This window comes from Melanotaenia boesemani, chromosome 21 (genome assembly GCF_017639745.1).
Source record: "Melanotaenia boesemani isolate fMelBoe1 chromosome 21, fMelBoe1.pri, whole genome shotgun sequence".
Lineage (NCBI taxonomy): Eukaryota > Metazoa > Chordata > Actinopteri > Atheriniformes > Melanotaeniidae > Melanotaenia > Melanotaenia boesemani.
Genome location: NC_055702.1, coordinates 24,671,515 through 24,930,490, shown reverse-complemented (window position 1 = coordinate 24,930,490; position 258,976 = coordinate 24,671,515). Strand labels below are relative to the sequence as shown.

Below are 258,976 nucleotides of genomic sequence, written 5' to 3'. Positions count from 1 at the left end.
TCTTGGATAAGTTATGTTATTCAGTAAAGCAATACAGTAAAGTAGTAAATCATCCAGAGGACAGGGACAGAGCATTTCAGTTTAAGCTACAGATCAGTGCTGTTAATAAGTTAGTAGATAAAGAGCGAGTATGGCTTTAAAATTCCTTGGATATTATAATGCATCTTCTGAGCAGACTCATTAAAACTAAAAGTGACTTGAAATTTGACTTGGACTTGCAAATAAGGACTTGTGAGCATCTCTGACTCATCCAAACTTGATCTTTGCACTCTTTCTCTTTGAGTGCTGGAACATTAACTTGTTGTCTCTCACGATTCGAGTCTGGTGGTTAGATTTCCTAACCAATGTGTGTTGGTGTTTATTCATGCATGGGCGTATCCGTGCTGTGGTCTGTGTAATAATACATTTTAATGGCAGAAAAGTGCGAGGAAAATTACATCACGCTGCTGGTTCTCCTTGTAAAAGCTGAATCAATATGGAATGTGAGGTGTTCATGCTTCAGCTGACTGCAGACGGGTCAATACCAAACAATGCACTGAGACCCAGAGAGAGGCTCTTTGCAATTACAATTCATTATTATTCCATTAGGATCCATGGAGGAATGTTGCCGTCCATAAAGGGAGAGTCTGCAGCGCTTGTTGCAGATTCTGAGCTGAGGTGAACTCTAAATGTTGTCTGTCATTCCATTTAGGAAAAAACTCCATCATGACTTCAGCTGGGTTAATCTTGCAACAGACAGGGGCGCTGCCAGGAATTTGGGGCCCCATTAAAGACAATGACACCCCCCCCTGAATAAATATTTGATGCAAGGTTAAAATCTGCAATAAAGATGTACTGAAGGCTATTATTACCTTTTCAATGTGTTTTTTATTTTTATTTATTTATTAAAAATCCAATATTGGGACATTCTCTTAACATTAAAGAAAGTTAAGAATATATAAAAAGAGAGAAATTCCCACAGTCTCTCTGTAATGGTGCTAACTGGCATGTCCCCGAACGCAATGTTGCTCACCTTTAGTTTAGTTTTACTGTCCTATGGGTTCATTTTCTTGTTTTATTTTGTAGTTCCTTCCCTGGTTTGTTGCATTCTGTTTTATTTTCCTGTTCATTAGCTCACCTGGTTCTAATTGTTAACTTACTTCTCCTGCATCTTGATAGTTGTGTTCCAGTTATATACCCCTTGGTTTCAGGCATTGTTTGTCAGATCATCCATTGTTTCTCCATTGTGTCTCCTTTTTTTTGGCCTCTTCATTAAAACCTTTATTCCTGCACCCGTGCGCCTCCTGCCTTCTCCGTCCTGCATTTGAGTCCGCTTCCTCACATCTTGCAATCCATGACACACATTCTTACTGGGAAAGGGAGGGAAAAGGTTTTAAGAAGACTGGGCTGCTGCTGGCTCATCTGTTTTCGTACAATAAAATGGCAAGGACAATTAATTAACCCTAACTCCGACTTAAAAGTTTTTATCAAGTTTTTATCAAGACATGCAGAGAAATGTATACTGTGTCTCCCTGTGGTCACAGATTCTGATAAGTCACAGATTTTGGTGCAACACTGGTTCAGACACCCGCTGTAACCAAGGAAAACTACTGCAATAGTAGTAGAAATAGTTAGTAACAGTATAAAAATAACTGTATTATAATAATAAATTAAAACTATATTGAAAAGTATATAAATTAAAATGAAAAGACTGGATGGGAGGGCCGGGGCAGGCCTTGCCCACTGGGGCCCGTCCATAGAAGAAGCTGCTGGGATAATATTCAGCCTCCCGCAAACCAGTACTGGAATAAGTGGATATAGAATATTAATAGATGGATGGTTTTCAAGCCCTAACTTAATTATATTTTTGCCTTTAACCAAACAGGAAGCAACAAAAGTTTCTTTGAACATAAAACAAAATTAAAGAAAAAAAGTTTTCAGATGTTGCTTCCCCCCTTAACATGAAGTAGTCTTGATAAAAAGAAAAGATATGTCAACTTTGAAACAGAAACGCTCTTATTCACCTCATTTTTAAACCCTTAATAATAATTTTAATTAAGTGCATTAGCAAATGAGCCATTTGATCAACTTGTTTGGGTGGCTTCTTTCACCTGTGTGAAAACATCCTAACATAAAGATAAAATAATTACATGAACATTAAAATAAATAAAAAAATAAATGGTGCTATCCCATTGTCCACCCAAAACCTCTTTATCCTCCTTAACTATGAAGACTCAGTTTTCAAGCCTTACATGAAAGTATCAATGTTACACTGGTATTGATCGGCATCGATACCAACGTTGGTATCGATATTTGTATGGATGTAAGAAATTTAAATAATCTTATATTTATTTGCAATCTATTTTACTTTTAAAGGGTTCATTTTGATCTTAATTTTTATTCAGTTTACTCCTTGATATATTTTATCATTAAATTTGAGTTTATTTATTTGACAGGCAGATGGACAGCCATACACCTAAAAGAAAAATATATTTTGTGCCAGGCTTTAGCTAATCTGCAGGTAGACACTAAAACACTGGCTAAAATGTAGATTAGAATAAAATAATTATCTGCTCTCACTTATACACAGATATTTCATAAGCATGTCTTTCAAGTATTTGTGACATTGTTTTTATTTATATTTGATTTAACTTGCAATAAAGAAATGAATGCACACAGTAAAATCATGTGTTTTTCCTTTAAGGGGCTAAAAGTATCAATAAAAAATTTTAAAAAGTCCCATTGGTATCAGTCATCCCTACTTTGCAAATCTGAGTAATAATAAGTGCTATGACAGATAATAATAAGCTCATTTTCTCTTTTGTTTAACCTTCTTTGGATGTGCTAACTAGAAAAAGCTGATATTTAACTAAGGCCTCTGTCTGCTGCCTTTACGCTTTGAAGTTAAGTAGTTCACTGTAGATTTGAAAAGCTCACAAATAAAGCCTGGACACAACCTCCAGACTCGCTTAATTGAAGGAGCTCAATGGTTTAGCAGAGCAAGACCTATATTTTACACCTACAAAACAACCCCAACACACAGGGGTCAAAGACACACCTTACTCATTAAAACCAAAACCATACATACATTAAAAGGGCCGCGGGCTCACATAAAAGCATTGAACACACACACACACACACACACACACACACACACACACACACACACACACACACACACACACACACACACAAGAGCTTCCTTCCCTCCCAAGCAGCATAAGTAGAGCTTATCCTTTCTTGGAGAGCTCTGATCTGATCTGGCACCTACCTCTGATCCTCGTTCACCCTCTAGGTCAAACACACACTCGTGCACACGCTCACTCACTCTTCACCAGGGCTGTGAGCGGTTTGTTGGCCGGCATGTGGGTTACACACAGGTTGACAGGTGGAGAAGGTGCTGGGTGAGCAGCAGGTGCAGCCCTCTGATGAAGGTGTGGTTCTGTGTGACACAGAAGGTCTCCAGTTCAGGAAAAACAAGCAGGACATCAAAACATACGGAGGTCGTTATTTAGACACTGCTTCATTACCTGATCATGGGACACATGTAAAGCTGCGTAAAACCAAGTAATTATCAGTTTAACTTGCTGAAAAAACCAAATAAAATCCAGGCTTTGTCTCTTTTGTTAACTTAATAGAAATAATCAGGATTAAACAAGAAGCCAGAGAGTCCCCACTAGCTAGCCTTGTTAGCTTGGACAAATTTAAAATCTAATCACAAAAGGACATAAACTACGGGTAGTAGGAGGTAGAGTACTGACTCGTGTGTGTGTGTGTGGTTCTTAGCCAACACATCCACCAGAGGGCAGTGCAGAGTTCTGACCTCCGTTTCAGACAATAGTAAACATGGGGATGATGGAGATGATCATGATATTATACATTCTTAGATAGAAACATAAGAAGAGGCAGCACAGTTGATGGTGGTGGTCTGTGTGGTCATAAAAAAAGTCACTGCTTACTCATTTTTGTCTTTCGCTGACCAAAAAATTCTGCTCAACACTGCCCCCACGGTTGTTGGTGGTAGTACTCCATTTGCTGCGTCAGGGTAACACATCCACAAGAGCAGACTAGAGACTAGATTATACATATAAATGAAGCAGAAGATGTACGACAAGTTGTATCTGTTTTTAGCATGAGCATAAAAGGTGCTTTACGTGGACCGCTTCAGCGCTTACCTGATCAAGTCAGACCAGGGGATTGACGTCTCCAACCGGGAAACAAACACACACTCGATGAAAACTCCTGACATACTGCACTCATTTCACAGAATTACTGAAGAAAGTTTAAAGTGAAAAATTATTTCTAACATCTTACTTTTTATTCTGGGGTTTAAAGTTTTAAAAGTCATTATAGAACTTTTGTGCAGACTCAACACGTCGTCGCCTCGTTACTAATCAGAAGTCACTTCATCTCTGACTGTAGAATAGAAAAAAATAGAATCTCCCACTGCTCATATGTCATGACAGAAAAGTTCAATTAGAAATGTCAAAACTGAATAACTGAATATCTGCACAATTTTGAGGTCATTATTTTTATTTTTGTTTACACCATTCCGTCCTTCGTGGCCTAGAAGAGCTGAGACTGTAATCCTGTTCCAGTAGGAAACACCCTATGGATGTAATTTAAAATCAGTAATTGTTTCCTCTGAGTTTGGAAGGAAGGCAGCTTCACACAGCTTTAAAATTCATCCTGCAGAATTTTTAACATTTGACTAACAAATCCAGGAATTTTCATCCTACTGTCATACATTCAGCTCTGCCCGCTTGTCGGCTTTTCTTCCAGACACTCCGGAAGTCGCGTTGAACATCCTACTCAGCAAAAATGCTTATAAGAGCCTGGACCTCGTTATTCATCCACTTTTCATAGCTCTCCAATTTTCTCCAATGTATGTTCAATAATAAATCTTTTAGAGGTTCCAAATAAAAGTTTTATACTCCACAGTGCCATTTTGTGTTTCTGATGCCAATTTTCAAATTTTTCCAGAAGCTCATCATGTCACCTAACCCTCTATATGGTTCAAGTATGAGCAGAAACAACATGCATCACAGAATGAGTGTAGACATGCTTATTTTTTCCTGTTGATCAGAGCCTGGAAAACGTTTAAGACATCCCTTTTGATCAGATTGAAAATTCATTCCAATCGAGGCTGATCGGATAAACTGAGGTGTTTACATGATGCATTTAACGCTGATTGAACGTTCCATTGATCAAAAACGCTCCATGTAAACACAGTTAAACCTACCCTGTCTAGACCTCTTGCCAGTCCTTTGCCATCCCATGTAGAATGTTCTTCACTGTGTGCACAATTATTAGGCAAGTTGTATTTTTGAGGATTAATTTTATTTTTGAGCAACTACAGTGCTCTCGATGAACCCAAAATGTTAATAAACCTCAAATCTGAATATTTACGAAAGTAATTGAGGTCTTGGCTTTCTTAGGAGAAAATCTATGTGTGCACAATTGTTGGGCAACTATTACTGTGCAGAATTATTATGCAACTAAATGAAAAATGAAAACTTTGCTATCTCACTAGTTTATTTTCATCTGTTAATGTCAGAATAATAACAAACAACTCAAAATTTATTAAAAAACATTTCTGACACTTCTTTTCAATAATGGTCATAAGTCTTTCATTCATGGACTCTGTCAGTTTCTTGATCTGTTAATGATCAATCTTTGGTGCAGCAGCAACCACAGCCTCCCAGACACTGTTCAGACTGGTGTATTTTTTTCCTTCACCGTAAATCTCCCATTTAAGAAGGACCCACAAGTTCTTATTTGGTCTTATTAGGTTTGGGTCAGGCGAGGAATGGGGCCATGTCATTATTTTTTCATCTTTAAGGCCTTTACTGGCTTGCCACGCAGTGGAGTACTTCAATGCATGCGATGGAGCATTGTCCTGCATAAAACTCTTGGACCTCTTGAAAAGTGCACATTTTTTCCTGCACCACTGCTTGAAGAAAGTGTCTTCTAAAAACTGGCAGTAGGTTTGGGAGTTAATTTTGAGTCCATCTTCAATCCAAAAGGGTCCAACTAGCTCATCTTTAATGCTACCAGCCCGTACCACCCCACCTCTACCTTGTTGGCATCTGAGTTGAAGTGGAACTCTATGCCCATTATTGATCCAGCAAGGGCCCATCCATGTGGTCCATCAAGAGTCACCCTCATCTTATCAGTCCATAAAATCTTTGAAAAATCTGTTCCTCTTGGCCCAGTCTTATGATGTGTTTTAATAGAATATATTTTGTATAAATATGAAGTATTTATTTTATACATTTTTATAAAATAGCAAAAAATAAATAAAAAACCAAATAAGATTCAAAATGAAGAAACGCATCACTTTAAATGTTTGTGGAAGTAAAATATTAAATTTAAAAAAATTGTGGCACTGCTTTTAAATAATGTCTCAGATGGTTACATGTGTAGCTTCAAAGGCTGAATAATCAGGATTTTTTCTGTAAAAATAATTTAAAATGTTCTTATTAGTTGCAAGGGATAAAAGGAAGCTTCCCTATAAACAATCTGTTTCCTAAATCAACGATGTCTTTGTCAAACTTTTCTCCTCTCAAAATAAGAGTTACGTGACAGAAAACTTAAGTGCACTGTGTAGCTCTTTCCTACTTCCTGGTTCCTCAACCAATCATATGCGACTCCCCACAGTTGCCTAGCAACAAAAAGGCAGGTTTGGTATTTTATTATTAGTATTATTTGGAGCAGCAGTGTGCAGGTATGGAAGCTAAAAAAGCAAACAACCAAAAACAATAAAACGAGGATCAATATCGGATAATCTTTTGAAAGGTGGAGAATTCTGAGCTGGCAAAGTTTCTCCTCGACAGGTAAACACCGGAATTTTGCTTAAATTAACAGAAAAGTTTATCTAGATTTACAAAGATTTTAGTCTAATTTATTTCTTGGCACTCATTAAAAATTATTTTGTGTGACTGTATAGATGTATTAGTGGAGTAAATTGATGGCCTGTTAGTTTACAACAACAAATTTAATGATGTTTGGGCCAAGTAAATAGTGTGTTTGTCCTTATAAACTTATGAAATTACTATCAAATTAATTTATTAAGTGAGACTAAGGGAAAACAGCCGCTGTGTGGCATTTGTTGATTAATGTAGCTTTTGTGTACACTCTTTTTTATGCTAACGTAAATTAGCGCATGATATTAGCGCTGCAAAGCATAGCAACTTGCTGTGTATGAATTATCTTCTCTCGTCATCATGGTGTTTGCTGGCACTTTGTTCTCCATACTTCATAGACTGAAAAAGAACCGTCCTCTCACAAACTGGCAACCTGCGCAAAACTCTCCGAGGGGGAGTGGGGGAGGGAGGAAGAAAGCTCTCCGTGTTTTTCTCTTTCGACTGCTGTTCTGATTTGAAACACTAGATGTCAATGCTGCTTATTTTCCCTTTAATCAGACTAGGAAAATAATTAATTTTTTTAGTTTCATATAAATGTGCTAACTGTTACTATGTACACAACACCCAAGCCCAAACAAAGATACACATGGTTAAGCATGGTGGTGGCAGTATCATTCTTTGGGGTTACTTTTCTTCATCCGGTGCTGGAGTTTTAGTTAAGGTGGAGGGAATTGTGGTGGGAAAGATTTTTACTTTGTCCCCTCCCCCTTCCTTGATTGCACATGCCAGGTGCGATCCATCAGCGAAGCCTGCAGGGGCGGAGCTGAATGCCGGATTATCTGGGCAGGTGCTCGCCATCAGTGTGCATTCTGATTGTACCGTAAGTACCGCACCGCTTTCTTTTCCCTGCTAGATTTTGGCAGTCTTTAGATGCTGATGCTGGCTTTAACCTCTTTGCGGCGTGGTGGACCGCTGATCACTCCGGTCAGGTTGGATTCACCTGCGGGAAGTGGCTTCACCTTTTGCGGGTCACCTGCTTGAACCACTTGGTGGCTGATCGAGCTGAATGCTGGGAGATTTGCATATACCTTCCTGCAGTATCCCATGTGTGCTGCTCATTTTCTCCTCTGTGGAAACTGCATGCGTGGGTAAGATTTGTCAATTTATTTAGTTTTAACCCCTGTGTGCATGTTTTTTTTATTTATTAGTGATAGTTAATAAAATATTTTATTTTATTTGTGAATCCGTGTGTTGGTGGTTGATTCGCACCTGTGATCGTTTTTCTTTTCCTTAAGATTACTGGAGGGTAGATTGCCCCCTCTAGTTGTTATATCTTATAGGTTGCTTTGCCCTTGCCACAGAATTATGAACCTTTCCTAATACCAATCACTATTGGCCCCAAACCTTCAGATCTTTGCTAGAAACCTGAATGACGAACATCACTTTTCAACACAATAATAACCCCAAACGTGCAAATAAATCAACAAAGAAATTGCTTCACCAGAAGAAAATTAAAGGTCCTAGCAAGTGTCCTGAACCTACATCCATCAGATTTAGATTAATCAGTACATACTCATAAAGTTGACTTGAAGAAGGCTGAGAACAAGAGATGTCTTTACAATCTGACAGGTTTAGAACCAGCCTGTAAGAGTGCCATGCTGATAGTCTCCTACCAAAGACTGAATGCTGGGACTAAATCAAAAGGTGCTTACAAAACTATTAGTTTACGGGCGTCCACACCGATGCAACCAACTTATTGTTCAATTTTAGTTTTATACCTAACATTTCTTTTTCAGTTACAATGTTCAGGTCATAGGTCACATTTAAAATGGTAAATGTTTTTAAATTAATCACTGTGGTTTCATTTTTTAACATAATAAAAACTTGGGACATATACAGAGATGTATGCCTTTTATATCCGCTGTAGCTGATTTAAATATTGTTATTTGATAATTACAATGCTTTATAGTGTTAATTCCCTAAACTAAGTTTTATTTCTTGAATTTTATCTCATTTTTTTTTTAGCTTTTTCTGTCTGTTTAATTGCTTTTTTTTTTCAAAAGTTTGTTTTTACTGTACTTTTTAATGCTTCATCTGCACACCGCTGTAATGCTTTTAATGTTTTATGTAAAGCACTTTGAATTGTCTTGTGCATTAAATGTGCTATACAAATAAATTTCTTAAATGTTTAATACTGCAAGTCCACAGTGCAAAACATGTCAATTTTATTATTAAGATTTAAAATATTATAAAAATTTATACACAATCTTGGAAAAAAAAAGAGAGAAAAAAACATTGTAACATGCTTTTGTTTAGTATTGTGAAAAAGCCAAATATAATATAAAAAAATGCTTATAAAAGGGTGAAAAGTGAAGTTACAGTGCAAACCATCAACCACTGATTTGAGTTTTGTCTCATCTGATTTAATAATAGTGCAGTGACTTTTTATTTTATTAATACTGGGCTAATTTTACACATAAATATAAAAACCTGAATCAAAAGAAGAGATTTTTATGAGTACTGTCTGACCAAACACCCAACAACTACTAATTATGCTGTGAAAATAATCCCATCTTGTAACCAGTTTAAGCATGACGGACAGCTTTACACATCTTTTCCTCAATGGTGTGTGTGTGTGTGTGTGTCCTCTGTGAATGCCAGCTGCATAATGTTGGTATTCCCACTGAGACAGAAGCCCATCTGACTAAGCTGTGACATATGCTGCTTTCATCTAATGGACCCACATAGACAGGTACTTGTATGAACACAAAAGAACAGACAAGCTGACACAACCTGAGTGCTCATGGGACAATTTTAACTTTTTATTGTGTTTGTAAGGAGACATTTAGAGTCAGAAGGTCATACCACTCCATGCTGATGACTGCTAAACTGAAAAAAGATGAATGAGGTGATGTTACACCTGATGACAGTGGATGCTAGAACAAATAGCACAAACGACAACACACACAATAAATTTACAGATATTAAAGGGATCTGTTGTCAAAGTCGTGTTGCTTGTAGTGTTTGAGTAGCTAAACCTCAGCAAACAGCATTCCCAGCACTCTGAGTCTGGAGAGTCAGATTAGTTTACCTGACCGGTAGGCTAAAGCTAAAAGCTAACCAAATGTGGAGCGGCTCCGATTTACTCGTTCAAGCTCCCCTTTTCCACCGTGTGTCAAATACCTTGCTGTTATTTTCCTGACATTCCTGAAACCAGCTCAGACTGTTTGACTGTCAAGTCTGGGTTGAGGTGGTGCATGCATCCTCTCCAGCTGAATGCATTTAGCTCCTTCAGGTTTCTACAAGGACTAAAGCGCTTGTTTAGATGTTGGCTGTTCTGTCCAGATGACCCCACACTCCTTGAATTGGGATGGCAGTGGGTCCGGTGGTAGAGCGGGTCATCCAATAATATAAGGATTGTCAGTTCGATTCCCACCCCCCCAGTCATCTGTCGTTGTGTCCTTGGGCAAGACAGTTCACCCTCCTTGCCTCCAGTGTCGCTGGTGTATGAATGTGGATATGAATGTTTGGTGGTGGTTGGAAGGGACGTAGGCGCAGGTTGGCTGCCACATTTCTGTCAGTCTGCCTCAGGGCATCTGTGGCTACTCATGCTTACCATCACCAAGCATGAGTGAGGAGTGAATGAATAATGGACACAATGTAAAGCGCTTTAGCTGCCTTGAAAAGCGCTATTTAACTCTAATCCATTATTATTATTATTGAATAATGTGGAGGTCTGGTTCTGGACAGGATTCATTTATTGTTGTTGTCTGGTGTGTCGACACAAGACTGGTTCACCCCTTCAGTGAAAAACCTTTCTTATGCTGATTAATTATTCCTTATATTTATACCAGATAAGCTTGTAGTATTATCAATCCATCCATCCATTCATCCATCCATCCATTCAACATTCCATCCATCCATCCATCCATCCATTCAACATTCCATCCATCCATCCATCCATCCATCCTGGAAGCTATTGATCAATGATATTACTATAAAGTAACCCACATTTGCCTGGATTATTATTATTAGAGGAAAAATCACACTTTTTTATTTATCAAGGCCCACAGATCAAAGTTAAACACTTTATTACATTACAAATTAATTCATAACTCTCTCACTTTTAGTGTTAATTAAGTTTAACAATTCAATTTTCAGAGTCCTCACAAAGACAAAATCATTTATTTAATATTTTACTGAAAATATTGTCAATAATATTGACAGACTGATCCATACAGGAAGCAGGTGTTCGATATATGAAACTTTATCAGCTGCTCCTGCCGTACACAGATGCCGTGCGAGTATAAATCCAGCTTTAGAGGCAGAAGTTTGAGCATCTGTATTTTATTTTATTTATTTATTTATTATTATTATTATTATTATTATTATTATTATTATTATTATTATTATTATTATTATTTTATTTTATTTTTTTTTTGAGAGGGGAGGGTAAAATTGTGAAAACAAACAAAATATGAAACTCATCATTAAATAATATTCTGCCACTATTTACCTGCTTCAGTGTTGACTAGAAAAGATGAATATCATCATGAGGTTCTAATCAAGCATATTTTTTTCACTTTTAAGTGTTGGAAGTCATATTTGCTGGAAAATATATTTTATAAAACTTGTTCATAATTCTCTACAGCATATAAAATAGAGATCCCATGCTCCTGGTCTCTCTGCTCAAGGCTTACTAAGATGCTCAAAGCAGCCTAGTGGTTATGTATATATTCTAATACTCCCTCAGAGACCAGAGCTGTTTGCAATTATTTCAGCTGAACAGAAGCGATTTCAGCCAGCAGTTTCTCCATCGATCCTCAAACCCCCCAGAGTCCATCACAGCTTTTACCAATGTCCTCAGAGCGACTACTAGCTGGACCCCGATCAGGACTGATCACAGGCCTAAATTCATCAAATGCTAATATGCTGACACAGTAATATCCAGTGAGTTTCCAACACAGTCAAAACTCAGCAGCTGTGTGTTTAATCAACAGCTAAAGCCAAGATCCAACATTTCTTTCTAAGTCACCAGAGTCTGATTAGAAATCTGTTTCTGCATGTTCTAGCAGCGCATCAAAATAACCACATATTATTGGCACAGAAACAGAAGGAGGGAAAACTGACACTGGAAAAATAAACAAAGACTAACACACAATGAAGTGATAAAGGAAAACCTGGAGCACATATGCAGAGGGGCTGATTACCAAATGAGAAGCAGGTGTGACAATTAATGACTGGAAGGAGGGAACAGGATGTAAAGCAAACAGAGAACAATAATAACAAATAAAATTAAAGCTGCAAGCAGCGATGAAGGCCCTCGCACCTCTGGCGAGAGGATCAACTTGCACCTCAGTCTGACCAGTGATGACATCTGAAGCGTTCATGACCTTGTTTCTTAAAAACTGTGTTGAATTCTCACAAACCGGAGCATGATTTTATCAAGAGGAAAATTCCATGTGGCCACTAGGAGGCGCTATACTAATTTTTCATGTAGAAACATGTTCAGGTTGGAACTCTAATGAGAACAGAAAAACATTAGCTCAGTTGGTCAACTGACAGCAGGGTTAGAGTCACTTCCTGTTTCATGGCGAACGATATAACCATCACAGAAAGCCATTTTTATTATGATGCTGCAAGTCAGAAGGATGATATTAATGAGTTTGAATTGGTTTTACAGGTATTAAAGGGTTAAAATGGTGGGACTTCCTGTTTCCAGAGGGCGGGGCTATGGCAGTGACAACATCAGGACATGAAGAGGCTTTTTTGTTTGTCCTGGCATGTTCTATAAATATGCCACATTTCATAAATGTCAGTCAAAGCAGTGATTGGAGCTGATAGATGAAATATTTATAGGGGGCGCTATAGAGTCATATTACCAGCATATGTCTATTTGAATCAGTTCCAGGCCTGAACAATGTCCTCCCTGCCAAGTTTGGTGGAGATCAGGAGTACATTGGGTCAGTTACAAGTACTTCCTGTTTCATGGCGGTGGACGCCATTCACCATGGTTTTGCTTGACGAAGGAACTTAAGGTTTTTTTCTGTAGTATCATTAAAGGGTTTGACCTGAACTGAAGCACTTTTGAGTGTGTGACCTTTATTCCTCAGGAGAGGGACCCCGGTGTCTGAAAAAGGCACTTCTTGTTTCAAGTGAGTGGGGCTTATGCCAAGACCAGAAGTAGTTATATGTATCTGATCAGGAGCAGACCCTGATTAATCACTGTAAGTGTGATGGTGATGGGATGAAAATTGAGGGATTCACACTGATTAATGTTGTCATTGCATCTTATCCAAGTTTGTCATGGCACCACGGTCTCGCCATGCAGCGTTGAGCAATGTCCAGATAGCAACATCTGGACATGTAGATGTGGTCGGCATGGAACTGAAGTGAAACATGTGCAGTTTGGCGCATATTTAGTGTTGTATGTCAGTTGATAGAGAAACATCAAAACTTGATGAGGCGCCGCCGCTGAACGCCACCTCGTATTAGAAAATTTTTGATAACTTTTGACCACACATGTCTCTGGAGTGTTCAGACTGATTTTGAGGTAAATACGATAAAAATCTGTAGGAGGAATTCGTTTAAATGTAAGGCAAGGAAACATGCAAAAATTACCCCAAAAGTGACACTTTTTTCAAAATGGCCGACTTCCTGTTGAAGTTGTCATATTGGTCCAAGAGGCTTTTTTGTACATCCACCCAAGTTCTATCAATATGCCGGATTTCAGCCATATCAGTCAATGTAGTGGGTAGTTATGATCAATTAAATATTTTTAGGGGGCACTATAGAGCCGTATTGCAATTTTTTCAACATATGTCAATGTAGCTGACTTTCCGGCCCGACTACGCTCCTCCCTGGCGAGTTTGGTGGAGATCAACAGTACAATGGGTCAGTTACAAGTTCTTCCTGTTTGATGGCGTCGGACCCTGATTCACCATGGTTACGTTTGGCAAAGGAACTTGAGATTTTTATTGCGGTATCATGAAAGCGTTTGACCTGTTGTGAAGCACTTTCAAGTGTGTAAGTTTCATTCCTGAGGAGATGGACCCCGGCGGGGCTTAGGGCTAGACCAGAATTGGTCATATGGATCTGTTCAGGGCCAGACCCTGATTAACCCCTGCAAGTCTGATGGGGATTTATACTAATTTATGATGTCATGGCGTCTTATCAAAGTTTGCCATGGCACCACAGTCTCGCCCTGCAGCGTAGAGCAACAGTTTTCACTGGCTATCATCACCAACAGTTTGGACCTGGTTGTGTCCAAAACGTCAGAGAAATGTGTTTTCGAGTAAAAACCATGACTTCCTGTCGCCAGGGGGCGTGGCCAATTCATAACCCAAATATTGACATGTAGATGTGTTTAGGATGGGACTAGTATGATACATGTCCATTTTGGTTCAGATATATTGTTAAATGTGGAAGTTATATCACTTTAGTTTTTCATGGCAAGATGTCAAACTTTGAGGCCCCGCCCCCTCTATGTCCTTTCTCCTATTAGAAAACTTTTGATAACTTTTAAAGACACATTCCTTCTAAACATCCGGAGCGATTTTGGTGGTGGTACAATTAAATATCTAGGAGGAGATAGATTTTGAACAACGTCAGTTAAAACACCAAAATGGCGACTTTGACCCAAAATGGCCGACTTCCTGTTGGTTGTAGGCCCATGCTCCAAGAGGATTTTTCGTTCGTCCGAGCATTTAGAATATGTGTAGCCAATTTCATAAAGATTGATGACGTGCAGTGGCTGGGCAACATAAATAGGTGGTGCTCTCGGTGGGGTACACAAAATTTGGTGAGTTTTTGAGCATGTTCAGGTTCCCTAAAATGTGATTTACTTTTAAGAAGAAGAAGAAGAAGGAAAAAACGGAGCAATTACAACAGGCCTTCGCACCGCCTTTGGTGCTCGGGCCTAACAAGAAACAAGACAGAACTCAGAAATGACACAAACATAGAAAACTAAACAGACTGAAAAAAAACAAGAGGAACACAAACCTGCAGATCTGGACAAGCAGAGGTGGAGGTGAAATGATCAGGTCTGACATAAACTTCTATCTGAGAGTTAGGACCTAAACTGGAAAGCTGATCCAGTAATGTCCACCCTCTGCTCCAGCCTGGTGATGAGGACCTCCCGGTCAAAGGTGTCGAAGGCAGCTGTTAATCCTAAAAGCTCAAGCAAAGACAGTCACCAGAGCTGCTGCTAAAATTATATTATTTAAAACCCTAAACAGACTTAGTCAGAGGTATAGTAAGATACAATTTTGGTGAGATGAGAATGGTATAATGGCATACCGCAACCATCAAAAAAAGTCACTGTAGTCTGATTTGAAATCTGTTACTGCACTACTGAAATCATCCACCCCAAACTTCACACTTGTTAGCTGCTAACAGTAACAGCTGGACAGAAGTCTGCAGGTACATGTTGATTCTTACCCTGAACGTTTAAAGCATTTTTGTTTAACTAATAAAGATTATACCACAACAGTTTCCAAAAGTAAGGACCTTTCTACACAATGACAGTAACCGTAACACACACTTCTGAAGTTTATTTAATTCATTTAAGTTACATTTAACCAAGTATACTGACACTGTCCCTTTACGTTGAGTAAAAAAAAGAAAAACAGACAGAAAATTATAAATCAACAAGCTTAACTTCTTAAATCCTTGAACATTGGCACGTATTCATGTTAAAATATGACTGCTCTAAATATGTTGCTCTACATAAAGAGCCATTCCTGCTTCCTGTTTTTATGCCAGATCACACGTGAAGTGACTTTTTTCTCAGCTAATCAAAGGATTGCAGTGTGTCAAACGTCACCTTTTCAGGTCGGGTCGGTTAGATTGGTACCCCAAAGGAAGGGTAACAAAAGAGTGTGACAGGTCGACTTGGATATGAGGATGCCAGTCCCAGTTTTCTCGTGTGGAAACACTTAAAAATGCGTCCCAACCAGCACCCGTCGGTGGAAACGGCTTAATACTGATGAAGAGGATGATGTTGACAAAAATACAACAATTATAGATCTTTAATTGCTGCACATAAGAAATCTTAAGCAGTAATTTGTCCAACTACCTGTTCCAAAGTCAAATGGATGAACATCATCAGGTGCTCAGCTACACCAGCTGCCCTTTCTGTCAATGCAGAATTTACCCAACACCTCGCTCAGCTGGACGAGGAGGTGGAAAGGGCATTCTTATTTCTAAAAAGTGGAACTTTGCCTCTCTCCGTCCTATGGCTAACTGCTCATCACTTGAGTATCACGCAGTAAAGGTCTCTACACCCATCACTGCATACATTCTGGTCATTTACCGCCCTCCAGGTGGCAGTATAGCTGAGTTTGTCTCTGAAATGAACATGATTCTCTCTGACATTCCTGATGATGGCACACCACTAATTGTCATGGGAGACATGAACATTCACATTGGCAAACCACAGGCAACTGACTTTCTGGCTCTCATCTACTCTTTCAATCTCAAACTGGTACAGACTTCTCCAACACACAAACATGGCATACTCTTGACTTGGCACTGACAAGAAAGTGCTCCACAGCCAACCTGTCCGTCACCCCGCTGCATCTCTCAGACCACTTCCTGGTTAAATTCTCTGTCTTCCTTCCTCATGTCACTCAAGCGGCTCCAAAAATACCGTCCTACCGCAGAAAAATGAGATCCCTCAGACCTACACAGTCTGATGAGGTTTACTCTACCCTCCCTTCACACTTAGACTTCTCCTTACTGTCTGTTAATGAGGCTACAGAAACACTCTGCTCTTCTCTCGCCTCCTCTCTGAACAAACTCTGTCCTCTAGTGTCAAAACCAGCTAGACAAAATCCTCCCAGTCCATGGCTCACAGAGGTTCTAAGGGAGCACAGAGGGCTGCAGAAACGAAAGTGGCACAAATCAAAAGAGCACACTGACTTGTCTGAGTACCAGCAAAAACTTGAAACTTTCACATCCAGCCTAAAGGCAGCCAAGATAGCCTTTTATCAGAACAAGATCCGCAATGCTCCCAACACACGACAACTGTTCATGGCGTTTAACTCTCTTCTATCTCCACCACCTGCTCAGCCTCCCACTGTGCTGACTGCAGAAATGTTTGCTTCCTACTTCACTGAAAAGGTTGCTACCATCAGTAACCAATTCACTGAGTCTGACCAACTCAGCCTTACCAAACCAGCTACTGGTGCCTCACTCTGCTCTTTCCGCTCTCTAAATGAGGACGAAGTCTCTAAACTTCTAGTCAGCTCAAAACCCACAACCTGTCCACTTGATCCTGTTCCCTCTGACATCCTGCAGAGCATTTTACTCACAATCAAAACTGCAGTAACCCATATTATTAACTCCTCTCTTAAATCCGGTGTCTTTCCCTCTGCCTTCAAGCAAGCTCGGGTTACCCCGCTGCTGAAGAAACCCACACTCAACCCAGCCCAGGTTGAAAACTACCAGCCGGTCTCACTGCTTCCATTCATGTCTAAACTACTACACCGTCTTCAGTCAGGTCTCACAGTTCCTTCAAGACGACAACCTGTTTGATCCATATCAATCTGGCTATAGGCAAGGTCACTCTACTGAAACTGCTCTCCTGTCAGTTACTGATTCCCTACGGGTTGCCAGATCCGCTGGTCAATCCTCAATCCTTATACTGCTGGACCTGTCTGCTGCCTTTGACATGGTCAACCATCATATATTGTTCTCCACACTCTCGGAGCTTGTCATCTCAGGATCTGTCCTCTCATGGTTTCCGTCCTACCTCACAGCGGGATCATTCAAAGTATCTTGGCAAGGGGGAATGTCCAGATCACATGGGCTGACAACAGGGGTGCCTCAGGGCTCGGTGCTTGGTCCTCTTCTCTTTTCACTATACACCTCCTCACTCGGTGCAGTAATTAACTCTCATGGTTTCTCCTACCACTGCTATGCAGATGACACTCAGCTTTTCCTTTCTTTCCCACCTGATGACACAACCGTCTCAATGCAAATATCAGCATGCCTTGCTGATATCTCCACATGGATGAAGGATCGCCACCTTCAGCTAAATCTGTCCAAGACTGAGCTTATTGTCTTTCCAGCCAATCCTTCCTTACCGCCACAGATAAGCGTGCAGCTTGACTCAATCACACTTGTGCCTACGTCTTCTACCAGGAATCTTGGTGTCATGGTAGACAACCAGCTGACCTTTAAGGACCACGTTGCCTCGGTTTCCCGGTCTTGCCGATTTGCTCTCTACAACATCAGGAGGATCAGACCCTACCTGACTGAACACACAGCCCAGCTCCTGGTCCAGGCTCTGGTCATTTCACGCATTGACTACTGCAACTCCTTACTGGCTGGCTAGCCTGCATGCTCAGTTAAAACCTCTGCAGATGATCCAGAATGCAGCAGCACGTTTGGTCTTCAACCAGCCCAAAAGAGCTCATGTCACTCCGCTGTTAATCGCTCTTCACTGGCTTCCTGTTGCAGCGCGCATCAGATTCAAAGCTCTGCTTCTGGCTTACAAAACAATAACCCAAACGGCTCCGGTCTACCTTCACTCCTTAATACAGAGTTACACTCCCTCTCGACAGTTACGCTCTGCCAGCGAAAAACACTTAGTGCTCCCACCACAACTTGGCACAAAATCAGTAGCTAGACTCTCCTCCTCTGTTGTGCCCCGGTGGTGGAACGATCTACCAAACTCCGTCCGATCCGCAGAGTCCTTATCCACTTTTAAAAGCAAGCTTAATACTCAGTTGTTTAAGGAGCATTTCCACACTTAGCTTAACTCTTCTACTCAACAGAATGAGTTAGAAAGATTTGTCCAGCTCTTTGGCTCAACCAAGTACTGAAGAAGCTGTATGCACTTATGCCCAAGATGATATTGTGTGATGAAATCGTGATGTTTGTATTTAAACAAAATGACTTACAAAAACTATTAAAAAAAAATTATATGCACTGCCTCTAGCACTACATGACGGCACCTTGGTCCAACTGGACTCAAAGCAGTCTATCACTTAATTAAGATGTCCCATCTTGTTTGAATTAATGCTTGTGTTGTTCTCACTCTCAAATGTATGTCGCTTTGGATAAAAGCGTCTGCTAAATGACTCTAGAATAGAATAGAATGCTCAGGGAGAGAATCGTTGATGCTTTCTTTAAGTGTAGCAGAGAAATGATTTCAGTAAATTATTCCCAATCTGAAACCTAAGCTTGTCATTAATGTTGTTTGCACCTATCTGACACACAAAACACAAATACTGTAATTGTAAATTGCTAGAACCGGGTTGGACCACCTTTTTTCTCTAGAACTGTCTTAATTATTGGTATCATAGATTGAACAAGGTGTTGGAAACATTCCTCAGAGGTTTTCTCCATATTGACATGATAGCATCACACAGTTGCTGCAGGTTTGTCGGCTGCATCCATGATGAGAATCTCCCGTTCCACCACATCCCAAAGCTGCTTTACTGGACTGAGACCTGGTGACGGTGGAGGCAGTTGGAGTCCAATGAACTCATTGTCATGTTCTAGAAAGCAGCTGGAGATGATCTGAGCTCTGTGACATGGTGCATTATCCTGCTGGAAGTAGCATCAGAAGATGCTACACTGTGGTCATAAAGAGATGGACATGGTCAGCAACAATACTCAGGTAGGCTGTGGTGGTTAAACCAGGCCACGTTGGTACTAAGGTACTAAATATCCCCCCACACCATTACACCAGCAGCAGCCTGAAGCGTTGATCCAAGGCAGGATGGATCCAAGTTTTCATGATGTTCTACTAGATTCTGAGCCTAGCATCTGAATGTGGAGCTGAAATGGAAACTCATCAGACCAGCAACATTTCTCCATCTTCTATTGTCCAGTGTTGGTGAGTGTGTGAACTGTAGCCTCAGTTTCCTGTTCTTAGCTGACAGGAGGCACCCGGTGTGTCTTCTGCTGCTGTAGACCATCTGCTTCAAGGCTGGATGTGTTGTGTGTTCAGAGATGTTGTTCTCCAGACCTTGGTTGGAACCAGTGCTTACTGGACTTCCTGTTGTCTTTATATCATCTCCAACCAGTCTGCCCATTCTCCTCTGACCTCTGACATGAACAAGACATTCTGGTCCAGACAACTGCTGCTCGCTGGATATTTTCTCTTCTTCAGATCATTCTCTGTAAACCCTAGAGATGATTGTGTGTCAAAATCCCAGTAGATACTCAGACCAACAACCATGCCACGTTCAAAATCACTTAAATCCCTTTTCTTCCTCATTCTGATGCTCAGTTTGAACTTTAGTCATCTTCACCATGTTTACATGACTAGATGCACTGAGTTGCTGCCATGTGATTGGTTGATTAGTTATTTGTGTTAACAAGTAATTGAACAGGTGGACCTGATGAAGTGAATTCCAGTGAGTGTACATAGCTCTTTAAACCCATAAAGAGATGGCCTCGTCCTTGGTTAGTGTGCATATGAGCCCCAGGGGCAACAAACAGTGAAGGACTTTATAGCCACTAGTTGGGGAAGCAAAAGCTCATTAAAAGTCAATGCATGCACTGTACTGCATATAAATGGAGTTAAATCCAATCTTATTTCTATAGTAGGCCTAAAAATGTGTCAAATCACACAATTTTAATGTCAATTTATTACCCTTAATTTGAAAAACATTATCGTTCCAACTCTTTTAAACACGTCATACCACAAGCACTTTTACTGAATGACAGTTTGATAACTCAAAGCATGTTCTTATCCTTGGCTTCATTTTAAATCAAAACTCAGAAAGTGGTTGCAAAAGATTACCCAACAGCCCACATGGCCTCCATTCACAAATCCAAAATAACCCTTTCTGCCTGCAGGAGCACAGCTCCAGCCAGCCAATCAAACGGCTGTGTTCCACCGGGAGAAACACAACGGTTACCAGCCGCTCTTTTCATAACCAGTGATCCGAGACCCGTTAGTGGCCATGTAAAAGACATACATACACACACAAGCTGGACCTTTAAGCGGGTACATGAAGAAGACACTGTCAGCCTGCACAACAGAACAAAAGTCTTCTTAACAGACAATTAGGCTTCCTGCTTCTGCTCTTGTCTGCATCCATGCATGCTTCCTGCCTTCTCCCATATTCTCCCTTTTCCCTTCTCTGGTTCCTCTCTTCCATCCACCCCTCTGAACCCAGCTTCCTTCTGTTCAGGCTGTCAGTTCATGGTAGGACTAAAGCAAAGTAAGAGACACAGCACACAAAGTTGAAAAGGGGTCTGATATGTGGTGTGAAGGGATGTGATGGAGAGCAACACTTGAGGCTTTGATTAGGTGGAATAAATCTGCTGAAGTTAAGCAGCCTACAGTGCGTAAATTCTGTATGACAGGCAATCTGGTTCTCATAAAAACCATTTCACCTTCAGTTGTGATGAGTTCTGCTGGTGAAGACTTATTTTACAGATCCAATTTTGCCTTAATGATTCCCTCGGTAACAATAAACTTGTGTTTCACTCCACAGAGCATACAGAGGCTTTTGTTATTGATAGGCTCCACCAATCATGTGTATTTTGGGCTTCTTGCCTCTAGGGTAAAATACGCAATTTCTGGATGCATTAATAGTAGAACTGAAATCTGATTTTCCTTGTTCTTTATGGTTTCTTTAAAGAAAACAAATGGGGCTACAGTGACAATAAAAATAAGGCATATTGTCTAAAAATCATCTGAACCTTGCTTGGTCTTAAAATGAGGTAAATACAACCTCAGGTGAACAAGATCATGTGGCATTTTAGACTGTGTTATTAATTATTTAACCAAAAATTAAACAAAATGCACAGTCTGTGTGGGATAAAGCAGACCCTTTGATATATTAGCTTGCAGAACCACCTTTAGCAGTAATATTTTAAAGCAAAAGCTTCTGTATGATGTTTCAGTCGCTCACATTGTTCAGGTCCACTTTTCTTTACAACATTTCTCTAGTTTATTGAGGTTTGACGGCATTAATTTACACATATCTTTCTTAAAAGTCCCAACACTGATTTTTTAGTCAGATCGCGGTCTGGACTTTGAACTGGATCATTGTAACAACTTTCCTGTTTTCCAGTTCAGTCATTCAGTTGAAGATTTGCTGTTGTGTTTGGGATCATTGTCATGTTGCATGACACAGTGGAGTTCATGGTCTAGTCAATGACTGCAAGTTGTCCAGGCCCTGTAGCTGCAGAAGAAACACAGATCATCATCCCTCCACCACCATGCTGACAGTTGGTATGAAGTGTTTGTGCTGATATGCTGTGTTTGGTTCGCTCTAAATATGGTGTTGTGCATGAGGCTTTTAATTTTTTTTTCCAGTTTCTCTAAACATTGAACAATCTGACAGCTGTCACTGATGCAACACCCAGTATAGTGAATTTTTGCTTATCTCCATGTCTTCTTTATTGCATGTCCAAAGCATATTGTCTTGCAGTTTGGTCAGATGTAAGTATGCAAACCTAAGCTGTTTCACCATGTTCCTTTTAGAGAGAAGAGGCTTTCTCCTGCAACCCTTCTGAACAAGCCATGCTTGTTCAATCTTTTTCTAATGGCACTGTAATGAATTTTAACATTTAACATGCTGAGACAGGGGCAGAGCTAGAGGTGTGATCAGGATGGTACTGGCCACCTCTGAAATCTAACTGGACACCCCATGATAGGTCACTGGAGGAGAAGAACAGAAACATCTTTCCAGACCTGCATGGATCACCAGTTTCATTACACTAGTTTGAAGTGAATTTTAATGTGGACATATCATGCTTTTAAATGCTTCCTTTTCACATGTAGATCATTAATTTGTAGTCTATATAAAGTAGAACTGCAATGCTTTGGTCTGAATTCCTGGTTATTCTAGCTCCACACACACCTTGTTAACTCCTGTTCTGAGGCACATCTTTAGAGCGACTCATTTTGGTCTCTTTAAATGTGAATGAGACATTTCATGCCCCGCCTCCCTCCAGGTCGCAGAGAGTTCCACTCCACCCCATTTGGCCATATTTGTAGTTTGATAGCAGCGATACAATTATCTACCGGCAGAGATCGTTTTTATTGGCAAGTTTACTAGAGATGTCAACAACGGAAAACGTGTCGATCCAGCCTTACATATTCGAGTCCTCCTCTCTTCCTTTCTGTCTCCCACTGATTAATTCCCCATACACTTCCATGTATTTTTCATCATCCCATGCCATCTCTACCAGCTGCTGTCCCCCCCACCCCCAACACCACTTTTTCCACACTACCACAATGTGAATAAGATAAACAAGGCCTCGACATTGTTGAGGAGTTAGCTAACACGAGCGTCAAGAAGGTCACTGAATAGATTTGGATCATGTTCTACTACACAAAACGGCAAAAAACAAAGCCAAATCATTTTATTCAAAGCACACAGTACAGTTATATCTTCAAGTATGAAGCTAAAAGTTAGCACATAGTACAGTTATATCCTCAGGTAAGAAGCTAAAAGTTAGCACACAGTACAGTTATATCCTCAGGTAGGAAGCTAAAAGTTAGCACACAGTACAGTTATATCCTCAGGTAAGAAGCTAAAAGTTAGCACACAGTACAGTTATATCCTCAGGTATGAAGCTAAAAGTTAGCACATAGTACAGTTATATCCTCAGGTAAGAAGCTAAAAGTTAGCACACAGTACAGTTATATCCTCAGGTATGAAGCTAAAAGTTAGCACACAGTACAGTTATATCCTCAGGTAGGAAGCTAAAAGTTAGCACACAGTACAGTTATATCCTCAGGTAAGAAGCTAAAAGTTAGCACACAGTACAGTTATATCCTCAGGTATGAAGCTAAAAGTTAGCACACAGTACAGTTATATCCTCAGGTAGGAAGCTAAAAGTTAGCACATAGTACAGTTATATCCTCAGGTAAGAAGCTAAAAGTTAGCACACAGTACAGTTATATCCTCAGGTAGGAAGCTAAAAGTTAGCACACAGTACAGTTATATCCTCAGGTATGAAGCTAAAAGTTAGCACACAGTACAGTTATATCCTCAGATAAGAAGCTAAAAGTTAGCACAAAGTACAGTTATATCCTCAGGTAGGAAGCTAAAAGTTAGCACACAGTACAGTTATATCCTCAGGTAGGAAGCTAAAAGTTAGCACACAGTACAGTTATATCCTCAGGTAGGAAGCTAAAAGTTAGCACACAGTACAGTTATATCCTCAGGTAGGAAGCTAAAAGTTAGCACACAGTACAGTTATATCCTCAGGTAGGAAGCTAAAAGTTAGCACACAGTACAGTTATATCCTCAGATAAGAAGCTAAAAGTTAGCACACAGTACAGTTATATCCTCAGGTAGGAAGCTAAAAGTTAGCACACAGTACAGTTATATCCTCAGGTAGGAAGCTAAAAGTTAGCACACAGTACAGTTATATCCTCAGGTAGGAAGCTAAAAGTTAGCACACAGTACAGTTATATCCTCAGGTATGAAGCTAAAAGTTAGCACACAGTACAGTTATATCCTCAGGTATGAAGATAAAAGTTAGCACACAGTACAGTTATATCCTCAGATAAGAAGCTAAAAGTTAGCACACAGTACAGTTATATCCTCAGGTAGGAAGCTAAAAGTTAGCACACAGTACAGTTATATCCTCAGGTAGGAAGCTAAAAGTTAGCACACAGTACAGTTATATCCTCAGGTAGGAAGCTAAAAGTTAGCACATAGTACAGTTATGTCCTCAGGTAGGAAGCTAAAAGTTAGCACACAGTACAGAATAGTATAGAGAGAAGGAACTGACCCCTCATTTTGACGCAGTCTTTCTGCAAATCCATTTTGATACTGGCGGAGGTTGTTTAAGCACTCATCCGTGAAGTGCTTCATGCAAACAAAAAGGACCTTCCCCATTGGTACATTTCTGTGAAAAATTAAATCCAACCAGGCACTTCGAAGAGGCTGTTATACCAGGGGCGATGTAAGGAATTGTGTGGGTTGATACACCCAACAACCGCACATTTTGACTTGTCCACTGGTAACTTGTCCACTGGTAACACTAAACATGGACTACAAAATCGCTTCAAGAAAAAAATATATATATAGCAGATTTGTAACTTTATTTAGCAGACCCACAGCAAATACTGTGACCTAATAGATAAGCAAATGTAATAGAAAACAGAGGAAACTGATCAGACTGAAAAATATGACCAAAAAGAATATAAAGGTATATACACAGCATCAGGAGAGAATGCAGTTACATTTTCTGCATTGATAAACACTAATAGTGCACAAAAACATGTATTTATAGGCTAAAAAAGTGGATTCTTCATGATATGTCCCCTTTAAAGTAATTTCCTAATTAATCCTCCCGTAAAAATATCAACATTTTTCTGCACCTTTCTATAAAAGACTTTGTCCTGTGCAAGTACAATTACTAATTATTATGTAAGGCAATTAACCTGCTGTTGGCATAAAGTTACATAGCAGTGCTAATCTAGTTCAATGCTAGCACTAGACTAGTTTTAAGATAAAGTGGGGAAACCATGTCATATTTGGTTTTCAATTAGTGCATTTAGGGACTACACATAAACTCCATTAATCAGATTTTCACGTTGGAGCGGAAAATAAACTATATAGATGATAAAAGAGTACTCAAGTGTCCATGTTACTTAGCGCTGACTAAGCTAGCGCTACATGATTCAGTTTAATTTAAGCGTGAAGCTAGTAAGGCTGCTCGTTGATTTTAATGTAATTATTCTTTGAGCATTGCATGGTCTGATTATGGGTTAAACTTGTGCGACATCCACCTCTTGATTCCGTTAGCAGTGTAGAAAGCATTCACACTTTTTATATTCCATATATTGCAATGACCAGGAGTTGATTAATAGCTGTGATCTGGGTTGGTGTGACATTAGATTTTAGAAGGCTCCAGCAAGATGAGGCAATGAAAACATGAAACACATCAGTCTGCATTGAGAAATATTCAAATAAATCAAAGGAAGAAAGCAGAGATATCGTATGAGGCATCATCATGAGTTTTAATTCCCCTTTAATTCAGAATAAAAACTTAAATCCTCTTTAAAATTACCTTGTAAACACATAATTCCAAAGGAAAATGGTCATTCCGAATTAAACTTAAATCCGAAGTAAGTGGCTGGTTTATTCTGATTTTAAATTCAAATTAAATAATTCCTCGATCACTCAAAATTAATTCTGGTCGTTCTGAGCATGCCTGTTCCCTTGTCCTGTCGCGATGACGGTACTCTACCTCTCTTCTCCTCCTCAGCTCATCAAAGTGAAGTAGTATGCTATTGTCAAGCTGCTGCTTTCAAACTATAATCAAAATCAAAGCAAAACGGTTCTTATTATGTGGTCTTCCATGTTGTAGACCAAACGAAAAGAAGCAGGAACTAGAGTTTACTTCCATACGTCACGTCCACCCTCTGTCCAATCAGAACCCTTCCCAACCCCCAGATCTGAAGTGGAATTAAATAAAGGCGATTTAATGTGTTTTTTCATTTAAACCTCAATTTGGAATTACTATTTCCATGTAAACGCGAAGGCAAATACTTTAATTCCAAATTATTAATTCTGAATAATTAATTCAGAATTCAAAAACAACATGTAACCATGGCCATTTAAAATCAAATGAGCATATGTCTGTGTATGTTTTTTCATCTAATATAGCTTATCGAGGTTATTCTAGGCCATTAAAGATACACTCATATGATCCTCTTGTAGTTGATAGGTATGCTGTGGCACACACGCATGCTAATTCTGCATTGTGAAGTGGGCACGAAGAGGTACATTCTTCTTTCAAGAAAAAATCCAATCAAGTCTTCTGAAAAGCGTCAAGTCTTGCTGGGTCAGACTGTTGTGGCCCGAGGAGGCCAAGAGGGTGAGGGCCCGAGCCGGGGTCAAGGCATCCAGCAACAGCAGGCTTTAGAAATCTCTTCTTGCCTGGTGCCCCTTCTGTTTCATTAGCCACCCCCTCCGCCTATTATCACCCTGCTCTAATTTAGATGAGGAGCAGGAGAGGGTGTGAGGCTGTGTGCAGCGGTGGGGGTGGGTAGAGTTGGAACTGTTTGTATGAGTGTGTGTTCAAGTTTATTTGCTTTTGTGTGCATTCTCCATCTCCCAGCCAGACAGAATTCCTGTGATGCTCCAGCTTTTCTTTCTGTGAAAATGCGCAGACCCACGGACCCCACTCTAATTGCACAGTGTCAATATTGTTGCATTTGGATTCCCATAGCTCTCATATAATATGCACAAACATAGATGGCTCATCAGAACTCAATACCCAGAAGCTCACCAAGGTGGCTGTGGCACATAAACACTGATATCATGTTGCAGTGTGTCATCTTTATTTATTTATTCACAATTTTGCTTGTGCTTTCTGTCCTCTAAAGTCAGTGTGCTGGTTTTTGTCCATTTATTTCAATGATGCATAGCAGCCATTTATGTAGTTGACAATAAATTTAGTTATGTGGAATGTGAGCAGCATGTTGTGAGATGGAAGATGTTTAAAACTTCTTTCCACCTCCTAAAAACGTTAAAGTTTGTTCATCACTAATTCACCCTGAATAAAACTAATCAGAATGGAAAATTTAGATAGACTAAAAGCAATTATGGTTTATTTTCAGTAGTTATAGTTAGAGGAGATACTTTCCCCCTCTCCCTTTTTTCCTAATTGAAAATTAACAGTGAACCAAATGTGCCAAAATTAAAATAAAAAATCCTCATGCAAGAAAATACATTTTCTTTTAATGTCCAGTGGGGTTCCATACAAGTGCAAGTGTTGGAAAAAAATGCTCTTTTTCTCAGGCTAATACAACTCTACCATTTTTCATGTTGCCCCCCAAAATGAAAAATGAACTGAACTTACTCATATTGCCTCAATCTCTTTTATATTAAGCTAGGCGGCAGGACAGAAATCCATCAATCCACAATTTTGATCTGAATCAGGTCTTAGAAGACTGGATGGAGCCCACCCCAGCACACACTGGAGGGGTTGCAATTCCATTACTGGGCCAACACAGAACCAACCATGCATGCTCACATTCACCCTTAAGGTCAAATTAAAATCACCAATCAACCTAACATTCATGTTTTCGAATATTTTGGAGAAAGCTGGAGCGTGCCCCACAGGGGAAACATGCATACGCCACATAAATAGGCCTCAGTCCACAATCCTAACCACCACACCACTGTGCAGCTCACTGCTTCACAATGTGGATTCAAACTTGTTGCAATTATAATGTGAAATTTGAATATTTTTCTTGACTTTACTGGAGAAAAAGGAAAGTGAGATGACTTGCAGCAATGGGTTTGGGAATAAGAAGAAAACCTAGCTTGACTACATCTAAACATTCAGTACACATACAAGAGTCCCAGCAATAGTTAGAGAAACATTTGTAATCAATACTCAGAAAAAAAGAAAAAAGTAAAACACCACTCAGAATTTATAAGCAAATCACTATGAACCGGTAGTTTTACTATAGAAAACTAGTATTGAGCATAGTTAACAGTCACCCACCCAACCATCTGAACTCGTTGCACCTACCCGAGATGGTGAGGTGACTTTAGATAAAAATAAGGGGTTTTGTTTTTTATAATTAAGCTACCAATTTCTGTAAAGAGACACCTAGCTCATGGCAGCATCTTATTATTGGTTAAGTTATTTAAAGTGGTATTACGCAGATTTTCCTCTTTAAGTGAATGCAGTCATGAGAATTTAGCCTGAACCTGTAAAAATGGCCATCAAACCCATCTCCTAAAATATTTATATGCTAGAAAATGTTTCTTTTTCATATATTTTGGAGTTCACAGATCAATGCAGTAATCTGATTTTTGAGCCTGAAAACAAAGTTTTTTAAAGAGTGGGTCTCAAAGTGAATAAATATGGAAATGCCACCACTTTGCATGTTTACATGCAATATAACATTTAATGTGACATGGTTTCATTCTGTTGTGTCAGTGAGATAACGGTGCACACTGGGATTTATGAGAGATTAAGGCAAACTTTTCCTTCAAGATTCAGTATGTGTAATCTTTAAGCCAAATAAGAATGAGGGATTAGGAAGACTTTTATGACTAAAAAAATCTCAAAATGTGATGTCGGGATTATATCTTGACAGAAAAGTTTAATCCTCTATTGTGAACTATGAAGCTTTGTTGTCCAAATGCTGCAGTCAGCTGCACACAGCATCAAATAAATTCTACCTAATGGAAATAATTGTTGAGACTGGAAAACAGATGCGTCTTCTTTCTACATTTGAATTTTCTGAAATAATTCCCTCTAAGATAACTTAACATTTTATCACCGCATTAACCAATATGTAGAGGTACTAGGTACAGTACCAGTCAAAAGTCTGGACACACTTATCCACTACATGGAGTGGGCAAGTGTATCTAAACATTTGATTGGTAGTGTATGCAGTGTTGCCAGGTCTTGTGAGAAAAACAAGCAATCAGCTTGAAAGTTAGCCAAAAAAACAAAACAAAAAAAAGATATATACATACACACATTAGCTTGATCAGGGAAACGGTAACCAAGGAAATGTGGTTGTGGACAGGTCCTGTAAAAAGGACAAACTGTTGCATTCAAGTTCCCCATCCTCCAGCCAGGGTGTTATTGTTTTATTGTGGACAGCTGTGAGAGAATCATGCTTCACAAAGGGAGCAGAGGAAGCCCAAATAAGCTACTGCCCTTAAAAAACAGTGACTTCACAAAAAAACAAACCAAAGTCACTCACATCTTTATTTAAATTTATATATACAGTCTATTCTTCTTATTTATAATAATAAAAGTATCTGTCCATCCATCCATCCATCCATCCATCCATCTATCTATCTATCTATCTATCTATCTATCTATCTATCTATCTATCTATCTATCTATCTATCTATCTATCTATCTATCTATCTATCTATCCATCCATCCATCCATCCATCCATCCATCCATCCATCCATCCATCCATCCATCCATCTAGCTGACTTGGTAACACTGGGTGTACGTAGTATCACTGATTGAAGTCTTGATTCTGTTATGTAGCAGGAGTAATTGGGTCCGCTCCATTTACCGCCCAGGCAACCAAGCGGCGAGCTGGGTGGGCAGACTTTTCACTTAACTGAAACCAGTAGATCAGCCAGGGCATCAGCCAGATGACCCGCTCAGATCCGACACCTCTTTTGGGACATGGGTGGAACAAACTAATCAGAGTAGGTTTGCAGATAAACTTAGAAAATGTTCCAACTTGGTAAATAATGTTGATGTGTGACATGGATTTAAGTTTAGTAGAAAACCGCACATTACAGTGAGTCCTCAAACAACGTCTGTCTTTTATGATCTTGTTCAGCTTCTGTAAGCAGGACCTGGCTAATGTTATGTCCCAATCCAACTCATATTGTCCCTACTAGTTTAAAGACTTCCAATAGACAGTGCGTTATCACATACTGATAACACAATCAATAGTATAGTTACACTAAGGGACGGTACCCACTGCTACGCAGCATTGTGTGTCTGGTTGGCATCAAGCTGGCTTGTGGGTTTTGGCAGTCCAGGACTACTGCATATAAAGAGAGGGAAAGTAATTAGGAATATATCACAGCTGTGCTAATCAGACTCTCTTGGCTCCGTTCCCCTGAAGTTCTGCCTAACCAGTCAACTTTATAACCGAGCCAAAACCACACCCCGTGATAATTAGACCAACAACACCACCAATTATCCTAAGTCTTATAGGATTATCCTATCAGATTATCCTGTGGTCTGAGGTGTGTTTCTGCGGCTCAGAAACGAATCGTGGATGAAAATCAGAAGTAATAAACATGTTCAATATTTAAAATAGTTGCAAGACCACCATCATTACTTCATCATGTATGTCCTCTGCTATGCTGGGTGTTGTGTTTTCTGGTTGTTGCCATGGTTCTTCTTTGTTTTTGTTAAATCACGTTTGATCACGACAGATTTCTGGCTTGGAGGACTAGATTCTAGATCAGCTGTGGGACAGCATCGTTATGTGTGTGTTGTTCTGTGCTGATTATCGGAGCCACCACACACAGTACGACCAAAACTGTTAATGACTGATTTTTTATCTTCATGTGTGAGGTCTCTAACAGAAATAAAATCTCTTCAGATTTAGAAAATCCTCATGTGTGTACCCACCTTCAAATATTGTGCAGGATCGCTCCCAGGCATCTGGTAGAGGACCTGAGTTTTAAAGAATATGAACATACAGACGTTCCTGTAGGAGAAGTTCAGATCTTTCCTGCAGTAGATATCGATGACAGCCTTTAAGTTGAAGAAGCAGGCACCTGCTGGGCAAGCTAAGCTAGCATCTCTTTAGAGCTACAGCACATTTTTGCTATCTAAAGCAACTTGAACATCATAAACTTATAACAGCCAAAATAAACTCTGTATTATGGATGTTTACATTGGTTGATTTTGGCCAAAGAAATGTATTTAAATACAAACAAAATAACATTCACTTGTCATGTAAAGCCTCTGATCGTTGATTTCACTGCAAGACTTTTGGGGTTTAGACATTGTGGAAAATTTTGTGGTAAAAGAAAACCAAAGCAAAAACCATCTGAGATCAGTCACTGAGCTTTATCACTTCTTGAGGTTTGAGTTGATTTCTTCTCCTGGATCTACTGTTAGCTGTTAGCTTAGGTCTTCCATCAGAATTCCCCTCTGCTTTTCCCCATTGAGGCTTTAAAAAATGAAAAAAATTAATACTATGTATAACCGTTTCAGTGCCCGTAGACAGCACTAGCATTTGGATGTTAGCTGCAAATACATAGAAAAACCTGCATAAAAAAACTCATATATGTAATTACAAGACCTGGGAGCACTCTGGCTTTGTCAACTGCAGGGAAAATGCATACTAGCATTTCACACAACCCCACTCTAAAAAACAACTTTATTCCTATAAAAAATAAATAAATAAATTCGTGAACTGGCTAATGCTAACTCAGGGAACTTAGCAGTTCAGTTCATGTAATCTCACAGCTTTTGTGACTATTAAAAAAAAATGGAGGTGTTTACAACAAATTCTTGCAAATCTTGTTGGAAATTGCATTTTTAAATTTCTTTAATCATCCACATTAAGAACTGCTTATTGTTTATGTAAATGTAACTTAGCCTGTTAATTACAGGCAAACAGGTGTTTTTAAAGACACACTTAAAGGGAGCATAAATGAGGCTTTCGTCCCCACTGGACACGTAGTTCTTCCTGTTTTGGAAAACCTTGAATGTTCACAAAAGAAACTTAGTAGATACGTACAATACCTACAAGTCCTAATAGTTATGCATAATCTTTGACAAACTGAGTCTGGCATACCTACAGATATCCCTTGTAAAACAGACTTGTAAGATTTAGACCAGACATATTGTTGGTGAAAGGCTGAAAGGCGCCTACAATAAAAGGGAAAGATGATGTTTAACGATCTCAACATCACTGATGTGGAGGCTGGTTATGTTCCAGAGTTGAATACAAATATCAACAACAGATGGACAAAGACGACATTACAGTAAGTGTCAATGGAGCCATAAAACCTGCTTTTATCCAGTATTTTAACGTAGAACCGGCCCCTGTGGTGTTTTATGTGAAAGCTTGGGGAATCATTACCATGGCCTCAGTATAACCTCCATAAGTCAGGTTAGTGTCAATAACCTGGCCTTTAAAAATTGATAAGGGTGATCACCTCGCACATAGAAAGACTATTTCTGTGCGGCAGACATCCCTGTGAGGTCACTCTCATATATAAGTCATGGCTCTGCTTGAGGAAGCATCACCCTGAATATCGCTTTAGGACAATCATCTTCGCCGTGTTTGGGCCTTATCAACACATTGCTTACCGGAGAGCCTGGACGGATGATTGAGAGAAACTATTAGGCTTAGATCATTCACTGATGCTGCTGCACACCTCGATGCATTTGATGTACCTTTAAGCAGTAATAAATCTGACAGTGTAATGGCTGATATGATACAGTTTTCTCATGATCTCTCTGGAAACTCCTTTTGGATAATTATTCATATGTGGGGCGCACCCCCATCACATGCAGTCAAACCAGCATGAGCTGGCAGTTCTATGTGACATATATATGTAAATATGTCTGATCAAAATGCCAATTTGGAGAGTCCGGCTGGGTTCTTTGAGGAAATCTTTCCTGTTTGACATGTGGAAATGTCACAGAGCTGCATTTATTCATGTGAGCATTAGAGGATCGTTCCTGTCCTGAGGCCCTGAAGACAAAAGATGCAGAACTCCCCAGAGGAGAGTGACCTGGAGGACACCATCGCGCATACCAGCTGGAGTTGACACATATAGCCTCTTCCCCACACATACAATACACACCCTATGTTTGGACCAGATCTGCTGAATTCACTCTTTATTTACATCTCTATCATTACTGAAAGAGCTAGCCATCTTTTATGATGAGTTGTTATGGATATAATGTCCTAGATGTGTTAAAGAGTAGAATATACATCAGGTTGCGAGCACACTGATGAGCATTGATCTTACTAATGTGGCAGCACCTCCACTCCCCCAACCCTGAAGTGGTAAGTGCTGTAAATCTATGAATGACATACATTAAACATTACACATCTGTGTAAACTCTTTAACCACCTAAAGAAGGTCTTTGGCATATGTTTGTTTTAGAGAAGAGACAGTCATGAACAATATAATGTGTCTTTGTCATGAATAGTTTTGTATTTCCCTGCAAGGCCAAGCATTAGAGGAAAATGGGGCAATTTGCAGAATAAAACAAATACAAATATTTGTAAAAACATTGATAATAATATGTTTTGTTTTGTTTTTTTTACAGAATAAACTCAAGGAGCATTTGCTGCACATAGAAGTTGAACGGAGATAGCTCGGGCTCCTTAAGAGCCAAACTTAGTATATTTTGCTGCCACCTAGTGGTCATATGTTGCAAATACAATTATGTTTCCCTGAAGTACGAGTGTTAGACAAAAAACACATTATCCACTTTATCAGGTCCACCTTGCTAGTACTGAGTTGGACTGCTTTTTCCTTCAGAACTGCCTTAATTCTTGGTGTTATAAATCCAACAAGGTGTTAGAAACCTTCCTCAGAGGTTTTCTCCATATTGACATGACAGCATCACACAGTTGCTGCAGGTTTGCCAGCAGCATCCATGATGAGAATCTCCCGTTCCACCACATCCCAAAGCTGCTCTACTGGATGAGATCTGGTGACTGTGGATGTCGTTGGAGTCCAGTGAACTCATCGTCATGTTCTAGAAAGCAGGTGGAGATGATCTGAGCTTTGTGACATGGTGCATTATCCTGCTGGAAGTAGCATCAGAAGATGCTCCACTGTGGTCATAAAGGGATGGACGTGGTCAGCAACAATACTCAGGTAGGCTGTGCTGGTTAAACCAGGCCATGTTGGTATGAAGGGACCCAAAGTGCACCAAGAAAATCTCCCCCCACCATTACATTAAAAATGTAACTTTATATAAATAAAATAAACAGCAGGATGCAGCATGTTATGTTCTGTGTTATCTTTTCAGATGTAATATTTGCCATCATTATTAAGTATTTTGACAGATATGAATGTGTCTTTCTTTTCAGTTACTTCTGTTAGTCTGAATACAAACTTGTATCATTGTCCTTCACTTTTCTAACCATTTTCCTTCAGAAGCACAAAAAGGAAATTGAACAATTTGCTATATTTCTGTTTGTAAATCTTTAGAAACTATTATTGTAGTGAGTATTGCTTTTCCCCCTATGATTTGTATTATATTATATTATTGTATTATAAAAATCATAGTTAGTCATCTGCCCCCTCTTGTCCTTGTGCTTCATAACTAGTTGTTTCTGGGTGTGAATCTTGGCTGGGTTCTTCCTGTGTAGAGTTTCCATGTTCTCCCCATGCTTGTAAATCAACCTATGGATGAGCAAACATCTGAATCAGGTGTGTTCAAGCAGGGAAACATCTAAAACTTGGAGGACAGCAGACCTCAAGTACTAGACTTCTGATCCCTGGCTTAGAGAGTCCTCTCTGCTTCTGGCATTTTAACTCAGCAGTGACATCTAGTGGTCTGTAAACTACACAGCAGCCTTTTTATAATGAGTCAAAGGAAGCAGTTGAGCTGTTGTCAAAGCAATAATATACTTTTATTGTTATAGAATTTAAATAACCTTTTATACTAAATTAGAAATACTATTTCAGACTTGTCTGTCAATGAAACTTCTCTTAAAATGAACTTTGAGGTTGTCAACTCCAGATTCCATGTTGGTAAAATGTCAAAGAAAGTGAAAAATTCAGGCTGAATCTTTGTTCTCACCTTCGTACTTTGTGATAATAGAACATCAGAAATAATCTGACCTGAAAATCTTCCATTTGCAGCTTCAAATCATTGCATGTTACAAACAGAATTCAGTCTGTGAGATGCACATTATCAAGGCTTTATTTGGTATGAGTGGCAGCTCTAAGATTAAGTTTACCTTTAAATCTCTGTGTTGTCATGTTACATGAATGCCAAATAAACTCGGCTAAACCCTGAAGCCATTGTCGGGTCAACAATGTGCTCTGAACTTGACAGTGAGCTTGTGTTCTCCAGCTCTTGAGCTCAAAAAGAGAAAGTTTCCAGTTGATTGAATTTCCGAACAAGCTGCTAGTTATACTTTTGTGGTCAAATAGAAGTGAAGGCTAATTTAACTCTGTGCACAAGACATTCCTTATCTCCCTGGTTCTCTGATTAAACTCTAAACTTCTTTAATTAATGTCCCTTGTTCAATCATTCTCATGTCTGTGACTGAGTCATAGCTGTATGAATAAGTAGTATAAATGTAATTACTGATGAAATATGTGTACATTAAAGAGTATTTCAAGTTACTAGTCAATGTTAATTTGCCTGTGATATGATGCCTCAAAGACCTGTTAATATGTTTGAATTATCACTGTAAATCAGAGGTTTGTAAATGGAAATGCTTTTGAGTGTTTGACCTCTCACCTTGGAAGGTCCATCAACAGCCAGAGGTTGGTTAGACTCCCCCATCCTAGCAACACATGTAAGGAGGCTGTAAAGCCACATGAATTTCTAATAATTACAAAATGATGATTATAAGGAAATTTTCAAGCAGACTGATGTTGGCACTGCGATGGACTGGCGACCTGTCCAGGGTGTACCTGCCTCTCACCTGCTAATGGCTGGGATGGGCTCCCACACTCCAAGACCCTGAATTGGATTTTCAGATTGAGAATGAACTCCAGGCTCAGCTGAAACAATGCAAAAGAAGGAGTGGACCAATTCCCCTGAGTAAGGTCTGGCTTGTCCAGACCGGGCCATGTTCAGGCCCTCTATATGACAGAAAACACAGATGAGCGTGAGACTGTGGCCCAATTTCTTTTATCACTTCAACCCTACTTATCTGTTTAGCAGGGGTACAATGCCCTATTAATTCATGCATCAAGTTGGAGGGGATTTAATACCCTAAAAAAGGGTCAGGGTCTCCTTACATCTGCAAAGTAGAGGGGAAGGAAGTGGGATTGGATCTGTCCAGGAGACATCTCTACTATATAAGCAGTGAGAGGGCCTGTATCCAGAGGATTTGGGGCTTGTGTTGCAGCCTCTGCTGTCACAACTCGAAACCAATGACACACAATAAAGATGCTACGGTAGATGATTACCCCCACTATATGAGAAAGGATATCAGGAACAGATAACATTCACACCAAATCCAGCTGATCTGAGAGAAAAGATTGTCTTTGCTATGGCCGAAGTGGATGACGACTTCTATGGTCCTTTTAAGGTGTTCTAGCAGCTTTAAAGCTCAGAGGTTCTCACTTCACACAGATTTGTTTGTCCATTGAGAGACACTGTAGTAAAAATAATAGAACAAATACGGACGTGGACCCACAGGAAGTAGAAATAAATGGCTCATTAACAGAGAATAAAAACATAAGTTATTTTGGTAAAGTGATTAGATACCAACAGAAACAGTTTTAAATGATATATTTACATTTTTCTGTCATTGACCTTTTATTTTATTACAACTGCACCTTTCACCTGCTTCTCCACTGTGTGCTCATGCCCATATGTCATTTATTTCCTCAAATCAATGCCACAAAAACAAAAAATAGCATCTAAACTCAGCTCAATAAAGAGGCAAACAGAAGGTTGCAGGGTTTTTTTTTCTCTTTTTACATCAAAGAGTGAAGCAGTACAGCTAAATAATTACAATTAATGGATTTCTTGTAAACAATATGTAACATTCAAAATTTGTGGAAGCCGTTACAGGTAAGCAATGCATTTAAATCTTTCTTAGACTTGAACCACTGTATGTCTTTGTCCAGATGATGTCCTTTATATTTCAGCTTACACTGTGTTCAGCAGGTATCCGTAACCATCTAATACGCAGGCATTACAGAACAGCCTGGAGCTCTCATCACATACAGTTTCATCTTTGCTATTTCCAGTCGAGCTGCACTTTATTTCACATCCCTGGTTCTCCATCTTCCTACTGCATCTGCTCAGCCAGCAGCGAGTCCTTCACTCCCGCCGCCAGCACAGCGAAGAGGAAGGGTGGAAAAAGGGAGCGAAGGTAGAGGGCCACCCTGGGGATGGGGTGGGCCAGCACAACCTCCTTCCTCTTCCTGTTCACCGTTTGCATAATCTCATTGGCCAGGACTGACGGGCGCACGCCATGGGTCAGCTGGCTGGCGATAACTGTTTGAGAACAGATTTAGATTTGACCAAGAACCAGGATAAAAGGGACATTTCAAACATGGCTTTTATCTCTAGGCTGCTCTACTCACATGCAGCCAGGGCGTTTGGTTTCGGAGCGGGCTGCTCGACAGGTGGCAGGTCAGACATGTTTATGAAGGTGTGACTAATGGTGCTGACAACGATCCCATATTCCTCCACCTCAGCCCTCAGGCAGTCGAAGAAAGCCTGTGCCGCATGCTTAGAGGCAGCATCTGCCAACACACACAACACACACAAAAGAGCTATATGTAGTCTGTAGAGGAGGCTCACGCCTTTCTGGCTGTGTTACATCATACAGGTAGGAAACATCTAAATAATTAAAAAAAAAAAAAACCCCAATGGTTTCTTGGACATTTCTGGACAATCCTTAGAAATTTACTGCCAACTATTTCTATACCGACTATTTATTTGATAGAAAGTAGCACCAATGCTAAATTAGTGTTAACGTAAAACCTTATATGGTCTGTAATTATTTGATTTAACACAATCAGTTAATTGCAAGTTATCATCAAAAATCTCTGGCACACGTATTTCATTAAATACATAAAAACTACTGACATAACATTTACTGCATGAATACATAATGAATAACATTTTGAAAATCTTTATTACATTAAATTAAATTTAAAAATTAAACAAAACAGAAAAATACTTAATCTTCTGAGGGAAATTATTAATGTCTTATAGTGTAGAATATATACTCAGCTGCTATATCAGTTTTCATTTATGTGCATATGAAATCAAGTTGTTTTTATTGTCCAGTTGAAGCCCCGCCCCACTGAAACTCAAGTTTTAGTCTTGTTTACATGTTATATCTTTTAGACATGTTAGACATTTCATGAACAAAGTAAACCATCTAAGCAGTGAGTAGGGATTTCTGCTTTGGGGAACCAGGATGTAAAGGTACATGTACAACACAGAGGAAGAGATTCTGGCTGCTTGCAAGGTACAGCGGATGTTCATGCACTGGGAGAAACTGATGAAATGAGAAGCTAGAGTAAGACATCAGGAGAAGTTAACACACAGTGGCAGTGTCACAGTGGTAATCTTTATATCACTTTTAATAGCACTGAGGCCTGTACGAACTTGCCAAGAACAGAGAAATTTGCTTTCTTTCTCAGGGCTAGTTAGCTGCAGTTAATCATTCTGATTCTTCCACTTGTGTACAAATTTGTGTAATTTTTTATGAATCGTTATCTGATGAGCAGTCAGAATAAAGATGGAATTCCAGTGACATCTGTTGGCAAGAGGAGATATGGGATGGGCCAAGATTATCTTAGTTATTGATCCATTCATTGTATAAAGTGTATTGTCATATTTGAGTTTATTTTGACACCATAAGAAATTTTAAGACAAATGTGCAGTTTTGAGGAAAGTAAGTAATTTTTTTAGGCTGTTAACCTTAAAAGTACCACCATAATGAATGACAATGTATTTTGTGTTGTCTGCGACGCAGTAGGACTTAAAGGGATAAATGGTGGAGTGGGCCTTCAGTTTATTTGGCAACTTACATGAGCTTCTGAATGGGACTGCCAGTCTGCCCTGGATGCTGTTAACCAGTACAATGTGTCCCGATCTTCTTGTCACCATTGATGGAAGCACACCTGTCGTATTATTCAGAGATGGTAGCATTTGGATTAGATCAATAACAGCTTAAACAAGATGATAGCCTACTAATGATGTAATGTTTGGAGGTCATTCATAGGAACTAACTGCCTACCCTTAGCAAGAGTGCTTGGGCCAAAGTAATTTATATCCATAATGTTTCTGTCTAATTCCAGAGAGACACTTTGAACGGGAGCTTTCAGCTTCATACTGCTGTTGCAGATCAGCACATCCACGTAGCCATAACACTCCATCACCTCAGCTACCACATCATCCATGCTGTCCATATCACTGAAATCCAGGATCACCAGCTTCGGGGCAAATGTCTGTGGAGAGACAGGTTTTTCTTTACTATGTGAGAACAGATACCACAATATGAAGAAATTCCCAGAGAGATGTTGGTTTTACGTGGACAGAAATGTGCCAGTGAAGGTTGGATAAAAGGAGATCACAGAGGAGAGTGAGCATATCCTCAGATTTGTAAACATTCAAGTCCTTTTCTTGAATCCTTTCCCCATCCCCTGTCTTAATCCTTCCAATGCAAATAAAGGAGATGAGGACAGATTTTCCAGTAGGATTCACATCGTACTAAGATATTTCCATCCTTGTCCTGGACAAGATCTATCCATTGTTTTGTTTCAGAATAATGCTGTATTGATTATTTCTGTCACAATAGTTTTTAAATTGTTCATGATAATGTGCACTAAGTATTTACTTGTAATTCAGTTTGCAATGTAGGGTCAGTAGTGTCCAATGCAAAAAAAGACTTCTGCAAACACTCATGTATCTGGCAAACCTTTGTATCCTGGAGAATTTTAGGATTTCAGAAGTTCTTCTAAATATTTGGCTTTGAGTAATTTGGGAGGGGAAATCAGATGAAAAACCAGGCATTATACAAATGAGGTTTGCCTAAGGAAAAGTGGAAAAGTGGCATTTGTGGAGTTAATTGTGTGTGATGCCACTCCAACCAGCCAAATGCTACGAGACTAGAATCTAAAAATGCAGGAAATTATTCAGGCAGTTTTCCTTTTTGTGTGCATAACCCAGTGTTTTAGCATTTTTAGTAACACAAAAGAATATAGAGGCTAAAATTGTTGTAAAAAGAGAGAATTCTGCACTCTGGATGGCTCAGCTGGTTGAGCAGATGCCCCATGCAAAAAAGGCTGCCGTTCCTCGATACTACTCGCAGCCTCTGTCCCTTTTACTTGGTGTCATCTCCTCCTGTCCTGTCAGGCTACTTTCAGGTGAAGGCCACTGATGCACATAAAATCCTTGGAAAAGAGAGAGAGTGGTGGGTCAAGAGGATAAACCGAGCTATCAGCAAGGAAACATCTTCAGTGGTAAACATGTATTGATTTACTTTATGTCATCTACAGCTATCTAAAGGCTGGCTTTGAAATGTGGACATGTGTGCATAGAAGTCACATGAGGACAGCGTGCTGTCGGACAGGATATCCTGCCATTGTGTTGACCAGAGGATGTGGTGATCTGGGAGGTGGAGACAGAGCAGGATTATGATAAAAACAAGGACAGATCCTGATATACTCTCAAACTGACCATGTACTGTCCCATGTTATTTCCTGTTAGCTATCTAGTGATTTCTTTTGTGGCAGGGTAAGGGCTTTGTTCTCTGTTTAGAAATTAAACGACTCCAAATATTAGACATGATACGCAGCCTGAGCAGGTTTGTTGTGCCTCTGTGTGCTTTATCCAGGAGATGAGATAGTACAACATAATAAAAATTACAATCCTTAATTTGAGGACTTGAAGAGTTTTCTGTGCCCTAGTATTGCCCTTGTTGTTTCCTTACCTCTATGGGATCAGCATCAATAGTCAGAGATTCATACAGAGACTCTAGTTTATCCCAGCTAGGCCCACATAGGATCAGTCTGGCACCACCCTTATGGAACAGATGAGCGCACTCTGAACAGAAGGAACAAAAACATGTAGAATAACTTAATTAAAAACTATTTAACATTTTGTGTCTGAAAAGGTTGTTGTAATCTCTAGACAGTCTGTGTCAAATGCAGCTACAAGCACTTACTTGTTAGCTTGATTTTAATGTGATTAGCTTGACTCATGTAGCTACCAGCAACTCTAAAGCTCACTAATTCTCCATTTCAGCTCCACATTCAGATGCTAGGCTCAGAATCTAGTAGAACATCATGAAAACATGGATCCATCCTGCCTTGGATCAACGCTTCAGGCTGCTGGTGGTGTAATGGTGTTGGGGGGGGGGGTATTTTCTTGGCCCATTTTGGGCCCCAGCAACAATACCTGAGTATTGTTGCTGACCATGTCCATCCCGTTATGACCACAGTGGAGCATCTTCTGATGCTACTTCCAACAGGATAATGCACCATGTCACAAAGCTCAGATCATCTCCACCTGCTTTCTAGAACATGACGATGAGTTCATTGGACTCTAACGGCAGCCGACAAACCTGCAGCAACTGTGTGATGCTGTCATGTCAATATGGAGCAAAACCTCTGAGGAATGTTTTCCATCACCTTGTTGAATCTGGTAAGGTGGACCAAAAAAAGTGACCAGTGAGAGTACACTTATTTTCTGAAATAAATATACCTTCAAATAAGAAGCTTTTAGCTTAGCTATGAAGTAGTTAACATGAAATTAACATAAAATCCAGAGAATAACTAGTCCCTGCACAATGAAAAAAAGCCTCATAAAAATTAAAAAAGTAATTTATGATGCCTTAAAGCAGAGTTCACAAGAAGGGCTTGTATGAACAGCCAAATTTTGTGGTAGGCCCAACCTTTGAGAGGGAACATGACATATCACAGCTGCATCTCATTGAGAGCATGCCGTGTGCATGGCATGTGTGGAACATGATAGTTCTTATTTTGGATCCCATGTCTTATGAATTATTGTGGAAATGCAAGTTGTGGAGATGCACGTCTCAGCCAATGTTTGAGCTGTGCTGCAGCTGTCTATTAGCTCTTTGATGATGGTGAGTGTGTTTTTACCACAGGATAAGCCATGGGGGAAGCGCTCTACTAAATACAATGTGAATCATCATATTGACTTCATATAAGAAACAATACGTCTTTCACATAGAGTCCGTGTACTGGCAGTATGTTACAAACATTAAAAATACTGCGGATTGGATAAAACTCTTTTTATGTAGGTCCATTACAGCTAGCTGTGTTTTAAAAAGTGAAAGAGCAGAAAGCTTGTTGGTTTGAATACAGACATGCAGCCACAATCCACAGGCAGTCCATGTTCTTGGTGTGATAGTGGCCTTCATACAGTAGTTGTCCCAGTGTACATGTGCTATCAGAGAGGAACTAAGTAACTGATGGGAGTATGTCAGACGCCATGATGCTCGGTGATAACATGGCTGCATTCTGCATGTTAGTATTTGGCTCATTCCAGCTGGCCTATAACACACCAATACAGCAAACAAACAATTTAGCTTGTGGAAAATCAGTATCACATTGAGCAGTGAGCTGGGTAGCTTTACAGGTTTGCATAGTTTGTAAGTGCTCTTTGTGCAATTATTTTTGCAAAAATATCCAAACTGTTTCTTGTGATAACTCAGTGGTTAACAGCTTCTTCTGCATTTTCTGTGCCTGCATAAGGAAAATTATTAGCACATGCAGAAAAGTGGCGAGACCAGTTTGAGTCTAATTGAATGTATACACTACCAGTCCAAAGTTCAGACATGCTTTCTTATTAAATCTGTCAGATCTGTACATGCCAGAATAATCCAGTACCCTACTTTATTATCTAGGTGTTTAAGTTCAGATTGACATTTAGACAAGAACATTTTCAAGTACTTTAAAATTCTGGTTTTAGTCTGACCGACACAATAATGAGTTTTTTCACAAGTGTCATCAATGTACTCACTAATTTAGCTGGGTTCTTTCACTTTTAACAGTAATATTATAAAGTAGTCAATGGCACCAAAATCCGTTTCTTTTCTCTGCTGAAATTTAAGTGAATGTGCTTTTATGTGATTTTTTTTGGGGGGCAATTCATTGTAAATTCAAGCAAGGTTTAATATTCAGACTATAAATTGGAGCATACCAGTCCCCACCCCAGACACAGCGTCAGTGATCACCACAACTTTGTTTTTCACTTGGGTCTTGGACATGAATTGTAAGACTTCGTTGTAGATGTAGTACACCCCAGCTGCAATGACTATCAGCAGGGGCAGAACCATCACCGAGGGCAGGCCCATGATCTGTAGAGGAGAAGGTAGAGGTGTCAGTGTGGGGAACATGACCTGCATGCAGTTGGAAAACCTTGGGTTGACAGGACACATAATCTGGTTTTAGGCCTCCCAAGGATACAAATGCAGCATCGATTACTGTCAGAATAAGCACACCTGATTGAAAGTGCATGAAAGCAGGACATCCTCTTTGAAATGTTGTTCTTTCATTGCTTTGCTAGACCTTTTAGATGGAGATCACACAATAATGCTGCAAAGAAAGCACCCTGGTTTTGCTTCTGTGACTTGTTTTGTTTATTCATACTAAGCAAAGGGCTTTGTTGTACTATGTCAGTGTGTACTTTGAAGGAGTGTGCTGGCATTGCGAATCAGAAGAGCCACAACGTTGGTCTCTGAAGCAACATGTTCTGCCATCCCAGCTCTTCATTTCACGTGGATCTTCATTGACTATGTATATTCCTCCATTGCTAGCTCAGAGGTGAATCAGCTTGGACCCCTAGTTTCACCTTCATACCTCACAGAAAACAAAGGCACAGAGTTTCCCTTAAACAAGCAGTGTGAAAAGGGCTTTTGTATTTTGAATTGTTCCAATCATGGAGACCACTCAGGGATCAATGTACTTCTCTGGATTCAGAATATCAGCACATTTCAGAAAAAAGCCTCCAGTGTTATCAAAATTCATACATAAGCACATTTTCTCTGAAGCAGCCATCTATCTGAGATACCAATCTTCCCACATGTGATTCCACAATAGCAAAGGAATACACCTCAGGCTATCGCTGTTCAGTTTGACTTAGAAGTTAGAACTTGATATTGGGAATGATGTCACGCCCAAGCTAAATACTTTCAAGTTGGAAAACTGGTAGGATTTTATCACTGGCTGGGTTAGCTATAATTAATGCTACAAGCACCCAAGAAGGATTGTGAGGCTGAAGTTCGTTAAGCTGTGTTACAAAGAACGAACAGATTTAATTCCAGCATTCCAGCTGATCTTTTCCTAATTAGATTGTGGAATCTTTGAATTCAGTTCCTGTTAATACGAGATGGAAAATGTTAACCAACTTCACTTTATGGAAGTTTTGAGAAGTAGCCTTATTAGAGTGACAACATTCTCGCTTGTAAAAGAAATATCATTCAAAAGCAGTTCAGTAGCGTTAGCTTGGTATTGTATAACTTTATATTTGAAATTAAGCAAAAACTAACTAAATAAAACTGGAAATTAATAAAATAGTCTTTCAACACACCCAAAAGTTCCTATTTTACAGATAAAATCAATAACATAAAGACACTAGTAGGTGGTTTTTGCTGCCTTGGAGCAGTGCTTGTTAAGCTAATTGCTAACGAATTCTACTTGATTCTATGACAAATACATTTAAAATGCTCATAAATTGTTTTAGAATTTTTATTTACAACAAAATAAATTATAGTATACAACTATAAAATAAAAATATGTACAAATACTTTCCAAGTCCAATGCACTAGTATAATATATTAAATTGAATTCCTTTGTAATCACACCAAAGATCACACTTTATTTCACACAACGATGAGACAAAGGTGAAAGGGCTTTGGCCTCTTTATAGATGCTGCTGGTATTCTTTGGTTTGTCTTCACATTGTCCCCATTTCACACTTTATTCATCACATATCACACCTATTGTTTTAAGTATTGTCATGATATCATCACAAAGCTTTGGTCCCTTATAAAGATGAGTTGCTCAGAATAAAAACACCTACTGAGTCATCAGCAGTTCTGGTATATGATGAACTAGCTTGTGTCTATATAAAAGGATGACAGGACTGACAGGTAGTCAGTCACACTCAACATGGAGATAATAAAACACAAAGGTGAAGACAAGCTCTCTTGATGGCTACATGAATGTTAAGAAATGTGCTAGACTGGATAAGATGGCAGAGTTATCACCAGAGATCAAGTGGATGTAAAGGAGAAGGCCTCACGACTATGACAACACTCATTAAAAACCCCAAATCCCATGTATAGTCACATTATCATTATTATCTTTAAGATCACCATTTCATTTGTCAGGGAGAGGTGACCCCCTCACATGTGGCCTACATGATATGTGTAATGTAACAGAATGTTCTGTTCATTTTTCTTTTTGAAAAATAAAGATTGTAAAACAGTTTGTGAGCATTTGTCTGCACATCTTACTGGTTAGCTGTTTCAGTTTACTTGTTAAAGTAACTGTTCCCAAGCTAACTGTTTCCACTTACCTGTTTCAGTTAGCTTGTTAAGCACCTGCAGTGCTGGAGCTGATCCAGCTCTATATTTTCTGCAGTGAAATTGAAGTGTTGTTCTTCACCTCCTTAAGAATTAAATCTGTTTCACATAATGTCACAGTATGGTCTTAAACATGGTCTGGTCTTTGGTCCTATGTCTTGTGTGGATCATTTACTGAACCTCTAGCTCCTTGACAAACTGAAGTTTTTTAGCTCTAAAAGTGTTCAACCTTGTGAGGTAATGATTTGTATTTGGATGCGTTCTTAACACACTTGCCATGTAAAGTGAGTTTGAGGAGAACAGCTAAATATATTCTGGCCATGGTGCCACCACAGAATGTCTTCCACTATTTCACCACCGGGATGCTGTTATAGGATACTCCAGAGGGGGCAACCAGGGAGCCTCACATTTATAAGCAATGAATGACCTTACTTGTCCAACTTTAAACCGGAAAACATTAACATAACACCTAATCCATATCAAAACTAATGATGACTCTAGAGATCCAGTTCCCAGATCAGCTACATGCTTGGACCATCACACGACTAAGACCTGACAGCTTGTACGTGCAAATCTATAGTAACCACCAAACAGACACACACTCCTGTAATCTGTTATTATTGGTTCACTTACGGCATGGACAAGGAGCTAATCCCTCAGCAGGAATAACTGTTGTTGTTGATGATGCTTTTTTTCCTCCAGGATTTAGTTAAGTATTGGGGTCCCTTCTCTTCCCCCAGTGCCCCTGGTCCATTCACACAGCTCTGTCCCACTGTGTCTCGGACCCACTGCTTTCCACTGGAACCACCTGCTTAGAATAGCCTCTGCTGCAGTCAGCCATTAATATACACATATGCCGGGTGCAGTATCTAAAGCATGTTTCCTGGCTGCCAGCATGAAGGGGATGGACCACAAATGTGAGGGTCAGTTTCACTTTGTGTTGAGGATCAAGTGTAAGCAGTGGGCTACAGTTTTAAAGACAGGTAATGTTTTCAGACTAGTTAATTACACTGTTATCATTTAAACATTATTAAATTATGCAAAAAGTTTGTTACAGGTCCCAGTAATAGGATATAACATTGTCTGGCTTAAACACCAAATTCATTTTTATTAAACAAAAAAAAAAAAAAAAAAAAAAAATCCCATGATAACATATAACAAAATGCTGTAATTAATTCTTGTTTTAAGAGAGTGGCACTTTATACTTGTATTAGACTACAGGAGCTGACCTGGGCTGACAAAAAACAAACTCATCACAATTTATTTGCCAGAAAAGGTTAGTAACTGCTAGGAAAATTTTCAAAATAAAATGCTTTCACTCTGTCATAAAGCAGATCTTTGTCACACCAAATCACATCACATTTTATTTGTAAAGCAAGTTTAAAACAACCACATTTGGGCCAGTGTTGTACACATAATAATGCACAATGACAATAGATCACCAAAGTGAATAAGCTGAAACAGATAAAATCAAATCAAAGCAAAAGGAGGAAACTCCAAGTAAAACTTAATAAATTGGGATTATACAGTGTTTTTTTTCCTGGTGTCAGTTAGGACTCTGGTTGCTAAATTCTGTACCAGATACAGGCAGCAAAAAAGAGACAGAAAGTATAGACAGTTGCAATAATTCAACCTTAGGGCGATTAAGGCTACAAGTCACTTTTGGAATTGATGGATTTTAATTTAGTATTTCTTAATTGGGAAAAAAATAAACTAAATTAAATATTATTTTATTCACACAATCTATTTTAGTCAAATTTTAGATCACGATCAAATATAACTTTAAAATTCTTGGCGTGGGTCTGAAAATTAAAAGATTATATTAATATTTTTCAGTTTGAATTATGTATTTTCCACAACAGAGCGAATTGAAAGCACCAAAAATAATGTCCAACACAATCACGAAAAGCCCACAGCACAGATTATTCTGCATATTTCTGATAGTGCCCCAATAGTAAACAATATGCTTTAACATAATGATGTATGTTTGCAAAGTCCCAGACCAGACAGGCTGCAGAGGCACTTAATGTTCAGATCCTGAGCCTTTGTTGCATGCTTCTTTTATACCCAATCCTGGCACCCTCGCCTGTATTCAACTTTTCTGTTTTTTGTAGAATCTTCCAGAATGATGTTAGTTGCAAATTTGCTGTTTATTTGCTTCTCTCTCGACCTTTTTGATTGCTTGTTGGTATTATTGTTTTAATTTATGTATAAATAATGTGAACATTTCTGTACCAGACCTTCACCAGGCAAATAGGCATCAGTAATAACAATAACAGACAAAAAATAAATAAAATAACAGTGTGGAAATGTGTTTAAATAAGACTGCTTGTACTATTCTATACATTGATAATGTCCACTTTGCAAAAAAGAATTGTAAACAAAACTTCCAACACAAAACAACCTCATGAAGTGTTGTAAGGACTTTATAGAATTCAAAACAGTCTAAATTATGTACAGAGTAAAAACCCAATCATTACCCCACAATATTCAGAGTTTGTTCAAGTTAAGGCAAAAACCTCAGGAACTTAGAAAAGCTTATATGTTTGACAGACCAGCTGTTAGAACCAATACAAAATACCACAGCATTACAGTAAAAGAGTTAGTTAGCTAGTTAGTTAGTGGAACAATTACACAGAGAGGGAAAAAAATTCAACAATTGTTTAAAACTATGAAATTAAGAGTTTATGTGGAAGAATTGTCCCAGTTACCAAACTAGGTATGTAGGTAACTGTTTATATTGTTATTATTGTCTATTGTTTATTGTATAACTGTATAAAATGACATGTATATGAATATGTTCGTTTCTGCTTTTTTTTTTTCTCACTTTCTGATAATGGTATAAAGGGGTTTATCACGAAAAGTGGCACGTTCCTGTCCTTTTTTTTATATATACACTACCGTTCAAAAGTTTGGGGTCACTTTGCCATGGGATTTAATAGGGAAGTGACCCCAAACTTTTGAACGGTAGTGTAAATATATAGAAAAAGTCTACTCAAATCATCTTGAGATTGCTGTATGCTTGATGATAACTGATTGGTTTTGTTTGTTTATTTGTTTGTTTGTTTTTTACCTATTTTTTCTTTACTTGCTTGAAAATAAGACCAATCTATTACTCACATATTTATGTACTTACACATAAAATCAATGCACAATTTATTTTCTTATCTGTACTTCTATTTTGTTCAAATAACTTTCGAATGCGTCACTTATGCTCCTATGTTTAATTGAAATGAGCTCAAAATAAAGGGGAAAATAATCCAACTTTTTCCCCCTACTATGTGGGTCACTTAAATGTCATAAACAGAAGCTAATAATAAAACGTTTATCTGCTTATCTTGTTGAAGTGTAAATAAAGACAGTAACCTTGTCCATTCTATGGGCGGCGACAGTGCGCAGTTATCGCGAGATCTTGTGGAATTCCAGGAGCTTGTCCGCTCTCTCCACTCCCCCCTAGCTCCATTGGGAAAGAAGAAAATAAACCCACTGCTGCTAACCAGGCTAGTTATGGAACCAAACACTAAAAACTCGTTTTTCCCTCTTTGACCAGCCAAAAGTCGGCTGCCCTTCATACAGCGTTTTTACTCGGGATAAAAGCACCTGCAGCGTTTAATTGTTTGGACCGACTCTTTTTATAAAGTAAAGTTGGAGATGCCAGGAGAGGATTTCATTAGCTAGTGTATCTGCGTGCTAGCCAAGTACGCTAACTGTAGCATAGCCAAGAATCACTGGATGAACTTCGCATGGTCCGACTGCTGCGAATGGGATAGTAGCCTGCTGTTTGACTGCAAGTTTTCCTTTGGGTTGGGTCTTTGTCACGGGAGTCTGTTTTACTTCATGGACTCTATCCATCCGCAGCTCGAAGGTAGCAACTGCGTGCAAATGTTGTTTTTGTGGCTTACGCCATCACGTTATTGATCTTGAAATCCATTGGCAAGCTAACAGGATATTAGCCACCTCTCGCCACTTTGCTTTGTGGTTGCAGGCCATGGACTAAAAAGCATTCATCATTGACTGAGTGATGGGAAGGCTGGCTTGATGGCAGCTAATTATTTATTGGGAGGCAGAAGTAGGATACAACTCAACTGACTAAAGACGCCTTTGAACGTCGTCCCGAAACATTTGAATTGCTCCTTTTGTTTCCCTTTTTTCCTTTTTACTTGAAAAATGCATCAAAGAGCTGGAGCTTTTCCTAAGTTGGGATAGGGGGAACGCACCAAAAAACAGCGGGATTACAACTCTACCGCTGATTAGTGGCCCTCGGAAGAATTTTTCTCCTGTGAATTCAAATAAAAAGCGCTTAAAGTATAATGTCTACCGCAAAAGAAAACCCCTGTAGGAAATTTCAGGCGAACTTCTTCAACAAAAGTAAATGTCAGAACTGCTTCAAACCACGGGAGCTGCATCTCCTGACTGACCAGGATTTGACCCAGGTAAGAGAACTGCCAAGATTATATTTTTATTAGTTTAGATTCATTCAGTTTGACTCCATGAGAGATGCTGCTCCTCAAGAACTGCTGCCAAAGTCTGGAAAAAAAGACAATTGCATAGGCAAATATCACCAGTTGATCAGGCATCTGACAGCAACATCACTGTAGTTTGAAAGCTTGAACTCTTTACTGAAAATTGAGGAGATAACTGGTCAGTTAGCTATGAAGTCTGATTTGGAGTAATTAGTGGGAAGTCATTGGAGGCAATCCACTCTGCATGTGATGCAATCAGTTTTTAGAGTATCTGTACAGTAACAGCTCTACAATGGGGAAAGTTGGGGTTTTTATATTAGCTTAGCTTCAACATATTTAGGCTTTTTTTTCTTTCCATTTAAATCATCGGTGATGGCTGTTCTCCCCTAATCTTAAAGGTTAGTGACCACTGTGTGGGTTAATGGGGGCCTGAATGGAGAGCAACAAAGATCCATTGAAGCTTCTTGTAGCTGTGATCACATAAGTGAGCATGTTTTTCTTTTTGAGTGTCTCTCTTTCTCTCTCTCAGATCATTAGTTTAGTCTGTGTTATATCCTGTAATTGATCCCAGATGAGGCCCAGATGGGCCCTTGAATGCAGTGTAAGAACCAAACAGCAACGTCAGCATCCTCCCCTGTGCTCTGTGAGTGTGTGGGGGTGCACGCTCACTCTCTTTTTTTGAAAGTGTGTATCACTTTCAGCGCCTGGTTTGCTGCAGTTTAACTCTTCCCATGTCTGAATCTGGATCAAGAGGTTATGGTTACATCACTTCCTCTAATCTCCGTTTGACCTTGCACACACTCTTCCCACAACACTTGGAGCCAGAAAAAGCCTCCGCTGACTCTGCTCTGTCCCATCCTCGCTTATCGCTGTCTTCCCGGTCACCCACAGGGCTTTTCAAGTTTGTCAGCTATCCAAACAGTCTGCAGGGAGCTCAGTTGCACAAAAAAGGATTTGTAAGAGCTCTTTCTGGACACTCTTCAAACCAGTTAACGTAAACAGTGCTAAACTTCTGAGCCTTGCTCAACAGGTCTGAGGTGAGGGAAGGATTTTGAAAAACGTTCCCAATGTTCAGAAACTGCTACATGCTGACTGAGGGGATAAACTCAATAACCCAGTGAAAAGAAACTCTAGTAAAGCTGTCTAATAGGGTTAAAAGACCATGAATAGGTGATTTAACTAAGTGAATTTATGTCCTTAATGAAATGTGAGTTAATCAGAGCTTGAAGGGAGCTGAAGATTCAGCTTTGAGACAAATAGTTGATGTTGGGAAGTTCTGCAGTGGGAAGAGAGCTGAATGTCTGAAGCACAGTGTCCAATATAAACAGTGTTTCTGTTGAACACTACGTGAATAAATGGGGGGCTGGGGGAGGGGCCGTTGCTGGAGCCTGAGTGAATTCTTTTATGGCAGACAGTGTGCTCCAGAAGGAGTTTTTATCCCCCTCAGTGCCTTGCCTGTTGTCCCGGTTTTCACCCTAACCCAGGCTCAATGGCTTCTCGGTCTGAGAAAAGCGTTTAGGAGAGGAGGTGATGGAGGATGCAGGAAGGCTAAGGTTTACTCAGACGTGGGAGACACAGAAAGACAGGCTGGGATATAATGAAACCTGAGGAGTGGGAGCAGGAGTCATGGGCAGAGACAGGAAGTGCGGGGTCGGGAAATCAGTGTAGTTTCCCAGAGCCGGCTGCTCAGAATCCCACCGTTCAGGCCTCTGCTGCAGCTACCGGCTGCAGGCCGCTTTACTGCCTGATGGACCGGGGTTAATGTCCACGCTTCTACACCAACAAACGCCGTTTTCCGGTGACTGCCTTTTGTTCAGAGGATCACTGTTGTGATAATGGGATGACCCCCCCGCCCCCCAGTGTCACGCCCAGCTGCGTTTGTTTTTGTCACCCACAAGCTCGGGAAGTGAAAGCAAGACCATGGCTAGAGTCAACCTGCTCCAGTTTGACATTAATGTATATTTTCAGCTCTGAAAATCCTGATCCCTCATAGTGCCACTTTTTATGCTTCATGGACAGACAGACAGACATTTTATTGATTCCCAAAAAAAGTGGGGAGCTCAGCTGCACTTGTTAGTGTCAGGAATAAAAATAAAATAAAGTGTTTAGTCTGAAGGGTTTGATATTGACTGGACCCAGCACACTCACCCTATTGGGTTTTATGTAACTTAACTTAAATATTTTTTTATTTGTGTTGTACTTTTCAAAATAAAAAGTATAGTATCAGATAGTATTTTAATTAAGGAGAAAAAGTTGAAACAAAAACATTAAAATTATAAACTATAATAAAGTTGTAGGGCAGTATTCTAATGAATAAATAAATATAAAAGTAAAAAAAAAAAAAGAAAGAAAGGCTTTCCAATAATAAGTGGGAACCATTTGATAATCACTGAGAAAAAAAAGTTTTTGAGAATATATTTGTGTTTTCTGTTGAATCTGGAATGTTTTGATTCACTTTTTCCCATCTTCTCTTTCATTTTTGGGCCAGTTTTATGTTGTTCTTTTTTCTAGGCGCTCAATACTCTAGGAGTCAAAAACTGACAATACAATAACTTGCATGTTCTTCAGTCTGCAGCAGGTCAGATTACTGTGTCTGAGATCATTTATTCAGCTGTGATTCCTTTTTCTTTGTACTTCAGTAGCATTGCATGCTTTATCACCAGGTTAGGGGGTCAATACTGTCAATAACACGGCGTTACAACATTACGGTTTTTGCAACAGCAATGTACAGGACCTCCTCTTTATTAGTGGAGATACATGTAACATGCTTCAGAGTTTCCTAGTTTGTACATCTGTCAGTGCTCTGTGTTTGTTTCTTTTCACAAACCTCCAACTTAGAATGAGAATTTTTTTTACTTTAAGCTGATTAATCCTCAGCAAATCTTCTCACACACGTATTTTTTCTAGTTGTGTTGTCTATTGAAAAAATGTGTCTGAAATTGTGACTGCATAAGACTAACCGGAGATCATTTTTAAGGGACTGCTGCTCTGTGGTCTGGTTTTTGCTGTATTTGCCTGTCCGATGATTGCTCGTAGCAAACATTGGAGACAGCGGAGCATTTAATACATTTAGGCTTTGTCCACATGGCACCAAAGCCGGTTCAGGTGTAAAACAGTAGCGAAAACTAGGAGAAAGGCTTCAACATCCACACGAAAGGGCCTTAGTACCTACTACAAGGCTGTGGGGAGGCACTACGATGATTAAAGCGTAACACTCCAGAGCTAGAACAAGATGTAGCGCATGCACAGATAATGACATATCTGCTTGCTCCTGCTGTTGATGGTACAGTAGTGTATTACTGTGTTATAAAAGCCGTGCATTTTGGTGCTAAAGCTGTATACAAGCCAGGACTGTCTGGAGCAGCACCACAACATGGCTGGTCACGGACGCCATGATTGTTGTTGTGTTGGCGTGTGTTCATCACACTGACGTCATATCCTCTAGTGGTTCGGCTACACTGACCTCACAGTACCACAGATGGTAGAGGTCTCAAACCGATCCACCTCGGTACCTGGTTTTAGACATGATCGGTTTCATGGAGGCTAATCCCTGGTTTCATTGGGATGAAAGAGTGGATTGCTAAAATATTTTTGGGATTTTACTGCAATTCGGTGTCGTGGGGACGGCACTTTAGTCTCTGTGTTCAGCCTCTGTATGCACCAAAAAGGCAAAACTTTACAGCTGCTGCTTTTATCTGCCAGTGGGAGGGTGGTCACAAGATGTGTCGCTAGTCACCACCCCCTCATCCCTCCAACTTGGCCGACTGATGCATTCCTATCTTTTACTGCTCATTTCGCATGTAACAAACCCATTAGCGCACGTTGTGCACGTATGTTAGCGCTGGCAGAGTTTCTGCATAGTTAATAGATCCGAGATACAGGAAATATTACTGTAAAGACATTTGTAATTGCAGCAAGTAAAACGTGTTTACTGTTGATGTTTTGTTTACTGTGTTACTTGAGGAAAGAGGCTAACTGTAGCTGTTATCACACAAGCAGTGATGCCCTGAAATTTTCTCCAGATTAGCCGGAGCAGTTGTCAGTGAGAAGGCACATGTCCAAATCGGCTGCTTGTCGTCGTGCATGCTTTATCCTTTCTGCTTCACGGTTCTATGCGTACACAACAAGTCAGTCCCATAAATGAGCCGAGCACATAACTGTCTGCAGGGTTAACAGAAAGGAAGTGTGCTTATTCATTACATTTCTGCCATGAGACTTGTGTAAAACCAGAAGATTACAAAAGTGATTGTCAAGAGGAAGGTTCATTTTACACGTAACAGCAATAAAATATCTTTAAATTAACTTGTTTAGGTAATGACTAACTCAGAAATGATCTGAGACAGTGAGGCTAGTTTATGATTATTGATTTGACCGTGTTACAGGCAGGTAAAATCCACCAGTTTCTTCTAGTCTGAGTTGTTGATACCTGTTTTAAAGGGAGTTGTTGCAGTAAGCAAATACGTGTTTGTGTAAAGAGAAGGTGAGCTGTGCTACTCATCATCCTCAGTGAAAATTAGCCTGTGTACTCTGCTGTCTTTTCAATGCTATCAGATTTAAAGCAGATCTTAATGCTGATTCAGCACTTTCCCATTGCATGATGCTGGCAGGTGTTGGAGGGATTGTGACCATTGTAAAGACGGTTTATGAGACCTGGCTGTTCATGAGTTAACAAACAGGCTGTATTACTGAAGTTTGCATGCATCATGCCCTCCCTGTCTACCAAGGCGCCATCACGTAACTAAACTAAACAGTGTGAGCTCCAACACATGCAGATCAACAGCCCTGGTCTGACACTACATATTACCATGGTAATATGAGTACATGTATTATTTATTGGATTGTTTGGGATCTTTGGACATCCAGCAGACAAGGGCAATCCACAAGACCTTTACAGGGTTTGTGAATCACTCCGTTTGCACCGGTGCATCTGACTCTTGTTGGTCCATGCTACAGAATTTAGGTGCACCCAAATTCTCAGACTTAATTTTATAATAAGAGGTAGGACTGGGCAATATTTTTAGATTTTCAAATATATCAAGACTTTTATCACATGAAATACAAAGTGAGGGAATATAGTTTATATCGAGATAGCTTGTTTTAAGTTGAAGGTATCTTCTCTAGTTGCATTTTGCACTACAGTGGTCCCTCGCTATAACGTGGTTCACAGATTTTTTTTTTTTTTTTTGTGCAATTTTGCATGCTTTTTTTTTTTTTTTTTTACAGCGCGTTGTGTTCTGCGTCCTGATTGGCTGTAGACCATTGTCAATCAATCTCCTCCGTGCTGTGTCTCTGATGTCTTTGGTTTAATTGTATAATACTGGTCTTATTTTTCTACAAAGGTTTGAACTTTGAGGGTGTTTAAACTAGGGCTGGGCAATATATCGAGATTTTCCAATATATCAAGACTTTATCAGACGCAATATAGAAGGAAGGAATATCGTTTATATCCAGATAGCTTGTTTTGAGTTAAAAGCATCTTTTCTTTTGCATTTTGCACAGCTGTATTTTTGTTATGGTTATTGAAAATTATTTTTAATTTATTTTGTTTTAGGAGCATTTAATTTAATATAAAGGTACTTTAATTTCAGTCAGCTGGTTTAATGCACATGTGCTGATGATCCTTAATAAAAGTGTATTTAGCACTGAAGGCTGTAAATTAGAGCTGTCTCTTTGGTTATTTAACTATATATATATATATATATATATATATATATATATCAATCAATCAATCAAAACTTTATTTATAAAGCGCCTTTCGTACAGGATTGTGGCTCAAAGCGCCTTACATTTAAAAACATTCCCGTCCAATCACCCTCACCCCCCAACCCCCATACAGGCACACACACTCCTTCAGCCTAGAATAATTCAAAGTACATGATGCCAGGTGCAGATGGACAAATGAGGAAACCTCATCAGTAGGGGATCCATCTGCACCAAGGGTGGGACAGTATTCTGCCAAGTTTCTGCAACTGCAGGGACACAGGAGCACGGCGGCCCGGGGAGACCTGGCTGAGACACCAGCCCCCACCGCCAAGACGTACGTCCCACCGCACCGATCAGCCACAGCCGGACACCACCCCCAGTACAGACGGAACCCCGTAGAGGAAACACTGGAAGGATCCAGAAACAATAAAAGGCAGTAAAAGAGCATTCAGTGTATAAAACGTCAGAAGTAATAAAACCAAATATTACGAAGCTAATTAATACTTAAATAACTGAATATCAACTAAAAGCTAAGCTGAATAGATGGGTCTTCAACCGAGTCTTAAAAACATGAATGTTCTCTGCAACCCTGAGGTCCTCCGGCAGACTGTTCCACAGGTGAGGGCCGCGCCACTGGAACGACGCCTCCCCGTGGGTGTGTGTCCTGACCCTAGGAATGACTAAAAGTCTACTGCCGGAGGACCGCAGGGATCGCGAGGGTTCATAGGGTAAAAGCAGATCTGAGAGATAAGAAGGTCCAAGACCATTAAGACATTTAAAAACTAATAAAATGACCTTAAAATCGATCCTGAAGGACACAGGGAGCCAATGCAGTGATCGTAAAATGGGTGTAATATGGGCCCGCCTTCTGGTCTTTGTCAGGACACGTGCTGCTGAATTCTGAAGAAGTTGTAAACCTGAGATGGTTTTTTGGGGAAGACCAGAAAGCAGGGCATTACAATAGTCAATACGACTTGTGATAAAAGCATGCATAAGCGTCTCTGTGTTGGCCCGGGAGAGAATTGGGCGCACTCTGGCAATGTTTATATATATATCCTATATCGGGATTCAGGTAAAAAATATTGAGATATAAGATTTGGTTATATCGCCCAGCCCTAGTTTAAACAAGGGCTGGGCGAGTTGTTGTGGTCATTGAAAAGTGTTTTTCTTTCATTTTGTTTTAAGAGCATCTAATTTTATTAGGGATGCACGATAACCATTTTTTAAAACCAATAACTTTCAGCTACTAAAGGCCGACACTGATAACTAATAACCAAAAACAAACACACTTAAGATCATGACATCACTACTAACAAAACCTAAAAGACTTTTCACAGTTTGTATGAGGGGATAGTGAATTTTTTTCCAGTGAAAAACTTTTAGCATGCCTCTCAAACATTTTCTAAACATATCAAACAGAACTATTTGATATAATGTGTGGATACATTTGGCGATAGCATCATATTTGGATGGAAGGCACACATAGCAAAGTAGCTGCAGCTCGGCATCGTAAACCGTGGATCCAAGTCATGAGTCAGATGAGAAAAGCCTCTGCCCTCAGCGAGGGTAAAGGTCTGGTCGTCAAGCGCCATCATTTCCATGATTAAATCTTCAATAGCCTTAGCCCGTGGGTCACGTCTGGGAAATTTCTTGGATGTCTCACACACCTCACAGATGTCTGTCAGTCCTGGTGGCTTCTTTGTGGTTGGCTTTAAATTTTTTGCATCTTTAGCAGCCTGGGCGTCCTCATACACTTCCAAAACTTCGTCAAAACAATGATTATGTTTCGGGTGACCGATCAGGTTTGTAGAACTGAAGCTTGTGCTACTTTTCTCTCCTCGTGGAACTTGTTTGGAACAGTTATTACAAATAACTGTCTTCTATGGAAGCTTTGAAGAATCACTGACGCCATGTTCTCTGTTGTCAAACGTAAGCATGCTGTGCTGCATGCTGGTGGTGCTGCATTCATGGGGGTGATGGAAATTCCCCATTCCCACGTTTGCTAGTTGTGCTTCCAGCCTTTTCAAGTTCACGCTTCTATTGTAACATGTCGAAAAATACACTGGATGTCGGTTCAAGCCAGTAACTCAGTCAGTTTTCTGGTTAGATAACAAATTAAAAAACTATCAAAACTATGACTGAGTTTTAACGAGTTGTCTTCCAACATGAGGGGTTATTCTGACATTCTTCCAGTCAGAAAGATTTTCTCTTTTTACACCAACGTCACATTAACGCAGCATGCACTGCCGACCATTCAGGTCTCAGAGTATAAGCGGAGCACTGCCGTGCTGACAAAAACATGTTATCGGAGCAAGACATTATGATATCGGACTTATCGGAATGACATAATAATTTGATAGTTATCGTTCATCCCTAAATTTTATACACAGCTGCTTTAATTTCAGTCCACTGTTTTAATGCACATGTGCTGTTGACCCGTAATAAAAGTGCATTTAGCCCTTAGGGCTGTAAATTAATACGGTCTCCTTGGTTACTTGGAAAAAAAAAAGAAGTTATGTCGAGATCATGTACCGTGATTGGGATAAAAAATATTGAGATATGACATTTGGTTCATATCGCCCAGCCTTAATAAGAAGAATTTCTTCTTTGGCTTTATTATGAATATCATTTGATTTTAATCATCTCAGACTCCAGTGTTTTAGTTTGCTGCTGTTCGATGCTAAAGGTGCGCCTGGGAGGCAGGATTGTTCTTTGGTCTGGCAATTATTTCAACATGCAGTGTTTATTTTTTGAGACATTTAAAAAAAATTCTTATCATTTCAGCTCTGAATGTTTATGCTCTGGACAACAAAAGTATCGTATAAAGTCAGATCAAATCGCTTTGCATTGTCAACTGGAAGGAATTGTATCTCATCGTATCAGCAGCGCTGGCAGCGTATCGAGTTGTACGGCTCAGTGGGTTACCTGTTTGACTTTAACATGGAAGACTTTAGTTCAGTTCCGAGTGACGAACGTATCCCCAGAGATTCATCTATCCCTTTAACATCCCTGTAATTAAAAGGAAATGCTCCACACTGAAACATGATAGATGTTCCTAGGGGACCTCTTACTGATGTACCAGAGATGAACTTTTGTTTGCAGGGAAGTACCATGGCAACATGCTGGACAGCTTTAGTCCACATTAATACGTTTCCTTTCTGCTACGTTCACGTGTGGTGCTCATGCTGCTCTGAATCAAGCCAAATCAGCAAAAGCCAAATTAACTATACGTTTCCCCATCAAACAAACGTTTTAATGGATTCAGCTTATCAGAGCTACCTTCATAGACACGTCCATACAAGTTTAGCCCGGCATGTATAGATTTTTTTGCTGGCGTGCAGTGACACAGAGCAATAACAGAGCCAGCTTTAGTAATAATGGGTTCCTTTTAGCTTGCAGCAGACTTGGAGCTGTTTCCTCATGGTTAGCAGCAAAGCAGAGAGCAATCCTAAAAATCGTTTTCCCGCCAAGTAAGGATTTATGTTTATATGTATGTTTATCTTTTGAACTTTTGCACTGAGATAGTTGAATGAGTGAAGAAGTTAAATTGTGTGTGTGTGTGTGTGTGTGTGTGATAAATCTATCTTGTCTGAGTGTGACTCCAGACGGAGATTTTGTCACACTGGTCCCATCTGTTCTGTAGCGTGTCATCACACAGACTTGATTACACCATGAGGTTCACAAACTAGTTGTGTGTGACTGCAAAATGCACTGCAAGAACAGAGGAACATCTGGATCCCTAGAGGCTTCTTTCAATTAAATTCCCCCTCCTCCTTCAGCTCACATTCTCCTCCAGTTTTAATGATTACCTAAATGGGTGTCTCCCCCCTTCTTTCCTTTACAGGCTAAACCTATTTATGGCGGATGGCTGTGCTTGGCCCCTGAGGGAACAGACTTTGACAATCCAATGCAGAGATCCCGGGTAAGAACGTATATTATATGCATGTGTGTTTAGATCAATAAAATGTTTTACAAGCACAACGTTGCTACACAGATGCCACCTTCAGTTTCTGAAAAAGCCACTCTATAGTCCTCTTGTGAATTTAGGGAAGGTGAGGTTAAACATTTAATTATTTTTGCTCTATTGAGAAAGAGCAACGTGTTTGTGCTTTTAACTGCTTACTTTAAAGTCAGGCTGTTCTAATACGCATGTGTTTCTGCTTACAGAAATGGCAGCGGAGATTCTTTGTGCTGTACGAACATGGCTGTCTGCGCTTTGCTCTGGACGAGTCGGTGAGTAGTGCATGCAGTCCACTCTGGGTAGTTAAGAGTTTGCTGATTTACCTTGATGCTGTTGCAGTGTGCATCTTTAAACCTGATGCTGGTAAATCTGCAAGCAAAAGGTAGTTAAATGTTGTTGGTTGTTGGATTGTGCTGCATGATGCTAAGCAGTTTTTCTGTCTTTAGCCTAAGGGCCTGTTCGTGCTTACATGGAGGTATCCCTCTGTCCTCCCAGCCCACACAGAGTGAAGGAGTTTTGTGTTTAATAGACATAGATAATGAAGTGCAGTCCTCCAAAAAGTTAACAGTGTGTAGTCCTTGGAAATGATGCTGCACGTAGGCCTCCTGTACATGTGTGAGATCAGATGAATTTTTTTTTCTTTCCTTTTCTAAAAACATATTTAAATTATAAAAAACATAATTTAACTTCATGTTTTTCATGTGAAGGTGTCTCTTGTGAATAACGTCACTGAAGTCGGGCTTTTCGCTGTTTAAAATTTTTTATTTTCAGCCAAATGCAACGCAACCGCTTCAGTGATTTTCACACTGTGAAAATGACTCCCTGATGTTGGTTGTCTCTTAGTAAAACTCGTAGTGGCTTCAGATAGACCCCATTTATGGGGCTATTACCCTTTTTAATCAAGAGAGTAAAATTTCAATCTGAAAGCAAGTTTTCTTGTTTTCACGCTCAAACATCATATTACTCTCTCTCAAAACTGAAATGTTCTTCACTCAAGCTTTGTCTCCCTCACACTCGTACACATTCTCTGCTCTCTCCAAAAGCTCTTGGATATTTTTTCCTCTCTTGGGTTGCTGAATGAGCTGTCTGTCAAACGCCCTCCAGCCAGTAGAATATAAATGATGACCGAGCAAATAGTCCCCACCTTCTTCTTCTTTTACTTTGAGTAAAAAAAAAAGGTTTATATATTTCTTGATGAATCAAGTCAATATCAATACCGATATTGGAGCTGATCTGTCCTAACTCGGTTTTATACTAGGGGTGTTAAATTAGATTGTCTCTACAACTCATCGTAATGAAGACGTGGACGATTCTGCATCGATGCAGCAACAAAACATAATAAATTCTAAGTAGTGTAATGTATATATTCTGCCGCTGCTTGCGTGTTTGTGGCATGATCTAGCTGCTGCAACAGCTTGGCAGATAGATACCAGTCTCCCAAGAAAGGTTCGAGGCTAAATATGTTTTAAAACCTTTACTTAGGAAAACTGTAAAACTAAGCAAACATACAGAGATACATCAGTATCTCACTGGAAATATATTCCTCGTCTCAGTGAAATCACATAACATTACACATCAAAATGTTAGCTTAAGGCTAACGTCTATAGAAAATATCATTGGCAAGATATGCGCTAATGAACTAAAAAGATTAAAACAACTTTGTCCATAAACAAATGTTTACCTCAACAATACGCTGTGTTCAATTACAAATTGGCTGGAATACTTAGAAATGTTTTCTGGCCATAAAGAACATGAAAAACATCTTAACGTCCATATTCTGTCTGAACTGACTACGGAGAGACTGAAGGGACAAAACACTGCTTTACTACAAGACATCTCGCCACTAGAGGGTTACTTTACCAATTTTAATACCAGTACGTCACAGTATAGTCATGATGTTTCTAGATTTTTAGGCAGTGGAAGTTGGAAATAACATAATTGTTTACATGTTTAGAAAGTTTGTCAATATCAAGACATTCAGATTAATTTCTGAAATAATTAGAAATAAACAGGGAGTTCATAATTATTCACTGATGAAGAAAGTAGCAATGTGCAGTATAGTGTTTGCCCTAAATTGGCCACCACGGCTGAATTGTTAGCGCCACGCCTTCAAAATGCTGAGAATTAAATGGTCTCACATGGACATCGTCAACATTTCTTAAATGGACCTGCATCGCCGCCTCCAGAAGTGCAGCAGTGGAAATGCTGTCAGACACCAGCTCTGCACGTGAATGCAGCATGAAGAGTGCGTAGATGAGGAGAGAGGCGGGGCCTAATCAAACTTCATTAGTTAATCCCACAGGGAGGGTAAACTTCGAGAGCATCCGACAAGCTTATTACATGTGGAGTTTGGAGAGAGGAAAGGTAGCTGCTGATAACTTGCTTTAGATTTTACAAGTTGAAGAGAGATTCCAATAAAGATATTGATGATTAACAGCAAACACGATGCTATGTCACATTAAGTTACTGGTCATAGTTGACACTAGTTATCTTAAACAATGTAATCATGTACGGTAATCATGTACGGTTGCAATTTCAGATGTTAAAATATTGTAGGAAAAGGCAACCGATGCAGGGAGCTCTGGACCGGTAACGGCATCAGTGCCACAAGGTTCAGGCAGGATTCCTGAACCATATCAAATGATTTAATACTAGAGTTTTCTGCTGCTATTCACAGACTTGGACAGATATAAAATGAATGCAACTTGTTTGTAACTTATTTGATCCTGTAATGTTTGACAGGCAGGAGTAACCCAAGGGTTAGATGCAGAACAGCGTGACACAGGAGAGTCATGGAGGAGCAGGGGAGGCGAGTGGCGAAGGAGACGATGAATTAAAATAAAATTCCAACAACCAGAATGCAAATTATGTCACTGACACATTTAATACAAACATATGGGTGAATCATATTTTGTTGCTGTTTATGGTGCCTGTTGTTTGATCGGTCAATGTAAATAAAAAAAAAAACACTGGTGTCAGTTACAGGAAGAGTGATTGTTGAGGGATGTATGATTTGATTGATCAGTGTTAATAAAACCTCAGTTACAGTGGAACTCAGTGGTATCAAATCAAAACACCTCAGTCAGGACGTCCCCGGTTGTGTTGTTATTCCTGTTGTGTGTGAGGAAGATAAGTTCAGGTGTGCACATTGAATGCAGATGGTTAAATGACTTGAAAAAAACGATTCTCAACACGTTTGTGAGACGAAAGCAGCGTCACAGATGTGATATAATGTGCAGGATTGAGTTCAGGAAAAGGCTGTGAGATTTACAGAGAGGAAGTCGGCTCTGCCCACTGCAGGCCTCTGTTTGTGGTGCAAGAGTGTCGCCAGGGGAATGTGACACGGGTGACCAAACCCATACCGGCTGATCAGGCTGCAGATAAGGCTGCTTGTGTGCAAACACTTGGGGCCACACACTGCCAGCCGGCCCGTCAGAAGACACACACTTTCACATGTTTTAAAGGATATTGGGCCCTCAGTTCAGGATGGTCTTTAACTCGTAGTTCGGACTTTGAACAGGTGTGTGGCTGAGAACGATGAGGGGGCGTGATGAGCCAAGTGTCTTTGAGAGCAGGCCGAGCGTTTGAAGTCACGCTCGGTGAATCTCTACGTGATGACAATGAGAGGAAACCGGCTTGTTTCCACTGTATAACGTGTTTCCAGTGACACCCAGGCTGGCGTGCAGTTGTGTTTTCCTCTGATTGTAACAGTGATTCCAAAACTGTCTGCCTCATTGTCCTTCGCTCTTTTCATCTGCTCCACGAGGCAGGAAAAGTGGGTCAGGGAAATGGCTGCTTTGTGCTCCAGACCCTGAGGATAGGATCTTTCCAAAAAACCCTGCGCTGATAACAACCTGTTAACGGTCTTGATCTCATCAAGCTCAGCGATGTTTACCCAGTGGCTCGAACCAGCGTTTCGAGGGCAGATAAAATGTGTTTGAGGTCAGAGTTTAGCTTTACATTCACATATCTTGTTCCTCCCTTGGCTTTTGTCTAGCAGAGATTTGCAAAAGCCACATCCACCTACTCTTTGTTGTCTATTCTCCACTTTCATTGTTGCTCACCAACAGACCGGCTCTGCTTTGGAGGCTTATATCCACATGTAAACAATCTGCCCTGATAGTCGTCACATGACATTCTAGCCACATGAACTCTGGTTAAGAAAACGTTGTTTTAATGTGATGTGGTTTACATTCATCCAGAGTACAGAGGTATAATATAGATGTCAAAGGACAAATGAAGGAAGAGAAGTGACCCCCCCACCCCCCATGTTAGACGAGCGCTCATACCAACAATACTGCGGCTGAGAGAGGGTGAGGGGGTTTTAACAATGACACAGAGCTATGGGACTAATTCACTATTTCAGCAATGATCACGGCACAAAAATGAAGCAGCAGGTTTTCATCCTTCGTTTCTATCTTGGAGGCAGTGCAGTGATAAACACATCCTATAGCGCTTTCAGACAGACTCCGTTCTGGTTCTGGCTCCGACACAGTTCTGGAGTCTCAGAACCTCGATGCTATATTGCGAACTGGCTCACGTTCACGCAGTTTTACCAGAACTAAAGTGGGACAGCTTTACAGACAACATCTTGATGATTTGGTCCTGAAAAGTGACGGTTAAGTCGCCAGGCTGCGTTATAACCTACAGTTTCCCAGAATAGACAATAAAATTCAAACGACCGAGCAAATTTCATCATTTTTCTTTAACAGTCACGGTGTGCCTTCTTCACATTCTGAAGCTTATTAAATATTTGGTCTGACGTTTGTTTGCATGTTTTTGAAACGCCACACATAAAACATGTATGCACATTGACAGCCATGAGGTAGAGCGGTCGTCTTGTAACCCGAGGGTTGCCAGTTCGATCCCTGGCCAAGTCGAGTTCATCCTGCGGTGTCTTTGGGCAAGACCCCCTAATTGCTCCTGATGGGTCGTGGTTGAGCGCCCTGCATGGCAGCTTCCACCATCAGTGCGTGAATGTGTGTGTGTGTGAATGGGTGAATGTGATGTATGATGTAAAGCGCTTTGGGTATCGTTCCAGGTACAGTAAAGCGCTATATAAATACGGACCATTTACCATTTGAGAACCATGATTTTTTGGTCCCTGTTGGGAACTGACTTTTCAGGTTCCTAACCCTATATGCCGGTTGGCTCCATCTTTGGTTCGGGAGCCTGCCCCGTGCCAGTGCCCGGGCAACGTGAGAAGGCTAACAGCAAACAGTGGACCTCTGAAGTTTTCCTGGTGAAGTGCTTCTGGTTATAGGGGGGAAAAGACGAAGGTGCGGTGGAGGATTTAAAGAGCTCAGTTTCTACATGTAGTTTTAAATTTAAACAAACAGACAAACCAAAAATAGAAAAAAACTTTAAATCAGCAAATCCCACCAGTTCATGCTGTTTGTCTGCCCTGAAGTTTTAATTTAGTTTTTTCTTTGAATAACACTTTGTATTCTAATGGATCAATCTAACATATTATGATTGATCCATACTGAGTAATTCTCCTACATTTTTAACCTACCTCTAACTTCATAGACTACAGATTACACCAGAGCGCCTCAAATGAGCATTTAGTCTGTTATTGATGCTCTAAAGATCTGAATCCACATGTTGAACAAGGTCCAGGGAGTGATGACATGACTTGCAGTCTATCGGAAGCAGTAGCCATTTAAAGCTGAGCTATTCTAGCCAGAAAAAGAGGGAAAGATGCTCTCCCATTTAAAGCAACATTCCTTCTTTAATGCCCTTATTTGGTGAAGTGCAGTGCGCTCGCACCCCCAGGACCACTGAGTGCAGAAGAAGGAGAGCGCTTGCCCCTAAACCCCACTGAGGAAACGTCAGATGTGGTGCAGATGCAGAAATTACTCTCACCCTGCCAGCGATGGCAGGCAAAATTACTCCAATCACACATCTGTAATACTTAAGTACATCATTTTAACACAAGATGAAGAGCTGAAAGTGGGAGATTATTCCACAAGAATGGAAACTAAACGGAGACCACCCAAACAGAAAGGTCGATGACCACGAGAAGAGGCTGGGAGGGGGGTCTGACGACTTTCATCCAGAGCTGTGCCTGTTCTGCATCATGTTTTAGAAAAGAGAGTGAGATCTGGCTGTAGCACATCTCTGTTGTAGGGTTTCTGTAATAAGTGGCCTTGTATCCACAGAGTCGGGCTCTGTTAAGTTGTGATGGAGGACGCTGTGTGGAGGAACATGCAGCATATAAAACAGCAGTCTCCTCTCCAGCGCCCACTGAGGCAGACTTGCCTTTGGCTCAGCCTGTAAAAGCCTCCTGGAGGATTTATATAATTTATGGAGTGGGTGTACGCCACTTACTTCCAAAACTGGTCCACTTATTTATTTTTATTTTGTCATGTAGTTTTTACAGTTTTTTCTTTTGTACTAGTTTACAGTTTGGCTTTACAACACCAGATTACAATTACCCTATAGACATTTTTTCACTGTACAGGACTTTATATTTCCTGTGTGCTGTGTTCTGTTTCAGTGTTTCTCATGTCATGTCAGCCTCAGATTTCTGTGAGAAAGTCATTTCTTTTAATAATATCTTGTTGTATGGCTAAAATTAGGCCCGTGGATGGCAGGCACAATTGGAGGATATGGATTCGGCCCAGTTGTGCACAAGTGAAACCCAGGACAATTGATATGTGTTTGAATGCAAAGTGTTGGCAGATACATGTCCTTTGTTTTGGTGCCAGAAGCACTGAAGAGTTTCTAAGCAACAAGTTGCTTTTTACACTGGCGGCACCAGGATCAGATGGACTACAGTCAGTCAGGCTCCATCTAGCAAACAAATAACAGAAAGCCGGCTTCAGATACGTATCTGCTCCAGCTCAAAGACCCCATATTTGAAGTTTCTAGAGCTCAATAGTTGTGGGATTAAACAAGACTCAATTTAATAGAGCAAATGCAGATTTAATGTTTATATTTCTCGACGGTCCCTTTGCTGCAGACAGTAAAATGATTGTTTTCTGGGTCTTTTGTTTCCATGTTGGTTTATTATTGGGATAGATGGGACAGCAGGAGAGCTGCAGTCCATTCAAACTGCAGTCTATTCAGACCACTGACTAAAATTACATTACACCATAAAATCCCTGCTGACTCTCACAGGATTCGACTATCTGGCTAAATTTGCTGTGATTAACATCACAAAAAGGCTCTTCTCAAATCCAGAAAAGATTGAGGCGAATCAAACAAGTAAAATAAGAAGTAGTTGTTGGTGTTTGATCTACTTTACCGATGCACTGAGGTTTGCTGGACAGTCGGAGTCTAATCTCGTGCCAAACTTAAAAGTCAGTGTCATTTCTTGTTTGGCTCATGATAAAAAAAAACTTTCTATCAACGTGTATGGCTGGGTATAAACTCTTTGCATTTTTACAGGCAAAATCTGGGAAGGTACCAGATATCCGATCCGACCTGTCCTACTTTTTTGGGACCCATCCATCAGGGTCCCAGTCTTACCGAACCGACCTTAAAGGTGGAGCTTGATACGCTGCAATCCGTTGATTGGTCAAAAGAATATCCTTCTGTGTAACTCAGCAATAAGGACAGAGTAGAACAGTTTAAATATGTTTAATATACAAAGGATTTTTTTCTTTTTACAGCCACATGCCAAGAAGAAAGAGCTCAAACTGCTGGATGTCCACTATTATTTCTTCTTTGTTTCTGTCGTATTCTTCGTTATAATTCAAGAAAGGTGTCACGGCGCCAAGACGTCTTGCTATAATGGAGCTTCATGCATCCACTGCTATCTGGTTTATACCCCACCTACCTGGTAATGCAACAGAGATTTCTGTTTACCGAGCCAAATCATCCTGTTCTGAGCCGGACCCTTTGGTGGATTCATCTGAATTCAATCTGAATATTTCAGGGGTGCCCAAGTCCTGTCCTCGAGATCTACTATCCTGCAACTTTTAGATGCAATCCTCCTCCAACACACCTGAATCAAATGACTGCCTCGTTTATAGGCCTCTGCATGGATGAATAACATGTGGATGGGGGGATTCAGCCATTGGATTCAGGTGTGTTGGAGAAGGGATGCACCTAAAGGTAGCAGGATAGTAGATCTCGAGTAACCTCAGATTAATATGTGGCTTCACTTTGTCGTCTTTTTCTTCTTTCTTAGTCGTCATCTTGGACCGCTCTCTCTGGTCTCATCTCAGACTCTTAACCTCCACATATCAGTCTTTACCAGCTTGGTACATAAACTATATTCATGGCTGTAATTTGTTGATTCTTTCAGCTGCATCAGTGTAGTAAGTCATTTCTCTCCACCCTCTACGGTATCCTCCGTCTCCTCTACTTAATCTCTTTCCATTTAATAAGAGTTCCACTAAAATTAAACTTGTCTTGGGGAGGGTCAAGCTCTGAAATGATCATCAGACCGGTGAGATTTGTGTTATTCAGGGAATTTAGCCTCCTTAATGCTGAATCCATGTTCGCAAGATTTTAGGAGTTCCTTGACTGTTTTGTTTTTATCTGATTAAATTAATGAGTTACTTGGTGTTATTTACAGTGGATTCATCCATTATTAAGGAAAACTGGACTTTTAGGACAGCTTTGTCAGTATCTTTCACAAGTTTACTTGTGTTTCTAGAAGGATACTCCATCTCTTTCATTAATTTAACCAGATGAGAAAAATCTGCATTCATTTAGTAATAAAACCATTTGGTGACATTGATTGGAAACAAAAAACAAAAACTCAAGGCCACGCAACAGAGCATCTCTCATTCACTCAGGCTGTAGCATGTCATGTGGAGCTGAACAGCAACGGCGTGATGAAGGATGTGTGTGAAGACAGGTACTATCAGGTAGTCCCTCCCATTTGTTTAGACTGATGGTTAACTAAATATTTTAAAATGTAGGTGTTTACAAACACATCCAGTTAATGTGGCATTTATATATTTATTTATGCATTTTACTGGTAATTTCAGTTTGATTCATAAAGTATACTATAAAAATTTAACTACCATTTCCTTTCCCCTCAACGTAGCTGCTTTGAAAGTGATTTTCCAAACACATTCAGTTTCTGTACAAAGTATCTGTATCAGATCGTTATCGCCGATACTGGCTTGTACTTGACTTGGTATTGGATCAGTAAAAAAACATCACTATTAAAAATGCCATTGAAACGGCACAACACTGTAGATTAAATTGTGCGGTTTATGTCACCACTGTTCTGTTCCAGCCACAGATATATTCAGAGCCAGTTAGCCTGAAACCTTTATTTGGGCTGCCTGGTAACGTTACCGGCCCCGGCGTGATGACATCACTGACACCAGCACCTCTCCTAGCGCCGATCCTTTCTTCTGTTTTTCCCTTCACACGATGTGATGTTAGATTTGCATTTAAATTAGTTGTCCATGAATGGATCCACTTACCTGCGGGAAATCTGCTGACATTTGGTATGGTTTGGTTTGCAGGAAGTCAGGGCTTAGAGAGTATGTGTAGTACACATTTTGTTGTACTGGAAATACAGATCCACTACCTGAGCTTTTACCTGAATGTACGCTGCAGAGTGAGACCAACGTTCTTCACAACTTAAAAACTACCACAGATCATTGGGTTTTAAAGTTGTCCAGGCAGATGGCCGCCCTTCCTTGTTCTGGTTCTGCTGGAGGCGTTCTTTCCAGGTAAAAGGGTGTTTTTTCCTCTCCACTGCTCTGTGGGGGATGCTGACCTCGACTCAGGACGTTGTGAGGCGGTGAAAGGAATACTTCGAAGACCTTCTCAATCCCACCAACACGTCTTCCGATGAGGAAGCAGAGTCTGGGGTAGCTGGTGCTGGCTCTCCTATCTCTGGGGCTGAGGTCGCTGAGGTGGTTAAAAAGCTCATCGGTGGCAAGGCCCCGGGGGTGGATGTGGTCCGCCCAGAGTTCCTTAAGGCTCTTGATGCTGTAGGGTTGTCTTGGCTGACACGCCTCTGCAGCATCGCGTGGACATCGGGGACAGTTCCCCTGGACTGCCAGCCAGGGTGGTGGTCCCCCTCTTCAAAAAGGGGGACCGGAGGGTGTTCTCCAACTACAGGGGGATCACACTCCTCAGCCTCTCTGGTAAGGTTTATTCAGGGTTGCTGGAGAGGTGGGTCCGTCGGATTGTCGAACCTCGGATTGAGGAGGAGCAGTGTGGTTTTCGTCCCAGTCGTGGAGCAGTGGACCAGCTCTACACCCTCTTCACGGTCTTTGAGGGGGCATGGGAGTTTGCTCAACCAATCTACATGTGCTTTGTGGACTTGGAGAAGGCATTCAAGTGTTTCCCCCGGGGACTCATGTGGGGGGTACTCCGGGAGTATGGAGTGTCGGACCCGCTTGTACGAGCCGTCCGGTCCCTGTACGACCGGTGTCAGAGCTTGGTCCGCATTGCCGGCAGTAAATCAGAATTGTTTCCAGTGCGGGTTGGACTCCGCCAAGGCTGCCCTTTGTCACCGATTCTGTTCATAACCTTTATGGACAGAATTTGTAGGTGCAGCCGAGGTGTTGAGGGGATCCGGTTCGGTGGCCTCAGGATTGGGTCTCTGCTCTTTGCGGATGATGTGGTTCTGTTGGCTTCATCGGGCCGTGATCTTCAGCTCTCACTGGAGCAATTCGCAGCCAAGTGAGAATCGGCTGGGATGAGAATCATCACCTCCAAGTCCGAGACCATGGTCCTCAGCCAGAAAAAGGTGGAGTGCTCTCTCTGGGTCTGCAATAGGGTCCTGCCCCAAGTGGAGGAGTTCAGCGAGGGAAGGATGGAGCGGGAGATGGACAGGCGGATCGGTGCGGCGTCTGCAGTGATGTGGACTCTGCATCGGTCTGTCATGGTGAAGAAGGAGCTGAGCCAAAAGGCAACGCTCTCGATTTACCGGTCGATCTACGTTCCTACCCTCACCTATGGTCATGAGCTGTGGGTAGTGACCGAAAGAACAAGATCATGAGTACAAGCGGCCGAAATGAGTTTACTCCGCAGGGTGGCTGGGTTCTCCCTTAGAGATAGGGTGAAAAGCTTGGTGATCCGGAAGGGGCTCAGAGTAGAGCCACTGCTCCTCCACATCGAGAGGAGCCAGATGAGGTGGCTCGGGCATCTGGTCTCCTCCTCCGCCTCCTGGGCGCCTCCCTGGTGAGGTGTTCCGGGCACGTCCCACTGAAAAGAGGCCCCGGGGAAGACCTAGGACACGCTGGAGGTACTACATCTCTCGGCTGGCCTGGGAACCCCTCGGGATCCCTCCGGATGAGCTGGTGAATGTGGCCGGGGAGAGGGAAGGCTGGGTTTCCCTGCTTAGGCAGCTACCCCCGCTACCCGACTCCAGATAAGCGGCAGAAAATGGATGGATGGATTTTACAAAACAAAGACCAAGAAGAAACATTAAATCTGGAAAGGCAAGTTATTCAATAGACACAATAGTACACGGAACAGCAAGCTGAATATTTGCCTGGTATGTTTTCTCCAGAATGTTTCTTTTAAATGGTGAGGGAGAACTAGTCTCCCTATTACACTTAATGAACAGCTGATTGAGGTGCTGAGAAAGTACGCAAATGTATACATCACGTTTGGCATTTAAAGACACCGAAACCACTGCGTACACAACCCCGCCCTGCCACGACGAAGTTTCACCTTAAATATGATACAACCAGGTCAGTCTTTCATTGCACATAAAGACAGAGACATCCCCTCGCTGTTATTCCTGGCCTGTCGCAGACAAAGTTTCTTACAGAGGATGAATTGACCAGACCAAAAGGAACATTTTTAAAGGGCCTCATGAACAGGAACAAAGTTCTCGCTTCTCGTGGAGTATATGACCTTCGCTGTCACGTCTTCGTCGTCACTCCCGAACAAGCCGCAGTAGAACCAGACAGAAATTTGAGATGCCAGTGTTCGTTTTTCATTATTTGCAGAGCAGTGTCACATTTCCTAAGTACAATTTCTCACCTATATTATGGTCTGTACATGTACGCATATTGAGACTTTATGTTCATATGGATCCATTCTTACGATATAATTTGTAACATCTAAAAAAAATTATAATTCTGAAGGCATGGTGGCTTTAGTTTTGCCATGATGGTGCGCCAAGGTCATTTATGTAGCGAAAATCCTGAACACATTCAGCTTCATTATAGCATAAAGAGTATACCAGAGAGGCTGAATGGGCTAAGTTACCATAACAAGCCAGCGACTCCAAGCTAGTTACTGGTAAGCAAGTTCACCAAGCTCATTCACGTCACTGAATCCATTGAATTCTTCATCCTCTGTCGTTTCTGAACAACTCTGCAAACTGCTGATCGATTATCGTTTTCAGCTGCATATTTTACTACCTGCAGTTTGTAATCTGCAGAATAGGATTTTTCATTTGGGGGGGCATTTGTTTGTGTTGTTTGTCTTTCTCAGTAGTCTTTAGGTTAGTGTTTTAGTTAATTTTTTTCATGGTGCCATAGTAATCATGAGCCTATAGCGCCCTGTAGCGGCTGTAGATGGTAATGCTTACTCCTTGGTTCATATCAGTTGATGTGAATTAACATTTAAAAACATGTTAAATTTTATATATATATATATATATATATATATATATATATATATATATATATATATACATAAGTCGCACCTGACTATAAGTCGCAGGATGAGCCAAACTATGAAAAAAACTGAGACCTAAAGTCTGGAAAGTACCGTAAACACTTGCTTATTGATAAACATGAAGTCACAGCTGTGACTGCAGCTGTTTTGCAGATGCTGGCTAACCCACAAACCTACTTAATCACCTGAGTTTGGTTATGTATGGTCACTGTTTGATAATAGATGACTGACAGTGTTCTATATTGTCTCTTACCTTACCTTATATCTTACTCTTACACTTCATTATTCAAGTCGTAATGGAGGAAATTCTTTCACAGTGTCTGAGTGTTCAGTACAGTGCTGTATTTGGCAGCCCCTGGGGGTTTGAGTCAAATCTTAATAAAGCTGGATCTGTGCTCACTGGCCTAAAAAGGAGCTAGAAGGAAGCCCTCACACCTGTTTAACATCTGTAGCAGCCGTGGCCTGATAAGCAGCGATGAGAATGTGTGGGAGGAACTTTCCAGGATTTTTTAGTCTGAAGTTAGTGAGACTCTACAGGTTCAAATAAAAACACAGACACAAACAGCATACCAGCTTAGTTTGGCGAGTTTTTGGTTCTTTTCACAAAACACTCCCAGCCCCGCGTTCTTCACTGATCCCACACACAAAGCAGCTTTAGTCCGGCATCCTGTTGCTGTCATCTCCCCTTTTCACTCAGTGTCCGCCACAGCTGAAAGGATTTACCGGTTACCACGGTGTCCGTACTGTACGAGGCTGTGAAAGCAGCGAGCAGCACCGAGGCATGTTTTCCTCCGCTGTGTGGAATGTGATATAAGTGTTTAGTCGGGCACTCGCCCATTAGACATGCAAACAAACTGCTGGATGTAAACAAACCAGTTTCTTCCCAGTTTTTTTCTTCTTTTCTTCACATTTAACATCTTACAGTCTTATTACATACAGGAATGGAGGTGAATTTGTGGTGTTTTGTGTCCTTTAGCCAAGCACGCTGCCTCAGGGCACGGTGAACATGAACCTCTGCACGGACGTCATTGACGCCGAGCCCAAGACGGGCCAGAAAAACTCGCTGTGCATCGTTACCCCCGAGCAGGAGTACTTCATCAGAGGAGAGAATAAAGAGATCATAAACGGGTAACATTTCTTCTTGTGTGTGTGGCTGCTTGTTAAAATACAGGATGTGAATGCAGAAGCATCATAAATGTTCTGTTTGTTTATAGGTGGAGCGAACAGTTGATTGTATACCCCCGAACCAACAAGCAGAACCAGAAGAAGAAACGTAAAGTGGAGCCTGCAACATCTCAGGTAACTCTCCTCAGAGTTATTCTCCACCCCCCTGGATTCATTGGGTTTCATGAGTCTGCATTTATGTCCAGGAACCGGGTCCGGCCAAGGTTGCAGTGACGGGCTCCGGTATCCCTGAAGCCGAGAAGGTTCCAGACTCGAGCTCCATCATCTGGCAGGAGGAGCTAAACCAGAGGGAGGCTGAGGGGGCGGCAGTGTGGGCTGCCGTTGACCAGCCTTTAGGATCACCGCTGCCCCCTGAAGGTAGGGAGGAGCAACTCCGACTCCTTATTGTTTGTGTTTTAATCGGGAAAATCAGGAATGATTTTTCAAAATGTAAATAAAAGGTAAACAGAAGTAAATAAATAAATTTTTTGACAGGGCTCCCAACAATCCAGTTAAGTAAAACTTCTAGCAATAAAAATAATCTGTAATACATCTGCATTTTTGATGCAGTGACATTTAAATCTGATCAGTCTTCTGAGCTTTTAGAACACAGCTAAAAGGAATGAGTCTGAGCTGAGGAACATGGCTGCAGCTCCTCTGACCTGCACACACTCACTGATTCTGATCAGGAACATTGATAAGAGCAAGTTTTCATATGATCCTTGAGCAGCTCTGTTTATGTTAGAAATGTCAGAAATGGGCGTTTTAGAGCCGTTTTATTGGGACGAGTAAATCCAGTTGTCTGAAAGCTAGAGAAGCAGGAATCAAGCTACTTTATCGTCTGTGGTATCTTGTAATTTTTCTAGGTGAGTGCGCGTCTGTGAGCCAGGGCTCTGATGCAGGGTCGGTGAACGGCGATGACGTGGAGCGAAGCAGCGTGCCGCTGCATGGCTGCGTGCCCCAGCCCCCTACCGGTCTGCTCTCCCCAACGGGCTCCTGCTCCAGCTTGGGAGGGGTCCCACGCTGCAACTCCCCAGCACCCAGCGACCCCTTCCCCTCCGGCAGCTCCCTACTCTCAAACGGCTCTCATATCAGCGGCTCGGTCAGCTCGCTAGACTCGGAAGCCAGCGGCAGCACGGTCACCAGCACCGACAGCCACAGGGGCGGCCATCATGACCTACCACGCTCCCGGCGGATGGAGGCCGAGGCCAGAAAAGCCGAGAAGAGGAGCCGGTTCAGGAGCCCCGAGAGGCAGGAGAAAGAAGCCGTCCTCAGCCCCGAGAGGAGGTCAGTGATTCTTCTTTAACTGCTCCCACTTCCTGTCTTGGCTCATTTTTCATCATTTCAGTGGGTTTCGTGAGGCTGCAACACTAAAACTATTGGAGGCTTGAAACCTAAAAAAATTGAGAAATAAAGGCAGCAGCAGAGAATTAAGTTCCCCCTCCCAGGACTTAGTCTAGGATCTTAGGATGGACGGAGGATCTCAAGTCTCTGACAGTGTAATATGAGGATAAGATTTCCTTTAATGTAATAGTGGACAACCCATTTAGCACTTAAGCCAATAAACACACATCAGGATTTTAAATTCAATTCCTTTCGTAAGAGGAGGGAGCTGAGACTGAAGAGTAAGGTGGTGCTGTTTGTTTTTTATCTATTGAGCAAAAACTGGATCCAGTCATGTTGTTGTGGAACATCATCACAGTGATGGATCTGTTGGTCCGTGTGTTGATGCTTCTTTAAGCGTTTTTTGACTGTAACATCTTGTCCTTTTTAGACACAATGGCCAACAGATTGTCAGTTATCTGTTTTACTTTAAGTGGGACCATAACTCTGAAAATATAAGTCACAACATATTGAAAAGAGTAAGAAAACTTCAGCAAATCCAGTGGGAAGTAGTCATATTCCACATTATTTGAGAGATTTACGTATTTTTGGAGCTACGGGAGTTGCACACTGCTGTCGACATTAACAAGCTGCAGACTGGATAAAGACAATATTTATACAGGAAATTTTGAAACTGGATAGAGATGTAAAGGAAAGATTTTTTTTTACTTCTTTTTTACTACATCTATTTTTCTGCCTCCTGTCTAAAACGACAAACCAAAAATAAATTATTTCTTTAAACATGCACCCCTTCTAGTTGTAATCATGGTCTCCAGAGAAAGCTGAGATGTGAGATTACTACAGAAGTGTTACAGTCAAGATATGTGTTACTGTGTTAGAGTAAATTCACCTGGAACACAGTAAAAATGACTACATTTTACTTTCAGTGAGAACCAGAGGATAACAGCCCAGTCCATCTAGGAATGACTAAAGTCATGTCTGACGAGGAAAAAAGTGAAGCTGAACAGTTTTCCAGGTCTTCTAATAGACGTAAATATCTCACCAGGAGGATCCAGAAAGAAGTGAAGTCCAAGATAGTCTATGATAGAAAGAGTGAAAACTTCACCATAAAACTTCCTTCATCTCCATGGAAACCAGCAGAACCTTTATGATTCATTTAAAGCAAAGGCAGAGTCATAGGAGAACACATTAGCAGAGTTTTTAGACCTGAAATCAATTTCACCACTAACAGCAAAAGTAAGACATGGTTTCTGATTTTTTTTTATATTTTCTTTTTTCTTTTGGCTCTTTGGCTACTAGCTCATATGAGTTTTTGCCACATATGACGACTTGTTTGTGTGGTTTTGCTTGAAGTGGAGAAATTAGCAGAAGCTCTAAAGTGGACAGTGCTGTTCTCATGTTTTTTACATTCCCATAAAACTGTTTGGGGTTTGAACTTTTTTTGGTTTGGATGTCAGTGCTTGTTAGAGTCTTTTAGCTGAGTTTCATGTTGCTATGCTACATGTTAGGATGGCTGCTTCCTGGTGTGGTCAAATGTCTTCTGTACTGCGCGAATCTCATTCTGCCTCCTGTACTGGGAGCTCCTGTGAAGAAAAGGTTAACTTCCCATGATCCTATAAAGTGCTACAGTTTCTTTTTTCTTAATATATATTTTATAGGCCAACAAAAAGTGGAAGATTATTTTAACACAGGGGGAAAAGTCCCTCACTTAAGACAGCTCTCCATTAAATTCCTATAATTACTCACAGGAGACAGCAGTTCCTCTATCAACCTTTCTGTTAAATTATACATTATAACCAAGCTGTAATTGTTATCTGTAATTGACAGATTTATTTTACAATTTAACTGTCAAAATGTTTTAACCCTGAATGCAGAAACAAGGAGGCTCACCGTGTTACTGCTGCAGCATGTTTCTCTGTGCAGCAGCATAGCCAGCTGTCTGAGGCTCATGCTAATGTGTGGTAGGCTGATGTAGCCGCTGTGACATCTCCCACAAACTGTTCGCCTGAACTGCAGCCGTGTCGTACATATGCCACGTCCATCACTTACCTTGGATACAGCCTCTGCAAAACGGAGTGAAAGTGATATCAGCTCCAAGATGTTTAACTTTTTACTATGTCTAAATAATTTTTAACATTTAATTGATAATTAGTTGTTAAATCAGTGGAGCGATGCTGGAGGAAATTGCCAGCAAATAAAGTGACATACCTTGCTACTAAATGTGCAAATGAACCACCCTCTCTTGGAAAATGAATACATGTTAAGTCAGCGTCATCATGGTTGATTGTTATAAAGCACAGGTTCTTGTATTTGGCACAAAGTGTTGATATTTTTGCTGAGAGATGCTTGGATGAAGGAACTAAGTACTGAGGTGAGCGTCCTGTCTGGTGGATGGCGAGTAAAGCAGCCTCTGATTTAACCCAATGAACCACCTGATGATGCTGGGCTGAAAATACTTGAGCTGCTGGCTTATCCTGTTGAAGACGTATGCACACACACACACACACACACACACACACACACACCACTGTGACACACTAAGCTTTAGATGTGCTCACATACACTTTCACAACTGGTGTGGTTTTAACGTGACGGAAGAGGGAAAGGCAGATTTGATGAAATGAAGATAAAGTGAGATTTTGTGTGTGTTCCTGGGATATTTGGTTACTTAACACACATCTTGCCCTTATTTTCGTTGTTTATTTTATATTTAATTTTGTTTTAGTTTTTATGTTTTGTTTTTTTTTTTTCACTTTTGTTCAGTTTTTTTTTTTTAGTTTAATTTTATTTTGTTTTTATTGTTTTTTATTTCATTATGTGTGTGTTCCTGGGATATTTGGTTATTTAACAGATGATATCTCATTTATTTCCTTCTTTTTATCAGATTTTTTTTCTTTTTTTATTTTGTCTAGTGGTGTTTAGATTTTTTTTTTTTTTTGCTTTTATTTCATTAAGTTTTATTTAATTTTATTCTCCTATGCATTTTAATTGTTTTATATTGAGTTTTGATTTTTTTTTTTCTTTATTCAGATTGTATAAGCAAAGTTTTGTTTTTTTTTTTACACTCAGATTTCTGGGTGAAAAAAAAATCCCCCTCCAGCTCTACAGCATCACACATTTCAAACAAATCCAGTCTTGATGTGGCAGGGAGGGAGCCATCTTTGTCCTCTCTGAGTCAGATTCCTGCGCCATTTAGATCCTTCCATCTTTGGCAGGCCTGAGAGGAAAAGAGGAAAATAGGTGGAGTGTCCCATAAATATGTTACTTAAGAGGTCCGTTTTGGCCTGTGAGGGTTTAAGTGAGTTGTTCTGTTAGGTCTGGGCAATATATCGAGATTTTCAAATATATCGAGTAGGGCTGCAACGATTAGTCGACGTTGTCGACTACAGTCGACAATAAAAATAGTCGACGAAAAATTTAGCCGTCGACTATTGTCGGCAAAAAAAAACTACAGAGTGAGACATCGTCTTCTAACCCTATCTTTGCTGAGAGTTGCAGAATGCACATGCTCAAAGAGGGGAAAAAAATATAGAGTGAGACATCGTCTTCTTTTTTTATATCTGCTGAGAGTTGCACATGCACAATAAAGTCCACCAGGGGTAAAATATGGTGGCGGACCAGGGATGAAACGTTATAAACAAACAGGACTTTTTTCTCAATTCACACAATGAACAATCCGGGATTTAAGAAACTCATCAACACTTTGGACAAACGGCATCACTGCCATCTCACCACCATGTTAGTGGACGGTCTCTTTCTTCCCTGTATGATGAGTGTAGTGAGGGTGTGTGAAAGACGTGGTGACAGTCCGATGTTTCGCCACCGCTACGGACCTGTGGTAAAGCCGCACCAGAGCCGTATAGAAATGTCGCGCTACATTTTATTGACGCAGATTTCAACGTGAAAACGAAATGTCTCCAGACTAGTTTTTTCCAGATCACACCAGGCGGAACATAGCTGCTGGTCTGAGACAAACAATGGCTACGGGGACCTGGTGGAAAGAAACTAGCCGGCATTACCACAGTAAATTAAACACTTCAAATGCCCCCCAACCCCCACCTCTTATCTATAATCGTGTTAAATAATCGAGATCTCAATTTCAATCAAAATAATCGTGATTATCATTTTTCCCATAATCGAGCAGCCCTAGCAGATAGGATACAAACTTCCATAAGTGCTTCTCAGCAGCTGTTGGCCTGCTGTTTTCTTCTACTTTAAAACACATTTCCCACCCAGAAACAAAAAATATTGCTCTAATATTTCATTTAGTTGTGCAAAGCCATCTCCATCAAATCCCAAAGATTCTCAATGGGGTTCAGGTCTGGACTCTGTGTGGCCAATCCATGTGTGAAAATGAGGTCTTCTGTTCCCTGAACCACTCCTTCATAATCTGAGCCCATTGAATCCTGGCATTGTTGTCCTGAAATATGGCCGTGCCATCAGGGAAGATGGAATAACCTGCTCATTCAGTATATCCAGGTAGTTAGCTGATTTCATTCTTTGGGTACTTAATGTTGCTGAACCTAGACCTGACCAACTGTAGCAACCCCAGATCATAGACTGTCTCCACAGGCTTGTACAGTAGCACTAGGTATGATGTCAGCATCACTTCATCTTCCTTTCTTCTTACCCTGATGCTCCATCACTCTGGAACAGGGTAAATCGGGACTCATCAGACCACATGACCTTCTTCCATGGCTCCAGAGTCCAGTCTTTATTCTCACTAGCAAATGGAAACTTTTTTCTCCGGTTAGCCTCACTGATTAGTGGTTTTCTTATGGCTACACAGCTGATCAGTCCCAATCCCCTGAGTTTCCTTCACATTGTTCTTGTGGAAATGTTCTTACTTTCACAATCAAACAGTCCTGAGTTCTACTTTTGTTTTATTTGATTTCACTAAACATTGAATTGACTAAAGTGTTAATCATTTTAAGGACATTAATGATTTGCACATATGGACATAAGGACATTAATAGTTTGGCTATCCGTTAGTAACACGGCCTAATCTTGTATCTGCATGCTGTTGTCATGCTGAATAAAGGTGTGAAACTTGGTCTGTTGCCTCCACTATCTGGGAAAACTCTGAGACAAGCAGCTGCTAAACTTTCCTGTTTCCACCTCCAAACTGAGCTCGGGGGGTGGAGGCTAGGCGATTATTCCTCAGCTCCTCAGAGGACAAAAAAGTCCACTCCTAAAAGTGCTATAAAACATTACAGATTAATATTTTTCCACTTTTTTGCTTAAAGTGTTTCATTTCATAATCAAAACTACCAAATATGCAGTTATTCAAAATTATTTGAACCCTTTAAATGTCAATTTAAAGGCACGTTTAGGAGCTGGGCACTTTATTTTATATCAGCATTAAATGTGCTAAAAATTAGAAACAAAATACATTTTGAACTTTAGATTCTCCCCCAGTACATTATATGGAACATAACAAATTTCATGACAGTTTAAAATAATTTGAACAATTCTATATTTGGTCGTTTTGAGTAGGGCTGAAGTTGATTAAAAGATTTGAAGAAAAAGAGTGGGGAAAATATAAATGTTGTAGCAGTATTTGGAAGAAGACTTTTTGCAGTGACTCAAAAGGGTTGTAAACTGGAGGCGTAAATGTTTGGAGATTTGTGTTTTTGTGTATGTGTTTTTTCCTTGTGGTGAAGACGGTACGTTAGTAAAGGAAAATAGCTAAAAGAAGATTTGTTCCTCTGAGCAATTACGCTGTTGACAGTTCATTTTGAAGCATCAGCCTGTTACTGCTGCAGCAGATGGAGCCAGTCTAAACTATTTAATGTAGCTTTATGTGAAAGTCTGCAGGATTGTGAGGTAATTCTGAACATTTATTAAAATGAAACTGAGTAAAACTACTTTAAGGCGACTTATATGAGTACAATATGAGAGCACAGAGTCTAAAAATACTTGGTCCGTATCTCTCAGCTCTGGTGCATATGAAGTTCAGGGTTGGAATTTTATTCAGTTTATTTTCCTTCATTGGTTTTTAGTAAAAAAGGAAAATCTAAACCCGTCTGTGTTGGTGGTGCTTCTCAGATGTATATTCAGACAGCTTCCCATCAGTCCGTCTGAATCGTGGCTTTTAGATCATACAGTGGGTGTTCGGCCTCACTCTGTCCTTGCCCAACTCCCCTCTCCTTCATTCCCTTTTAAGGACAGGAGCTTTAGCTGAAGAGTCCCCAAATAAGGGCAGCAGTTAACCAAAAGGGTTATACAATATGTCCCACTGCCTCTCGCCTTCTTCCTCTCTGAAATGCAGATTCCTGTGTCCCTAAACAAAAGGCCTGTGTGGGAACATGTCTGAACGGGGGGTGCACTGTCACAGTTTGAAGATGGTTGCAGATGGACACAAGTGAGCGTAGGCTGTTCTTGGATTTGTGGTCCAGGACTCATTGTTCCTTCAAGATGAATCTTTCTAGTAGTAGTTAAGGATGTCTGTCCACCAACGGACTGATGACCAATGACGGCTTTGATCTCAGCATTTCCATTTTAGACAAACTATTTTCAGAGGATGAGGTCACCCAAAGAAACATGACTGCACTGGAGAGGAAGCTTTGATAACCCAGTGATGTCTTTAGACCATAAATGGATATATGATTTCAAAAATGTTTACTTGGTATGTTAAAGGTTAGCAGTGTTTAAATAGTAAAACTTCCAGAGTCACAAACTGCGAGATTAAACCAAAGTGAGCACATGGAAGCAGCAGAAGCCGTAGTTTTAAGAACTTTTTGGCAAAATTATAGTGAAAGAACAAAAATGTTTTGATTATAACAAAATGTGATTACTTACCATTAAGTCCAGAAAGCTGTAATTAAATCAATATAAATATAAAAGCCTGTTTTCACTTAACTGTATTAGTAACTGGGAACTAAACATCCTTCCTTAGTTCTCAGTCCAATTTCCAAAATGCAGCCGAATCTTACTTATCAGGTGCTTTGAAAACCCTTTTAAATTATTAATAGAAAACCAGTTTATTTTTAAGGATTTTTGGTAGGTTTTAAATAGAACAGGGAATGATATACCTCAGGGCCTGAGGTCGGGATTGAATCTGGGCAGGTTGCCTCAAGGAGCTGGAGCTTCTCTATATGTATAATCAATCATTTGATTAACAAACTGATCAAGGAGACTAGCTTTGTGCTGAGGATAACTCTAGAGCTCATTGTTCAGAGAAGAAAGCTACACTAACCCCTTTTTTTATTTATTTATTTAACCGTGAAAAAATGTACTCATTGAGATTAAAAAATCTCTTGTACACGAGTGTCCTGGCCAAGACATCATCAGCACAGGAGAAATTACAACCATTTACTAAAAGGATGCGCGTTGTAAGCAAAGCACACGTAAAAACACGTAGAATATCATGTTAAAAGTGCTTTACCTTAAAAGCATAAATAACTACCCCCCTGCATCCTTACCCAAACCATTAAAGTCCCACAAACCATAAACCCACAAGTCACACATAAATATTACATGTTCCCATGCACACATAAATACACACACACACACGCTTGTGTACTAAATAATGTCCCAAAAGCACTGTTCTAACCCTCACCAACCAATCAGGGAAACTAAGACACTGAGTAAATAAAATAGGTTCAAAATAAAATACAAAAAACCAAAAACCCTCAGCATCTTCTACAGTTTCACTTTCTGAACTTTCTCCATCAACTTTCACCGCTCAGCATCTCCAATAACTCAGCTGCTCTGCTGCATGTTTAGTGGTGCAGCAGTGAAAAAGGTCCCCCCTCAAACAGTCCACTGCTGCACCATGTTCCCCGTGTTGTTTAGGCAGTTAAACTAGTGTTTGCGATTTAAGACTAATTTATATCAATCCAAAAACAAATGAGCGTACAATGGCTCCTTAACCCTTTTTCAAGCAGCTAAAGCTAAAACCTTTGACCAACATTTACATTTATTTTTATCATTATTTTTTTTGTAATAAAAGGTTCTTGTGCCAACATGTTCAGCCAATCATCATTCACTTACATTATTTGGACCAATCACTAAACTGATTTGCCACAGATGGTCCCTCTCATGCTTAAAAAAAAAATTAAACTTCCTAAAAAGGAATAAATACAACCAGCTGCAGCTGCTGTGGGACAAGAACTAAATTTGTGGCAGAAACTTCCAAAAAGTTCTAAGAACTACCAAAAAGTTACTGCTGTGTGAAAGCAGCTTTTGTATACACGCAGCATGAACTTCAAATGACCGCAATTAATTAATAACTCCCTATTTTTTATTTTTAAAAGCTGTTTGGACTCTTCAGTTAGGAGGAAAATCTCTAGATATGTAGATATTTGGGCAGCTTTCCAGTAGTTACTCCTTAAATCTGATTGGTCCAGCTGTCTGTAAACTCGGTTCTGTTGCTCCTGCAGGTCATTTTAAGCTAAAGTCCTTCAGACTATTAACACGTTTTGTCATCTGACCTTTCAGTCATCAGGAGAGGAAAGAGAACGTTCACGTCCTTGTTTGGATCCTCAGTTTCTTCTCTCTGAAAGAGGTTTTACATCTTTCTTTCCATTGGTTTAAAGGAGGTTACAAACGTTCCTCGCTGATTTTTCAGTTTTGCTCAGCTAGAAAAAAAAAACAGGATTTGAACTTGTTTCTAAACCAACTTAATATCACTTTTTGTGTTTTTTCATTAATCATCACTGCTTTTATTGTTAATAAATTAGTATAAATCACCAATAAAGCTTACATTACTGGGTGTACAGCAGGGAAACCATCACCGAGCCTTTGAATGGTCACATCCTGAGACGACTACTCGTGTGAGGGGCAAGAAAAAACCCTCCTAAGGAAAATAAACACATTCTCGCCAGTCTGTAATAACAGTAACAACCAGCTGATCCCAGAGCTGTGCAGAAGAGCTGATCTGATTAGCTGCTCTAAATAGACGCAGATGTTTGTCAGATTTCAGTGAAAGTTTTTTTTTCTTTTGTCCTGTTTTAAAACTCCTCAGATCTTTTTTTTTTTTCTTTTTTTTTTTTAAACATAATAAATTGTTGTCTTAATTGTTGTTGCTGTTCTGGGTCTCGAAAGAGAGAAATTAATGGTTTTATATGGAAAAGATAGAAAAGTAGGTGGTGATACATAGCTAAAGAATGAGTGTGTTTGTGTTTACAGTCGCTCCGGTGTTATTGAGAAGTTGGAGGCCTTGGAGTTGGAGAATCCAGAGAAAATGGAGGTGGAGGAGTCGGGGAGGAGTGGAGCCAGACAGGGCCGGAGCGAGCACAGGCGCTTCCACAGAGAGGTAACGTGGCTTCATGTGCCTGCATCAGATCCAACAGTACCGACATTGTGCTGCCGTTTACAATAGAAGCTGTGAGTCGTAAATTGTGATCTTAAACATCATCACATGGCAGAGCAGAACCAACACCATCTCCCCATTCCTCCTCCTACTTTCTTTTCCCTTCAGCCTTGTCCCTCCGTCCTCTCCCGTTCTCTGTCCTTTGTTTTGATTGTGGTTCAGAGGTCAGCAGTGTGTGCTGTATTCATTTCCAGTTTCCATTCTTTGGTGGGATTCCCCTGTTGATTACACTTCCCTTTCCCACCCTGGCCCTCTCCACTCAGAAAAACTAAAACCAAGTCTTTGACATGCTGCAAAGCTGCCAGGCTTCCTGCTGCATACATTCTAGGGTTGTCCGTTAGATACCAGCACTAAGCATGGTGCTCGATACTGTTTTCAATACCGAGGGAACTTTTTTATTTTATTAAAGTCAGAACATCACAAAAATAACACAATCCAAACAATACAACACCATTATATTACAAAATAAAAGACAAATAAATGCAATAAAAGCTCTTTTAGTTCATGCAAAGTTACAGTCTAAACAGGGTTCTCAGGCTGTTTGCTCACTGTGGTGCAAAAAATACACACCTAAAACACCGTCAACAACTAGTTAGTGTACTTATTGAGTGTTCAAGATGACGAAAACAATAGAACAAACTTTTTTTATCTACTTTTTAAAACTAGATCAATTAATGTAATGTAATGTATTATTAATTAAGAAAGTTTTAAAAGATTAGCTTTTTAAATGCTTTTGTCTACAATAGAAGGTATTAATATCTGACTGTAAGTCAGTAGCAGCTTCATGCAGTTCATTCTCAGGCTGGTTATGGACCAGAACAGGACGTCTCCTGCTCATGCAGCTCGGAAAACCGGAGCTGGGCTTCTGCATGAGGACGAGCCTCCTGTCAGCGCCTCTGGACGGGGGAAGGGCCTGCAGTAGCATCCGCGAATCGTTAAGAGTAAACTATAAGAGTTTTCACATCAGTCTCACTAGAAAAAGTTGCTAAATTCGTCACTAATCTTTTAAAAAAATAAAATAAATAAGAATTGCAATAGAGGTCTAAAAACTTAGTCTAAAAACTAAAATTATAGTTGCTAAGTTGGCAACACTGTAAACGATGTTGCTAGGCTAGCGAGGGAGATGCTGTAGGGGCGGGACTGCCCTCTACAGTGCCTGTTTTAATTGGGTAGAGGCGGTTGTTTTTTTCCGTGAACCAGCAGACGCCAAAGTGGCATTTAAGAATTAATACCTGTGCTAATTAATATCTAACTAAATACTAAATTTTAGAATCGATTATCTGAGAATCCTTTTTTTTTTTTTCTTTCTGTTTTTTACAACACCGATGCATACACAGCAAAAATCTGCCTTCTTAATATGAGGAAGGAACAGTTGCATTGAGAAGAACCAGATCAAGGAAATAATCTGCCAGTGCTTTATGATCATTTCACTCCTAAAATAAATTAAAAATGTTTAGGCTTTGGACAAGTGAGAAATAAATGAAAACAAGTGATGAAACTTTCATTTCAAGTCCAAACAAAAAACATCTCAAAACTGTCCTGTAAATGTTTCTTTCAGTTTTGTGTTTTTTCCACTTCTTAAAACCAAAGTGCTGTTAGTCGTCCTTTTAAGTCTCAAAAATTCACTCATTCAGGCAAGATGGGTGCAAGAAGTGTCTAAAACCACTAACCTTCCAGTTACTGGACGACCCCGTCTACTTCCTGAACCCGCTGTACCGCCCACTGCTGCACTGGGAACTCATGAATACAGAAGAATCAGAATTATAGCTTCTCTTGGAATGAGTGTGTACTGGATAGTTTTGAGGGTTTTCTTTTAATAAAGGACTTAAAATTAGTGTTTCATAACTTGTTTTAAGATTTTTATCACTTTTCAAAAGGCTAGTTTCTTATTTCAGGAAATCTTATCAAGTGTAAATATCTTAATGCCCTGGCAGATAATTTTTCTTAATTATAATAATAATAATAATATATTCAATGTCATGTGTGGAAAATAACAAATTTTAGGATTAGTAACTAAGTGAGAAATAAGAAATGATTAATAATTCTGTTCCTGTCTGCCGTATCACTCTTAAAACAAGATCTAACAGACTTTTTGGCTCAATATAAGATCGTAAGACGCCATTTTTACATAAATATATCAGAAATCTGTTGTTCCTGCTGTCAGATTTAAGGCTTGCTTGTTGTTTTTCTCACACCGTCATCCATCGACTCCACCTGGCACGACTGTGTTGTGTCCCAGTTGCAACATGACCGCCAGACCAGTCAAAGCCTCTAAAAACAGTGATTATGATTCCTCCAGATGCACATTTAGGGGGCGTCTCTGTAACTGAGCTGGTACAGATGCTGAGTCTCCACCATGGAATGCTATTCATGTATTTTCCTCTTTTTTCCTCTTCTGTCTTCCTGTCATCTTTTCACAAAATCTTTCACTTTTTTCCTCCTACCCCAGATGTGATCGTCTCCTCAATTCAAGGTTCAGGTTTTTTCACATACACTCACAGGTCACTTTATCAGGTCCCCGTCTAGTGCCAGGCTGGCCCCCACTTTTCCCTCCAGAACTGCCTTAATTGTTGGTGGCGTAGATTCAACAAGGTGTTGGAAACATTCCTCAGAGATTTGCGTCGATCTCTGTGATCAGCAGCTAGTTGTGTTTCCATCAACACACTCCAGTCCTCTAGTTGGTAATGCACCTCTAAGCGGGTTGTAAACGGCAAGATGAAACTGGAACTGAACTCAGGTTATCTTCTCATACTGTTGAGGTAGTCGACCAAAAGATTGCACTACATCAGAAATATGGATTCAGTAGCAATGAGAACAGATTTATGCTGGGTATTAATACCTGTTTGGTAACAAAATAGTAAACATGACTAATTTGCTTTATCACGTGACAGGAATTCATCCCAGTGCCGTGTCTCTGCTCATACATTATAAACATCATTCATTCCCTCCTAAACGACTCAAACATGTCTGACGTGACTTGTGTCTCTGTTTAGGAGCAAAGGCATGATGTAGATCAGGGTCTGGACTTTCCCTCCACCCTGCCCCCTCTGAGGAGAGCCAAGTCTTTGGACCGGAGGACGACCGAGTCGGTCATGACGGTGAGTTCTGATCTGAGCTCAGGGTTTGGTGAAATACTGTCTACTTTACAGCTTCGGCTAATTTCTCCAGTTCAAGCAAACCCACACAAACAAGGTGTCGTGTGAAGGCAGAGACTCAGTCGATCTGTGTGCAAATTGGCCGATTGAAGCCAGAGTTTTGAGGCTTAACCAGACTTACAGAAAGTATTTACTGTTCATGCACATTAAGACTGTGCACACACCTGTTGTTTTGCAGTGTTTTATCCTCTTTTTAGCTACTTTAGAATAAAACAGGATCCCAAAAAAAAGCACTACAGAAGAAGAGTTGGAGCTGATTTTAAAGACGGGGGAGGATGATGAGGATCTCACTCAATGCCTAAATGTGTTGAGTTAAAAACTGCCTCGCCATCTCTTTACTAAAACCTCTCTAACTTTGCTCTGTTTCACTTCAGTACCTTCAGTCTTTACACAGATAATGTTTACATGATGATTCCTGGTTTCCTGTGGTTTTCTGTCTACTGCAGCAATTTTTCAAATGCAAATACTATAAAATGCAAAAGTAAATTAGGCAAATGGAAAATCCTTAATGAAATCTTAAAGTTTAGCCTCTATTGTGAAGATGTTTGTTAATGCAGACAAAAAAACTTGTTTTGGGGTATTTCATTTTCAAGCAGAAACCCCACAAAGAATTTAGAGGTTAAATTCAGTAAGTTTAATTAATCTTTTAAACAAGCTTATGAAAACACTATTGGAATACAACTGGCTTGTGATGCTGTTATAGGTAATGTATTGGCAAACATGTATCAATAAATACACAGTGGACGTGGGGAATGTCACTTGGAGTTGGTTTTAGGTTGACAGGTTTGTCTCTGCAGCTCTCGTTTGATCTCCATCAGCTTCTGCTTCGTGTTGGAGTCGTTACAGGTAACGAAGCAGCGTTTGGTTAAAAATGAGCCGCCTGACGGATAGAAGAGGCTTAAAAGGGCTGCAGCGTTGGGTGATCGCTCTGTTTTTCACTGTGGCCTAATCCTCCGGTGTTGTTCATGGTTATGTAATGAATTGTTTGCTCAGGTTTTAATGAAACTTGCAACCACAACCTACACAACATAATTTTCTATGTAAGACTGTAATCTCTGAGTCTGCACCACGTTGCTGCTGCTGGAAAAGCCTTTAAGACACAAAAAGCTGATGATGATTACAGCTCAGTCAAGAGGCTAAAAAACAAACCGGTTAAATTTGTTGTGATTATTTGGAGCTTCTTGTGGGAATATGGAGAGGCTGGCGTGTTCATGTTGCTCTGTGGTGTTGCAGACAAAGCCCACGCTGTTCTGCTAAGCTGCAGGATCCAGGGTCAGCAGCAGTGCCACGGGTTCTTGTTGGGGCTGAGAGGATAGATCTGCTTAGCTAAGAGAATTAAACATTGAGAAACATCTCAGTGGAGCTTTATACAGATATTTTACTGAACTTACTGCAGCATTGTTAGCTTCCATGTAAACCTCAAAGTTCTGTTTAATCTGCTCTCCTTTGTTTTATTTTAGTGATTCAGATCAGCCAGACCTTTGAGAAACCTCAACATGAGTGTGTTGATTTATTTCTATTTCTGGTGTTTCTTGGTGTGGTGGTTGTTGGCCAAACCTCCATGCTGCAGGGGGCACTGCAGCCCCCTCTGCACCCTCTCCTCTCCAGGTTATACAGTACTCTTCACTCACTGTGTGTGTTCGTTGCTCCCAGTTTGTGCTGTGTGTGTGTTGTTTATGTTCTGGAAAAAGTCAGTGTGTGTGAGAATATCACAACTTGCCACTATTTCCTGTGGTCACCGTTCACATGGATGTGTGTGTTGTTCCCACGATGTGGACTCACAGCAGACCACAACAGTATGGAGCACTTTTGTTCTTAGCTACACATCTGGCAGATGTTGTCCCCGCTCCGTGGGCCACATTTCAACAAGTTGGGCCTTAAATTAGTCCGATCCACTGGTGGGGTCAACCTCTGCCCCCCGCTGACTGAATGAGCATGGGTTTTATTATTTTTTCTGCTCTTTGTGTCATTTAGGAACCTTTCCTGGGAACATATACAGGGTTTTTCCACCAAAGCAATTCCAGACCTGGTCCGGTCCTGGTGCTCTACCCAGTTCTAAGTTACTTCTTATGCAAGAACTGGTTTGGTTTTCCAGTCAGGGAACCACCACAGAGCCACATGATTGTAGCGTGTAATTGGCAGTTTTTGACTACTTTTGATTTTTGACTACTTCGCCTCTTCTTGACCAAAGCACCCTGTATCATCTTGAGATACGTGCAGTACAGAAAATGTTTTCTCACACTAGGAAGCAGCTATGCTAACATGTAGCATAGCAAAAGGATGTAGAGAAATTCAGCTAAAAGACTTTACTAAGTATTGCCACCTGAACCAAACGCCGTCCAAACCCCAAGTAGTTAGATGGGAACGTAAGGAGAACATGAGAACAGCACTTACGAAGGGAGTCGCAAACACCAATGTATGTTATGTTAGGAGGTTGTGGCTCAAATAATTTGAGAACCACTGCTGTACCATGCAGTCTCCTCTGACGGTTGCCCAACCACTGCTATCCTTCTGCTTTTCAAACTCATGGAGTGGGGGGAGATCCCAAGTAATATTTTAAAAATAAGACGGGCATCTAGATAATGTAAAAAATGATCAAAATTATGTAAATAATAGTTTACCAAAAGACAGTGATGGTATCTGATGGGTTTTTAGCTTATAAAGGCTCTCTGTTAGTTTCAGAGTTGTCCTGTTTGTAAAACAATGGGGCATGTGGAAAGGATCATGGTATGAAGAGGGTCACGGCCTCTGTTGTTACATATGGTCTGTTGTGTCTAAAATTCTACTTTTTAAATTTAATTTTTAAGGTATTGACCACCTCTTTTTACCTGCTTTTTTATGTAACTGGTGTCTTTGTAGCACCAGGTTTTTAAAGCTGGAACCTGAAAACTAATGGCCCTTTCCCACTGGAACCCACTTAGCCCAGTCCTACACCACCCCTCCCGATTTGTGGGTGTTCCCATCAGGATTCTCCTGTGGCGAATAGACTCTGTCGGGGTTCTGAAGGTGTGGAGCCGAGCAGAAAATCGTGTCGAGGAAGCAGGCCACTGTTGGCCAGAGTTTGATGTCATGAGATGAGTCATGAGAGCGACCCCCGACCCCGCCATCTTTAAAACCCCCAAGCCCCAACTGTGGATGACAACATTGGCAGCTAAGATGCCGTTTCAAAAACAACCACCATGGTCCAACACATAGGTGGAGACCTTCTTGTGCTTGTTTGCCAACGAAAAAATTCAGAGCGACCTGAACGGTGCCACTCAAAACAAATGAGTTCACGATACTGCTAAGTGGGGCTGGGAAGTGGTTTTGGAAGTGGTTTGGTGGAAAAACCTCGTTTTATTTGTTTCTGTTTAGCACAAGTTAATTCATGGTAAGTTGCTGCTGCAACACTGGCTTGGATTCACATATGAAGTCATCTTAAATGTTCCTATTGCTGATTGATCTCTGATCGATTTTCTGTCTTGTTTTTTTCTCTTTAGCCGGATTTGCTGAACTTCAAGAAAGGATGGATGGTGAAGTTGGACGAGGAAGGCCAGGTACTGGAAGTGGTTCCACCACCAGTGGTCTTACCAGCTAAAAAAGAAAAAAAGGACAAATCTAAAGAGTGTGAAACTCAGGGGAAGGCTAGTCCAGGGTTTTTCCTTTTTGTATTTGTCCTTTTATATAATCTGGTCTCGCTGCCTTTTAAGTCCCCTTTTTTACTTTCTTGGTGATGGTGAACACGGCTCCCATGCTGCTGCTGCATGTGCACGATCCTGCATTTTTGTGAATAAAAATTTAACAGATTTTACAGCTTGTCGGGGTAGTAAGCCGCTCTCGTTATCTTCTCCCACGTCTCAATCACTGTGCGCTGGCTTGCAGGGAAAACGTTTAGCTGGTGATATTTGTCCCTTGCTGCCGGCTGTAGTTTGAAGATGGCAGACTGTCTTGGTTCTGTCCTACCAGCTTACATATGTATGAACAAATCTAAAAATCTTCACTACACCAGTGGTAACATATATACATGCACAAACATGAAGAATCACAGTTTGGTTTAAGGCACTGAAGGTTTCTTTATGAAAAGATCATTCAAGGTACGTAAAAAACGGAAGTCAAACAACTTCAAACATAATCTGAACTTTCCCAAAGCTCTGGTGTCGGTAGCTTTCCGTGGCCTTTACAAGGCTGCGGTCACACTTTGATGATTCGTCCTCAGTGGACTTAAAAGACGAGGGTGCAGCCGTGGTGCTCTACAAAGCATCTTTACATGATGAAAACAAAGGATAACTGGCTTCAGCAGGTTTCATTGACTACCAGGTGTTCAGGTGACCGATGCTTGGCGTGCTGCTTCACTCAGCTCTTCTCCCTGTGCTTTCTGCAGTGGAAGAAGTACTGGTTCGTGTTGACGGATCACAGCCTGAGATACTACAAGGACTCAATCGCAGAGGAGGTCAGCCGACTCGCTTCATGTCACCCATTCTTTGCTGTTTCTCTTTAACTGCCTCATTGTGATATATGTGCTGTATGTTTTCTGCTCTCAGGCTTCGGACTTGGACGGTGAGATCAACCTGTCCACCTGCTACAGCGTAACCGAATACCAGGCTCAGAGAAACTATGGCTTTCAGATTCATGTAAGTAATGTGTATCATTGAACTTTGAACTAAACAGACTTGAGGCAATTTACCTCATAGTCTGTAACAAATAGTCCTCATACATTTCATGAAAAACAAACCTAAGTGTTGTATTTTTCTGGTTCTTGTTCCTGTTTAGACCCAGGAAGGAATTCACACTCTGTCGGCCATGACCGCCGGCATACGGAGGAACTGGATCCAGGCGGTGATGAAGAACGTCAGACCCTCCACCGCCCCTGATGTGGCCAGGTCAGTAGAAACCACCTCAATGCAGCTACTTACACTTCCCAACAATGCTTTGTTTTTTAGTATTCAGTTCTGACCTTTATCCTCCACATCTCCACATCATTTGGACCGGACTGAGGCTGGCACACACTCTCTGGCTGTGTGTTAGTCTCTATTAAGATCCTGTTCATCTGCTATTAATTTTCTTTTACAGTCCTTTGCAAAACTTTCATTTTTAGCTCAAATTTATCTTTTTTAGAAATCTTCTACATCATCCACTTTATCGAGTCTTCCTTGCTAGTACCAGAGTGAACCCCCTTTTCCTTTAGAACTGCCTTAATTCTTGATGTCGTTGATTTAACAAGATGTTGGAAACATTCCTCAAAGGTTTTGCTCCATATTGACATGACAGCATCACACAGTTGCTGCAGGTTTGTCGGCTGCATCCATGATGAGAATCTCCCGTTCCACCACATCCCAAAGCTGCTCTACTGGACTGAGATCTGGTGACTGTGGAGGCCGTTAGAGTCCAGTGAACTCATCGTCATGTTCTAGAAAGCAGGTGGAGATGATCTGAGCTTTGTGACATGGTGCATTATCCTGCTGGAAGTAGCATCAGAAGATGCTCCACTGTGGTCATAAAGGGATGGACATGGTCAGCAACAAGACTCAGGTAGACTGTGGTGGTTAAACCAGGCCATGTTGGTACTAAGGGGCCCAAAGTGGGCCAAGAAAATCTCCCCCCACCATTACACCAGCAGCAGCCTGAAGTGTTGATCCAAAGCAGGATGGATCCATGTTTTCATGATGTTTCCAGCAGATTCTGAGCCTAGCATCTGAATGTGGAGCTGAAATGGAGACTCATCCGACCAGCAACGTTTCTCCATCTTCTATTGTCCAGTGTTGGTTAGTGTGTGAATTGTCTGTTTTGTATCCAACCAGTCTGTCCATTCTCCTCTGACCTCTGACATCAACAAGACATTCTGGTCCAGACAACTGCTGCTCACTGGATATTTTCTCTTCTTCAGACCATTCTCTGGAAACCCTTGAGATGGATGTGTGTGAAAATCCCAGTAAATACTCAGACCAACAGCCATGCCACGTTCAAACTCACTTAAATCGTCTTTCTTCCACATTCTGATGCTCAGTTTGAACTTCAGCAAGTCGTCTTCACCATGTCTACATGACAAGATGTGTTGAGTTGTTGCCATGTGATTGGCTGATTTGATAATTGTTATGAACATGTGGATGATAAATAGGACGTTGAGTGCATCCACTGTTTGTAGGTCGGTGATTTAGTCTTTAACAAGTTTTTGGCTTTCTTTGCTGCGACGGAAAATATTTAGTAGATTTTATAAGGAATAAGATAACAGCTAAATAAGGCGTGTTAAAGTAAACAAGGACATATTCAGCTAAAGTTGTGCCTAAAACAGAAATTTGTCAGTCTTATGAAGGTCTTCTTGTACTTTGTTTCCCTTACTTTAGCACCACTGAGGATCACATCCCTTTCCCCCCATTGGAGGGTTTGGTCAGACCGGATGTCGCTCAGGACTCTCCCTCCTCTGAGGCTTCATCTGTAGAAAGAGATTCTGCTGCTCCAGGCGTCATAAAAAGCAGAGCACGCGAACGCAGACGAGAAGGCCGCTCGAAGACCTTCGACTGGGCCGAGTTCAGGCCCATAGCCCAGGCTCTGGCCCAGCAGCGGGCACAGGAGGCCGAGAGCCTCCAGGTGGACATGGGCGAGCTCGATCGCAGTCGAAGGAGAGAGGAGAGGCGGAAACGGTATGAGTCTGTGACGAGCTCGGAGCAGACGTCGGTGACGGATGGAGGGAGAACGGACTCTGATCTCAGAGAGGGAGTTGAACATTCAGACTCATTAGGACCCGCCTCTTTGGAAAGGCAGCAGAGGGTAGAGGAGGTGATTGAAGAGCACTGGCGACAGGTTGAGAAGACGCCCATCCGAGAGGAGAGGAGGGTGCCTCTTCCCGCCACGGTTCAGTCCAGGGAAACGGTGGAGCTGGAGCAGCTACTGGAGAGTTACAAGCAGGGGGTACGTTCACCTCTTCCACTTCCACCGGCATGTAGCTGGTCCCTCATAGGTCAGCAGGGGCTTCATTGTCCTATCAGGACAATTTTTGGCCACCATTTTGGTTTTGGTACCAGTGATAAATTTCCTACTGCTATAAAAATAATATAATAAATTATAGATTTTCACTTTTTTTTTTTTTATCAGTCAACATCGCTCCTAATGAAAGATACTGAAAATGTAATTATTTAAATTTATTTATATAAATAAATTTACAAATTTATTTAACTTTAATTTCACAGTGTCATTGTTTATATTAAAAAATGCACATAAAATTTGTTGTTTTACATATATTGCCTGTTAGGATCATAAGAAGTTGATTTAAAGAGCAAAATAAATGTTTTTCTTAATCATTTTAGTAGATTTAACATCATACAGTGACAATGTGATCATAGTGACTTTAAAAGGGTTAAAATGCTTAAAAAAATCACATATTGTTAGTGTTGATTAAACCTGAGGTTGATTGAAAGACTTGAGAAGAAACATGGAAAAAATATTCATCTGTAATGTTTTAATAGCAGGTTTTGGGAGAGGACTTTGTCTTCTATAATGACCTGAAAGGGTTGGAAATTATAAACCTGACAGTGCAGAAACAATATATTTAACACTAAGATATTTAAGCTGAGATTCTTGGCCCTCGTGCTGCGTGTTTTCCATGTGTTCCTGCTCCAACACACCTGATTCAAAATAATGAGTCACCGTGCAGAACTTGATTGGCTGCTGGATCCGTTTGATTTGAATCACATGGAAAACACGCAGGAATGAGGACCAGGGTTCCCCCCACACTAAAGAGGGTAAGGAGCTATTTTTTCCATCTTCTGCATCATTTATGTGTATGATTTGGTCTTTGGGACACTTACCGATGCGTACCGTGATGTAGCAAACAGAGGACAACTTGAACTTGTGGGGGGCGGTGTTGAGCAGCAAAGAGGCCACCACCGTCCGCTGCTGTGTCTCTTTTTATGTGTCTTTCCGAGAATGAACATTATCTTAACTCCTCTGACACCATGTTTACTGTTAAACCCGTTTACATGACCATCAGAATCAGAAATCTGGGAGAAGTCTGATTACTGTAATAATCTGATCTGATGGATCTACATGAACTTCTGAAATACGATATTCGAAAAATCTGTGTCTACATTGACCAGTCTGTTATTGGACTTATCTTGCAATATGTACGTGGATTGTGTCTTTGTTGATCATGGCAGCGCCCACGGTCTTAGTGTTAGCTGCTAATGTGAGCGGTAATAAGCTACTTCCTGCTGCTGCACGCTACCTTTACTTTTGTGTTCCGTTTACGTTGTGAATCTTTTTAATGGAAGACGTTGAAAAGATGGAAGCGACACAGCTCGATGGAAGCGACACAGCTCGATGGAAGCGACACAGCTCGATGGAAGCGACACAGCTCTTTCCACATGTGCAGATGTAAAACGATGAAATAAATCAGAAACATGAAGACATTGTGGTATTGGGGAAAAATCTATGTGTGTTTATCTGATTTATCATCATATCATCACCCAAGAAATCGGGTAATGGTCATTTTTGATGTGCCTGGAAACGGCTCGATGTCTGATGTCTGGTGGAGTTATTGGTGAACTGCCATGCCAGTGTAAGGAACACATGAGAGTAGTGACACCTGGGCAGCGATATTTAAAATGGACCTGCCTATTTGCGCACCTAAAAGGAGCATCATTGAGCCTTAAAATGTATTATATGGAAAAAATACAAATTTTATGTCCATTTTTAAATTATAAAACAGTGACATCATGTAATTAAATTAACATTTCAAGGGTTGAAATCATTTAAATTATTAAATATTTGGTGGCTTTGATTTGGACCAAAGTTTATAAGGAAAAAAAATAAAATGAATATTAAACAATGTTTTTCTAAGAGTTTTTGGAAAGGACTTTTTTGTCCTCTAAAAAGCAGAAAGGGTAGTAGACTGAAGTGACTCACAAGGATTAACGGATGCAACATTTTGGCTGCTCCTCCTGCAGATCGAGGACCTGAAGGCTCAGTTGGAAAGCTGCCACCAGCAGCTGCTCGACTCAAACAAGCACAAGCAGGAGCTGGAGCTCCAGCTGAGGATGGCTCTGGAGAGGGAGCAGGAAATCCCCGCAGGTTACATCTCTCCGGTGAGTCCTTACCTCATTCTGCTGTAGTGGGAAGTTTTCAGGAATCTGTTGTCAGCTGGGCAGTAATTTCCACTTCATTTTGTAACACTCTTTGCATGTTATGTTGTAATAAAAACATGAAACAAACTGACATCGAGCAACAAAAGGTCTCCGGTTATGTACCTTTGCATGAGTTCATTGCATGTGATAAACAGTCAAATCTGTTACTACATTGGCTTCTACTTGTTCATCTCCTCTCTGTGCGTTTTATGTCTGAACTCGTGCTCAGTGGTTGTTTCAGTACTGGGTGACTGTTCCAACAAAGAACTGTAATGATGTAGCTGCTTATGTGACTAGCAGGGGATTATTTCACTCTAATGTAGTTTCCCGTTGCATGGCTCTTCTCTACTTCACTTTCCATGGCAGACAGTCCCCTCCATGTGGGCATGATCAGCGGTTTATAATCGCAGTGGTTCGGGCAGACAGATGAAATGTCCCTGACTTGTTTTGCATTTCATAAACAAAAATTTGTAAACTTTGCACATGGATTTGGAATCAGTTCTTCTATAAAAGAACAAGGAAGTTTATTAGTTTACTGAAGCATGCAGAATTTGGACGTCACGCTGTAGTGTCAGCTCAGCGCTTTTGGAACCTCTGCTAGCATAACCCCAAAACCGAGTAGTCCCGTAGTCATGATTTTTTTTTTTTTTTCATAAAAACTGACTTTCTGTCATCAAACTGGCACATAAAGAAACTTTTTCAGATTTTCTCATTTACGTTCCCCCTATCGACAGCTAATTCGGTATCTATCTTGAATTCTACCTGTACTGGGAGCTCTCTCCAGCCATTTAAAGAGCCTTTTGTCCCTTTCCTTAACTTTCTTTCTCCAATGTCTTCTCGTGTTTCTTTACTAAATCAGCCGCAGTGCGTGTTCAAAACAGCCAGTGTGTTAATATCTGATTGCTAGCATGACGCGGTGCGTAAAGTGAAACTCTGCTGTGAAGTCACGCGACACCCCAGAAGAAAAAGTTGTTTAGTTCCATTTTCAGCCTCAGGACGCTGCTGAGCAGTGACTGCTCCAGAAATGTACGTAATAGATGTCACTGTGCCATCCAACATGTGAGGAAAGCATAGTTTTAAGATTTGTTAACACCAACAGGTTCGGTACGGTACAGGCCGGTATACATTTTTTCCATTTCCACAGGCAAATAACTGGAAGGGGACCAGAATATCCGACGCAAATCGTCTTACTTTTTGGGACGCTTCTGTTGGGGCCCCAATCTTACTGATCCGACCACAAAAGGTGGAACTTGACACACTGCGGTCAGCTGATTGGTTGAAAAAATCATCACCTTCTGTGTGTCTGCGCCAAGAACAATCAGGAACATCTCAATGTTTAAATATAAGGTGGATTATTTATTGTTTAAAGCCACATGCCAAGAAGAAAGAACATCAACTGCTGGATGTCCAACATTCTTCTCATCTGTTTTCTGTCGTTTTCTTCGTTGTAATTCAAGGTTTCGCACTGCTATGACATCACGCTGTTATGTAGCTGACACGTTTATCGCTATCTGGCTGAAACACTGCCTACCGGGTAAAGGTACGGTTGGCTGTGGAAGCGTAACAGAGACCAGGATTTACCAAACCAAACTGCCCCGTACCAACCCAGACCTGCTAGTGGAAATTAGGCTTTAAGGTCGGAAAGTTACATATCGTGTCTTTAAAGGGTAACACATATTTCCAACAGCCAAAAATCTATCATATTGAAAATAACTCATTTTTTGTTTCTCTTCTCATAAAACGGTGACATCACATCACCAAACTGGTATTTAAAGGGTTCAAATTAATTAGATAATTATATATTTGGTCTTTTTGATTAGGATTGAAGTTGATTTAGTGATTTCCGCAAAAAACGCGGGGAAAATGTTAATCTGTCGTTTTTTATAGCTACGAGAGTAGTATATTAACACTACCGACAAGGGTTAAGAGATCAAATTCTTTGTGGTATTTTCCAATACCTCATTCTTGTACACAGTCATTTAAACAATATCAATAAATATGGGTAAAAATAAAAAAAAAACAATCCTTAAAATGTGCTGCTGAGAGGGACGCCAGGAAAGTTGAGGTGCACCCAAATCTTTTGCCAGTGTACTCAAAAAGTTAGGAAATTAGTCTGAAGAGTAGAGCTGTTCGTACCAAAAATGGATTTTTCTTTTCATTAAAATATGAATTTGTCTCTGCAAACAACATTGGTAACGTGGCGCAGCAGGAAACTGTTGAAGGGGGGAACTTTTTCACTGTTGCACCACTAAACATGCTGCAGAGCGGCTGTTATTGAAGATGCTGAGCTGTGAAACTGGACGAGCTAAACTACAAAATCCAACCTAGAAAATACTGTAAAAGTCTGACACGCTTGGTCGGTTTTATTTGTCCTCGTTCTCTTGTCTGACACGTCAATTAAAATCTAATTAAGTTTTATTTATCGAGCACTTTTCGTATATGAGTAGCACAAAGTGCTTTACATACATGAATCAACAACATACTGGTCATGTGATCACGCCTCTTCTGTCACCTGTTTTTCCAAATGTAAAAAGACGAAAGAAAAGCATCAACATTTTACATTTTTCCTGTTAAATTAATTTTCAGTTTTCATGGCATCTACTTTAGACGTCTTGTTTGTTTTTCTTGCTAATATTTAGTCACATTAGAGTGATGTCATCCTCTGTAGCCACTGGCATCATCATTTCTTTAAATGTTTGGCACGACATGCAGTAATTATAACCTTCTGGCTTGTTTTCTAATTATTTGCATGGATGTCGGTTTCTTCTGTAAATGTTTAATAGACCATCCGTTTGTTTTATTCTGTCCTCAGTTACTGTGTATAACTTAACATTGACATGAATGTCTGATGTTGGATGCATTTCTGTGCCTGTTGTTGTGTTTTGGATGGATTTGTCAGAGTGAAGCCGAATTACTACTTTTATATTTTGAAGGATTTTAAGGTCAAAGCACAGCTGCAATTATGATAAAATACTGCAGAGTTTTCTCTCTGTAATTTGTGGTGTTGCTTTTTGTTTTAACGAACCATTTACTGACCTAACATTTATAGTGAGAGCATGTTTGAAGACTTAGACTGAAGTTGAATAATACAAACAACCATCTCCTCTCAGAGAAGACTTGCATCAGTGCAAACATGAGTTTGGACCAGAAACTTCAGAGAAGCGTGTTAGTAGGTCCTGGTATGCCTTCCATTCTTGAGTAAACCTTTCAGCTGAAACTAATATTGCATTACTGACCACATGAAGTAACATTTAACCATTTAATGTGCATGCATGTTGTGATTAACTAACCTTGGACATGTAATCTCTTTCATCTCCTTTAATTTACACAATTTACCTGACAGCATTTTTAAATGAGGCTTGAATCTCTGTTTATTTTGGTTTTATTTGGGATTATTATGTGGGAGTGCTAATTTAAATGAAACCTTTTTATATTAAATAGCGGGAAGTGATTGGTAGTCAACGCTGAGAATTATTAGCAAGCTTTGTGTCACCCCTGCTGTGTGTTAACCAACTGTCTGGTCCCCTTTTCCAAGCTGGAGCACCCTTTGGGTCTGGAGGCCGATGTGATGCCCCAGACGAAGAGGCTCGAACTGGTTAGTTCTCAAGCACAGAGCTTAACAAAGAAGTACCAGGAGACCAAAGAGCTCCTGAAGCTGCAAGAGCTGAAAAAGCGCAATATGCAGGCACAGCTTGGCCTCACGCTTTCTCACCTCCCCATCAAGGAAGCTAACTTTTCTGAGCCCCAAACAACGTCCACACCAGAAGGTCCTCCCCCTGAAACTGTCCAGAAAGCAGTGAGCTTCTTGCTACGGGACAGCACTGAGGCCATTCAAGAACTAGAAGACCTTGTAACTGGTAAAACTCTGACTCTGAAGGAGTTGGGAAGAGTGGTAAAATTCCATAGCATCAATCAAGAAACCACAGGAAAGCATGAGCTTCAGAAGCTCTTGGAGAGTTGGAAGTCCCAGCAGGAAATAGAAAATGAAATGATTAAAAAGAGTTTAGCCAGAGCAGGAGAGACCATACGAGAATATGAAGCCCGTCTTCTAACCATGGAGGACATTATGGGAAGAGTTCAGAAGCAAAGTTTTGAAAGCCTAAAGAGCCCCTACGGTCCCCTGTCCAAAATCGAAAACCCCTCTGAGACGAGCGACATGACGATTGGACTGCTCTCTCAGAGGGTTGAACTTTTAACAGGTGAAAATAGTGCCCTAAAACAACGATGTCAGGAGATAATAAATCAGCTGACGGAGGCCGACAGAGAAATAGACAGACTGAAAGCCGAACTCATCAGCCAGCAGGGCGGCAAACAGCATCATCTCGTCGTTGAGGAGCTGAAAAGACTGAAGACGGAGCTGGCTGAAAACCAAGCTAATGCCATCGACCGGGAGTATTATGAGAGAGAACTGAACGAGAAGTCTTTGAGACTTCATGAAGCTCTAGTTACCCTGGAGGAACTCGGCAGCACCCTTAAAGACACTGAGAAGAAGTTACAATTAAAGGAGGCCACGCTCATAGGTCTGGGCTTCCAGGCCGACTATGAGGACGAGGAACTGCACCCGGAGAAGGAACAGCTCAGAGAGCTGCTTGAGGCTTCAGAAGCTAAGGTTCTGGAAGCTGAGGCCAACGTTCAGTCTGCAGAGAAACGCTGTAGGGAGCTAGAAGCCAGGAACAACCAACTAGTTGCACTGAGTCAGGAAATCGAGAAAGCCGGCAGGGAAAAGTTAGCAGAAGCAGAAAATGAATCAAGGATGCTTCGAGAGAGGTTAGAAATTAAGTTGGGTAAAGATGGACAGGATGATGATGCAGGAGAGAAGCAGGTCGACGATAAAGGACTTCTAAAGCAAGTAGTAGATATGTTTGAGATGAGGTCTGAAGCTATAAATAAGGTTTTAGTAATGTTAGCAAAGGTAGATGTTGATGTAGAGAGGATGCTCTGTAGTTTAAGAAGCACTTTATTTGATTCTTTGAAAGAACAGCCAGTTTTCATGAGTGGAAAAGACATGAGGTTGGTGTTAGAGTGGGAGTTCTGGAGCCAGATAGCTGAAACAAAACCTTACGAAAGCAGACAAAACTGTGAACCAGAGCTGGTGGAGCAGGTATTAGCTCAGAAAAACCTGCTGCTCTTGAATAGGAAGGTGTGTTCGCAGGCAGAAACTGAGACGGACATAGTCACAGATTTTACATCAATGTACAGCTGGCTCGACGACAACACCAATGCCCTTATTTTTAAACAGTTGAGAGAAACCTTGGAGGTGAAGGCACATGACTTGAAGCAAATTGCTTCTAGTCTGAAGCTGAATAAAGATGAGGAGCTCTTGTCTTTAGCTCGAGCCAGAGCTGGGGTTGGGCCAGAACACTATCTGCTTGAATCTCTTAAAGAAGCGTTCACAGCTTATGTGATGATTAGACTGAAAGCTCAGCATGAGAAGGAGCTAAAGCAGAATCAGACAGACGTTCAGACAGGCAGCTTGAAGTGTCTCAATTGCCCTAAATTGAGAGAATTTGCCAGTGAGCTCCAGTCCAAACTGGAAGAGCTCCAGAATCAACTGTCTAAAGCCTGTTTGATGGAAGTGGATTCTACAGAACTGGTAGCCAGGCACAAGAAGGAGCTACAAGATGTCAAAGATGGCTATGAGCAGGATGCAGAAAAGTTGAGGCAGGAAGTCGCAAAAGCCAATGATATGATGCGCCTTTGTTCAGAAGAAAATGTTAAAGAGATCGAATCGTTGATGAGCTGCATGGAGAACCTGAAGAAGCAGCACGAGATGGAGAGGAGAGACCTCGTGGAGAGGTTTGACCGGGAAATGGAAGAGCTGAGAAGCATGATGAGTCCGGCAAACCCAGACAGGAACGCCAGAGACGAGCAAGCCCCGTCGCATCCTTCCTCCGCCCAGACGCCGACCCTGAGGGAGCGCATTCAGGAGCTGCTCACCCAAGTCTCGGTCATGACCGAAGAGATGAGGCGGCGCCAAGAGCTGGGTGACGTAACCACTCTGCGGCTGAAATACGAGAGAGACCTGGAAAACCTGAAGGTGGAAGCGCTCCTTGTCCTTACCGTCCTCCCATCTGTGATGCCTTGTTTTCCTTTGTGGCATTCCCAGATTCCCCTTCCTTCCCCCTACATTTACTCCCCATCCTAACCCTGCTCACCTTTCTCTCGCTCTTTGTCCCGTAAACTACTTTTCCTCTGTGTTGCATGAAAACTAACCTCTTTCTAGGGCTTACGTAGCCGTTGCTGTAGCTGTACACTGAGGAACTCATTTTGCTTGTTTCATCACCATCAGTTCTTATAAACTGATCAAATTCATCAGTCAAGAAAAGATTCAAGATTCTGTTTAGACTACAACACATAGCCCCATCATCCTGAGAAATGAGTTCCTCTGTTTGTAGATCCACGTCCCTGTGATCTGAACTTCAATTAGTGTCAAGCAATGAACTGACCCTTTGCAACATGTCAAAAGTTCATCAGATTTTTGCGTTTTTATCTCATTTTCCTCGGCTTTTCTTACTAACAGTTTAACTCGATGCCCTGCTTTACTAAACAATAATTAAAGATCACTTTTTTCAGTTTCTTGACTAAATAATCATAATTTTTGGTCCACTTACCAGCTTTTTCCTGGACTATCAGTTGCATTTCTGCTGTCTGTAGGTAGTTTTCAGACATGACTTGTTTGTAGGATAACCGACCTCAGAGCCAACTGTTTTTGCTGATGAAGTCCTGGAAAAAGCTGAAAAGTAGACTTTGACTTAGATTATTTTCTCAAAATGCTGTACTAGAAAATATTTACTGTTGATAAAGGGTCACTTTTCTCCTTTTAATTGCACATTTTCTCACTTACCTTTGTTCTAGGTTGCCAAGCAGATCATTTTTAAAGGTTTGATGCTGCAGATGGTTAAAGTATCTGCAGCAGAAGCGTTTCCACACTTCGGAGGATGACTATGCTGCTGCTGAAGGTTTAGCTGAAATTTTTAAATGAGAACCCAATTAAACATTGCAGGCTTTAAAATCTCTGCCAATCAAATCCAGGCTGCTGCATGGCTGAGAAGCAGAGGTTCGTGGGAAAGTGTGTTTCAGTGTAACCGAGCCTTTAAGCTGTGGTTGGCTTGAACGCAGCTTAAAGGTTTTAGGGTTGCGGACATTTGTGAATTTAAAAGATGAAGCTGGAGGTCCTCTGTTCCCATGGAAAGACCTGCGTTTCATCGTCACATTAGACCATTTGACTTCTTGAGGCTGTTACATACTCCGCAAGAAGCGTGAACTTTTGGGAACAAAATGACGTTGTTTTCGTCTCTCAGACATGAACGGGGACAGTTCTCAACACATCAGCTGAGCAGAACTTTCTTCTCATGGGGCTCCGAGAAGTATTGGTCGGACATTTGAGGGCGCCGTAGTTAACGCAGAAAAGAATGAAGCGGAAAGTTGTGGCTTCCGCATTTGCCCGGATATGAGGCTGAACGGATAGTTTTATAAAACAGCTGATCGAGGTGGTGAGAAAGTACGGAAATGTAAACAACATGTGGGATTTAAAGACACGGACACTGCTGCATGCACCACCCCACGCTGCCACAAACTGTGTTTCTTGTTAAATATCAAGTAACCTGGTCAGCTGTTGCATTGCACATAAAAACACAGACATCCCTCCTGCAATAACCCCAGCAAAGCTTCTCTAGAAGGACCGGACCAATACGTCCTTGCAGCCTCGAGAACAATAACAAAGTTCTCGCTTCTTGCAGAGTATGCAACAAGCCTTAAGCACTGTTTCCACCAAGGGGGGCGACTTGGTACAGTGCAGGATCACTCGGTACTCATCTTTTTGCATTTCCACAACAAAATACTTTACAGGGTGCCAAAATATTTTGTCAGCCTTATCCTACTTTCTTGTGACCCTTCTGTTGGGGTCCCAATCATACCCATCTAACCCTAAAGGGCTCCACGCTTGAACGATTGCAATCAAAAGAATCGTCACTTCCATGTGACTCAGTAATAAGAAAAAAGTGGGAGCAATGCCTTGTTTTTTAAAAAAAAAAGTAATTACATATGTTAATTGTTGTTTAAAGCCACAAGCCAAGGAGAAAGAAGACAAGATGCGGGATGTCCACCATTCTTCTCCTTCGTTTTTGTGTCGTGTTCTTCTTCGGTATAAATCAGGGGAGGTGTCGCACCCCCATGACATCCTGCTATTACGTACCTGACAGATCCATCGCTGTTTAGCTTAAATGCAGCCTACAGTTAAGAGTATGATTGGCTGTGGCAATGCGACTGAGATCAGGCTTTATTGAACCAAACCGTTCCATCCTGAGCATTTTATTTTGTTTCCACAGGTAAAAACCTGGAAGGGTCCCAGAATATCCAAGCCGTTGAACTTTTAATGGACCCTTCTGTTGAGGTCCTAATCTTACCAATGCAGCTTTAGATGGTGGAGCTTGCAATCTGTTGATTGGTTTAAATAATCATCATTTCCTGTATGGCAGCACTAATAACAAAGCAGGAGCAGCTCTGTGTTTAATATACGGTGGATTTTTGTTGTTTAAAGCCACATGCCAAAAAAAAGGCAAGCCGCTGGATGTCCACCATTTCTCCTTCTTCGTTTCTGTGTCGCGTTCTTCTTTAGAAGTCAAGGAAGGTGTCGCACCGCTATGACATCACGCTATGACATCACGCTTTTACATAGCTGACACATCTATCACAATCCGGCTGATAAACTGCGTACTGGGTAAAGGTTGGCTGTGGAAATGTACCAGATCAGGATTTATCAAACCAAACCACTGTGAGCCAGACCCTTTGGTGGAAATGAGGCTTTATTGTCCTGCTTTAAGCCCCAGACTTATTTATTATTTATCTTTTGCAGGAACAAACGCATGGTTTGATTTTTTTTTTAGGGGTAAAAAGAAATTTAATAGCTTAATAATTTCCTAAAGCAGTTAGCTTGAGTAGATTTTAGGGGACATATCTCCAGTTGGTGGAAATGATCTATTTTTTGGCATTCATTAACAGTTAAGTATTCATAATAATCTAGTTTTACACCTATCAGATGCTCAGATAGTCAGGTTTGTCTGTGAGTAGTGAGTCTAATCCAGGACATGTTTATACACCAGATAAATCCAGGTCTGATGTCAGAGCAGGAAGTTCATCCTTGCTCCGTGGTGGTGGGGGAGGGGCAGCTTGGTTCCTGGGGGGGGTGCCAGCAACGAGAGTTATTCTCCTGTCTGTCCACACCAAGCTGGCCTCAGTGGTGTCGTACAGCACAGATGCCTGCAGTGTCTCAGATGTCCGCTTTTCTCTTGTTTCAGTCCGTCAGTGTCGGCATACATCTCTAAGATTTGGCCTGTAGTCTGATTAGGATTTGTACTGAAAGTGTAGTTTAGAATAAGGAGTTTGGATGTAAACAGGAAATGGCAGCTGTTCTTTCTTAAACCCCCCTCTCCAATTGTCTGGTCATTTCTTCAGCGTAGTGCGTATCCTGTTGTTCCCTTTAACCTGATTTGTCCTCACACAGGCTGAATGCGCTCATGGCCGACAGGCTCTTAACTTTATTAAGTGGAAATAAATTGATGCTGCTAACTGGCTTGTATTACATGAGAGCTTGTAATTTGCTCCTGTTCAGCTTATTTGAGCAGGAGAATCTGATCCATGTTCAGATGACTGGTAAACTCACAGCTCTACCCCGCTTTTTGTTGCAGGCCACCTGTGAGCGGGGCTTCGCCGCCATGGAGGAGTCCCATCAGAAGGTGATTGATGAGCTGCAGAGAAAACACCAGAGAGAGCTGGAGAACCTGCAAGAGGAGAAGGAGAGGCTCCTGGCGGAGGAGACGGCAGCCACCATCGCAGGTAAACACTGAACAGAAAACATGTCAAAGGAATACCTCCTCTACTATCAGCTGGTCTTCGAGCCGTTCTTGTTTCTGATATTTCAGCTATCGAAGCGATGAAAAACGCTCACCGGACAGAGCTGGAGAAGGAGCTGGACAAGGTTCGCAAGGCCAACAGCAGCGCAGAGAATGCCGATATGGACGAGATCCGAAGACAGCACGAGTGAGTTTGACTTCACTTCCTGTTATAAACACCAAGCTGTTTACAAGCAGAACTAAAGACGTCTACGACTTTCCAAGATGATTAACCAACATGTATAACTCGTTAAGGTCCATCATGGGCACATGCTGGATAAAAGTCTGTTTATTCGTCTCTGGTAGTTCTGGTTAGCGACGTCAACAGCCATCATTTCTGTTAGATTTAAGTCTCACTCAGGCCTATTGCACATGTACAGTGTGTCAGTGTCCACATCACCATCCACATTGGTTCTGGACATAAACCCGTCCATACAGAGAACAGTTTTTTTTTAGAACTAAAAGAGCAGAGAGATTAAAATGAACGGGGAGCTCAGTGCATCATGGGATGTCCCTCAGCAAATAAAGGATGGCTAAACCACCCCTAACTATAAGATTTGTCTAAAAGGAAGGTTTTAAGCCTAATCTCAAAAGTAGGGTGTCTGCTTCCAGAAGCCAAACTGGGGGTCTGATAGCGGAAGGTTCTGCCTCCCGTTCTACTTTTAGAACCTCTAGGAACCACAGAGTGAAGTACTCTGTTGGGAAAATCTGGAACTATGAGAGCTTTACGATCCAAGATGTTGAGCGGTGAAAATAGAAGGAGAATGTTCAGCAGTTTGCTGCATCAGCTTAGCTACAAACATGCTTTAGAGAAGCAAGAATGTCTGAAACTAAGCTCAGCACTCTCCACATCCTCAGGTAAAACTGGAAAGATGGAGGACGCTTGAGTCAGATGTTATGTGTAGACGTCTCTGCTAGTACTCACTACGACAAAAACAAGAGATGGATCAAGTTAACAAAAGTCATTTCAACCTAAAAAGACAAAGCTTGGTTCTGATAAGTTCTGTGGAGAAAGATGGATTTAGAGCTGCGATCATAATATTAGACAATAAAAGTGTTTTAGGCAGTTGTCATGACATTGAAATAGACTATTCTTCTGCTCCAGTAGTTCTTCTTAATCGTTGGAAAATCTAGTTAACACTCAGTCATACATGGGAAAAGAAAAGGAAATAACATCAAATACCGTGAAACAGGCATAATTTTGACACATCACAGGCACAGAGACACATTTGGAACAACAAGCTTAGAAAGTAGTGATGCACACAGTCAGTGTGGGGATCTAAAAAACACTGAAGTAAAATTTTCAGCTGTAATTCATACGCAATCCCAGAAAAACGAAATATTTTCCGTTTGACATCAGGATGAATGACAAGGCCCTCCTCTTTTCAGCAGCTCATCCTAATCTTTTAACGTTAAAACGTGCACAAGCTTTCGTAGAATAGATTTTTTTCCTCCGATACCAGCTTATTTCTTCTAGAATCGATCGTCATGGTCAGTGTTGATATTTTAGTAATTTAGGGTAAATTTGAAGTACAATACAGTTGTTAATTGTTTAACACATAAACAACAAAACAATAACTTATGCCACATTAAAAAGCCTAATTTGTCTCAGCTATAGAAGCTAATTTTGGGTTTATAGGTGCCTCGTCACAGGGGTTGACATAATCCACCAAAAACCACTTTATCCTCCTTGTTTATGAAGATTCTGGCCGTTTTCAAGCCTTACATTAAGAGAATGACCTGTTTGATAACCACACGCCGTACCAGTGGGTGGTGGTAATGCACCGACCGCTAAGAAAGCAAGAAGAAGAAGAAGCGGTTGCCTCTGTGTCATGTCTCATTGTGACCAGAGTGGAATGGAGGAAGGCTGCTTTTAAAGTGATTTTCCACATGGATTAAGTTTTAGTACAAAGTATTGGATCTATGTTGCCGATACCAGCTTGAATTTTACTTTGTATCATATCAAACTTCACACCTCAATCATGACTTGCTATGACATGCATGGAGGTGCCTTCCTCCCTCCTGCTCTCATACTTCACATGGTGGCATGTGGAAGCAAAGATCCCTAAGGATGGATCATAAGGGGGGTCAGGGTGAAGCAGCTGTGTGACACATCTGTGCAGACGTGTCAGGGCGGTAACGACTCCTGAAGCCATGCTGCCGGTGTTTTTTCCTCTCAGCGTTGCTCGGCGTTGTGTTTCAGGGAGGAGCTGTGTTCCTTCCAGCGGGAGATTGAGGTGCTGTCGGAGCAGTATTCCCAGAAGTGCCTGGAAAACGCCCACCTGGCTCAGGCACTAGAGGCCGAGAGGCAGGCCCTCAGGCAGTGTCAGAGAGAGAACCAGGAGCTCAATGCACACAACCAGGTACGCAAGCACACTCGCTTGGAAGCAAAAATTTACTCAGAGACTGTTGAAACTGTTGTCACACATTGGGCATGAAAATACACAAACCAAAATGTTTTGAGCTTCTTCTTTGGGTCGCGTTCAGGAGCTGAACAACCGTCTGGCAGCAGAAATTACAAAGATGCGCTCCATGACATCTGAGGAAGGATTGGGAGACACAAACACCACGATACAAGGAAAGGAGCTGTATGAGTTAGAGGTAAGGTTCAGTTAATGAGATGAAATCTGAAAACAAGTCTCTGCTGGTGAGGTTTGAAGCAGCAGCTGTTTCCCCTCAGGAAGCAGCTGTGGAAGCTACTCCAGCTCTGACCTTTTCCTCTTCTTCTCGTCCAGGTGATGTTAAGGGTGAAGGAGTCTGAAGTTCAGTACCTGAAGCAGGAAATCAACTCCCTCAAAGACGAACTCCAGGCCGCCCAAAGAGTAAATTTTAATCTTTTTTTTCCCTCACGGAGGCAAATGCAGAAGGTGAAATCCAAGAATTAGAAGCTGAAAGAGGAATTCTGTGTCTGACGAGCCAAACAATGTGTTTCCAGGACAAGAAGTATGCAACAGATAAGTACAAGGACATCTACACGGAGCTGAGCATTGTCAAGGCCAAAGCGGAGCGGGATCTTGGCCGGCTCAAAGACCAGCTGCAGCTGGCTCACGAGGCTCTCGGCGAGCCGTCGCCGGAGGACGTGGAGCGAGGAGGATACGGTAGGAAAGCACGCTCGGGAATGCGTCATGTGCCACATCGAAACAGGTTTATTTTAACTTCAACCTACACATTATCCCCTAACAGATATCATGAAGTCCAAAAGTAACCCCGACATCCTGAAGATGGCGGCTGCTGCAGCCAAACGCTCTGAGCGCAACCTGAGGTCGAAGGTAGGTGAAGATGGCGGCGAGTCATGTGAGGAGTTCCCACTGATCCACCACCCATTACATCCCTGCTGAAGCAACAACACATCATCCGACAGATCAGACCCCTTTTCACCTCTCAAACCCTGAGAAGCACTTCCCAGTCACATGCTGCCATCTACAGGATGCATGCAGCAGTGCATGCAGCAGTGCATGCCCATGGCTGCGTTCTACTGATCCCCTCTCCCTCCATCTGAAGTGCAATCTGAAGAGTTTTTGTTGCAAATGAAACGCCGCAGTGGTCTAACACACACTTGCTGGTGTGTTTTGTTTGTTTCTCCCCCCCTTCTGTCCTCAGTCTGTGAATCGTGACATGCCATGGGACAGTTAGGGCAGCTGAGGCCTCCTGTCCATTCTCCTTTAGGTAAACCAGACTCACCCACGGGTGGTTTTAACACACCCTGCTGTCCTTCACGCCAAAGACCCAAGTCACTACTGCACATTAGTATGCACAGATACGCCACAGCTGGTAAAATAAGCATGGAACATGTCAACATTTTTCCAGTAAATATAGATGAATAATGGGCCGTTTGTCATCAAATTTTCAATTTATGTTGACAGTTTAAGTAATTCATTCATACAAAGAAACCAAATAAGCTCAGAAACTATGTTTAATGAAGTGGAATGGCACAGGGAGAAAGTATTAAAACCATGAAGTAAGGGAGGTGCAAAACGGCAGCAGTCCTGCCCCCTCTTGGTCCAAATTAATCCCAGCTGGGGCAGACCCTCTCATGATGGGTAAAAGCAAAGAGCTCCCTCAACCTTGTTGTTGCCAAACATACAGAACAATTTCTAACCATCTGAAGCTTCCAGTGAGCACTGCTGGGCTCGTAATCTGCAAGTGGAAAACACATCATGTCACCATCAACCAGCCATGACCAGGTGCTCCTTGCAAGCTTTCTGATAGGAGTGGAAAGAAAAGCCAAGGAGAAGAGATCCAGAGAAGATGGTGGTTTCTGGCTTCTTCTTCGCATGGTGGAGCTTTAACCTGCATTTGTGGATTTCAGAGTGAACAAATAGTGATTTATGGAAGTCGTCCTGAGTCCACACAGTGATTTCCTGTAGCGAATTGTGTCTGCTTTTAATGCAATGCTGCCTGAGGGCCCCAAGATAACCAGCACCTTCAGTCTTGTCCTAAGCACACAGAGATTCCTCCTGATTCTCTGATTCTTTTGATGATATTATACACTGCAGATGGTGTGATCTTTAAAGTCTGGGGACATGTTTTTTAGACCCAGTTTGTCTCAGATATGTGAACCTCTCTCCATCTTTACATCTGAGAGACTCTGCCTCTCTGAAATGCTCCTTTTATACCCAGTCATGTTACTGACCTGCTGCCAGTTGACCTGATTAGTTGTCAAATGCTCCTCCAGCTGTTTCTGATTTGTACCAGTTACTTTTCCAGCCTTTGGTTGCTTTTCCTACTTTCTAGAGACGTGTCGTTTCCATCAAATTCAAAATGAGCTCATATTTTCCATGAAATGGTGAAATGTCTGTGTCAACATCTGATGTGTTGTTTACGCTCTACTGGGAGTAAAATATGATTTGATTAGATTTGTAAATCATTGCATTTTACTTTTATTTACATTTTACACAGCATCCAACTTTTTGTGAATTTTTGTTAGATGTTTATTTATTTTCTAAGACAAAAGTTGATGTGTTCATTACTTATTTAACCAGCTGTTTGTATAAGTCGGGTTCGGGGCACCACAGCACAAAGAGTGTAGAAGGGTTTTCTATCATATATAGCATGTGAAATCCCCGTTTTGGATGAATAATCACAGGGTTACAACAGAATAACACTGAGAAAAGAAACATAACTGGTGTCTGTTTTCTGTCTCCATCCCTGCAGAGTCTGAAGGAAGGGCTGACGGCGGAGCAGAGGCTCCACCTGTTTGAAAATAAAGACACTAAGGAGTTCTGACAGCGACGCACCACGTCTGCCTACCTTGCTGCATGTTTAGAAGCCCACTATATTTTAACTCTAATGACTTATTTAGTTATACTACACACTGGTCACCAAACACGGATCATATGTTAAAGAAAAACACGGTATGAAGTTTTCATGTCTAGAGTTTGCATCCATGCACTTCAGTTAACTGTGACATTTTGTATTGTTTTTTTCTGCTATGTCTTATTGTAAATACTGTTTTTAAAATGAGCATCTGTCCTGCGTACACTAAACTATGACTGTGTAAGCTACTGTTTTAACTCTAGACTGTTGCTAGCCAAAGACCTGAATGTAACGTTCAATGGCTAAACGCTAAATACTGACAAGTTACACTTGCATAAGAGAAACCATAGGAATTAGTCCGGCGTTGAGGCTGCACGTCATCGCTCCGCTACACTTACGACAGCACCGATGGAGGCGTCGCTCCGTACACAACGAAAAGTGCTCGTCTGCGTTAGAAAACATGCACCCGCCCACTTCGCTTCACCGCCCGGCTTCTAGATGACCAAGTCCCTCATAAAACTCTGATTCCCCCTCTAAAGGTAACGGCTGAATGCAGATGGATGCGTTCACTGACTATAATTTAAATATATAAATGAAAGCTATAGTTTTTGTTTTTTTTCTCGCTGCAGTGTTTGGTCCAGCTGTATAGGAGTCATTCAGGTTATGTTTGTAGTCTTGTTCAGTGGCAGTCCCTTTGTATTTATTTAAACGGTTGGGATTTTTCTTTAACATTCCCATTCCTCTGTACTCTATTATTGTAAATATAAAGCAAATATACACCAACTGACTACAGGTTTATTAGCAATAAATATTTTTGCACCCTTTCCTTCGTCTTGACTGTTTTAAAAGTTTTGTTTTTTACATTGATTTGAATCTCTAACTGAATGCCACTGTTTTCCTTCCAAACACCATTTATCAATAGGTACTTTGGACCCCCTTTTTGTTCCATATTGACAGCATTTAGTTTTCATTGGTCATACAACTAAGCAGAGCAACAAAAATTTTATTCAGTTTATAAAATAGTTAAAACAAGTTTCTGTTGCTAAAATGTTCCATAAATTCTTTCTACGAAACACTCACTGTCACTTCATCAGGTCCACCTTTTAGTACAGAGTTGGACCCAATTTGCCTTCATTCTCGCCTTAATTCTTAGTATCATAAATTCATCAAGTTGTTGGAAACCTTCCTCAGAGGTTTTCTCCATATTGACATGACAGCATCACACAGTTGCTGCAGGTTTGTCGGCTGCATCCATGATGAGAATCTCCCGTTCCACCACATCCCAAAGCTGCTCTACTGGACTGAGATCTGGTGACTGTGGAGGCCGTTGGAGTCCAGTGAACTCATCGTCATGTTCTAGAAAGCAGGTGGAGATGATCTGAGCTTTGTGACATGGTGCATTATCCTGCTGGAAGTAGCATCAGAAGATGCTCCACTGTGGTCATAAAGGGATGGACATGGTCAGCAACAATACTCAGGTAGGCTGTGCTGGTTAAACCAGACCACGTTGGTACTAAGGGTCCCAAAGTGGTCCAAGAAAATCTCCCCCCACCATTACACCAGCAGCAGCCTGAAGTGTTGAAACAAGGCAGGATGGATCCATGTTTTCATGATGTTTCCAGCAGATTCTGAGCCTAGCATCTGAATGTGGAGCTGAAATGGAGACTCATCAGACCAGCAACGTTTCTCCATCTTCTGTTGTCCAGTGTTGGTGAGTGTGTGTGAATTGTAGCCTCAGTTTCCTGTTCTTAGCTGTGGTCTTCTGCTGCTGTAGCCCATCTGCTGGTTGGATGTGTTGTGTGTTCAGAGATGCTGTTCTGCAGACCTTGGTTGGAACCAGTGCTTATTGGACTTCCTGTTGTCTTTATATCATCTCCAACCAGTCTGTCCATTCTCCTCTGACCTCTGACAACAAGACATTCTGGTCCAGACAACTGCTGCTCACTGGATATTTTCTCTTCTTCAGACCATTCTCTGGAAACCCTAGAGATGGTTGTGTGTGAAAATCCCAGTAAATACTCAGACCAACAACCACGTACATTGTGTATGCTTAAGTTTTGTTGGTACTTGGACAAGAGGGGTGTATTTCCTGTGCTTTTCCATAGCTCAATTTCTTTGTTTTGTTTTTTTTTTTCTTCTTTTTTTTCAGGGATCAAATAGCAATGGTCATTTACCAGTTCATCCAGGACTTTGAGGTCAATTTGAATGTCTAGATAACTGTTATTTCAACAGAGAAACACCTTCACCTGACAACAAGAATGAGTAGGTGTAGGACCATTTGCAGGAACTAGAATTGCCCTTAAAAATCTACTGAACAATGAATTCTTAATGAGCACTGGAAATCAATGCAGAATCATTTAAAATCCAAGGTACAAAATGACCAATAAACGAGGTGTTTTTAGATTTCCACACATGGCAGTAGGTGGTCAGCACCCACACAGATCCCAAATCTCACTATCCGCCGGTTAGTCAAAATCATAAAGCCAACAACCATTTTTTTGAAGAATTTATTAACTACTCAAAAGCATTGAGTTGAACCAATCTGGGTGGGACTGCTCATGCCAGACTTCTCCCATAATACCTCAGGTCTACAGCTGACTCAATTGTTTCCTGGCTGCTCAGTTTACATGTGAAGTTCCCTGAAATGAGCCAGCATGCAACTGAACCAGGGGCAGGTCTAGAGATTTTTTTTTTTTTTTTTTTTTTTTTGTTAATGGGGAGCAGGGTTACTTATGAATGATGTGTGAAACATTTTGAAAGAAATATCCAGATTTAGGGAAATAATTAACTGTTTATTACAATAAAATGGTAATCTTATGTACAAACAAAAGTAAAAACTTCTTTCAGTTTTATTTCAACCCGCCTATCTAGTTTAATTTAAGACTTTGAATTTTTGACAAGCTTTAACCAGGAGTTAGATTTCTTTTTTTTTTTATCTAGTGAATTAAATTGTTTTGTAATTTAATTTTTTTTTTTCGTTTCATCGGTTTTCCATTTGAATAAACAAATTATATGATTTCAATATTTATTTGTTTGTTTATTAATTTATTTATTATCATGTTATTGTGAAGTATAACCGGAAGTTACAGATTTTGTTCGATTCAACTTGACACAGCTGCTATTAGAGTAGTGTGTTACTGGAAAGTGAGTGGATATTTATTTAATTAAGGGTTCTCGCTGCTTCAGTTTTATTGGGACTTTGAAGAAAAAAAATGTTTTCTTGAAGGGGAGGCAGGGTGAGCTGGATTCCTAACTGGATGTTCATAAAACGTTACGGTTTCCCACGTCCGGGTAAGTTTTGAACAGCCGCACAGCACCCAGTATAACCTCCGTACGGTCTTTGTTTCATCCAGCCGGGCCTTGCCCCGGTGCGTACTGTTTTAAGTGGAGGGATGCCGAACCCCATCCAAAGTAGTCAGCAATTTAGTAAAATGTAGTTTGTCGTTTTAATTCTGTCACTTTCTACTATTAAAGTTTATTTAATCTGAACGGTTGAGGTCCATTCTTTAAATCGGAATTACTGTAACACAACAAAGGGTAAATTTTTAGGCAAATTATTTAATTTTTAAATTGTGTTGTAACTACAACAAAGTTATGAAGAGCCGTATTTGCTGGTAACCAGTAGTGTGTGTAATCAAACTGTACAAGTTGTAATTTTATTGGAGTAATCACATTTTTTGGGGAAGTAACCTTGGCCGAAGTGAGAAGTGGTTGTTACCGTTTAGTTGTAGGTGTTAGGACACCTTATTTGGTTAATTAAATGCCGTCTTTAGCGACAACTCTTTTAAAGCAATTAAATATATAATGCAGTTCGACGTTAAGGAAACGCTACCGGGTCTAGCTAGCGTGCTAACGTTAGCTCCGGCTAAGCTAACTAGCAAACCTGACCTGTCACCGGTGGTCGGTTGGGGGGGAAGTCATAGTCTGGAGAATTATTATTAGCTGAATCTAATAACCCGGTTTGTAGACATTTAATAACGTTGAGGTAAACTTAAACAACGCTAAAACAGTAATTGCCGGTTAATCCTTGCTTTGTTCTCCAGCGAAAATGAAAATCAAGTACACGTCAGTTTTCTCGCTAATGTCAGCGGCGTGACTGCAGGGATGGACGGTGGTTAAACCGTCTCCTTGACGGTTTAAATTAAACATAAAAATTGAAGTTTCCACCAACGCAACTGTCAAAGTAACAAGTCAAAGCAGAAAAGTGTAACTATTAATGAGTTTTTTAAGCCCTTGTGGTTAGAAAATGTACTCTAGGTAAGATGAGGTTGATTTAATCTCAGAAACGTGCTCATCCATGATTTTTCTACTTTTCATCATTTCTAGTTGTTATGGAGCAGCCCCCTGGGAGTTCAGAAGATCTACAGCCTGAAGATGTCACCACTTCCAACATCTCCACTGTGATTGACCTGACCAGGAAGACCACAGCCCTCAATGCCCTACGGATGGTCAAGAGTCCTGGCTGGTACCCAAATTCCAGGACCACCGACCCGGGATTACAATTCTCAGAAACCGGCTCCTCGGACATCCTGCTTCAATCAGGGGATCAAATTCAACCAGACAATGCCTTCTCCCACACTACAGTCACTCTCTCCTACGTGAGCAGGTCTCATGTTTTCTCCACTCATGACTCCCTATCTCAACGCCCACCCCTGTACAGCGTGCCGGCTATCAGCAAGTTCTCCCTCCACCCTCACTGTGACACAGATAACGGGCTCGTTTGTGCATTGACCCAGCATGACTTGGAGCATGCAGAGGAGCCCATGAACCTCACTACGCAACAGACTGAACATTTTCTCTCGTCGGGACCAGAGAGTGTTGTGGCTGGATGTGGAAAGCAGGATCCTCTGGGGTTTAATGGTGAAAGGGTCTCCTGTGATGAATATGTAGAACACCCTATACGAGATCAAAACCTTCCTCAGGAAAACAGCAGCGCTTTGGAGAACGGTCAGCTGGATAGGCAGACGAGCTCTGGAGAATGCACCAATTCCTCACCAGACACAAGGGTGAATGAGGATGGAGAGAAACCAGAGGTTCTCGTTAAGAATCAGCACTCAGTGGTGGTCTCAGATGGCGCTGGAGTGAGAGATTTGTGTTCACAGAGCAGGGATTATCGGAGTCCTCTGGAGGATCCCGTCTCTCCATCCGCTACCTCACTGGATGGTGTGGAGGATGTTTTTGTCCTCCCTCAGGCCTCCAGCTCTCCCAGCGCAGTCAACTCTTTCCTGGAGACACCTGACATGATGTGTGACGCCTCCAGTACAGAAAGGACCGCAAGTGATGAGAATAAACCGAGAACACATCGAAGGAAGACGCTGTTGGAGCCTTTGATTGACTTGACAGATGGTGTTGTAGAAAATGAGCAAAGTAATGGCGTTCCCCACATGAACGGGAATGCAAAGGCTCTAGAGAGAACTCTAAAGCAAAGAAAGCTCCCAGTTCGTTCCAGTAGAGGGACACGGCTGGAGGCCATTGTCATGAATATCAATTCAAGCCGGTATAATGTGTCCGGATGTGTACTCACCAATAAAACAGCCAGTGCCTCTGAATCAACAACACATGATTCCAGCTTTGCCACTCCTAAGAGGAACGACGGCATGTCGGTGCGGAAGAGGAGAGGCACGGTGCAAAGTAAAGCTATAAAAGTGAATAAAAAGGGTAAATCTTGTAACGCTAACACTGACAGTTGCAAAGACACTACCTCTGATTCTGAACTCAAGACAAGGAAGAAGCATAACAGCATACCTCCAAAAAGTTCTCGCTCTGCAAGTGCAAAGAAAGAAGTGGTGCACCTGCCACAGATCGTGAAGTCAAAGAGGAAACCCTCATCGCAGTCGAGTCCTCCGTTTGCTCTGTGCAAGAACTCAAAGAAGGAGCCAGAGCTGCTGGTTCAGCCGGAGCCCTCAGTGGAAGTTCACGTGTCAAGGTTTTCTCCGTCGTCACCGTCAACGTCTCCAAAGAAAAGCCAAGGCCAAACCAAAACCAAATCCCCTGCCAGCAAAGCATCTCCAACTGCCAAGACGAAGGCGGCCAGCGCTCCTAAACGGAGGCGGAAGAAACAGAAACCAAGCCAGTTGCCCTCCATGTTCTCCCCCAAGGAGCCTGAGATCAAGCTGAAGTACGTTAACTTCAAGGAGGAGAAAAGGGACCAGAGGTTGGATACATTCTCTCCGTTTATCCATGTGGAGCGTCGGCAGGCGTTGCCATCATGTTGCACCGTCGTCAACTACCCTGAGGAGGTGAAGATGCCACACAAGAAGCAGCAGCAGGCTCACAGCAGCAGCTTCATTTCTAACGTTGTCCCCAGCACTTCCTGTCTGCAGCTGGGCCGGGCATCCACCCACAGCCAGCACCAGCGCGCCCTCGTCTGCTGCCTCTGTGGCCAGTCGGCCAACGCCATCGACCTGGGGGACCTACACGGGCCCTACTACCCTGAGGGGTACCGACCGAGCACTAAAACGCCCACTAGCTCATCGGGGCTGAAAGAGGATGATTACAGTGATTCTGACTCTTCCTCCTACAGCATGAGGGGTCGTGGGAGGAAGTGTGCCCTCCCACCCACGGCGTGGGCCCTCAGGCCAGGAGCTCAGCTGAAGCAGAAGGGCCTCATGGGGACCCGCAGGTGGACAGGCAACGGTACCAGCAGCCCTGCAGCCAAGCGTGTTCGGTCAGATGCTGGTCCTGAAGATGTGGAGGACTGGTACAGCCCACCTGTGCTGCCTCTGGAGCCCTGTGAATACTGGCTCCATGAGGACTGCGGTATCTGGTCTGCAGGAGTGTTCCTCGTGAAGGGCAAAGTCTACGGGCTGAAGGAGGCCGTCAAGGTGGCCCAGGAGACGGTAAACCTGCTCTTTAATGTCAACACAGACCAACACGGTTCCATTTGGCCATGTGACGGACACAATGGAGCTGGAAATAAAAACTAGATTTAACAGCTCAAACTGCAGATCCTCAGGGAAAAATTCTAGAAGGAAACAGCTGACTTACATTTTTCTTTTTGTGTATCAAAAACTGAAGTTAGAGACAGCAGAGGGTGTTTTCATTTATTTTAAAAGCTGCATAAGTACAGCATTTGAATCTTGAGCCATTGTTCTGTGGAAGCACCCTACAAAAAACTGAATTTATAGTTATTTCTGTGGATCTGGAGTACCCCATCAGAAAAAAGAACAATGCGTATTGTTCATACAGTTCAGTTTAGTGCTATTAAAATTAGTTTAAATAACAGTAATTCACAAAGTTATAGTCTGAATAGTCTTTGTGACAGGATGCTGGTAACAAACTGGCTAAAAATACCATTTAAATATTGTTCTTTGCCAAGTTGTCTGTAGACATGACAGTGGTTCATACCGAGATGCTTTCCTTCTAATGCTTGAATAAGTCTGTTAACAACAATACACATTGCTCTGAAAGTGGTCGTGTATACAGACTGAACTGAAAATGAGAGAAAAAGCAGAAAATATCCAAAGAAAATATTCTAAAGACCTTCAGGAAATCTGGAGACCATTTAAAGAATACAAGTCCAGCTCCATGGAAACAAAAGCTAAAGAAATGAAGGATTGTTGAAGTCCTTTAACACAATACTGAACATTTTATTTGACTTGATTAGTAAAAGTATCTGTTTAAAAAAACATTTAAGAAAGAAAACTGAAGCACAAAAAGCATTTTTTCCTTCCTGTGAATAGATTGATCTTTACACATAGAAAAGGGTGAAAATATGAAAGAAAACTGGAAGTATTGCTTTGCTAGATGACTTCATAGTTTCAGTGTAACCACACACGAGCATGCTGGGCCGAATATTCTCACTTTCAACATGTCAGCTTCTCACACCAAATATCATTTAGCAAAGCTAAGCTAACTGACGGGAGGATGAAGGGCGTAAAGATGAGGAGCTGGAAACGACTTTCAGTAGCGGTTCTTTGTTAAAGCTCAGATGATCCGTCTGAGCGTCCCGCTGATTTCTGTTGTCTCTCTTCTAACTTGTCTCCAGATGTGTTCGGCGTGCCACAATCCAGGTGCTACTCTGGGCTGCTTCTTTAAAGGCTGTCCTAATAAGTACCACTACAGGTGTGCTCTGGATTCAGGTGGGTGTCGATCCAAGTCGCACAGAGTTTCTTCGCTGGTGTGTTTTCTGCTTCCCTCCATTTATGCGCTATCTGCTCCTCTTTCCTGATATTTGCACTTGGTTTGTGTGAAGTTAACGTTCTTTATGAAATGGATCGCTCCATGCAGCAGCAGCTGTAGCTGTGTGTGAATGTTGTTATCCGTGTGCTTGCTGGTCTGAAAACGGGCTGTTTTGTGAGGTGTGGCTGGCCGTCATCGCTTCCACCAGCCCTGAACTTGCATGTGTGGGCGGTTGAATCATTGTGCCGTCTCCTCTTGTTCCAGCAGACTGTGTCCTGATTGAAGAGAATTTCTCCATGAAGTGTAAGAAGCACAAAGTAAGCAGAAAGAAAACCTTTAATTAAATCTGTAGGATGGTGGAGAGGATTTCAGTCATTTTAATCTCTGCTCTTTTCTCAGAACAAAACTATCAAAGCACCTCCAGGGAGCCGATGGGACGACAGGTGACAGTTAACAGAAGCCTCCTGAGGTGAGCCTCCTCTGCTCAGATATATGCAGCAAGTTGCATAGAAACCACTTTTCTAGCAGGTGCTGGTGTCGGTTCAAAGCTGGTTCAGATGATAAAATCTTGTCTGAAGCAGTTTGTTTTTCTAACAGCCAGAACGCCTCTTCAGAGCCGCTCTGTTACATCATTTCAACATGTTTTCAGTATAAAAGCTGAACTTCCTGCAGCGTGAGATGTTCAGAAATGCTGCTCTACACAGCAGGTGTGGTTTATCGGGATTATCACTGCAAAGGCTGCTTCTGAATGCTGCTGCAGTCAGGGTTTATGAACGATGTCTGGACCAGGGTCTGTAAATTGGCAGGTGATGCCATTAAAACAGAAATCAGCCCAGTTTTTTTTTACAGATGAATTCACTTTGCATCCATGTTGAAGCTCAGTTTAATCCTCTTCATAAGGAGGCCTATTTTTCTGTCTCCTGTCTGAAATGACAAAATAAATTATATTTCTTTACAACTACAAGGGCTGCATGTTTATCTTGGTCTCTACAGAAAGCTGAGGCATGTGAGATTACTACAGAAGTGTCACAATCAAGATGTTACTGTGTCAGAGTAGATTCACCTGGAACACAGTAGAAATTACATTATTATTTATTTTCAGTTAGAACCAGAGGACAGCAGCCCAGGCCATCTAGGAATGAATAAAGTCATGTCTGATCAGGAACAAAGCTAAGCAGTTTTCCAGGTGTTCTAATAGCGGCGTTACACAGGTAAATATCTCAGGAAGCCATCAGCTGACGATGGACACCTCCATCAGTAGTCAGTCAGGGGGGTCCAGAGATAGCCCCACATTCACCTTAGAAACACCATGAGGGTCCAGAAAGAAGTGAAGCCTGAGATAGTCTATGATAGGAAGAGGGAATCCTTCACTATAAAACCTCCTTCGTCTCCATGGAAACCAGCTGAACCAGGAGTCAGGAGAGCACATTAGCAGAGTTTGTAGTGATCTACTGTCATTGATGAACTCCTGAGTCATACTTCGGCTTAAAATTGATGAAGTATTCTTTGTAGGTTTTATTACCGTCAACGCTTTATCTGAGATCCGAACTTTAAGAAGAATTAGAGCGATTCGGCGCTTCACTCTTACAGAAACTTAGTCCACGATGAGGTTTGAAGGACCGCACTGTCACCCCTAGAAAGACGACTAGAAGCTGAAGCGAGTGGATTGGTCAAACCGTTGATGCTGCGGGTTTGAAGCCTGGATCAGGCGGCGTGTTGCATGTAAATTAACGCTCTTTGCATTTTGCTAATCGCAACATCTTAATTTTTCATTTAAAAACAATCATTCAGCCCTAGTAAGAAGTCGAATACTTACGCCACTCTCATCTCAATATGATGGTCTTGATTCAACCAACACCTAGTAGTAGTACATTACTACCGCCACAAGGTGGCGTCCAATTTACCAGCCACCAGAAAAAAAAACAGATTAACGCGTCAGTGTGTCAAGGCTGGAACAAAGAGTGTATCGCTACGAGATTCAACCCTCAACTCTATTTATATAACACTTTATTAAACACACAAGAGCAACTCTAAGTGCGTTACAGAATAAAAGGAGATTAAATTACACAACAATCAATAAATCAAGTTTTATTTGTATAGCCCTTTACAATAACTAACAGGTACTTTACAACAGTCATAAAACTTAAAAATGAAAATAATACAAATAAATCCAGTAAATACAATAATAGTTTTATTATTTTTGTAACTAAACAGTAATATAAAGATATAATCCATGAAGTAGATCATAGAAAGAAAAGCCAAAAGAGATGACTTAACAGAAAATCTCCCTCAAATGTACGTTTTGAGTCTTGTTTTTAAAGCTGACGAGTTTCTGTCCCCTGCACACGAACCAGCAGCTGCTTCCATCAGACCAAAACCAAAGGATCCCGTTCTGTTTGTAACCCCTGAACATGAGAAAATGAGGTCCAGTACAGCCTGCTGCAGCTCATCAGTCCACCACCACTATGACGTGGTCTGAGAGAAGCATGCAGCTGCAGGTCCAGCCAGTAAGCAGCAGTCAGGAAAAGCTCTGATACCAGATGAAGTTTGATGTTAGATGTGAAGATCAGATCATGGGTCTTACCTCAGAGATGATGGATAAAGACGTTTCTATCGGTTTGCTTGAAGTCTTTAAGTTTGTTGCGCCTGAGTTTACAGTCCCATCATGAACATGAAGCTCTCTGATGATGCTTTAAATGAGCTCAGTTAGCCGGTGTTGAAAAGCTGTTTCTGACCACAGATTCATGTCATATGACTCCATCACATCATGATGGGCTCAGCTGGAAGATGTTAAGATCTGAGGACTAAAGTCATTTTCTCTCCATTTATCTTCTTTTTTCCCTCTCGCAGCATCCTGCAGGGGTTCTTCTCCCCCTCTCTGAGCTGGTAACCATGGCGGCAAGGGACCAGTGTTCTTCTGACTGACAACTAGCACCAACAAACCTTAACTTCAGCTTCTGCTCTTCAACTGCACTGTTAACCCCAACACTGCGACTGGAAGGACCCCGGTCATCAAAACCTTCCTCGGTCCAGCCTGCCGGTACTCGTCAGCCAACGCCCCCCCGGGCTGAGGATGGAACTTGCTGAATTTGCCGTGTGTGGTTATTTATACAGGATTTTCTTTCCTTTTGGATTAAATATGAATAACAATCAAAGATATTTAATTTTTTAGAGATTTTCTAAGTATTTGATTATATTTGGTTTATTTATTCCTGAATTTTGGGCTTATTAGCAGTTGTCAGAGAGGTTTAAATGTGTGTGTAAGTGTGTGTGTGCTGCTTCTTTTACTTTAAGTTATTGGTAAAGCAGTTTGATGTAGGAGTCTGAAGCCAGTTTTACGGAGATTTTGGTTCGTTATTCTGCTGCCACATCCAGGGACCACCACCCGTGGAAAAGTCGCCCAGAACGCCGTGGCTGATGTGGCAGGACGAGCTGATCAGTGTGTGTTTGAATGTATTTTGTGAGGAGGCATGGCCTCATGTGATCGCTCTCTGAACTCCAGGCTCGCCTCTTCCCATCTGAATGAAACTTTTTTTGTGTGTAACTCGAAGCACTTTGGTTTCCTGCGTCGGGCTGGGAGCGTTTAACCGCATCCACGCCGTTTGCCTGTTCTGCCTTTAAATCAGTTCTTTAAAAGAAAAAAACGTCTGATCCTGTCATGGAGATGATGAATGAATAATTTAGGCTTGGTTTGACTTCTGCAGCACATGTAAAACCTCTCCAGCTGCAGATCAGCTACACTGCACAAACACGAGGGATGTAGCACTAATTTGGTGCTTAGCTGAACGTTTGGTTCGTATTGGTTTGTGGTTCAGCTTAAACTCTTGACTTGAGCTTCAACTGTTGTGAAAAAGCCTCATCAGACATACAGAGGTCTCCACAGTTGTCGTACTCTGTAGTTAAGTGGCGCAACAACAAACCGGTGGATGTACGTACGAGGCTTCCTCTGGATGTCCTGATGGCTGAATGCAGCTTGCGTGCACTTTTCTGTTGCAGTCAGTAATAATCGGAGGCACAAAGAGAACTCTGACTCTCTGGGACTGAATAAAACATGTACCGCGATCAGCTCCCAGGGTTGAATCGGGTGTAGAGGTCCGACTTTAGCCCCTCAACCCGTTTGTTTCAGAGGAAGTCTGTGTAATCTGTTGCAGTCTTTGTGTACTTCTACATTAGCACCACTAGGGGCAGCGTCAGGCCGTCTGAGACCGTTAAACCATGACTGTCGCAGCCTGAGGCAGCTGAAGGCTCATGAGCAGCAGAAACTCTGAAGAGCCCCAGATCTCACCCTGAACATATGCAGCGACGCTGCGGACGAAGCTGCGTGACTTGTATCTCCCTGTTTGTTAGTGGAACAACTACAGATTAATTCTGCAGGTATAAAAAATACCGTTTTAAATGTGGGACAAATGTTTCCTAAAACTGACTGAATTTTTGTATCTTCAGACATGCAGGATTAATCTGTACTTGTAGATTTAATTTCTGCCTGAACTTTTTTTAACAAATTAAAATATGGAGATAAACGTTAGGAAGCTTTGGTCCCGTTCTAGCTCCGTATGAAAACACCACAGCTGTTCCATGTGTGCCATCGTTTATGTTCTGCGGTTTGTTTTTATATTTGGTTGCAGTGAAATGTGGGAATATTTAGTGTCAGCTAACCTGGAGTTTCACTGCAGTTCTTTCTTTTTTACTTGCAATCAACTTCTACCAAATAGAGATTTTTGGAATATGTTCTTACAAATGTACAAAATGTTTGTATTCTTAATTAATTTGTTGGTGTTTATCTCAGGGCCGAACCTCAGATATTGTAATGATTTGATTTTTATGTTCAGAGTTGTTTGTTGTGTTAACCCCACCTTGACGAGAGTATTGAAACTTGTAGCAGGATGTGGATTTTCTCCTCTGTCCTGGTACACACTAACCCTTCCCTTACATTCCAACGCCTCCACCTGTCAGTGCTGTGGTGTTTTTAAGTTAAATATTGGACTTGGACTGCCAACCCATGTTGTCATAGCCTTATGTCAGACTTTTTTGTACTGTCTCGTTCACCTTTTGGAGTGTCAGAGGGCTTGTTATTGTCAAAATTAAATATTTTGTTCAATGTTGTGTTAGAGTTAGATTTGTTGAATAATTAATGAGATTATACTTTATGTGCCAATAAGAATACACAAAACACCAAAATGATCAAAACTGCATGCAGAATGGTTAACAGTCTGCATTTATGTAGCTCTTTTATAGGCTTATGGATGATTAATAATCCATTTCTAAATTATTAGATAACTCACCCGTCATTAACACAAATACCTAACCAGCCAATCACATGGCAGATCAACACACATAGTCATGTAAACATGGTGAAGACGACTTGCTAAAGTTCAAACTGAGCATCAGAATAAGGAAGAAAGAGGATTTAAGTGACTTTGAACGTGGCATGGTTGTTGGTCTGAGTATTTACTGGGATTTTGACACACAACCATCTCTAGGGTTTCCAGAGATGGTCTGAAGAAGAGAAAATGTCCAGCGAGCAGCAGTTGTCTGGACCACAATGTCTTGTTCATGTCAGAGGTCAGAGGAGAATGGACAGACTGGTTGGAGATGGTAGAAAGGTAACGGGAAGTCCAATAAGCACTGGTTCCAACCAAGGTCTGCAGAACAGCATCTCTGTACACACAACACGTCCAACCTTGAAGCAGATGGACTACAGCAGCAGAAGACCACACCGGGTGCCTCCTGTCAGCTAAGAAGAGGAAACTGAGGCTAAAATTCACACACACTCACCAACACTGGACAATAGAAGATGGAGAAACGTTGCTGGTCTGATGAGTCTCCATTTCAGCTCCACATTCAGATGCTCGGCTCAGAATCTGGTGGAAACATCATGAAAACATGGATCCATCCTGCCTTGGATCAACGCTTCAGGCTGCTGCTGGTGTAATGGTGGGGGGAGATTTTCTTGTCCCACTTTGGGTCCCTTAGTACCAACGTGGTCTGGTTTAACCACCACAGCCTACCTGAGTATTGTTGCTGACCATGTCCTTCTCTTTATGACCACAGTGGAGCATCTTCTGATGCTACTTCCAGCAGGATAATGCACCATGTCACAAAGCTCAGATCATCTCCACCTGCTTTCTAGAACATGACAATGAGTTCACTGGACTCCAACGGCCTCCACAGCCACCAGATCTCAGTCCAGTAGAGCAGCTTTGGGATGTGGTGGAACGGGAGATTCTCATCATGTGTCTCATGTTTCCAAACTCTACTAAAAGGTGGACCTGATAAAGTGACAGTGTTTCTTAGAAAGAATTTATGGAACATTCTAGCAACAGAAACTTGTTTTAACTATTTTATAAACTGAATAAAATTTTTGTTGCTTTTCTTAGTTGCATGACCAATGAAAACTAAATGGCCGTCTTATGTAAAAACTAGGTTGAAGTGCTATGAATCTGTCTCCTTTCATGGAGATGGTGAAAATAAATTATTCAGCGGCTCCAGCTCTGAAATACTCACCTGTCAAACTTCCTAATTTGTTGCTGTAGTTATAAGAATATAATGTGTGCATTTATTTAGTAGAGCTGCATAAATCTAAATTATTTCCTTGCTCTTTTAAATTTAATGTCAAAGTTCTGTAAAGTCTTGATGTAAACATGGTCTGATAAATTCACCAGTCAGTAAGTTGTTGCATTGTGCTTCTCTACCTGCTGATTTCATTGTTTTAAAGCATGGGTTCGCTGGGATAAAAACAAAACAAAAAAAAATTAATAAAAAATAAAGACAAAAGCCAAATATCACTCCAACACAGATTCTCATTTTATTGACTAAATCTCAGCTTACAGGAAGACAGCTGTATTGCAAAGACCAAACTGAATACGAGTGCTGTAGTCATCTACTGACTAAAAGAAGTCACCAGACAGAAAGACAGTGGAGCTCCAGTACAACACGTCACATTATAGATGAGATGATGAAGCAGTGCTGACTGACTCAGACGCTGGAAGCAGGAGAAAGGAAGTTAGCTCATGAATCAGTAACCCAGTCATCATTCAAACGATCAATCACATTACTGAATGAAAATTCCCCTAAAGTGCAAAATGTCTGCCGTGTTGTTGGAGGTGCAAACAATTAAACTGCGAAGGTTTCTGGTAATATTTCAGTCCTCTACAGGTGACTTCATGGCTGCTTCCAGCACCAAATATTACAATAACTATAAGAGATCCCATCCTCACAGTGGCGGGGCTACACTTTTATACAAGGGGGGCAAAGGGTGGGCAAGACTTTATCAGGGGGGGTCGTGTGGTAATAAGGGAAATGATTGTGTTCCCCTCTCTAACACTGCTCTGATAACTGGTCACATTAGAGATAAAACATCTTCACATTAATAATCTGGATCAAGTGGAAATATTAGCAACAAGTTCAGAAAGGTTCATGGAAAGGTAAGATGGTTGTTTGGAGCTTGATGTGGTAGTAAGGGATCAGTTCTGGTTTACTTTCTGGTGGGGGTAGACTGGATCCTTGTGTTAGGCCGTAATGACTTGTGACTAGCTCCACGCTGCTAGCTGTCAGGGTGCTAACTTTGGGACTGGGGTCTGTCTCGACCTGATCTGTGTCCTTCCTATTTACAGAAAAGTCTGAAATGTCTCCCTTTCTCTTCACTGTTATGTCTTCCTTCACAAAATAAGACTTTATCAAGCTTAAATTGACCTGATTTTCATGTTGAAGCTTATTTTAAAATAAACTAGCAGCCTTGAAAGCCTCCCGTTTAAATTAGCTACCATCAGGTTAGTAACCTTACATAACATTAGTAGTACAAAATGTCTTCTAGAAATGTGCAGCCAAATGTCAATGTTTTTAAAGGATGACTAATTTGGAAACTACTTTAAGAGTTACTTCAAACTGGCGTAGTGACACCGGTGATCCATGCAGGTCTGGAGAAACTTTTCTGTCCTCCTTCAGTGACCTGTCAATCACTTGAGGTTGCACCTGGGGTGTGACGTCAGATTTCAGAGGTGGCCAGCGTCCCGTGGTGCCCGCTCTAGCTCCACCCCTGCATCTACAGACGGTTTATGTTGGCCTCTCCAGTAACACCACTTCCACCAAACAATAACTCTTCAACACACAGCAGATGATTAACTTTCTTAAAGCCTTGAGGACTTATGGCGAGAATTAAAGAAAACGTCTTGATTTTTCATCTAAATGTATGGTATCACCAATCGGGACTTCCTTTTCTTACTCATGTGAGTTTAGAGCTTTCAGAGCAAAGTATTTCGAAACAATCCATCTTCTATACCTGCTGTGTCTAATTTGGGGTCATAAGGAGGCTGGAGCCCATCCCACTGGGCAAGAGGCAGGGTATGCCCTGGACTGGTCACCAGTTCATCACAGAACCAGCAAAAACAACCACATCAGAGCTAGCCTACATGTTAGCTTCCTGCTTCCTAAAAAGACAGAACAGCTTGAAATGTAGGCGTGGCTTGGTTTTCGTTTTTCATTTGTTCGTTTTTAGATGTTTATGGCCTGTAGTGTTTTGTCCTGTTAAAAATCAGATGTTATCGGCTGGGTTTGGGCCTTCAGTTAACTTTCAGCCAGTCAGCGTTCAGTCAATGCAGAGTCAACTCTGTGTTTTTATAACATGCTCTAGTTGTCTTTGAAGGTTGTTTTCTGAAGGAATTTTTGCCGAAAATGACAAATTGATCTAATTTTTCTGAACGGAGAACTTATAATTTGCAGAGAACCCTGAGAATTCAGATTTTAAAGATTTAATTACTTTTAATGTTTTGTGTCCACTACGTTTTAAGGTTAAATAGCACTGAGTTGTTATCGATAATTACGGTGGGCTTGTTTGTGAAGTGTTGCGAAAACATGTGGTTTATTAATCATTATCGCCAAAATTGTCTGGCGTTCTCACATTTTCACAATTTGTTTGTAATTTTCTCTTTCACAATACTCACAAATTTGCTATCTTTTTCAAGTTGAACATGGGAATACCAAACAAGACTTATCAACTAATGCTGTCATCTCCTCCCAGGCACTTGCAACAAGACAACTGGAACACATCTTTAGCTGTTTGGACGTCTGTTTGGTGAAAATTATCCAAAATCGTTCAGTCTGAGGGCAATAAGTGCTACGCTAACAGATATGAAAGCGAGTGTAAAGATAATGTGTTGTATTCTGTTAGCATTACTTTATCAATTAACATTTAGAAAGTATAATGTTGCCCTTCATGACTGGATTCATAATCTTTCACCACTATTGCCGAATTTTCTTTCCTGTTTGGGAGATCACTCAGAGCAACTAGAGACAAAACTAGCAACTTTCAGGATAAACATAGTACCTCATAGAGAAGAGAGTTGCCACTACTGCCTGAGGATAGCAGAAACTAGTTGCAAGTGCCCAACATAGAATGTTTTTTGCTTGTTTAGGACAAACTTTAGCTACATCGAAAATAGCTAGCAATGCCGTGTGCAACTCATATCAGCTAGTCACAGATGTTTAAAGAAATAAGGTTAGAGCAGCTGGAAATTTCAGACTTTGCGTCAATAATCACACCATCTGGAAAATAAATCATCTGTAAAACTTTCTTTCAGCAGCATCGGCTCCACAATTGATACAAAAAAACTAAAACAAAAGGAAAAAATGTATGTAAGAGCACAGCACTCCTTTTTATCAGGCTTTGAAATGATATGCTAATGTAGTTCAGTTTGCTAAAACAAACGGGTAGTAAGATTTGTTGGTATAAAGTTTAAACATGTTCAGGTTTTCTGGATTCAGCAGCACAGGTTGATGCTGAGTGTGTTACAGAAGTAAGAAGGCTAACAGCCTCCTTAAAACCAAACAGCTTGCATATGCGGCACAGCAGTTAGCATAACAACACCAAATCTGAAGTCAAATCATTCAAGGTTTTCATGGTGAATACTGCAGATGACACGATGAGCTCATGTACAGGCCTCATATGGTCATGTAGATCTCATGTGCTGGGGCACACGCAGTAAACGCCGCAGAGCCAGCGCTGCTTGCAGCTGGCTAACAGGGAGACAACCGGCCCAAGTGTCCGCATCAGGACTGTCTTTTGTTCTGAGTCAGAAGGCTGCAGATGAGGTCAGAGATTGTCACAAGATGTAGTAATTTGCATACACACTGACTGATCCGGGAGCTGCAGCTTTGAGGAAGATGATGAAAATGCTCCATGTAGCTGAGTTTAGCTGATCCTCAGTCACTCTCACAAGATAAACATGTTTGCAGCTAAACTACGTCTACTGAGAACGACAGCCTGGGACAGAAGAAACATTGAGTTTTTACAAGAGAGCGTTTTTTTTTTTAACCACATACACGTTCATGCAGGTTTGTGTCTGGAAAGCATTAGCAGCCATTCCTACAAATGATCCTTGATGAATATCTGAGATATTCATAAAGGATCTGTAAGGAATGGATAACTTTTTAGCTATTATTTGTAACTTGGTAGAAAAATAAAAACTTTCAAGCTTCACCATCTTATTAGAGGCCTTTTAGAAGCAAATCTCATCAGATCATCACACTTGTAATAAAAACTCAAGCCTCTCGCTCTTTGTCTTCATGCTTGTTTTTTTAAGTTGGTGAAATGATTACACAACAATAGTACAAATACATCACACAGAATACAAACTAATTATTGTTCAGGTTCTTTTAGCCCTAGGATGTCTCAAGAGATGTAACTCAGGTATTTGCTCTTGGACAAAATGCAAGAAATTGTGCTACTGCAAAAAATTCACATCACATTTTACATTTCTTTTTTTTCTTTTTTTTTTTTTTTTAAAGCCAGTTCAAATTGTTTGTGAAGTGTGAGCATGCAGTTCATAAAAGTTGGCTCTTGAATTATTTTTCTTCTTTTAAACTCAGTTGGAGGTGATATTTTCTTTGTTTTTGGATATTTTTAAGCTAAAATGTTTTAAAGAAAATGTTAAACGTTCTGTAAAAATTACAATGAAAACAAAAGCAATGGAGGCAGAGGTTTTTTTTTTTCCTGTAAAAGTTTAGAAGAAAAACTAAACAAAACTAAATTTCAAGAGTATAAAATAAACTCAACCCCAATTCCAAAACGTTCGGACACTGTGTAGAACTTAACTAAAAATAAAAAGCAATGATTTACTAATCAGAACATAAATAACATGTCAGACATTTTATAACGTGGAAAATATGAGCTGATAGTGAATCTAATGGCAGCAACACATCTGTGAACAGTAGTTCCAGGTGATGTTTAGCATGATGTAGCATCCCCTCTTCTTAAAAAATTTTTTTCTTTTTTTCCAGTTGCTGGAGTTTTAGGAGAGGAATGTTGTCCCATTCTGGTCTAATGCAGGATTCTAGCTGCTCTACAGTCCTGGACCTTGGTTGCTGGATCTTTGCTTTCATGAGGGCCCCAAGATCACCAACATCCAGTTTAGACCTTCAGCCTTGTCCCATGCATACAGAGATTCCTCCGGATTCCCCAAATCTTATGATATTACACAGTGTAGATAGTTAGATGTTCAAAAATTATATTTAGGAACATTTTTTCTGAAATTATTCCACAATTTTTAACCCAGTTTGTCTCAGAGTGGTAAACCTGAGCCCCCGTTTGCCTCTGAGAGACTCTGCCTCTCTGAAATGCTCTGTAATGCAACTTGTTTTTGTCTGTTCCAACTTTTACAGATGTGTTGCTTCCATCAGATTAAAAATGAGCAGATATTTTTCATGAAATGGTAAAATGTCTCAGTTTCAACATCAGATATGATGTTTATGTTCTACCGGGAATGAAATATGAGTTTATGATGTCGGTAAACCATCATATTCTGTTTTTATTTACATTTTACTCGGCATCCCAACTTTTTTGGAGTTGGGGCATAAAGACATCATAATCCTTCTCTCTCATTCAGGACTGTACCAGGAGTGGCTGCATCCTCTATCTGACATCTATTCATCATCTGACATATTTAAATGTACAAGTATTCATACTGATGTGTTTCAGAGGTTCCAGCTGAGCCTCGTCGTCATATTACAATTTCCAGTCGAATGGAAAACAAAGAAAGCTACTTTACAAAAAGAAAAAAGAAAAAACAATAGAAAAAATAGTCTTTTTAGATTAAAATAAGTAATAATAAAATTCTTAGAGTTAAATAAATCCACTTCTTTTAGATTCATACATACACAACACACACTAACACACTCACACTTTCACGTTTATGTTACAACTGAAACCACCGCTTGTTCCTTTAAATAAGGTGTTTGTGATTTAGTCCTTCGTCCCTTGGCTTCATGAAAACTTCAAACATTGCGCTTCGCTCCGCCGCTGTTTGCCTTTTTTTTTTTTTTTTTTGCTGAAGTATTGCTTTAAGAAATACATTTTGGTTTTCTGTCATGATGTTTTAGTGATAGAATCTTTAATGGAAGATTTTTTTTTATTTTGGCCTATTTTACAGGAGGATTTGTCAACGATGCACAATTTGAACATTAGGTGAGAAGTCCAAACAGGACTTCTGTCGACGTCTGCCGAAGACATCAGACCAAACGAGGAATGTGTGGACAAAAACGTCCTCTTCAACGCTGTGCTCCTCCGTTCCAAGATGTTTAAAACATGTTAATACTTAGTCGGCTTCTTTTTAAATGCATGCACAACTAGGATGGGAGGTATAAAGTGTGTAAAACCTTCTGAAGAGCTCAGACGCAGATTTCTATGGGTGTAGCCACCAGCATGCGCCCACCTGGAGAGCTGTTTTCTCGTGGGATTCGGTCGTAGCTGTTGGTGGATGACACGGAGCTGTTAGTGGAGACGGACACAAAATGGTGTCCACCACCTGGCTCCATCATCCCTCCTTTGGCCGCAGCGCCGCCGCTCCCCCTCTCCACCACCATGGGAGACATGGGAGAGTGGGGGGACATCGGGGAGCGAGGCGACAGAGTCTGCTGCTTCATCCTCTCCACCAGGAGCTCCTCATCTTCTTCTCCAGATGAAGATGTTGAAATCGTGCCTTCCACCTCTCCTCGTTGACTCCCTCCGCCTCCTCCACCACCGTTGCCAACCCTCTCCCCGCCACCTCCTCCTGCTGCGCTGCCATTGTTGTTGTTCTCTGTGTCCAGCATCCATGAGTGGCTGAAGTAGCCGAACACCTCTTTGACGGAGCAGCGTCTGTCCTGCTCCACCGAGAGCAGTCGGCGGAACATTCGGAGCGCCTGCTCGGTGAAGCGCCTCCACTGCGACGGCACCGCGTTCGTCCTCCTTCTCTGCCAGCGGATGAACTCCTGGTAGAATAAATCGGAGGGCAGCGCCTTCTCCCAGGGGAAGTTTCCAGTCAGCATGCAGAAAAGCAGAACCCCAAAGGCCCAGACGTCCGTGCTGTAGTCCACGCAGAAACCCTCGTGGCGGGACACGTCGCAAAGCTCCGGAGCCGTGTAGGGGATGGTTCCACTCACCTGGAGGAGAATGCAAAAAGGTCATAACCATGGAGACAAGACAGTGACAGTAAGAGCAAAACTGGAGAAGTTACTCACTCTTTTCACCGGCGAGCCAGCCCGACGGGTCATACCGAAGTCAGACAGTTTGACTTTGCGGCACTCTCGGTCAAAAATGAGAATGTTTTCAGGCTTGATGTCCCTGTGGACTAGCTTCTTACAGTGCAGATAGTCCAGAGCGATGGCTACTTGGTGCACACATCGCTTTGCAACTGCCTCAGGAAGACCAACCTTTAGAAACAGAAAGATGGAGAAGACATGCAGAACAGTTAGATGTTTCCTACTGCAGCCACCGACAAAGTGTGCCCACATGGTGAGCATTGGAAGATAAGACTCTTTTACTGGCTGGAGAAATTTCACAGTACAGGCAAGATGGACGCTGAATTAGCTGTAGATAGGACTCGCATCACTGAGTGAATCCGCAAAAGTTCTGCACTGTGTCTTTAAAATCCTAAAAAGGAAAAAAGGCTGTAGAATTAGAAAGGGATGTGTCTCTACCAGGATCTAGCATCTCTTCAGATCTCCTGAAATTATTTTCTAACTGCAATTAATTAATTAATAACAATGATAATAACAGTCAGTCAAAAACTTTGTTCTCTTAGTGCAATTCAAAAGATTAGCTGCTAGGTAGAAAGAGGAGATACTGATGCCTCTAATACCACAAATTCTAGTTAATTGCAATGAGTCAGTTAAGTTCATAAAGTTGATGAATTTAAGTAGTGGATGCCTGTGTGATTAAATTGCATTTCTGTGATGTTGATGATTGCACCGTTGTGCAAGCTATCCTTTCTTCTCTTTATAAAGATGTAAAACATATATGCCAACAAATGTTAAGGGGTTAAATACCTCCCTCAAAACACAAAAGCATCGCCTGACACATCTTTCTCTCACAGCGATTCATCATTTTGGTTTTAAAATGGGTATTTTCTTCAGAAAGGCAGATAAACTCTTTCTTGTGTCATAAAATAAAAACTAGAAACAGGGAAAAAAAACAAGGGAAAAAAAGAGATGCTTTAGTTTAAAGCTGTCCAAATATTTTTTGTACTGCCCCCTTGTGGCTGTGGAAAGCTAAAGCAGGAAGCCACATGTTACTTTGCAGCACTATGCAGAGGTTTGTTCCAGCCCTAAATCTGTGGCTCCGTTCTAACCTGTTCACCTCTCAGATGATTGGTTATTAAGCTTCACCGCCTCAGCCTGGACAAACTGCAGCAGCCCGCCTCCTCACTGGGACAAAGACATGAGAGAACATAGCTCCGGTTCTTTCTTCACTCCACCGGTTTCCAGTCAAGTACAGAATTGATTTTAAGATTCTTAAGAGTTTCTGAATGGGTTGGCCCCAGAATACCTACCAGATCTCATTGTACCACATCGACCACACTTTTACTGTGTGGTCTGCAGACAGCCTCTCCACCTTTAGATCTTTGCTTAAGACATACTTGTTTAGCTTGGCCTTTGGCTGAACACATGCACCCTACTGGGGTTTTTATGTTGTACCTTTGTATGTTGTTTTCATGTTTTATTGGTTTGTGTAAAGCCCTTTGGAGGCTTTGGCTGTAAAAATAAGGTTGACATTGGCAATTAACAACTTTCTTAATTGCGACATCTTTTATTAAACAGTTAAAGATGCATTACGTAACTTTCCGACCTTAAAACTCATTTGATTTCTGAAGCCGTCGCTACCCAGCAGCTTCCCGAGGCTAAGAAACCGCATTATACAACTTTTCTTCCAGGACACCGCGTGATGTTCCAGCCGAGTTTTACTTTACGCACCGCGTCCCATGCTAGCAAGTGGATATAAACACTCCGGTCATTTAGAAGCACCGTTCAGCAAAGAAACGTGAGAAGACATCATCGGAAAGAGAAAGAGACAAACAAGAGATAAGACAAGAGTCAACACAGGACTGGCCTTAACTGGCTGGAGAGAGATCACAGTACAGGTGGGATGCAAGCTGGATGTTGAATTAGCCGTCAGTAGGGGGTGTGTCACTGAGAAAAGTGTGTCTTCAATGCAGCCGTGGTTAAAACTGATGTATCTGCTGATATTGTGACTTTAAGAAAGGAGTTCTGATATTCTCACTAGTAGATATAAGATGATATTCTCTAAATCAACTTCTACTGAATCTAATCTGAACCGCCTGTCTTCAGGAGATTTACTCTGACACAGATTTCTTGGCCAAACGCATTAATCCAGAAGTAAAGAAGCAATAATCAGAACATCAGCGGTTGTTTTCTACCTGTGGAGGAATGATATCGAAGAGATCTCCTGCCAGCGCGTACTCCTGTGCAAAAACGTAGTACTCGTCTGTCTCGAAGGCGATGCCGAACATGTTGATGATGAAGGGGCAGGGGGACAGGTAGAGGGAGACGCTGTACTCCCGAATAAATGACTTCAGCTTGGTCGTCTTCTTTTTTAGGAACTTCAGTGCCATTTTTGTACCTTTAGAGAAAAGACAAGAGATTTTCTTTTCTGTTAGATCTGGGGTTGGATAATGTTGCTTGTATGCTCTGAATGTACGGGATCCCTCACCTCTGATTTTGTGGATGACCAGGTCCACCTTCCCGTAGGTGCCCTTGCCCAGCTCCCTGATCACCTCGTAGTACTTGTTGACCTCCAGTCTCTCCAGGTTTTGGGCGGCGATCAGCTGCAGCTCATCCAGGATGTCCATGTTTGCTCGAGAAACCAGCGGAGAGGAACTCATGGGGACTGCTTCAGATACCGGACTGGGGGAAGAAAATGGCAAATGGACGCGGAGGCGGGTGCAGGTGTCACTGTAGAAAGACAAGAGAAGAAACCTTTTTACTCCTTCTTATTTGTTAACCTTCTGGTGTTTGATGTTTTAGCCTGTTATTTAGATCTGAGACTAATGAAGAATATAAAAAGAAAGATAAGCTAATATTTTTATTGTTTCTAATAATCAAGCTGAGTGCATATCATACATTTTCAGTCACATTTCATCAATAATCTATTGAACTGGTTTTGAGCAACGTTTTTCCATCTGACCATTTTCAGAGGAAAGTGTTTTTAATTTATTAAGCAATTGAACCTGTGAATTATTTATAAAATTAGTCATAAAAATGGCTCATAACATGATAGATGAGCATAAAAGAATATTTAGCAAAAACAGTTTTAAATGGTTTCTTTTTCCCATTTCTTTTAGTTGCATCCAGCAACTTAATGAACCACCACCCTCTAGATGCAGTTTGATGAGCAGAAATGAAAACTTCCAGCCACTTTAGTGGACGATGAATTTGATGCACCTTTAAAGTGAACGAGAAGAGTCGACTAACAGCAGGCAGGGGGCGGAGCCTTAGGTTGATGATCACTCTGTACGGCCAATCACATGCTAAGAAGACTTGGATCGTACCATTGTGTAAAAGGTGGGGGAAGGAGGGTGAAGAAATTAGCTAAAACAGAAACTCAGAGTCGTATAAATTCAGCTCCTCTCAGAGAGCTGGTTCTATGAAAGGAGCCGGACTTCCCATTGTCATGATGAATAAAGCAAATCAACATTTCCCACAAACATTTTTCAGTTATATGCGTGTGTGTGTGGAGTTTACGAACCACGGCCTGAACAAAGAGAAAATTAAAGGTAGAAAGATATTTTAAAGAAAAGATAATATGTCAGTGGTTGGACCATGTAAAGGCTGACTAGGGTAGTTAGTAGCTGTTTACTAAGTTATTTTGTTCAATGTTTAAAAAAAAAAATGTTAGAGGATGTTGTAGCTGTTGTCGTTCAGCATTTTCATGAAAAAATGTCAATAAAAACAATTTAAAGAAACATGTATAATGAAATGTGATGCAATAATAATCTGGATTATATTCCCTGGAAAAGAATTAGCTGGTGGCGAGACGGGCTTTTAAACTCCGGCAGCCAATCAGCACCTGAGAATCAGTCACATGGTTGTCCTCCATCTTCTGAGTCCTGCTGCTTGTTCCATGTGACGTCTTACCCACCTCCTAAGCTGTATGTAACATGATAAATCCAATCATCATAGACCAGAACGTGTTACTGATTAATAGAAAATGCCTCATGTTTACATTGTTTTTTCTAATCGTTCTAATCAGGAAGGTGACTGACATTACCGCAGGGTTCTCCAGAAAAGTCATGACAGGGAAGAGTGAGCCAAAGATTTTATGAACAGATGTAGAGAAAAGTGTCTTTAGTCTACATCTGTTATCTCAACATTACCGACGGAACAAAAGGCAGAAACATCCAAAAAAGAGCGAAGTCTGTCATCTGTGTTTGACCATGTGGCCGTAAATAACTTCCCCCGTTTCCTGTTCTAACGGGAGAATAAAAAGAAATGAGGAGGGGCTCAAGACTTCACCACAGTACAGTATATGTGTGCTAGTCTGAGAGTTTAAAAATGCATTTATGCACCCAAACAATCCTTTAGTAAAGGAAGGAGACCTGAAAACGCTGAACATGGACGGATGATGGGATGTAAATGGGACGCTGTGTGGTGTGATGTTTGTTTTGGTTTCAAGGTCAGTGCTGTTGATGTTCAGCTCCAGTCTGCTGCTTGGATCTGCAGTGCGATCGTCACTGAAAATGCTAATTATCTGCAGTGAAGGCTTAAGTAATTCTAAATGCTACTCGCCAAGGGGGAATGCTGTGAGCCCCCCCAAACACACATACACACACACACACACAACCAGCCAATAATAGCCTTTTCCTGCAGATCCATTCCCTGCTGCAGTGTGATTATTCTTAGTGATTGCTTTTGGTTTTTTCTCCTTCTTGAGCAGCCGGACCTGCCAAGTCCTGACCCACACTCTATAGATCCAGGTACATGTGGAGGAAACACACCAACACGCACATCCACACACTCATTACATAACCCGACGTGCTCATATTTACAGCATCTTCCATATCATCAACACACACTTCTGCCAGTCTCCACAGAGGACACTTTAAGATTCAGATGGAAACGGAGCAGCTGCAGGTCGTTATAAGCGGCCTCATCCCACGTTAAACCATCAACTATGTGATTAAAGACTCAGAAATACCAGTTTAAGTACCCGTCATCCCCTCCACAGGCCTCTGCTCCTGTGTGGAATGATGTTTTTAATATGAGAAACAAATAAGAGGTTGACAGAAGCAGGTGAGGAAGGATGACTCAGTTTGTGTGATCATGGGAGCGCAGAGAGGATGTACTGTATCTCTGACGTGGTAAACACTCACACAGGACGGGGAGCAGGAGTCGTGAACATTGAGGCCCATTTGTTTCTGTCTGGGAGCAGAAATGCTGACTTTAGCAGCACTGCAGGATCCATGCAGTACTGTGTGTGTGCATGTGTGCTGGTGTAATGGATAAAATAATAATCCTGAGGATTCTGGTTAGTGGGTGGAGGATGTTTTTACATCTTTCGCTACAGAAAAAGCAGAAATATCCTATTGTAAAAATACTTAGTGGTACAAGTCGCAGATAAATGTCACCTCCGACTGTTTGCTGTTTTATATGCATGATATCATTATATCATCATTAATTATCCGTGAACATAGAACCTGTATTCTATTATTGTAGAAAGTATATTCAGAAATAATTAATTTTAGCCTTGATTTAATAGATACAAGTTTTAGGAAATTATTTTACATGTCTTTACCAACATTGTTGTACTTTTAAATTTAGAAAATTATGTTAGCAGCACACAAAAAAAAGGTGGAAGAGAAGTGAAGAAAGATAGAAAAAAATTATACAAGTAATAAAATTCTGAAATATTCTTCAATCAGCTGATTAACTGGTGTCAGGGCGCCAGGATTGGGTATAAAAGTAGTTTATAATCAGGCATCTGATTATTTTTAATTTTTGTTATATAATTTAGAATTCCCTAAATGAAATAAAAATGTTTATTATTTTAACATCCCCTTTGAGGATTAACAGTTTTTTCCATTTGATTCATTGTTTTATAATCTACAATTTCCCTTTGTGCATTAACAGAAATTTAATTTAATTTAATTTAATTAATTTCATTTCATTTCATTTTATAACTTCCATTGGTGTATTAATAACATTTTTAATTTTATTTAATTTCATTTCACTTGAGAGGAGCAAACACCAAAAGCTCAGGTATTTTTAAGCAAGGGTTTTAAGTTACCACTATGTGTAAAACTCTCTTAGAGAAGTTTTTCTCAGTGCATGAACTCTCTTCAGCAACTACATTTCATAATATAGTGAAAAGATTCAGGGAGTCTGGAAAATCACAGTGCATAAAGACCAGGGACATAAACTGGTGGATTTAGATGGATCTATGTGATCTATGAGCCCTCAGGCTCCGGCTTTGTTTTCAGTCCTAAAGTAATAAAACTGGATGATATAAAAGAAAAGTGGCCTCACACTCTGTATCTAAAGAAAGATACCCTAACCCTAACCCAACAACACATCCTCTTCACATGACTGTGATTTAACAACCGGGTCTTCAGTCAGAGGCTTCTTCAGCTTCTTCTACATATCATTACTGCCGACCACAACAGTTTTATGCATGACTCTTTATTATGACTTTTGAATAGTTTTGTTATTGTTTAGTTGATAAAGTATTATTGAAATTAATTGAGCTGAATGTATTTGCTTCCATTTTCTAAATCCAAAAGTTTAACTGTAGTTAGTCAGAGAAGAAACTAAAAATATTTTATTTGTGAAAAAGGTACAAAATTACAGATCTGAGTTACTAAGTATTTTAGAAAACCTGACACCTAGTATTCAACAGTAAAAATATTTTTTCTAATTTGGGTCAAGAGGGGAATCATGTCCTTCCTTCAACAACTGGTTCAACCTACAGGTCGATGTAGATGGCGTCCGTCTTCAGTCTGGTTCTGCTGGAGGTTTTCCTTCCTTTTAAGAGTTTTTCCTCTCCACTGTTGCCCTGTGCAGCTCAGGATGGAGGATTGAATCAAAGAGAAGAGTTGATGCAATCTGGTGGTTTACTTAACTAGATAATTATTTTTTTAATTAACTGGTTTATATGAGCACAATAAATGGGACTATGTGGACTATATGATGGATTTATTTAATCAGACTATAACTGGACTACAGGGGATTGGATTGAATAGAACGGTATCTTTAAAAGAATGGAATTCACAGATGTTCTAGATAATTACCAAATTACCTCATTTCCTTGCACTTTAAGAGGTGCTCGATTGGTTTGGTGTCATGGCTTGTGGCTTTTGGTTTGGGTTTTTTAGTTTTGCTGTTGCCAGGTTTCTGTTGTTTCTTGTTTTATTTTGTAGAGTTTTCCCCTTGTGTTTTCTGTTTGCGTCCTGTTCATCAACACACCTGCTTTTGTTATTTGCTTGGTAGCAGGTGAGTTTATTGGGTTCTTTTGTTCTCTACAGATCATCGGTGTGTTTCATGTTTCAGACACAACTCCACTTTGTTTGGGGTTTTGTGAATGAGCAAACAAACTCTGATTCCAATCATGAAGCGGACTCGGTCTGCCTACAAACGCGAATCTCTGTCCACTTCAAATGGACCAGATACAGGAAGCGGACTACAAAGCTTGATGCTTTGTGGGTAAACACAACCAAAACATCGGCTCTGGGAGGGAGAAATGTCTCGTGGCCAGACGTGGAAGAATTTGGTAAAACTTGTGAGAGAAATCTGATCAACCGGTGGCATCCGGTTGATCCATCTGATGGAAACAGATGTCTTGTATTAACCAGTAGATGAACCAGTTTCCTTACTGTTTTAAAAGTTTTGATGTTGCTGACTGACGTTTTAAATCAGGCATGTCAAACTGGTCCAGCAAAGGGCCGTGTGGCTGCAGGTTTTTGTTCCAGCCAGCCAAGAGCACACAGTTTGACCAATCAGCTGTCTGAAGACTGAGATCAGTTGATTGAATCAGTCAAATCTGGTGTGCTGCTGCTTGGTTGGAACAAAAACCTGCAGCCACACGGCCCTTTGCTGGACCAGTTTGACATATGTGTTTTAAATGTTTAGCATTTTATTGTTGTATTCTCGTTGTAAAGCATCTTTGAGTGTCAGGAAAAGCGCTTTATAAATGAAATGTATGATTATTATTATTATCGTTGTAAATTAGGAGTAGGATACATTATTTAAAAGGTCCAAGATGTTTTAGAAGTGCAGTGTGAACACAATCCCTGTCCGGAAGAATATTTCAGTCTAGCAATGCATGAATGCAGCCTAAATGTAAAAGTTGAGATAAAATCTGTTCCGTGAAACACGTCTTCTTTCATAACTAATCAGACTTTTGCATTAATAAAATAAAACAGTTTATTCAGTCTGAATTGGACTAAACTGGAGACTTGTACTAAACTCGTTCATCTTGAGATGCTTTAAGCTGTGAGTTAGTGCTAACCCGATCAAATAAACTGAGTTTAAATGAAGTGAATGTGAATAAGGAGCGATGTGTGAGCTGCTACAGCTGCAAACTGAGCAGAGTCCATGAGCTTTGACTGTGCTGCAGTTTAAATATAAACTCCACTCCTGGGAAAGCATTACTCACAATGAGCGGCTGCACTGAATTCTGGATGAAGTCTGATGAGTTTAACAACATTAAGCTCTTAATCACTCGAAACATAACCAGATTAACACATCTACACTCTGCTCTACTGATTTATATAATGGAAACACTGTCGACTTGACTTCATTGTTTTCATGTGGACGGCGTTTTTTTTATTTTAAAAAATTGTATATTTAAAATATCATTTTAAAATGTTTCATTAATATATAATCGGCTATTTTAAAAATAAATATCAATTTAATTAAATTTCTTTCTTTAATCATATATTATTTAATTAGATTAATTAATTATTTGTTCTGCACAAGAAGCCAACAAACCGAACTGAAAACAAACTCCAGGGCTCTCAGGTTACTTTAACATCGCTAACTCTTTAGGTTTCAGGCCTGCTGACTGTGGATATCTAACATTTAACCATGTCACGTCCAGTGTTGGTAGTAACATGTAACGCTTACTTACTAGTAACGTCTTACTCTAACGTCATTACTTTTGTCAGTAACTAATACTCTAATGCATTACCCTTTAAGTAACTCAGTTACCGTTACTCTGGTAAAGGTCCGTTTGTCCGTTGCTAGCTAAATTAATCGGTCTGCAGCTTTTTCCTGTTTACAGCGGTGATGCAGGACGACGTGGGCAGTGTTGCAACGTCCGCTATTTCTCTATAAAGTTGCTAGTAATTATCGTCAGTCGTGGGTTGAGGGTTCCTCTGCTCCAATGTGAAGCCCTGCTGATTCTGTCCGCTGTCAACAAAGCAATAACCCCTGGATGCACAACGGAAACGTGAACGCATCATTTATTTATTTTAGGAACTAGCGTCCACAGCCCCGTTTCCTTGGTTACCACGGCCGTCCGAACCGGCATGGGCCTACCAACACACACACACACACGACTTCACTTGGCAGAGACAATGCCAGGAATAACTAAGGAAATATGTAAATACAAATAAATATAACTAAGAGTTGGAGAAGGATAGAGGCTGAATATGCAGCGTAGATTTAACCTTTGAGCAGCTGTTATATTACTTTCATTTCTTTTCTTTTTTTTAATAATCTGCTGGCCTAAAATTAGCATTGAAAAATTACTTTGAGTTTCTTTTATATTTCCTACAGCATTGTAGCTTAAATAAATTATAGGGATATTATTGGGAGAATTTTTAAGAATGCTCTTCTAGAAAAGTAACTAAAAAGTTACTTTTAACAGTAATGTGTTACTCTTTGGTGTAAGTAATCAACAAAGTAACTGAGTTACTTTTTGGGTGAAGTAACTAGTAACTGTAACTATTTACTTTTTTCGGTAACTAGCACAACACTGGTCAGGTGTGATGGTTTCAGTGGAGATCTGTGTGTTTGTATCAGCTGGTGTGTGTGTGTTTACCATACATAGGTTTGTATTTATACTGGACTCACTGGACTTGATGACCGGCTGAGTGAATCATCAGGATAAGTGCCGGCTCCTCATGTGGAGAGGCTGTCTGCAGACCAGCTGTATGTGTGTGTGTTTGTCCTTGTTTTTCTGTAGAAATGGGGTTTAAACCTGGAAGAACACCAGACATAAGGGGTCGGCCGGAGTTATGAGGACAAAAATGGAGGACATCAAAGTTTAAAAAGATTTCTGAAAGAGGAATACCTTTTGTTCTTAAAGCCACAGTACAGGGCTTTGGCAGATTTTCTCAGTGAGGTGTCCCATAACGACGGCTAACTCAGCGTCCCCCTTCATCCTACCTGTACACTGGACTTTCTCCAGCCAGTAAAACTCAGTCTGATGTGACTGTTGTCTTATCTCTTGCTCTGATAATGTCCTCCTTGGTTTCTTCTAGAACATGTTCAAAATGGCTGGTGTGTTGATATCCAGTTGCTAGCATGTGAGGCGATGTCGTATAGTGAAACTCAGCTGCCATGTGTGGTTCTAGGCAGGAACCCAGAGTGCAGTTTCTCAGACTCGGGACACTGCTGGGCGATGGCGGCTGGCCATCAAACGAGTCAGACACACGTCAGAAAGCTATAGTGCTACTTTCAGGTCAGGTCTCAGTTAGAGGTGGTTCAGGTAATCAGCTGTGATGGTTAAGGTTGGGACAAAAGTGTTGCAGTGAGGGTGCTGATGAAAATCAGCAGCAGAGATCATTTTGCTCCAGTTTTATGCTTCTTCATCTGTTCCCCGGTAAATCCAGAACAGAACGGAAGTTCTTCTCCTCACATATAATGCTCTTAGTGACCAAACTTCACTGGATCTCTTTTCTTTTTTCACCTGCATAATATTAACAAAACAAGGAGCATCCTGTCTCAGAGTGATGCAGAAAAACTACTCCATGCTTCTGTTACTTCAAGACTGAACTACTGCAATTCATTATTATTGATTGCTTGCAGGTCTCCATAAAAAATTAACAAAGAGTAAGAAAATGCAGTAGATTTTCCACTACATTAAAAGGTAAAGAGTGGCATTGTTCATAACCATCAGTGTTAAAGTGAATGATTAATTTATAAATGTCACTGAAAATGTCTCATTAACAATTCAAATAATTGACTAGTTTTTTTTAATTATTCATCAGACACACATGCTAGCTTTATATTTTAAGGATGCGACGTGCAGCAAAAAGATTCCAACCTGGACTGGCTGCTTTGAGAAACGTCTTAAACTCTTAAAGGTTAAAGTTCAAGATTTCTTTATTGATACACATGGGTAGATTCGTTTTGCAGAAACAAGGCTAGCTTTTCACATTCCCTTAACAAAGCAAAAACCATCCATTGAACCTGACAAGACCGGTACTTTATCGAGTGACTAAAGCAAACAACAAAGTGCTCAGTTTTGCGTTATTAATCAATATAAAAGCAATTAAAAATATAAAATAAAGTAACTAAAAACAAGATGGATAAAAATAAATAAATGAAAAGCACAATATAACAAAAACAATTAAAAAAAAAAAAAAAAACCTGAGAAAAGTACCACAATTTCTGGGATAAAAACCAGGATAAGAACACAATTTAAGAGACTCAGTGATAAATAGAGCTAAATATGAGATGAATACACTTGTTACACACTTGTTCTTTGTTTTTTTTTCACTAATTTTGAAGTTTATTTCTCACATATTTATGTGGCACATTTTTATCCGCGCTGTTGTGGAAAAAGACATAAAACACACCATGTTCCTTTCAGCTGGCCACAAATCCACTCCACCGCCTCCTCCTGCTTCCTCTCTAAACACTCTTTGCCACCAGGTTTAAGGCTGTGAGGAAACAGAGCGGCGACCAGCTGACTAAATCCCAGACTGCTTATGCAACCAGCAGGCAAAGCCGACCAGCCCAGCACATTCAGCGAGCCAAGGCGATGATCGCAGCCACGTCCACCCCCGCCAATGCAACCGTGCTGCCCTCCAACAATTACAGCAACGCCATCTTCATCCTTTTCCCCAGTACATGTGCTGCTAACACACACTCCTGCTTCCTATGTGATAAACTGCAGCAATGCAACACAAAGCCATTAAATTTTCACTCAACGCACAATTTGTCCTGTTTACACAAAGCAAGCATGATCATAAGAAGTGGCGGAACACTGTACACACACACACACACACACACACACACACTCTGTGTGTGTGACCATGTACTGACAGTGAACAGTGTATATGAGAGAAAATAATGAGCGCGGGAAGACAGAGACAGCAGCACACAGTGGTAAAGATAGTTGAGAAGAAAAGCACCAGTAATTATGTGTGTTGGGTAACAAATCCAGTCAACAGCTCTTAATGTAATCATGATGCAAGTTCTCAGTGTCACAGTTTTTTAAACACATTTACATCTTAATTTAGAGCTTAGAAAAAAATATCTTCCTTTATATATTTCCATATGTTTTATCCTACTTACTACCATAATGTACATCGTCCTCTTCATCAGGTCCAGCTTGCTAGTACCGGGTTGGACCCCTTTTTCCACCAGAACTGCCTTAATTCTTGGTATCTTAGATTGAACAAGGTGTTGGAAACCTTCCTCAGAGGTTTTCTCCACATCAACATGACAGCATCACACAGTTGCTGCAGGTTTGTCGGCTGCATCCATGATGAGAATCTCCCGTTCCACCACATCCCAAAGCTGCTCTACTGGACTGAGATCTGGTGACTGTGGAGGACGTTGGAGTCCAGTGAACTCATCGTCATGTTCTAGGAAGCAGGTGGAGATGATCTGAGCTTTGTGACATGGTGCATTATCCTGCTGGATGTGTGTGGTCTTCTGCTGCTGTAGTCCATCTGCTTCAAGGTTGGACGTGTTGTGTGTTCAGAGATGCTGTTCTGCAGACCTTGGTTGGAACCAGAGCTTATTGGACTTCCTGTTGTCTTTCTATCATCTCCAACCAGTCTGCCCATTCTCCTCTGACCTCTGACATTAACAAGACATTCTGGTCCAGACAACTGCTGCTCACTGGATTTTTTCTCTTCTTCAGACCATCTCTGGAAACCCTAGAGATGGTTGTGCGTGAAAATCCCAGTAAATACTCAGACCAATAAACACGCCACATTCAAAGTCACTTAAATCTCCTTTCTTCCTCATTCTGAAGCTCAGTTTGAACTTCAGCAAGTCGTCTTCACCATGTTTACATGATTAGATGCTGCCATGTGATTGGCTGATTAGATAGATTTGTGTTAATTAAGAATGTGCGGGGCAGCGGGTGACAGTGGGAAGGAAACATTCCTTTTAACAAGAAGGAGAACCTCCAGCAGAACCAGAATGGGTGGCCATCTGCCTTAACGAATTGGGGGTGGAGAGAACAGGAAACAGGGACGGAGGCGTAATATATACAGCTGGTGTTGATAGGATTATAATAAACTTCATTCATAAACATACACGTTACAGCTAAATTTCAGTCCATGATATCTGATTTCATCGGGCTGTGATCATCTTGGAAACTTGAACAATTTCAATCTATATTTTTAAGCAAAAGGTTAATCAGCTTGTTATCTCTGTTTAGTAACTCAACCCTGCCAGACAAGACAACTACCCCTGAGAGGCAAATATTAAAAAGGAAGATGAGGAAATGTGTATAGCATGAACACTGTATTATGTTTAAGTAGTTAGATAAGAAAGATGATGCTACTCAAGTTTAATAACTACATGTTAAGCTATCGCTAGCAGGCAGTTAGCTTAGCTTATCAGAAAACAGAAACCTTATGGTTCATGTAATAGTTACAGTTTGCAGAGATGTCAAAATGTCTCTATGTCAAACTAAAAATGAGTAACAGTAAAAAAAACAAATGTTAGCAACTTAATAAGAATTAAACAATTAATTCTGTATCGTGATGGGAGTTATTTATAGAGGGAAACAGAACATTTTTCATTTCTTTGTCTGACAACCCACCTTCACTTGCAACCATCTAAAATCCATAAAAAACAAAGAAAAGTGCCGTAATTAGGACCAGACTGAAACTCTAACTCAACAAGAACGTCCAAATCAAAAGCCCAAACCCATGAGGTTGAAGACATGTTTAAAACATGTTTTAAAACGAGTTCTTAATGTACATCATCTTACATTTAGTTAGCTAACACTACAAAGATTCCAGATGAAATTATCTCAAAATATTGGCATCACTCTTCTATTCAAGTTAGCTAACTACCATTTAAATGAGATTTGTTTAAAAAAGGAATTAGTGTTGAAGTGCATGCCGAAAAAATCCTTGTGTTTATAATTATCATGACTCCCTCACGTTTTTTGCGTTTATTTGAACCTTTGTTTGTTTACATCCTCAAAAATTAACGCTACGTTATTAGTTATTTTTCTTTTTTTTCCTCTTTCAGCGTTTTTCTTTTTCTATTTTTACCATCTTAAAGACTGTATGTGTATATGTCGTTTATATGCACCATTTTTATACATTTCTTCTCAATCTCTTGTTTACGTGCTTCCTTTCAGTTTTGTTCTGTTTTTGCTTTGCTTTCCTTTCTCTCTTCTGGATATTATCACGTCTCGCCACCCATGTTCAATTTTATAGATTTGTAAATGTGCACCGTTAAACAAGCAACAAGATGCCTCAGCCATGTTGTAACACCATGTTACTACAGTAGTCCTGAGGGGACAAACCAGACACTGGCTTTTGGTGAGTGTGTATTCAGCTGGTTGTAGTGTGCCATTTGTGCCACTAGATGTCACTACATTCTGCACATTAGACCTTTAAATTGAACTTTCTTTAGAAAAGTTTTAGAACCCTGGCTGCTTCTGTTTTTAAAACTATGTTGTTTTAAATACAAATACATATAAAATCTTTATTATTAATGAATATATATATATATATATTGAATATATTGCTCTGAATGGTTGTTACATAGTGATTGTCAGTTTAAATCTTTGCTGGAGCTTTTCTGTGACGGGTTTCCATGTTGCTTTTAGGTGTCAAACAACTGTAATAAATGCTTGTGGGTGTCTGTCTCTCTCTAATGAGTTGCCCAAGCCTGACCAGGATAAAGTGGTTATAGAAAATGGATGGACTGACATTGCTTTGAGGTGTAGGGCAGAAATCAAAATGCTAATAATGAATCTTCCATCCAGCGAAGGACTAGATCAGCACTGTGGGGTCAGTCATGTTATTTTTGCAGACATTTCTTAAGTATGACTCAAAAATATATCCAGGCCATCTAAATCACCCAGCCATGTCTAACTGGAAAGTGATACTGGATGTTATATTCATGCAGCAGAGACAGTTATCACCGCTGCCAGCAAAACACTCACTGGTCAAGCATCTGTTGAGCACCAGACTGTCTATGTAACCTGCGTTGTGATCTGTGACTCATCATGCTGGAGTGTTTGTGTGTGTGTAGTCTGCTTTTAATGTGCCATAAAGAAGCTTAGACTCACTTTTATAAACTATGTCTCAAGCTTAACACACACACATACACAACTAGACAACCTCCCACAAGGCCTCAAAATACAGAAAAATCACAGCTTTTTTACTTATTACTAATTAAAATGATTGCTTAAGTTATAGTAAGTTGAACTGAGGTGACCATGAGAGCAAATAAAACCCTTTCATTTCATAAGTAGTCACAAAAACTGGCACATTTAAGCCAGTATGTGAGCTGCAGCCACAGGGGATGTAAACATTATGATCCTTCCCATGTTCTTCTGTGGTCACATACTGTGTGGTGAGGTTTTGTTGGATCCCACCTGGACTGTGTCCTTAGAGAAAAATCACTGTCACATTAGTGCAACAGCCCTTGAAAGACAAGGAAGCAGACAAATGCACATGCACTCGCTGCTGCAGAAACCTGACAACAACCCCCCACCCCTCCTCCAAAAAATCAAGATGAGGTGAGGGTGAAGGAGGAGTGTAGATGGATGTGCCGGGATCAAACACAAATTCCGCTGCACACCAAAATATTGTCAATGCAGCTGTGGTTGTTTGCAGGTGATGAATGGGATGATATGAATTTATAACCACTGAGGAGGTTTACCAGCAGTGTTTTCAGGGTGCATACTGCTGCACAGAAGAAGCCCAATCAATCACAGACTGAATAAAACACATTACAGTCATCTGTTGTCACAGCAGGTAAGGTTCAACTGAATGCATGCGGCGCAGATGAGAACACATTGGAGACTTATCCCGCTACTCACCCTTCAGTTGGTTCCCATGTGGAGGCTGAGATATCCCCCCATGTCTGCCCAGACTGCTGGTAAACACGCAGGTAAAAGTGAGCGCATGCTAGGGCCAGGTGAGCCAGGAGAGACGCCCGGTCGAGGTGTAAGCCGTGTGGATGTGGCGCCGAACATCTTGCACCCCGTCCAGCTCTGCGTCCTATTGTCTCCGCATCGCTCTGTCCTCTAGGATGGGAGGAGAGAAGAGGAGAGGAGATGAGAGGAGAGGGGAGAAGGAGCAGAGAGGGAAAGTCCTCCCCCTCCTCACCGCTCTGGCCAATCACAGCGCTGCTCCGCCGGGAGCTGCGGCTGCTCGCTGTCTCCGTACAGACTACGATGCGTTCAAGGGTTGTCGGGAATTTTTTTACTATTCTTCTGACAACGTAAAACTTTCAATACCCAGGAAACATAACAGGAATCTTCATAATCTTGTTTCGTGGAAAATAGAAAATAAAGGACCTTAGGTGAAATATTTTATTGTTGAGACTTTCAACCCGTCATCTGTTTACACTTCAAGCCACGACCTATAGTAGACTGCAGGCTTTGTGGCTTTTGTGCCAGACGTAACATCAGTACACATCGCTTCCTAATCAGAGACTGTGATCAACTAAATTAATCTAATTGAAATATATTAGGTGTTTACATACCCTATTTTCAAAGACTCTACCCTACAAGAAAGATTAGACTCTGTCATCTTAGAGAAGAACAAGATAGAGGACAGTGAGGAAATTAAGAGGACAGAAATGCAGAGAGAGCTCAAACACCAGGAGCGTAAAAATTAGGATTTAGTGAAAGAAAATAAGCTACAAGTTAAAACTTTTGAATACCAGAAAGTTAATCAACGCTGCCTGGCTTTAAAAAAGGACGTGAAAGATTTACAATATTTCTTGACGGTGAACAACAAATTGTCGCACATCCAAAGAAAGTTAAACTTTTGGAAGAAGAACCAATACATATCGGAGAAGGCTTCAAGTAGGTGAGGATGACCACCAGATAAAAGAAAATGAACGCCTTGGAAAGCTCTAACTCTACCCTACAATGCCTGCCGCACACCAGAACTATCTACTGAGCTTATTCGAGACTGTTTTCTCAGCAGAGAGCTCGCCGTGTGCGCCTTAGAGAAGAAAAAGACAGAGGACATGTTACTGTGAGGAAATTAACCCTCTGGTGCATGAATTATTACAAAAGCGTGCCACATTTTTTAAATAAAATATTTTACTTCTACAGACATGCACATTGATGTTTTTCTGTTTTTTTTTTATCTTATTTTAACTTTTAATCAGTGTATTGATTTTTCTATTTCATCTATGAAAATATTTATAAAATAATATCTTGGCATATTAATATAATATAAATTTTCTATAAAAACACCTGGATCATTTTCTTATCCTGTTTATCACTGAGGCAAACTTATTAATTATATTGTATGTATATATACTATATCAAATGTATTTATTCTTTAAACGTGGCAGACTATTGGTGACTCAATAAAGTCCAATGAAGTTGCTAATGTATGATCCACACCCATGCATACATTTAAAAACAGCCCTTAAATATGTGTCCACTGTCGTGGACACTATGCATCAAAGGGTTAACATACCCCGGATTTCTCTCCGTTACCTGGGTTGACTTACCAGACATTCAGGATCTGAATAAGTTATTAAGAATTAATGTGCGTTCACATAAAAGGGGTGTTTGGAGGTTCTGACCAATCGCAAACATTGACAAACCCTGCAGAGCAGTGTATTTTAACATGGAGGAGCAGACTATTATTCTTCAAAAATACGAAGAATTTAAAAATATAATTAGGCTAAAAGCAACAGTGTTGCTGCAGCAAAAGCCAGGAAGAAATGCTGGTAGAAACTTGCGACTCCGTTAATGCGTATTCTGTGTGTCAGATTATCCAATATTAATTAATAAGACAATATAAACTGAGAGCACTCAGATCACTGTATTACAACACAAACATTTCTGGGAATGCTTTATTTATGTCATATTTCCCAGTTCTTTAAAGGATCCGCTCCCATGTGAGCTCGTTATATGTTGGAATATCAATTCCTCTATGAATGCACGGATAGTTGTACTTTTCCATAACTCGATGTTTCTGTACTTATATCATGTGTGAAAAAGAATTATCACTATTATTAACCTCCATTTCAGAAGCAACACCAGTGGAGCTAAAAGGACTTGGGAGCAAGTAAAGAACAAATATAAAAACATAATTCAGAGCGGTCAGTGACAAGGCTTTATTACTGTATCTGTTGTATGGATAAAAGCAGCACAATTAATCTGATATTCAGCTGACACGTATCTCAGCTCATTTGTTGAAAATCTGTACCTTTGGGACAGTAGGCTATGTCATCAGAAAAGTCCAACGGGTTGGATCTGTCCCTAAAGACTAAATGTGTTTGCTAATTTTAAACACCCAGACAGGCAAAAAGCAAACAGCACCAGGGGCGGGTCTAGATATTTTTCAATGGGGGCCCAGGCAGGATAAGGATTCAAGGAACTTTATTGTCATACCAGCACATATTTACATGAGGTGGCATGAAATTTGGTACCTGAGGTCCCAGTTTTAGCCCAAGTACAAACAAAAATATACACGTTAAGACAGGCCTATGTATAAAAATTAAAATAACGTATATTAAAATAGAAAACCTAACTAAACTAAACATATAAAATGGCATCAATAACCAACAAGGGCTCAATTTAGGCACCACTAAAAACTGGTGGGTGCAAAATGCAGTATTCTGACCGACTGTAACTGGCCTTTATTGCACATTGTCCATATATTGTATTTAAGTAAAGTGATTGTCGTGCAGGGAGGTGCGTGTTTAGGGGGTGTGCTAAGGTCTAACGGACCTCGTCAAGTTCAGCAGTCTGACAGCTTCCAGAAAGAAGCTGTTCTTCAGTCTAATAGTCTTACTGTGGATGCTCCACAGCCGGCTACCAGAGGGGAGAGGGTCAAAGAACGGGTGACACATGTAAATGAAGCCTTAAAGGTGCAGCATGTAACATAGTCAAAGTTCAATGATCGAAAAGTTTGATATATAATTGAAAACTGTGTTTCCACTGGTATCTATTCACTAAAATAACTGATATGGTTTTATTAGCTTACAATGAAGCATTTATATCTACTTACTGTGAGTCCACAGCTGCCATATTGTATCATCATTTCTACTACGGTGTCTCTGAATGGACAAACAACTCTGTGTGTCCCAGTTCAGGGTCTACACACTTCGGAGTGCACAGACTACGTAGACTATGAAGTGTCCTTCGTAGTCTACTTAGTCTGCGCACTCCGAAGCAGCTTACTGTTCATTTAGTGGGACAGCCTATTTAGCCAACAAGCAATTTCCATAGCAGCAACATAGGAGGTTGAATCACTTAAACCTCTGAAATTACTAAGTTTGCATATCATAGAACACCGACCGAATAATGTAAAACTCAGCTGTTTTCCAGCTGGTACACACTCTTCATTAACCCCTTAAAAATCCATGAATACCAAATATGACAGAGTTTTAATGCCACCTTTTAACGAACATGTTTTTAATGCACCGTATTTGGTTTTGTCACATTTCTACTAATGTGAGGTAAAATGTACTCTTCTGAGCTTTGTTGCTCATTCGCCGTCATCTTGTAATGTATGTAGCCGATGAACCTGCACTTCGAAGTGTGTAGACCCTGAATTGGGACACAGCTGTGTGAAGTGTGAACTCTCTAAACTTTAAAGCTGCAGTACCGGCTTTGTTCAATAGATGCCTGAGCACCATTTGGGATAAGTAACGCCTTAAAAGGACCATAGAAGAAGACAGTACACATGTACACAATGTTGAAGTAGTTACCTGTAGTACAGTTATTGCTGCACCTGAGACCACTGGATCCAGTCACAGATAAAACATGTTTATGTCTGGAAGAATTATGGACACTAACAGCCACCGTCCATTCAAAACTGTGCTTGGTATTTTTACTCATTTGTATGCCCATCATTACCACTAGATGTCAGTAATTCTTACACACTGTACCTTTAAAAAAAGAGAGCGATCTAAATTTATGGACATTTTAAGAAATGATTACAACTAAAGTGGTCATCTAATACAGAGAAATTTGTAAATGCAAATGGCTAATGATCTATTTTCATCAACAGTTGTTTACATGTCTTCAATCTGTCATGTATCCCCAGGTTCTAGTGTGTTTTCCCCTTGTGTTCCTCCTCCTCTTTCCCTTGTGTGGAGTGTGCTGTCCTCCCCTGCTATGTACAGGAAGCGTGTCCTGTGGTTAGCTGAGAGGAATCAGGCTTATTGCAACTTACCTGCTTACACACCCCAGGCTGACCTTCAGTCAGTGCTGGATTGTTGCTACAGCAACGTGGTACATAAATCAGCTTCTGGCACATTTAGGTTCTTGTTAAGCATTTCCTGTAACTAAACCACTTCTCCTGCTTTTCTTAAGATTCCCTGCGAGAGATCCATAGCAGCTACCTGTCTGCCCGCTCACCACACGTCTGGGACAGCTCCATTCAAACCATACTAAATAAATCTGTTAAACCTGCCTTGCTTGATAAATCTTTTTCTTTGGTCCAACTGATATAATCACTGTTACACAGACCTATACTTCACTCATAATGAGAAACCTGCTTTGAGCCAAACCTCAAGTTTTATCAGTGTTTCTTCTGCATTCTTGGTCAATTAACTTTGCACAGTCATCAGTGTTTTATTTTTACATCTTTTTATAATACGTACAAAGACGAATATTTTCACCCACGTAGACAGCCGACACGATGACGCTGTGTGAGTGGACATCTTAGTACAGAAAGTAAGGAAATTAGTGTTTTTATGTCTTTGCTGTAACAATGCTTCTTGGTAATAAATCTTATTACGTTTTCTCGTTTAAATGGTGATACACATGTAAAGAAAATGCAATTGTACATTTAGTATGAAGATTGTAAAACATGTTCATTGGTTTATAAATATACATAGTTACTATAAATCAGTGGTTCCCAAACTTTTCTGCAGGACCCCAATTTTCATCCATAACAATGTCAGGTGTCAGGTGATACAGACCTTAACTTTACTCATTACTGAATACATACCACAACCAGTTAAAGGATTATTAATAAAACTCATTCACTTGACTGAAAAGTGCATTTTTATTTCACAGGAATGTTTGAGTAAAGGTGAACATTGGAAATAAAAAAGGGTTAGAACATTTCGTTCATCCCTTAAATAATAAAATTAACAACATAAGGCATAAAAACATCTTAAGAAAACCATTTGGGTTAAAACACAATCTAGCGATTTAAAAGGAAGCTACACAAACAGATAGAGTGCCAAGTCTTTGGTGTGGAGATGCTGCGCCAGGTTCTGAATGCGACACAGGCGGACGTTCTGAGCGTCTCCTGCGCTGTACACTCTGAATATGTGGTAGCGCTCCTTCTCCTTCAGTGCAAAGTCCAGCTCGTTGGCGGAGAGGTGGATAAACGACTTCTCTTTCTTTATGGTCGACTTCACCTCCACGAACACCACCCCCGTCGCTCCTGCTGCTCCGAAGCTGAGCCTGAAGTCGTAGGGCTGGCCACTCTCTCCCTTCTGATTGCACCACAGGATGTGCGTGGGCCGTGCAGGGTCGCTGCTGTCCCTCCAGTGGCAAAGGAAGGAGTTGACCAGCTGCTCCCCCCACATGCCGATTGCCGCCACATCCAAGTCGTCAGTCAACACCACCTGGAAAGGAGCGCAGGGATTAAGGAAAGCTTGGACACTGACAAAAAGAGGTGTACTCAGAGGGTGTACTGACGGTGGTGGGTCTCTGGCAGGTGAGCTCCATGTCCTCCAGTGTGGCTTGCGGAGACTTCCAGAGAGGGAAGTCCAGGTTCAGAGGAGGACGCTGAGTCTCTGCGGTGGCTGTAGCTCCCTGGAAAGTACCGGAGAGCACCACGGCTTCAGGGGTGGCTCTGAGGCAAGAGGCAAGAGACAATGAGTCGGGAGGCACTGAGTTTAGAGTTTAGACCTCAGAGGTCTGTGATCACACCCGCGTGGTCAGATCTTTTGCCTTTGAAAGCACCGTAACACAAACACTCGGTCACCTGGAGCACGTCTGATAACTTCACTTTAAAGTCCAGATTTAAAACTATCTGCCAGGTTTTGATTGATGTAAATAGATCATACAAAACCAAAGATGTAATCGTTTAAATTTGATAGCACAAAACAATGTTCTCTGTCCGAGTGTAAATGTGGGACAGAAAGATGCATTAATACGTTTCTTTCTATGCATTTGTCATTTTTTGTCATTTCATGGTGGAAGAAGCCGTTGGATTTGATGATTTCTGTGAATGTTTGAGCCCAGTGTGTTAATAAAGTAAGTTAAAGGGAAACACAGTTATCAGATCATACAGGTGAAGCTGTGCTGAATAAAAATAAAGCAAAGTTCATTATTATTGTATTAACACAATAATGAAATGAAATAAACCATCAACAATTATTTTATTGGGTGTCTGTTGCTCAGTGGCTCTGGATACAGATAAGCCACAGTTTCACCTGTTAAACTGCAGTTATTGTATTACAACCTCTGCCAAGGTGGAGGTCATGTATTTAGCGCCGTTGGTTTTTCTGTCCAAAAACCAATGTCTTGGTGGAGGTCTGCGCTCTCTGAGTGCTTATGTGGTACATAAAAGCCAAATCAAAAGTAACTGATGACCAGAACAGGACCAGAGGGTTAAAACTAACATTAATTTTCTAAATGAATATTTCAGGTTTTCTGAGATGAGAAGACGCTTACAGGCTGTTTGGAGGCTGGTCGCTAGAGGTCTGGGCAGGCTGGGCAGGCTGTGCAGGTGGAGGACTCGGTTCTGGTTTTGGAGGTGTGGGACGCTCCTCTCCGCCCTCGGCTCTGTTGGATCCGGTGGTTTCACTCTGTAGCTCTGACAGCAAATAAAAGAAGGGAGCGTTTACTGGATGTGGGTTTGTGAATAATCCCACTGAGCAGGAGGATGACTGACAAGCTGAGCGTTACCATGACAAACAACATCTGTAGGTCCCAACAACACAAAGACAACATGAAGGTCCTACATGTATGCTCCTCACCAGCTCCTACTTTAACTCTATTTCTATAATCTACTGCACAAAAATAACTTTCACTGCTAATTTATGACTAAATTAATATTTTCCTTGTTTTTTAGTCCATCCACAGCAGAATATGGACACATTCTCATGTTATTATGGCTAATAAACTCATGCTAAGTCTTGCTAAAACTCCAAAGCTCTTCCTTGTTTATTAAAATCCCTTCTGCTGTGCTTGATAGCAGATATTTAGGTGTTTGAGGTCACTGCCAGCTCAGAGCACATACCTGGCACCTTGTTCTGGGGCTCATGGATCTGAAAATGTCTCAGTGATTTGAATGAATCACTATTAAAAATTTATTTATTGTTATTCATTTGATTATCATTATATATTTTAATATAAAAAATGTATTTATTTAGTCAAATTTTTGTAATATCCTTTAATATTATTATTTCCTTTAAGAAAACAAAGCAAACAACAACTAAAAAAAAGTACTACAGCATTGAATTACCATCTGGAATAGATAAAGTAATTTTAATTTGCATTTCATTAATCAGATTCTTTCTTATATTGCTCAATTAAATAAATAAATAACATTAAATGAAGCTAATAATGCTCCGTCAGTGGTTTAATGTATTAAATCTCATTTCTAAGTTACATTTTTCAATGTTCTAGCAGTTGGAAGCAGAAATTCAGGTTTCCTTTCTGTCACTGAATGCACCATCAGTACATCCCAGTATCAGTTGTTATACAACAAACACTGGTAAAATACGAGACTTACAGGCAGCACTTCTCAGCTTTAGCTGGTACCGGCTTAAAGAAGAACGAAGTGACAGGAAGTCATGATACTTGATGGAGGATTTGGTGTTCCTAGCTGGACTGCAGTCGGTACTAACAATTTGGCTGTTAGTTTGCGACTCGCAGTGAGGATGTGGCTGATGGAGGATCCATCACCAACCACCCAAACTCCAGATGAGAGGAACGTTGAGTATTTAGAGAAGAAAATCTTCTCAGTTTCAGACCTGAGTGTGGTCTGAATTGTCAGGCTATTTATTGTTTTCTCTCATGCTGTAATAATGTGCTTGAAGTGTTACTGGATGCTACAGATCTCCAATAAGGCAGAATAGTGTGTGTGCGTGTGTGTGTCTGTGTGGGTGGGTGAGTGGAGTGGGGGTGGGGGGTCCTTCCACGTCTCTAAAGTGATCTTTGTGAACAGGTGCTGTACAGTCTCTGGGTTAGTCTGACCCAAGCATGTCACAGACATTTTTATGAAAAAAGTGATTATTATGTCTTCATCCTTTCAGTTAGGTGCCTTTTTTTTAAGCCTGAAAATTTCATAAGTCACACAATCCTTTTGACAATGATCCATTACAAAGACTGGACTGAAAAAGAGTAAAGAAGCAGAGTGTCCAAAAAGGCTTTCAGAAAGCCTGAGGAACTCCTGCTGAAGAAAAACTTAGATGAAAGTCTGGCTGCTTGGAGGGAAATATGAAATGCTGTAACAGAGATGGGGACTTGAGTTTGGGATGTGGACCCCAGTCGCACTTAAGTCGTGGCTAACGTGACTTCAGACTTGACACGGACTCATGGTTTGAGAGTCATGAACAATCTTTTGTTTTTAATGTTTTCTTCTGTCTGATCATCTGTCTGCTGGATGTGAGCTCATTTCCCTGACGTAACACTGACGTAACGCCACACAAACACAGATACGGGCGGAAACAACAGCAACGGTAGCTTCGGAGAGCACACCTGTTACTGCCGCACCTTTCATTATAACATTTGGGGACAAAAACTTCTTATAGGGACTAATATAAGAATACAAACAACAACATCTGTTTTATAAAAATCCAGGACAATGGATCCACTATATCCACCTTAAAACACACCTGGAGAAGTTAGTCACTCTAATACGAAAGCTTAATGTTAGCATCTATGTTAGCAACGAGCTTAGCTCCACACATCGTAAACGTTAACATTATTTTAGTACAAAGGTAACTCCATCAGACTGTCTCCACTGAATGTGTTCAGAAGGAGACATTTACTGAACACAGATGTGTGGATAAACTGCAGGCTTTGCCATGAGCCACCCTGGATAAACTGGGACCAGTACATCAGATCCACTGGAAACTACTGGCTTACTGTTGAGTAGAAAAACAGGTAACAGCTGTTGCTGTTAGCTTTATTTATGGGATCTACGTAAATTAAAATATTGTGAAAGTTGTTTTTTAATTTAATTTTTATAAAAGTTTAATGTTAAAATTTTTTTGTATTCATCACAAATAAAGTAATTTTAAGCTATTATTTATGATTATACTATTAGGATTTTTCTGATACACTAGAATATAATGTTTTGGCCATCCTAACTACAATCAGACATAATAATGCTATAAAGTTTATAAGCTTTCTGTGGGTCCAGAATAATTTTGGTAAATAGTTGTGTTTGAGTTATTTTATGTCAGTAGCATATTTTCTAATCTGAATAAATGTCCACGTTTATCTACAGCTGAAGGAGACAGAAGAGTGTTGAAACCTGGAGGCCTTGGTGTGTTTGTGCCAGCAGCAGCAGCAGTGTGAGGCTGCCCTGGATGGTTGAGGACTCTCTGAGGACCCTGCAGGTCTGCAGGTCTGCTGCTGCTCCTTGGTGGCTGGTTTCCCTCCTGGCTGCTTCCTCTGGGAAAGATCTCCTTCTCGGGGTCTCGGTCTTTAGGAGCAGCAGGAGGAGGCCACATCTTCATGACATCCTCAACCACTTTGCTGCTTGTTTGACCTGGTGGAATCAATGAGAAGTCAAACGTTTGGTTTTTATAAAAATGAAACAGTCTTTTTAAAATATTTGTTTTTATGGTTCAGCTACCTGCACGGCTGCTTCCTGTATTGTGTATAGATGCTCGAGGAGGCCAGCAGGCCAGCGTTTGCTCCCCATCTGCTTGAGCAGCCTGAGCCGGCTCCTCTGGGGAGCTGATGGAGGAGTGACTCCTTGACAAGACTGAGGGAGAACAGTTTTATGAAGAAGACGCTGGATCTAATTTATTCACATTATGAGCCTGATTTATAACTGTTATGTCATAAAAGCAGGTTTTTCCAATGATAGAGTCTTTGATCAAAATAATCCATGTGTTTCAGTGTGTGCTCGGTGCTGCAGGGAAGGATCTGCTCCCCTCGCTCTTTGAGCCCTGGCAACAGCTGCTCTTTTATGTCACCACCCACAACAGTGAGCAAAGCCAAAATTAGCATAAACACACACCAGTTATCTGAATGTGTGTGTGTCTGAGGGGGGAGAGTGTTTGAAGGAAAACAGAAGATGAAATGAAATGATTAATGGAAATCAGGGCAAGTGTCACAGAGAGAAGTGGAGGAGCTGCAGATGTAAGAAGAGGAAGCAGCAGTAAGTTGCTAGTATTCATCTCATGGTCCAGTTTTCGCAGCGACCATGTTATGCATCAAACATTAACTGTGTGGCTGCAGATGTGGTTGTTTGCAGATGTTCAACTTTTAATCTTCTGTGAATAAGTTAACTTTAATGAGATCTGTTCACCCCCAAATAAATGTGATTTACTGTATGTCTGTCACCTTAATCTACAAAGAAACTCCTTTTGTTATTTATAATAAGGCATCTTTCTTCTGTCACTTTACGTTATGACTTCAATATGTGTGGTTCTGAGGGTGTAGCATGTTTAAATCAATCTTTTTTCAACTTTGTCGGGCGCAGATGCAAGAAATAAATGTAATGACTGAAACTCCCAACATAATGCGTCAACTTTAATAAGGCAACAATAGAATATGTGTTTCAGCATGAAGTGAGGGTGCCAAGATTAGGTATAAAAAGAGCATCTACCAAAGATTTTGTCTTTTCGAGCAAAGGTATGTTGTAGTCAGATGAGTGGAAAGAACTGATGTCTGCTATCGATCAAAGATGATAAAGACCATGATCCTGTAGGTGAGTTTAACACTTAGTGTTGAAAAACTGTCTTTCACCACAGATTTATGGACAGAGTTTATAACTGAGTCATAAGTAACTGTCATATGTAAAATGCAACGCTGCTCTGCAGAAGGAAGCCATGATAGAGAAACATACTACTAGAAATCTGGCAAATATCGGCCACTAACCTCCATGGGATTTGAGCATGTGCAGAGAGAACATACCATAGAAACCATCGGACAGAGGCCGATTGGATAAGCTGAGGTCTTTACATGACATATTTTTATTCTAATTGGATGTTCGATCGGATTAAAAGTGCTCCATCTAAACACAGGTAGGGACTCAAACTCCCTCCTGGGTATGCATACTGGAATAGACGCAACGGTCCATTTAAATAACCAGGTTGAGTTATAACTGTGCTTTGACTCAGCTGAGCATGTACCTGCACTGTGTGTTCGTACCTCTGTCCAGATTAAACTCCGGTCTGAACGGCTCTGGGACCTCCCACTGTTCCTCCTCGCTGGGCAGCTCTCTGATGTCCTCTTTGCTCAAGAATCTTTTCAGGGTTTTGGGATCCTGCTGTGCATTCATTACAGTTACTCATCCAGGCAACAACGTCCACAGAGCTGATATTTAACCTCATGATATGTTCTGAATCAAAGATACTTCACTAGAATAAATAAATTTCCATCATTTTAGAACTGGTTTGTTTGGAGATATAAGTCCTCCAAAGACATTGAGCCGATCCAGTTAACGTCCAGTCTAATGCCCTTACTTACAGAAACACTCCATGATAAGTCTGGCACATAGCAGATATGGCCTTTCTCCTCAGATTCTCCTGCCAGTGGCAACCACATTAAAACGCTGATGATCTAATTAACACGTTCTGCAGTGACTCATCATTCTTCTGGAATAATGTAAAAGTTAAACTAATAAGCAGATATAATATGTCCAGAGGCAGAGCTGTTCACATAAATCCCTCTCGTCCTCTCATCTGACTGCAGTTTAATAAATGGATGTTACGCTTCACAGTCACATTGATTAATCCTTTAATCAAACGGTGAGAAAATTCCACTTTACTGACTGAAAAATCCAGATATTAATGCAAACATTCAGCTGCGTGTTATTCAGATTTCAGTTTGATTATGTGGAGCCAGAGATCAAAGATGAGGGCTGATACGAGCGCCTCTGCTCAGCAAAGATGAGGGCAAGTTGCCATATAATATAAACGTGACTCCCTCTGAGGAAAAAGCCATTACTTGGAGCTGCAGCCAGCTCTGCCGTGGTGGTGAGTGTGTGTGAGCGAGGAGATAAAAAGTGACAGGATAGGACATTGCGACTGAGCAGAGGGCTCTTTTTCCCCACTGGATATGGATTAGTGATCAATGTGTGAAAGGGATTGTATATCACTTACAGTGAGGGAGGCTATCAGGCCGCTCAGGAAATGCATCAGCTCTTTCCTGTGGCTGCTCTCTGTGCAGAACAGTTTCACCAGCTCCCTGAAACACACACAAACAGCATTACCAGGTATTGCAATATACTGCAACCTGAAAGACAAACATAAAGTACAAACAGGAATGAACATCAAAGGGATTCTGTCTTCCTCAGGAATATTTCAAGTCTCTCTTAAAACAACAAAAGGAATGACGAATGCTGAAACTTGGACATGAAAACATACAACCATGTAAAAATGAGACATAATTATAAATCCTTCGGTCCTTTCCAGAGCGTAAAACCAGGTGATCTCAGGGAGAAACTAAGTAGCATCCTTTAGCAGAAATAACTTGAAGTAATTGTTTTTTGTATGATGTTATCAGTCTTTCATATCATTGTGGAGGAACTGTGGTTTACTGCTTCAGTTCATGCTACAGAATGAATCCTTGTATTTGCTGATTTAAACACTTGCTTTTAAAAATGTTATATAGATTCAGATGTGGGGAGAAAAAAAACTATGGAGGAAGAAGAGTATAACAGCAGTTCAAGAGATTAAATGGAAAGACTGGTTTGGGTTTCTTTTAAATGGCTGCATATTTATTTCTGCACAGTTTTCTTTAATGTCCACAGCACTGGAGTCATGTTGAGGTCTGGACTTTGTATCATCGCAGCATCTTGATTCTTTTCTTTTTCAGTCATTCTGTTGTAGATCTGCTGCTGTGGTTGGGATCGTTGTCCTGTTGATTGAGCCACTTTCAGCCTCATATTCAATGCTAGAAAACTTTGCTATACAGAGGAGTTCACAACTGCAAGATGTCCAGGCCTGTAGCTGCAGGACGAGACCAAATCATCATTCCTCCACCACCGTGCTTGACACCTGGTATGAGGTGCTTGTGCTGCGTTTGGTTTCTTGTGCATTCTGACCAAATATCTCCACTTTGGTCAACAATTCCAGGTCAGAGCCAGTCTGACCGCATGAGTGACTGTCAGGGTTTTTTCTATCAAACACAAACCTGCAGATGTCCAGCTGGGCAGAAAGGTGATCTTTCTGGATGTAGAGCTCCTTCTCATCCTTCAGCAGACAGATGACGTCCTGCAGCTCTATCACTCCATCCTCACTGTCTGCGACATCCAGCTGGTAGCGGATGTAAAGCTTACCTACCTGCACACAGTTAAGACAGTCACACATCTTCCACTATTAAAACCAAAACTTAGATGGAGAATGAAGATATACTACCCACAGATGGGTCCTCCTACCTGCCCAAAGGAAAGATGCTTTATCTTGTCGGCTATGTTACTGTCAGTCAGCTCTAAGTAGACTTCAGCCAGCTCATCGTGGTGGTAGAGGAACCTCTGGATGTACGGGACGACGGAGCGCACCATGTCCTGCATGGACGGACAGGGTCTCAGGTTCTCAGTTAGTGGCTCAGATCTGACGCAGCGGGAAAGGTGACGTATCCCGCAGATCTCCAGAAACAAAAACCTGTCCTTCTCGTTGAAAGCAGGCATTGTAGCTTGTTCTCCTGCAACTGAGTGAGCAGAGAGGAAATCACATGAAACAGTCATGCCTTTTCTTCTCATTTTCAAGTTAGGACCTAAAATAAAAAGAAAGTAGCAGCAGCGTACTGGTTTTGTTTCTGGGGGTGTTCTTCTTCTCTGCTGGTGGCAGGTTGAGCAGACACACCTGCTTGTGTGGCTTAAAGATCTTCTCCAGCTCTTTGTCGTCAGCAATCATGGGTTTACGAGCCAGACTCACCCAGCAGTTATCCTTGGAAGGGAAGACCCTCTTATCAGACACCATACCTGAACACAGAGCAGAGAGACAGACACGATGATATTCAGTCAGCACCAGATATTTGTCCTCTTTGTGCAGCTCAAATCAGTGATTGGTCTACATATTAAACCATTAATGGCCTTATTTATTTGTGTATAATTACTTAATTAGTTTCTTTTTCATCTATCTTTTTTTTGTGGAACTCCTGTTGCTTTTATGCAAGTTGTCAGTTTTGTGTTATGTGGATTTTTTAACATTGTTCATCAAAAACTTTTTATTTTTTTCGATTTAAAAAGATTTAAAGTTGATATCCTAAACTCAGACATCTTACTTGGTAAATCACACTGAATCTAAAACTTATGCATCATGCTTTTGTGTTCAGATGTAAGTCCGGTATAATGACGAAGCTGGTGTAACTTGGTTTTATTTGACCTAATATTAATATTGGGTAAATATTTTAACATTTAACATTAGCATGCCTCATATAGAGCAAAACCAGAACGTTTTTTTCACGTTTAACCTTCTTAAAAAACTGTTGTCCTGTGTTACAGTCTCTGATGACATCAGTACTGATGTGAATCTGCTCTGCAGACAGTACAGCTGACTTATTTTAGTCTCCATTGTGAAGCAACTCCAGGCTGAGGCAGGAAATTCTCCCCTGCTGCATGTAAAACATGTGGCTCAAGGACAAATAGATGATACTAGACAACTAACAGAAAAGCTGTGTGATGTAGGAGGTCATGAAGGTCTGCCGTGTTGCAGTGCATATGTCACTAACCTTTTAAAGTGGAGCAGTAAGCACGATTAAGTTTGGGATGAGGGAAGTTTTCCTGGTCTCCAGACACCTGAGGCTTACACTTTTGAGCTGTTGACACAGAAAGACATTAAATGACCTGACAATGTATTGTTTCACAGTATATTCTGTTTAGTTAGAGAAATAAAAGGAAGATTACAAGATGTGCTAGTCTAAAAGAACATAAGAATCATACACAGATGGGACAGAAAGAGGGAAGAAATGTTGAAAATATCTGAATGTTCTTACCAAGTCTGGCATAGAGCACCGACACATCCTGCAGGACCTCAGCAGTTGGGATGGGAGACGAAGAGCAGATCAGCTCCAACAAACCCACGTACTGCTTCATCGTGGGGCTTGGATCCACATTCAGCAGCTGTGTGTAACATACATCATCACACATGCACAAATAGTTCTTATCTGGTTTTTAAAACAAGCAAACAAAATGGCAGCCCAGTTTGCCATCGCTGGTCCTGCTCCAGCTAGCTTAACAAGCTAACAAGCTACCACTGAAGCAGCTTTAATTCCACTGAAAAAAGAGGGAAATTTAAGGCCTTTGATACCTACACTCTCTTCCAGGAGTTTGCCCCCTTCTTTGACATAACGGTATGATCATAGTCTTTTCTCAATTGTGACTGGCCACATGGTCTGGCCATCAAAAAAAAGTTTTCTCCCTTCTGAAGCTTCAGCTGCTGGATGGGAGTCGGCTCTTCTTGTTCACTACCAAGAATTGACTCTGAGTGCCGGCTCATTCGTAAATGACACTTTACTACAACGGTGGTCTGAAATGTAAGACGAAATCTGTCGTCATCTGTCTAAAAGACAGTTAACTTATGAACACAAAGTCATCATCTAGTGTGCGCTACGAACACAATGTCCAGTTTATTTTCAGCAATATTTGCTCAGACTTATTTGCTTTTTGTTCTTTTAAGCAGAGTGTTAAGATAATGCTTTGATTACCTTATTTTCTTTTAGAATTAAGTAGTTTTGTTACAATAATTGAATAATTTACAAATGATGACGAATTATCTTTTTAAATAGAAATGTATTATTAAAAAATTAGTCAGATATTAGTTTAATAAGCTCCATTAAATTAAGTTGGGACCAAGATTAACACATTAATTGGAAAAAATTGTACTGAACTGTTCCAAAACATTTTAAATTAGATCAACTTAGATAAACTGAATTTGAATAACTGGAAGTAAAAAAACTCATCATTAATCAGGTAAGTAGGTTTGACCAAAGTACAATAAGTTAGAATAACAGAATTATGCAATGTTGAAATAAAACAAATCCTTCCATGACTTTTAATGCTCATTCAAAGACTTGTTTTTAGTGTTTTGTTAGCATCTGTTTCTCCTATCTACTTATCTCTTTAAATCAACATAAACCTGCCACTGTTATCTGAGAAACTGAACAGCAATAACTAAAACAAGGGAGGGGACTTAATGTGACTGAGAAACAAGACTTGTGTTTTATACATGGAGGAAAATAATGTGAGCCGTCACCAGCAGACAGAAAATGTGTCACCGGCCAACTTTTGGGAAAACTAGCCATTAAAATCCCAGAGTGTTCGATCTGTTCACTCAACAGTAAATCCAACTTCTGTGTCTCTGTAATCCAGTTATTTACTGGATAAAAGCTGCTTTCGTGTTGGCTCGGCCACTGAAAACGAAAGCAGAGGCTTACAGTGACACTAGGAGCTTGATGCATGATTCCACATGCTGCTGCAGATTACAAGACTTATAAATAGCAGGAGATTCATATGATTCAAACAGCTGTCTGTGGAGATTAAGGTTCACTCAGTAGGCCAAGAGGTGTGATTCAGCCAGGATGGGAATCTATCTGTAAACTGACATCAGGAATGCTGTAACACATCAGCTTACCCTGACAAAGAAGTCCCTCATCCCGTCCAGCTGGCTGTAGAACGGAGCCAGGACTTTGGGCTGCTGGATGGGGCTGTCTGCTCCATGAGTAAGCCGTCTGTAGCGCTGGAACATGGTGGTTGTGTCACTCCAGCACACCTCTTTCAGGTGGTAGAAGCGTCCTGAACACCACTTCTCGTTGTGTCTGTGCAAACAAAGCGTAACAGTTGATTTAGAGGTTTAAATCTTGGCACTGACCTGAAAGAATTTGTGGGTGGAAATACCGACATACCTGTTTTTCTCAACAAAAACAGCGGGAGTATGCTGGAACAGGTCCTTCAGGCTGCTCTGAGGACAGTTGGTATGCAGGTAGGTGTAGACGTTATGGATGTGCTCAACTGTGGAGGTGAAAGGAGCTCCCTCTGCCTCGTCTTCAGGTGGTCTCTGCTCCTGGTCATCCACCTCTGGACTGACGCACCACTTCTTCAGGTACTGAATCAGAACTTCCACTGAGATGGTTTCTCTCATCCCTAAGAGGCAAGACAGAAAAGTTTAAATATAGCTGAAAAGCTAAACTGAAACCTGGCAAAAGTTTGTACGAATAGTTGATCGTGTCATCATTGTTAAACAACGTGGCGTACCACAAGGGTCAGTGTTAGGCCTAAAATTGTTGGTATTGTATTTTAACGATATAAAGTTCCTAACACGTTAACATATGTTGGTTTGTGGTGATCCCAGTAATGTTTGTAATGTGGAGAATCTTCAGCAGCTTTTGAATGTTGTCATTTACTGCAGTGAGAAAATTAAAACAATGGTTTGACATGAACAGACTGTCATTAAGTTTAAGCAAAACTAAATTTATGGTATATTTATGGTATTACAATATTATTGTAACAATTGAAAATGTTGAAATAGATGGAGGATTTGAAATAAAGTTTCTTGTAGTGACACTAGACCATAAAATCTGTTGGAAACCCCAACGTTAATCAAATTAGAGCAAAACTAGCAAAGACCATAGCAGTACTGGAAAAAACTTGTTACATACTTAATAAGAAATCTTAGTTACTTCTGTATTCGCCTCAGTATTACCGTAGTTGAGTTATGGAAGTCTGGGGCAACACTTTATATGGTAATACCATTATATTTAACGCCAATGCGGTTACTGTAGTCAACAAATTATGGTAGTTGATACATTATCATGCAGGCTGTATGTAGATGCCTGACTGTTTCTATGTCTGATAAACCCAAAATATTTACTACTGAGCGTCTTTGTACAATGATTAACATTTGTATTATAGTGTGTATTGTATGTATTGACTCCTATGTTTTATTAATGAGGCCTGTACAATGAGGCTGGATTTCCTCTTATCCAGGTAACTAGGGGGTTAGTTTCTTTACTATAAAGCTGGTTCAGCTCTTAACGTTGAACAGCTAACCTGCTCCGGAGCAGGTTATGTTCTGGATAAGAGATCAGCGAGTATAAAAGCACCACCTCCATCAGTTCTGCCCATTCTGAAGACGTCGGTGATCATGAGAGGAGGGCTTTTAGGAAAGAAAGAGTTTTAAGGTATGGAGGCATCATTTTAAAAAAAGAAATAAAGCCTTGTCACTGCCTGCATTGGAGTGTGTTTTTGTACTCGCTCTTGACTTGTTCCCAAATGCGTTTAGCTCCACTAGGGTTGCATTTGAAATAATAGGTTAATAATAGCTATAATAACTAAGAGTCACATAGAGCATAACTTTAGTGATGTCTGTTTATATTGTCTCATAAATTTATATTGTATAAAGTAACATATTTGCGCATTTACAGAGTCAGAGATTTTCTGGCAGCATTCCTTCCTGACTGTTGCTACGGCAACAGTGTTGCTTTTGGCTTGGATGATGTGTTTGAATTCTTCATATGCTGCTCTACAGGGTTTCTCTATGTCTGCGATTGGTCAGACACTGCAAACACCACCCTTTTATGTGAACGCACATTGCTCAAGATGGTAAAACATTGGGTTGAATTACCAAGTTGATAACCAGCTTCCAAGTACCGTTTATCTGGATCCTGAATGTCTGGGTAAGTCAATCCAGGTAAGTGAGAGACATCTGGGGATTGATATCTTGTGTTGCCGTACAGGCCTCTGATCAACCTAAAAACAACTCTTATTATGTTCGAAGCAGCTAACACAGCAGAAGGGTAACACACAAATATTCACCTAAAGCTCTGCTGAACTGGCTGGGCTGTATATCCACGTAGTAGACGTGAGTCCCCAGCAGACTGGTGACTTCAGGTGACGTCAGATAAACCGAGCTTGGACAGAGGTACTTTTTATCCTGCTGTTCTCCCTCCAGTGGGCGATAAGCTGGCAGCCATTTATAAACACACAAGAAGTGGTAGAAGGAGGATTTGGTGTTTTTGATGGTTCGCCCGTCGCTGTCGATCACCTGTGCTGTGAGGTACTGAGAGTAGAGATGTCTGCAGGAATGAGAGAGGACACAGCTGGAATAAGTAACAATGACAGGCCAGATTTAATGTACGGTGGTATATCTCGTTATTATAGTAGACAGCCTCTTCAGCTCAGAGATCGGGATATCTCTTATGATGACTCAACACAGTGGCAGAAGTGTGTGACCCAGATTCCCACTCAGCAGCACCGCTAAACGATCACAGCTAAATGCACCCAGAAATCTTTTGTCCACCCGATTAGTGACAGTGACGGCAGTTTCTGCGTTCGCCCCCACAGTAAAACATAAAGGAAAGTAAGATTTTCCATGTTAACAACAGTTTTTTGCAAAAGTGTTTCCCTGAATCTTTATTAAACATGCTGGATAATTTCATGGTCAGGCGCCATGCATCGATCACTGCCACTGCAGCGTGCCATGAACACGGCTTCATTACGGTTTATATTTGAGACATGACATTCACAGCAGGTTTCACTACCTAGAAAAGATCACTGCTACAACAAAGGAAGGACTCAAACAGAAATATATCATTCATACATAAACACAACTATCACACCAACTCCAACAGTGTTAGGAAGCTGCATTAAATATAAATAATATTATTTATATAGAATAATATTAGCCCTGCTTATAACCGGAGTGACAAATGCTGCTCTCTTTGAGATGCAGAAAACAACTTCAGCTTACAAACCCTCGTTAAGAGACGACCTACATCGGAGGAATAAACTCCGCAGTGGATCCCGTATGATAAGAATCCAGATGGAAAGAGATCACGGATGCAGTTGTGTTGCTCATCTCTTTGCAAAATATAAAGCCGTTTATATGGTGGAAAAGTTACCTTTTTTTTCTTAATTCATTTATATAAATAAATAAAACACTCTTTATGTATAATATTTTTTTTAATAAGAAAAGAAAGGGAAAATATTGGTTTGGTTTGAAAAAATCTGAGATTTTATTTTTAGGTCCTCTAGACCAGTCCTACATGTTCCTTTACATCTTTTTGGTGCCACATACTTTTCCAGCCTTTTGCTGCCTGTTTTGTTGTTTTGTTTTGTTGTTTTGTTTTTTTGCTGTCATGAAATTCAAGATAAGTTAATATTTTCATATTTTTTACAGTGAATAAAACATTGATTTATGAGATCTGCAAATCATTTTGGATGCATCCTAACCTGTTCTTTGTAACAGCTGCAATAATTGTTGCCTGTTAATAACAGATAATACATGCAGTCAGACAAACGTCTGGAAACACGTTCCATTGGATTTAAGGGGAAAGAGTGTCCAAACCTTCGACTGCTAGTGTATGTCTCTAAAGTCAGCTCATACATTTTTCTTTCAACTGTTCCAATCCACTACTATGTTGTGCACAGATGAATTAACCAAAACAATTCAGTCTCCTACCGGCATTAAAAAATCATAAACCCAGTTATTATCCCTGACTTTGCATCATGGCTACTTCTTACATCTAAACATAAAGCTGACCTGTTTGATTGCCACTAAGAGGTCATTCATGCCTGCAGGTCTGAAAGGATCTTTTGTGTGGATGCACACTTAAACCTAAAACATGGAAAACATCTTATTGATCAGTACTGTGTGTAAACTCCTGCAGGGGATTCAGAGAAAGAGGACCGAGGAAAAGCAAAGCAGGGCACTGAAAGCATGTGTCCTCGCAAAGCATAAATCATAAATTAGATGAATCATTAAAAAATAATAGTGAGAATAATTCAAATGGGCAGGGGTGAGTATTGTTCACCAGTGTGTAAGATTATAACGTGAACTGCTGTCCTCTCTTCCACATCTGTTATAGTAACTCACAAGATGAAAGCGCATTTAAAGCAGCTCAATCCTAATTTTTACTCTGATCTCTATTTCAAAAACAAAACAAGTTTTGTTTAAACAAACACACTAATCTCGCTAACACAGGAGGAAAAACATGGTTGGTGTGTGTGTTTTGTGTTACCCAGTGTCCCAGTTTGTCTCCAGTAGCTCCAGCAGAGCCATCCGCTGCTGCAGGAGGACAGAGCCGGGCAGCTGGGCTGTGGCCAGGGCGTGGAACTCCTCACAGGGGTAGTCATCCAGGACATAGTCCTGCCCTGGGTTCTGGGGCCACGTCGCACTCTCAGCTGACCAGGGACTGGAGGCCTGGAGGATGGGAATGAGTTTTACACTTAATGATAGCAGAATATTTATAGCCCTTAAACTTTTGATACCATTTATCATAATAGTCGTCCTAATAAACTGGAAAAGTGAAATCAGAGGAATTGGGAGAAACAGGCAGTAATTTGTAGCAATAGGTGAATACAACATATGTTGTGGAGCTCCTCAGGGGTCAGCACTTGGTCCACAATTGTTCATTTCATACATAAATAACTTAAGATAAAACATCCTTAAATGTATATAATTTTAAGTATAGAAAATGGTTTTTGCTTAGCTAACAGCAGCTTTCAGAGGCAATAAACTGAAAAAGTAATTTGATTTTAACAATTTTTTTTATTAAATCTAAGCAAAGCAAATGTTTTATGGTTTGAGAAGGAAAACTAACTATCAAGTAGAAATAATGGTGGATAACAATTGTATAGAAAGGCTGTATGAGAACAAATTTCTGTGATGTTGGATCATAAAATCTGCTGCAGGCCTCATGTTTTATGTGAAAGCAAACATAACACACACTGAACCAGAAATTGTTGCACATTTTTCTTCTGTCAAATCAGTTGAAATGTATGAACCTGGTTATATGTAACTAATGTTAAACATCATTTTGCTGTTATGGTCTATATTTTGGTGTTACATTAATTCTCCTTTGTTAAAGTTTGGTGTTTTCAGATTGTGTGACTTTCTGTTTTGTTCCATTGTTTCAGTTCATTTTACTGCGTCCTCGTTACACCTGGCTTCTGTTTGCTGATTACAACACCTGCGCCTTCTTTAGTCATCAGCCCTCAGTATAAATGCTCTTTGGTTTCTTTTGTTTTCTGCTACATCCTCATCTTCCTCGTCCTGGCTTTTCTCCCTGGAGCTACTAACTTGTAGGTCTGGTGTTTTTTCTGTTAGTTTTTTCCCCAGTAATGAACTTTGTTATTCTGCTGTGGCAGAGCTTTTTGTTCTTTAAGGTGAAATCTTTCCAATATGAAACTGCTTCAATCATCATGATTTAAGTTTTTGTTCCTCACTATGACATTATGACATTAAAAAGCAAGAAATAATCTGTTACCAGGAAAAAAAAGATGAATGTGAGGTTTGGTCATTTATATGAAAATAACAGGATACTGTTTATTATATCAAATATATTTATGCATGGGTGATGATTATGTAGATATACTTTATTAAATACACAAGCATTATCTTCTTTCTACTCCTTTTTATTAGATGGCCAACACCTCTGCTGTCCCAGTAACTAAACTCTAAACACTCTCCAGCAGCAGCTCAAGTCGAGCTGTTTGAATTTTTCTTATAAATGACTTAAAGTAGAAAAAAGAAAAAGTTTAGCATTCAGTTGTTAGCCCTGGGTTGTGGGAAGTTGTCGGTGTCATCTTTCCAGTGCTCCATACATGCAGCAGTGGCTACGTAAGGATTGATGGTATCATCCTGAATCCACATTTCATCCCTTGTTGCTGCAGCTCGAGCTAAATCACGCATCAGTAATGTGTGCTGTGTGTAGCCTGAACTCAACCTCAAAGCAACTATTGATCTCTCTAACCTTGCTGTGACTCATATATTTATATTTTTATCACAACCTTTATTTGTCGTGATGACTCACAGGTGCAGATGTGCTTCTGGTGTCCATGCAGCCAGTAAATATTGTGTCTTTAGACAAGCCTGTTATACTGTGAGCCCCCACGTTGAGCTGTCCAACTTTTAGTCTTTAGTGATACATTGCATGTTTGGTTCATGACAGCTGTGGTAACAGGGATGTCCTCCTTACCAGCTTTTCAGCGGTGATCGTTCGTCTCTCTTTGCGGATGATGAGGCCGTCCCTGACTCCCAGACTGCTGAACAGCTCCCTCCATCCCGCCACATCGCCGTCCGTCTGCACATAACAAGGACTCAGCAAGATCCAGTCACAGCCTGGTGAAAGGAAAGCAGGAGGGCAGCAGCATGAAGGTTTACAGAAGCAGGGACAATATAAAACATGCTGCGTAACAATACAAACAAGTAAACAGGTAACACTGTGTGTAATGTTTACCTTCTGATATCAGTTAAGTCACTGAAGCAGGCTGTAACATCAGTATAATTAATCTACTGTGGTGCTTTTCAGTGCTGCCAAGAGGAAAATTGGAACATTGCTTTTTTAATTCAAGCAGAGTCAGAGTCTGCTGAGTTTCTGGCAGGTGTGGGGAGAGAGAAAAAGTCAAGGCCTGAGGGGGGAAATCACTTTGTAACACGTTTAATCTACCAAATCCAACAAAAAACAAACTAGAGCACAAGAAACACAAAATCCTTCCCTAAAGAGACACACATCCTAAAACTGACATTTCTTAACCTGAAGGACTTCAACTATTCTGCATCAGAAACATGCAGACTTCATGGAACTGTGTACAGTCTTTATTTCAGATTTCCACCACAGAGCTTATATAGGTTTTAGTATTGAATGATCTTTGATTCTGGCTCAAATTATGATTACATGAGACAACATGTCTGGATGGTTGCACAGAAACAAGTGTCTAAGGACGTCACTTTCCGCCCTGAAACATGGAAAAATGTATCTTCTAAAATAAATTATAACTTGAGAAAACAATCAGAAAAATAATCAATCTATGCAGCTGTAAACTTAACTGTGCCACTCCAACATTTTTCAATCAAAAAAACGTGTTACTCAGTGTTTCTGCTATAAAAAACCTGTAAGGTAATAAAATGGCCTGTTATCTATTTTTCTGCATCAGTCAGTAGTCTGATGTGGTGAAACAGGAGATTCTCATCATGGATGCAGCCGACAAACCAGCAGCAGCTGTGTGATGCTGTCATGTCAATATGGAGCAAAACCTCAGAGGAAGGTTTCCACCACCTGGTCCAGTCTATGACACCATGAGTTAAGGCAGGTCTGGAGGTAAAAGGGTCCAACCTTTTATAGAAGGTGGACTTGATGCAGCAGTGAGTGTACAGCATGTATTATGGGATTCAGTAGGTAAAACACATGCATGTGTATAAAGTGAAGTTTTTTTTATATTATTTCCAGTGTGAATTTTGTTTTCTCATTTTAAGTGTTGTGCACTTTACTGCAGCTTATATAACAAACACTCACACTCCGCCATGTTCAGTACTCCCATGCATGTCCTGCTCTCTTTGACCCCAACGAAAAACACATTTACCAACAAGCTTCACTGACCTATTTTGAATGTTTTAGTGGCTTTATGGAACCAACATGGTCACTGAACTGTTCTAAGTCAGACTAACACTGCCTAATGACCTGGTGGGGAGGTGAATTACTCCTACATTCTTATCTTTAACTGGACTCAAAGTGGCAAGAGCTCGTTGCACATGCCTCACTGGTTCTGTCCTGAGCTTTGACCTGATGCAACAGAAGAAGCACAGAGAACCTACAGAGCTGTAAAACTACAATTCACCCTTCAGCATGTTACCAGTTCATCACCAGCTAATTCTTTTTCTTTGTTTTGGTCTGCTACTCAGTACAAAGGTTCCCAACCTGAGGTCCCTGTCCCTTACCAAAGATCACAGAGATGGCGTGTGGGGTTTTCACCACCCAGAGGCTATTAAAATGAGACGTGCACATGCTAAATCAGAGCACTTTTACTGGTTTATCAAAGGACTGTGTGATCAAATGACCTATAACCATAGGTCAGCTGTGCATGTTAACAACATGTGTGTTTTTTCTTGGCTCAGTTTCCAGAAGTGTGAGAGTCTTCCTACCAGGCAGCTTCTTTGGCAGGTTGATGTTGCTGTACTCCTCAGAGAAGTGCACCCTTTCAGTCGCCGGGCAGCACAGCCCCCTGCAGGTGAGGACGGGAACTGCGATGTCTGCGTACTCCTGGCTGGAGGACGCGTGCTGCTTGATGAAAACCAAGTAACTCACCACCACCGCCTCGGGCTTTGACTTGAGTCAGAATCGCAGGAAAGAGAAGAAAAGATTTTTAATGCAAATACTGTATGAAGGAAAATAAATGAAATACTTTGACATTTCATATGTTTCGTAGTCATTCTACAGAAAGGCTAATCGACAGAGTCTAGGATATTCTCATCCTGATGTGTACATGACTTTGCTGTGCGGCAGCAGAAATGGTCACATATCATTTCAGTAAAGATGGCTGAAGAGTGTCCTGTCCAGGAAACAAGGTGTTTTTATATTTTTTTAAAGATTATTTTTCATTTACATTTAAACCTAATTTAATTCCCTGTATAACTATACAGCTTAAGTAATGCTATATTTCATTAGCTCCAAGTTATAACACCAAAACAGACTTTTACAAAGTTTAATTCTGGGGCTTCTTACATATCAAACATACTAAAACAAACTTATAACATATTTACAGAAACTATTTTGTTTATTCATTTATCTCAGAAATCCTAAAAAAAATACTATAAAACAAGAATTGTACCTAAATTTATCCCAGAAACACAAAATATACTATGAGTTTTATTTACCTATTTGCATGGATTCGGCATGTTTTAGTCCATGCAGCTCCTGCAAACCTGCATGTCTTAGACATGTTCCTACTCCAACACACCTGAGTCGGATTAATGAACTTCCTTGATGTGTTGAAGTAGGGTTACCTCTAAAACATGCTGGACAGGGGGTCCTGATGACCTGGATTGAGAAGCACTGCTTTAAAGTATACATTATTCTATAAAGTGTATAGTAGACTTTATAGAATACGTATTGTCTTCTGATCCAGAACATCCAAACTAAAAATGGAACAGCACAAAATCCTGAGTGGTGAGAACAACTGCACTAGCTGTTCTAGACCTGTCCAAACTGCACAATTTTCACTTTGCATAATCATATTTGTCATTTTTTTTACTATTTCTAGGCATTTAATGGTTTTAATAGCTTTTTGATAGCAATCTAGAGCTTAGCTTATCTATTTATGTATGTATTTATTATTATTAATTACTGTTGTATGTACTGATGCCTTGGTCTTGCCATGGTAATGATTTTTAATTGTTTCTTTGTCTGATCTGTGGCCGACACGTTCTGAATGGGTTTACGATTACCTCACAAACAGACCACAGTTTGTGAGACTGAAAGGTTGTGTGTCTGAGATGGTGGTCAGCTGCACTGGAACACCACAAGGGACTGTACTTTCACCATTTCTATTCACGCTGTACACCTCAGACTTCCAGTACAACTCTGAGTTCTGTCATCTGCAGAAATACTCTGATGACTCAGCAGTTGTTGGGTGTATCAGTGATGGACAAGAAGCAGAGTACAGAGAACTGGTCGGTCAGTTTGTGAAATGGTGCGGTGACAATCATCTCATCTTGAATACCAAGAAAACAAAGGAGATGATTGTTGACTTCAGGAGGAACAAGAACACACATAGAAGTGTTTCCATCATGGGAGAGGAGGTGGAGGTGGTGGAGGAATACAAGTACCTTGGAGTTCAGCTGGACAACAGACTTGAGTGGAAAAGCAACACTGAGTACATTTACAAGAAAGGTCAGAGCAGACTCTACTTCTTAAGGAAGCTGAGATCTTTTAACGTCTGCACCAAAATGTTGCAAATGTTCTACAGGTCTGTTGTTGAAAGTGCAATCAGCTTTGCAGCAATCTGCTGGGGCAGCGGCATCAGAACCAGAGACTTGAAAAGAATTAACAAACTGATCAAGAAAGCTGGTTCTGTGCTTGGAGTAACTCTGGAGCCGCTGGAGTTGATCATCAAAAAAAGAATTCTGTACAAGCTGACGAAGATAATGGATGATCCTTCACACCCTCTACACAACGCCGTGACGAAACAACAGAGTGTGTTCAGTGGGAGGCTTGTTCAAGTCCGATGCAAGACAGAGAGATACAGAAGATCCTTCCTTCCAGCAGCTATCAGGCTGAAGAACAAAGCCTTTAATTAATTAATGTGATTGTTTTTTAAAAAAAAAAAAAAAAATTACTACTACTACAATATTGAATTTCCCTTTGGGATTAATAAATTATTTTAATTTTATTTTAATTTTATTTTTAATTTAATTTTTATAATAAAGTATTTTTCATTCATTTTTCATTCATTCATTTATTCATTCATGTTGCTCGTGGGCTTGTTATTGTTCTGTCAGAGATAAAGACATTTTAATACGTATGTACGTTTCTCTGCAGGTTCAGCACTGACATATAAAGACTTAAGAAAATAAGATTACAATAAAAATAATAAAAATATGAAGGACAACCATGTATATAACATGTCTCCCTTGGTAGAGCAAATCTGTCAAGTAAAATATGACACACAGACCATCGTTCTGTATGTTAGGATGCTGGACAGGACAGGGTTAATAATAAAAAAAATGACATTTTAATAGAACCTCTCAAAAAACGTTTTTATTTTTACACTTTACCTAAAAGGAATTCTATAGAAAACCTGGACATTATAGCCTGCATTTCATACTTTGACAGTAACATAAATAACAACTTATCACCTCTATGTAATATTTTCTGATAACGTTGTTTTGTGTGTGTGTGTGTGTGTGTGTGGTGTTACCTTCCATTTGTTTGTTTTCATTGTAGGGTAGATGTGCTGCTCCAGCAGCTCCTGTGGCTCCAGCTCATGAACCCCGAGTCTTTTAAGCAGCTCTCGAACCTGCTGACTTTCCAGAGGCTCCAAGCAGCTCAGCAGAGACGGATGAACCACACTTACATCCTTGTATAATGCAGACAGGGGTCCTGTACAGAGACAACACACAAGATTTATACTAGTGTTTGGTAAAAAGACTGTTTGTTCTGACATGTACAGCTGGATTGATCTTGTTAGGATTCTGTGATGCTTCGTATACTAACATATAAGTAAACACCTAAAACAGGACACCTACAATGACCTACTTTCCTCCTTTCTGCAGCAATGATTCCCCACTGATGTCTGTACTGTTCAATATTTCAGAAGAACACCATGTTTAATGTTGCTGCCTCTCTGAAGAGATCACACTCATCTCTGTCCGCTTCACTTCAGTGACCTGAGCTTTGTGCTGCACATCATCTTCCCTTTCAGAGAGCTGCTTCAAACAACAGTCACTGACCTGAAAATCAAGACTTCCCTGGCAACTTTATTTCCTGTCAGGAACCCTTCTGTCCCCTGTTTCCACTGACAGAGGGTCATGTTAACTTACAAGGAGAAAGATTTGCAGGTATAGTGTTAAAATTCCTGTACTGACATCAACATGGGCCAACAGTTTTTAGTTATAAAACATTCATTTGGTCATCTGTGGAAAAGAAAGTACATTTTTCCAATTTAAGGTTTGATGTATCAAGAAATGTAAAATAAATAAATAAATACATAAATCATCTCATGCTCACCAAGCTTGAATTCATATTTAATGCATACAGTTTGTGAGACTAACAGCACCACCATAAGATAAAAACTTTGCTCCAAACCCTGTTGCATACAATCTGATCTGTCTTCTGCCCCCTGGTGGACATTTTTTGCACTACAATTAGAGAATCTTTCCATGTCTCAACCCAAACATTAAGAACTAAATAAACTGTAATTTAGCTCAATTTATCTCCTTCAATGAAAATAATGTGTAAATTCTTCTAATAAAACTTATGTTATAAGATGAAATGTTTTGGTTTTGGTCCACTCTTCTTTACAGAGTTGCTTCAGTTGATTAAATTTTGCAGCATTAGTTCCAAATGTTTTTAAAGTATGTTTAAAATCAACATGGGTTGACCAAAGTGCTGAACACACTGGCACAAATTACACAATAACTCACGTACAAAAACTAACTCATGACGTGTTGAAGGTTGAACACCAAGAAGAAAAGAAGGGTCTTTAAATAAGGTTTAAAAGAGGACCTGCCTAACATGTAGAGGTAACCCTTTCCATAATATTGGTGCTGCAACTGGAATAGCCCGATCCCCTCTGAGCTTCAGTCTCGTTCTTGGCACAACCAAAAGCAGCTGATCAGCTGACCCCAGAGACCATTAGGGAGAGTACGGATGAAGCAAGCCTGAGACATAGGGTGGTACAGGGTACCATAGCATACCATTATCTGTACCGCTTAGTCCAATTCAGGGTCACAGGGAAGCTGGAGCCTATCCCAGTAATTAGCAGGTGGGAGGCAGGCACACCCTGGACTGGTCACCAGTCCATCGCAGGGCCAACACAGAGAGACAAACAACTACTCACATTCACTCCGTTAACCATTTAACCTAACATGCATGTCTCTGGATGGTGGAAGGAAGCAGGAGTACCGGGAGAGAACCCACGCATACACAGGAAAAACATGCAAACTCCACAGAGACAGGCAACTGTGTGAATCTTCGTGGTCACAGTGCTAACCACCACACCACTGTATGTCCAGGGCAAGGCCATTAAGAGATCTAAAAACAAATAAAATAATTTTAAAATCCATTCTGTAGCAGACAGGGAGCCAGTGAAGGGCGGCCTGAACAGCCTCTCTGATTGGGTTGGGTGTTACAATAATCTAGCCCAGAGGTAATGAAGGTGCATTTAATCTTTTTAAAGTCCTGTCTGCAACTTTATCCAGTTTTCTTGAAATCCCAACACAACATTTCAACAAAACTGAAACATATTTAAATGGTAAAATGCCGCATCTTCTTGTTTTTAGTCATTCTGCTGAAGATTTGCTGCTGTGTTTGGGATCAAAGTCCCAACGTTGCAAGACCCAGTTTGGACTAAGTTTTAGCATCACACTGACATTTGACTCTAGAATACTTTGGTATCCAGAGGAGTTCAACGACTGCAAGGTTTCCAGGTCCTGTAGCTGCAGAACAAGCCCAGATCATCAGCTTTGCAAACATAAGCTGTGCTGTCATGTTCCTTTTAGAGAGAAGAGGCTTTCTCGTGCAACTCCTCCAAACAAGTCACACTTACTTAGTCTTTTTTTTTTATTTTGTTTTAAACTTTAACATTTAATATACTAACTTCGGCCTGAAAACTCTGAGATGTAGCTCTTGGGTGTATTTTCTTTTTTTTTAGTTTCTCTTAATATTACACAATCTAATATTGTGGTAAACTTTGTGGGACATCCTCTCCTGGGAAGACTGGTAGCTGTCTTAAAGGATTTCCACTTCTTTCTGTAGAATGATGGACTCCAAATGATTTAAATATGACCTTATAACACTTCTCATATCTTTCTCAGGTTGATGGACAGCAACAGCTGCTTCTCTAAGATCATTACTGATGTCTTTCCTCCTTGGCATTCCGCTAACAACACCTGAATGGTATCTGTGACGATAACCATCACAGAGATCTACTCTGAAAAATCTACTCCAAAGCCAGCGAGGCCATGGAATAAATGTTTCCAAAAGATGAGCTACAGTCTGCAGCACAACAGCTTCATGTCTGAAACTGATCAGGGTTTCCTTTAAAATGGAGGTCTGTAGACAGCAAAGGTGGAACTGATAGTTCTAGTAAATACATGTCAGTGTCAGATTTCTCTCCTTCCTGCATTTGAGATTTGATGTGGTTTTGTTTTTACCCCATAGAGGATGTATCTCTGTTATAATCATGTCTCCTTAAGAGTTCAGCTGCTCTGCAGTCTGTGACATTTTCGCTGAGATTTTTTTCATGATTCTGCTTACATGTAAAAAGGTGCATTAGCACAGAGTTGCTTCTAAGACACCAAACCACTTAACCTACATGATTATTATAGACAGCAACCTGCAGAAGCAGAGCGCTTACATCAAAGTGTGAAAATCAGTTATTCATGCTTGCCATTCTAAATCTTGGTGTGCTGTTTTTGAATCTGGTGACGCACAACGCGGGAGGTGTTCCTCCGCTTTCGTGTGAGCTGGCTCTGATCTGAGTGGCTGCACGGCTGGTTATTCTTAGAAAGAGGTCAAGTTTGTCCACAGACATGTACAGGTTCGTCATACACCCACCTGCTCGCTCCTCAACGTCTGAGTGTGCTGACTTCTAATGGGGCAGATGTAGCTGTTAAAGCAGAACCTCTTAGAGGCTTTAGTGTCTGAATTTCCATGACTCAGGAGGGGAAGTCTGAATCTGTCTCACAGCCAGTTACACAGTATGCTTATCTAAGTTAGTAGTAGAGAACATGCTGTTTTGCAGTGATTTGAAGTATTTTTCTGCTGAGCTTTAAAGAACTGATGCCGAATGGTACATGTGTACCTCAAATAACATTTATTTCAAAAGTAGGTCAATTACACTGTGCTGTATTCTCACTGCTTTCCTTTTTCAGTGGGTTTGTTGGTGTCCTGGTTGATTTGCGCTGCATAATCAGCACAAGAGCCTCCAGAAGTTCTCTGCAGGTGCATGGTAATTACCGTACACAAAAACATAAAAAAGTGCAAACACAGCCGTCTCCGTCCATGTTTTTTTGTTTTGGGTCTATTTTTCAGTGCAAAAAAGTGCAAAGCTGTAAGAATATGCAGATGCTTTGACATATACAACCTGAAAAGTTTTCTTTCAGCACTCATTTCTTGTATTTAGTTTCAGTGAGGCCAGACTTTCTTTTGACCTTTTAAAGTAGTCTTGAACTGCAGCACTCCAGGATTTCTTAAGGTCTTTCAAAGTTTTTTTTGCTTTTTCATTTATTTTCTGTCCAGTTCTTGTACCTGACCATGTGTAGATCGATGTGTTTGTTAAGCCACTTAACACCGACCTATGAATCATTCATACATAATAAGACATTACTGTATCTAAGCAAAAATAAAAGAAAAAAAAAACATTTTAAATTGGATATAATTTCTTCCCATTTCTTAAAATACATAAAAAAACAAAAATAACACAGATTGATAAATTCTTGCAGCAAAAGGGTGATTTGTAAAGATCTATTAGCTGATAACTTGTCATATCCCAGCATGGTGGAATAGTAGACAAAAGAAGTGTCAAGACTAAAAAAAGTGATGTCACACGGTACCTAAAAGATAAATCTGAACCTTCAGTTGATCCATTTACTGTTGGCTGAAGCCTCATCAGAACTGGTTTCCATGGAAACATGACTGTCAAGAAGCCATTCTTAAGGAAGGGAAACAGGGAGAAAACGCTGAGGGTATGTCACATGACAACTGGACTGAAAGTCAGTAGCAACAGGTCTGATGGAGGGATGGATCCTCCACAGACTGCAGACCTACACAAAAGGCAGAAACATCCAAAGAAGAGCTTTGAAAAGTCCTTCAAGAAGCCTGGAGAACTGTTCCTAAGGACAATTTAAAGAAAACACAAGAGGATTCCGGCTGTAATGAAGAATAAAGCTATTCAGAATTTCTCAAACTGTTTTTGTCTGATATTCTGTATTTACATTTATGTTTCAGTAAATGGTAAACGGACTCTACTTACATAGCTAAATAACTGCACCTGTTCTCCATTTTCCTGGGATGTTCCCAACCCATAGTGGTCGGCGCCTACAAAAACAGCTTCAAGTAATTAAAACTAAAGGACCTTTGACAGGACCATGGATGACACGTTGCATGTTAATAGTGTAAAAACAAAGTGTGTTGCACTTTGTTGCATACAGGGTTGTGTACAATGTGGGCAATATCAAAAGCTTCTTCAATGGACATGTTAGCTAGCATCCAGTTTGGATCATGCTTCCTTTTACTGGGTTTGTGTCCAGGTCAGGGCAGTGTGATGCTTGCATACCACCAACCTAAATATTCAGCCTTTTCAGTGCCATGCGTGGAAGTTGGGAGTGTGGGGGGGGCTGAGGTTGGTTCGCTGCTGATACAGCTCTGAACTGGTAAGGGAGGTAGTAAAAGGCTAAATGACTGAAACCCACTGTTTTAACCAGCTGTGCTTCTGTTTGAGCAGACTGATGGCAGCTTTATGTAAGTAAGCACACAGTGATGTGGGGCTGGGCTGCTTAAGTTAAGCATGTGTCAATTCCTGAGGAGGGACAGCGGCGTGTTAATGAGGACAACTAAAAGGCACAACGGATAAGTGAAAAGGGCTTTAGTCTTGAGTTATATAGTTACCTGTCTGAGCTACATTCTTCTTTTTCTTTGTCTTTGTTTCTTCCATTGGAAAGAAGACTCCCTCTCCACTTAGTGAAACAACGCGCCCATCAGCCAGAGGGATTATGGGTAGGTCTCTGAGGTTTTGCAGGATGGAATCTGCCTCTCCGTAGCCATGCTCCATAGCTCTGAAGTTGCAAACCAGGAGCCTGGCCAGCAGACGAAGGCCTTCGTCTGGTAGGGAAATGCCAGGTTGAATATGAATAAGATCTTCTTTTGGAACATTTTTTTACACACCAGACATCAAAAACTTCTTTGAAATCCCAGCGCACACCTGAATGGATGGCTCCTTTTCTCACCAGCTCCTTTGCCATGGCTGTGGTTACTGTGGTAACGTCTGATCCTCGCAGGTACCGGACTCCCAGGTGAGCGAGCAGGGAGGCAGGTGGGGCAGGGGTTAGACTCGGATGGAGATAAGAGAGAGACAGATGCTTGTCCAGCTCGTCTCCGCTAATCACTTGGCGGATCACAGCATCCTGACAGACAGCCACTTGGGATGGCAGCTTGTACGCGACCTTTCCATCTAGGAAAGATGATGTGAAGAGGAGAATTTGCATGGTTACGTATCACGGGTTCAGACTCTTCTGGGATTTTTGGGGTTTAATTAATACCTGAGCTTAGTGTCGGCAGGAAGGCCTTCCCTTTCAGCAGCTGAATAATCTGCCCAGCGACAGGCTTGAAAAAGTCCAACACTTCGTCAGGAAGGGGGATAAACTGCAGGAACTGACAGAGACCCTTGAGCCCCTTGAACTCTGGGTGATCCTGAAGATGATGGGATGCGAGTTAAAAGACAAACAACAGGCAGACATGACAACGGGCCCTATTGTATTTATTTTCATAGTGATAAAAACACAACCTTCCTCCTTTCTCATCATCAGTTTAACTGTCATGACATATACAGGCATAAGTCATTGTCCAAACACCTGTTATTTAATTGTTTTATGCTGTTAGGTTTTATAAAATTCAGAATATTCAGCTTTAAATAAATTTAGAAGGATCTTTAAATGTCTCATGACTGCAGCTGTGTCTTACAGTGAAGACGTCCATGGCCTGAAGGAAGAGCTGTGGTATTTCTGATCGAAGCCACTGGTTCCAGGAGCTGTCCCTATCAACATCTTCCCGAGAGGAAGGGATGTCAAAGTCACCTGGAGAAAAAACGGGTATCAGTTAATCACAATGCTTTTTCTCCAACAAACAAACAAAGGCTTTATGATTTCTCTATTTTCACCCTGAATAATGAAACGAAAGCCAAAACTGCGAAGGGGCAGGTATGCAAACACTGGCTGCTTCTGAGGCTGGCACACAACGTCACCCTCTGCGATGTTACTGCCGAGCTGGAAAGCCAGAGCAAGCTCGGTCGACTCGACATCTTCTTTGATCTGAGGGAGAACAACAGAAGAGACGCATAAACATGCCGACATCTTAAAGGAACGTCTTTAGGTAACCGTCAAATTAACAGTGAGGCTGCTGGAAAACTGGAACGGTTTATCTGTCTCAGCTTTGTTACTTAACCTAACAGCAGGTGCCTGGAAGGGAGGAAGGAAAATAGCTGAATAAGAAAGAGCTGTGTGAATTGTAAAATTTCAGTTTGATAAGCCATTAAAATCCATTTGCTTCCGTTTATGTTTTTTTGTGTGTGCAGAGCAAAACGTACGACCCTCCAATGCCCGAACGCCAGCAGCACACCAGATAAACGCAAAGCAGCATCTGACATACCCCTGAGGAAGAATATGATGTAGAGGATGTGTGCTTCACCTTCTTGGGCTGCAGTGTAGTTTTGACCACCAGCCAGCGTTCGATGCCCTCTGTGTGCTCCACCTCGAGCACACTGTCACTGAGGTCTTTGCGAGTCATGCTAACCAGGCGCTTCTCACTCTGCAGATATAAACCAGCCTTAGAGTGGTGTATATTCAGGCTTTATGGCTACATATAGCCTCACGCAGTTGTTTATGTGCACATGTAAACAGTGACTTACCTGGTTGTAGATGGTGATGGAGCGCAGGCGGTGCAGAAAGAGCAGCAGGGACGGGTGCACGTCATGAAATAAGTTCCTGGTCTGGTGGCTTTCAGAGCGCAGAGGGAGGCTGATTTTGGTGGTCCAGCTGACCAGAAAAACATCAGAAAACAAATGTAGAGGACTGTTAATAAAGTAAAACTAGCTAAAGGATTAATTAACTACAAATAAAAATAAATATCCCATCAGCAGAAGAAGTTTGCGGTAAAGGTTAAAACAAACCTCACCTTCCATAAAGGTTTCCCAAAATGCACCAGAAATGAGTTTGAACCTTTATGTAACTGACATGAGCCCAAACAAAACATGTTTCAGTATCTTTACAGACTAAATTCAATAAGTTTTAGAAAAAGTAATCATATCTAGAATCGAAACAGAGCTGAAGAAGCCTCTGACTGAACACATTCTTGTGTCAGTATTTCACACGGGGCGTGGGGTGAGGGAAGCATCAGACCCAAACTTTATACACCAGACTACAAGTCATTGCAGCAGAGTAAGTGCCCCGCCTCCTCTGAGTCCATAATGTTGTAACGATTTGTGAAAGGCCCCGCCGTCGCAGGATGAAGCTGATTTGTCCATCTTTGCGGTTAGATGGCAGAACTAGCTGCAATGGCAGAAGGGGCTGCAATGTTGTGTAGAGGATGTGCAGTCTTATCCATTACCCTTAACACCTTTAGGCAGCTTTGTTGTTTCTAAATGTAGAATTTGATGCCATCAACACATGCAACAAAAGTTGCTTTTAGAGGTATGTTTGCTATCAGCTTCATTTCAGTGAATATTTTGACAGTTTGGTGAACTGAAGATAAAAATTGTTACTGTTTGTATCTGTGTCTGTACTTAATACAGAACTTCAGCTGTTTAAGTCTGTGGTTTTTGATTTTCCACTTCGTGATGCTTTATACATTTTCAAAAGGAGACAGACGTGGACAGCAGGCAACATGTAAACTACACACGCTCTGCTTATAAGTTGTTCAGAATAAGACCTGACATTGTTCTGCATCAATGATACTTTCAGACACTGTCAAGTCATCCATGTCATGAAAACTGGATGCACCCCCAAACCATCACAGATCCTAGCTTTAGCAGCTTTTGATGGCAACTGTGATTGTCTTTCTCATCTTTGGCATGTAGAACCAGACATCCATTTTTTTCTGAAAGCAGCTGAAACATGGATTTATCTGACCACGGAACAAATGTCCATTGTCTTTCTGTCCATCTGAGATGAGCAGGTGTCTAGAGAACTTTAAGTTGATATATGGCTTCCTCTTTGTGTTATAGCTTACATATCTGGATGCAGCAATGGACTGTGTTAAGTGAAAAAGGTTTTCAAGGTCCTTCTAAGCCTATGTGGCTATGTGGTGTCATGATGGCTTCTCTTGCAGCACTTCCTGAGGTCTTAAAGGTCACACAAATTAGCAATGCTTCTTATCTCTGGGTTTCATACACAGAATTTTCTTCAGATTCCCAGTTTCTTTATATATTATGAACTGAACCAAAGTTCTTTGTAGTTTTGTATAGAAAATGGCTGATAATTCACTGACTGAGTTCAGAGTGGTGAGTCAACCCATCTTTGCTTGGAAAGACTAAGCCTTTGGTGGATGTTCCTTTTACACCCAATCCTGACACCCTCACTTGTCACCAATAATAAATTCCTAATTTTTGTTCCGTTCAAGAAATGTTGTGAAAAGCCTCCAGCTGATGAGAACTAGCAGTAGAGATCACATTTCCTTAGTTTTGTCTTCTCCTCATTGGCTCCATCTTAAATCCAGAACAGAATTTTAGATTCTTCTCCTCACACATAAAGCTCTTAGTGACCAAGCTCCATTGTATATCAAATATCTCATAGTTCCAGATTTTCCCAAAAGAGCACTTCACTCTCAGACTGCTGGTTTACTGGTGGTTCCTGGAGGTTCTAAAAGTAGGATGGGCGGCAGAACCTTCAGTTATCAGACTCCTTTCTGTGGAACCAGCTCCCAGTTTGGCTTAAGGATGCAGACACCCTTCCTTTAAGATCAAGCTTAAAACTTCCCTTTTAGTGGTGGTGACCCTTATCCATCCCTTTGGTTCTACTGCTACAGGCTTAGATTGCTGGTGGATGTCCCATGATGCACTGGGTTCCTCTCTGCCTTCTTTACTCTCCATGTATAAATTACTTTTGTTATTAAAATGTGTTTCTCCTTTTCATTCTCAGCAGGTATCTCTGGCTAAGCGTTATGGTGCTTGTTGACCCCTCTTTCTTGTTCTTTCCACCTCTAACCCGTCCAAACAAATTACCTTCCTGGTCCTGGTTATGATGGAGGTTTTTCCTTCCTGCTAAAAGAGAATTTTTCATCTCTGATACAACTGTTTGTGTTACTTTAGAAAACTTTCCAACTTTCAGGAAGTGGGATTTGAACTCATCAGAATCCATTAATTCCTTCCGACTCTGTGAACAACTTTAATTTAGCTGCACCAGTGTGATGGTAGTGTGACTGTATCACAATCACATCAAAACATCCACAGTGAAAATGTTGTACGGGTTCTCAACAATCCAACCTGTGCTGATTTATGTCCTTGAGCTGTGTGTCCAGAGGCCTCTCGTCTTCAGCCCAGTGGGGGAGGATGTATCCCATGGGGCCGCAGTTCTTGTCGAAGCGCAAGTGGAAGCCGTTGGAGTGGATCTCAGGACAGTCTGTGACCTTGAACACTGACTTGAAGCCAATGCCTTTTTGTCCTGGATGAAAAAGAACACAGTCGTCATGTTTTGTTTTTAACTTGTCTAACAACGGTCAGCTGCTTTGGTTCTGAAGGCGTAACTAATGGATGCGTCATTACCAATGTATCCATATTTGTGTTTTCCCTTAGTGCTGCGACCCACATCACAGATGGCCTTGATGTTCTCCTCCCGGAAGCCGTTCTCATTGTTGAGGATAGTAATGCAGTCTCTCTCCACCACAAACGCCAGCGCAGGAACGAGACCAGACTCTGACGGATAACTGTTGTCATCAGCGTTCTGAAAAACAGAAACCACTGAGGATAAAAGAATTCAGAAACAAAACATCTGATGACTTTATTCTTCAGAATCCCGTTTCTTCTTTTTAACTAAATTGATTTCAGTCTCATCTTTTCCCTGAGGGCTCTCTGAAGGGATTTATAAAGTATTTCTATTCTATTCTATTCTTTAGGTGTATAAATGTGGAAGCAGCCACCTGAATGAGCTCCAGGACAAAGTGTGTGTCTTTGCTGTAGAGTTCAGTGGAAAGGCGGTCCAAGCTGCGGCCCAGTCTCTCCTGGTGGACCTGCATCAGCTTCTGGCCCTCTGCCGTCAGTTCCACTCCAACACCAAACTCGTTTTTCCTGTAAGAAACATCAGATCAGCTTTATTCTGGCTGTAAATCCGACTCCTAACTGGATGAACAGAAATAACAATAACAAACCTGATGTTTTCAATTACAGCCTTTTGGAAATGGAAATCGGCCTCTGATTGGCAGCTGGCAGCATCCTTTTCATCAGAGCCAGAAGTTTCCTCACTTTGACCTCCTTCAGCTTCGCTTTGGACATCTGAGGTTTCTCCTTTAGAAATGGAAGTCAGCTCATACAGCTCCTCCTCATCTTCTTCCTCCTCAATCTCTACATCCAGGTCACCGTTGACTAGAAACAAAAATGTGTACAGTCGTTTTTTTAATTATTATTAAAGGAAGTTCACGTAACTTCCTGTGATGGGGTTGGCCTGTTCGGTCACCTTGTGGGCTGTGGTTGAGGTGGGAGGACACTGAGCTGCTGTCCATGATGTCATCCTCAAGGAACTCGTCTTCACTCGTATTTAGAGCAGACAGACTGCTGCTTTCAGAATCTATCAAATTAGACTGAAGTCACAGAAAGCGTTAATAAATTAAAAGGACTTGCTGTAAACACAGTTATATGACAGACACACTCACTGAACTATATTATTTTTTATAAATTGATTTTACATTTTGCATGTTTCAAGCATTCCGTGAGTTTCAGGACCAAGATGAGTGTTAATTTAAATATTTAAGGTGAGTTTCATGTACTTTTCTTTGCTGTAAAGTCATGAGACCGGTGTTTTTTTTTTTTTTTTTTGTATTCTCACCCTATTGTGACCCACAGCATCTGTGTGTGTGTTGCAGCTTTGATTTTGAGGCGGAATCAGCTTCTTCTGGTAGTCTTTGACCCAGTCTGTGACACCCAGGAGGATGCCAAGGCGGTGCAGGCAGTTCAGGTGCTTTGGGTCGGATTGAGCCACGGTGATCAGGACCTGTTTGGACTTGGCCTGGCCCAAGACACGAGAAAATGGCTCCAAGAACACCTGGAAGTCATGTGCATACAGGAGCACACACCCAGTTTTTTAATCATTATTGCAAAAGAAAGACAATGTTTGATTTTCACAGATTGTTACACAACCGTGGACAGCTTCAGTGCAGCTGGAAAGTCTGAAATGACTGTGAGTCATATGCAGAGAATATGAGTCATGCATATGGTATGGAAAGAACTATCTGAAAAGAACCACCTTGTCAGCAGATTGAATTTGTAGACAAAAGTACTGAAAGATCAAGATAAATGATATTCTAACAGCTGCAGGAGACACGAGACCTTCTTAGTATTTTAAAACTGCTGACTATAAAATCCAGTGATGGTTCTTGCATCTCAGAGCTTCAACTTCTACTTTCTGTTGAGCTTTTAAACAGCCATTAAATAAATGCATGGAATAATGTGTCTCCAAAAACAGCTAATCCCTGTCATTTCTCTTTAGTCTTACTGACCTGCTGCAAAAGAGCCTGGCAGGTTCTTGTGGGGATTCGTGTCAGACACTGCAGGAGGAATTTGGCTACTCTGCTGAAACATGTCACATCCTCTTCAGCCAGGGACAGATCTAAGAACACACACTTTATGTTAGTGACAACTTGTGCTGCATGCATTTCTTTGTCATTTTGCAAATTGAGCACCACTACCTTCTTCGGCCACGGCTGCAGCCAGAGAGCTCTGCATGTGATTGGCCAGCAGAGCCGTGGGAGCGTTGTCGATCCCATCTGCCACCGCCATGGACACAAGGTGGCCGGCTGTGCCGATAGGATCGAGGGCCGAGACGGCGTATGAGAAGTGTTTGTCTCCTGTGTCTGTTGTAATCCGAAGCAGCACACCTGGTGTTACCTCCAATGCTGCAAGACCTGTGTTTTCTGTGGTGTCAACAAATCAACATTAGTTCAAATATTTGTTGCACAAAGTCTTATTTCTTAGTAATAAAGCTGAAGCTGACTGGATGTATTTCTGAAGGCACTAAAAATGAAAATGTTCACACTCAAACATATTGTAGGGAGTAAATAATGTGAATTCCTTAGCAAATAAAGAGCAGCCAAGTTTAAAATGAAAGGATGAATCTGAATAATCAGAGGGCAGTTTGCTGGCATTGTTTATACCCACATGACCCTTAGAGAGGAAAGTCTGATCTGAGTAATCTGAGTAAAGTTTGAGAGCTGCACACCTTGCAGAACCAATCATACAGGAGTAACAGTGAGAGTCACCACCAACACAGCCTCATTTTTCACATTAACTTTACAATTTTTTATCTGACACAGCTCAGATTAACAGATATAACAACAAATGACTGCTAATCTCCCCTGGCTACTGTAAGCTCACAACATTAGGATGAAATCTCTTCTTTTCTTTGGAGGTTTTCCTTCATGTTAAACGGGAGTTTTTCCTCCCCACTGTCACCCCATGCATGCTCAGGGTGGGGAGAATAAATCAGAAAAGAAAACGTGATGCAATCCATGGTTTACTTAGCTAGGCAATGATCTATGAAATTAAGATGACTTGTCGTGGCTTCCCACATTTCACACATCAGTTTCCAATGTGGCATTTTACATCTCTTTTATTTACCTGATATATCACATTAAACTTGAGAAACTTTACGTACACCCGAATGCAAAACCACAGAAAAGCTAAACATGGCTGATGCCTACCTGCATTTCTTTCTATGAAATCTTTGAGGGGGCCGTGAAGGGGTTTAAAGATCAGCTCCCATTGGCTCCATTCATTCAAATCTTCCAGCAGAGGACAGGAGAGCAAGCTGGCCAGGGCCTGAGCCTTGGACATCTCACCCAAGCGCCCCACAGACTCATATCCACTGTCAGCACTGTTAAGATAAAAGGCAGATGAGAATAAAACGAGGACCGGAAATGGTGGCGAGTTAAGCCAAATCCTAGTTTTAACTAAAAGATTCAAAACTGAGGTCTTTACTTAGCTGCAATGATCAAAATGGACTGGGGATCTCTGGAAAAGTTACTCTGACTCTGCAGCTGACTATAGACTGATGTCAGTGATGTTCTGACCTTGATTTGTTTTGCTTAGCCAGCAACGCTGACTCATAGTAGACTGGGCTCAGGCCTCCTCCACTAAGCTCTCTTTGCCGCTGGACCAGGCCGACCAACATGTGCAGGGTACCGTAGCCCAAGTCCCGACTGTCCCGTACCCTGTAATGGCACCTTAGTGCTGACTCAATGTGAGCGAGCTGGGAGAAGATAGCGGGATGTCAACTCTTATTCTTTCAGTGTCTTTGTTTTTGTCACAGCATTAGTGTATCTGTAACTGACTTACTTCGTCCGGATCAGTGGATGATATGCTGCCGCACTGTTTGATGAATTCAAACACGTCCTGTCTGGTGGGACGGAAACCGCTGCCTGAAAGTCCCATGTTGCTTCCCAGAAACAAAGCAGAGCCCAGGCTGTCCTGCAGCAGCTTTAGACAACCACAGATAAGAGCAGGATGCAATGAGTGTAGGCTGCTATCACTATGGCAACACTCAGTGATCTTTCAAAGGGTGATGTGATCACCTGAGTTAGAAATTTCACACAAAAGTCAAAGCTGTACCTGAATGTTTTTCCCCAGAAACTCCAGGAAGGTGCCTTGTTGAATAGAGAGGAAATCTTTGATGTGGAAGTGTTTGGTCAGCTTCCTCTCCAGAGCAGCAATGTGGGCCAAAGTGATGGCCGAGTTCTGAGCAGCCAGGTTGTCTTTCATATATTTCTTCACTTCGGCTGAGAGGCACAAAAAGCATGTTGTTCAGTCAGTCTATATATATACAGAGTAGTATATATATAGACTACATATAGCTAAACATACAGTGTGTGCAAAAGTCTTGATCCACATCTTATTTCTTTATTTTCTGCCTCCAAGCAGCCAAACTTTCTTTTCATCTTTTAAACTTCACCTATTTCATGTTTTCCCGGAGCTTAAAAACTACAAGCCCATATCAAAACTACCATGTGTGTCCAAAATTTTGAAAAAGGTAGTGGCAGGCCAGCTGACATCCTTTATGGAGCAGCAAGATTTCTATGATCATTTTCAATCAGGTTTTTGGAAAATGCTCCACAGAAACTGCTCTAGTGAAAGTCTCCAGTGGTGTGATGATGGCCGCAGACTCAGGTCGTTACACAGTTTTGGTTTTACTGGATTTAACGTCTGCTTTCGATGCTGTAGATCACAGTATGCTGATAAATCAACTTGAATCAGAGATGGTGTTTTCAGGATCGGTCCATTGGTTTTTTTCTCATATATACAAAGGAAGAATTTTAATGTTGTTGTGATGGCTGCATTTACAGCCACACATGAGTGGTAATGTGCAGTGGACAGTACTAAACACACACACACACACACACTTATCTATAGTTTTCATATTAGATCTAATTTACAGAGCACTATATGATTCTGTTGGACATTAGTTTATTTTAATAAGTAACATCACAAATATTCTAGAACTGGTGCGCATTTTGGGGTATATTGTGGTGTTATTGGGAAATTGTGGGGAAATTGTGTTTTCCTTTGTTAGCTTAGTTAGGTTTTTGTGTGTTACCCCTTTGTGTCTTTTGTTTGGGCTGATCAGCCACTTTAACTTTACCTTTGTGTCTCAGTTGTCAGGTCAGTTTGTTTCATTTGTTGGTTTGGTTTGTTTGAGTCATTTTTGCCACAAGTTATTTAAGTAGAGTTCTGGTATGTTGACCTCTTTTACTGGTTAGATTATTCATTAATTTAATAATTGTTTGGATTACTTTTTTGTGTGAAAATAAAACCCCCTTTTTTTAACTTTAAATCTGTGCCTGACTGTCCTTCACTGCTCGGTCCATCACAGTTGTTATCAACAATGAAATGTCTGATGTGTCCTAGCTGTCTTGTGGAGTTGCGCAGGGTTCTATTCTTGGTTCGGTTTTGTTTTTGTTGTAGTTGATGTCTCTTGGTTGGCTGATTTGTGCTTTTAAAAATGTGTCCTGTCACTTTTATGCTGATGGTATTCAGTTGTGTCCTTTCAGTGAATCAGAGTTTCAGTTTTTATCTGTGCTCCTGGAATGTATGTCTCGCATCAAAAACTAGCTCTCTGATCATTGCTCCTGATAAAAAGATCCCAATGATCAAAAAACATCTTGGTGCTCTGGGTTTGTCTGTTCAAACCAGCCAGAAACCAGGAACCTCGGGTTGTGTTTGATCAAGCTGTGTGTTTGGAGGATCGTTCCTGACAGCTGACCAAAAGTTGTTTTTATGGTTTGAGATCTATCTCTAAAGTTAGGAGAATGTTGTAAAAATCAGATCCTGAAATGATCATTCGTACTTTTATCTAATCTCGTATTGATTATTGCAATTCTGTTTTCACTCGTTTCAGTAAGGCGACTCTCAACAGACTTCAGTTAGTGCAGAACTCTGCTACCAGACTATTGCCAGGTACGCCCAGAACAGCCCACATCAGCCTGTTTAATCAACACTTCAATGGCTTCCAGTCAAATTTATTAATGACTTTAAAATTTTAGTTTTGACTTTCCGGGTTTTACATGTCAGGCCCTCCCGTATATTGCCAACTTGCTGTGTCCCTACTCCTCAGGGCGCACTCTTCGGTCTTCAGGCCAGAGCCTCCTGTAGGTCCCAAAGACCAGTTTTAAAACCCGGGGAGATGTGGCTTTTCAGGATGTAGCTCCCAGACTCTGGAATGACTTGCCCCTGTCCCTCTGTGTGGTCGGCTCCATGTACTCTTAAAAAGCAGCTGAAGACTATTTAAATCTTTTAGTTGATGTAATTTATTTTATGAAATTGTGTTGTTTTTATTATTCCCATTTTATCTGTGAAAAACACTTATAAATAAATTTTATTTATAAATAAACTTTACTAACAAAATATAAAGAAACGAGGGGGCGATGCAAGACTTTACCACAGGCTGTACATCATCAGACTACATAATATGGCAGAAAATGATTTTCTGTGTAAGAACCTTCACTGGGGAGGGATGTGCTGGTGTTGTCTGCTGTTTTAGTCTGTTCAGCTGGTTTGGGAGTCTTGTCTTTGAGCACCAGGTCCTGTGGAACAGTCAGGGAGCCTCCACACACAGCCAGCTGAAACAGAGCTCTCGCCAGCGAGTCACTCGACACCTTCATCAGGAAGCTCTCGACGTGCTGGATGAACAGATCAGTATATTTCTGTATCAGTAATCATTTACCTGACATTATGTCTGAGTACACTTCTAAAATAAGCACTCTGTGTTTGTCTGCCACTCCCAAGGCAAACACAGATTGCAACACATTTCATCTGGCTAGAATTTACTTATGTCTACACAGCGGTGATGATGTTATGTTGCCATGACAACCAAGCTATTCTTTCTCATAAACTACAGTTGCTGGATCTGAGCTTCAGTATTACATGTTGGAAAACGGATGACTTTTTCAGAAATAGCAATTTTAATAATGAAAATCTAAAATCTAGTCCTAACTTTAATGAGTAACAAGGGTGCATCGGTTAAATCCAACGTTTGTTGTACCTTTATGAAGGATTAGGAGGCGATAGAAGACATTTTTGTTAATAAACTCATGACTGGAGAACAGCCCATTGAAGGAGACTTTGAATGTTTAGAGGAATTAAACCACAAATTCGTTAGCAGAGAATTTGAAATGTGTGACCAGAGAATCCAAGAACTGCCACTGCAAAGGTTCTGATGCATCTGAGCAGGAAACAAGACTTTTAACCACAGAACATTTATCAGTGTGGAGCTCCCACCTTAGCCATCCTGGGGCTGAACACTTTTGCAGCGTTTGTAAAGACAGCCAGCACCACTTCGGCCGACGCCATAGAGGCGTACTTCTTCCTGAGATCTGAGTTTCCCATGGAGGAGAAGGAACCGCCGCCTTGCACCGGCTCTAAAACGCTCTTCTTGATCTTTCTCAGCCGCTCCAGGGTCTCCTCCTCCAGCTCTGTCTGGATGGCCTCTCTGGCATGCTCCAAGATCAGCCGCTCGTTTGAGGTCACCTTATTAAGAGTCTGTGGCAGAAACAGAAGTCAGAGCTTTCACTATACAGGTGAAGCTCTGGTTGAAGCAGCACATATTTGCATTAGAGGCACACACATGTTTTTTAAACCATAAATGGGGAAAAAAACAATTAATAAAAAATCCAAGACTTAAAATTCAAGAAGAGCTATAATGGCAATAAGACAAAGAGATGTAGTTGGCCCTGTAGTTTGTTCAGATGTAACTTGGTGAACCTTCCTGTTGTTTGAAAATGACCTTTTTTTTCTCTAATCATTGCTGATGTCTTTCCTCCATAGCGAATGCTCCAGACCAGTAAACTGCTCATACTGATAGTTGGTAAATGTTCTGTTTTCTTTAGCATGAACTTAGCTGACAAATCAAAACTTTCTCCTTCATTTAACAGTCCTTACCTTTTCAGCTAATACTCGGTAGGGATGGACAGATACCAGTATCAGGTATCGGCCCAATACTATGTGGGTGTATGCATGCTTGATTTTCATGAGTGTTCCGATACTACACAACCTGATACTAATGTAAAAAAACTAGGGCTGTCAAATTTAACATGTTCATGTAGAGAGATTATGTGATCATTTTTATCATTGGGATTTTGACAGTTTTCCAGTCTTCCATTTAGAAGATGGCCACAGGGTGACCCATGTGATATATCACACAATTAACCACTCAGTAGTCGCATCCGACATTCTGGTTCACACTCCTTACCCGTGAGCTGTAATGGGATTAATTAGTACTCATATCAGTGCTCGGCATCAGCAAGTATTCAAATATTAAGTACCAGTAACTACTTAGTTTGAAAAACTGTGGTATTGGTACATCCCTAGTACTCGGTATGTTACAGAGTGTGTCTCTTACCCCTATGGGGAGGCCAAAGCTGTGTATCCTGATACCCAGCTCATAAGGAGAGTCACAGTTGTAGTGATCAGCCAGATACTTTAGGAACTCAGCCAGGTCGAGTTTTGGCTTGTTCTGGTTCCTCTTAAAAATGCGGATTTGCTAAAGAAAGGAACAAGACACAGTTAGGCTCAAAAATATATGTAATTTCATTGTACTTTTTGTTGCAATGACAATAAAGTTGTATTCTATAAACAGAGAGAGATGTACAGATATATCTCTTTATATATAGTTGGCAGGTTGTGGAAGGTTAAATTGTTGCTAATTAAAAGATAATGTGAATAAAAACTTAAGGACTATTTCATTATTGTCTAATTAATGAAAAATAAAACAAACAAAAAACAACCAATATTAACTACCGACTACCAAATTATTATCTTTTTATCAGTATGAGTCCACAAGTTTACTCAAAAATTTAAATCTTTGCTGAAGAAATAATACCGAAGATGACGTGACATGAAGTCATTTTCCCTTCTGTCACAAAAAGGCAGCTTACACCTTCTGAGATTTAAAATGGCCACATCAGTAATTTCATTTTATCTGGTGTTGTATGATGAACTCCGCTTATGCTCATTAGTACCTTTAAGATATCCACAGTCTCGATCTGGTGGATATCATCATCCTTAGTGTTACTATCGATCTTGAACATGCGGTGTATGAGGGGAAGTTTGCACAGTGGCCCGAGGTTCAGCTCTTCATAGTGCTTCTTGTCCTTCAGGCCGGCCAATGACTGGCCCAGCTCATACAGGGTACAGATGGATGTCACCGCCTCAGTGCACTGATAGGAGGAGAAAAGAAGCTCTTTACATAACAACTTTACTCTGAATAAGAATAAGTTTATACCAAACAGATGCATGCCCACCTCTAAGAACATGTTGATCTCTCTCGTGATGTACTGGAGGTCTTTTAGAGCTGGAAAAGTCCAGGGTTTAATCTTTCCCAGGTCCACAGAGGGAACCATCATGGACACCCTGGATATCACCTTGATGGAAATGTGGAGAACAATGAAAAATAAAGTTGAAATTAAATAAAGAACATTAAATATTAGATGTGCATTGTTTAGCAATACACATCTATAAAAAAAGAAGCCGCCTATTTTGTTCATTCTCACCTTTTCTTTAGTGACCAGCTCTCCATCCGCAGCAATTTCTCGTATCACGCTCTCCATGAGACTGTTGATCATATCCGTATCCATGGCCCTGTTCCTCTTCCTTCCTGCTAGATTTTCATCCTCCTCCATGGCCTCCATTGCCCGCATATTACCTCCATGGACCTCCCGCAGCTGGGCGTGATAAGCGTCTCTAAAGACCGGGGCAGTGGCTTCTCTTGGAAAGGCGTCTCTCAGTTTGCTCTTCTGCTCTTTGGTCGAGCTCCTGTCAGACCCCAGCGCTGGAAAATCATATCCAGAGAGGAAGCTGGGTCCAGCAGCTGCTTGCTGCTCTTTTTCAGGCTCTCTTGAAAGATTTGGTGTTGCTGTAAGAGGGTACAGAGACACACATTTTTAAAGCATGGATGGATGACAATCTTAAATTTTTTATGTAAAACTGAATGATTGGATACCTGCAGAAGTTTGCCATGGATTACTCTTGGTTGTTGCCGCCACCGGTTCAGGTTGAGGTTGCGGCTTCTGAGTCTCCCAGCTGTCATACAGAGACATGTACTGCACCAGTGGAAGCTGCTCACCAAACAGCTGTGAATAGCCGGTTTGGAGCTGACTCATTGATGGAGAGGCCAGCTTGTGTGTCTTCATCACCTGGAAAAGCATAGTAATTATAATCTCAATTGCTGTGCAAAATGTGAATGAAAACAGAGTGTAAATTTTAAATTTATTCATAATAGAACACCAATAAATAAACACAGATAAAAAGCCAATAAAGTTTATGTTTAAAGTGAGATATTTTCTATTGGAACATTAATTCCAAAATTATGTCACAATTTGTAGAGCCTTTCGCACATTCCTGAACTTCTGTTTACGTCTGAGAGACTCTGCCTCTTTAATGTGCTCTTTTTATGCTCAGTTGTCTTACCAGTTGCTCATTGACCCTTAAAACTCCAGGACATTTTATCAATTTTTGGTTTTTGAGTATAAAAATTAATTTAGAACTCAACCCTTTTAATCCAAGTCTACATCTAGACATTATTTTTTCAGGACAGCCTCAGATTTCAGATTATGAGGCTAAAATTATGTGAATTGAATGTATCAATACATAAGTTTTTATGATGAAAATATGATAAATAATGGTGTTATCATGGATCACACATTGTGGATGTACCTCTGAATAAACACTACATTTTGTGGCTGGATTGTAAACCTCCTGGATGGGATATAAATGCCTGGAAAACTTTCAGAGATCAGCTTAAGGGTAAGTTATCCATCACCAGTTACCCCGCAGAGTTGCAAACTACCGTTACTCAGAAACTGCTGACAGTAACAGTGATAGCGCTCGGGAGCACCAACGATCCAGCAAAGTTTTAAGTGTTGATCTATTTAGTTTCTCCAGTTGTTTCTTTTTAGTTCCGCTTATTTTTCCAGCATTTTTACGCAATTTTCTGCAACCATCAAATTCAAGATGAGCTAATATTTTCCTGAAATACTGAAATGTTTTACCTTTAATATGTGATGTTTTTTATGTTCAGTTGTGAATAAAATGTTGGTTTGAAAGGTTTGCAAATAAATTTAATCTTTTTTTTCTTTACATGTTAAACAGCATTCCAACATTTTAAAAATGAGGGTCAGAAAAGTTAATGGTCAGTTACAGTGAGTTAGCAGGTTAAAAGCACAGGGTTGTTTCTTCTAGAAGGCGTCTTTACGTCTGTATTCACAACAAACCTTGGGACAGTAATCAGCTGATTAACACACAAAAATACCATTTCCTTTGTTCCAGCCATCTATCTACTTTTTTGAGATGAGAAATTCAAAACAGGTGTTGTGTGATATTTACATAAAACCTCTGTGGGAGGGGCTAGACACTAACTCAACTTTTTGTTGCATCAGAGCAGCAGAGCATGGTTGACTCTTCCTCTTTCTGAGAGCCAGAGATGACTGAACTATTTACAAGTTGCTATCCTGCTTTATCACTGAGGGCCTCAAGGGTGAAAAACTGAAACATGAAACTGAGCATCTAATAAACAACACATTTAATTAAATGTTTAATTTGAATTCTTAATACAATTCTCTGATCTCAGAATAATTCAGATTATATTTATGTAATAAGTAACATATGTGGAGAAAAGCTGTATGTATAGCCTTATATCTGCTGCGATAACTAACCTCCAAAATCCTCTGGTACAGCTGCTCTTGGGTCAGTTGCTGAGCTGGCTTGGATGCAGTAATTTGTGGATAGCCAGGAATACACTGAGCTGAGGCTGAAGAGCCAAATGAAACCAAAGTGGAGCCAAGAAGGTTCTTTCCCACCTGAGTGAACAGTGCCCTGTGAGGACTGGGGGTATCCCGCTGTGGATCAGCAACATCAGGTGCAGGACTACCATTCCTTATTAGGGATTCAGGCGTCTGTGGCGCTGCAGGCCTGCTGTTTTCATTAGCTTTCATTGAAGCTCCAGCTAAAGACTGATGCTGAGGCAGTTTACTCTTGTGGAACACCATCTGTCCCCTCACAACTAGATATTCTTTCAAAGACTCTAATAGGCTGGACATGGTTTTGAAACCCAAAGAGGCTATGATCAAATTCCGGTGATATTTCTGGCTGTAGACTACAGCTATCTTCTTCAGCGGAATCCCTTCTGGGTGCTCTTCCACCAAAGCAACAAGATTTCTTTGAGTTTGATGGTCCTTTTGAAACACCAGGTCACCCTCCAGAATCAGATCCGTTAGACTGGCTACCAGGCTGGCCATGGAGTCAAAGTGTAAGGCATGATAAGACAGGTTACTGTGATACGTCTGGCTGTAGATGATGGCCAGTTTCTTCAGAGGAATCCCAGCAGGGTGCTGCTTCACCATGGCCACTACATTTTGTAGAGTCTCCTCCATCTTTAATAAAGCTAATAAAAGAAAAAAAAGACAACAATTAATGCATAAATACCTTGACTATATTCATATATATGTACTTTAACACAGCCTCAGCGGTAGGAAAGGCCCAGCAACGCCACTACTATCAAAGTAGGCGGAGAAGTGTCAAAATCCCTAAACAGCTGATCATAAATTGTGTGTGTGCTGACATGCAGTTTTTAGTGTGGTTCTCCAGCTTTACTAAGGCTGTGCAGCAGGTACTCTAGTGGGTGGTAAAAACAGCAGGGAAAATCATAGGTACCACTCTTTCTGAGATCAGTACCATCTACACCACCCACTGTCTGAGGAAAACACTAGAAAAACATCCTGCGTGACTGGCGCCACCCTGCTCGTCACCTCCTTCAACTGTTGCCCTCAGGTAGAAGGTACAGGTCCATCTGGGCACTAACCACACCCAAACACAATAACTGAACTGGTCTTTACATGATTGTACTATTCCATATGAATAATTTATATTATTTTTACTCCACACGTGTCTGTACACATGTCCTCTGCACTATGGCTGCTGCGTTTTTATACACCAGCTAGACACCAAATATTGATTTGTTTTGCTTTGTATTGCTCTTTCTGCTCTGCACAATGTTGATGCTCCAACAGAATTTCAATATATCTATGACAATGACAAGAAATTGTGAATTTAAAATTATCTGTAGCCTAAAAACTGCTGTGGTTTCTTTGGATAAAAGCGTCTGATAAACGACTGTAGAATAGAATAGAATACAATACAATACAATAAAAAAACATGACAAAAAATGGGTAATTTTCCTCTTGGATTAATCAAGTGAATTAAATTTAATTTAATGTTAGTTGGCATGAATATGAGCTGAAGCACGATTGGTCTATAAAGTTGATAAACAAAAGGTGATGGTGGTGCTCATTAGAATCAGATAATCGTTACGATCAGGAAGATTTTTACTACCCTTGTTTGTAACATGTCATACATGTAATTTTTCTGTTATTCTTTTTTTATCACTTCATTTTCACCTTTTATACTCTTTGTATGACCCCTGATTTTACCCTGATCTGCTGTTGCACCCTATTAAAATAATAAGAAAGGAAAAGTAGACAGCTAACTTCTAACTTTTCATGAACACACAGTCTTTCGGTCTTTTTTTTCTTTTGCTTGTGTAATTTCACTAGAAAATGTTGGTACTTAACACCCTCTCAAAGTGTTATTGTAATATTGTACTCAATATTCATGCTGGTATTTACTTACCATATTTTATATGTAGGTTTTTCAGTTTTTTTCGGTTACTATTTCGTTTATTGATTTGATCATTTAGTCATTCATTTATATATTTCTTCAAAAACATATAATCTATAAATACACACATATATATGAACAGATATATATATATATATATATATATATATATATATATATGTGTGTGTGTGTGTGTGTGTGTGTGTTATTGCATTTTCCTTCTCTTTGTTTCTGTCAACTCATTTATGCATTGTATTCTTATTTCACAACATGTTTGCATATTAGTAAAACTTCCTCTTTTAATCCCTTACAAGCGTATAATTATATGTGATTCCTGTTTTACATTCCGTAGTTTCCATCTTTAAGCCCAAGTATGCATTTCTTCTTCATTATGCAAATGATGGGGCTCTCTTTCAAAGTGTGTCACAGTCTCATCGTCTCACCCACTGATTGATCAACAATCTGCAGAGATCCTGTTTCATATAATGATGCCTTAAAGCAAAACTAGGAAAACTGGGACATTCAGTTGAATAGCTACAACACCTTGTTTATAGCCTGTTTATTCAACTAAAGCTTTTGCTCTCTGCATCACCAACCAAGCTGCACTGCCAACCAAGTATAATTGTATTTATGGACTCAGAACAACAAACTGAAAGCTTTTACTGTAAGCCATATCTCTGAACTGCTAGTTAAGCTAGCTGCTATGGCTGTTAGCCTTCTCCAAGCCAAGACCTTGTTATTACGTAAAACAGGCTTTCCATGGCACACTTAGAAAGAATGAATGTGTAAATAGATGACACATGAATAAATTAAGTCAATCAGTGAAGCTGAAAATAAAACAACAATATAAACATACAGATAAAGAAAAAGTTAAATAAATAGTTCAAAATAAAACAGAAATATGTATTTAATATTTTATACATTAATAACTGCATTTTTATTTCAGTAACATTTATTGACATATTAATCTGTTAACTTATAGATTAATCTATTCACTGAACAATTTATGAATATTTTTAACTGTTCCACAGCAATGAAATGATCTGTACCAAAACATGCATTACATACAGCACATTAACCAGTAAGGTCCACTATTTAATATTCCAAAAAGGCCCACCCAAAAATACCTAAATGTATTACTTTATGACAATACATACAAAGCTGATTGCAAATAAATAACTACAGCCAGCATTAATTATCTTACCTTCTCTTCTAGATAAGACTTGCAGGTCACCTTCTCCAGCACAACATTCTCACTGTGAACCAGCAACTTCCTTCTATGAGCTTAAATACACCCCCTCCCTCCTCCCCTGCTCTCCTACTGTGTTTCACTCTGAGGAAACTGACAGAGAAATGAAACTGAAAGAAGCTGCAGTGCTTATTAGAGTCTCTGTCTCACTGTGAGCTGCAAATAAAGTCTCACTTTCCTAGAAATTGTTATGGATGACAACACAGGTAGAAAGAATTAAATAAAGACCCAACCAGAAAGCTGAATGCAGCAGAGCAGGACAGTCAATCCTTTATGAGCCATCCTGTTTGCGTGACATGCTGATTGATTTTATTGTTCTCTTTTCTGCTCAAGACAACATTAATATGACTCAGCAGTCAGAGAAGAAGGGAACACAAAATAAACATGGGGAGTTTGATGTGGAAAGGGAGGGTAAACATACTGGTGACTTTAAGTTTCAGTTTCCTGGCCGGCCTCAGCTGATTCACAGCTGTTCTGTAATGAACCAGGTGACCTGATTTCAACTCTCAGCAGTTTAATCACTGATAAAAACAAACCAGTACCTAAGGAAATAAAACCATTAAAATACCAATCCCTTCTGGCTCTGAACCTTCAGGTGTCTGCTAGAAAGCTGAAGCTGAAGAGGAATTTCACCTTTCTATGCAACAATAACCCTAAAATATATTCAAATCAACAAAAGAATGGCTTCATCAGAAGACAGTTAAAGGTTTGGAGCAGCCCAGCCAGTTTCCAACAGAAAATCTGTGGTTTGGCCTGAAGAGGGCTGAGAGCAAGAGATGTCCTCACAATTACTTGGTTGAATATTTTTTATGAAAACCTGGCATTTTAACAGAAATTAGTACACTTTTAAAATCCACTGTGAGTATGTTGAAACTCGTGTAAGCAGTCACATCTTACTACATCCAGCACGCAACCTCTTCTGGTAACTGAACCTGAATAACAGGTTGTCTTTCTGAAATTTCTGCTCTGCAACATTTCTTCATATCTAACATTTATTTCTTTACTCTTCAATAGTCTTAAGTGCACTTTTTAAATCCTTCTCAGGCAGATTATGTGGCACAGATGTTGAGAAAGTACATCCACAATATTCGGCCATAGAAAAGAAAAAGTCAGTGACAACCTACCTTCCATTTGTTAGTTTTCTCCTGAGCTGTGCATTGTATCTTCGCTGTTAGTTCAGGGTTTGAGCCTATAGCATGCAGATTAGCAAAATTTAAAACCATTTAGATTTTGATTTATAGAAAGAAAACAATGGCATATAATAGTGACAGCTAGAATGAAGTGATGCATGGTAATAACAGCTAATTTTACACGCGTTATTACCAATACTCTCTTAATGAAAAATGACAACTATAGGGCACAATGATGACTTAAGTGTGTGCAATGTTTCTACGAGGACAAAAAAGCAACTGCCCTAAAGAATTTTAGCATTAAAAATAGCACTATAGTTAATCAGATAAAGTTGGGACACCATCCATATGTGCCAGACTGTCGTTGGACGACTTAACCGGCAAAACCAGTGAGCGACTTCTATCATTTCAGATACCTGACGCACAGCGTATTAATTTAGTTCTGGTAAACACCTATTACAAGCTAGCATTGCAACACTTAGAAATTTAGTAGCAGAACTAAACAACTACACTAGCTAAAACGCATTCTTTCTACCTGTTAAGTGTAGCTGCAACTCTGTGTTACATCTGTCCAGTCTTAGCGTGTGCCTGCGTTAAAAGTCTTCATTGTACGTGGATAACCATGGCAACAGTAGCGTTCCATGTCGGCTAGTAGACCTGTTGTGCTAGCTAACGTTGGCAAATAATATCATTTAAAGTATAACACAACTTCAGAATAAAGTAAAAATTCGTCAGTTTAGAGGGCCAGTGCTACATGGGTACTTTGGAATCTAACCATTTTGCAATTAGGCTCTATTAAAGGTGCGAAACCCAATGAACACTACAGTTACAGGCAGCTACGGATATAGCATAATATGCTGCATTCATGTTCGATGGTAAAGGGTAGTAAATACTAAGTCTCTGCTAATGACAAATGTTCAGGGTGAAACTATATTAAACCATTTCAGTCCATTGTATACTTTCTTCACTTTTTGTGATAAACAGCTGATTTATAGTTTAAATTAAACCAATATACATATTCATAACTGTTATAGGAACTCAAATAGAACCTGTAATTAGCCGGACTTTCTTGAACGTCGCTTCGTGAAACCGCAACTGCCTAGTAGTGTGTACATTAATGAACAGTCTGTATATGACGAGTGATACTCTCAAAAATATTAGTACGAGCATACATGACATCACTGAAGTTTTCTGCCTAATATGCAAGTATTTACTTACTTAACAGTTTTTAGCATATTTGCTAAAGAGCTGTAGTGTGGGTTTGTTGTACTGACACTTTATGGCTGATGTTATTCACCTATGAGGAGTGATTAGACTCAACTATGTAGGAGATGAATACAGGATGAGAAGGAAAGGAGGGGCTGGACTGGAAGCCGGTGTGGCAGTCAGACGGGAGAAGTTTTTTGGGGGGCTACAATAAGGATTTGTATTTTCAGTATTTTTAATCTGTCTGTGGTCGGTGCCCTTTTGCCTCTGAAACCGGACCAGACTGGATTAACAAAGGTGGTGGCAGCCCAATACTCTCAATAACGACAAATTATGACAGCGCTAAAAGCCACCCAATCAATGGACAGGTGTCGTGCCGAAAAAAGCACCCCTGCCGTGAAACGCATCCTTCTCAAGGAACGCAGTAACAGCATCTCGCCTGTAGATGGCGTGTATTCATTATTACCCTTAAGAACTTACCAGAATATGCACCCCTCTATATATGACTCCAAACCACTTGCAGCTCCCAAATTCACAACAGTTATTGATGATCATGGTCTGAGCATACGCTGCAAAGATAAAAATGTTGGGACCAACAGGGACAGATTTACTTGGGGGCTGCATATTCTTGCAGACCACACTGCCAAAACCCTAAATAAATTAATCTCTTATCACTTTTCTAGAACACTAAAATTAAATTAGATTTTCAGTGATTTCTTTTAATGAATTAATTTTCTTTTAATGTTATTTTCTTAATTAAAATTACTGTATGTTGTACAATTGTCCCAAATTTCCCTGAGGACTCTCCGAAGGGATTAATAAAGTATTTCTATTCTATTCTAATTATTCTGCCTATGTCACACTCAGGGGTTTATGTTGATAAGAAACAAGTGATATTTATTAATTATTTATTATTTATTAATAAAGAAATAACAACGCACAAAAATCAACTGAGAACGACACAGAGATGAACAGCCATGACAACCAAACCGGAAGAAGAATCCTGTGGAGTAGTTAACATCTCTCCTCATTAAAGTACACATTACAATAATTATCTGAGAAAAAAGTTATACATTTTTGCATCATTTTAAACATTTTGGATTTAATCATCTTGAAAGAAATTATTGCGTCATGTTGTGTTGGCGGTGGACCGGTGACCCGACCAGGGTGTACCTGCCTCTCACCTGTTAATGCTGGGATAGACTCCAGCTTACCCGTGACCCGCAATGGACTAAGTGGTTAAGATAATGAGTGAATGAATGACATTAACAGCATTAAAACTAAATGATTAAAACAGTATCTATTCCGATAATACTGATGTATTTAATAATATAGCAAAGACAGTGAAACAAAAAACATGTTACTGTACATTCATTTATAACAAACTGTTCTGGAAACAGCTAAGAATCAATTTTATGCCACATACAGAGCAGTACATGGAAATGTGAACTTTATATGTGGTACTTTTGACCCAAAATGATAGGAAAATAATCTGTAAATTCATTTTACTTCTGTGATTGATTATCTTTATAATTTATTTTCAGTTTTTTGGTCAAGTGGGTTTACGTTCTTTCAGCTTGTGTTAATCCCACACAAATTTATATTTGACATCTTTAATTTTGTCCTTGTAAACAACATCAAAGTACTCCACCTCTTCTGGTGTAAGCTGGTTTTTCCAGTCTCCAGCTACTCCTGAAACAACACACATGAGGAATTATTGTCTGGTTGTTGAACATTTTGTATCAAATCAAATTGAATCTTTATTAATCAAGTACTTTTCATATAAAAAGCAGCGCAAAGTGCTTTACATAAAACAACAAACAACATCTGTATATATATAAAACCTTCACACACAAGTATAAAATAAAGTTCAATAATACACACCTGATCATACTCTCTTACACACATCATCACACTCAGACCCACACCCCTCTTTGCACAAACATAAACTTAGACTTGTAGTTTCTGTCTCCTGAACTGAAAGATCAATAAAAAACACAATTAGAGGGAAACATCTGGAGATAAAAGTCTGGCCTGACACTGAGGTGAGGAAACAATATCTTGGGGATCCGTCCACACCAGGAGCTGCCTCACCAGGGACCACAGATGGCATCACCATAAGAAACTGCTGAGATCAGGGCAGGGAGGGGCCCCACACCACAGCCAGGGCTGCGGTGCAGGGCCCCACCAACCTCCCCGACCAGGGTGACGTCCACAGCAACGACCCACAGTAGACATCGTGCCTGATGTGGAGGATCCCCGTTAGGAAAACGATGAAGTTAAAAATAAAAAACATTAAAATCAACCTAAAAATAAGAACAAATAAGAACCATTGAAAAAAAACATAAAATAATAAGTATATAATAAATAAGTACAAAATTAATAAGACAGATATAAAGGATAATTAAATAAAAATAGACTAAATAAAACAAAATAGATATAACAATATATATCTATAAATAATAAAATAAAGTTCAGCTATAAGCTATGCTAAAAACATGGGTCTTGAGCCTTTTAAAAACACAGACAGCCTCTGCAGCCCTGAGTTTCTCCTGCAGGCTGATCCACAGTCGAGGGCCGTAACCGTGGGACGAGGTCTTTACATAAGTTTTAGTTCTAACTTTAGTCTATTCTACTAAAAAATAAAGCATACATCAGCATCTCCGTGCTGGCAACAGGGAGAAATGGGCAGACCCTGGCAATGTTTTTAAGATGATAAAATCCTGTCTTTGTGACGTTTCTAAGGTGTGAAATAAAACCCAGCTCAGAGTCAAAAAGGACACCCTGGTTTCTCACACAATGAGGAGGTTTAAAATGTTTCACTTTGGGTAAAATGATCTCTCTCTTGTCTTCAGGACCGATAATTAAAACTTTAGTTTTGCCCTGATTGAGCTGTAAAAATTCTCTGCCATCCATGACTTCATATCTGAAATAAACAACCTTAACTGGCTCTGTATCGTCAGGAGATACAGCGATGTAAAGCTGTCTATCATCAGCATAGCTGTGAAAATCAATGCTCCTGATGAAATCCCCAGGTGGCAGCATGTACAGATTAAAAAGTATTGGACCTAAAAGTGAGCCATAGAGAACATCACATTTGATTTCATGGATACTTGAGGAGCATGTATCCATACTTACAAAAAACTGTCAAATTGTGAGATAAAGGAATAAAACCAGTTAAGAACAGTACAAGAGATGCCAACCAGACTTCTAAAGGCCCATTTATGCTCAACACAAAAGACGGATACGCAGACAGAAGGACAGTTTCGTCCATCTTCTGCGTCGGTTCTGTGTGTCATTCGGTTCATTTTCAGGTAACTTAGCTATCCGTCACTTGATGCTGAAGATGGAGAAATACCACCGGAAATCGTGGGGGCAGTGCTGAGCTGAGTAGCTGACATGCGACCAGCGAAAGAAACAAACCAGAAAAGAAGAAAAGGAAGCAGAAGAACAAAAGCAACAAAAGGCTATATGTGAGTTTTTAGAGCGTATTAGGAAAAAACTTTATAGCAACGCATTACTGCTGCAAAACGGTGTTGGAAACTGAACCCTGAGCTTAGCACTGCCCACTAGTGGAGGAGTTGACTTAACAACCATGGCAACACAAAAGCCGCATAGAAGATCCAGCAGCTTTAGGACTGAAAGTTTCTATGAGTCCATATTACACCGGAGATCATTAATAATCTTTAGAAAGGCCGTCTCGGTACTGTGGTTTGTCCTAAAACCTAATTGATGTTTTTGAAAAGAGCTGTTTATTTAAAACTCGTGCAACTGTATTAAAACAACTTTTTCTATAATCTAACTTAAGTTGGATACAGGTCGGTAGTTCTCAAGAATGATCTAAATTATTCTTCTTCAGAAGGAGCCTCACCACTTCTGTTCTACAGGCAGATGAGAAGACCCCGTTTGAAGAGAGTAATTTACGATGTTTAAAAGCTCAAACTCAAAGAAACCATGAAATGATTTCAAAAGAAATGTGGGAGTGGGATCAAAAAGGCAGGATGTTGGGTTTAGTTGGGCGAAAACTCGACCAAGCATCTTTGCATTAACCAGGACAAAGTTCTCCAGTGTTTCCTCGGGTAAGAACAATGCTTCGGTGTGTTACAATCAACATTTTGTTGAGATAAAAGACTATATCTACAGTAGTAGCGGTTTAAAAGTTCCCATCCAAGCTGAAAGCCAGCCGAATACCTGCCGGCTTCCAGCCCAGTTCCATTCCAGTTCCAGCCAGCTGCCTTCCAACTTCCAGCCGCCAGAGAGGCCCCCTCCTTCTCCTGGGAGTGTCGATGTTTTAATCAAACTCCACCCATTCCTTGTAATATAGGGTAGACCCAGAAGATGGCGCTTCTCTCACAGACTTCTCATCGCCCGTAGTCTGTCAGATTTTATCTGAATTTACACTGACCGGCAGAGGCGCCACTCAAAGCACCTCTGATGGCCAGTCACAATTCATAAAAATGCATAAAACTTAATACATAATCATCGTTTGACGTGGAATGTGAAATTGTAACATGCTTGTGCGCTGCCAATTGTTTTATTCAGAAATGAATGCTAGTAGGTTAATAAAACCTTTCAAATACTGGATCACAGCCCCTAGCTCTATTCTCAATAGGATGTATTTATCATACTGATTAATCTTTTAATATTAGCATTATTAACATAGACAAATCAGATTTGGATCAAGCAACACAGAATCTGTTTGAGGTAGCTAGGAAGGGTTATTTTATTCTCATATTATTTATTTCACCTCCATAAGAAGACAGGGCGACAGATAAAAGCCCCACGCAGGATCGGAGATAATTTCTTCCACTTCAATGTGTCTAATCGCGGGGGGACATCCAACACTCGCTGTGCTGCGACTTCCTGCTCGCCGGGAATCCCGATTACGTCACCCCTCCAGGTGGGCTATTCCCCGACACGCTCTGATTACCATTCCAAAAGGTACTGTATGCAGCCCCCAACTTGAACATGCGCCTTCTTCAGCATTCGCACTTGCTCCAGAAAATTACCATCTCTTAGGCTCCTCCACCACCACTTTGACTGTGGATTGATACGTAAATGAGCCGCAATGAGGCAGCTGAACAAGTGACCCAGTTTTGTGATTGTTGCACATTGGGTAAGAGTGGTCAAACGAGTCCAGTTTGTGTTGTCATGCTACCAGAAATTCAGTAGGCTAGTCGGTCCTAATGCAGTGAATTTCCATGTTAATGTTGCCAAATTCAATAGCATAGCAAGAGATGAAAAAAGAAACAACGATATTTCTTCAACATGTTAACCAAAATATTTACCTCTTAAAGCATAAACCAAGTATTTACAACAAGCAGTGTGCTTTTTAACGTTAACGTGTGCCATAGCCTACTGCACCGCTGTTCCTCCTTCCAAGTCTTCTTTTTTATTATATTGTTGTTTTATCATCTGAATATACTACAACAACACAAAGAAAATATATGAAAGTTTATTTTACGCTGGTATTTGCGCAGCAGAGTTTTCTGCCGCCGGATTTGTAGTCCAGGAACGGAGAACACAGCTGCTGCCAGGAAAGGTGGATTACATTTTGTTAAAGCACAGCAATCTCCGAGTAGCCTATTATACCCTCTCAGTGGCAAAATAAAACACACTGGTCTGGTTTAGTCTTCACTCTGAAATGGTTCAGTCAGAGGAATATAAAGCTGTTTTAAAAATGTTGAGCAAGCTTAAAATAAACATTCATAGGCTATCTATGTGTTTTAGATTAACACAATGATAAAACAACAATAGGCTATAATAATGGAAAAGAAGCGGTGCAGCATGGCAATGATGCGTTAATGGCTCGGGTCGCGGGTTAAACATCAGTCTGGTTCGGATTTAAATGGAATAAATACATTGGTGACGAGTCGGGTTCGGGAGTCATTCTAACGGGTTAGAGCAGGTATGCGTAGCAAAACGGAACCGTGCAGGACTCTGCTCTAAGCAGTTCGGACTTGGTTGACCTGGAACCATTTGACAATAAAATCTGGAGCCATCCTGCAACGCGCTCGCTTAGGCGTCCAGTTAAACCGTGTTTATTCAACCAGTCCCTACTTCATTGCATTCATTCTTTCCTCATAGCCTACGTGCACATTTTTTTCAAGACTGTTTATGTCAGTTTTGTTTTGGAAAACGAAAAAGGAGTCTTTGCGCAGAACTTATAACATTATTCTAATCTTGCCACTTGCCTATTTTATTATTGTGTATTTTTGTAATAACATGTAAATTCACTGCATGAACCAACTAGTCTACTGAATTTTGTGTGACAACACTAACAGAACTGTTTTGACAATGCAACAATTACAAAACTGCGGCTCATTTACTTATCAATCCATAGTCAAAGTGGTGGTGGAGGAGCCTTGGAGATGGTAATTTTATGGAGCAAGTGCGAATGTTGAGGAATTTAGCCTTTGTTCAGCCTTGGTATACCTTTCAGAATGATAATAAACAGAACAAGACACACCAAACCAGGAGCTAAGACCACGAAGTTCAGCATCATGCTTATCTATCTTTGGCGTTTTTACACCAACATTTTTATACACTGGATAATGATAATAATTATCGATTAAAGTCACGGATAAAACTGCTGTTGTTAAAACACACCCATCTCTTACAAAATCTAAAATGTAAAACAAAAAAAACAACAAACAAAAAATCTGGATCACTGTAGAAATATCTTTATTCATTGCTGATCATCTGGCCATTGAAGCGTTTTTATTTGGAATTGGGAACAAATATTTTCCACCCTGTTATATTCTGTTCCACTCTGTTATGTTCCATTCCACCCTGTTAGTAAGGTGTTTTTTAATTTTTTTTTTTTTTTTTACTAAAAACATTGAGGACTGTGAACCTTGTTGCACCATATTAGGAAGTGAGGAACATTAAATTGATTTTGCTTTTCTGTTCCCAGGTCAAAAGGAATGTAATTATCTCTCATTTGAAATACTTGATTATGCTTTCCTTCTTGCCTTTGTGGAAACAGAAACGTGATAATCTCTCACTTGAAAGCAAGCTGGGCGTACAATAGTGTGATGACGATGAAAACTCACATGACCAATGCTCAATAAAGGGTACATGAAAATGTGAGAAATGGTCAAAAGCACAAATACCGTTTGTGGTGAGTGAAACTATACAGCACAGTCCACAAGGCTCTTTTCAAGCACACTCCTCCCCCCAAGGAGTATGCTTGAACAGCTAACGGCAGGTAATGGCTGTGTTTACAAATGTAAAGGTGCTAATTGTTGGCCATTGAATTGTTAATTTCAAACCAGGCAGCCTTTTGGTTGTACTCTGGGCATGGTAGAGGGATAAGAAATCTCTGGGTTTTCTAGTGTTAAACACTGGAAGCGTCGCCAGCGGTCTTTTGATGACCGCCAGTCACGCTACCATGCTTATAGTGTATTAAAAACTAAACGGCTGAACCTGGTATTTTAGGACTTTTATTATATAGTTGTTGTCTATAGTTTTACCTGCTTACTTGTTTGGAAAAGTAAACACATCAATATTTACGAGCAGTTTAGCACGTCTAAACTTCCACAGAGCCGCTCAGGGAGACTCTTTCTCAGCCAAACTGTCGTATATCACGGCTATGGAGTTGTAATAAATGCCCGCCCTACTCTGCTTCTGATTGGCTGTAAGATCACAAACCCTGTGTGATGATAGGCTGCTCGTTCCTGTCATTCCTACCAGCCTTTGCGCATGTGCCTGCTTCAGACAGCGGGCAGGCAGCTGTCCCACCGCTGAGACACAGTTGTATGACGTTTTATCACGTTTTATCACTAGATCGCTATGAATAAAATCCAGGGACACTTCATTTCACAGTATAAACCATTTATTTACTTATCTACTTAGGATAATAGCACTTTGAGGCCTAATTCAGAATATAGGTTGGGCTGGGTCCGGACTTTTGTGATCCCTGCTTTACACATTATCAGTATTATGTTATTTTTACCTGCCGATATTACGTTATGATTTTGTCAATATTCAGTTATGCAGCAGCTGTATCAACCCCCACTGTGAATAACTTACGTTGCAGTCAAATGACCGCTGGCAGCGCTCCTCGGGATGTTTAGAAAGCTCGCTGCTAGTGACATTCACCACTTAGCCGACTTGAGGAGGTTGTGCTTTGCCTCATAACACCATTAGCTACACATGTCGGCTTTTTTGATACATTTATTTGACGCCATTTTCAAATCAAATCATTTTTTAAATGTTGGCAAAAATGCAACAAATGAGCGACACAGCTCATTATAAACTGTTTAGAGAGCAGCAAGATCAAATCACTGCTCCTCCCCGTGGACAAAAGAGGGATTGCAGCTGTTTTTTTACTTGGGCTGCTTAGGGGCAGAGCCTCGCTGACGACGTCATTGTGGGGGATTACATTACCCCCGCAGACCTGTGAAGGGTCGGCCAAGGATCAGTCAAGGACCAGTCAAGGACCAGTCAAGAACCAGTCAAGGACCCATCATGGAAACAGGGGAACTTTTAAACCGCTACTACTGTAATAGCTTTGCTCTTACTTCTGCAGTGGTCTGCAAAGTCCTCACAGGCAATGTCTGATGCCGTCATGGAGGATTTGTTCAAATCTGTGTTTATTAAAAGATCTATAGTTTTAAAAAGGACTTTAGGATTGTTTTTGTTATGTTTGATGAAGGGTTCTTGCTTGTTTTACTGCACTGTTGTAAATGTTTTGTTGCTCCTGAAAGATCTGTGAGTGGTTAATTTAGTTTACCTATGTTTTCTTTCTGCTCTTGTTCAGCTGTTTTCTTTTGGATTAACAATTCAAATATGTTGCTAGTCATTCACTGTTCATCTAATCTGCTATCTTCTATATACGCAAGACTATACCAGTGTGCACTACATACTTGTTTTATGTTATTTACCTTTTCGGAGGAACTCTGACTTTGTTTGGTCCATGAATTCACGAGGAACTTCCGAATAGTTGGACTTGTCGTTCTGCTTCATGTTCTTGAACAAACATCGGTCTGCTATCTTCTCGATCACCTCAGCATCCAAAGGTTTCTCCAAGAAATGAGCGATTCTGGTCACAGCGTCCTTCAGGTCCTGCTTCACGGGTCACATGTTCACAAAGTCAGTCTCTTTGAGCAGTCCCATCGGATTTGTTTAAAAAGAGCATTTAGGTCTCACCATTATCATTTCCTCATAGGAGATGTACATTATGGGCTGTTTCTCATCGACATTCAGCCAACCCTTTACATGATCAAACCAGGAGCCAAAGATAACTGAAGGGAAATAACGTGTCCTCCGTTAGATATCACATCAACCATCTTTAGACTACTAATGTTTGTGAAATACAGCTGAATTAAAGACCATTTCTTAAAAAAAACACAGTCTTCTTCAAAGATGTAATAAGAACAACCTTTTCCATCAAGGAACTTCTGGAGGAACTCGCTCTGAGGGCCTGGGTTCACAAGGAAGGTCGCCATCTCATAATAGTGAAAGGAAGACGTGAACACATCCTTGGGGTTCCTCATGACATAGATCACCTGCAGAGATTTTAAGATATCGGTGTTAAAACCCATTTACATTCTCAAAAACAAATTTAACCTTTCAGTTCCTCAATTTATTTACAGTTAAATTAAAACAAAATAAATACAGTAAAAATGAATAAAAAAGACTGGAATGAAACAATTTAATAACAATAAATACATAAAAATAAATAATATAAGCTAAATATATAGATTAGAGTAAATTAAAAGCAAACAAAGTGAATTAATTAGATAAAAAAAAATGTTTAAAAGTCTACAAGTGGTTTGTTGTAAATGTGGGATGAAAAGGTTAATTTACTAAGCACCCACATTAGCAGACCAACATAAACACGGATATTTAGCGTTCTAGTCTGTGCAGTCCATGCTTTTATTACATCGAAATAAAATTTCTCCAGTTTATCTTCTCTTCACTGGCTCCCTTTAAATCCAGGATAGGATTTAAATTTATTCTCCTCACATGTAAAGCTCGTAGTGACCAAGCTCCATTGGCTCTTAAAGATCTCAGATTTCCCATCACAGCCTCATTCTCAGACTGCTGGTTTACTGGAGGTTCCTAGAGCTTCTAAAAGTAGAACGAGAGGCAGAACCTTCATTTATCAGACCCTCTCTGTGGAGCCAGCTCTCAGTTTGGCTTCAGGAAGCAGACACCCTCCCTACCTGGAAGTAGACAGAGTGCTAAAGGCCGAGGCTGCTGAGCAATGTCCCATGATGCACTGGGCTCCTCTCTGCTCTCGTTACTCTCCATGAATAAATTATTGTTGTCATTTGTGTTTCTCTTCTTCTTTCTCAGCAAGTTTCCCTGGCTTAGTGTTATTCTGCTTGTTAACCTGACTTTTCTGACCTCTCCACCCCCAACCGGTCCAGGAAGATGGCCGACATTCCTGGTTCTGGTGGAAGTTTTATTTCCTGTTTAAAGGGAGTTTTTCTCCTCCACTATCACCCTGTGCAGAGGACTGAATCAAAAAGAAGATTTAATGCCATTTCCTTACTTTTCTTCATCATTGTTTTAATTGAATTTAATTGGATTTGACTGTGGTGTTAAAAATGTTTTTAATGTGATGTTGGCGTTCTGTAAATAAACGTGAATTTACTGACCAGAAAATGTAGAAAATTTAAATAAGAAAAGTTTAATCAACGTGTTAAAAAAAATCTTTGACATTTTATTGAGGTGGTTGTTGCCATTTTCTAAAAAGATTTATTTTTCTGATAAAAATTTCTCGTTTGAGATTATTAAATTTTTTAAAGATTATCCCAGAATTGCTTTTTTTCCTGAATCGAAACCCTGGAAACAGTGACAACCAGGTAAAGGTAAAATAAAAAATAAATAAAAATAAAATAATTGTGGGCAGGTTACAAATCTAGGAAAGGAAATCAAACAAAGTTTTTTAAAATAAAAACTGTCTCATTCTCTGTCTTCTTTTGTCATTTGTTTTGCTTTAAACTGACTGAAAGTGCATCACATTCTTTATTTTTCATTTCTTTAGCTTTCTCTCACTTTACAGCCTTGATGGTTTTCATAATGATCCCATACAAGGTCTACCACTCAATAATATACTAAAGACGAGTGTTGATTATTCCAGTCTCACCTGAAAATGAAACTTATCTTCCACTACACTCCTCATACCTCTTCATACTACACCTGATCTGGTCTGATTATTGTCCAGACTTTCTTATCAGGGAATTTTGTAAACCCCTGAAATTAGCATAGGTGCAGGTTTGTAGGGTCAAATAAAAAGGAAAATACACCCTCATTCAATTCAGGTTTAACTAATCTGAATAAAACTTAAAAGGAAAAATCTCCTGGTTCTTTAATAAGTTATAGAGTTAGATAAATATAACTTCAGGTGAACAACAACACACAAGATTTTATCCTGTCATTTATTTAACAAAAACAAGGCCAAAATCCAGAAGCACTGTGTAAAAAAACTAATAAAAGTCCACCTTTACTGCTTCTACGGGAAATGTAATCGTTCAGATCTGACTTCACACAATGCCAAGGAGGAAAAACATCAGCAATGATCTTAGAGAAGCAACTGACCATCAATCTGAAAAAGTTGTAAAGCAATTTCCAAAAGTTCACACCATGACTGCACCATGTAATCCTCAGATAATAAAAACCCGAGAGGTACAACAGTTTCTCAGGAACAGCAGTGTGTAGCACTGTGGGTAAGTTAAGATGGATGGTTACCCTTTAGATGATCTACAGAAGTTTTCCAGACATTTCGATCCTGTCCAAGGAATTTACAATCCATTCACAAAATGTAGTGTTTAGTCAGAGACTCCATAAATCCACAATGATCTATGTTAAAAGATCATCAATCATATTTTCATCATAAAAAAGATCAACATGACTACTATGTTGCTAAGAGACCTCTATTTAGACCTTGAAATTGTGAAGAAGCCACCTTCTGTCTATCTTTAGACCAATCAGAGAGCTTAAAATGAAGGCAGGAGCAGCCAAAGATCAAGCAGTGAGCAGAAAGTTCTATGTCTGTCTGAAAAGAACAAAATAATGGTCCTAAATGGCAGAAATAAAAGCTAAGAAGATGTTCTTGATGCACAGCGCGCCAAAAAGGAGCCAAGTTTGAGTTGGATTTGTGTGGCTTGAAGTTTTAAGGATTAAAGGAATTAAAAGTAACATTGCAGCACAAACCACAAGACTTCTGGAGCAATGTCCGCTGGACAGACCAGACCAAAGTGGACATGTTTGGTCCGAACGTACAGCATCATGTTTGTTGAAAACCAAACACGGCAACACAAATAAACTCCTCTGGATACCAAAGTATTCTAGAGTCAAATGTCAGTGTGATGCTAAAACTTAGTCCAAACTGGGTCTTGCAACGTTGGGACTTTGATCCCAAACACAGCAGCAAATCTTCAGCAGAATGACTAAAAATGAGAAGATGCGGCATTTTACCATTTAAATATGATGCAAAAACACAGTAATTTGAACGCATGTTTGCACAACACTGGCCTCAGGAAACTGGTTCTCACCACATATAACATTTCACAAAACTGTGTACGTCTAATCATCAGAGCCATCGCTGTGCAGACAGCACGACTCAGCAGGGCAGCAACAGAAAGGTTGGCGGGGACTTTAAGCACCAACATGAATCTCAGTTAAAAAGTACATTTTATACAAAAGCTGAAAAGCCTGATCTGGGCTCATATTTTTAACAGACAGACCCATAAAACTCAATCTTCAAAGTATCTGGAGCATCTAGAGTTGATTTTAAAATTCTTTCATTTGTTTTTAATTTGTTTTTAAGTGCCTTCACAGTCTTGTCCCACAATATCCTTTAGACCTCTTACAGCCCTACACACCGTCACGCTCTCTCAGATCGGGAGACAGGTCACTTTTAACTGTCCCCTCAACCAAGAGGAAGCTTAGAGGTGACTGAGCCTTTTCTGTAGTTCAGTCGAAGCTATGGAACCAGTTGCCTCCACATATTAAGGAGATCTCTTCACTATCTGTTTTTAAATCACTCCTTAAAACCTATTTTTTCTCTTTGGCTTTTAACACTGGTTGAGATGTTGGTTTTGACTGAATATTTTGACTGATGGGTGCACATATTTACTATTTAATCATATATGTTTTTTATTATTATTTTATTGTTTTATTTTAGTGTGAAGCACTTTGATCAACCATGTTGTTTAAAAAGTGCTATATAAATAAAATGGAGGTGGAGTTGAATTCAGCACATCCACAGGTTTTAAAACACATGACATCCTGGCTGATCCTTGACACCTGCTTTACCTTAGGCTTTACTTCAGAGAAAGATGGCGGCATCATGTTGTAGTGGAAGTGTGTTGTAAACATGCGCGGTGATGGCCTCTGTTCGAGGTTCAGGAGAGACGCCCGGGTCTCCTCCAGGAAGGGAACACGGTCCCAGCAATGAAGAGTCTCCACAGAGGCCGGATCTCCTCCGCTTGTGATCAGAGGGACGATCTCCTGCATCCAGGTCGTACCTACACAAAGCAAAGAAACCTCTCTGAAAATGTCTGCACATTATTCTATGCATCCTCTGTTTTATCTCTAGTTTCACCAAGTCATTTCCTCATTGACGCAATTACACCAAAGAAATGCCGGATGTAGTAATTATGTTGGAGAAATAATTACTTAGGGGATAAAACTGTAGATATTTATTTCAATTTATTAACATAACAATGCATGTGTGTGATGCTCGTACAAACATTTGTATTTGCCTAAAATAAACTTAGTACAGAAAGTAAGGAAATTAGTCTTTTGGTGGATAATTTCTTCCCTTTAATAATACCAACCAACCAAGCTTGATTAATCATCTTTATGAGGTATAACTTCCTACATGTTTAGCTGTGTTGCTCATTCAAACCAAGCATGATTCTTGTTTGTAAAGAGGACTAATCAGGTTTTCCAAGCCTGTATAATGCAATATAAAAACCACGTACAATACAACACCAATTTGCTTTATTAAAGTGAAGAAATAATCAACCAAACACAAACCTCCTTACTTTTTGTACGAAGTTTAGATTACATATTTCAAAAAGTCAAAAGAAAACTCTAAATAACTGAAAGGATCCATGTTAATGGTTTTCGATGTTTCCTGGATTAGCTGCTGAGTTAAAATAGTGTATTATGACCTTAAATATCACCCAAAACTTATTAAAAAAAAAGAAAGACAAAAGAGGTTCTAAAATACAGGTTTCATTTATTTATAAACACCTTTCAGGAACCATTACAGCGTGCTGGTCGTAATGCTCCTGGGGTTAAACACGCCATCATCTACCTGCTTCAGATCCCACCTTAATCTGGACCAATCAGGCAAAACTTTGAGGATCATGTTCTTTGATTTCTCAAGTGCTTTTAATACATTTCAGCTGCTCTAATATGTGAGAGCTCCATAAATTTCAGGTGGTTACCTTCCCAACACCTGGATTTATGACTAGCTAACAAACAGACCACAGTTTGTGAGACTGGAAGGTTGTGTGTCTGAGGTGGTGGTCAGCAGCACTGGAGCACCACAAGAAACTGTACGCTCACTATTTCTCTTCACACTGTACAGCCTTCTAGTACAACTCCTGCCCTCTGCAGAAATACTCTGAGAAAGCTGAGTACAGAGAACTGGTCAGTCGATGTGTGACTTCATCAAGTCCAGTGCAAGACAGAAAAATACAGGAGATCATTCTGGCCAGCAGCCACCATCCTCCAGAAAAAGACATGAACTGACATGAACTCAAAAGAATAAAATAGGATTGTTAAAAGAGAGAAACAAAAAGCATTTTTAAAGATTATTATTAATATTTAATTCGGATCAGTTATATAGGCTATTTTGCCATTAAGATTAAAACATGTTTTTGTTTTTAAATTTAGGATAAATCATTAAGTTATTACTCTCATTTTAATTTACTTGGCAATTTTTAAATACTTAAAAAGGGTGTTTTAGAGTCTTAATCCATTTAATAAAGACTAAAGAGTTTACACTGACGTCTTGTGTGAGTGTGTTTACATTTGTGCTGCAGGTTTAGTGGTTTTACTAACTAAACAGTGGATTAAATGATCTTCACAAGTCGCAGTTTGAAGATCTTTCCAGCTTTACAAAACCTTTTACGCATCTTAGTTGGCAGCCATGTGTGCAGAACCTTCTAATCAATGATTTAACGCTCCGCTTTAATTAACCCGATTTAACCAACATTAAACACCTTCAGACAAACGCGCGCGGGACCCAGATCCGACTACTCACCTGACTTGGGATATGTTACAATGAGAATATCATCTGGGCGGAAAGTGAACTCCTCGTAATATTTCAGACTCTGTGAAGAGTGTACAGCAGAAGGGACAAAGACGCCCTTGTATGTCGTGTATAACTCAGCCTCAGTCATGGCTCCGGGTAAACCTTCTCCTGCTCCCTGCGGTGGGACTCTGGACTTTACTGACACTATTCTGTAGCTGGAAGCTGCATTCTTTGTCTCTTCCGGTTTTTCTCTTTAACTCTTTGCCTGCAGCATCAGAGAGGAGCATAAAGGCGCGATGAATGGGGTAGTGGGAGTTTGGTGTTTGCTGGGACCCGAAGGGTGAACCTGCGCAGGCAACCAGCCACTGCCTCTCACATTCCACTGGGATACCTCATACATTATGTTGGGACATGCGGATTATTCCCTTTTCAGGAAGTAAACTTTGTGTGAAAACATCCATGTCAAATAAATGCAGTGACACATGTAAATTATTTGACAAACTATATGAAATAGATAAATATTTGTGTGATAAATGGTGTTTTTGTGTGCTTTTTTGCAGACAAATAGCAAAAACAGAGCTGGCATATAATAACATGTGCACTGTAGATAATTTGCATGTTCTGAATAATTATATGCACTCAAAGCAAAAACTTGTAAGTTCAAGATAACTTGTGTGCACACAATAATCATTTGTGCCTCTAGATAATAATTTTTGTGTTTAAGATAATAACTAGTGCACATAAAATAACTTGTACATACATGGTAATAACCTGTGCACGCTAGATAATAATTTGAAAGCTCAAGAATAGAATTTGCATGCTAAAGATAACTTGTGCAAACATGATAATTAATTATGTCTATATGATAATAACTAAATAACTTTTTCTGGGTTTCGATTATTTTATGGGTAAGAACAGAAAGCATCCACATGAAATAAGTGTATCAACATCATATTTACTTATATTCTAAGTTGACATAATCACTGTGTAATAAAGTCTTTTTTCAATCCAACCATAAAAAGCACTGAGCTACACTTTACTGTAAACAATCCACATGCACATAAAATAACTTGGTAACAATCCTCTGAATTAGTATCCACATCGTAGTTAATTGATTGTAAACAGCACCCATCCACAGACACAACAGAAGACCTGCACTGTGGATGGATGTAATCATGTTTGAGCCACTAAGTGGCATGAAGGATGCAGAGTTCACTGGGAAATTTGTGTGTGTGTTTACCTCAGTTACATCTAACCCTTGTTTTCTACCTAAGCTGACCCTGCAGCTCTGCTGTGTATCAGATGAGTCGTTTAATGTTGCCCATACGTATAGACTAATCACGGATGAGCACCAGAAGCAGACCCTCTGCCATGAGGTAGCATTTCTGTGCATGTCCGAGAAGAACAGATGAGAATCTCACTATTTTTTACAACAATGCCAAGAACATCTGGAAGGATTTGGGTATTTCATGGCTAATTGAACAGCAGTAGAAAATTAAAAACAAACAAACAAACAAACAAAAAAAAAAAACAACAAAAAAACGGGAAGAACAAGGAATTTCATGAAAATTTCTGCTGTCTGTGTGACAGTGAGAAGGGCAGTGGTTGACACTGTCTGCCTGCTCTGGGAGGATCTCCGGACATACAGAGCAGAGGAGAAATTACATACTGTCATAGCAGAGGAGACACTTGATTTTATTCCCATCAACCAAAACACGGTTAATTTTAGAGAACAGTCGTCACTCTGACACTAAATTCTACATGTCCATGTTGTGGTCCAGCTGAATATGACACGGTGTTGCTGAGAGTTAATGTCTAATTTAAGAGATATTGTGAATTATAATGTTATTTGCTCTTATCATTTCAAAGCTGTGACATAAAATAAAAATCATGCAATCAGTAACACAAACTTCACCTACACATTGTCCTGCAGTCTAACCTAGTTATAACAAAACTGTGCCAAATATCTGACAAAATAGAAAATTAACAGCCTTTGAAAAAGTTCGAAACTATTCATTTACCAACTTCATATAACAAGATTGGTGTCTTATATTCCATTGTAGATTGTTAGTTATTAAAATCCGTTTCTGTGAGAAGAATTATAGTTTACACTGATGTACTGATGTTAACTAATATGAAAAAACAGAATAATTTTAAGATAAGACACCATTATCAACAAACGTAGACCACTAATGGCAATCTAGATATGCTGCAATCCATGTCGGCAGATACTAGATGATTAGGACTTGCCACCTCAGTAATGGCGATGCCGCAAAGTGGTGCAACACACAAAACGGCCGCCGGATTAGTCTATATGTTCCTTTCAAAAGGCAGGATATTGCATGGGGCCGTGGTTACAGTGCAAACAGACATATCGGTCAAGGGTTTTACAACAGGAAGTCAATGTTTGTTGGACCACTTTGCATATATATGTATATATATGCATATACCTTACCATATATTTACCTCAGCATCGCAGACAAGGCCCCCTTTCCCCCCAAATTACTGTTATTAGACTGATATAAGAATCAAAAAGCCAACCGGTTCCAGGTTGCAGGTCATTTTACTGGTATCAATAATTTACTCTTTGTCCAAAAGAGATAACCATCTGGAGCTGCCAGTTTAGTACTTACTGTCATTTCTATTTCACACTATTTATTTCACCACTCTCTCACCCTCTATTTCACTTCTTTAAAATGGCTTGTCCGTGTTTGAAGTTAACATAAGGCAGAGTGCCCTGCTGTGGATGGTGTGAAATATCAAACCAAATGACTTGGCGAGTTATAAATTCACTCTTTCATTCTGCAGGATCTAATTTCTTGACACTACATGGTCTTCAAAGACAATAGCCTAATGAAAATGTTATCATAACATGAATATTGATAAGACGGACTGGATTATTAATACATATCAACTTTAGTCAAGTCTGTTACAGCCTTCAAAGAGAAATAATTTCAACCTAAAGCAGCCATTTAGCTAACTCTGATCTGTGAACACACACACGTTCTTTAATGCTGTAAAGATATAAACCAAAACACTAAATGCTGAATGACTTTAAAACCCTTGAATTTTGGTGTCATGTATACAAAAAGAGTAATTATAATGTGAGAGGCAGAGACTCAGCACATTTATTTATCTATTTATCAGCACAGGAATCAATATTGCTGTGCTGATAAATAGTTGCAGGAACAAAAGAGGTTGTTATTGTATTTAGGACCTAAATATTAAAATATATCCAACAACAACTACGTAGATGTAAGGTATACCCATTATTGTTTGACCAATTTAACTGGTCAAACAGTGAAATCACTACCTTTATGTTTTCAGCTATTTTTTGTCATTTTAGAATTAGGACACAGCATATCTGTGACAGTTATCATAGCACAGAAAAACAACTAAACAAATAAAAAAGTAATTACCAAGCTACAAAGATAAATAACTAATTTACATTTTATCACCTAAGCCAGCAAATTGGGCAAAGTTTTCATAATCGGCTACCAAAAACCATATTGTAAATGTAAAATTACAAGCCCAATTTAAAAAAGTTGGAAAACTGTGTAAAATGTAAATAAAAACAGAATGCAATGATTTGAAAACCTCATGTTCTCCAACTGGGTGATGTTCAGCATGGTGTAGCATCTCCTCTTCTTCTAACATGTCTGGAAACATCTGGGAAGTGAGGAGACCAGTTGCTGGAGTTTTAGGAGAGGAATGTTGTCCCATTCTGGTCTGATCCAGGATTCTAGCTGCTCTACAGTCCTGGACCTTGGTTGCTGGATTTCTGCTTCCATGATACTCCAGATGTTTAGTATTTGTCATAGGTCTGGACTGCAGGCAGGTCAGTTCAGCAGCCAGACTCTTCTCCTGTGAAGCCATGCTGCTGTGATGGATGCAGGATGTGGTTCAGCATTGTCTTGCTGAAATCTGCAAGGTCTTCCCTGAAAGAGACGTTGTCTGGATGGGAGCAGATGTTGCTCTAAAGCCTCCATGTACTTTTCAGCATTGATGGAGCTTCACAGATGTGGAAGCTGCCCACGCCATAGGCACTAATGCAGCCCCATCCCATCAGAGATGCAGCTTTTCACCTGTCCACTGATAACAAGCTGGATGTTCCCTCTCCTCTTTAGTCTGCAGGACACGCCGTCCATGCTTTCCACAAACTATTTAACATTTTCATCCATCTGACCACAGAACAGTTTTCCACTTTGCCTCAGAACATTTTAAATGAGCTTTGGTCCAGAGAAGATGCCAGTGTTTCTGGATCTGGTTCACATACGGCTTCTTCTTTGCATGATAGAGCTTTAACCTGCATTTGTGGATTTCAGGGTGAACAGACAGTGGTTTCTGGAAGTCTTCCTGAGTACACGCAGTGATTTCCAGTAGGGAATCTTGTCTGCTTTTAATGCAGTACTGCCTGAGGAGATTCCTCCTGATTCTCTCTGAATCTTATGATATAAATGTAGATAGTTATCTTTACACCTGAGAGACTCTGCCTCTCTGAAATGCTCCTTTTATACCCAGTCATGTTAATGACCTGTGGCCAATGAACCTAATTAGTTGTCAAATGCTCCTAGTCGTTTTTGATTTGTGCCAATTACCCTTCCACTGTCCCAGTTTTTCACAGATGTTTTCAAAATGAGCTCATATTTTCCATGAAATGTTAAATGTCTCAGTTTCAAAATCTGATATGTTGTTTATGCTCTATTGGGAATAAAAAAAATGGGTTGATGAGATTTGTAAATCATTATGTTCTGTTTTTATTTACATTTTAATAACCTCCCAGCATATTTGGAATTGGGTTGTAAGCATAACATATTTTCCAATGCATGAGTAAGAAAATTATCATGTCTAGAAAAATGTACTGAAAGCAAAACTGCTAGCATTAGCACTAGCTGCCAAGCCGATTTATAAATCCGCAATCATGACAAAAAAAAAAAAAAAACACAAAACTCTAAACTTCTGAGCAAGTTATCTCTTAAAATGACTGTTAAACATACTGGAATGCTTATTTAGTGTCAGATGGTTTGAATGTGTTTCATTTCCCCTCAAAAAAGAAAAACAAAGAAAAAGAATGGAAAAAGGAATAGGTAACAGAAAGAATGTTCTTATGCATCAACATGAGACATCCAATCCAATCATAGTATCCAGCTGATAAAACAAAAACAAAAAACCAGTAAAACCATAAATGACGTTGGAGAAATGATTTGTGTCTAGTAGGGATCCTCCTTTTATCTCTGGTGGATCCATTTTGCAATGGCAGCAGCCTGATAATGTTCTTGTAGATACAGTTTATGGTACTCTTGCATATGATTTCTAGCTCATGTGGTTCCTCAAGTGGTCCCGTTAGGGGTTCTTGTCTTCAATGAGGGTTTGACTGAACAGTGGTTGCATGAGGCATCTTGTCTTCCTTATGAGATCTGAATGCCTTATTCACTGGGAAAAGTACATTGAGCTAATAAATCTGCAGCTCATTCATGGTGCATTTTCATCCTTAAATCCATATTCTTCACTTAAGGGTCCAACAAGTTCTCAAAGTCAACTTTAGTCCTGATGGTGCATCAAAAGTCTCAGCAAACGAAGCGTCAGCATTCAGTCTGTATAGTTGTAGCCATGCAGTGTGATTTGGCCACCAGTAACCTCAGTCTGTTTCCTGATGACTGGATCAGCTCCCTCCCACTGATGAAGACAAAGACTTGATGGACATGTTCTGCAAATAGAGTTGCAATTTTGAAATGTGAGGTTTTATGGATTTCTCACCTCTGGCAATCCATTTCCAGCAGACTGACTCCATTCACAGCCAGGATCCTGTCTCCCGGCTCCAGTTTCTCACACTGGGCTGCAGGAGAATCTGGGACCACCGCACGGATGAAGATGCCGTTCACCTTAAAAGACGTGTCCTGCAACATGAAGCATAAAAAGAACGTAGATGTAAAAGCAAATGAGGTAAAATAAGAATCTTTGCAGTGGATTATTAGCCATTCACCACCAGGAATTCATGTCAGAGTCTCCTCTTCTGTGTATCAGTCATTATCTGGATGCATTTAAATAAAAAAAGCTTATCAGATGATTGCCAAATGGATCTGTATTCACTGGAAAAACTTTAAATTTACTTGTTTGTGATGATAACCCAGTCAAACACACAGACTAAAAATAACAGAAAACAGTAATCATCACATCACTCACTGGCTTGTAAGTTCCCAGTTTGGCCGTTGCCATGTTAGTCTAATCGAAGCCAAAAATAAGCATTCCAGATAAGTCAGTGGAGTGGAATTTCTTTTCCTTTTCTTATGTATTGACTAATATGAAACACACTTTTAATTTGGACTAATCCGTATTTGTTTGAAACCTTAAAACGCCAAGTAAATTTCTGCTGTGTTTTGTTTTTTTAAATGTAAAACTGCATGTAGATGCTGAACCCTGTTAAATCCCAGTCAGCATGCAGCCGTGATGTTTTCAGGACAGCCTCAGCTTCAGATTATGAGGCTAAAATGGTGTAAAATGAATGTATCAATAGATATAGCAGCATAAAGGCCGACCAGAACAAGTAAACAGAATTTATTACCAACAGAACTTTGTAGCAATAACACACAGATCAACAGTGACCAAGCCTTTTCTCATCTGCACATCGTTCTCTCAAGTCTTGGCTTTCAGGAGAAAAAATATTGGCATTGAAACAAACACACAAAGTTTTACATATTTACACGTTTTCCCTCATTTTCAGTTATTTCTGCTACTATTTACCTGCTATCCTCACAAAACAAACTCCAACTCAGCTGCTTTTTGGTGCCATCATGCATTAATAACATCTTCTTTTTTCCAGCCATAGAAGAGCATTATTTTTCTTCTTTTCAGGCTCACATAGAACTTTCTGCTCACTGGTTGATTTTTGGCTGCTCCTGATTGGACATTACCGTCAATTCAAGCTCTTTGTTTGACAGGAAGTGGCTTCATCATCATTTCCAGGTCAAAATAGAGGTTTCTTAGCAACATAGTAGGGATAGTAATCTTTTTTTATGGTGAAAATGTGATCAATAATCATGTTATCATGGATCATTGATTGTGGATTTACCATAAAAGCAGTGATCCTCAAGTCTGGTCTTCAAGGCCCACTAACCTACAGGTATTAGATGTTTCCCTGAATACATCTGATGCAAATTAAAATTAATTTCTGACAAGCTCTGCACAAGTCTGCTAATGAACCATTAATTTGAGTCAGGTGTGTTGAAGCAGGGAAACATCAAGGTATGCAAGGCAATGGGCCTTGCAGACCAGAGTTGGGGGTCCAACTTCAGTAATATGGAGTATCTGAATAAACACCACAACTTGAGGCTGGATTGTAAACCTACTGGATGGGATATAAATGTCTGAAAAACTTCCGTAGATCACCCAAATGAAAAAACTATTGACAGAATAAGAACAATGCATTCTAGCAGCTATAATGGTTTTAATGGAGGAAAATTAGCTAAAAAACCTAATGTTTATCAGCCCTGTATTGGTAATACTAGCTAGCCTGATCTGTGAGCAAATGCTACTGGTGCTACTTTGTAAGCTTGATTGGAACGCTCCCAGCTCCATGTTCAGATTTGAAGGTGGCTTCATTGTGACAGTTGTTGGTTTCATGTAGATTTTCATTGATGTCCATTTTGAAGATGTGCATCGGAAAGGTGGATGGAAACAGCAAAAGACTTCCTCAACTTTGCAAAAGCTTCATAAAACAAGCTAATGCACATCAGAGCAGATGTAACAGCTCGATGCCAATCAGTCTGACGTAGCATGCATCTATGGTGCTTTTGATTTGAGAGATCACTTGGTGCAAACCTCAATGCTGGAATGTGTGAATTTATGTTATTCTTCAAAATTCCACCACAATCTGGGAAAAATGGGAAACTATTTTTGCAAGGTTTTAGCATATTAGAAACATTTGCTAGTCAGCATTCAAACTGGAAGGAAGGGATTTGACTTTGAACGAGACATGGTTGTATTTTAGAAACTGCTGATCTTCTGGGATTTTCCTAAGCCACAATTCACACAGACTCACCAACACTGGACAATAGAAGATGGAGAAACGTTGCTGGTCTGATGAGTTTCCATTTCAGCTCCACATTCAGATGCTAAGCTCAGAATCTGGTGGAAACATAAAAACTGATCCATTCTGCTTTGGATCAATAGTTCAGGCTGTTGGTGGTATAATGGTGTGGGGGGTAGAATCTTGGCACATTTTGAGCCCCTTGGTACCAGTGTGACATGGTTTAACCTTTTCTTGACTAGAACCCCCAGTCCAGGGGACAGCATGATATTTATGCAGTACAGAAGATCTTTGCAAACACCAGGAAGCAGCAATCTTAACAAAAATGAGGAGAAGCTTAGCTAGAAGACTAAGTACTGGAATTTAAACCTGTTCAATGCATTTATATGAGAATGTAAGAAAAACATGAGAACAGCACTGTCCACTTTACAGCTTCTGCTGTTTGCTTCTGCTTTCTCCACTTCAAGCAAAACCACACAAATAAGGTGTCACATGAAAGCAGAGACTCTGCTGGTTACAAAGACGTCTGTCTCATCACTGTGAGACAGAAACTCAGCCAGAACCAGAAATCATGTCTTACTTTTGCTGTTTGTGGTGAAAAGTTTGATTCCAGCTCTAAAATCTCTGCTAATGTGTTCTATGACTCTGGCTTTGTTTATGAAGGTCCTGCTGGTTTCCATGGAGATGAAGGAGGTTTTATAGTGAAGTATTTACTCTTTCTATCATAGACTATTTTGGGCTTCACTCCTTTCTGGATCCTCATGGTGTTTCTAAGGTGAATGTGGGGCTATCTCTGGATCCTGCTGACTCTGGCCAGTGATAGAGGTGACCATCATCATCATCGACCGAAGGCTTCCTGAGATATTCATCTGCAAGAAGACACCTCCCTCAAAATGCCTATAGCTTATTTTTATTCGCTCAGTTCCTCATTAGACATGACTTGCTTATTCCTAGATTAACTAAACTGCTATCCTCTGGTTCTCACTGAAAGTAATGTGTTTTTTTAGGAGATAACCATTTACATTTTCTATTGTGTTCCAGGTGAATTTACTTTGACACAGTAACATATCTTGATTCTGACATTTCTGTAGCAACCTCACACATCTCAGCTTTCTTTTGAGACCAGGATTATACATACAGTCCCTGACGCTGTTCATTCTTCAACTTCATTTATTTTGAGTATGTTATTTCAGACAGGAGGCAGAAAACGTAGGCCTGACCATACCCATCACTTTATGAGCACAGCAGCTGCATAACAACATGGACCTAAATCTCAGCCTGTGAGCATTGAGTTGGTGCCATGTGGTTGGCTGATTAGCTATTTGTGTTGAACAAGTGTACCTAATATAATATATATGGGTATAAAACATAATTGTGTGATGTGAAAATGAATACCTAGAAGGCTAAGATGTTCTAAAAGACATGATTTTATACCTTTAACTACAACGTTTAGCTTTGGCTCCTGTTCACTCACCCTTGTGTCCACCAGAGCAAGACCAAGTCCTCTGTCACCTCGCTCCAGCTCCAAGCTAAAAACCTCTTCATTTTTGTAATCGGTCTCCTCTTCCATATCCTGCTCCTCCTCTTCCTCTTGTAGTTCCCCAAGTCTTTCCATATTGTGGCAGTCTGATCTCAAGCGGTCAGTTTTTAGTGCAGTGAGACATTCAAACACTAATCCACCTATGGAGGAAATTAAAGACATGTTCAGCCTTATATTTATTTAATTATTATTAAAGAAAAAAAGACATGCAAGAAAGGATAAAGGATGAAAATGTGTTACTACACCTTCACTGTTTGGATCTGAAGCAGAGGACTGGGGAGTCATCTCACCATCAGACTTCAGATCACTGGGATTGATCATGTGTGGGGTGTTAGGTGGAGTGAGGAGACATGTAGGGTCTAGACGTGACCTTTTTAAGTCACTGGACTCTGTCGCTCTGGTCTCAAGCTCTAGAGTTATTAGCTTTTGGGACAAAATGTTTACACCACAACTGATAAACGTCTCCTGTTTGGGAGAAGAGATAGGCGAGGAGGGTGATGGAGGTAAACCGAAGGAGGTAGTGGAAGGAGAAGAGCCGTTTTGGATGGTAGCCTGAGAGACGATCAAGTCATGTGATGGTGTGTGAAATGTTGGAAGGACGGCTGTCCTTGTTTGAGTATTTTCCTTCTGGACAGCAGCACCCTGGAGGAGAGTTTACAATATATTGTTAATAAATACTGTTCACTGAAAAACTATCCTACTAAAATACTTTTATATATTTGGTAAAAGCAGTTATTCTTTTTCTTGCTTGAGGTGAGATAAGAAGACTGATATTCTCATGTTTACACTATAAATATAAAGGTACAGCTAACAGCTTAGCTTAGCTTAGCTTAGCTTAACTTATCGTAAAGAGATTTAAAGTTTATTTGTAAGCGTTTGGTGCATGCAGAGAGATTTTGCTGGGTCATTTAAGTCACTTAATTTCCTCCCTAAAGGAGTACAAAACAGAAATAAGTTCACATGTTTTTTGTCCTATTTTGTTTTTTAAAAAGTTTTAGTTAGTAACGTTAGCATAACTCTGACAGCATATGGTGATTAACAGGAAGAGGTGCTCAGATCGGTTGGGTTACCGTTCAGTTGATCTCTAAATTGTATTGTTTTTTATTTTATTTTTTTTTATTTATTAGAAAGAACATTTTTACAAATATTTTGTACATTTAAAATTTATATAACTTTGCGTATTAATGAACATATATGCCAGATTATAGCAAGAGTTCATTTCCATCTCCAGTCCCTTGGCAGGCCAGTGCCATCCACACAAAACAGCACATTACAATAGAACAATAACATTACAGACACAATAGTTAGAGAAAATGTCACACAAAAAAGTAATTTTGTTGGCCAGAAACGTACCACAACGAGACATTAAAGATATTAAAGTGCAAGTTCTAAAGTGCACATGAACGTCCACATGCTGGTGTTACTGCATGTTGTCCACTTTCACACAGTTTTACAGTTCTTAGTGACCGTTTATAAAACGTTATGTCTACGTCCAGTTCAGGGCATGAATCTCTCATATGAATACAGTTACCTGATAGCTGGGTTCAATATGCATTCACATTGCTGATCAACTTCATGTCAATGTTTGTTATTGTTTGTTTGTTGTTATTATTTTTTTTTTTTTTCCCCCTAAAATGGTCAATAATATGGATATTCCCCTAGTGCACCCATATCTTATACCAAAGTCCACTTCTTGTCTGGTCTCTATTTAGGACAAACAACTCCAATCTGGTAGATAAACTATCAAATCTCATCAGTTAGCTGCTAATAGCTGTTAGAAAGCTGCTTGGTGATCTTTGCCTGGAGGGGAACAGAGAGTTCATTGCCTTCTGTCTGTGTGCTGCTTAGACCTGTTAGAGGAAGAACCAGGCAGACAGTCTCTGATTCAGTCCTTTTGCTTATAAACCATTTATTTAAATCATCATTCTGACACAAGTTTGTCTCATCACTGTGTTGAGATTCCTGGAAAAAATAAGGGGCTCTTTTTCCAGGAATCTCAACACAGCTCATATATGTAAAGATGCTAACACATGCTAAAGATCACAACAGCAGTAAGACTATAAAATTAGTGACATGTGGATGTTAGTGTAGGATTTAGCTTGAAGTAACGCCACTCTACACACTCGATGGCTCCTCTTGCTGGGTTATAGACGGTTTTGTTGCTGTTACATCCAGGAAAAATTTCTGTAAGCTTAGTTCATCAGTGAGACAAGGTTGCCACCTCCTGGACCTTTTTTTAAATTATTTTATTGTAACGCTGCCAGTCCTGTTGCACTTATCTGGAAAGTCAGAGTGAGTGCTCAGTGCTAGACTGCCCCAACATCTTCATAAAAATTCTAATAAATGAGCTTCAGACCTAGCTGGAAGGATTCTCTGTTACTGAATGATATACTCAGTTAAAATAATGGATGTCAAAGTGAAGTGGTAATGCTGTGTTGTCTGAAAAGTCCTAGATACTTTGAAACATTTCTCATTGTCCAACTTTTATTTTCTTTTTTTTGGTATTACTTAAAACGGTTATAATGCTTTCAAATATCATGGGAAAACCAAAAGGGATAAAAAAATAAAAAATAAATGTTTGTACCTCGTGCTCAGCTGTTACATTTAACCGAGTAATTAACTCCTTGAGCTTGTGCAGCTGTTCCCTCAGAGCTGAGCCCATCACTGCTTTCCTCAGCTGAAGCTGGTAACCTTCATCAGGAAGCACCAGTGGATGGTGGGTGTCAAAACTCTCCAGGATATCTGCTGAGGAGAGGAAAGCACAACATTTCATTTAAAGAGAGAAGAGATAGACCCTGCCTTTTAAAAACGTGCAGTTTGTTGGCTCTGACCAGTTTTCTGTGCTGCTGCTCGATCCTGTGCTGATGGAGTCCAGATATGTGTGCAGGGTGAGGCTGGACTGTATAAACTCAGAAGGTGGTTCAGCTGGGCCGGACTCAAGGCAGGGTAGTCAGAGCGTAAGGACACCCAAGATGTCTGAACACACACATAATAATGTCTAAAAATGTGACTTAACATTCATGAAGACAATAACAAGCATATCTGTTAAACCGGATCTTTTTTTTTTATTTCTATGTAAACATCTGGCTTTGACTTTGCTGGCATCAGGTTGGCAGTGAGGATGCATGGCTGCCAGTATCAGTATCAGGCCACTTGTCCTGCCTCTTGTCCACTTGTAGGAATACGTTAGAAAACAGTGGACGAGCAGGAAACATGAAAACCTTTGTTTTGGTTGTTGTTTGTATTGACCATATATCTGCTGTCAGCCAGGACTGCCTCTCATTTAAAGCGAACAAAAAAGATCACCAGCACATCAGCCATGTGCTAGCTTCCCTTCACTGGCTTCTAGTTAGATTTTGGTTAGTTTGGTTTGGTTGCATTGGTTTTAAAATCTTCCCGTTCATTTTTAAAGACCTAAATGTTCCCAAATACATCTCAGAATTACTGACATGGTTTGTTTCCTCCTGACCAAGATCCACAGAAAGCCCTGTTAACTATTCCCTGTCCCAGTTTATGACAAAGACAGATCGAGGCGATTGGATCATTTACTGGATTTGCTTTGGAGTTTTTAGTGTCTTTGGTTTGTTCTTTTGGTTTGTCATTAAAATGGTCCTTTAGTTCTTCACCTGCCCATTTTTGTCTCATAAATCTGAAATTAAGTCCTCCACTAGAACAAATTATGAGTTATGTTATCTATCAACCAGACAACCTTCTAGTACTGTATGACAACACACCTGGTATGTATTGAAAAGAGAAGCAGAATAGTGGAAATCAATGTCCATAAAATGATAGTTGGACTAGTTGTTTGTACTTTGGGAACTTAGATTGTTATCCATCATATAGTAGCATTAACTTCACATGTATGATTTGCTTCACTGACCCATGTGAAAGTTCCTCCTCTGAAACGGTAATGGAAATACTTTCAGAAACTGTTTTTAGGAGACTGGATCAACCATTTATCAGCATCTTTTCCTCAGAGGAAAACTTTTATGATTGCTCAGTGTTCCTTTTTTTTCAGTAAGTACATTCTACTTCACAAAATACTCGGATACATCTTGAATCAGGTGTGAAAGACAGTGGGTGCAACATTTTAGGAGGAGGAGAAGCAGCTACTTCAGTTAAATCACTGATTATGTGTCAGCGAAAGCAGCTTGATATACAGGGAGCATGGAAACCCCACACCACCTTTACTTTAGGCTTTTGAACTGGGTGATGACTTTAGATGACCATTAGCTCTTGTAGTCTTGTAAGAATGAGAGAAGGTAGGCTGATGTTTTCATCTACTAGATTGTATTTCAGAAGGAAACTCTTAGCATAACTCTTCCAGGGATCAGTTTTTAACCATCAGGCTTCTCATACTGCCTTTTTATGTGTTCATAAATGATTTCTAGTTGGACAACTCTACAGGATGTGGGATGTGTCACTTTTTTGTTCCTCTTTCACCTGCAGTAAATTTTTTCTAGGCGTAGCCAGCAGATTGATGGCTGACGAGAGAGTGTGTGTGTGCTCCAAGGCCAGTTCTCCCAGTCCAGCTGCATGGGCCCAGTCCAGGAGGACGTCCAGATTGGCCCTGGTTCGCACACCTCTGGACCACTGGTAGAAACCGGGCTCCGAGCCTGTGTGCACATCAGGAGAGGATGTTAGACGTTCATCATCCTCTATGGTTTTATTACACTTAGAAACATTACAGAGGAGAAATGTGGGCTGGTTCTGCAGGCCTCTAAGATACAGGGCTTTATGGAGTGGGGGACCTGAACCTCCCTATAATGAAAGCCATGTGGTGCTCTGAGTTTAAGCCCAGAGTTAAACTGAAGGCTGATTAAGCAAAAAATATTCCCCTGACCTACAAAAATCAATCATCCTGTGTTACTTTTCCCATTAACATCTTCATTCTGTAACAAGACCCTTCATAAGGAATCATGACTCTAGTGATCCGATTGGTCTCTGGTCAGGATATTTGGTTGGTGAACTAATTTTTAATAAGCTGGGCTGAGATGAATGACAGCTAAAAAAAGCTGCTACAGCAATCCTACCCTGACACAGGCTTTAATGGACTGCAGAAGAAAGCTACATACTGTATAGAGGGGGTTTGAAAAGCCATGAGAAAGAATAGCTCTCCTCTTTCTATTCAGATTTCTTGTATCAGGACATAATAAGAAGATAAATAAAAATCAGGTCCTTATCAGCTGTTAAAAGAAGGTAAATCTGAGATTAACAATATATGACAAATAACAGTCATAACTTAGGTAACAAACTCATACATAATGCATAACTAATGCAGAAAAAGTGTGTTCTCTCCATTATTCTATACTCTGCATAATCATGTTGAATCTTTTCTTTTTCGGTCATTCTGTCGTAGATCTGCTGCTGGGTCTGGGATCATTGTCCTGTTACATGATCCAGTTGCAGCCAAGTTTTAGCTGCTGGACAGATGATCTCATATTTGACTTTAGAATACTTTGGTACACAGAGGAGTTCAGGCTCCACTCAGTGGCTGCAAGGAGCTCAAATCATCCTCCTCCACCAGCGTGATTGACAGTTGGTGTGAGGTGTTTACGCTGATATGAGTTTGGTTTTCTGTAAAAAACAATGCTGCATTTCCACCAAACATCTCCATTTTAGTCTGGTTTGTTCTAAGGACATTGTTCCAGAAGTCTTGTGGCTTGTTTAGATTCAGCTTTGCTAAGCATGGTCTTTTTAGTGAGATGAGGATTCCCCCTGCAACCTTTTCAAACCAGCCATACTTGTTTAGTTTTGTTCTAAATGAAATGTCTTGAACTTTAACATTTAACGTGCTGACTGAGGCCTGGAGAGGCAGAGATGTGGCTCTTGGGTTCGGAGAACTGCGTGGTCTGATTTGAGGGTGAAGTAGCTGGGACATAGCTGTTTTAATGTTTTCCATTTGTGAATAATCTGTCTCTCTGTATGATTTGGAAATTACTTTCTAACCCTTCCCAGATTGGTGGGGAGCAACAGTTGCTTTTCAAAGGTAATTTCTGATGTCTTTCCTCCTTGCAATCATGTTAACACACAGCTGAATGCTGCAGACCAACAAGATCCCTGCTTTATAGAGGAGCTCACACTGATGATGATCAGTTAATCAGTGGTTGTGATCAGCAGCACCTGGCTGGTACTGACCAACTTAAGTCCTACAGAAGCAGTCAGGGTGGACTTTTCACTTTCTGCTGCTGTTTTTGTTTAAAGAACAATGACAGGGAGTAATATGATGAGTTGTTTGTATTTATCTGAAGCTGATGTGTAAAATCCTTGTACTGATATGACGTGTAAATTCGTTTTCAGCTGACTATATGTGCAGGGTTTATGTCCTAATTATTGCTGTTAGTTGAAAAATCAGAGCAGGGTAACTGAGTTTGTGCTCAGGGCTGGAAGGCTAGGTATCCTAGCTTTGATGGCTAACCTTTTATCATCCTACAGCTGATCAAACAGTGCAGTGACCACATGTTTACTTATTGTTCGTCAAACAACATTTCTGATGCCCACATGCATCAAGGGTGCCTAAGTCCAGAGCTACTTGAGAGCTACTATCCTGCAACTTTTAGATGCATCCTTCTCTAACACACCTGAATGGTTCGTTGCCAGGCCTCTGCAGAGTTTAATGACATGTACGTGAGGGAATTTAGCTGTTTAATTTCGGAGTGTTGGAGAGGGAATGCATCTAAAAGTTGCAGGATAATAGCTCTTGAGTATCGGACTTGGGCACCCCTGACATACATCACACTCCTATTGGCCACTGTGAGTGTCATGTTGGCTGTGATGCTGGTACCTCTCTCCATCAGCGAGTTGAAGAGTGATGCATTGATGAAGTAAAAGAGATAGCCGATGAGCTGAGAGGAAATCTCCGGGTGGACCTGACAGTCTGAGAGCAGTGTCCAGCTCTCGTTCAGAACCTCCACAACCTGCTGGATCTCCCCAGGGATCTGGACTTCTCCCCCTCCCAGGAGCCGAGCGGGGTCACCTGATGCCCGCGGGTCAGGACTCTCCCTGAATGGGTTGCATTCCAGGAGGCCGGGCAGGATTGGGTAAAGGAACTGTACAGACAGAAAAGCAAGCTCAGACTGATTAATTTATCCATGTAGAGCTGGAGACTGTTGACAATTCCTGTGGGCTAATTTGAGGCTGGAAAAGTTAACATTGTGTGGTGAATTTTCTGATCACTGGTATAAACTGAAACATGTAACCCTGTTTCTCAGATTTCGGACCACCCATTTCACCTCTGCATGTCTTTTCTCCCACACTACACCATTGCTGATTTATGATTAGTTTGGCACAACCAACGGTTGCAGACATACTGTGAAGGAAGACAGATTTTCTAACATTTCCACCCTTTCATCCTAAGTTCCTTGCCATTCTTCAACGAGGGAGTCCGAACAACCACAGCTTTGTTCCGGGCTAATTGTACTCAGACATCCCCCTTCCCATTCAATCTCACTCTTACACCCACAAAGCATCTGAGGTCTATGCCAGCCATAGATCCACATTCCTAAAAAGCTGAAAATGGCTCTGAATGTGGGCTTGGCATGGTGCTGCAACAAGAACTGCTGAGTGAAGAGCACTGAAGGAATCCACCCTGAGCAGATCAGTTACCACTTAATACAAGGCCCCTGCACGCTGTAAAAAAATACAAAAAAAAGTAAGGCAACCAGCTACCAAGCCATTTTTTTTTTTTTTTTGGTAAACTCAGCTAAGGGGTTCTGGTGTTGTGTGGGCCTAAATTAAGAGGGTGACTCAAAGAAGAATGTTAAATTTAACAAAGGTAGGACAGATTTTCAGGTTTACTCATGTCTGAGCTGAAACAACTCATGTGAAGTTGAAATTTTGATTTACACTTTTAATAAAGGTTAACACAACCACATTTTTTGTTAAGTTTACTCAAACATGCTTTGCAACTGGTTTCCTTACTTTTTAAAAGGCGCATTCACACCAGCGCTTCTGATTACAATCCTAGCCCGTTTGTTGAGAAAGTTAGCTTCGTCTGGGGAGCTGTGAACGTGCAAACGAACTGATTTAGATCAAAGAAACCGATTCTGGTTCGCCTACAAATGCGGGTTTTGGTCTGCTTCAAGTGAACCAAATATAAGCAGACCATAAAGCAAAGGTGATTGTGGGTTCAACATAGGACACTGTGGGTAAACACAACCAAAACATACATGCGCATGAGACGATAGAAGTTTTCCTGCATTAACCGACAGGTGAGCCAGTATTTTCTTCGTTGTGTGTCTAATCTCCTTCAGTAATTCTTGATTCAGCACCACCTGTGGTGAGCAGTGGAATATGTTATTTAAAAGGTCCAGTTTGTTGGAGTGTGAACGCAAACTTGGACCAGAAAATTGTTGTAATCCCCTACCTGAACTAAGTCTTCAGTCATACTGAGTCTGGCAGACTATCCTGGTGTGATTGCACCCTAAGTTTTCAATCTACTCATACTTGAGTTGGGAAGTCTGTATTTCATCCTTTTATTTTATATACCTGTTTATTCCTTTTCAGGGTTGCAGAGGGCTGGAGTCTATCCCAGCAGCGAGAGGCATGGTACAACCTGGACAGTTCGCCATCACAGAGCCAATACAGACAGACAACCATCATGCTCACACATACAACATGCAAACTCCACACAGAAAGGCTGAGACTTGAACCAGGAACAGCGCAGCAGCGCTAATCACCACTGTGCATCACAGGAAATGCATATCAAAGAATTCAAATACCCGTGAAAATCATCTTATTAATTAAGAATACTGCCACATCATCACAGGCTGTTTCAAAGCCACAACCAATCATATCAGCTAACAAGCTGTTCTTAGGGCTTGAACCCTGCTGATCGATGGCTACAGGTTCATCAACACCTTTTAAACTACCTCAAAAGTGTACTTCAAACTATTGGGGTAGTTCAGGTTTAGAGCATATGTAAGCAAAGTGTACCCAAATTGATATTTGAAATATTACATACAGACTTGAACAAAACTGAGACGAATATTCAGAGATATTTTCAGCTTAACAGGAGTCGTTTCAGCTCAAAGACATGAGTAGACCTGAATATCCATCCTAACTTTTTTTTACAGTGCAGCCAGGGCAGTCTGAACATAACACACAACATAACAGAAACATTTAAATAAATAACTTTGACAGCCAGAAAGGATTCATTCTCTACACAAGCACCGGATTCTGGGATGACCACATGCCTCCGTGAAGCATATCAGTCTGGAATTAAAAAAAAAAAAAAAGCATTGTCTGCTTATTTGTGCATTCTTTGCAACAGATAAATAAACACTCAGTCTGCCCACTAGCCTGTTAAAGTGTGTCTTTATTCATCACGACATGTCTTCAGCTGGAATAGCGACTCTCCAGTGGCGCCTTTTGTTTCAAATTCCGACAAACAAGCATGAAATATCTCCGAATAAACACACCACTGAAAATGACCCCGCTTCTGACATGATTTATATGTGTGACGATGGAAAAGTTCTGGTTCAACTGTCTGTCTTGATGCTGTATTTGAATACCCCTGCTGACCATGCTACATAAAGTGTTGCCATAATCATGTGAACTCTGTGAACCTGGCAGTGAGGTTACAGGGTAGCTGCTCCAGTATAACTGGGCTTTTGTTGAGGTAACTCTGTTGATTGACACCTGCGGCTTCATCGCATTCTTCATGGATCTAAGCTTTTTATGATGTGACAGCCGTGACGGATGACACGATGTGAGTGGATTAACTGGTGAGAAAAACTGAGGATGTGTCTGAAGGAAGTAAACTAAATCTGAAAACCAGACAGTTTGAACAATTGAAGAAAAGCTTCCCTATTTTCTATTTGGTCTAAAAAATGTCATTAAACGTGTTATTACGCATGAAGATGTATTTATAGATTATCAAAAGGCTAAGTACATAATTTCAATCATGAATAGCCATAAAAGATAAGCCAAGCTGAGCATGAAATATAAATCATAAAGTTCCTGAGTTCAGCAAGAATCATGAACATTTTCTGATTATTTATGGATTTACTGACAAACCACATCTGGAACCCATTTAGTTTGTCAGGCTGACTTGCTGAGAGGAGCTAATGCTATCCGAGAGCAGGTACTTAGATAACCACATCCCCTGCACTGGGCAAAAATGGAGGAACTCCTGTAGTTTCCTCTTTAGAGATTTAGTTCCTTCATGCACTGGAGGCCTACAGAAGAGGACTTAAAATTGGCACATCATGCAAAGTCTCTATGAGATCCAACTGGCACCACATGTGAGGCCTGGACTTGGCTGCAGCTAACATTGTGGCAAACCACTAATGCTGTCTCAATACTTGACATGTCATGGCCCAGTTCTCTTTAAATGGACACTGCTGATTTGGAGCTTCCAGCATCATGGGAAGGAGAGTTTATGTTTGATATTCCTCTTCATCTATCAGCTTTTTTTTGTTCAACTGATTGAGGAGGAAGAAATGTTGAAAGACTAAGTGCTTGAAGTTCAGCAGGCCCATCTACTCATTGGCATTTCTTTGGATGATTTTGATGCACGCCCACGCAGTTCAGCTGGAAATTCGTCTGAAACTTTCCTGGGCACACAGCCATGGGTGTGGTGCTGCTTCGTTGAAAATGCACATAACTGGATACCGTGGCCACAATGGAATATTATTTTTCTCTTTTTCAAGGAACACTGTGAAATCTAGAGCACAACACAAACTCTGTACAAAGAAATACAACAAATATTCTTATTGACAGGCATTGATGTTTTTGGGAACAGTCTAGGCTACGTGTGTTAAGCATGGAGCTAAAAGATGGATGGCATTAGCACAGCTAGTTTAGCATAAACAGGTAATTTTATTTCCCAATAAAGAAGGAACTTAGAGTTGGGAATTGCATCCAACCTGAGTTTAGCACGTTTGGGTTTCAAGTCAGAAAACCAGGAGTGTTTTCGTACTGACCAAGCCAGCAATTATTAGCATTAATTAGCTATTAGCAATAGAGTGGCAATAGCAACAAATATTTGCAATTGTAAACACTGTAGTTATAAACTACTACTGCTGGTGTGTGAATGATTGAATATGACACAAGCTGACAGAAGTGCTAATAAACTGTTCGTTATTGCAGCTATATGCTAGGTGGCCATGTTGGATTTTGAGATTTGGGGTAGTGGGCATGTATCTAACTTTCTTCACCTGGAATCTGACTCTGAGAAATATTCCTCCAAACTTTCAACGGGGGAACTGAGTTAAAATAAAAATGTGCAAACAGACAGTAGAGCAAAGTTAGCAGCTAGCATAGCTAACAGAAATGTTAAATTATTCCCTATAAGGCCAAATGTTTCATATTTGATACACAAACCTTTTAAACCTCTGGACTACTTACATAATCAAAAGGCTTTTCTTGTCTTTTATACAATTCAACATGGCAGAATGCAGACAAAATTATCTATATTAAAGAAAAAAAATTAAATGATCAGGAGAAGCCTACATCATGTGTATTTTTTGACACAAATAGATAAATGTCTTCTTAATAATAAGCTGCTCTGAGCAGTTAATAATTCACATTTAAGAAAGGAAATTGGAGTGTATTTAATAAACTGCCAATCATATCAATCTCACTTTACAGTCTAAACACAAGTAGCCAAAGCTGCAAGATGCTTGATGCCGTTTCTGATTACAGAAACCTCTTTTCTGCACTTGTAATTAATCCTGAAAAGCAACACGTTACAACAACATACTTCCTCTGTTAACGTGGACATAAAGTCATCGTCAGGTGTGTGTTATGTTGACTTGATGCTGAGAGGGACAGATTAAGTTCAGAAACACCAGAAGAAACTGAGCAAAACGCCTTCAACAGGCTGTGTAATCAGCATCTATCGAGGGATCGCCAAACTTATTGCGAAGGAACGCAAAAGAAAAAAATATTCCTGTGACCCCTGGGGGGCTCCGTAGGTTATTGATTATTATCAATAGCAAAAAAGTAGTCTCCAGAGGTGGAGAAGAGTTTAATGGATCACTGTGTTCTCCCAAAGAAACAGGGGTTGTACTGTCTTTTTGTGGTATTTTGTTGACTGAAAGTATTTCAGTGAAAATTCAGAGAGAACTCAGGAAATTGTCTCAGCTTGTGGAAAAAAAGGACATAATAAGTCTCCTGTAAAGGGCAACAAATCTTTCATTTTATTGCCAAACTTGTGAATCCACTGATCAGCTAAAAATAAAAGAAGTAGCAGTGAAAGGTGAATAGTATTCATCCTCCAACAACTCTCACGCATATTTGAACAAAGGCCCTTGGTGTCCTGTCTCTCTCCCTTGTTACAAAGCCCGCAGTGTGGTCTGGCAGTGTGGCTGCTCGGTCTGTAGAAAGCTGTCAGAGTGGCTAACTGGACTCTTTATTCTCTGTCTGTCTCTGATTATTTTCTTGTCTTAAGCTGCACATCTTAATCATCAGTGAGTGGAGCAGATGGAGCTGTTACAGGGTTGGACCTTACTATGGTTTATTGTGTGGTACATGGTGCTAAGCTGAGGTAGCCATTTCCATTTCCAACCAAAATTGGGAACATAATCAGTACTTGGCAAACCATGAAATTCTATGGTTGCCAAATAAATAACTCATGAAGAAATGCAAAAATTATTTATTTTGCAAAGCTAGTGGGAGTAGAGGGCGGGGGAGGCACCCCAACTCTGACTGGTAGCTTGTCAAGTTCATTAGCATGAAGACTAAAGAGAAGACCTCTTTTTTATATCACCATCTATTATTATTTATTATCATTTTCATTCTTTTATAATAATCAGTTTAAATCTATATTTTTAACTTTTTTGTGTCCTTTCGTGTTCTTTATTTTGTTGCTATTACTCATTTGATAAAGTTCTATATTAATAAAGTTGAGTTGAATATTGTCATGAAAAATGAAATATGTGTGAAATATGCACAGCTTGGTCTTTCTGTGTGTTCATATGTTGTATGTTATGGCCCCAGGCCTTGGCCTTTGTGACTGTGTTTGGCTGCAGCCAGGTGATGGACTGGCAGTCGGGCTCTCCTCAGCAAATACCTGGCCATGCCATCACCTGTCACCGATTGGATGGCTCTGTCATCACCTACCTGTGATTGGACCAATCGTCTGATGTCCAACCGGAGCTCTGTAAAGGGGTAGTGCACCCAAAAATGTCTTTTTTGGACTGTAAACAACACACTTAATTGTGATGAAAAACACAAATACTGTTGATAAAATATGAATCTTTTTAGTTTATTTTAAAAATGGGATTTTGTGGGTAAAAAATGGCTCATACTGCTCTCTACAGCGTACAACAAGGTTATGTTTTTCATGACATAGAGAGATTATCTACGTCACGAGAAATTTTAAAAACCCAAAGCCCCTCCCTCCAGATGCAGGTAGGCGGGTCCTCGCCTTGCAGGCAGAGAAAACCACGCCCACCAACACATATGAAGGGATGTGAACTTATATGGTGTAGATCTGCTAGTTTCAGACTTCTATTCTTTCATAGAGTTTCTGATGAAATGTTCCTGCAATGGGATGGATTTGTACTTCTAACGGGTGGAAAAGTAAGACCGGACTTTATTCTTTACTTGCTGATCTTCATCTGGCGACAGACAGCAGCTCAAATCATAGCAGCAGCACCTCCTGCAGCTGCCACAACCTGCCGGGAATCTCCACAGCTTTCCAGAGCTGCTGGAGCTGCTGACAGGCAGCTAACAGCGCTAACGAACTTCCACCTCAAAGAATCTCTGTGGCATAGCTGCTTTGTAAATCTTGCTTTGCATCTTGCCAGAAAGCTGAACTGCTGTCTGTCAATCATTTCTGCCTGTGAGTTTCTGTCTTTTGTTTTCAGATTGTGTTCTTGATAATATTAATAAGAAAAAATAACCAAAGTTCACAATGATCCTGCTTCGAGTTCCAGTCTAGTGATATCAGCTAACTGGCCAACCCCCCAATAAATTGATTAACTATCTTATCTTGACCCCCTCATGAATAATTTCCAGGATATGCCACTGTTACCTTGGTAATGTAGTAGACGCATTGCTGGAAGGCGAGCATGATGACTTCCTCCAGGACAGCCATTGTCTCCTCACTGGCTGAGCGGATACAGGACAGATGAAGCTCCAGCAGCACTGCAGAAGCATACACACAAATTCATTTACAGGATATCTGTAAAATTACAGTACGTAATTTTAAAATCTGGACTGTGCTTAAAGATATTTCAGCCTGACTGATAAATCAATCAACCTGTAGTTATGCCCTATCTTTTAAATATTAACTGGGCTAAATATTGTTTGTACAAGATTATTCATGATGCAAAAAATGCATGTGATAATTTAGAAATGATGCAATTACATATCTCATGCATCAACAGTCTTTTCTGGTCATTTTAGCAACATCATCTGTTTTCTTGGGATTATGATTTAAAGTGCTGTTTAAGATAAAAATGGTCACGTGATTTATATAACCAATACCACCCACCCAAGTTTTTAACTTCCTTGCTTTCCTTATCTTCCCACTGTCCTTCCTCTTCCCGTCCCTGCTCCTTTTGGTTTTTCCACTCCAGGATAAGAGGCAACTGGTGCTGAATGAACTGCAGCAGCTCCAGACTGTTGGACATCCACACCACCAGAGGGCGCAGTCCTGAAATCAGCTCATGCAAGCTGAGAGGCTGCAGGTCTTCGGGATTTGAATCTTTACCACTGAGACTGCAAGGTGGAAAATCAACTGATAAATTAGTTTATCAAACATGTGTCATTGGTGATTGAATGAAAACAGAAAAGTGCTTACACTTCAGGCTGAACTGCAGCTAGATCCTTAGTGTGCTCCTGCAAGAGAGACAAAATTTGGATTCAATGACAACTTTAATCCAGACTCATCTCTTCCATTACAAAGGGTTATTGATTAAAAAAGTTAGGATTCAATGAGACATTTTTTCCTAATTTGCAACATGAAACTTGTCATTTATCACTTGAGAATAAATAGAAGTAACAGAAATAAAACGTTTGTAGTTGCTGGAAAACAAAGAAGTGGAACTGTGATAGAATGGTGTACCTGGTGTCCTGTTGTTTTATAGCAAATTATTTAGGTAGACGAACCCAGTAAGTTACATCTTCATCATTCATCCCAAGACTAAAGTTAAATAAACAAATAAATTATCCATATTTCTTGTTTGCTATAGTCATAAAAGAATTAACCATTATCTTATGGACACAATTTTATTATCCTTTTCCACACACAACTAACGCATGGCCACACGTAAACTGTCTCATTCCCTCATATCAGTTATCTGTGGCATTACTTAAATAACCTGGATCATTTTCATGATTTGAACGAATGGAACAAACACACTCTGGTCCACAATGAACTAAGTTGACCACCGCTTCGTGCTATATTAATTAATGAGGCAGATAAAATGCCCTGAATGAACATTTAGCTCATTTTTTACTTAATTTCAGAAAACATTATCACTGCTGGGAAGAATTAGTTTAGTGAGACAAAACCTACAACCTGGATGGTCGTTTCACATTTTGTACATTACAAACACACAAAGGTAAAAAATAAAAAATAAATAAAAAAAAAGATGTGAGTCTGAGTTCAGACATTTCAGTTCTAAGGTACAAGAAATGCAGCTTCATATTCCAGCTTTTTGACCATTCAGCTGACCAGACAAAGCAGACTGGACTTTTCCAGATATCAGTGAGACAAAACTTCCTGCTCTTTTGTCAAAGATACCTCATCTTTAAAGCAACACTTCTGAACTTTGGCAGACCCTTTTACGCTCCATAAAGACGGCTAATTCAGTATCTGTCTTCATCCTGTCTCTTCCCTGAGCTCTCTCCAGTCAATAAAATTCAGTCCGATGTTGACTCTTGACTTTTCTCTTGCTCTGTCACCTTCTCTCTTTCTTTTTATCTCTTCCTCTGCCAATGTCCTCCTTTGGTTTCTTGGTGGGCATAAGTAACAGCCATTGTGTTGATACCCAGTTGCTGGTCAGGTGACGCAGTGTTGTAAAGCAAAACACGGCGATGTGATTCAAGGCTGAAAAAATGCATTAAAGTGCAGGTTTTCAGCCTCAGGATGCTGCAGGGCGACGACGGCTCCAGGAATATGGAAAACGTCTGTTTTAAGGTTGGAAACTTATGTAATGTTGCTTTAATGCAGAAGATAAGATCCGGGTAAGATCCCTATCATGAGTACCTTATGTGCCTTGCATTCCTTGAAAGTGCCCCTAATGCCTGTCTGCAGTTATTAACAGTTTGTCACATAATTGTGGAGGCAGATAATGTTCATTATTGAGTTTAACCACGATCAGGGATGATTGTTCTGCACAAAGTATTCAAACATGACATGACACTGGAACTGAAGCCTTTGTTTATGTGTAAACATTGGTCAAAAGCATGTTTTTTTCTGGACGAACGTGAAACTTCAGTTGTGTGATGCATTGCTGTAGCAAATGTGACCAAATCTGCTAAATTTCTTGCTAAGTTATATAATGAACCATTTTCTTCTTGTGGTACAGTAAAAGCAGTACTACAATCTAATATCCCTTTTACTACAACTCACCCATATGGCACTCTGAAATCCACTCGCAATGAGCAGCAGAAGCCTGCGAAGGTCCGAGGTTTGAAGACATGCTGATGAATACTGAACACACATGCACAACAGAAAGGAAACAGTCAGTGGGGGTCTGTCTAGGAAGTTGCTTCCACTTCCCATGGCAACAATCTCCTTGACGATGTGATCTTCATCCCCAGACTCAAAATTCAGAGTCAAGCTGTGGCCTTCAGGAGACTTGAGAAATGGAGGGCTTCTGCAGTCTGAGCTGTGGAAGTCAGTGGAAGTTGAAAGGCAGTTGTTGCAGAGGATCGCATCAGTGGTGAGGCTTGTTGCTGCAGAAGGGCTGTCACTCAGGATCCATGGAGCAGCAGACAAGCTGGGCTCAGGAGGAGCACTGTTAGCTTCCTGTAACAAGAAATACGATGCTGGATTCTCGCACTTAAAAAATTAATAGATGGCAAACCTTTTAAAAGAACCCGTGTCTTACCTTACGTGTGACAGCTAAAGGATCTTTGAAAAGGAACAAGTAGTGCTGTCCCAATCCAATAACATCACCAGGGTTCAGCTGCATGTCGTGTTTCAGAACTTCTCCGTTCCTTGTGACAACAGCATCTTTATATAGGCTGAGCACGATGGACCCACCAGCACTGTGGCGATGGAAGCAGCAGTGTTTAGAAAGGATGTCGGTAGCAAAGAGATGAATGTCAGCTTTAGACCTGTCGTCACGATTTCTCTGATGGCCGATAACAATGTCTGGGGCTGCTAGCAGGTAGATGACAAAGTCCTGAACGGAGAGATAAAAGGTAAGTTACTTTATGATGACTCCAGCTGAAACAGTTCTCAAACTTTTGATGCTCTGATGATACATTCCCATAGGTGATGCTCTTATCTTTTTTTGTTGAGACTTTTCATTTACTGGAATAAATAAACCTGTATGTATTCCTTTTCTCCACTTCAACTCCAAATCCAACAATCGTGTGACCACAAAACCAACACTGAAGTTTTGTCGCTGCAAACTTACAGTCACGAGAAAAAAAGACACTCTTCTTCAGTTGTAAGATTTTATGGATCCAAACATAATGAAAAATTTACCTGATCCTGACCAGGTCTTAAAGTTAAATAAATATGACCTGTGACAAATGACTATCATTATTTATTAAACAACCACTAAGACTAAAAGTAGGAACAACTCTACAAAACTACAAACGTAGGAACTACTCTCCATGACTGAATAGCTTACAGAATGATGTTTAGCAGTGAGAACTCTAAGTGATTGTTTTCTGTATGTTGTAGGATTTTTTTGGGTCCACTCATCTTTGAAAGGTTTTTAGCGGTTTGCAGACATTCTTATATGCACAGCTCTTTTAAAGCAACACTGATTTTCTCACTTTGTCCCCCCCTAACAACGGTGAATTCAGCATCAGTCTTGCATCCAGTCTCCTCTCTGGGATCTCTCCAGCCAGTAAAAGTCAGTCAGTTGACTTTTGTCTTATCTTTTGCTCTGTCCATTTCTCTTTTTCTTTACCTCCCTTCCTCTGTTAGTTTCCTCCTGTGTTTCATTGATGAATCAGTCATAAAGTGTGTTGATATGTGTTGATATTTGGTTGTAAAGCACAACACAGCTGTTAACGTGATGCCCCCGAGCAGGAAAAAGATGTGACGTGTGGTTTCTCAGCCTCGGGATGCTGCAGTTCCAGTGCAAAATAAAAGTTAGTGTGTCATCAAAACAAGTCTGAAGCTCAGAGTTTACAAATAAAAAAGTTACGTAGTGTTGCTTTAAGTCCAACCACAGTATTTTACTAGGGTATAGTTTCTTTTTCAGTCATTTCTTGTTGTTGTAAAGTTTTTGCTCTCAGATACAGATACTTTGCATTTGCCTCTAGAACACTTTGGACTGCAGGGTGTCCAGGTCCTGTGGCTGCAAAGCACGTCCAAATTATCAGCCCAACACCACCGTGCTTGACAGTTAGTTTGAGATAATTGTGTTAATATGCTGTGTTTGGTTTGCTGGTGACTTTAGACAAAGGACATTGCTCCAGAAGTCTTGTGGTTCCAAAAAAGTCAGAGTCTTTTTTCATGAACTTTGACATTTAAGATGCTGACCGCGGCCTGGAGAGTCAGAAATTTTGTTTTTGATTATCTCAACTTCCTCTAAACATTTCACAATATGACCTTTGGTTGAACCTGCTGGGACACCCATTCCTGGAAGGATTGGCAGTTGTCTTGAATAATCCATCTTAGTGTGGAATGATGGACTTCAGATTCCTTGAAAATGGTCTTAAAACACCTCTCAGACTGATAGGAAGCAAGAGTTGCTTCTCCAAGATGACTGCTGATGTCTTTCCTCCTGGACATTTTGTTGCTCCAAACCAGCAAACATCTGTTGTACAGAGGTGTTCAGACTTGATGATGATCAGTTCATTAGGAGCATTTGCTCAACAACTTTATGTTGACCTATAAGTCATTCAGATATATAAAAGGGACCAAACTTAAGGGACTGCTGCGTTGTGTCGGCACACAACAAAAAACAAAGCAAAGAACAAAGATTTCCTAACAATAAATAGAGCTGAGGTGATTTAAGACTTTTGTACAGTAGTATGTTATCATAAGTATCATAATTGGTTTAAAACTCCACAATAAGCTTTAAGTTTTGACACTGATCCAAATTTAGAAGCTTGTCGTAGTTTTTATGGATAGTCTTGTTATTTTCAGAGTCATAAACAGTTTCAGTCCGTACAGGCAGCAAATGTGAACTATTGTTGATTTCTTTAATAAATCAATAAAACAAGGAATGTGATACTTTTTTCCATTAATGTATTGAAAGTCTCAGACAGTGAAAACTTTTTGTCACGTGGAGGGATTAGAAATACGGTCTAGGTGCAAGCCGGATTAGGCAAATAATGTTTCATTAAATCCAGCTAGACCAGGCACAATGAGCTGTGATTATCATGTTTGACACTCCTCTTGTGATGTTTCTCTTTTCCAGCTGGACAGATTTAACACACTGAGGTGAAACTAATAAATGCTCTGGATAAACTTTGTTCATTTCTCAGGAGTAGATGATTATGAAGGATCTATTGTAAAAACAGTAATGACGTACAGTCATAATCTCCTCAGTGTTTAAGAATAAGCAGTTGTCCACAGTTTTCAAACCACTGGTAATCATTCAGGAAGCAATGTCAGGGTGGTTTGTTTCTGTTTCCTGATCAGTGTTTTCATTTACCCTTTCTCTACGTACAGCTTGCTGAGCTTTGCAATATTGCTTCCCTCCACAATCACTCTGTTTTTACACTAATCAAACAGCATTTAAAAGGGTGTTTTTACAGTAAGTAAGAGCCTGATATCAATATTTTGTAAATAGATTAAATTTGCAGGCATGCACTTAAAACTGCAGGAGCTGGTAGGGGTCTGATGTACAATTCAGGTCCTCAAGTGTCACAATCCTGCAGGTCTCTCTGCTTCAACACACCTGATTCAAATTAATGGATCATTAACAGGTTTCTGTGGAACTTGACAAGCAGTTGGGGAGATCTGTTTTATTTTAACAACGTGTTTTGAAGCAGTAAAAGGTCTGCAGAACAGCATCTCTGAACACACAACACGTTCAACCTTAAAGCAGATGGGCTACAGCAGCAGAAGACCACACCGGGTGGTAAGAACAGGAAACTGAGGCTACAATTCACACAGAAGATGGAGAAACGTTGCTGGTCTAATGAGTCTCCATTTCAGCTCCACATTCAGATGCTAGGCTCAGAATCTGCTGGTAACATCATGAAAACATGGATCCATCCTGCCTTGGATCAACGCTTCAGACTGCCGGTTGTGTAATAGTACCAACGTGGCCTGGTTTAACCACCACAGCCTACCTGAGTATTGTTGTTGACCATGTCCATCCCTTTATGAACACAGTGGAGCATCTTCTGATGCTACTTCCTGCAGGATAATGCACCATGTCACAAAGCTCAGATCATCTCCAGCTGCTTTCTAGAACATGACGATAAGTTCACTGGACTCTAGTTGCCTCCACAGTCACCAGATCTCAATACAATAAGGGGCTCCAACTCAGTACTAGCAAGGTGGAATCAAATGTGTTGAAGCAGGGAAACAACTAAAACATGCAAGGCAATGGCCCTTAAGGACCTGGGCTGAAGAGACCTGGTATAATGTGTATAAGTTCTTCCTAAGACTAGAATAATAAAAAAAGAAAAACCTTCGCCAACCCAACTCTTGCAAACAATGTCTCTCTGACTACAGCCCCGAACTTTGACATATAGAAACAGGCCTAACTTGCTTTGCTAGTGTTTCTAAACTATGATTGATGATTGCTTTTCAGGGTCAGGTACAAATATGTGTTTGGATAAGATACCTGTGCAAGGTTACAGCCCTGCAGCAGCAGCAGGTATGGACAGTCATGAGGGGGGTGAATGGAGTACTGTGTGGTGTTATCGTCGCTGCTCTCCGTTTCCTCTCTTTCGGACTCCTCTCCTTCCCGCTCGCCTCTTGGCCTTGACACACAGAGGGTCTCTGTTTTGGCCCCTAACCCGCCATCCCCCTCAGAAGTAGCTGTAAGGCTGTGAATGTGATTCTGTTCTGGGGTTGTTTTGAGGCACTCGTAGCTCTGCGCTGAAGCGTGACCAAGGCTCTCACGTCGATCCTTGACACATGCATCACGATCTGTGTCATGTTTAGTGTCGGTATCTAAGAGGTCCATCTCACTTTTGCTCCTCCACAGTTTCTGGCTGCGGCCCACGGTCCTTTCTACAAGGGTAGAGGTAACTCTGGAGCGACTCTTCTGCAGCTTACGAGCCTGGGCATTGATACCTAACAGGATCATAAATAAACAAATTAGAGAGAAACGGATGGTGTTAAAACTATGTGCAAATTGAGCTGCTGTATAAATACATTAGGCACAGGGGTGATGGAATGTGGCAATAGAGCAACACCCATTTTTTCCTGAGGTAAGGTGAGATTTGTCAGTGCTTGGTCATTTGAACATGGTATGTGTATGCCAGAGTCAACAGGGAGAAGCCCCATACAGGAAGCAAAGCTCAGTGGAAAGAAAGACAGAATTCATGCACATTAAAAAATAAGTCCACCCCCCTCAGCAGGCATCCACAAGCTGACACTGATAGAAGCCTATCACATGCTGCGCCATTTATAAAAACAAAACACATAACAGGACACACACTTACACCACCACCACAGCTGTGTCAACCACAGCTGGGGCCTCCAGCAGAAATTATTGTAGCATGGACAAAAAAAGGTCCACCCAACACTTTTACAGTCCTGTGCAGTGTTTGTGTGTAGCATCTGTGGAAAGTTCTAGTATTTTTTGGTTACATCATGCTTCATAAATATGAGTGGATCAGATATTTTGTAGCTTGTAGACTTTATAACATTTAGCTGCTGAGAGTATTAAAAAAAGGGTGTGTTACATTAAATCATAGTGTCTGCAAAATTTATTTGGTTGACACTAGTAACATTTTAAAAGAGCACTAAAACTGGCTTTATTTTGTGAGTGCTTCATTTAATGGTAAAGATTTATATTTCAGGATGTGTCAGCTCCCTGATTCAAGATGTGGCCTGGAGTGACATAATCCCCACTTTAGGGCTTACCAGCAGTGATGGTGTCCTTCTCTTTGGATGTCTTTTCCTCTACCAAGCTCTTCCTTTGGATTTCAAACCGTCTTGCCAACCCCTCTCTGGGTTTCCATAGTGACTGCAGAAGGAGAGGTTTCTCGTGGTCGCCCACTACTCTGAAGCCTTCTGTTTTCCATTGATGGTTGTCAATGGAGCCAATGGTGTCACAGAGGACGTAGGACTCGGCCTCTTCCTTGCTCAGGCCATACCTTAAGCAAATAATTTATATGTTAATGGAAATAACTGTAATAAAAATACCATCACCAAACTAGAAGAGTTGTAGTGTAGCACCACTCTTCTCGACACAAAAATACAAGAACCTGGAGGTGAATGTTAGACTATCTACCCAAAGACTTGGGTTTATGGAGAACTGTTTTACTCGTGACACTGACATTTCAACTAAAACTCTGCACTGAAAGTACCCGGATGCTGCCCTAAACTCAACCAAGAATCTAGTGTGAAACAATGAACACTACGCGCACTAAACGGACCATTTTGCTGACGTAGCGGCAGAGGAGGGTGGTGTATCCTGGACAATTTTTCAGAGCTAAATAATGGCGGCCAACAACTCAGTGGTATTGGTGCAAGCAGAAGCTATTTTGTAAGTATTAAGTTATTCTGTCATAACTTTAATGTATATGGCAGCATGCTATCTTGCCTTTATCTTCATTTTCTGTGGCATGCTAACAAATGCTTGCTAAGCTACTAGCATAGCTAGCAAACCAGTAATTTATACTTTCCCATTAAGTAGACTTAAAGCAGCATCAGTAGGCAAAAATTTAAAGTTGTTTTTATTTATTTATTTATTTAAAGGTTTCAACTAATCAAATGATTGTTTATCCTCTGGTTTGGTTTCCACCAGCATCTGAGTTCCTTCATTACTCTCAATAGCTAGCAACAAATTTTTTTATCCTCTTTTAGTTGCCACACATGTAGTGTCCAGTGGGTTTTACGAGGGTGTGAGTTATTCCCTACCTTATGTTTGACATATAGTGACATATTACTGTGATAACACAAACATTAATAAGTGCAGCTTCAATATTTTTTAGAAAAATAAATGTGACTCTAGAAATTCTCAGCACCGTACCAGAAGTTATAACAGGCATTACCATGTCAAGAGTCACAGTGCTACCTCATTACTAAATATATGTTAAAGAAACATGTAACCAGACGTCACAGTTACAGTGAAATGTTTTCACTGAGGAACAAGAATAATGATCTGCTCTTTCCTACAAGCTGAATACCATTGCATTAATCATTCCATTATGTTTTTTGGCTGACACATAAGCAAAGACTGACAGTCAGAGACTGCCTCAGAGTCTGAGCCAACACTGGCCGTCTTTCACACAAATCTGTGGTTGTGGCGTTAGACCTTCTCAGAACTACTAACTGAACTGCTTGGCACACACACACACTGTCAGCACTGTACTGCAATTACAAAAAACTGCACAACGGGTCAAGTCGACTTTGTTCATCTGAAATGTATTAATCGTAGCAACGTGATCATGCTAGCCTTTCATCAACCCCCAAAGCTACACAAAACCCAGCTCTGAAACAGCTCAGACTGCTTTGATAGCACATAGGTGTACTGCAGCAGAGGAAGCATGAGGGACGTGACTCACTCTGAGCAGACACACAAGGACACACAACCACATATGGCAGGCAGGCCTGTGGAGCAGATAACACATGGTCTCACCGTTCAAGGGCCTCCTTGACAAGCTCCTTTGCGCTGGATTCTGTAGTAGCCAGGACGCTCTTATAGTGAGCACCTTCACAGATTTCATTTCCAAAGATCTTCAGGATGCCAGGGGCTGTTATTTGATTGGACAGCTCAGAAGGGTCCTCTACTTGTAGAGCATCTGCAAAGACCACTGCACACATGAGCACACATGAGCCGACATGCAAAATTGACGCAAAACCATATTTTTTCATCTGAAGACATTCAGTGGGTACAATTTTCTCTGTATATGTCTTGAGGGTGGATTAGTTTGGCAACAAACATACAATAACACAACAGTCTGCACCAACAGGAAATGATGTAAGATGCACTCTGATGGATGTTATTGTGTTGTATTTGTCTTCCCACATAAATAAAACAAGTACTGCACTTCCATAAAGTTTAGATGAGCAATCTTAGGTGGTTAAAATGGAAAACGCAGCGGTAGAAAAAGACATTTAAACTTTCTGTCTCACATTTTCCACACTGTGGCCCCTCCCTCCCTTGTTTGTCTGTGTGATGATGGCAAAATGTTAACTTATATATAGCACTGATGGCATATTGTGTTACCCTTTCCGATTTTATCCCCTCTTTCACTGTGAAATACAGCACCACACAAAAGTTTTGAGCCACTCCTTATATCTTTAAACACTATTCTCTTGACTTTCTTTATTGTCGGTGGCCTTGGGTAAGGGTTTTCAAAGGGCCCACAAAGTTTTCCTTTAGATGGTGGCTAATTTTTCAGTCCAGGCCTTGTACCTGATTATTTTCAGAGTACTGTACTGTATATTTTTGTTTAAGGGACTTAACACTGACCTATGAGTCATTTGAACAAGAAAATGCGCATGTGTGGTATATAGACACATCATTTGTTCCCATTTCTATAGTTATGTATGTACAATACCAAAGATAACAGTTTAACAGTCACAAAACACTATTTCTGTACCAACAAGGTAATTCCCAAAGCTGGAAACTTGGTATCTCTCAACATGGTGTGCAATGTGTTCTTCAAGGAAACTAGACATGTGGAGGAGAAAAGCTAAAGTGTCAGACCTAGAAAACTATCTACAGCAGATAAACAGTATCTGAAAGTGACAGGAAATAATCCAGAAAAGATGTGACGCAGGACCTGAGACATGCTTCTGGACTGATTAGAAATGATCTCCACGTAAAGTTGGCTGTCAAGAAACCATTCTTTAGGGAGGGAAACAGTGAGAAAAGGCTGAGGTATGTCACATGACACAAGACCAGGACTGAAAACCAGTGGAAACCGGTCTGATGGGGGATGGATCCTACCCAGAACCTGGACTTGAGGTCATTATTAAAGCAGTTTGGGATCGTCTGGACAGAGAACAGAACAAAAGGCAGAAACATCCAAAGAAGAGCTTTGGAAAGTCCTTAAATGAGTCTAGAGAACTGTTCATGAAGACTATTTAAAGAACTTACAAGAACGCTATTCGGCTCAGACTGTGGTGAAGAATCCATGTCGTGAATGAAAACTTTAGCAGAGTCCTGTTTAAATGCTACAACCTGTAGCATCAGCTAGCTTTATAATACCAACATGCCGGTAGAAAGTCAATGAGTGTGACATACTGCTTCCTTTCCTGGCTTGGACAGACCGTGATGACCTGAGACCTGCAGTCAGTGCCATGGAGTCTGGGGCAGGCCCACGGTGGAAGACACCTGAGAGACGGTTGGCGTGACGATGGATGCGACTCTTGCTGGGCTGTCTGACAGCCTCCCGGTCAGCTGACCTGCAGGTGGAGGAACTCCCGGTTGATGATGCCGACCTGAAGGAAGCCAGAACTAAAATGACTTAAAATCAAGCAATCAGGCACAACTATGGACAACATCAAAAAGAATATTTGACTATCTCAGAACTGATCTGAAATATACATACTTGTCTGTCCCCAGCCTCAGTCTCCTCCTCCATGCTCTCAGCTCTCTGAGCGCATAACTGAAATAATGAAGTGTTGTTCTCCCCTGAACAAGCCTCTAAGCTTCTTATAGCTATGGTTCAAAAGTACTTGCAGTTACGCCACAGATCCTGGCATAGGATTTAACTATTTCAAATTCTTTTTCTGTGAGTGGAGCTGGTGAAAGCCTGTGATATAAAGGCATTACAGAGTTATGTCATGTGAGCAGCAGCAGAACTTTTTGTACATCATGATTAAAGGATAATTAGGTGCCAGTTCAAGTTCTGTCAGCTCAAGATGCATATTTAGATCTACAAACATTATATCCAAAGTTTTGGAAATTTGGGAAAATGGTTTAATTACCACTGTGGTACATTGTCTTCCATTTACTGACACTTTTCATGGTTTTTGAAACTGCGGAAACACATTTTAGATCATTTCTGTGTCCATTCTTGATGAATCTAAGATTTCAGCTGCTTAACACAGTGGCCACAGTGGTCTGATTCTCCTTGTCATGATGCTCCACACATTTCTGTAGGAATCAGACCAAACACACACACACTCTGTGAATGAGGTCCGACATTGTCCTGGAGTGAACACTAACCTGAGAGGAAAGTTGGAGACAAATCATGTTTTGGATAACGTCAGGTGTTTGATCAGTGGCATTTTACTGGAAACTTCTAATCACTTTTAGAGTTAATTGATCTGAAGAAGACAGACTCCTATCTGAGATTTAGAACAGATCGACAGCAGGCTGCTCTCAGTCCCAGATACAGCTGAATGTTTCCAACCAGGAATGCTGGTTTCACCTTGCCATAGGTTTTCACCCAGTCTAACATATGTCACTCTAAAATTCCAGTATCCACTTTTAGATCAGTGGTACCATTACAGTAATGTGGACACTGATGCTCTCCCTTCCTAACATCAGAGATACTAGCTTATGCACTTTTCATTAGTAACAGCCTGGGTGGTCTTTCCAGTCTTTGGTATGAAGAATGAGATGCAGGGCCGGCGGCTGCTGATCTTGGCCCACTGGGACCTGTGCCCCAAGACCGTGGGGGGCTCTTGCTGGGGCTCTCCTCTGCTGCCCTTCGGGTGGGGCTGGAGTCGTCTTCATGGTGGGGTAGCTTCGGTTATTGCTCCAGGGCTGCTGCTGGGGGCCCAGGTTTCTGGGCTGCCCTGGTCTGCCTCTGACCTCCGGAGAGGCATGGTCACATTTGCACGATCTCACTCATCATTCTTCATCACTGATCACTCCTTATTCCTCATTCTCTGCATGCTGACACAGTCACTGAGTTGTTCAGTGGATTTATATACTAAGAGATCATTCTTCTTTTTATTTTTCCTGTGAGTTAGTATCTGGTCGCTGTTATGCTACTTTCATGATATGTATTTGATTTGGTTATTATTTAAAAACTCTTAATGACTAGCAGCTCTGTTTTTTTGTTTTTTTTTTTGTTGTAAATGTAGGGAATTTTCTGGTGTGTTCATGTACAGGTGTAACAGTTTGTTGTCTGGTGATGGTGTGGATTGAAGGGTTGTTTCCTTCTGTCTGTGATCTTTTTGTCTCCTTTCTTCTTTCCCTTTTGCATCTTTTTGCTATTTTTCATTTTTTTCTGTCCCCTCCGGTCAGGTCCAGCAAGATTACAGAGATTCCGTGATTCAAAGTAAATAAATAAATAAATGAATCAGATTATCAAGAGGAGCCTTACCCATAGGCCTCCTCTTGGCAGAGCAAATTTGTTCAGCACGATACAGCAACCAGATTATCATTTTGCTGCTATGATGCTGGACAGGACAAGTTAAAAAAAAAAAAACTTAATTTTTTTTTTACAATATTATGAACGGTAGATGCTGTAGAAAGACTTATTGATAATTATCTCACTAAATTTGACACATGTTTAATTATGACCCAGCCAAGCTAGGAAAGACTAAGTCTTAACCAGTAGCTCCTTTTCTACCCAATCCTGACACACTCATCTGTTGGATGTACAGTCTTTCAGGGGAAAAAGTGTAGAATTTGATGTGGTGACACACTCAAAACTAGGAATAATGGAGCAAAAATACAATATAAAAGAATAATGAATATAGAACGATGTAAAAGAATACCTTACAAGTCTGTCTTTTATATTTGTTATTTACATGTTTTTTTCTTATAAAAATGTCCTAGTTTTCTGTAAATTAGGTCTGTAACTAATGTATTTTGAGTGTACAAGAGAAGAATAACGGATAAAGTCGTGTTTTTAAAAAGCTTTTAAAGAACACGACTTTCACAGATCTGTACGGATGATAATAGCTGCATATGTTTGTCCTTCATACTCACCGCTGAGAACCATCACTGCTCTTCCTCCCCAGCCTGACAAACCGTCTCTTTGCAGGGAAACTCGGTGGTCTTGGAGGGAGAGAATGCAACTCCTCAGAGCATTTGCTCATCTCATTCATTTCCGTCTGATATTTTGAGTTCCTGCTCAATCGAAAATGCTGCAGATGTTATTTAAATCTACGAAGGAAGACTTCTTCGCATGCATGTCCCATCTGTGAGCAGTTTTTGACTCAGACCTCTGTGTTTCATTCTAAAGATGTTCCATCCAGGACGCGCAGCGCAAAGCCATTCAACAGCCGCTGGGCTTTACGCAAACCGGAACAGAGGCTGCAGATGTTTCCAGCCCTCACCCAGCTGTTGGAGCTGCTGTGGAAGGGTCGTTGAGACGCTGAAACATGACACGACTGGAAAATAAGCAACTGTTAACCGGCTAGAAAATGGACAACTCTGACCCTGGTTATCTTACTGCAGCTGGTTTATTCCTGGCGCAGCAAAAGGAAGCCGTCTGTTTTAAATTCAGCCCGCTCTCCAGATGTGGTCCTAAAGCGCAGCTGCTTAGTGCCGCCAAAGACGCACACACCCGCGTACAGTCACATACTTCTCAAAGGAGGTCCCTATCCCCCCCCCCTCCCTTTTTATTATTTTTCAAAGCTTCCATTGCAAATACAAACCAACCAAAGCAACATAAACATATTTCGCTCCAAATGAACCAAACAGCGGAACATTTCTGCATCCATGACTCCCTCTTGTGGCTGCAGCAGAGACCAAAGCGTCCTGAGCCGTGTTACTGTGTGTGAAGGTACAGCTTTTGTACAAACTATACATGTAATGATAAACTGTCTCAGGAAATGTTTACATGTTTTTTAAATGGTACAAAAGGCAAACAAAGAAAGAAAGTTATTCAAATCTAAAAAATAAACCCCATTCTGGAAGATCCTACAATCGGCAGTTGAGGCAGCCAGCACTGAAAAATCAGGCTGTTGAAAATCCACCATGGTCAGAATAATCATAATAACAACATGTTTTATGTTGTTATGTTGTTACATATTTTGACTATATCTTTCTCAAGATATAGTCAAAAGTGATCCAGTGATTTTGAACCAGAAATCTACTGTGGACACACCACAACAACCAAAGCTTTGAAATTAGCCGCTAACTGTCCTTACTGTGTAGCGGAGAAAAGCTACAGAAATCTTCACAGGACAGTAGACTTTGCAGGTACAGCTGCAGATCTTTAAAAAGATCATAAAGTTCTAGTCAGAGCCACAAAACTCGCTTACTGTGTGGCTTGTTATAAACCCTGATCAGGCCCTGTGCCATCTGCAGACGCAGCAAATTGGATGGTTGACCATGAGGAGACACCCGGTCCTTTGAATTAAGGAAAAGTGGTGAAGTACATGTAGCAAACAAAGCCTGGTGGATGCAAGGTTGTGTTGTGCCACCCACCAGGCACAGCAGGATAGCATCCGATGAGTCTCTTTTGGCTTATGGGAAGGAGAGTAAGCAACCAACAGGTTTTTATTTTGGTTTACGTGGTATCACCCAGAATGGAGTTTAATGTTAAAAACCTCAA

General features: G+C 40.5%; 7 protein-coding genes across 14 annotated transcripts; 2 read left to right on the top strand and 5 right to left on the bottom strand.

The window, feature by feature from the left end:
• Window positions 1-36,918: 36,918 nt before the first annotated feature.
• Window positions 36,919-46,364, bottom strand: dhrs7cb (dehydrogenase/reductase (SDR family) member 7Cb). The gene is made up of 7 exons (XM_041974161.1): window positions 46,175-46,364; window positions 43,156-43,312; window positions 40,919-41,031; window positions 39,224-39,434; window positions 39,015-39,107; window positions 37,554-37,715; window positions 36,919-37,464 (listed from the first exon to the last, which is right to left on the bottom strand). Exons 2-7 carry the CDS (start codon window positions 43,307-43,309, stop codon window positions 37,256-37,258), a joined length of 942 nt encoding a protein of 313 aa, XP_041830095.1. The 5' UTR covers window positions 43,310-43,312; window positions 46,175-46,364; the 3' UTR covers window positions 36,919-37,255.
• Window positions 46,365-48,988: 2,624 nt separating this feature from the next.
• LOC121632152 (myosin phosphatase Rho interacting protein) lies at window positions 48,989-112,270 on the top strand. 3 transcript variants are annotated; one of them, XM_041973360.1, is made up of 25 exons: window positions 48,989-49,974; window positions 59,552-59,629; window positions 59,875-59,940; window positions 73,203-73,354; window positions 73,441-73,525; window positions 73,597-73,768; window positions 74,257-74,677; window positions 83,867-83,993; window positions 87,044-87,148; window positions 90,685-90,741; window positions 91,566-91,634; window positions 91,726-91,815; window positions 91,955-92,064; window positions 93,526-94,090; window positions 96,124-96,261; window positions 99,836-102,337; window positions 105,987-106,134; window positions 106,221-106,338; window positions 108,394-108,553; window positions 108,678-108,791; window positions 108,926-109,012; window positions 109,126-109,288; window positions 109,374-109,459; window positions 109,791-109,856; window positions 111,345-112,270. In XM_041973360.1, the coding sequence occupies exons 1-24, from the start codon at window positions 49,852-49,854 to the stop codon at window positions 109,821-109,823; spliced, it is 5,769 nt and encodes a 1,922-aa protein (XP_041829294.1). In that variant the 5' UTR covers window positions 48,989-49,851; the 3' UTR covers window positions 109,824-109,856; window positions 111,345-112,270. The 3 variants fall into 3 exon arrangements, with proteins under 3 accessions (XP_041829294.1, XP_041829293.1, XP_041829295.1); XM_041973359.1 differs by lacking the exon at window positions 109,791-109,856; XM_041973361.1 differs by lacking the exons at window positions 99,836-102,337; window positions 109,791-109,856 and having other exon boundaries at window positions 48,993-49,974.
• Window positions 112,271-114,560: 2,290 nt separating this feature from the next.
• Window positions 114,561-124,664, top strand: si:dkey-94l16.4 (retinoic acid-induced protein 1). Of its 3 annotated transcripts, none has more exons than XM_041974415.1 (6): window positions 114,561-114,737; window positions 115,773-118,285; window positions 119,434-119,527; window positions 119,835-119,884; window positions 119,967-120,036; window positions 122,418-124,664. In XM_041974415.1, exons 1-5 carry the CDS (start codon window positions 114,704-114,706, stop codon window positions 120,012-120,014), a joined length of 2,739 nt encoding a protein of 912 aa, XP_041830349.1. In that variant the 5' UTR covers window positions 114,561-114,703; the 3' UTR covers window positions 120,015-120,036; window positions 122,418-124,664. The 3 variants fall into 3 exon arrangements, with proteins under 3 accessions (XP_041830349.1, XP_041830351.1, XP_041830350.1); XM_041974417.1 differs by lacking the exon at window positions 114,561-114,737 and adding an exon at window positions 114,866-114,983; XM_041974416.1 differs by lacking the exon at window positions 114,561-114,737 and adding an exon at window positions 115,230-115,431.
• A 7,307-nt stretch (window positions 124,665-131,971) lies between these two features.
• Window positions 131,972-149,278, bottom strand: bsk146 (brain specific kinase 146). The gene is made up of 5 exons (XM_041973083.1): window positions 149,086-149,278; window positions 135,547-135,788; window positions 135,254-135,456; window positions 133,059-133,250; window positions 131,972-132,980 (listed from the first exon to the last, which is right to left on the bottom strand). The coding sequence occupies exons 2-5, from the start codon at window positions 135,716-135,718 to the stop codon at window positions 132,228-132,230; spliced, it is 1,320 nt and encodes a 439-aa protein (XP_041829017.1). The 5' UTR covers window positions 135,719-135,788; window positions 149,086-149,278; the 3' UTR covers window positions 131,972-132,227.
• Window positions 149,279-153,794: 4,516 nt separating this feature from the next.
• On the bottom strand, window positions 153,795-204,088 carry wu:fj29h11 (protein NO VEIN). Of its 3 annotated transcripts, none has more exons than XM_041973794.1 (48): window positions 203,823-204,088; window positions 203,282-203,346; window positions 198,949-199,676; window positions 197,238-197,430; window positions 196,789-197,150; window positions 196,540-196,659; window positions 196,258-196,455; window positions 195,639-195,779; window positions 194,519-194,779; window positions 193,740-193,920; window positions 191,357-191,523; window positions 191,084-191,224; window positions 190,819-190,997; window positions 190,450-190,622; window positions 189,439-189,663; window positions 189,250-189,359; window positions 188,580-188,795; window positions 188,211-188,334; window positions 187,906-188,119; window positions 187,678-187,825; window positions 187,304-187,481; window positions 187,025-187,202; window positions 184,454-184,580; window positions 184,234-184,353; window positions 183,707-183,857; window positions 183,511-183,623; window positions 183,090-183,240; window positions 182,753-183,001; window positions 182,440-182,652; window positions 177,029-177,210; window positions 174,255-174,438; window positions 172,312-172,454; window positions 170,353-170,534; window positions 168,149-168,408; window positions 166,240-166,477; window positions 165,969-166,152; window positions 164,332-164,458; window positions 164,068-164,154; window positions 163,142-163,318; window positions 162,773-163,044; window positions 162,529-162,677; window positions 161,496-161,580; window positions 160,543-160,660; window positions 159,017-159,148; window positions 158,693-158,929; window positions 155,881-156,022; window positions 154,900-155,056; window positions 153,795-154,826 (listed from the first exon to the last, which is right to left on the bottom strand). In XM_041973794.1, exons 2-48 carry the CDS (start codon window positions 203,286-203,288, stop codon window positions 154,416-154,418), a joined length of 8,835 nt encoding a protein of 2,944 aa, XP_041829728.1. In that variant the 5' UTR covers window positions 203,289-203,346; window positions 203,823-204,088; the 3' UTR covers window positions 153,795-154,415. The 3 variants fall into 3 exon arrangements, with proteins under 3 accessions (XP_041829728.1, XP_041829730.1, XP_041829731.1); XM_041973796.1 differs by having other exon boundaries at window positions 160,543-160,657; XM_041973797.1 differs by lacking the exons at window positions 203,282-203,346; window positions 203,823-204,088 and adding an exon at window positions 202,113-202,366.
• Window positions 204,089-205,794: 1,706 nt separating this feature from the next.
• On the bottom strand, window positions 205,795-219,919 carry sult2st2 (sulfotransferase family 2, cytosolic sulfotransferase 2). Of its 2 annotated transcripts, none has more exons than XM_041974121.1 (6): window positions 219,729-219,919; window positions 217,766-217,977; window positions 213,879-214,005; window positions 213,647-213,741; window positions 213,382-213,565; window positions 205,795-206,185 (listed from the first exon to the last, which is right to left on the bottom strand). In XM_041974121.1, the coding sequence occupies exons 1-6, from the start codon at window positions 219,865-219,867 to the stop codon at window positions 206,076-206,078; spliced, it is 867 nt and encodes a 288-aa protein (XP_041830055.1). In that variant the 5' UTR covers window positions 219,868-219,919; the 3' UTR covers window positions 205,795-206,075. The 2 variants fall into 2 exon arrangements, with proteins under 2 accessions (XP_041830055.1, XP_041830056.1); XM_041974122.1 differs by having other exon boundaries at window positions 213,382-213,562; window positions 219,729-219,918.
• Window positions 219,920-224,483: 4,564 nt separating this feature from the next.
• On the bottom strand, window positions 224,484-254,850 carry si:ch211-176g6.2 (ras-associating and dilute domain-containing protein). Its single transcript, XM_041973093.1, has 17 exons — window positions 254,758-254,850; window positions 253,144-253,318; window positions 251,424-251,656; window positions 250,174-250,628; window positions 246,295-246,591; window positions 245,814-246,212; window positions 244,038-244,075; window positions 243,729-243,955; window positions 243,267-243,379; window positions 236,070-236,334; window positions 233,729-233,901; window positions 232,117-232,261; window positions 231,870-232,027; window positions 229,531-229,927; window positions 229,220-229,425; window positions 225,477-225,616; window positions 224,484-225,395 (listed from the first exon to the last, which is right to left on the bottom strand). The coding sequence occupies exons 1-17, from the start codon at window positions 254,813-254,815 to the stop codon at window positions 225,302-225,304; spliced, it is 3,573 nt and encodes a 1,190-aa protein (XP_041829027.1). The 5' UTR covers window positions 254,816-254,850; the 3' UTR covers window positions 224,484-225,301.
• Between the last annotated feature and the right edge of the window lie 4,126 nt (window positions 254,851-258,976).

What these genes read in the sequence shown, in the direction of transcription:
- dhrs7cb (XM_041974161.1), bottom strand. Translation starts at nt 43,309, where the DNA reads ATGGGCCTGCCCTCGGTGATGGTTCTGCCCCTGCTGATAGTCATTGCA. An exon ending in CCCAAGCACTCTTGCTAAGG is followed by an intron (nt 39,108 to 39,223) that starts GTAGGCAGTTAG and finishes ATAATACGACAG; the next exon opens with GTGTGCTTCCATCAATGGTG. An exon ending in AGTCCCATTCAGAAGCTCAT is followed by an intron (nt 37,716 to 39,014) that starts GTAAGTTGCCAA and finishes GTGTGTTGGCAG; the next exon opens with ATGCTGCCTCTAAGCATGCG.
- LOC121632152 (XM_041973359.1), top strand. Translation starts at nt 49,852, where the DNA reads ATGTCTACCGCAAAAGAAAACCCCTGTAGGAAATTTCAGGCGAACTTC. An exon ending in TGGAGCCTGCAACATCTCAG is followed by an intron (nt 73,526 to 73,596) that starts GTAACTCTCCTC and finishes ATTTATGTCCAG; the next exon opens with GAACCGGGTCCGGCCAAGGT. An exon ending in GAGACCTGGAAAACCTGAAG is followed by an intron (nt 102,338 to 105,986) that starts GTGGAAGCGCTC and finishes TTTTTGTTGCAG; the next exon opens with GCCACCTGTGAGCGGGGCTT.
- si:dkey-94l16.4 (XM_041974415.1), top strand. Translation starts at nt 114,704, where the DNA reads ATGTTCATAAAACGTTACGGTTTCCCACGTCCGG. An exon ending in TTACGGTTTCCCACGTCCGG is followed by an intron (nt 114,738 to 115,772) that starts GTAAGTTTTGAA and finishes CATCATTTCTAG; the next exon opens with TTGTTATGGAGCAGCCCCCT. An exon ending in TCAAGGTGGCCCAGGAGACG is followed by an intron (nt 118,286 to 119,433) that starts GTAAACCTGCTC and finishes ACTTGTCTCCAG; the next exon opens with ATGTGTTCGGCGTGCCACAA.
- bsk146 (XM_041973083.1), bottom strand. Translation starts at nt 135,718, where the DNA reads ATGAGTTCCTCTCCGCTGGTTTCTCGAGCAAACATGGACATCCTGGAT. An exon ending in GGTCATCCACAAAATCAGAG is followed by an intron (nt 135,457 to 135,546) that starts GTGAGGGATCCC and finishes TTTTCTCTAAAG; the next exon opens with GTACAAAAATGGCACTGAAG. An exon ending in CTGGCTCGCCGGTGAAAAGA is followed by an intron (nt 132,981 to 133,058) that starts GTGAGTAACTTC and finishes ATTCTCCTCCAG; the next exon opens with GTGAGTGGAACCATCCCCTA.
- wu:fj29h11 (XM_041973794.1), bottom strand. An exon ending in CCATCACCATCTACAACCAG is followed by an intron (nt 184,354 to 184,453) that starts GTAAGTCACTGT and finishes TTATATCTGCAG; the next exon opens with AGTGAGAAGCGCCTGGTTAG. An exon ending in AGCATCTTTCCTTTGGGCAG is followed by an intron (nt 162,678 to 162,772) that starts GTAGGAGGACCC and finishes AACTGTGTGCAG; the next exon opens with GTAGGTAAGCTTTACATCCG.
- sult2st2 (XM_041974121.1), bottom strand. Translation starts at nt 219,867, where the DNA reads ATGACTGAGGCTGAGTTATACACGACATACAAGGGCGTCTTTGTCCCT. An exon ending in TGTAACATATCCCAAGTCAG is followed by an intron (nt 217,978 to 219,728) that starts GTGAGTAGTCGG and finishes TGCTTTGTGTAG; the next exon opens with GTACGACCTGGATGCAGGAG. An exon ending in TCTCTGAAGTAAAGCCTAAG is followed by an intron (nt 214,006 to 217,765) that starts GTAAAGCAGGTG and finishes AAATCTCTGCAG; the next exon opens with GTGATCTATGTCATGAGGAA.
- si:ch211-176g6.2 (XM_041973093.1), bottom strand. Translation starts at nt 254,815, where the DNA reads ATGGCACTGACTGCAGGTCTCAGGTCATCACGGTCTGTCCAAGCCAGG. An exon ending in GATTTCAGAGTGCCATATGG is followed by an intron (nt 244,076 to 245,813) that starts GTGAGTTGTAGT and finishes TCTCTCTTGCAG; the next exon opens with GAGCACACTAAGGATCTAGC. An exon ending in TTGCTCTGGTGGACACAAGG is followed by an intron (nt 225,617 to 229,219) that starts GTGAGTGAACAG and finishes TTCATGTTGCAG; the next exon opens with GACACGTCTTTTAAGGTGAA.